This window comes from Acomys russatus, chromosome 31 (assembly GCF_903995435.1).
Source record: "Acomys russatus chromosome 31, mAcoRus1.1, whole genome shotgun sequence".
Lineage (NCBI taxonomy): Eukaryota > Metazoa > Chordata > Mammalia > Rodentia > Muridae > Acomys > Acomys russatus.
The window spans coordinates 9,044,077-9,330,541 of record NC_067167.1 but is presented as its reverse complement, the minus strand read 5'-3'; the positions used below and the strand labels follow the sequence as shown (position 1 = coordinate 9,330,541).

Genomic DNA, 286,465 nt, shown 5'->3' with positions numbered 1-286,465 from the left:
AAAATAAATAAGTAAATAAAAAGAAAAAAAATGTGCTGTTGGAGCTAGGCTCAGTGGCATATGTCTAGAATATGCCAGAGGTAGGAGGATCTCTGAGTTCGAGGCCAGACTGGTCTGCGTAGTTCAGGACAGTTACCACTTGTCTTGAAAACGAAAACAACAACAAAAAAGAAAATGTGCTGTTAAACACACACTGGTTGCAAAAGCCTGTGTGTAATCTCAATCTCAACACTTTGGGATTAAGTGTTCACTGAGGACAGTGTGGAGTTCAACTATATAGCCTAGGCTGTATTCAGTGCCGCCCGAGTCCCCCCCATGTGGTATGTAATTCAATGGCATGTTATGCAACATTAAAATAGAAATCCTTTCCAGTAAACTGTGAAGGCATTATTTGCCAGTGACATATGGTAGTCACAAAAAGAAGTGGTTTATGATTCTAATTATATGGAAAGAGAAAGTAAGAGCATTGGGTCCCAGGGGCAGGAAGAAAGAAGGAATGAGGGTTTGTTCAACGGGTCTAGTTTCAGCTTTTTAAAGAAGTATGGATTTGTTTTGCCCTTGGAGATCAAACTCAGGGATTCCCTTACACGATTTAGCATTTAGCCACTGCCTGGAGCAATCTTTTAGGATTCTGAGACAAGGCTCGGAAGGCTTGTTGTATATAACAAAGTAAACAGCACTCATGATGCTGCTGTGTTTGTGTTTACAATTAAATAATAAATTCAGCTGGGTCTGATAGGTCAGGTCTGACACCCAAGCTTCTTTTTTTGTTTTTTGTTTTGAGACAGGGTTTCTCTGTGTGTAGCTTCTTAAGAAAGCTGAATGAAAGCCAGGTGTGGTGGTGCACACCTTTAATCCCAGCACTCAAGAGGCAGAGGCAGGCAGATTGCTGTGAGCCTTACATTTAAAAGTTCAAGGCCAGCCTGGTCTACAAAGCAAGTCCAGAATAGCCAAGACTAACACAGAGAGACCCTGTGTATCGAAAAACCAAAAAAAAAATTTAAAAAAAAATCTATTTATATACACAGTATTTTGCCTGTATGTACACCAGAAGAGGGCACCAGATCTCATTATAGATGGTTGTGAGCCATCATGTGGTTGCTGGGAATTGAACTTAGGACCTTTGGAAGAGCAGGCTGTGCTCTTAGCCATCTCTCTAGCGCCCCCAAAATTTTTTTTTTAAAGTTAAAAAAAAAAAAAATTTAAAAATAGCCAGGCGTGGTGGCGCACGCTTTTGATCCCAGCATTCAGGAGGCAGAGGCAGGCGGATTGCTGTGAGTTTGAGGCCAGCCTGGTCTACATAGCAAGTTCAGGACAGCCAAGGCTAAACAGAGAAATCCTGTCTCCAAAAACCAAAAAAAAAAAAAAAAGAAAGAAAGAAAGAAAGAAAAGAAAAGAAAGTTGAGGACTTTGAGCGCCAAGCCAATCAGAGTAACTTGGTGAGATAACGTAGGCCAAGCATGGATTTAAGTTAAGTACACAGAAACTAAAGCAGGAAAATGGTGAGTTTGAGGCCAGTGTGGGACAGTATGACAACAACATCGAAAAAAACTTTTAAACAGGAAAAAGAAGCTGAGTGTGGTGTCCCCCCCCCCCCCAGCTATAATCCTGGCATTTGAGAGACTTAAAGCAGGACTGCCACACACTCAAGGCCACAGACACCGCCCCAAACAACAAAACTAGGCCTCACACTTTGTTTTCCCGCTTGAGTTTGTTTAGTTTAACCAAGCCGCGACAACTCTTCCAACAATAACAAGGGAGGGGGAGACCTATGCGGGACAACCTCCTCCGCCTCCCCGTGGAGGGTGGACCAGACACGTGCTTTCTCTGCTCTCCGCCCACGCTGTGTTCCGCCCACGAGGTGTTCCGCCCGCGCTGTGTTCCGCCCCCGCTTCCGGGCCCCGTGGGCTCCAGGCTTCAGCTCCACCTCCTGCACGAGCTCCCGCTGGATCCCCGTGCGGTCACCGCCCACCTCTAAGTTTTCCGCCAATCGCCGCCTTGGATCCGCCCCTGCTCCGCCCCGTTCCGCCCTCGCGCCTTCTCACATCCGGGCTCTTCGGCCGCGCAGAGTCTTGCAAGCATGGAGCTCCACGGCAAGCCGGCGTCTGGTCTCAGTGGGTCCTCGTCTTCTCGGGACTGCTCGCAGGTCACCGTGTCCAAGGAGCTGCTGACGGCTGGGAACCAGGGTTCCGGAGGTGAGTGGAGGCGGAGTGCGGGCTGTGCTGGGCGGGCCCGGGCATGGCCCTGTAGCCGTGGACGCTGCGGAGCTCGGGATGCTTAGGGGACGGGGACGCTGCGGGGACTGGAGATGCTGCAGGTTGAGGGTTCTAAGGGGACGGGGACACTACGGGGGCCGGGGATGCCGCAGGTTCAGGGTGCTGAGGGGACGGGGACACTACGGGGGCCGGGGATGCCGCAGGTTCAGGGTGCTGAGGGGACGGGGACACTACGGGGGTCGGGGATGCCGTAGGTTCAGGGTGCTGAGGGGACGGGCATGCTATGGACCCCGGGACTCTGTGGATGTCGGGGATACGACTAAGCCAGCCGGGCCTATGCAGTTTTTTGGGAACGCTACAGGGCGGACCTGGTCTGGACCGACTGGTGGTAGAGAACAGAAAAACACCATTTAAAAAGAAGCCTGGCGTGGTGGTGTGGGCCTTTATTTTCAGCACTCTGGGAGGCAGAGGCAGGCGGATCTCTGAGTTGGAGGCCAGCCCCAGGTGCCTTCAAAAGCTTCAAAAGCAAAAAAACAAACAAAAACCCTGTTTTGAATCGGTACCCTTTGTGAAAGTTACTTTTTCTAGCGCCCCCTCCTTTTTTTCACATTTGATTCAAACCAGGTGGGACCAGCTGTAACAATTGTGTGGCTAGAACCACGTGAAAGTTAAGGTGCCAGCCTGGCGTGGTGGCGCAGGCTTTTAATCCCCAGCACTCAGGCAGAGGCTGGCGGGGGTCTGTGTGTTCGAGGCCAGCCTGGTCTACAAAGTGAGTCCAGGACAGCCAAGGCTACACAGAAATCCTGTCTGGAAAAAAGTATATTAAAAAAAAAAAAACACCACACTCCCAACCAAATAACAAAAAAATCTCGTGTGTTACCAATCTACTGAGAACCGAGTGTATCTGAAGGAATTACAGTAGTAGTTGCCAACGTCTGTGTAGTGCACATTGTGAGAAATTAACCAAGTCATGCTTCAGGAATCCCGATTGTAACAAATGAAAGCCAGCTGTACGGAGGAATGGATTCACGCGGCACAACAGATCCACTTAAGAGGTTTATTGGGAGCCGGGCGTGGTGGCGCACGCCTTTAATCCCAGCACTCGGGAGGCAGAGGCAGGCGGATCGTTGTGAGTTCGAGGCCAGCCTGGTCTACAAAGTGAGTCCAGGATGGCCAAGGCTACACAGAGAAACCCTGTCTCGAAAAACCAAAAAAAAAAAAAAAAAAAAAAAAAGAGGTTTATTGGGGAATACCGAGAGTGTCTCTAGACACACAGAAGGGAAGAGAGGCATGCCCTTTATAAACTATAGCGCTTGCGCAGAGGGTACGCACATGGCTTAGGGGGCCTGCGAGGTATTCAGACCACGACCCTTTTATGGATGAAGACACTGGCTGGGAAGTAGCAAAGCTGATTATTGATTGACTCCAGACCTGGCTTTCTTTACACTGATCTTAACAGAGTATTAACACTCCTAGGCTCGAGCCAGGTGGTGGCAGCGGCGGCGCACGCCTTTAAATTCCAGCACTCGGGAGGCAGAGGCAGGCAGATTGATGTGAGTTCGAGGCCAGCCTGGTCTACAAAGAGTCTAGGACAGCCAAGGCTACACAGAGAAACCCTGTCTCAAAAAACAAAAGCCTTAGGCTCTAAGGAACATTCGAAGGCTCCTTTGATAGCTCTTACTTTCAGAGTGACAGGATTTTTGATTTAGAAAGTGAAGAGAGTTTCCATGTGTGAAAAGAAGAAAATGGTCAAAGGCTTCAGTTTTCAGTGTCCCGGGATGAACGGTTGGTTTGGAGTGGGGAGACTGGAAGGATGATTTTTAGGTTGAGCACCTCCTGGGGGTAGGAGAGTTAGGCAAGTGCTTTCTACTCCGTCGTCAATCTTTTGCCCGGTTCTGCATAGCTTGTAACCATTTCTGGTTCTCTGTGTGTTCTTGCTCTATAGATCAGGCTGGCCTCGAACTCAGATCTGTCCTGAGTGCTGGGTGTTTGCCACACTACAGCTTGGCCTTTACGACTAACCTCTGGAGACTGTCGTTGCAGGTCTACATTTTTTGCTGACTTTATTAAATTTATTTATATGTATTGTGCGTACCGGGTGCCTGAAGAGGTCAGAAAGTGATCTTCCGGAGTTGGAGTTACAGACATTGTGAGCCACCGTGTGTGTGTTGGCAGCCAAACCCTGGTCCTCTGCAAGAGCAGCTAGCCCTTGAGACAGTTACACTGAAAAGCCCTGGCTGGCTTGGAACTCAGAGTGCTGCCTGCCTGTCTTCTGAGTGCTGGAATTAAAGGTGTGCTCCACCATACCCAGCCCCCCCCCTTTTTTTATAACTGGGTTTCTCTGTGTAGCCTCAGTTTTTAGGATAGCTTTGTAGACCAGGGTGGCCTCACAGATACCTGCCTGCCTCTGCCTCCCAGAGTGCTGGATTATAAGCATGCGCCACAGTGCCTGGCTTAATGTACATTTATTACAGATAACAGATGAGTGAGATGGACTGAAGAGTGGTGGCGCACGCCTTTAATCCCAGCACTCGGGAGGCAGAGGCAGGTGGATCGCTGTGAGTTCGAGGCCAGCCTGGTCCACAAAGTGAGTCCAGGACAGCCAAGGCTACACAGAGAAACCTTGTCTCGAAAAATGAAAAAAAGGGGGGGGGGATGGATGTACACAAAGAAATTGGCGCAGGAAGGCTGGGTGTACCCCTTCTCTCATCTGATTGCAGTGGTCCCCTCCTAGCTGTTGCACAGGGCATCTGTGAGTTGCACTCGTGGCTCAGGCTGTTGTACGCTGTAAATTGTATGCGTGTGTTTTCAGGGATCTGGGACCAGTTGCTCATCAGCTCTAAGCCACATTCCAGAAAGACCTCCAAGCTTCAAACAGTTCGGATGCAAAGGAGCCCTTGTAAGTACTTCTTTCCACGGTAGAGGGCACTCCCCCAACTTAGGCTAATGAATCCATCTGAAAGTCTGCCTTCACGGCTCATATCAAACTAGTGTGTATAACACAGCAGATCTTATCTTATATTCTGTGTGCAGTTTATATATATATTTTTTTCTGAGATGGTTTTTCTGTGTAGCCCTGGATGTCCTGGAACTAACCAGGCTGCCTGCCTCTGCCTCCTGATTGCTGGAATTAAAGGCGTGTGCCATCAGTTTAGATTTAAAAAAAAAAAAATTTTTTTTTGAGACAGAGTTTCTGTGTAGCCTTGCTGTCCTGGACTTGTAGACCAGGCTGGCCTCAAACTCATAGCAATCCACCTGCCTCTGCCTCCAAAGTGCTGGGATTATAGGTGTGTGCCACTGCTCCTGGCTTAGTTTTTTTTTTTTTTTTTAAATGTTGGAGATCAACTTGGGCAGTTATCAACACTTCACTTAAAATTTACATTGGCATGCTGGTTAACTGTTTCGGTATGGCCTGATTATGTAGGCCAGGTGTTATATATTGGGTGTTATATATAGAATCATTCCCTCGGGTTTCTTAGTAAGGAAGCTCTTACGATACAGACAGTAAGTATTGAGTCTTCCAAAATAAGTTTTCAGGGTTCCCAAGAGCCCTTCCCCAAGGATTACACCTGCAGTAACAGTTGGGTGGAGATGGCAGCTGCTTGTAGCTCCTGCAGGGAGCTGTCACTCTTTTTCCTCTGAGAGTGCACAGTAAACTCACTGGTTCACCAGAGCGCTCTGGTGGAGTCTTCGCTCTGCTCTGTAATCAGAGCCCTGTCGATAGAGCCTGGCTATACAGCTCAGGCTGGCCCTGAACTCGCTGTGACCCGCTGTTGAGTGGTGGGATTACAAGCCTCAGTTGTACTGCTCACGCCTTTGTAGGGTAAGTCCTGAAAATAACGCACCTAAACAGAGCCAGCTGACCTTGCTCATCACACTGCAAGGCTGCTGAACTGCCTGCCCTGCAGTGTGCCCCTCAGTGAGAGGGTTGAAGTAGCGTTCTTAAAGCTAATATCTGTGTAATGGACCCCCCAGTGCTCACCCCCTGTCATGTGCATTGCTGTTTGGTGGTGTTGCTGGAACTTAAACCAAGGACTTCTTGCAGGGGCTGCAGACACTCTTTCCTTGTGCCGAGCGATATTCCCAGCCCTGAAATCCCTCTGTGGCTGAGGCAGGCCATGAATTTGTGACCTCTCTCCTACCAAGTAGTAGCTATGACTGTGGGCCTTCACCAAAAGTTATTTTTATTCATTCATTCATTTTTGTTTTTGAGACTTTGATTTACTCCACGTCAGCCTATAACTTCATTATGTAACTGAAAATGACCCTGATTTCCATGATCTTTTACCTCACCCAATTTTAGGGTTACAGCTACTCGCTGCCTTGCCTAGCTTTAGTTATTCTCTCCTTCCCCTGGCCCCCCCCCCCCCCCAAGGTTTCTCTGTGTAGCCTTGGCTATCCTGGAACTTGCTCTGTAGACCAGGCTGTCCTTGAACTCGAGATCCACCTGCCCCTGCCTCCCTAAGTGCTGGGATTAAAGGTGCACACCACCACACCTGGCTAGTTAATCTTTTTTCCCTTCCTTCCTTAGAGTCCCTGGCTGGCATAGAACTCTCCATGTTGCAGACCATGGTAGCCTCAAATTTAAGAGATAACCCTAACTCTGTCTCACCTCCCAAGTACTAGAGTTAACTTGTGTGCCTGGAAGTTATTTACTCTAGGAGGTGGCTTGTTGAAGCTGGGTGTGGTGGTGCACACCTTTAATCCCAGCACTTGAGAGGCAGAGGCAGCCGGATCACTCTGAGTTTGAGGCCAGCCTGGTCTAAAAAGTGAGTCCATGACAGCCAAGGCTATACAGAGAGAAACCCTGTCTTGAAAAACCAAAACAAAAAGGAAAAAAAAAAAAATGCTTGTTGAGCAAACATGAGGACCAGAGTTCACATCCTTTGACTCTGTAACCTCTGTTACATACATGGCTTTGTAACCCCTGTGCTGTTGGAGGCAGACACAGTCATTAAGGGACTCTCAGAGTAATGTCTGAAACTTGACAAGCCAGGCCTCCATCATCTGCACTGCTCTCAACATTCTTACCTTCCAAGCTCCCACAGAATAGCTAAGCTTTAAACACTCAGTGATTTTCTTTTGTTTTTCGAGACAGGGCTTTCTCTGTGTAGCCTTGACTGTCCTAGACTCGCTTTGTAGACCAGGCCTGGAGCTCACAGCAGTTCACCTGCCTCTGCCTCCCAAGTGCTGGGACTAAAGGGGTGCACCACCACCGCCTGGTCTAACATTTAGTGACTTTAACAGCCCAAAGTTCTTCCATAATCCTCCTAAAAATGCAGGGTCAGCTGTCTGTTACAGTGACACCCCACCATTGTGGTACCCATTTTTGTCCCAGTCAAGGTTTTTTTTTTTTGCAGTGATGGACACCAAGACCAAGGCAACTTTGGAAGGGAAGGGTTTATCTGGCTTAATGCTTCCAAACCATTGTTTATTACTGAAGGAAGTCAGAGCAGCTACTGAAACCGGGCAGGAACCTGGAGGCAGGAGCTGATGGAGCAGCCACGGAGGGGTGCTGCTAACTGGCTTGCTCCCTCATGGTTTGTTCAACCTGCTTTCTTACAGAACTCAGGACCACCAGCCCAGGGTTAGTACCACACACGATAGGCTTGGACCTCCCCATCGATGGTTAATTAAGAAAATATGCTGCAGCTGGATCTTGCAGAGACATTTTCTCAGTTGGGGTTCTCTCCTTTCAGATGATGACTCTTGCTGGTGTCAAGCTGATAAAACTAGTCAGCACTGGTGAGATTGCATGAGCTAGAACTCTGAATTGTGAAAGAGAAAGCTCAGCTGCGTGTGGTGGTGCAGGCCTTTATTCCCACCACTTGGGGATTGTTGTGAATTCAAGGCCAGCCTTGGTCTCTAAAGGGAGTCTAGGACAGCCAGGGCTATTACACAGAAAACCCTGTCTTGGGGGAAAAAAGGAAAGCTCAGATTGCCTTAAGGGAAAGGAAAACTTGGCTAATTTTCTTGGGGAGAAAGAACCCAGGGCTAGAAACGGCTGCAGGTTTATCTGGATCCAGGTGCCCGCCCCCTGTCCTCACCTGCTGCCAGTCTCCCGTCTCCACTTCTTGGTGTTGGGTCAATCTAAAGATGGCTGGCTACTCCACTGCTCTGCCAGCTGGGTGCTTCGAGACCTGTCCCAGGCCAACTTGATTGACTTTTTTGTTTTCTGTTTTTCCGAGACAGGGTCTCTCTGTATAGCCCTGGCTGTCCTAGACTCTTTGTAGACCAGGCTGACCTTGAACTCAGAGATTGCTGCCTCCCCCTTCCAGAATGCTGGGATTAAAGGCATACGCCGCCACCATGCCCGGTGTGTGTGTGTGTGTGTGTGTGTGTGTGTGTGTGTGTGTGTGTGTGTGTGTGTGTGTGTGTGTGTGTGTGTTTTGTTTTCCCTTCAGCTCCCAGATTGGCCGCTTACTGGCTGGGCTAGAACACCATGTCAGTTTACACCACAGGGCAGATTCTGGTGGGCGAGACTGCAGCTTGTTGAGGGTGAGGAGCAGTGTAGTGACCCGACCTTAAAGGAAGGGCAGGCATGGTTCTGTGCAGGACGATGGCAAGGTGGAAGCCAGTCCAAGTTAGGAACAAAGAGAATTTCAGCCTGGGCAACATAGCAAGCCGGTTTCTGTTTTTTAAAAGTTTGTTTTTAGGTATTTGCATGCCAGAAGAGAGAACATCATATCATGTTACAGATGATTCTAAGCCACCATGTGGTTGCTGGGAATTGAACTCAGGACCTCTGAAAGAATACTGCTGAGCCATCTTTCCAGCTCTCTCCTTTTTTTTTAAGGCTGGTGTTGACATTTTGAGATAAGGAATGGGCAGTTGGGCAAGTGACACACATTCTAGGCAACTGAAATAGTAAAAAGTGGAAATGGGAGGGTCCCTTTTCCGTCACAGCCTCACTTGGAAAGACCAGCTACACGCAACCGTTAGGGCATTCTGCATGGTTTATTTTTTATTTCTCTTCCCAGTCGCCTTGTTGAATGCCAGCTTTATACTACGGGGATGGACTATAAACACACAATATTTGAGCAATAACTGCTAAATGGTGTGGTCTTGTTGCTCTGGGAGGGGCTGGGACTGGTAGACCCTTGGCCCTGAGTCAATTCCCAGCGATCCCACCCACCCTCCAGGCCAAGAAGGCCCAGACAAGGATGGACACTGAGAGTTGGTGGATTAACTTTGTTTGGAATGTTTTAATAGGAGTTCCGTATTCCAGAATTTATTAATGTGTTTCCATGCTGTGTTTGCCCTCCACAGTGTTAGACCAAGTTCAGGCCTTTCTCCCACGAATGGCCCAGGCAAATGAAAAGCTACGAAAGGAAATGGCAGTTGCTCCAGCTGGTCGTTTCAATATTGAAAATATTGATGAGACATCCGCGAACATCATACAGATGGTAATTGTCTGGTTCATGTGACAGAATTGGTGTACTTGTCAACAAAAAGGGAAAAGAATGAATTTTGTTCAAAAATAAAATGTTATTTTAAAATTCACAAGTAAACCCTGTCTCAAAAAGAAAACACCCCCCCCCCCCCACATAAAATTAGGTGTTTTCATACAGGCAAGGTGGTAGAACATACTTGAAGTTCTACAAGCCATGCCAACTCGGTTGCTGTGTTTCACCTGCTGTTCGGTGCTGGATGCAGGCAGCAGGCAGCTATTGACATAAAGCTTGAGTTGTGTACAATTTTACATGTATGTATTTTTAAGGGAAGAGCTGTTTTGGCTCACAGTTTCAGCAGAACGTTTTTTCATGATATAAAGTTGTGTGTGGGGCTCCAGCAATGGTCGCAAAAGCTTGTAGTGTGCTGCAAAGTCTTCCTTCAGCCACTTTCTGAACGTATAGAAACCATTCTTCGTTCAAGAGCTGAAGAAGAGCGGGCAGCAGGGAGGATTTTGCCTGCTGCCCATTGCTCAGAAATGTAAATTTCATTAAGGCAAGTTGAGCTTGCTTTTTTGGGAGGGTGGGGCAGGACTTAATGTAGCCCAGGTTAGCCTCAGGTTGTCAGTCCTGCCCGTCTTCCCTACTGCTGTGATGATTACAGGTTGGGATTGTGAAGGTATCATTCTCGTCAGCTGTTTGCAGTCTTGTCAAGTCTGAAATGCCCGGTGTGGTGCCTGACTCTAGTCCAGTGGTTCTCAACCTGTGGGGCATGACCTGCTGTAGACCACAGGCACTTACATTATGATTCATAACAGAAAAATTAACAGGAAGTAGCAACAAAAATAATTTTATGGCTGGGGCTCGTCACTACATGAGGAACTATATTAAAGGGTCACAGTGTCATGGTTGAGAACCTCTGGTCCTGTCCGTTTTTGTTGACCGAATGCTGGTGGATGTGTACTAAGCAAGAAGAGCCTTTTTAAAGATAGAAGTAAAACAAAGACTTCCTGACTTGGTTCTGGCACCTGAAAACCATGGAAGTGCCATTTGTATCAAGCACACAGCCTACTCTGTGCTCCAGAGTTTATAGTGAATATTGGTAGCTTTCTCTGTTGTTTTTTGTTTTATTTTTCGGTTTTTGGAGACAGGGTTTCTCTGTTCAGCCTTGGCTGTCCTGCCTCTGTCTTCCCAGTGCTGGGATTAAAGGCCCTTGTCACCATGCCTGGCTGCTCTTTGTGTGTGTTTGTATGTTTGTGTGTGCCTGCCATCTGCCTTCTATGTGGGTAGCCTTAGAGACTAGGAGAACCGGGGCAGGGGGGTGTTAGAGCCTTCTATGTGGGTACCCATAGAGGTTAGGAGAACCCGGGGAGTGTTAGATTTCCTGAGGAATCGTGAACCACTTGGTGGTGGGTGCTGAGAACCGACGTTGCGTCGGGGGGCGGGGGAGATAAAGCACCTGGTATCTGGTTGCTGAGCCCCGATGCTTTCTTAGGACTTGTTACAGAACTGCCCTGATGTAGGTGCCTCAACCTGACGCTTTCTCTAGGACGTGGCCTTATTTGAGATGAATGGGTCAGATTCCAAAGAAGAGGACAGTCCAGACGAGAGCTCGCAGGACAGTTCTGGAGACAGTACGGAGTCTGAAGACGAGGATGAAGGCGTCCCCTCTGAAGTCACCATAGAGAACATGAAGCTACCGAACGCAGAAGGCGGCAGAGGCAAGATTGAAGTCCTGGACAGTCCGGCAAGTAAAAAAAAGAAGCAGTGAAGTAAAGCGCATGGAAAGGAGCAGGTGTTCTTCTCTCCGCCTGCGAATTGTCGGGGAAGGTGGTTTCCAGGGAGATGGGCTTCAGGGTCCCTGTGGTGTCCTTCAGTATCAAAAAGAATTGATGAACGTGGGTGTGTGCTACATGGAGAGTGCTCAGAGCTTGACTGCAGAGGAGGGGAGTGCCCTTGGGGACTGAGAAAGGAAGGAAGGAGAAAACAACTTGATTGGTCATACGCAGGTACTCACTTGCCCACGCAGACCCGGTCTGAACAGTGTGGCCTGTGACTGAGTGAAGCTCCTCTGTGCCAAAGTCAACCTATTGCCTACAAAATTTTCCACTTCCAAATTACGGCTTTGGTTTTGGTTTGTTTCTGTATCATGACAGGTTGCAGTTTGTTAAGTAGGAACTGGGTATTAGCTTCTAAGCCCAGGATAGTGGCCCCCTGCCATTTAAGGTGTGACAATGGCTATATTTAGTTAAAAAATACCAAAGCTGCCTTTTAAAGATTTGTAATGGATAGCATTTGACATCCTGTGAGGGCCTGATCTCTGCTCTTACTGTAGAGAGACTTAGAGTTTACAAATCACTGTGCTCTATCACTGTGTGTTGCTCTACCAGTGTGAATTTATGTAAAAATTATCTTGCTTCAAATTGCAATGATACCGACAGCCTGAAGTTCTCCCGGTTGGAGAGCTGAGAGAGTGACGGGTGACTTTGGGTAGCTGTTTCACTGATGTACCAGTCTTGGTGACAGGTGGGGGTGACATCCCTCCAGGTGTAGAAACCATGCCCCTGTCCCCTGGAGGGAATGGGAACGGCTCCTAACTTACCCTCAGGTTTGTCATGCCATGTGTTGTATCGATGCTCTGAGCCAGGGTCAGCTCAGGCCTGCATCACCAGTTCTGCCACCTTCCAGCTCTTAGCACCACCCTGCACCACCTTCCTCCATAGCCGCTGAGCCCCTCAGGTATTTTACTCATCTTCCGCCCTGAGAACTGAGCCACTGAGCTGCTGTGGCAAAACAGGAGCGATGGCAGCCATGGCTGCTTACTCGTGAAGTGGCAGACTGATGAGAGGGCGCCCCCATGGTGGTGACCTGAACCTCCTGTGGTCAGAAGCATCCTGCACCTCTGTGTAACTGTCACCTCTTAACTGGGTACCTTTTGTGGTACCCAGTGACTGCACACAGATCCTGCTTGCAGCTGTTTGTATACCCAGAGGGAGCCTATAGCCTGCTTTTTCAATTACCAGGTCTCTGTGGGTGTGGCCCAGAATTTTGCTTATATTGTTTGTTTAGTGCTCCTGCTTAGGGACTAAACACAGTAATTGGGAATTTCTGTGACAGAAGACAGTGGCTTCATATCTTGGTGAGTGTCAAACGACAAACCCACAGCTAAGAATAAGAGAGTTGAGGATTTGTGTTACTGAACATGCTGACCATGCTCCTTCACAAGGAAAACGCATGGTGGAGGCCAATACACTCCCTCCTGAGCATGCTCAGTTACAATTGTAGCTCACAAAGGAAGGGTGGCAGATAGGAACATGCTTGTGGGCAAGCCTACATTGTAAAGATGATTGGGGAAGACTCTGGATGTGGTAAGGCCTGCATCACAGACACTTGGTGGGTGGTCACTGGATAGGGTGCTAGGTTACAGGAGAGGGCTGAAGAGCTCAGGGGAGGGACTTGGAGAAGTGGGTAATATATATGTGTCTTCTCTATTTCCTTGTATGGGAAGTACAATTCCTTGTTTGCCATTTGTTTATGTACTGGTACGTCCATTTTGCTGTTCTGTCCCATTGTGTCTTTCTAGGCACAGTAGGGGTCATAATCATAAATGCCCGTTTTGGGGCCTGGTCCAAGTTAATGCATTCCCAGAAGGGTTAGGCCAGATCCAGGGTTCCTGTTCTATTATTAGAAGCTCATGTTTAGACAGAATAGTCATATTAGGGTTTTCGTTATGTTTTGTTTAAGACAGGGTTTCTCTGTGTAGCCCTGGCTGTCCTGGACTCACTTTGTAGACCAGGCTGGCCTCAAACTCAAAGAGATCCTCCTGCCTCTGTCTCAGTGCTGGGTTTAAAGCTGTTCTGCTGTTCAGGGCAGCATCCAGGTAGTGCACTGCTGGGCATCTGCAGCCAAGTGGGCCTGCAGGACTTGGCTCTCCCTTGTGGTCTGAATAACATCCCCTCGCCCCCTACCCTGCCATGGGATGCCAACTGCTGGGGATGGGGAGGGAATTTTTGCTTAAAAGCCCAGCATTCAGTGTCCTGAATTCAGCATGTGGTGTCTTCAGCAGTGGGGATCCATTTACCTCTGGCACACACCCATGTACAGTGACAAAGGTTGCTACAGTGTGGGGACCTTTGGGATCCATCTCCCTGGCTAGCAGTTCACAGGAAGATAGACCACACCCCTGGCATCAGTTTTTATTAACTTCAGAGTTGCCGGAAGCGCTCTTAATGTATATGTGCAGTGTCTTTATTTAAGCCTCACCTCCCATTCAAATATATATGCCATTTTTGTAGTCTCGTATGTGGCACCATAGAGACATGGCCAAGCTTCTCCTTACACATTCCTTTTTGGATACGCTGGTTTTACTGACAGTAAAGCAGATCCTGCTAGATTTCACCTTCTTCTGACAGTTGCTCTGATACTGTGTATATTGAGCTTACACCCCTCTTCATGACAGCTGTATTTACATGTATGAAATTGTCAAAAATGAATAAATTCTATTTTTTAAAATGTGTATAAAGCATTTGATGGCACATTCTTGTCTTAACACTCAGGAGGCTGAGGCAGGAGGATTCAGAATTTGAGGCCAGCCTGGTTGCACTGCACAGCCTTGTCTCAAAACAGAAACAGCCTCCTGAGCCCTCTTGTGTCTTAGACTCATGCTGCCAGGTTATGCAGACGAGTGACTGGACCAGGGTGAGGTGTGAAGTGCACCAGTACCACCTCAGAACTACACTGTCACAAGATTTCCTTAGTCACCTTGACCGTTACTATATCAGTCCACACAATCACAGGGCTGTTCTTCCTTTTGTGTAAGTTAACACTGTACGCCGTATTTGGATAAGTATGTTTTCCATTTCCCCTACTCTTCCCTAGCCCCGACCCCTTCCTCAGGTAGCCTGCCCCTCAAACTCCTTTGCTCTTTCATGTCCTGTTTGTCTGTCCCCTATTCTGTTTGACTTCATTACTTCTTTTTCTTGATCTCCTTGCTAGATTTTAAGACTTGAACCCGTCAGCATATGTTACACATTATAGGCTAGAATCTTTGAGAGAGAATATAGTGTTTGTCAGAAATTTGAGTTTGAGTCAACTTGCTTACTACTTTTCTACATCTGCCCATTTTTTTCCTGAAGATTTCATTTTTCTTCACAATTAGAGGAGTGTGCGTATCACTCCTCCGTCTGTCCATCCTGGCTACATGTCTTTGCTACTGTGAGCATAGTAGCGATAAACCTGCATCTTGAAAAACCTTTCTGATGTATATGGAGCCCTTTGGGTATAGGCCCAGGCGTCATATGGTAGATCTGTGTAATTTTTGGAAGCGCTTGCATAATGATTTCCATGATGGCTAAACTCAGTTGGGTTTGCTAACTGGTGGGGCACGTTCCATGAGTTCTAGAACTGTTTTGCTGTTCGTCTTGCAGGGACCCCAACATAGGCCCTCTCATACCTGTATACCACCTCTTCCAGATACTCCACACTCAGGCTGTCAGGCAAAATTTTCTTACCTTGATGCCAGGACCACAGAATTACTCCTCCCCAACTCATCTTTGCTCTGTTCACCTCCATCAGAGAAGGGCACCAGTTAAGTTATATGCGTGAAAAAATGCCTGGGAAGATGTGAACAAACATCTCATCCCAGATAGGGAACTGAGATGAAAATAAAGACACTATCCACGTCTACTTCATTGGGTTATTTAGAAGAGTGGATGAAGAGAAGGCCCTGGGCCACTATTCCACATCAAGCAGCAGGGCTGTTAATTTTAGGGACTGCTTTTCAAGGTCCACTGTTGACCATTCTGAGTGAGTGCAAATCAGTCTTGAGGATAGGAGCCAAGGGAGTACTAAAAAACACATTTGCAGGTTTTATACATGGACAGACTCAGTTACTCCTATCAGTTGTGAGTCAGAGAGCAGTGTTGGGTGTGACCTGGCTTCCTAGGCCATACTGAACTGTTGCAATGGCTCTGGTCTATACTGAACTGTTGCAATGGCTCTGGTCTGGGTGAGCACTCTGTCCTGTGTCTAGCTCCTTGATGGGTTTCTGTAATTTCACAGTATTACCCAGGTAGTCTGTGTTTTATTTTTCACTCTAGTAGGAGTAAGTTTATAGGTGCCCATTTTTGCCCAAATACATGTGACTGCCTTCACAGTCCGCGCTTTTAAGGATTGTGTGCTGAGCCCAAAAATGCACCCATCTTAAACATGCCTGGTATTGGATGAGGGTGGCGGGGGCGGTGTTGGTAAATGCCTGTCCCTTTTGTAAGGAAAGGAAGGCAGGGAAAAGTCCATCTCAACATGCTGAGACTTGTTTATGGAAAGCAAGGGGCCTCACCTCGCAGTAGAGGTTGTGCCCTCAGTAGGGGAGTTAGAGTGCTGACTCTGGGCTGTTTGTGGTTTTTACCAAAGCGTGGGGCAGTAGGGCAGGGGGAGTGGGTTGGTGTGGTTCCAGTAGGTTCCCAGTTAGCAGAATGTCCCTTGACCAGGATTGGGGTTAGAGCAGCATGTCCAAGCCAAACTAGGTTTAGCCCAGCGTAACCCAACTCTGAAGGGATATAAAAGTGGGCCAGAGAAGGTTCAGGGCCAGGAATTCTGTAGAGGGGCTTGGGGGTAGGGTGGTGATTTCTGGAGGGACTGTTTCCTGCCAGCCCTCTACAATTTGGGAGTTAGGGGTGGAGGTGACCCATAGCAGTATCTATGTCAGTGGTTGCCCCTCTGCTGTAGGAGGAAGACTGTTACCAGCTGGCAAAGCTACACCCCCCAGGAGACGTTTAGCAGGTATGGACAAGCTAAAGCTCAAACGCAAACCCCACACCTAGGTTTAGAACAAAAGCATGCTTACATAACACGACTGAGTTTACAAAGAACCCGAAACTTCTATTACATGTGGGAGTCCACTACACATTGGTAGTGGTTACTTCTGTTGAGCGTTCTTCCAGCAATGTGGGGAGTAATGCTCGCTTCCTTTTACCTATTATGATAGGATAGATATCGGTAGACCTGCCCTAGAAGGATGCAGGTCTGCGTTAAGGAAGAGTGGCATACAAAGTAAATGCCACTTGGTGCCTTGGCTCCTCTAGTCAACCAACAGGGTATAGTTAGTTTGTTTCTGCAACATCTGGCTGGAGGACCAGCTAGACTGGGCTCATGGATGAGTGGTAGGTCTGGGTCATATTGGAGATTCCTGTTCTGGTACATGTTACTTGCCTAGCCCTCCCACAGTCTTTTCCTAGATCTGGGTCTGCAGTCGACAGGAAGGCATGGGTGGAGTGTGCAAGCTGGAGCATGTTGATTGTGAAGGGTCATTGGGATCAAGTTGGAGGCTGTGTCTTGGGATGGAGTCGGGTAGGTCATGGGTCAAGTGAGGTGTTGGCTGTGCTCACAGGTGGAGGCCCAGCCTGTGTTACCTCTCTTCCTGTGATGCTTTTGACAGCATCCCATCCCAGGACTGAGAGGCTCCGATTGCTGTGGCTTAGTTAATTTTGAGTTTCCAGAGGGTGCCCTCTCTGCTCTTCCCGTCAGACTCAGTCCCAGAAACCCCTTTTCGTGTGGGGTCCCCACTTCATGCCTCAGGTAAGGTAAAGTTGACACATGTCCAGTTTCTGAGGGCCTCAGTATTCTCCACAGTTATTTTTGATTGGGGAGATTGGCCTGTTACTTGTAAGCGGCCACAGCAAACCCACCAAACAGGACTGCTGCATGGGTAGGGGGAAAAAACCCAAAACCAGTTTATTGTGGAATGGTTGCTGGACTGTCTTAACAGGAGCAGAAGAGCAGCTCAGTGAAAAAGTAAGTGGATTTCATAGGCAGGCTTATTGGGGGCTGTCACAAGCAGGCCAGTTTTATGGGTACCAGGTGTTCTTTTATCCAGTAGCTGTTGCCTATGAGGGAAGAGGAACGGAGACGCTGGTTTCTTCATAAAACATGGTCCCTCAGTCCTAAGGTTTCTGAGAAATGGGAGTTAGGGTTGTGTCTCCTGGTAAAAGCTTGCCTGCTGAGCCCATGAAACCACTTTCAGCATTTGTGCAGTTGAGCACCTGCGTTTTAGGAGCCTTTTTTTGTGACCTGACGTCCTTTTGCTGATTAGAGGCAATGATAGTTCTTTTGTGGTACTTCCGCTTAATGGGCAGGAAGATCAAAGGCTGGGGATGCCTGACCCAAGTCACATAGTGGTCTCTGCTCAGGAGAGCCTAAGGGCTGGTATGGGGAGGAAGACAGACAGGTTAGGAGGAGCTGCTTAGAAGTATAGTGGGTGGTTTTTTGATCAGCTGGTTTTAAACAACACTTGAGGGAGGTATGGGGCTAGGAGGAAGATGAGGATCCCAGAAGTGGCAGGAGCCGTAACTAGATGCAACTGAAGATAACGCCATGCTACAGAAGGCAATGTGCCTGCATTGAGCTGTGGATGGCTACCTATGTTTGTTGTTTAATTTCTACTTCTACCTGACCTGATTGGTTGATGTAATAACAACATTCTTTGTTGAGGAAGAGAGGTTCCTCCTTTTACTGGTGCTTGGAGGTTTAAGGCTCTTCAGCTTTGAAGGGTAACTGAGGCCAGAGAGGAGAGCTGTTCCTGTATCATTCCGAGACCCCTAGGTGAGCTCTTGGTTGCTTTCGCTAGTTCGTGGAGAGCTGGCTATAGGAAGTAGAGTGTAAGCTGGTTCTCCGCCACTGTCCCTGCAGCCACCAAAGAACACAAGGCTGAACTTCACCATCATGTTTAAGAGCGTGAGTACAGGACTGAGGAGTTCCCCCCTCAGTATAATAGATTTGCTGGGGCATAGACATTACGAATTGAAAAATTATGTTGGTTGATTTCTGCCCCCCATGCCCCCTACCTCTACCTTGAGTATGACGTGTCCTTTTCCATCTCTTGATTTAACTTGGGTTTGAAAAAAATTTTTTTTAAGTAAGATTGATTCATTGGTCAATTTGGAATGCCGAAACACCAAGCTTGAGGATGGCCTTGAGTCTAGGCTCATTTTCCCCCAATCCCTGATCTCAGATTTGTGATGCATTTGTGCTCTTCTGAGGAGAGGCTTGGCCAAAGATGATCCAGGCCAAATGCATGGTGCTCTGAACACTGTCATTGTTTGCCCTACCCACTTATTCCAATAGAGTGCCACTGAGGCGAGATGTGGGAATGACCTTGGGGGCCAGTTTGATTACCTCAGAGTGGCGGATAGCACCCATGGATTCAAACCGTGGACCCAAGGTTCTCTTGAGCTTTCTTCCTGTTGAGATGAGCGCAGGGATCCTGTCAGCAACTTGGGGAAGTGCAATGGTCCTATCCATACACTGATCTAAGTCCCGTTTGGTCATTGTGTATGTAGTCATTTGCAATGTACAACGCCAGCATTCTGATTGGGTCTATTAATCCCTTGCCCGGTGACTCTTGTTGTAGCAAGAAGTCCAGCGATGATGTGACCTGCCCATGGTTGATCCGGTCTATGGCAGCGCTGGGTTGGTACATACTCAGAGCGGTAGCTGCATCACCAAGGCCTGTCTTGCCGAGTGTAATCATCAGTGTCTTGTATCGTAGCGTTATCTGCTCTGAACCACTTCAGACCTCTTCTGATGATCCAATCACAACTCTAATCAACAAGTTGCAATAGTGGTTAAGCATAGTGGACATCTCCAGTGATGTTGGTGGTCTGTCCTTAAATACCCTCCATCTTAAGGGTATGCAGTTGATATATAATTGCTCCGTTGTCAGCTGTGGTTGGATTTGAGAGAAATGACTTATCCCGCACCCCAGCCATGGAGGAACATCCCACAGTCCAGGTATGAGGTAACAGAGAAGTGATAAACTTCCTGTTGCTGCATGGAATTTTGCCCTGTGGTCAGCATTGAGCATCGATAGAGCATTTAAGTCCAGATCTAGCTTCTTTACCAATTCCTGAACGAGGGTCAGATGTGTCAATCGGGTATTGGTGGAATTTGCTGCTGAATTTGTACTTGATTTCTCTGTGTAGCCTTGGCTGTCCTAGACTCACGTTGTAGACCAGGTTGGTCTTGAACCCACAGCCTGCCTCTGCCTCCCGAGACCCGGGATTAAAGGCGTGCCCCACCACACCCAGCTTGTATTGTATTTGATTTCAATGGTCAGGGGTTCGGGTTCTGGATCTGTTTCCTCCTCATCGGGGCGGGAGCTTCCTGAGGACGGGTTTCCATCATTCTGCACATTGTAGCCATTACGCGGTTCCGCTTTGAAATCTTTTTGTTGTGTTTTTTGAGAAAAGGTTTCTTGGATTCTTTGTAGGCTAGGCCAGACTTGAACTCACTGTGATTCACCTGCCTGTGTCCCCCACAGTGCCGGGATTAAAGGTGGCACTCTACCACGCCCAGCTTATTTTGTTAGATACTAGAATGCTTACATCAGCTTGTTTCTTGAGTGCATTTGCTTAGAGAAATCTTTTTTTTTTTTTTTTTACCACCCGTTTATTCTGAGGTAGCGTCAGTCTTTGATGTTGAGGTATGTTTCTTGTATGCAGCAGAGTGATGGGTCCTGGTTTTGGATCCATTCTGTTTAGCGTGTGTCTTTTTTGGGGGGAGAGTTGAGTCTATTGATGTGGAGAGATATCACTGACAGACACTGTTGTTGTTGGTGTGGGTTCCCTGATCCTGATTAGCCATTGCAGAGGACCTGGGAAGCAGAGTCTTAGGCAGTAGGTATGAACAACTTGGGAGATCGTTTTTAGAGTAAAGCTAGTTTATTGAGATGATGGGGCTAGCTCATATAGCTCAAGTCAGGAACGGGAGAAAAAGGTCAAGGGAAGAAGTGTTGCAGCCAGGCAGGGCAGTCCAAGTCCATCAGTAAGATTAGCAGACTGCTGGACACATGATCTCTGAGAAGCCAGCTCTCTGGCAGGGAAGCAGAAGTGTAGGCTCAGTTTTCTTAAATACATTTTATGATGAACTTATTGAGCGTACATCCCTTATAACCTGACTAACAGAAACAATAGAGAGGATTAAAGAATAACAAAACCGTAAGGATATCAGTTCCGAGGAATGATTCTCCTGGTGTAATCAGCAGGATTTCTTCTGGAACCTCAGCAGGAGCTGCAGCCCAGAAGCCATCCCTCAAGCGGTTTTCTCTAGGAGCATCTAAAAGTGCAGCGTGAACAGCCAAAACTATCCCAAGTCTCCCAAGGCCCCCGCCTCCAGTTTGGGGCTCATTTATATATCTCCTCCCAGAGTCTGTTCACGGGATCTTTTCAGCTGGTAACAATCAAGCTCCCGCACAAGGTGGTTTGTCTTCTAGTGGATTAACCTCACCTGTTCTCACAAGACCGTTCCTTGTCCCACTCTTGGGATCATAACAAAAAGCGGTTTCTCTCTCCTTCACAGAAACTTGCCTATTATGATGTGGTCTTTGTGTCTGTCTGGAGTAGAGTAGGCCTGAGCCTGGTAAGCGTAGGGAGCAGCCCTGACCCAGCTGTGCTGTCTGAGAGATGTCTGGGGTATGGGTGACCCTCTACCATCCCACTTCAGCATGGCAACCCATATTCCGCCTTTGGTTTTTTATAATGAGGCTGAATCATCGTATTAATACACTGGTTTTGAGTACCCCAGAAATCTCCAGGAGGCAAAACCGATGTAATAGCACAAAAGATCTTTATTATGACTCAACCCGGGCCGCTAACTATCATTAGCGCATTGGTACCTGGCGGTGACCCATGCTCTAGTTTCTGGGGTTTTCTGTAGGTCCTTTTCCCTCCCAGAGTTGCCAACGTAGTGGGGTCCCAGCTTGGCAAGTACTTGTCTGTAAAGATGCATAAGGGGGGGTCTAGGCTACAGAACAGGTGCCAAGGGTGCCAGCGACTCCAACTTCCTTTGATCTCCTTAGTTCACTTCCTAATGTGAGTCAGCATAGTCTTTGGGAGTAGCTTGATACTGTACCAGAACTTGGTGGTTGATGCTGTGCTCTTCCCCCTGAATAGCCCTGGGGATGAATTGGCACAGAGTCAGCGCCACAGACCCCAGGAGTTCTGGTGCAAAGCAGAAGCTCATTTATTGAGGAAAAATAGGGCAACCCTTTGTAGCCCCCTCCTGAACTCCCATAGGCTGTTGAAGCTCTCGCCTCCATGTCATCATAGGATTGGTGTCTATGGCTCCTGTGACCCTGTGCACACTGTTGCTGGGTGCCACAGCAGATTTTTAGTTGGAAATTGGAAAAGGACCAGTGTGCATGTGCAGTCACTTGTTACTTCCTGCTACATCTACGTATGCACAGTGGGAACCAAGGTTCTTTGCCTTGGTATTGTTGACCCCCATGTCGGGAGGCTTCCAGTTATTATTGATCGTGCCCATCTTAGGTGTCCTGCCGTACAGGATGTGACCTGTCATCGACGAGCCAGACCTGAAGGGATAGCCCTCTCAGAGAGCATGGGGCAGCCATGATCATTTATGTGGCATCATTACTCACAGACAGCGAGACATGCATAACTGCTGCTAGGGGCTCGGCGTGTGGCTTTGTTGATGTGTTGTCCATCATAAGATAACATCTAAAAATTAATAAAGCTAAAATTATGGCACCCATCAATGCACAGGTAAGGATCCAGGAGGGGTCGAGTAATCTCTGTATTTTCCCATACTCTCACAAAAGCGGTGGAATAAAAAGCCGGGAACTCTACCCTGGTTTTATTAAGTTTGGAAATAGATTCCCTTAAAAGAATGGAGTAGTTGAGAAATTGATTTGACCAAGTCCCTTTAATATATTGAGCAAGTTCTTTCCAGCTGGAAGCATTATTTACTTGGTAGGGGGTAAAACAAACAGCGTTGAATCAGTTCACAGGCCATAACCCTGCCCCAGAGACAATCCCTCTGCCAAAAGAAGGATTTGCTGTAGGATATGGGTAGGCTGATACATAAGTTGGCTTAAGAATTCTTGAGTCTGTTAGGCCTCAGCGGACTTAGTTACTATCTGGTTGACCAAGTGTGCAGTTTGAACTGTCTGGGTCGTGCAGTTGCTGTTCAGCTAGGGCCGGGAGGTGATGGCTGCAGTGGTAAGAAAATGCGTCTCTGCCCAGGGCAATGCTGGAGGTGAGTCTGTGACGTTAGAGTAACTGCATGAAGGTGAGTAGCATTGACTACAGGGCCCCAGATTGTTGGCGGTTCCTTCACCAAGACGGCCAGAGTGGTATTACATACCCAAAAGTAGCATCCAGTTGGGAGACAGTTCAGTTGACTCATCTGAGGCTGATAACAGTGATGTTCATCACACAGTGGCCCCCACAAGGCGTTGAGGTAAGTGCAACGCCCACGTTGCAAGTACCCCAAATTATCGAGCAGGGACTGCACGTTGAAGAACACTCAAGACAGCGGGTCATTCGTGCTAAGAAAATGCCATTTGTTGGGAACTGCTTATATAGGGGAGGAACCAGCAATTGAACAGCACTGTGGAAAGTCCCCAACAGGGAACAAACCAAGGGCCAATTAATGACACTCAAAACTAGGAAAAGGAAGGCAACCAGTGGAGCACAATGTTTCAACTGCAGAGAAAAACAAGTAATGGTCAGTACAGCACAGCTGCAATTCCCCACAGTAAGGGGCCCTCAAAGGGGGGGAATTCCTGTAAAGGGTTGATTAAAGGAGAGTCCTCGGTCTGAGGAGGGAATATATGCAAGGCAGCATGAGCAGGCACTGCTGAGAGGGGAAGCAGAAAAGAAACAGAGGTATTGGGGGGAGTGGTTTAGAGTGGACTGGGAGGCCCGCGCCAACTGTCTTGAGATAGAAACATCAGCAGCATAACCAGTGGGATATAGCTTTCTCACAATTTTGTTCTCTTGTCTTTATTCCCGGGGGTCATCTGTAACAACGGGGAGCCAGTTACTTAGTTTCTGAAATAGTCTGTTCTGTGAGAGTTAAATTTTACAGGAGGGAAGTCCCCTGTTGGCGTGCCAGCTGTGGGTCCCATGACCCTGATGGGCTGTTGATTACTGGTAATCTCAGGCTGTGGAGTTTGGGGAGCAGCAGGGTCTTGTGACAGTGGTGAGTATAGCAGGTATGAACTACTTCGACTGCGTAGAGGACAGCGCCTTTCCTGAAATGGGAGTTAGCTTATACAGCTTGAGTTGAGGGAGAGGAGGATAAAGGTCAAGGGAGGAAGTGGGCACAGCGACATTTGCAGTGTATCAGATGATCAGACTTCTGGTCACATGATTTCTGAGAAACCAGTTCTCTTGGAAACAGAAGGTTGACTGACTTTATCATGATGTGGACTTAGTCTCTATGGAGTTGAGTTAGGCTGAGGTGTGAATTGGGCAGGGGGCAGCCCCACCCCAGCCATGCTCTGTGAGAGATGTCTGGCTAATGGGAATGTTCCACCATCTCACCTGCCTTGAGAACCTACCATGGTGGTAGGGGTGTGTGTGTGTGTGTATGCTTCCCTTTTGGTTTTGCTGGTGTCATATTTTCTGTACTTTGTTGTTGGTACTAACCTTGGTTGGAGTTTTCCATGTGGTGTTTTCTGTTGGATTTGTGGGTACTGTTTAAATTCTGTCATGTTATATCTTGTTTCTTCTATCTGTGGTGTTTGAAAGCTCTGCAGGGCACTGCCTGGCCTCTTAACGCCGCCAGGCAGGTAGGGCTGGAATGGGAGAGGGCTTGGACCACTATTGCCTCTCCCTGGGGGCTGTGCAGGACGGTGAGTGGCGATGACCCAGCCTCCTCCTACGATGCCCGGAGGAAAAATACACTGATTCAGGAGTCTCGTCCCTGCAAGGTCTCAATTTTGTTATGGTGGGTTTTTCTTACAGAGCATAGGGAGTGGATGGGGAATAAGGTATCAGGAGATATGACATCTCCCAGGATGTAAAGTGGCCTGATAACTGTGGGACCAATTGGTTTGTGTTACGGGTCTGTTGGCAGGCAGGGCTGGCACCAGGATGTGCCCGGATGGACCATGCTGAGTCATTATTTTGTGGAAGTATCCACCAGAGACTGTTGCTGAAACTCGAGCCAGGCTCGGTTCTATCTTCAAGGCCTCAGAGGGCTGACAGATTCGGCCATGGAGTCCAACGGAGGATACTAATCCGGGCTGGCATCTGTGGTCTCAGAGTCTGCTGGACATCTTTTCAGATCTTTCTTTTAGAATCTCCATTGAGAAGCTGGATATAATTCTAATCTGTCTTTACATGTTACTTGACCGTTTTCCTTTGCAGTCTTTAATATTTTTTTTTGTTCTATGTGTTTATTTTATGTGGCGAGTGGACTTTCTTTTCTGGTCCAATCTATTTGGTGTTCTGTAAGCTGCTTGTACCTTTGTAGGCATGTCCTCCTTTGGTTTCGCTAAAAATATTTCCTAGGCCTTTGAGCTGGTCTTCTCATTCTATTACTTTTTTTCCCCCAAGACAGGGTTTCTCTGTGTAGTCTGGCTGTCCTGGACTGACTTTGTAGACCAGGCTGGCCTCGAACTCACAGTGATCTGCCTGCCTCTGCCTCTGCCTCCCCAGTGCTGGGATTACAGGCTTGCACCACCACGCCTGGCTCTACAGCTGTTTTGTGTCTGAGGCTTCGTTTATTTTTAGATGCCTATACCAAATGGAGCTGTAAACCTGGCCTTCTCTGTAAGCACATAGCAGATAGGGATCCTGGCGATGGGGGAGGGGAAAGGAGACAGTCAAAACCAGGCAGCTCCAGGTCCTAGGAGACAGCAGCCTTACAGTTGTACATGTCACCCCCAGCCATTCTTGAATGTATTCCTTAAGATTCTTGAGTCTCAAAGACTACAAAATACCCAGGGAGGGAAGGAGCTGTCACTTGAGTGGTTGTATAAAGTGCTGGCACCTGAGACAGAGAGGCACAGAAAGGGCGTCCACTATGAAGCGGTGGGGCTAGAAACCCCAGAACAAAAGGGAGGGCTTGCTGCCAGCTGTGCCTCTCTGGGGCTGAGCTCACAGCCACTGCTGGGGGCACATTTTCTGTATGTCGTTTTTTTACCCATTTAAGTCCAAGGAAGCTACTCTGTTGAGAGGGTGGCTCCTACTCTACAAGGCTCCCTTCCTTCTGAAAGGCAGTCTGGGGTGTCAGAACTACCCCCCTTGTACCCCTAGAATCCAGTTACTCCTTTCTTCAGCGGAAAGTGATGTGCATTCCAAGGCAGAGAGAAGAGCGACCCAGAAGGTGCTGGGACTTGCCCCAGTGGACCACCCAGCTGTAGGGTGTGAAGTCAGGAAGCGGATCACGAGGGGAAGGTGGAGGCAGGTCTCCAGCGGCTGTACTCCATCACCTCCCTTTGCTGCTCCTCTCCCCCCCTCTGGCCCTCTGGGGAACTGTTCTTCCCTGACCTTCCAGGCCCATTCTTTTGCATGCTCCACTCCCAACATCCGGTTGCCACTGACCTCGTCCGTTCTCCGAGTGCCCTGTGCGCCTCTCCAACACCCAGGGGCTCAGACTGCGAGTGCAGATGCCCCTCTCCTTAGCACTGGCCCCTGGGTTCTGTCTCTGTGGCCTCTCAAGTTTCCGGAGAACCCCACTTGCCACCACAGCCTAGTCTCCATCAGTGTCCCTGCAATCCCCAGGCTGCATCCCATTTTCGAACTCTGGGATCCCCCCCTCGCCCTGCACCAACCCCGTGCGCATCTCTGGTTTAGGTCTCCACCCACGGCTGCAGCAACACAGCTGTTTTACGCTTTAGCTGTGTTGAAATATTCAGGGCCTTGTGTGAGGCTGTGTGCTATTTTCCTCCTGAAAACAGACTTGAGAGAACAGGTGATGTTTATCCACTGGAAGAGGAACCGCTTCTTGAAGAGGCATGTATGTATGTATGCCCTGGAAGTTCCTGGGCCTCTGCATGTTCCTCTGGAATGGGGATGATGCTCCTTCAAGGACAGTGCAGCTCACTTCTGCTGCCTGTGCCCCAGGTGGATCCGGAGGGGAGGGCACTGGGCTATATGTTTCTGGTACTGATGGGTACTGGGTATGTCAAACAGATGTTCCTGGGTATACCTTGGGGACTTGAAGGCCTCTTTGGGAATTGTGAGGGTCCAGGGTGCAGAGGGACAGAGCCTGTGCTCCCAGTAGAGGACAGCAGGGCACTGAACCAAAGGGCAGAGCTTAGGTAGGATTTCTTAAGAGGTGGAGCTTTTCAGAGCAGAGATTTCCAGAGTGAGGACTGGTGGTCTTTCAAGTCCTGAGCTTGAGGAGCTCAGGATTGATGGGTTTTCCAGTTTAAAGATGGTGGAGTGTTGTCGAAGGCTCATGGATAGTTGGGTTTTCCTGCTCAGGTTTTTACATCCCTTTTCTTTGCATGGGCCTAGGGATTAGAATGGAAAGCCCTTCTTGGCTGCAGGCTGTGGAGCTGTTGGGGTTGGTTTTGTAGTACCTGGATCGCGAGAGCCCCAAGAACCACCAGGAATTGAATCTGGTGTAAATTGCACAGGGTAGCTTTACCTAACAATCTCAGAGCTCAGACTGTCCGTTCTCCAGCAGATGGAGAAAACGGCAGCCACGGTTCCGGTCAAGGGCTTTTAAAGGGAAAACCACAAGCAGAATTTCCGGGTTTTGGCCGGCCTTGATTGGTTAAAGGGTACATGGGAATGTTGACCTTTAATCTGATTTGAGGGTGCCTCAAACTAAGCTCCGTAACCTATTGACCTGCATTCTGATTGGTTGGCAGCTGCAACTTGCTTAAGCTTGTTTTTCTCTAGATCTAAGGGAACATAGATCACTAAGGAGGAAAATTTTCAAACACATGGGGGATGACTATAAAGTGTGTGCGTTTGGTCCTCTGAGAAGCCCTGCAGCCACCGGCAGCTCCTGGGGTTGGTACCTCAAGATGGCTGCAGGCTGAGGAAGTGCTTCCGTTTTTTGACCAGTGCGCTATTTTGACAGCTCCTGTGCTGGTACTTAACAACGGCCACAGGCTAGGGCAAGAACGAGGTGCCAACAATACGGACAGCTCCTGTTCCGGTGCCTCATGATGGCAGAAGGCTGAGATGGCAGAAAGCTGTTTTGACAGCTCTTGGAGCATGGCGCTCAACCGGGAGTTAGAAAGTAGGAAGTTGGAAGTGGGTGTTATCGTCAGACTACTTCCTGATGATCTGGAGCATCGAGGTCCTTGGGGAAAGTTGCTTGACAGTTGCTGTCAGGCTATAATTGGATGGTGCAGGTCTCCAACTCTGGCAAGGGGCTATAACAACTGGTTAAAAGTCTTGATTAGAAAAAATATTTTTTTGGACTTCTTGTTGTGAAGCCTAGATAAGACATTGATGAGACAGGGTACAATGCGGATTAAAGTGAGAAGTACAGTTATGAAGGGTAGTATACAATTCCATACTGGAGCACCAGGCATCCTTGGGCAGAGGCATCGAGATCCCTGAGTTGTCAGTTGTTACCCGATAAGTTAATGCAAAGTTGTCATACCCCCCCCCAAAGGAAGAGACAAAAGACTTCTAAGGTGTTAGTAAATCTAGGTGCTTTGCAGAGGTTAAGGTCTAAAACAAGTGGTGATGGTATGACAGGGAAGTGGGACCAGTATCATCCAGAAGGGGTGCCATTAGGGAATGTGTGAGGCTCTTTGAGGAACTTTGGACCACTTCTCTTAGCAAGTCTATATATAAGGATTGAAAGAGTGGATGTGTACCCTCTGTATTTTGATTGTGCCTAATAGATGGCTGTGGTAAATGCTATAGTACTTTACCCATGATCACCATCAGGGGTCATGTCATACACCGGGTACCTACCTGCAACTTGCTTCATATGTCCAGTGAACATAGCGTGGGGTGCTGTGGTGTTTCCCGCTGTGTGCGGGTGAGTATGAAACAGGAGGAGGAGCAAGCTGCACACATGTTGCTGTACATGAGCGTGGTGGGTTGGCTTTCCACCAGAAGCTGCCCATTCGACTCAGAGAGCTGTGTGTCTTCTGGTTAAGTGTGGAGAATGCCTTAAAGGGGCAGTGTAGGCTGGCATTGGCTGAGTATTTAATAAAGCACCTGGCTGTCTGTACCCTGTCTGCAAATAGACACATTCTGGAGTCTGCTTGCAGCGTGTGTGTTGGATGAGTGGGATAGTTTTATATGGTGAATCTATTCCAAACTCTGTATTTTAATTGGAAAAGTTGGGGGTCGTCTTATATTTCCAGTCATCTTAACAAGTTAGAAAATATGGTGTAACCTTCATTTTTTTTTTTTTTCTTTTTTTTCTTTTTTGAGAATGGCTGGCTGTATATTCCTGGCTGTCCTGGAACCCTAGACCAGGCTGGCCTTGAGGTCATAGAGATCCGCCTGCCTCTGCTTCCCAAGTGCTGGGATTAAAGGCGTGCGCCACCACTGCCTGGCTGCAGTTTTGTTTGTTTTGATCCTTTGTGCAATGACAGAAATTGCCACCATTGAGAATGAAGTTTCTTAAGTTTGGCCATCTCAGTTGTGCTGAGGCCAGGCTGTTTGTGGTACCAGAGGGAGGCTTTACTAAAATATTGAATCTGGAGGACGGGACTCTGTCTGAAGAAGGTCCCCCCCCCCCCTTAATGTCACATAAATGATGCAGCTGCCTGGAAAAGAGGTGAAAGTGCCACCCAGAGGTGTGATTGCCGTCCATTGTGGTGCATAGCCTTTGCAGGCTTGGATGTTAAGATGGCACTGGAGGTAACAGTTTAATACTGTGTTGGGTTTTGGCTAAAGCCATGCGTTTATGACACTCACATAAAAAAGGGGGGCATAAATAACAGAGCATTCACTTGGAGTTGGTTTATAGGGGCAAGAATGTCAGGGTTAACAGGCTTTAAGGCATAAATACTACATACAGTACTATAGATTGTCCTAACAGTAATCAAAATAGACTTGTATTGTCACGTTGTCCCAGTTGTGCCCCTGGCTATCCACAGTAACAGTTGTCTTGTTGCCAGCACTACTCCTTTTAGAGTCAGTGGAGGGGGCTACTTCTCCTCATAGATTGGTTGGGTACTGCAACAGTGCAGAGCAGGTGGTGAAGCTATGTAGCCTTACCGTGGTGGTGTAGTAATAGGGTGTTGCCTCTCACCCCTTCATTGTCCAGGATTTTCATATAACTGCATTCTATCTCGTCAACTTGCTCAGAACTAAGGTTTGATGTTTCAGCCCGCTCTTAAGAAGGTGGTTGTTCACGCTGCGTGACCGGGGGCCCTAGGGAGTTAGAGGGGACTCAGTAATTGTTGGTAACTGGTTGACATTTAACGGTAAAGTCCGTTCCCCAGATTGGAAATGGGTGTCACCTGGTGAGTTTGGGCTAGCTTGAAGAGTTGAAGAATAGGGTCAGACTGTAATCACACCTGGAGGAGGCTGGAGATTGCCCAGCTGATTTGTCCAGTTGTGATGGTGGTAGATTGGAGTGGGTTTGATACTCTACCCCCTCATCCTCCTCAGTGGCTGAAAACAGGACAAGCCGTCCGAGGTTTGTGGAGGAGCACTGCTGCAGCCGTTGCGCTCTTCATACCTGGAATTGACCCTTGGGATTTGATCAAGATCTTTTTCAATGATATTTTCATTATGCTGATCTAAGACACACAGAAAATCATGGGAGGCTTTTGGAGAACTCCGAGTTAAGCTGGTAGGCTGCTTTATAAGTTGCCCTGACCCAGTCACAACTGCATCACCAATTGCTGCTGCCAACTGCTGGAGCTTTTTATGCTTGGTTGCTAATACAATTTCAGCCTGTCGTCTTCCGATTTCATGCTTTTTTCTGATGGAAGTCGCTGAGGAATTTTTCCTCTCAGCCTTGCTTGCTGCTGCCCAGAGTTGCTCATGCTATTCTGTTACAATAAATTTTTATCGGCCTAAGAAGGCTAGATAACGACAACTGTCAGCACTATGTGCTGGGTGGAATCTAACTAAAACAAATCTACCCGTAAAATAAACTACTCAAAACCTCATAATGTACATATACCCCAAGCACTTGCCACTGATGGTGCTATGCAATTTCTCTACTCGTCCACGTTCCCTTAACTATCCTCTTCCTTCCTAACCATCCCACTTTTTTTTTCCTCTCCGCCTTCCACTTCCCTGTCCTTTTGCCCAGCTGATTGGCTAAACAACGCTTTATTGACAGTTGTTACATCCACTCAGCATTCCCCCACGCTATTTCCCGACCCCCCCCCCCCTCACTCCCCAGTGACTCCAGCCAGGAGGGTGCCCCTGTGAGCTGTAGTGACTCCCAGTGCGATGGCTGGTAATTTGTGGTAAGAGTCTGCTCTAAACCGTTCACCCCAGATGAGTTGAGGATGCAACAAAAGGAACAAGCTCTATGCCTGGCGAGTCCTTTGATCTCAGCTTTTCTCCCATCCTTCTTACTAAAGGATGGAGCATAACATGGCTACCTTTCATGGCTCAGAATGTGATGCAACACTTTTTGCTATCAGCAGTCTTGAGAATCATGCCTAGGAAGCAGGATTTATGATGATGTCATCAGCATCTTGTCCTGTTCTCCAGGAAAGTGGGAGCTGAGAAACAAAGAAGCCCAGAAGGTCATGGAGAAGCCGTGAGACTTCTAGAACAGTTCTGAGACAATGAGAGACAAGGTTATAGAGGCCCGGAAGGGCATAGTAGGCAGCTCCTGGGTGCAAAGGAATGGAAGCAGGGTGGGTTTCAATACAGGGAGATGAGCACACGTAACATAATCACTAGTGTGACCCACTAGTGAAGCAGGCTCCAGCAGCCAGAGAAACAACCTAATGTGGGAGGAGAAAGGATTGCTTAGAGCAAGTGGAGGGAGGAAGCTGCTGAAAAGGAAGGATCTAGAATATGAAACCCAATTTGATAGATGGCAGAAGCAAATGATCTCTTTATACTTTAAGAGAGTTGCAACAGTTTGAAATGTTGAGACCTGGACATGGCTGAGGGTCACTGAGCATTCCTCCACCACTGCTGCCACTGCTCAGTGATGACGCGCAGGAAGTTCATTTCTCTGGTGTGGGTTAAGGCACTGTTGGCTTCCCTGTGTGGGTGGATGGAACGGCAGCATTTTGGGTTCTGAATTTCTCAAAAACCACTAGCATACTCAGCAAGTCTGTGTGCGGGGGGGCAGTGTATGGAAAAGGTTTTTACAGGGTGTTAGCCAGTGATGCTGCCGTAGTGTTACAGCCACTTGGTTAAGCAGCTGTGCTAACGACAGACGATGTGCGAGGGACTCTGCTGTTTAAGGTTGAAGCCTCACTTCTCTGGGTAGCCATTTTGAGCTCAGTCTATGAAGACGGACTCTTTGTTTCTTAGGGGCTACACATCCACTTAATCTGGTAACCCCAGTGTCACGTCCTTACCCATAGGATAATTAAGTACTGTGTCGCGCGCACCTTTCGCCGATAAAGGAGACGCGGCAACTCAGGATTCTTCTGACAGCGATTTTATTGTACAGCTCTCTGCAGACTGATGGAGAAGGACCCTTTCCCCGAAAAACCCGAGGCTTATATAGGAAATACAGGGGCGTAAAGGGACGTGTCGTCTTATCATTGGCGCTCTAGAGAATACCCAATTAGCATACCGCCTGCGTAAGCGGGTTATGTAAGGGTGACGTAATTGTGCACACGCGCTGGCCACAAGGGCTTCCATGAAGAAACAGAAGACAGGAAACCGGCGCCATCTTGGAATGGCGGAGCGGCTCCCGACAGTACTGTTTTCTTCTTGTGATATGGCCCTGTGTTACTGCATATAAATGAGCTGCAGAACTATCCAGGCACCCTTAGCCCTAATGAACCAGACACATTCACCCTTAAGACCCCTCCTCACTGCCCAAGGTTTATAGTTAAAGGCTGCCTGGCTTCCAGGGCCGCTCGCTCGTTCTCATGGCTCTGTGCATGCTTGGCCTCCTGCTTAGCCTCTCCTGATTCAGGCTCCTGCTCTTGCTTAGGCTCGGACTTGGGCTCCAGCTCTTGCTCCTGCTCCTGCTCTGCTTCAGACTCAGCCTCCAGCTCCAGCTCCTGCTCTGATTCAGGCTCATACTGGGGCTCCAGCTCCTGCTCTGATTCAGGCTCATACTGGGGCTCCAGCTCCTGCTCTAATTCAGGTTCAGACTCAGGTTTCAGCTCCTGCTCCTGCTCCTGCTCTGCTTCAGACTCAGCCTCCAGCTCTAACTCCTGCTCTGATTTAGGCTCTAGCTCCTGCTCTGAATCAGGCTCCAGCTCAGGTTCAGACTTGGGTTCCAGCTCCTGCTAGGGCTCAGACTTCAGACTCCTGCTTTGATTCAGGCCCTGGCTCTACTCCGGCTCTGATTCAGGCTCAGACTTGTGCTCCAGTTCCTGCCCTATAAATGAGCTGCTCTACTACTGTCTGTAGATTAAGTATCCGGGCACCCTTAGCCCTAACGAACCAGACACATTCACCCTTAAGACCCCTCCTCACTGCCCAAGGTTTATAGTTAAAGGCTGCCTGGCCTCCAGGGGCGCTCGCTCGTTCTCATGGCTCTGTGCATGTTTGGCCTCCTGCTCGGCCTCTCCTGATTCCGCTTCCTGCTCTTGCTCAGACTTGGGCTCCGGCTCCTGCTCTGATTCAGGCTCAGCCTCCTCCTCTAGTTCCTGCTCTGATTTAGGCTCATACTCGGGCTTCAGCTCTGCTCTGATTCAGGCTCACTCGGGCTCCAGCTCCTGCCCTATAAATGGGCTGCTCTACTACTGTCTGTAGATTTAGTATCCGGGCACCCTTAGCCCTAGCGAATCAGACACATTCACCCTTAAGACCCCTCCTCACTGCCCAAGGTTTATAGTTAAAGGCTGGCTGATTTCCAGGGGCACTTGCTTGTTCTCATGGTTCTGTGCATGCTCAGCCTCCTGCTCGGCCTCTCCTGATTCAGGTTCTTGCTCAGGCTGGGAATTGGGCTCCAGCTCCTGCTCTGCTTCAGACTCAGCCTCCAGCTCTATTCCTCCTCTGATTTAGGTTCATACTTGGGCTCCAGCTCATGCTCAGGCTCAGACTTGGGTTCCAGCTCCTGCTGGGGCTCAGACTTGGGACTCTTGCTTTGATTCAGGCTCAGACTCCGGCTCTACTCCTGCTCTGATTCAGGCTCAGACTCGGGCTCCAGCTCCTGCCCTATAAATGAGCTGCTCTACTACTGTCTGTAGATTTAGTATCCGGGCACCCTTAGCCCTAACGAATCAGACACATTCACCCTTAAGACCCCTCCTCACTGCCCAAGGTTTATAGTTTAAGGCTGGTTGGCTTCCAGGGGCACTCGCTTCGGTCTCATGGTTCTGTGCATGCTTGACCTCCTGCTCGGCCTCTCCTGATTCAGGCTCCTGCTCTTGCTCAGGCTCGGACTTGGGCAACAGCTCCTGCTCCGCTTCAGACTCAGCCTCCAGCTCTAGCTCCTGCTCTGATTTAGGCTCAGGCTCCAGCTCCGGCTCAGGCTCCAGCTCCTGCTCAGGCTCAGACTTGGGTTCCAGCTCCTGCTCAGGCTCAGACTTGGGGCTCGGGCTCCTGCTCCTGCTTTGATTCAGGCTCGGGACTCCAGCTCTACTCCTGCTCTGATTCAGGCTCAGACTCGGGCTCCAGCTCCTGCTCTGATTCAGGCTCAGCCTCCGGCTCTAGCTCCTGCTCTGATTCAGGCTCAGACTCGGGCTTCAGCTCCTGTTCTGATTCAGACTCAGGCTCCAGCTCCTGCCCTATAAATGAGCTGCTCTACTACTGTTACTAGATTAAGTATCTGGGCATGCCTAACCCTAACGAATCAGACACATTCACCCTTAAGACTTCTCCTCACTGCCCAAGGTTTATAGTTAAAGGCTGGCTGGCCTCCAGGGGCGCTCGCTCGTTCTCATGGCTCTGTGCATGCTCAGCCTTTCCTGATTCAGGTTCTTGCTCAGGCTCGGACTTGGGCTCCGGCTCAGGTTCTCTTGCTCACCATTCCTCCATCATGACTGCCTGAGATGCCATTTATTCCAGGGAGAACCTGGACTGGACACTTGGTGGTCAGGCAGCTGGGGCAGAACCCTGCCGGCCAGCGGGATTTACACATTTACCTGCTTCCCCTGTTGTGCTTGGCACAGTGGCTCAAACAAGGAGCTGTGACATCTGTGGAGCTCCCAAGTTGCCGCTACCATTTGAGACTTGCAGTATCATTCTAAGAAGAGCTAACTAACAGGTGGTGTGCAAACTCACTTTCTACCTCTCTCGGAGAGGCTGGGAATCCTGGCTTAGTGCTGAGACCAAGAGCCTCACCTGAGAGTTCTAATCTTCCCGCGAGCAAGAAATGGGACCTCAGGACCTTTGATCTTGAAGTCTGTCCGTTCTTGTCTGGAGACAAGCAGCACCTGGACTGACCCAATAGACGTGGAGCCCAGGCCTGCTGCCGCCGAACCCAGAAGGTCAGATATGGGTGGACACCTGTGTGTTTTCGGTTCCTGGCTGGAACACAGGTCCAGGTGTTGCTTCACTGGTGATCAGCTGTGCCAGCCTTGCCCCAGGCATCCAGTGGTGAATTCTTCAGGGAGGAGGGAGGCCTTCTTTCCCCAGAGTGAGTCTCAGGTGGTCGTAGTGAAGTAGATGGTAACATTAGTGTGTGTGTGTGTGTGTGTGTGTGTGTGTGAGAGAGAGAGAGAGAGAGAGAGAGAGAGACAGACAGACAGACAGACAGACAGACAGACAGACAGACACATATAAACTTTGGGCCAAGGGAGGAGTTTAAAGGGTGAATGTGTTTGATTCACTGGGGCTAAGAGTAATGGGGATACTTAATTTACGTTCAGCACTATAGTCCTATCCTAAGAAGGGGAAGCAGGACTTAATGATCCTATGTGTGGGGGAAGAACTCCAGGTATTTTAAAGGTCACTTACTGAGAGCTAATGTCCTATTAGCATAGGGTGAGGTATTTTTTAGGAATCCCTAGGTGTTTGCTGATCAAGTTCTTTTGAGGAGAAAGGGAGTTGAACTTGTCTTTTTCTCTAAGGACTGTGTGACATTCCTTAGGTAGAGGGTGTGGAGGTTCGGGGTCTTGAGATCAGGTAGAGAAGAGGGAGCCCTGCTGACAAAGGGAGTCTGTCATGTTTGCAGTGAGCTCAGAGGCTATGTGGTCCTGTGGCATTTAGACCTTTAACAGCAGGGTCCCCCACAGCTAAGAGGTAAAGTAGCGCTCTCTAATAGAGGAGTGGGCCGCCTCTGTGCCAGGGTTAGGGCAGATACAGCTTTTATATGGGATTTCTTAGGGGGCGGAGCTTTCTACAGCAGGGAATTTTAGAGTACTGATTGGGATTTCAAGTCCTCAGTTTGGGGAGCTGGGGTAGTGGGTTTCTCTTGCTCAGGGATTGGTGGATTTTTGTCCAGTCTTTTTACCTCAAATTAGCATAATCTGGGATGAGTCCTACTAAGGAGCTAGAGGAGATAGTTTCAAAGATGTGGGGGAGGCATTAGGCTGCTGTGCATCGTCAGGCAGGATCTGGACATTTGAGTTACAAAGTTCATAGACTATTAGAAAATATACAAATAGTTTACAGTAGGGAACAAGAAGTGCTGCCATGGCAGCAGTAGGCATTCTGAGGCAGGAACGGTGTCTGCTAGGCAGAGGCACAAATCTTCACCATGGACAGTTCCCACTGAGGTTCTGACAGGAGTTGCTGTTTTCATCTGGCCTAAGCTGCAGTGCCTTGTTTTGGCTGAGACCAGGGCTGCTGGGGCGGTGGTGGTTGGCGGCTGTGACTGATGGCAGCCTCCACTGGTAGGCAGTGGTGTCCTTTTATCTGGCCTCACCCAGTGCTGCCTTTCATCATCCCTGTTGGATTTTACTGGACAGAGGTCTCGTGCTCTCCTTTCCAGAAAGCCAGGTCTCCTGAGCACGGAGAACAGGAGTGCCTCCCTCCTGCTTCCAGCTGCCAAAAGGACCATTTGGCAATAGGGTGGATGGATAAAACACTTAAAAGCTGCCTGTGAAGTATCAAGAGGCCCCATTCTGGAGACAGGTGTCTGAGATATACCCTGGGTCCAGTGCTTCCATTTTACAAGGCAGGGCTTTAAAAAACCAGGGGTCCCCAAGTGGGGAGTGCTCTTGTCTCTTTCTTCTGTCTGTCCTCTTAGCTCCCCCAAGCCTTTTGTCTCCTGTCCTCTCGCTTGTGTCCCCCGTCCCTTCTTTTTGGGCTTAGCTCTAACTCTTTTACACTAAGTGTATGAAGCTTAAGACACGTTAGGACCTGTTTTCTTTGTTTCTCAGCTGTCTGTCTTTCTGGCTATCTTGCACTCTCAAGCCCCTTGGTTCCCTTCTGCTCGAGAGCCGCAGAAACTGAGGCTCATCACTGCAGAGCAGGTTGAGAACCTGGGCTCTCTACACTTGAGAACACATAGATGTGCCCACTCCTTCACCAGGGGAGCAGCCCGCTCACCGCCTTGTAACAGCTTTATGGTGTAAAGATGTGCCCATGCCCACCTCTGTCCGATCTTCCTGCTGCTCTGTGCAGAGTGACACTTCTTGGGACCTCAGAGGACCAGAGAGGAAGAGCAGCAAATGTAACAGATCCCTACTGATGCCATGAGGGACAGGGGGACGGCCAATACCACCACAATGTGATTGGTGGGTCTTCCTGTCCATGGATGGTGGCTTTTTGTGGTGACTCATGGATTGGTGGGTTTTCCTGCTCAGGGACTAGTTGCCTTTTTTTTTTTTTTTTTATAAAAACCTTTTTCCTGCAACTGTCCCTTGGTTTAGGATGGGAAGATCTCAGCCACAGATGGATTTGGCTGGGGCAGGATCCCTGTGAAGCTGCCTGGGGAGGGTTTAGAGGAGGCACCACATGCATGAACAGCTTCTGTAGTGACACCTCATGCCAACTGCAGGCTGTAGGCTCACTTTTCTTAACAAATATATTTTATCATGAACTTACTGAGAGTACCTTGCTTACAACCTGACTAACCTAAACAATAGGAAAAGGAGATTAAAGAATACAATAACGAAACTATAAGGATATCAGTTCTGAGGAACGATTCTCCTGGCGTAATCAGCAGAATTTCTTCTGCTGGAACCTGGAGCAGCCAGAACCTGGAACCTCAACCAGAGGCCAAAGCCCCAAAGCCTTCCCTCGAGCCGTTCTTTCTAGGAGCTTCTCGAAGTGGAGCGATGAATAGCCAAAATTATCCCAAGTCTCAAGGCCTCGCCTCCTGTTTTTGGTTACACATTTATACCTCCTCTCAGAATTTGTTCAAGGATGTTTTTCAGCTGGTTAATAACCAGTCTCCCTCACATGGAGGTTCAACTTCTAAGGGGATAACCTTACCTGCTCTCTCACAGCAGGCTTAGGTAGGAAAGGAGGGAACTGGAGGGTGGAGCTTCCCAAGGTTGTCTGAGACTGGTGGGCGTTTGTGGCCTGATTTTGGACTTTGTATGACGGAGACTGGCCGTTCTTTGTGGAGGGCCTTATCATAAGAGTACTTTTGTAAGGTGGTTTAGGAATTGAGACAGTGTCTCCTATTTGTCCTAATTCACTGCTTTAAGGGTAGCTTTACAGAGACTGGCTAAAGAGACAGGTTGATCTTTAGTTAGTATGTCCTACGTGGCTCCTCCACCTTTCCCCACCTGTTAGATTAAATTTGTGTTTGGTCTACACAGTAACTGACACAGGGAGAGACTGAAGCGTACTTTTACTCTGTCAGCTCTAAGCTGGGCAAAATCTAAATGGAGACAAATCTACTCATAAACTAAACAAACTACTATAGACCTCATAACTTGCTTATACCCCAAGCGCTTGCCACTATAGTGATCCTAGGGCCATTTCTCTCCCTGTCCTAGTCAATGCTCCCCAGTCCTCTCCCTCTCTCCCCTCTTCTTGGCTCTGCCCCCACCAGGAAGTCCTGCCTTCCACTCCTGTCCTGCCCAGCTGATTGGCTAAACTGGGCTTTATTGACAGTTGTTACATCCACTCAAGACATTCTTCCACATGTGCAGATGGCGCTACATGAGGAAGATGTCCTGCCACCTGAATGCGTGGCGGAAACTTGGGAATCCCAAAGCAGTGACACCACAGTGTTAGAGCTATAAGTTTAAGTCCCCATGCTAACAGCAGAGGGTGCAGGCAAATGCTATGTATGGCCAGAACACAAGTCTGGTGGCTTGTTTGTAGCAGTTAGAGGTTTATGGAGGTCCAGCTGGCCTCAGCAGCGACCAAGGCAAGCTTGGGGATCCTTCCAAGAATTCTTAAGGGGGGGAATGGAAGCCCTCCTCCAGAATAAATGAGACTCAGATGAGGTTTGGTGAAGTAGATACTGGTGGGCCCTTTCATGTAAACCAGGGGCTTACAAACCTTGGGTAGTGAGAAAGATTTTGGGGGTGAATGTGTTTGATTTGCTGGGGTTTCATGTGCCACGAATACTTCATTTACTTGGAGACAGTCCTATCATAAGGAGAACACACCCCTTAGAGGATCTGGAGCTTCACCAGATCAGGCGAGAGGAAGGGTGTGCGTCATCTTGGCACCATGCTCAGGGTCTGTCCACCATTGCAACAGTAGGGTGGAACGGGAGTGGCACGGTTTCGGTTGGAAGGGGGGAGTGCTTTAACGTGGGCATTAACGTGAGCTTGGTGAGGGTGATAGGAGTCGCTGAGTCTGGGTGCTGTCGGCCCTCTACCACGCCGAGGAATTTGAAGGCTGGAAGGGTCTGAGTGCCTTTGCTGTGGGGCTAGGCCTCTGTGGCTGGTCACACGGTGAGCTCACATTGGGGCCTGTGTGTGTGTGTGCCTGTGGGCTTGAGGGCCTGTGGGTGGCTGTGGCCCCAGTCTGGGTGGTGGTGACCTTTGATCTGGCCTGGGCCGCCTCTTCAGCAACAGAATCCTTAGAGGAACCTCACAGCTCTTAGAGGAGGCTCCCTCAACAAAGGTGATGCAGCTCCCAGTGGAGGGTCGCCCCAAACTGAGCAGGCAGTAAACGTCTTGAAAAACACAGAGTCGGGAGTCTCATCAAAGCAAGGTCTCAACTTTATTTGTGGCGGGGTTTCTCTTATATAGAGTATAGGGAGTGGGCGGGGTATAAGGTGTGGCCCCAATCAGTTCCTGTTATGTGGCTGTTGGTAGGCAGTGCTGGCACCAGGATGTGCTTGGATGGATCATGCTGAGTCATTCCTATGCAGAAGTACCTACCAGAGACTGGGCCAGGCTGGGTTTTATCCTCAAGGCCTCAGGGGGTTGACAGATTGAGCCATGGGGTCCAACAGCGGGGTGGGTGGGTGCAGCAGGTCCTGGCATCAGGACAGCTTGGCATGTGGCTGCTGCTGAGGTATTGGTTTCTCAGCTGATGTGGCGGGGCCTCCACCACGTTTTCAGTGGCTAAACTGTTTCCATGGCAAAGGGCCACCTCCGCTCTTGCCTGGGGTGTGCTGTTGGTGCTGCAGCACAGTGCAGATCTCTCTCAGCCAGTGATCTCCAGCTCCTGCGGTGGTCTGTGGCCCCTAGTAGCTTCTGCTGTCTCTCCCCTGCAGATCAGACACTGCGCGTCCTCATCACCACCATCTTGGAATCCCAAGTCTTTCTCAGAGGGGTGTGTGTCGATGTCTGAGTCACTGTGGGGTTCAGGGTCGGCGACACTGGGAGCAGGGCACAGGCGGTGGTTTCTGCTCCGTGGAGCTGTTGCCTGGCACACGACAGTCTCTGCTCGGGTTGGCCTCGGCCTCTCCTCCACTGCGTGGATGCACACGGCGGGCTCTGCTCGCATTGGCTTTGGCCTCTCCCGAACGTTTTCTTGGTAATGTTGCTGCTGTTGGGTTTGTGTGTTGTGAGGGTGGTAAGGCCTGCCTTCTGGTACTTGGGTGGAAGAGTGTCCACCACTCTGAGAGCTGGGACGGTATCCCGGCCCTGATGAGGTCATACAGTGTCCCCAAGGGTGTCCTGAAGCACTGGCGCCCAGGAACCTCACAGCTCTGAGAGGAGGCCTACTCAACAGAGACAGTGGAGCTCCCATGGAAGGGCTGCGCCTAAGCCCTGAGGAACTTAGGAGCCTTGGAGCCTGAGCCTGAGCCTGAGCCTGGTCAGGGTGTTGCAAGCCTCTAGCTCTGTATTTAGGGCTTGGTAATTCTGTTATAACAACTGATTAAAAGTCTGATTAGACATCCATTGACTTTGTGCCTGGGGATTCTAGAAGAAGCGGTCCTTTCTATCCAGACCTGCTGTGTTAGGAAGGTGGAATGGCACTGGGGCCAGGCCAGCAGGAGAAAGGACTGTCCAAAAGACCTGGGCCTGAGGGTGTCCCCTCTTAGGGACAGGGCTGAGGGTGTCCCCTCTTACGGACGGGGCTGAGGGTGTTCCCTCTTATGGACAGGGCTGAGGGGGTCCCCTCTTATGGACGGGGCTGAGGGTGTCCCCTCTTACGGACGGGGCTGAGGTTGTTCCCTCTTACGGACAGGGCTGAGGGGGTCCCCTCTTACGGACAGGGCTGAGGGGGTACCCCGTTTGGAGTGTAAATTGTTCACTGTTGGTCAAGAACCTCAATCCAGATGCGCATCTTGCAGGCTTTGTTCTACCAGCGTTGCAACGGTCTCTACGTACCTTACGTGTTCAATTTTTTGTTGTTGTTGACTTATTTTATAACCCCATATGCTTAATTTTTTAGTAACCTACTTTATTTAGGGTTCTTAAAGGCTTCTACCTGCCTTCCAACCCACTGACCAGAGGTAGGAGAGAAAGAAGATTAATAGGGAAAGGGCCTAGGGGACCTTTTTAGAAGTAGCCTTGGAGTGATTCCAGTCAAACAGCAAACAGCAGCATGAATTGGTTGTAGCAGCAGCACAGTCCAGCAGAAACAGCAACACTTTGCCAAACAGGCATGAGTCAGGGGACTCGGCTGGGGTGCTGTGAGAAGTTTCCAAATCCAAATCTCTGATGGCAACAGCCATTTGTGTAAGTCATTGCAAACGCCAATTGAGAAAGATGGGTGGGGTCCAAAACTGCTTTAAGAAAATTGTACTCATCATAAGAAGTTTGAAGGTACATTGCCCATTGATGTTATACTTGCTCTAAATAGGGTGAATCTGGCCCTGATTCATTAGCACCCTGTTGATCAAAGCTAGGTCTGCCAAGGTAGTGGGAACCTGGGGACGAGTTGCTGCATCTGGACCAAGATTGTCGGTGGTATGGGACACCTAGTGTGTAGGCCTGGCAGCAGCTGCCACATAAGAAGCTGGGCCTGACCACAAGAGGCTTCTTGTGTTATCAGGAGTAAATTCAGCAATTTTATTCTATATACAAAACAACTCTTTCAGCATATTGAGAGTCAGTAATTAAGAGATTCAGGAAAATCTAACAATACCATAAGGATTGTATGTAATTCTGACTTTTGAACTGATGTAAATGGGCTTTTAATCACCTTATTTTATCAGACTTATAACCAGCCATACCTGATTTATTTGCCTCGGTGAAAAAGGTGGGTGCCCCTGAGATTGGTGACCTCTTTACAGTACTTGGAAGGATCCAATTAGTTCTTTTTATAAACTGTATGCGTTGCTTTTTGGGTATCTATTGTTAATGTCTCCCAAATAGTTACTACAAGCTTTTTGCCAGTCTTCATTAATTACCCATAATGACATAATCTCAGAAATCAATAAGAGGCACTACAATTTACACTGAGTCTATCCCTGACAGTTGGCACAACCTTACTCTTCCCTTTGTAATCAATTCAGAAATTTTCTCTATGTATGTTTTCAATTTTTTGCTTTGTTTATTTGCCAGGAATATCCATTCTATGATCCTGTCTTCCTTTGCATAAGAAGCCCAGTAGGAGAATGTTTTGAAGGCAAAATAACCAGAATACAACCAAGTTCAGGATCAGTTCTATCCACATATGCCTTTTGAAGTTTTTGCTCCACCAGAATTAACTCCTTTTCTGCCTCAGCAGTTAGACACCTAGGACTGTTTAAATCCGAATCCCCTTGTAATGTTTGAAACAAATTACTTAACTCATAGTTAGCTAACCCGATTGTAGGCCTTAACCAGTTAATATCTCCCAATAGTTTTTGAAAGTCATTAAGAGTTTGCAGTTGATCTCTATGGATCTGTACCTTTTGTGGTCGAATTTTTTGTTCAGTTATTTTATAGCCTAAATAGGTAATTGAATCTCCTCTTTTTTTTTTTTTCCACAGCAATCGGTAATCCCCAGCATGGCAGAATTCTTTGTGCCTCCTGAAACATTTTTTCTAAAACACTAGGATCAGAATCAGCTAGCAGAATATCATCCATGTAATGGTATATGATAGATTGAGGAAACTGCTTACAAATTATTTCTAAAGGTTGTTGCACAAAATACTGGAATAAAGTTGGGCTATTCAACATTCCCTGTGGAAGTATCTTCCAATGATATCTCTTCATTGGACCACTACTGTTCAGAGTAGGTACTGAGAAAGCAAACCTTTCCCTGTCCTTCTCATGTAGAGGTATGGTGAAAAAACAATCTTTTAAATCAATTGTAATTATATGCCAAGACCTAGGTAACAAGGAAGGCAAAGGAATTCCAGGTTGAAGCGAACCCATGGGTTGAATCACCTTGTTTATGGCCCTCAAATCCGTTATCATTCTCCATCCACCTGATTTCTTTCGTACCATAAACACAGGGAAATTGCAGGGACTGGAAGATTCTTTGATGTGTTGAGCTTTCAGCTGCTCTTTCACTAAACTATGAAGCACCTGTAACTTTTTTTTTGTTAAGGGCCACTGCTCTTGCCATACAGGTGTGTTTGAAATCCATTTTAGGGGCAGAGCTATTGGTATCTCAGCAGTGGCCCCTCTTAAAAAATTTGACACTCTAAACCTGAAGAGTTCTGAGGTTGGACAGTGAGCATAGCTTGTGGTTGCCCCTGATCACTTACATTAATCTCTTCCCCAGAAGCGCGTACAAATTCACCCCTAGTTTCAACATTGTTTATCTCTGTATTTGCAGGAATAGTAATCTGAGAACCCCATTGTTGTGAGAGATCTCTTCCTCATAGATTTATGGGAATGTCAGCCACATAGGGTTTCAGCCTCCCTCTCTGCCCTTCTGGTCCCATACACTCAAGCCATTGCACATTTTGTTTTATTTGAGATAACTTACCAATTCCTACAATCTCTGTATAAACCCTCTTAAGTGGCCAATTTTGGTTCCAAGACTTCTGGCAAATGATGGAGACATCGGCTCTGCTGTCTACCAAGCCTTCTATTTTAACTCCATTCAATTGTATAGTTAACTTAGGTCTCTGATCATTAATTACTGTTGGCCAGAACACACGTGTCCCTGTGCTTTCTAACGCGCACCAGTCCTTTCCACTGGAGCAGCTTTGCCCTTAATGTAAGGAAACAGTAGGAATTGAGCAATTCTGTCCCCAGCATTGATTTTTATCTCCTTTAGACATGCCATGATTTTTATTTCCTCCTTAGTATCTCCATCTATAATGCCGGGATGCACAATAAAACCATGAAAAGTCAGCCCACTTCTCCCCAGAACCATTCCTACTGTGCCTGAAGGCAAAGGACCGAAAATACCAGTATTTAATTTGTAGCATTCAACCTGGGGAGATAGGGGAAGAGACATATTTGAAGCCAGATCCAAGGCTGCACTGCCTTCAGTAGCATGCATTAGATCACTAATACTCAGTCCTTGTTTTCCTGTGAGTTTGTCACTTCTGGACTGGCCAAAAGAATTGAGCTGGCATTGTTTACGGGGGCTGATGGCCCCCTCCTGCCATTTCCCGTCGGCAAGATATTGCCTTGCATATCTTATACTTACAATCCCAAGACCAATGTTCCCTTTCCCACAGCGACTACAGTACCCTGGAAGTCTTAACATCTCATTACCATCATGACCAGAACCTCCTTGTTCTCTCCTACGAGTTATGTTTTCTTCCGGGTTATTGCACTTTCTATCACTACAGTTTCTTTGCACATGACCAATTTTACCACAATTAAAGCGCTGAGTATTAGGATATCTGGGCTCTGTGGCTAAAGCTTGTCCTACAATACTATTTTGATATTCTTGAGAGTTAGTATTAACTGTCTCCTTTACCCAGTCATCTAATGGAGTGCCTCTTTCCTTTAATGGTCTAAGCACCCTCTTACATTCAGTATTTGCATTCTCATAAGCCATGATAAGTTTTAATGCCTGTTTGCTGTCAGGATCTGGCAACACCCTATCCATAGCAGATCCTAATCTCTGCAAAAATTCTGTAAAGGGTTCCAGCGGTCCTTGGAATACTTTAGTAAATGGAATAGTTGTTTTCCCAGGTTCCTGTACCAGCTCCCAAGCTCTCAAGGCTGCCTTACGACATTGTTCAATCACTCTATCTTCAGCTTGAATTTGTTCTCTTAAGTTAGTATATTGTCCTTCACCAAGCAATTGATCTCTTTTAATATTTATTCCCTATGTCACATTTTCTTGCTCTATTTTTATAGCCTCTGTTCACCATCATGATAACCACTGTAACTGCTGTGCTGCTTCCAATACTGTTGAAACTTAATTTTTCCAATCTTGGGGAACAAGCCTATTCTGCATGGCCCAGCTGTTTAACATTTGTTAACGAAGGTAGAGTGCATACCATATTTGACGACGGATTCCTTAAAATGTTTTAAATGCATCATGTGTACAGGACGCCAGGCCATTTTGTCATAACCCTCAGCACCATTTTGCGCGGACACATGTCTTACAGTGACTGGAAAAGCTGAAGGTGTCTGGGCGACTGTGGAGGTGTCCTCCACCGGGACATTTTCCTCCAAAGACCTTTTGGTCTGTCTGCCTTCCGATTCCTCTGGTTTCTGACCTTCTCTACCCTTTTTAGCCAAAGGTGCCTTCTGCTTTTCCAGCCCTTCCAGTTTTTTTCTGCAGTTTGCCCATTTGTTCAGTCAAGTCAGTAATTCTTTCCAAAAGGATAGAGCTTATTGACTCTTCCGGTTTTTTCTGGCTTTCCGGTCTCTCTCTTTTCTGTCCTTCATCACTCCCAATTACCAAAAATTCTATTTGCTTTCCCATCCCTTCATTTTCTTTCCTTATTCCATCTGTCCAGTCAAATCTGCAATCTTTTCCAAATGAATAGAATTTACTGACCCTTCTGGCTTTTCTATGTCATTAGCCTTTCTTCTAATCCTTCTAAGAATGAAATACAATAAAAGAACAATGAAAAAAAAAAAAAAAAAAAACAGAATTCCCTCTAAGTGTAAGGCAGGAAAGAGTTTTGCAACGGCAGTTGTGACTTTGCTGATACCCTGAAACAGCATTTCTGTACCTTCGAATTCTGAATCTTCCTCATACGATTAGAAACTGTGGAACCCATCAGGCCCCAAGTTGTGTGCCACTTGTAGGCTCTGTTTCTTAACAATTACTATACAACCCAACTAGCTTACACAAGAGGGAAAAAAGGTTAAAGGGAAACGAGTGAACCTTCTGATATTAGTTCCATGGGACGGGTTCCTAGGTGTCCATAGCCTGCACGCTGGTCCAACCTGTTTGCTGATCCTTTTCCAGATCGATCTGTGCGTGAGCTCTGTCTTAACCTGCTACCCCTCTCGTCCTCTCTGCCTGACTCTCAGGTGCAAGGGCGGGTCTCCTCCTCCCATCGAGGGTCGATTAGAAACACAATAGTCCAGGTGGAGTCCCCAGGTCTGCTTCTGAATTCCAGGTCCAGGGTGGCTCCACCCAGTCTATCTCAAGGTTAATCTCAAGGAGTCTCCATGGTGTGTCCAAGGGCAAAGCCCACCAAGACTGCTTTCACCTGTGACAAAGCTTACAGTCCTTCCCACAGTTCAGAGTACGTACTGAAGAAAGCAAACCTTCCCTATCTTGCTCGTGCAAGCATATTGTGAAACAGCAGCACTCTTTTAAGTCATTATTATAGGCCATCGCCTAGTTAACATTAAGTTAACAGATTTTCAGGCTGTAAAGGACCTATTGGTTGAATAACTCTGTTCAATGCTCTTAAATCTGTTTTCACCCTCCATTTTCCTGATTTCTCTTTTTCTACAAAAACAAGGGTAGTAGACTCTTCTATATGTTGAGCCTGCAGTTCTTAGACCCGCTGTTCAAGTGTTTGTAATTTTTCCTTTGTTACAGGCCTGTGTGTGATACCTATTTTAGGGGTAGGGCAGTTGGCATTTCAGCAATGGCCCCTCTTACAAACTTGCAAACTCTAGACCAATGTTTCCCTTCCCACAGTGGCTACAAAACACTTAGAAGTCTTGGTCCATCACTACCGCCATAATCTGCTGCTTATCTTCTATGAGTACCGTACTCTCCAGAAATAATGCACCTGCTATATTGATGATCTGAAGCTTTAACCGTATAATTTCTTTTACATGCCAAATTCACCTCAGTTAAAGCACCAGGTGTGTCTATACCTGTGACCTCTAGCTATGGCTTGTCCTACGATATGAAGCTCCTGACAGCCAATAACAGTTGTGTCTCTTACCCATTCCTCTGTTGGGCCTGCTCATGCTTTTAATGGTCTAATTGCTCTGACATTTCAGTATATGTATTTTCGAAATCCAAGGTCTGTATCAGTCCCTGCCTGATGTCAGGATGTGATATGGCTTTATTTCCAGCTGAAGTCAATCTCTGTAAGAATTACAGTCTGTGAAAGTTTCTCGGGCACTGGGCTGGAAATGCTCACTACTTCACTTAAAGGTGCAAGCACCGTTGGTCTCCAGATGGAAAGGATGAAGCATGGCGTCTGCAGTAAAGTGCTAGTTAAGCTCTTTTAGTTAAACAGCCCTTTTAAGCAGCAGATAATGCTGCTGGTGAACACAGTTTACACGTTTCTGGTCAGATTACAGCTGGAATGTTGGTCCTGGTGCTGAGCTAACCGGCAGGGTCTGAGACCTAGTCAGGCAGTGGTCTGTGATGGCCCCATGGCAACCGCCCAGCTGCCAGTCAAATCCAGTGGTTCAGTGATAGAACACCCCCCCCCCTCCCTGGGGAAGAGGGGATCCGTTCCTCAGTGCTACAGCTCAGAACAAACAGCCAGTGTCAGGCGATCTTAGGTGAAGTAGACGGTGTGCTCTCTGGTGTGTGTTTTGTTTCAGGGTTAATGCATGTCATTGCCTGGGACCAGGATGCTGGCCGCGCTCAAGCCAAAGCTCCTGTGACTGACCACCTGTAACCACCTTGGGGTTGTGTCATGTGCTCCTGATGCAGGCAAGGAAACAAGGAGAGGGCTGGGGCCCACACCTTCCATTCTCAGAATGAGATTTTAAAGACCAAGTTTGAGATTTCCTGGGTTTGAACATGCGCCATCCAAGCAATTCTGTGCCAGTTTCCCTGGAGAAATGTCCCATGAGCCCCCAAACTAGATGCTTACTACCAAAAGATAATTGTCACTCTCATTTAGTAGTTTCAAGACCTCAAACATAATATTAGCCTTCACAAAATATAATCGTACAGTGGGCAGGACAAAGTACCAAAGCCCTCTAGGTTACGGTCACTGTGTGATCAGTTGTTTGTCACTTTGGAGTTCTCAGAAGGACCAGGCACGTGTGAGAGAAGTAAAGTCATCGTCGTCCTAACCCTGTGAGTTTATTAACAGTCCCTGGCTGTTGCGCTTCACTTGGCCAGCAAGAAAGACGCAACCACCAGTTCTTCTACAAGCAGTTTATTCAAGCTCTTCATGCAAGCAACTCCCCCGAACCACACCGGTCATACGCTAATAAAGCATACTATCATCCAATCAATTCACACCACGTCTCATATCCTCATAGGTCCACGAAGGCGGAACTTCCGCAGGCAGTGGGCTATATCCAAATAAGGACCTGTTTTTTCTACAGAGGCAGCTCTGGCGACGTGCCAGGCGCCATCTTGGGGTGCGGTCCTTGGGGGCTCTCCATACCTGGCTGCTGCCTTCTTTAACCAGGGAAGATGGGTGGGTAGTGTTCCATAGCTAGTGTTCTATAGCTGGGAAGTGTAGCTTTTAAATGTGGCCTCATCATTTAAGGAGATAGGTATGTCCATCTGGGGTTGGAAAAACCTTAGAAGACTTTATCGCTGTTTTCCTCTTATTTGTTGTGTTAAAATTGTTGATCTCTTCTTGGTCTGAGATTGGGGATTTGCATAAATAAACTCAGCCGTGTCTTCTAGCTTTTCTACCCAGATAGAGTGTAGATCTATAAAACACTTCTTTACAGTGTTCTGAAAATTATGTGTCATATTTACCTTGTTAATTTGGGTCATTGTTCAGCGTCTGGCTGTGGCCTGGCTTCCTCGTTCAATAGGCTGGCCCAGGCACTGCTTGCTTCCAAAGAAGAATGGACAGACCTTGAGGTCAGAGGACCTGTTTCTCTCAGGAATGGCTAGAGCACTTGAGGGTGAGGCCCGTGCACTAGGCGAGGGTTGTGGTCTCACTGGGAGTGTGGTAGAAGTGAGTTTTCAGTGGGTGTTCGATAGCTCTTTCAGAATGAGATTGCAGTGGATTCTCCACCTCCACAGCTCTGTGATGGTAGCACAGTGCTACATCCCTTTATGCCGGCTAAGCACAGCTGCGGAAGGTGCTGGACGCTCTTGGAAGGCAGGTCTGGTGAGACACAGGCCGGGCGGTGCCTCATTAGCTGTCAGCACCAATCTTGCCACAATGGAGCAGGCTTCATCGGCTGCCAAGGCTCCTCTGCCATTGCTGCCTTGACTACCTTGGCTGGCAGTTAAATCCAGGTGTCCAGTGGCAGTTCTTTCCCAGAATAAATTGCGTCTCAGAGGGTCATGGTGGAGGAGTGGCAGGAGCACAAGAGAGTCAGCCAGCCAACCTTTACTTATAAACCTTGCGCAATGATTAGGGGTTTTTGTGCGAAGAATGTGTCTGAATCAATAGGGCTGGGGGTGCCAGGATTCTTAGTCTACATGCAGTGGTCGAGTACCTCATTTATATGCAGTAGCACAGGGTCCTGTCACAAGAAGGAAAACAGTACTTTATTATTCTTTGTGTGGGGTAGAACTTCCAGTTCCGATTAAGGTTTGCTTAGGATGGGGTATTCCAGAAATCTCAGATGCTTGCTGAACAGGTTCTATCAAGAGAGGGTTGAGCCTGTAATATTCCCTGATGGCTTTGTGCTGCTCCGTACAAGATCTGGGGTTCCCCAGGTCAGGAAAAGGCAGAAGCCCGGAAACATCAGACTTAACCCAAACAGCAGCGTTGCACAGGTAGTCTCCCCTACGGCTACCCCACCCTGTTCATTTACTCACTTATTTCTTTGTTAGTTGGATCAAGGGTCTGTCCTCAACCAGCTTGATTCTTTATTTCCTGGCTTTTGTTTTATTAATATATTCTCATTTTTATTGTTTCTTGACATCTTTTGGGCTTTGGTTTGGGTTGTTCTTGGTTTTCTAAATTCTTTCTTTACTTTTCCAGATTCATGAGATTTATCAGCAAATGTTCTTACTGACTTTTTACTGTGGGATATGCTAGTAAGTTTTATGTTAACTTGGCACAAGTTAGAGTCACGTGCCAGGTCACGTTCTGATCACTACCTCGGTACTGGGGGTTGGGGGCCTCCATGGTGGCCTGAGGCAGAAGATGGTTCTTGAACCGTTGGACAGAACTTGTTCCTGTTCCATCGTGCTGTGTGAAGGGGTTTTTGAGTCATTCTTACTCCTTCCCAAATGCTTTGACAGCAACCAGGTTGTCTCTCCTCCTACTTTGACTGACTTTGAGTTGTGCTGGGTACATCTTCGTTATCTTGTCAGTTAACTTCATGGGCTTGAAGTACCTCACTCTATACTTTGCTGACCTGTAGAGTTGCCAAGGTTATCCTGCATGTCCACGATAAACACTAGATGGAAGAATACTATTGATAAAGAGTAGATGCACTTTGGTGCCAGGAATAGAGGGGAATGCCTTAGCGGGTCTCGCGATACTAAAAAGTGCTCTTCTGGTCACTTGGTTAGTAGCTTTTTGGCATCAGGGGTTGGGGTGGTTACTAGACGTTCTGTGTTCACCCTGTGCATACATGGTGGAGGCGAGGGTTGGAGAGGACATCACCACAGGTAGGCCTACATTCTGTACACTAAGAGCACAGACACTGGGTCCCAACCAGAACAGACGGCAGCAGTGTTCATTTCTCTGATGGTCTTGCCTTTGTGAGGTCATGTTTCTTCTCTCACAGCATTTAATATCCTCTCTTCGCTTTGTGTTTCAACATCTTTGGCTACAGTATGTCCAGCAGACACTCTTCTCTGGTTATGTCTGTCTGGGGTGTGTAAGGATTCCATTGTTGTCTCCTGCTGAGGCTGCTACATAGATACAGGTTGACTTCCTGCGTGGGTAAGAGCATCCCCTAAGTGTAGGTCCTGGGCACATTCTTGTTGACTTCCTGCGTGGGTAAGAGCATCCCCTAAGTGTAGGTCCTGGGCACATTCTTGTTGGGGGGGGGTATAAAAGATCTTTTTAGAGTATTTTTCATTCATTGACAATTTCATATATGTAAACAGTTTATCTTGATTATATCCAACCCAAATACTCCACTCTTGTGGGACATGTCATGTATGTGTGTATATAACCTGTTGGAGTAAGTCAGTGCTGCCTGAATGTCTATAGGTCTGGGAAAATGCAGACTTACCACGATGGTGATGTCATTTCAAGTCAGTGCAAAATGAATGAATAATTCTTAATAACATAACTGAGAAATCACTGCACCCCCCCCCCCCCCCCCCCCCCCCCCCCCCCGCATAAAGCCTGAAATCAGAAAGGAAAAAAGCAGAACTTCACAGAAGGACATCTAAAAGTCAGGGGAGACATTTGAAACTTGAAATGGCGTCTGGCATAAGTACACAGTTGTTTGGCAGAAGTCAGTGGAAACAGACTCAGCGGTGAAAGCCAAACCCCGTGAATCAGGGAAATCAGAAGGTGGGGAGGGGCTCGGCACTGGTGGGTTGAGCCCAGTGTTTCCTGTCCTTGTCATGCTCTTTACTCGATGACTCGGCAGAGGAGACCAGCCACTTGGAGTCTTTGCTTTATTGGCCAGTTCTTGCAGATGCTCCTAATGTGCAAGTCCTTCAGTTGTAAAATCCTTATTTGTATATTTTACTGTGTGGCAGTTACATGTTTTTCTTTTTGGGGGTGGTGGTGGTTGGGTTTTTTATAAAAAATGTTTTAAACAATTTGCTTTAAGGTCTGTGGTAAATTTCTTGTATGCAAAACAAGGTGTAATGTCTTGTATGCAAAATTGTCATGCTAAATGTATTTGTGTCAGCTGTGGTTATTACAACCAGTTTGTATATTGAAGTGTATTGCTGTATTGGGAGTGTGTTGCTGTGTATCCATTGCTGTACCTGGCACAGGACTTTACTTGGAAATTCAGTGTCAATAAACTGTTTTTCTCGCATCTTTGTGTCTGTAAAGTACTTGAGATTAAACACCAATTCATTCGTGATTCATAGTTCTAAAGAAAACAGAATGTGTTACTAGCTGAGGAAAGACAGAACAGGGAGAGCAAAGCATTGCTGCCGGAAGTGGCCCTCCACACACCACCGACTCCCGTCCTGGTAGTGGGGTGCAGTTCTTCATTGTTCGGACAGACCATTACTTCTACATTTACGTTAAGTCACCCCAGTCTCTACGCCGTTAGCACAGACTCAAAGCACAGAGGACGCTTCATTGTTCTCAGCTGTAATCTGGGGTTCTCTGTACCTCCCTAGTGGAGTTACTGTAAGAAAGAAATGGGTCAGTGTACATCAGTTCTGGAGGAGGAATCCCCTTTGTCTAGTTGCACGTCAGCGTCAGTAATGTAACCTGTGTCACAGTGGGACTCCTTGTGAGCACTGCACAGGATCGGTGGCCAGTCCGTGAGTGGTGTGACTCGGATACTAGGGAAGGACATTCCCCCACTATACCACTTACGTCATGGGAGTTTACTGTTACAACACCACGGCTAATGAGCAGCAGAGCCAGCGGGTACAGAACCAAGAAGCAACCTGTCCTGTGAACGGGTGAGTAAGCTGCCAGGGAAAAGGTAGCCCTGTGCCTGGTGCCACTGATACACCGTAAATCTTCGTGGTTTTTTTTTTTTTTTTGCTTTTGATACAGGGAGTCTCCGTGTGTCCCAGGCTGGCCTCACAGGGTCTACATAGCCCAGGTTGACCTCCTGACTCTAGTTGCAGGCTTGAGCCACTGTGTCTAGCTCCCTTTTTCATTGCGTGGCAGTTTGCAGCATTTTAGTGTGTTCTGCATTGTATTAGAAGCCTGGGTGGGGAAGAGTATTCCAGGCATTGATGATTCCAAAGTGTGGGTAGTTCGTTCGTTCGTTCGTTCGTTCGTTCGTTCATTCATTCATTTATGAGTCAGCTTCATTGATCAGTGAGCCACAGAGAGAGTTCACTCATCTACTCAATTTACTGCCCAATTTTCTGAGCAGTGATGAGAAGACTTGAGTTTAACTGAATGTTTATGCACATGAAGAAACACAGTGGTGGAACTTTGCTTGCTGCACAGGATCCTTGATTTCCAAGGGTTCTGAGGAAGGCACTGCTACCCTGCTTAACACGTAAGGAAGCCAGAGCTCAGGGAAGTTGGATGATTTTCCTCAAGTCACATCGTGAGACGACCAAGATTGATCATCAGAAGACAACCTGACTTCGTAAAGTTCACCTGAAAACTTCAGGGCCAAAGGTGACGTCAATAAATTTGTCCTCAGAACTTAACAGCATTTGTACCAAGTGGGCAGATGTGGAAGAAATGCTCACGGCTGACATAAAGGATTACAAAGTAATGAAAGGCAGGAAGACCGGTCTTTCTAATATGAAAAAGACAGAGGGCAGCCATTGCATTCTGTGTAGGATGTACTATTCTTTGAAAGCAAAGCTAAAGAAATAGTTGTTAAGCCGGGCAGTGGTGGGGCACGCTGCTAATCCCAGCACTTGGGAGGGAGAGGCAGGTGGATCTCGGAGTTCAAGGCCAGCCTGGTCTACAAAGCGAATCCAGGATAGACAAGGCTACACAGAAACCCTGTCTCGAAAAAAAGAAGAAATAGTTGTTAGCGGCGTGTGTGCCTTGGTGGTTGAGACCTAAAAATCTTGAATGAACATGTGAGTGAGGTCATTGTGTTCACGATGGTTGACCCTGAGAATAGCTCTTCTTGGGCTGGGGAGAGTTTTGGTACTTCAGAAATAGATAACCAATGTTGATAAAACCTAACCGAGGTAAGTCATTTGGTGATTTGTAAAAAGTATACTGGAATTTACTGGGGTCCTCAGGTAAACACACAAGTGGCCCAGCCAGCCCTCTTCTTGGACCTTTTTATATTTTATGGCCTACAGCCCACAGATGGTTGGTTCCTCCTCCAGCGCCACCAGAGCCTTCAGCTTGTGAAGAGTTGAAGGGTGTGCCGTCTGTCAGTGATTTGCTTGGCATTTCTCTAATACTCCAGGGTCACCGTTTTAGTTTTGAGGTACTCACTCAGGGCTTCCTCACCTGGGGGAGAGAGAAGTGAGGCACAAAGATGGAGGAGATCATGGCCTAGGCCACACGGATCATCCTTCCTGACTTGAAGGTAGGAGGCCCTGACGGGAGCCATCCCCAACTGCCCTCACACAATGTGGATGTGTGGACCGTAGGCTGTGACGGTGAAGGGGCTCAGGTGGCCTAGCAGGTCCTCTAAGGATGGGTGTTATGGTCGGCAAGCTTCGATCCCTAACCTTCATCCCATCTCCCTACTTGATGGGTTACGTCTGTTTTCCAATCCTGTGACCAGAGTGCTGTTTACTCCGTTAACATTCAATAAAGCAGAGCTGAACCCAGAAAGGAGAGCTTCCGGGACATTTACTTTCATCTTGCTGTGGAGAAAGAGGAAGCCCAGCTTAACACTGCTGGGTGCAGACCCAAGACCATGTTGCTAATTTGCGTCTGAGGCGGAGAATTTTGAGCTCTTTGTTGCTCAGCCTACTCCAGAGTGATCAGATCAGCTTTCTGGGTTTTGTTTTTTAAGCTCCTAGGTGATTGTGATCTGAAGGAGTAGCCGAGATTGAGACTACGCTGGAGGAAGCAGTCTTCAAACTCAGAACTATCAGGCAAATGCAGCGTCTGACAGACAAGCCTTTGACAGTTGCCCTGTCAGAACTAGCATGGTTGCTTCTATATTAAAAAAAATTGTTGGGCTGGAGAGATGGCTCAGTGGTTAAGAGCACTGACTGCTCTTCCAGAGGTCATGAGTTCAATTCCCAGCAACCACATGGTGGCTCATAACCATCTTTAATGTGATCCGATTCCCTCCTGTGGCCTGCAGATGTACATGTAGGCAGAACACTGTATACATAATAATAAATAAATCTTTTTAAAAATTGTCTAAGAAATCCTCTCAGCTGTGTTTTAGACCTAGGATGGTTTCTCGTGTAGCCCTGGCTGTCCTGGACTCCAGACTCGCTTTGTAGACCAGGCCGCCCTTGGAACACACAGAGATTCACCTCCCCAAGTTCTGGGATCACAGGCACCACCACGCCCAGCTCGGAAAAACCACTTTTTACTCTTGGAAATAGTGTTGAAAATCGTCAGGAAAGAGAATCTAATTCCCCAAATGAACCAAATGTGTAAATAGTTTTCAGCAAACCCTGTATTTCAGAATCTGTTGACACGTAGCCCAGGCTGGCCTCTCGTTTGCTGTTTGGCCATGGGTGCTCTTGGACTGGCCACCGACCTCAACTTCTTAAGTGCTGGGTCACAGGCATGCAGCTCCGCACCACGCTCTCTCATCGTACATGGTTTTTTGTTTTTTGTTTGTTTGTTTGTTTTTTCCCAAGACACGGTTTCTCTGTGTAGCCTTGGCTGTCCTGGACACTCCCTGTAGACCAGGCTGGCCTTGAACTCACAGCGATTCTGCCTCTGCCTCCCGATACATGTCTTTTTATACTATGGAGCACTACAGAGTAGGAGGTGAGCCTGCCATTTAACCTCTGCCAGTGCCTGTGTGTGAAACTGGGCGACTCACCCAGCCATCCTGAGCCCTGTTCTCCTGATCTGAACAACTGAGATCCTAACTCCTGTCTCTGCTGGCTACACTTGCTTATGCTGGGCAAGTACAGAGCGTGGACTAGGGCCCAGCACAGCTTGGGCATCCACAGTGAGCTACGGTTTGGACGGTGTCAGGGTGACTGCTGACAGTGAACTATGTTGGCGTCGCCCATGTCTAATCCTAGAGGCCCAACAGGCCCTGCTTACCTCAGTGTCTCCGCAAGACTCACCTTAGAGATAAGATCAACTACAGTGAACTATGTTGGCGTCGCCCATGTCTAATCCTAGAGGCCCAACAGGCCCTGCTTACCTCAGTGTCTCCGGAAGACTCACCTTAGAGATAAGATCAACTCTTGGAGCTACTTAAGACCCACAGACTGTCTGCCAGATTTCACTGAGCCCACAAAACTAAACCAACTTTATGCTAAAAATCAGATTTTTTGTTTGTTTGTTTGTTTGTTTGTTTTTGTTTGGTTTTGTTTTTTTGGGTTTTGGTTTTGTTTTGTTTGATTTGTTTGGTTGTTTGCTTTTTGTTTGTTTTTCAAGACGGGGTTTCTCTGTGTAGCCCTGGCTGTCCTAGACTTGCTTTGTAGACCAGGCTGTCCTCGAACTTATAGAGATCCGCCTGCCTCTGCCTCCAGAGTGCTGTGATTAAAGGCGTGCACCACCATGCCCAGCTAAAAAAATCAGATTTTTTAAAATAAAAATCACATTTTAGCTAAAACATTTGCACTTGAGGTGGTTGAGTGAATTAAGGCACTTCTCAAGCCCCATGACCTGAGTTTAATCTCCAGGACCCTCTTGGTGACAGGAGAGAACCAACTCACAGTTGTCCCCTGCGCACCACATGTATGCCACTGCACGTGCGAGCACACAGATAAATACTTGCTTTAGAATGCATTCAATGTTTTTTAAGGTTCCAGTGTCCTTCATAAGCTGCTATGTTAGTAGATACCCTTGAAAACAACGAGGGAGTGGTGTTGCATGGAACTGTGTGTGTGTGTATGTGTGTGTGTGTGTGTGTGTGTGTGTAAAAGAAGAGAGAGAGAGAGAGAGAGATGTAACACGGAAGCACTGAAGCAGAGTTCGCTGCGCGTACCTAAGTCTTTCCCAAAGCCAGACTGCTTCACTCCACCGAACGGGGCCGCCACGTCTGTCTTGTTGTAGGTGTTGATGAAAACCGTTCCCGCCTCTAGCTTGTCACTCACATACATGGCTTTGTTGATGTCTCTTGTGAAAACTCCAGAGGCCAAGCCATACTCAGTGTTATTTGCTCGCTGCAGCACTCCATCAATGTCCCTGTGAGATGTTTCCAGAAGCAGAAAACACCATTAAAAGTACAGTGAAGGAAAATCGTTTTGCTGGAAAGTTTTTTTGCATGTTATAACAGGAAATCTCTGGTACCTGCTTAGACAGGGTTTCTCTGTGTAGTCTTGGCTGTCCCAATAGTGCCACTTCCTATGGGCCTAGTTGGCCATTTTTATTCAAACCACAAGTACGCTTTTTTTTTTTTTTAAAGGCTTTTTTGAGAGAAGGTTTCTCTGTATAACAGCCCTGGCTATCCTAGACTAGTTTTGTAGACCAGGCTGGACTCGAACTCCCAACAATCCACCTGCCTCTGCCTCACAAGTGCTGGGATTAAAGGCGTGTGCCACCACCGCCCAGCTGCTTACACATTTTTTTGTGTATGTAGTGATCTGCATGCCAGAAGAGGGCACCAGATCTCATTATAGATGGTGTGAGCCACCTTGTGGTTGCTGGGAATTGAACCTGGGACCTCTGGAAGAGCAATCAGTGCTCTTAACCTTGGAGCCATCTCTCTAGCCCCTATGCTTATACTTTTTATAAATTAAAAACTCCAAGCCTACACTGAAATCTGCAAGCTGTACTGTAACCCCAAATCTTCCACTGGTCACACATATGCTACACAGTGCCTCTTGCTGTTTGACCAGCCTCATCTCTTTCGTCTTGGAGAATTGTTTGCGTCTGTTTCCCTTCCCTGGTTTTCAGAGCATGTTGTACATTCCACTTTTCAGATCTATCCAGGCTGAGAGCACTTCGGTGCCTACCCAAATCCCTCCCCAGGTCCCACCAGTCATTCTGTCACCTCTGTCTTTGAGACGGGGTCTCCCACTGAACCTGGAGTTCGCCATTTAGGCTGGAATGGCAAGCCAGCACCCCAGGTGATCCTCAGGCTCCTAACTCCCCAGCTCTGAGTTTATGGGTGCATCGTGTCACCACATCTATCTTCTGTTTATTTTGTTTGTTCGTTTTTGTTTTTCCAGACAGGGTTTCTCTGTGTAGTCTTGGCTGTCCTGGACTCGAGTTATAGAGCAGGGGCCTCAAACTCACAGAGATACACCTGCCTCTGCCTCCCCAGAGTGCTGGGATCGCAGGTGCACGCCACCACCCTTGGCCTCACATCTACCTTTTAAGCGGGTTCTGGGCATCTGAACTACAGACTTCATGTTTGCACGGCAAGTGCTGGACCCACTGAGCAGTCTCCCCAAACCCCAGATGCTTCCAAGTATTTAATCGATTGACTTAGTCTTAGGGTGGAGAATGTTCATTGATCGCATGCTCTTATGCACAGCGCAAGGCAGAGGCAGGGAAGTTACTAGTTGAAACCCAAGGGACACAGTGAGCCTAAGGAACATACCCGTTTTGGAATTTAGAGATGACCATGATGGGCCCGAAGGATTCCTCTTTGGCAAGGTACATGTGGTCCTCCACGCCTGTGAACACAGTGGGTTCCATGAAAAAGCCTGTGACGAAGACACGAAAGTTATCAATCGTAGGTAAGATCATTTTCACCTTCGTTTTCTCAAGTAGTTCCAGCCCCACCCCAGGGTTAGCAAAACAAGGAGAGATTGGCGTTTCTATGCAGCGATGGACATCTTGCATGTTGAATAAGATGGAGGATGTACTTGGTGAAATAAATATGCTTGTTTTACCATATTGGATTTGATGTCTCCTACCTCCCCCCATAGACATCTTAAAGCAAGACCTGGGCTCTCCGGTTCTTTTCTTCCAAGCATTTTAGTACAAGTCAGGCAAAAGAAAAGGTATTTTAAAAAAACATAGCCACGCTGGGTGTGGCGGCCCATGCCTTTAATCCCAGCACTCGGGTGGCAGAGGCAGGTGGATTCCTGTGAGTTCGAGGCCAGACTGGTCTACGAAGGGAGCCCAGGACAGCCAAGGCTACAAAGAGAGACCCTGTCTTGAAAAACTAAAGAACAAAACAAATCCATAACCACAATAGAGATTATCACACATTCTTGTGTTTTGCATTTTATTACTTTGTTTCATTGTTTGATGGTTATGCTTTTTATTTAACAGGTTAAGACAAATCCGTCTACGGTGAGGTGTTTATAATCTCTCACGTGTCCTTTACTTTAATAGTTCCTCCTCCTGCCTTACCCTTTCTGTTTTGTTCTGTTGAGACAATGTCTCCCTATTGCCCCGGGTTGCCTGGAACTTCCTACATAGCCCAAGCTGGTCTTGAACCTCTTTTCTGCCTCCTTTTCTGCCTTCCCAAGTGAGGGAGTTAGAGGTATAACCCTGCCTGGCTATACCATAGCACTTTTAATTTGCATTGCTTTGTTGGGGTGATACTTCTTTCTCTATATAATAGATTCCTTTAAAAAAAAATAGTAATTGGGGGCCTGGAGAGAAACCTCAGTGGATAAGAGCACTTGGTGACTCTCAACCATCTGTAACCTCAGGTGATTCAGGTCCTCTTCCAACTGTCACAGGCACCAGGCACGCATGTGGTGCACAGACATACATACATGTCAAACAACCATACACTTTTCATGGCAATGAAAAGTGAAAAATCTTTTTTTATTTGTTTGGTTTTTTAGACAGGGTTTCTCTGTGTAGCCTTGGCTGTCCTAGACTCACTTTGTAGACCAGGCTGGCCTTGAACTTACAGCAATCCGCCTGCCTCTGCCTACCAAGTGCTGGGATTAAAGGCGTGTGCCACCACGCCTGGCTGATAAATCTTTTAAAAGATAATATTTCTCTTTTCTTTTTCCAGGATAGGGTTTCTCCGTGTATCCTTGGCTGTCCTGTACTCGCTTTGTAGACCAGGCTGATCTTGAACTCACAGAGATCCACCCACCTCTGCCTCCCGAATGCTGGGGATTAAAGGGCGCCTGGCTTAAAAGAGATATTTCATATATTTGCTTACAGATGTGTATGTACACCATATGCTTGGTTGGTGCCCATGGGGACCAGAATAGGGTGACCTCTGCGATGGAGTTACAGCTGTGAGCCACCATGTGGGAGCTGGGAACCAAACTAGAAGAGCAGCCACTGCTCTAAACCCCTGATCCATCTCTTTGGCTCCCCATACCTTGATCTAACAACACCAACCTGAGTGGACCACCATTTTTCTTTCTGAATCAGTGATTTCATGTGTTAGAAAAATAAAAAATGGTGACTTTTCTGCTCTTTTCCCCACCCCCATCCCCCAAAGGATTCTTCTGTGAAAGTGTCCCCTCTTTCACTGCTCAGTGTTCTGGAAATTCATTTCATCCAGGAAACATGGGATAAATACTTTTATTTTCGTTGGAGTTACCAATATTTAAGATGAAGAGGTGGTCCAAAGAAACAGTCAGAACAGTCATTGCCTCTGCTTTTGGAAATCATAGTGTCAAGCCTGTGTTGACAGCAGGAAACTCCCTGGGCCGGGCTGGCTGAGTGACAAGAGTGATAAGACTCAAGATGACCACCCAGTGCCTGCTAACACCATCACGCCTGTTCCCTGGAAGGCTTGCTTGGCCCATCAGTGTTCTTAGTCCCCTTGCCTTATAAATCAGTGTGTGCACAGCTGACCCTGTTCTACATAGGAAACTTAGGCTCGGAAAAACAGGGTTTGCCACTGTGCACCAGCTTAAAAGTGGCCAAGCAGGATGGAAAGATAAAAGTTTTGGTCATAGCTGGGCTTGGTTGTGCACGCCTTTAATTCCAGCAACTCAGGAGGCAGAGGCAGGCGGATCACTGTGAGTTCGAGGCCAGCCTGGTCTACAAAGTGAATCTAGGACAGCCAGAGCTACATAGAGGAACCCTGTCTTGAAAAACAAAATAAAAACTCCCAAAGTTTGGTTATAATATAAATACCACTCAGTTTGGAGAGATGGCTTAATGGTTAAGACTGTGCACTGGGGCAGGGCTGTGGTGGCACATCCGTTAATCCCAACGCTGGGGAAGCAGAGATGGGTGGATTGCTGTGAGTTCAAGACCAGCCTGGTCTACAAAGCAAGTCCAGGACAGTCAAGGCAAAACAAAAAAACCAAAACAAAGTATGTACTGGTCTAGCAGGGGGTTACAGTACTGGCATCTGGAGGCTCACAGCTACCTGCACCTGCAGCTCCAGAGGTATCAGATGGGTCTACACACAGACCTCTACGCACACACACACACACACACACACACACACCACTCTTGTGCAAGGATGGCTCTGAAACAGCTGTCGCCAACCGTTCAGATTTTGGGGTGTGGGGCATAAGCATCAGGCAGGCAAGTCCCCAGAGGTGCTCTCACCTGCTCTCTGCACCTGTTTTCCTCCATATACCAGCGTGGCCCCCTCCTTCACCCCGGTCTCACAGTACTGCAGCAGCTTCTCGAGATGGGCTTTGTGGTTTTGGGGCCCATGGTCTGTAGATCTGTCCAGTGGGTCACCAATTTTCATCTTCTTGATCTCTTCCACCTGTGTAGTACATAGCCCACACAAACATTCCCTGTTACTCGGAACAGTGGAACTCTCTGCCTGAGTTGTTACACGTGGCTCTTGTAGTGAGCAGTTGCCCGATGTGTGGTTCTTGGCCAAGTCCTTTTTATTGTTTGTTTGGTTTTGGAGGGGGGGTTTTCATAGCTTTTTGTGTGCAACACATGCTTGTACTGAACCAATATAACAAGTCCTAGAAATGTCTGGTCTCTGTTTGGAAATGTCATCAAGTGTCAGATCCTACGATCTCCTATACTTCTGTGTGTTTGTTTATGTGTTTGTGTGTGTGCACACATGCCTTCATGCACAGATTCATGTGTGTGTGTACACACGTGGAGGTGATTGGATACCTTGGCTGTTCTTCCTCAGGTGTTTTCCATCTGTTTTTTTAGAGTTTCTCCTTGACCTGGAGCTTGCTGGGTAGTCTAAGCTATTTTGCCAGTGAGTCCCAGACATCTGCTTGTCTCTGCTGTCTGTCCAGCATCAGGATTACAAGTATGTGCCAGCACACTTCCGTGTGTGTGTGTGTCTGTCTGTCTGTCTGTGTCTATCTTTGTATTCAGTCTGTCCCTGGGTCACTTGCTCCCCGAGCCAGCTCAACTGTTGTCACAATACTGCTATTGCTGTCTCACATCCAGAGAGCCACAAATGATCCCAAGTGTGCTTTTTGAGAATGAGCTGGACCCGTAAACCTCACAGCAGACCGGAAGAAGCCTTACCACTCTGGTTACAAATTCGTCGTGGATGGTCTCCTCCACAAACAGCCGCCCGGCTGCAATGCAGTTCTCTCCTTTATTGAAAAATACTGCGCCCATGCCCTTCAGCAGCAGAAGAGAAAGCAGTGTTAGTTAGCATTGCTCAGCAAGACTGCTGTTATCCGATCGCACAACGAGGGCACTTCATGTGAGCCCGTGTTCAGGTGTGTGTGCACGTGCATGTGGAAACTAGGAGTCAACACTAGATATTTTCCTCACTTGCTCTCCAGTTTTTAAATTTATTTTTATTTTAAAGATTTACTTATTATGTATACAATGGTGTGCCTGCTGGCCAGGGGAGGACACCAGATCTCATTATAGGTGGTTGTGAGCTACCATGTGGTTACTGGGAATTGAACTCAGGACCTCTGGGAGAGCAAGCCAGTGCTCTTAACCTCTGAGCCATCTCTCCAGCCCCTTATTTTTTTATTTTTGAGACAAGGGATCTCACTGTTTACCTAGACCTGCTGGCTACTGAACTTCAAGGATCCTCCAGTGTCCCATTTCTGGGTGGGACTCCAGGCACACACCGGTCTACCTGCCTTCTCAGGTGGGTGCTGAGAATCCAAATGCTGGTCCGTGAGCTTGCGGTACTGACTGGGCCATCTCCCCTGACCCCAATTGTCACTATTCAGAGGCCATAGATAACAGAGAGGTCCGTCCCGTTGATTGTTAGTGAAGGCAACTGCTGAGAGATATTCCTTTCACCTTTTCCCAGTTTGGGTTCATGAACACTTAGCTACAAGTGTGTGACAATTGAGAGTATACCCAAAATAATTTGGTTTGTTTTTTTAGAAGGTGCCTCGCTATGTAGGCCCAACTGGCTGAGAACCTGTTATATAGACCAAGCTGGCCTCAAATTCACATAGCCCTATCCCTGGGAGTGGGAGTAAAGGAAAGACCCACGCTCCTGGCTGGGTGTGGTGGCACATGCCTTTAATCCCAGCACTGGGGAGGCAGAGGCAGGTGGATCGACATGAGTTCGAGGCCAGCCTGATCTACAAAGCGAGTCCAGGACAGCCGAGGCTATACAGAGGAACCTTGTCTCAGAAAAAAACAAAAAGCCAAACCAAACAAACAAATTGGCAGATTGTGTAGACTCGCGGAGTTTTGAGTGCATCCTCCCTAAACTGGAGCTGAAACACTCCAGGCACTTCGCAGTTGCACCTGCATTTCCTGCAGTATAAACAGTTCTCATAGGTGAGAGCTGGGCTCCTGAAGGGTATAGATTTCCATTGTGTGACTGTGACCAATAGGAAGAGAATGGCACTCTGAGCCCAGTGCATACTGGTTGTCTTTGTGCTTATGGTTTTTCTTTTCACCCTTCATAATTGTCATTCCTCTTACACACTCAACGAATGTAAGATGTGGTACTTTTAAAAATGTAATGGGGGCTGGACAGATGGCTCAGAGGTTAAGAGCACTATGTGCTCTTCCAGAGGTCCTGAGTTCAATTCCCAGCACCCACATGGTGTCCCACAGCTATCTATAATGAGATCTGGTGCCCTCTTGTGGTGTGCAGGCAGAACACTGTATACATAATAAATCTTTTTAAAAAAATAATAAATATAATAGGCGTGGGGCACCACTGAAGAGATAGCTCAGCAGTTAAGAGCGTTTGTTGCTTTGGCAGAGGGAATGGGTTCAGTTCTCAGCCCCCACACCCCACGTGTGATACACAGACATACATGCAGGCAAAACATCCATACTTTTTAAAAAAAAAGTCTCTCTTAAAAATACAAGAGTAGGGCTGGGCAGTGGTGGCACATGCCTGTAATCTCAGCCCTTGGGAGGCAGAGGCACGAATATCTCTGTGAGTTCGAGGCCAGCCTGGTCTACAAAGTGAGTCCAGGACAGCCAAGAGAGACCCTGTCTCGAAAAACAACAACAGTGCCGGGCGTGGTGGCGCACGCCTTTAATCTCAGCACTTGGGAGGCAGAGGCAGGCGGATCGCTGTGAGTTCGAGGCCAGCCTGGTCTACAAAGTGAGTCCAGGATGGCCAAGGCTACACAGAGAAACCCTGTCTCGAAAAACCAAACAAAAAAAAAGAAAAGAAAAGAAAAAAAAAACAACAAAAAGAAAAATATTTCTAAATAACAGTAGGCACTAGAATGTGGTTCAGTGGTTAAGCGCACTCGTTGTTGTTGCAAAAGATCCAGGTTGGATTTCCAGCACCCACATGGAGGCTCACCACCTCACGTGGGCACCAGGGACACAGGTGGTACACAGATGTACATGCAGACAAAACACTCATACACCTAAAATAATAAAAATAAACCTCAAAAACCATATGACAGTAAGCCAATGGAACCAATCTCCTTTCCACTTTTGTTTCCCTTGCCTTTTCTCTGGAATGTTCTGGGAAAGTTCCTAGGAATGAACATATCCTGTGGAGTCTTGGCCTTGGTGTCATTCTGTGTTACTCCTTGTGTTGGTCGCTAGAGCCCCTATATGGGACACAAATGGGCCCATACCAGGGGAGTGTGTGTGGGTCGTCTTCAGGGCAAACCTCTCCACTCTCTTTAGGACCTTGGCCCAGTGGGGTTTGGCAGAGAAAGCTCATTTGATTCCAGTCAGGCAGTGGGGGCGGAGACTGTTCCATGCAGAACTAGAAGGCCACACCCACTAGAGCCAATCACTAGAAGGCTCCGCCCCCTCACATTGGTTTACTAGGCAGCTTTGTCTCAGAAAAAAGAGAGGATTCGCCCAGCTAGACAATTGAGCCTCTTGTTTTGTGTTTCCATGCTTTAAAGTAGTTCAAATCCTGTAGGGCACAAAATTAGATCCTGTGCCTCTTCACCTAGCTTCCTCCGTGGTGGCCTGTTAAGCAGGAACCAGAAAACTGATTGCTACAGAAGATTGTGGTTTCTGTTTTTCTTTAAGATTTATTTATTAAGTACACAATATTCTGCCTGCATGTGAACCAGCAGGCCAGAAGAGGGCACCAGATCTCATTATAGACGGTTGTGAGCCACCATGGGGTTGCTGGGAATTGAACTCAGAACCTTTGGAAGAGCAGCCAGTGCTCTTAACCTCTGAGCCATCTCTCCAGCCCAGGACTATGGTTTTAAAGGGATGGAGCCTTGTGATATGGTCCATTCAGGTTCTGAACTTCAGGTTCAGCTGCTCCTCCTGCCTCAGCTCTCCTGACTGACTAGTACTATAGGTGTGCGTTACTCACTAAGCTCAGCTGCCAAGTGCTCTTGGTTGGTTGGTTGACTGATTGCTTTGAGACAAGAGTCTCTGGCCCAGGGCAGTCTTGCCTTCAGTATGCAGCATAGGATGACTTTGAACTTTGAATCCTCCTGCCTCCAACTCCTGTGTGCCAGGAGTATAGGAGAGTTCCACCATGCCTACCTTATGGGGTGCCGGGTATCAAACCCTGAGTCCCATGCATGCATAGGCAAGCCCTGCTAACTGCTTCTGATTCTTAGTTTAAAACTCTTCTGTGTTAGTTTTTGGAGGCAGGTGCATGGATGCTATAATGTGTGTGGGTGAGTGTGTGTGTGTGTGTGTGTGTGTGTGTGTGTGTGTGTGTGTACTTCGGAGGACAATGTACAAACAGCAGTTTTTCCTTCCATCATGTGGGCCTTGAAGGTAGAATTCAGGTTGTCAGGCATGGAGGCAGACCCTTTGCCGTGTTTGTTTAGGCAGTTTAACCAGAGCCCTGTTTCTAGAACAGAAAAGAAGGATGAAGTAGGCAAGATGCCAGCAGATAGGCTGGAGGTATTTCAATGTGCCGTTTTAAAAAAATTAAGCATCCTTCGGATAAACGAAAACATGGCTTTTACTTATCACTAGCTAAACTCGATATGATCTAAGACCACCAGTAAAGGACCTAAAATGTGTTTTAGAAGTAGGTACCTCTTGCCCGGCTCCGGCCCACTTACCATCCGTACTGCCTTGTCAAGTTCACAGTCATTGAATATTATAAGTGGGGATTTGCCACCGAGCTCAAGGGAAACTCTCTTCAGGTTGCTCACAGCACAGCTAGACGAAAATAAACAGGAAAGAGCAGTTAGGCAGTCATCCCCCCCCCCCCACTTCTAACCGTAGATCGGTTCTACACAATTGTGCCTCATAAATATTAGGAACCTCGTTTATGAGGACATGGTGGCAAATGCATGTAATCCCGGCATTCCGGAAGTAGAACTCGGTGGAGAGTGAAGAGTTCAAAGCCAGCCCTGCTGCACAGAGAACTGTGTCCTCAGAGAGGACAGGCGCACGCCTTTAATGCCAACACTCAGGGAGGCAGAGGCAGGCAGATCTCTAAGTTTGAAGGGCCAGCCTGGTCTACAAAGTGAATCCAGGACAGCCAAGGCTACATAGAGAAACAAAACAAAAAGAGAGAGAGAGAGAGAGAGAGAGAGAGAGAGAGAGAGAGAGAGAGAGAGAGAGAGAGAGAAAGAAAGAAAGAAAAAAGGAGAAAAAAACCATGAAAGGATGGTGGTTCACACTGACACATGGGCGGTCACAGGATGCGAATTCTCATAGAAAAAACTCAGCCAGGTGTGGTGTCGCACGCCTTTAATCCCAGCACTCGGGAGGCAGAGGCAGGCAGATCGTTGTGAGTTCGAGGCCAGCCTGGTCTACAAAGCAAGTCCAGGACAGCCAAGGCTACACAGAGAAACCCTGTCTTGAAAAAAAAATTGGCTGGAGAGATGGCTCAGGGGCTAAGAGCACTGACTGCTCTTCCAGAGGTCCTGAGTTCAATTCCCAGCACCCACATGGTGGCTCACAACCATCTATAATGTGATCTAATGCGTACTGTATACATAATAAATAAATCTTAAAAAAAAAAAAAGAATTCAGTCATGGGAGCTGGAGAGATGGCTCAGCGGTTAAGAGCACTGCCTGCTCTTCCAAAGGTTCTGAGTTAAATTCCCAGCAACCACATGGTGACTCACAACCATCTATAATGATATCTGATGCCCTCTTCTGGCCTGCAGGTGTACATACAGGCAGAGATCTGTATACATAATAAATAAATAAATCTTAAAAAAAAAAAAAGAATTCAGTCATATTGGGGCTGGTGTGATGGCTCAGAGGTTAACAGCACTGGACTTCCAGAGGTCCTGAGTTCAATTCCCAGCAACCACATGGTGACTCACAACCATCTATATAAAGGGATCTCATGCCCTCTTCTGGCATGGAGGTGTACATGCAGACAGTGTACTCATACAATAAGGAAAAAAATAAGTATTTTTTTAAAAGAGAGAACACTCCCCTCCCCCAAAAGGAGTTCTGCTATATTAAGGTCTGCAAAGCAAAAGACAGCTGGCTAGACTTCCGTTAGGCAGGTATTAGTTGTTTTACTCCTTTTATTAATGTTGTTTGTTTATTTTTCAGTTTGAGTGGTGATAATGACAAACTATGAGGTCTGTCCCAGCCCTCATAAACACTCTTACTTAGAGTGGATAGAATCGAAGAAAGGAGAAAAAGTAGTCCACAAGATTACCGCATGTCTCTGGCCATAGTTCATAATCATTTTTTAAAATTTTGTTTTGTTTTGTTTTTAATCATTTTAAAAAAAGATTTATTTATTTATTATGTATACAGTATTCTGCCTGCATGTGCGCTTATAGGCCAGAAGGGGGCACCAGATCTCATTATAGATGGTTGTGAGCCACCATGTGGTTGCTGGGAATTGAACTCATGACCTCTGGAAGAGCAGCCAGTGCTCTTAACCTCTGAGCCATCTCTCTAGCCCTTTTAACTCATTTTTAGTTGATCATTGTGCTCTGTGGCCTACCACCTCTTTACCTTCGTGTTGGTTTGTGTTTGTTTGGATTTGCTAGGCAAGCAGTCGGCCACACAGCTCTGACTCCAGCCTGTGGATCTGGTTTCAACTGTGGGCAGGCGCTGGGAAGCTTTGTCTTACACTCACGTGTCTCAGGAGTCGTCAGTGATAAAGTCAATGTCTCCATTTGATGGTGGCTTTTTTTTCTCACTCTAGTCTTGTTGCTGTTTGTTTGTTTTTGGGGACAAGGTCTTGGGTGCAGCTTGTTCTGTAGCCACTAAAACGACCTTTATCTTCTGACCCTCCTGCTGCTACCTCAAGAGTGCTGAGCTTACAGGGTGGACCACCACGTCTGCTCTATGGAACTTTAGGAGTCAAACCCAGGGCTTCGTGCATGCCAGGCAAGCACTTGACCAACTAAGCCGGATCCCCAACCTAGGCTTTCCTTGTTCCAAAACGATCCTTTGAAACCCAAGCAGAAGCCTGGTTGAGTGGGCTTCCCACGGCACGCTGGTACCTTTTCATGATCTGTTTGCCCACGGAGGTGGAGCCAGTAAAACCAAGCTTGCGGATGTCGGGGTGCTCAGAAAGCCTCTGTCCTGCAACGCCCCCTGCGGAATTAATTAGGGGACAAAACATGACTCAGATCTTTCTGGGAGCGTTTGCTGAAGTAGGTTTCTAAACTTGCATTTGAGCCTGCATTTTACATTTTCTGCTTTAATTACAAGCAGATTATTAAAACAATATCCTCCACGCAGTTGTGTCAGCATCTCCCCTTAATTGATGGATATGCCGTGGTTGTCATTTTCTGAAGTGCTTATTGAAAATCAAAATGACCGAAAAAAAAAGAAAGAAAGAAAAAAAGAAAAGAAAAGAAAAAAAAAAAATCAAAATGGCCTACCTTAGGGCAGTTTTACAATGCTATCCAGCCTTCCACATGCATCACCTCACACTAGATTTCCACTCTTAATATTTGTATTTAAGTATACTTATGCTTGGTGAGCTGCCTTTAGTTTTGATGTGGGGCCAAGACAGCAGCAGGCAACAGCACTTAGCTCCCACTCCGCGGTCGGAACACAGCCTGTCCCCTGCAGGCTTACCTGAGCCGGGGATGACGTTGATTACCCCCTTGGGGAAGCCTGCTTTCACAGTCAGCTCTGCAAACTTCAGAGCCGTCAAGGGCGTGACCTAGAAGTGAAGCCGGTAATGACCATCTGCAAACCTGTCCTGTCCTCTTCTGGGCCCCCCCTCCCCCGCTTCCCTTTGTGGGTGTGGTGCACACTTGAGGTACACACACCTAAGTGTGGGGGTGCTCACGTATAGAGGCCAGAGCAGGATGCTATTGCTGCCTGCCTTATTGCCCTGAGACAAGGTCCCTGACTGAATCAGAAGCTTGCTGCTTCCGCTAAGCTGGTTGACGAGTAAACTCTTAGAATCTACCTGTGTCCGTCCACCCACCCCCACCCCCACCCCCAATGCTGCGGTTCCAGGCACATGCATATATATTCAGGTCTTTACATGGGTTCTGGGAATTTGAACTCAGGCTTTCATGCTCTAAAAATGAGCTATTTTCCCCAGCCCCTAAGAGCTCGTTTTATTTGTATTTTTACATTGTTTTATTGTTTATTTTAATTTTCATTGTAAGGTAACTTCAGACTCACAGCAAAGTTACCAAAATAGTCCCAAAGAATTCCTTGTACGTAGTTCACCCAGATCACTCAGATACTAAGTCTTTACTGCGTTTCTGTTATGTTGCCTGTCTCTCTCTCTCTCTCTCTCTCTCTCTCTCTCTCTCTCTCTCTCTCTCTCTCTCTCTCTCTCTCTCGTCTTTCTGCACACTAGCGGGGGATGTAAATGAGTGCTGTTGGTCCCTAACAGTGGACTCTGCAGGAGGATCCGGTGAAGGATGGAAAGCAAGTCTGTGTCAACTGACATACACAGTAAACCACCCGGGACTCACATGTAGGTCTAGACAGTAATGTCCAGTCTGAATGAAGGTCAGGAGGCCAAGGGGAGGTCTGCGTGCATGCGTGTGTGCGTGCGTGCGTGCGTGTGTGTGTGTGTGCGTGCGTGTGTGTGTGTGTGCGCGTGCGTGCATGCATATGGGGGGATCACAGCGGTTCCCTGTGTGTGTTTGCTGGGGTTCCCTCACTTGGCTGTGTGTGTCTGTGTCAGCGTCCCCTCAGTCGCTCCTCGGCTCTGAAAGCTGCCCCGTGTGCAATTGACAGGTCTGGCTGTGTGGAACCACAGACTGTATTCTTATTTTAACTTAAGGAACCTTCATAAAATGGAGAAATCATGGGATCTGCACGTCAAAGACTGCAGCGCACACAGAAAAGAGGTACTGCATGAGCTATTCCGTGAGGCTCAGACCATGGCAGTCTGGAGAGACTGGGTGAGAGGCTGGCCCAACAGACACTGGAAAAGCAGAAGCCTGCTGTAGCCGTGTGTTTAGTCTATCACAGTGCTATAGTTGAAGAGGGGACTGGTCCACAGAGTGTGTTATTATGCCCTGGAATGGAGCCACCATGGATAGAATAGCACTTAAACTGCTCCTGATGCTGGATGTGGCATCTGCCTGTAATCAGAGGACTTGGGCAGTGGCAGCAGGAGGATCTGACGTTCCGGGTCACCTTCAGCTGCGTGGCAAATTAAAACCCAGCCTGGGCCACGAGAGACACTGTCTTAAAACAAACAGAAACATCTGTAGCATTAATAGATGGCTCTGAGAAGTGCCTGGTGTGTGTGTTTTTTAAAGCATCCCCTTGTTACCCACAGGTATCCATGTTTGCAGGCTTGTTCAATCTGCAGCTCTCCAGCAGCTTGCCTCCCAGGATATCTGCACATGTGGCTCAACACGTTTGAGGATGACAGTGTTACAATCACAGTGCCAAAGGTGGTACACCCCTAGGACCTTACACAGTTGCCATAGTTACTAAGTTACTAAGTTATTTTTTTATGTGCTTTCCCCCCTCATCTTTTAAAAAACATTTATTTATTTTTATGTATATGTATGCTCTATCTGCATGTACACCTGCATGCCAGAAGAGGGCATCAGATCCCATTATAGATGGTTGGGAGCCACCCTGTGAGTACTGGGAATTGAACTCAGGTCCTCTGGAAGAGCAGACAGTGCTCCTAACCTCTGAGCCCTTCAGCACCCATTTTCCTTATCTTTTTTTTTTCAAGACAGGGTTTCTCTGTGTAGCCTTGGCTGTCCTGGACTGACTTTGTAGACCAGGCTGGCCTCGAACTCACAGCAATCTGCCTGCCTCTGCCTTCCCAGTGCTGGGATTAAAGGTGTGCGCCACCACGCCCGGCCCATTTTCCATATCTTTACAAAGGTTTTGGTAATGCAGTGTGAATGGAGCCAGCAAGATGGCCCACCATATAAAGCTCTTGGCACCAAGCCCAAAGACCTGAGTTCAATTCCCAGATCCCGCAATATAACAGAGGAAAACCAACTGCTGGGATTCTTCCTCCGATCTCTATGTGAATACACTTCTCCCCAGCACGCAATTTTTAATTTACCAATAACATAATGAAGAGTTGCCCATGAACTGTGGCCAGCACAAAGGTCTGCTGTTTTTAGGCGTTTGTCTGTTTTAAGTTTGCAGGCGAGGGGGACCTGCTGGCCATGCTCACCTGCGCAGGCTTGAGTACCAAGGTGTTGCCTGCCGCCAGGCATGCTGCGCTCTTCCAGGCCAGCATCATGAGGGGGTAGTTCCAAGGAATGATGATGGCACAGGTGCTGTGGGGAGGAGGCCATGCCCTTTAGTGTCCTCACAGCAGCACTGACAGCCATGTCCCTCAAGGCTCCCTCCTGGTCTTACCCAAGTGGCTCCTTCTTGGTGAAAGTCAGGTTGTGATTTGGTCGGGCCTGGTTGATTGGAATTGTAGAGCCCTGGAAGAAAGAGGCTTTCAGAGGGTTCTAGTGGAATCATATCTAGGGTAGACATCAGATTGAAGAAGAGTTGTTTTCTAGAAGTGCTTTGACCCATTGCTGAAAACAGTGATTCCTGGTTTTGTTTCCTGTTCCCTATAAAGTTCTTCTGAAGAAGCTGTATAGCCTCTGCATGACTTTGGTCACAAGGTGGCCCTGGCACATCTGGTATGACTTACGTTGGTGAGCACTGTAAACAGTGTGATGTTTTCCTTCGGGAAACATTGTTTTGTCCGGAAAACAACTTTTGTGTGACAATCAATAAATAGGCTTCTGAGCTAGGCGTGGTGGTGCACGCCTTTAATCCCAGCACTCGGGAGGCAGAGGCAGGCGGATCACTGTGAGTTCAAGGCCAGCCTGGTCTGCAAAGTGAGTCTAGGACAGCCAAGGCTACATAGAGAAACCCTATCTTGAAAAACCAAAATAAATAAATGAATAAACAAATAGGCTTCTGCGTGGCTGTTTGAGGACCAGTTCATCGAGGCTGGACCTCTCCGCTGCCTCCAAGCCTGATTTCTTGCTGGAATGACCCTCTTTTCTCTGTCTGTATAACTTGGAACACGGACAAAAGTTGATCTTTTACTAATCAAAACACTAAGCTTAATTATGGATAATAGCCCCCCTCCTTTTGTGTCAGCTAATATGAAAAGGCAGTATTCAATGTAAACCCCAGCGCTGGAATGAATTATTGAGTCATTCTCAAAAGAATTATGAGAGGGATAGGGATACTTTGTTTATTTGGTCAAAATGGTGTAATGGTACCCTTCCTTGTTTCCTACACCTGGTTACCTGGTTGTTACCTAGTTACCGGTTTTCTTATTTAAAAAAAAAAAAAAAAAAAAAAGCCTGCCTTAGAAGCAGACCAGTACCCAGGGATGGTGGTATGCCTATAATTACTGCACTCGGGAGGCAGATGTTGGTGGATCGCTGTGAGTTCGAGGCGAGCCTGGTCTACAAAGGCAGTCCAGGACAGCCAGGGCTACACAGAGAAACCCTGTCTTGAAAAACCAAAAAAGAAAAGAAAAAGAAGCCGACTGGTGTTTTTTGCGGCTATTTTTTTTTTTTTTTTTAAGATTTATTTATTATGTATACAATGCACATTAGATCACATTCTATAATGGTTGTGAGCCACCATGTGGTTGCTGGGAATTGAACTCAGAACTTCTGGAAGAGCAGTCAGTGCTCTTAACCGCTGAGCCATCTCTCCAGCCCCATTTTGTGGCTATTCTTACACTACAGCGACACCAGCGCACCCAGTTTATGTGGTGCCTGGGCTTCCATGTGTGCTGGGCAAGCACTCTACCAGCCAAGCTGCATCTCAGCCCCACAGATGTTGGATGCTCTCAGAAGACAGTACAAGGTGCCCAGACTCCGCCCAGACCTCAGAGTCAGAACTCTTGAGCTCTAGCCTAGTTCTCTGGTTCTTTTGCTGTGGCACAGGAAAGGCACCCCTCTCCTCATGCTTATGTCCTTAGAATAAGGGGTAACAGCTATCTGCTCGCTCCCCATGGTTGCTCTAACCATGATTACAGTCTTACTGTGCCCCTATAATTCATGCATTAGAGACTTAACCCCCACTGTGGAGGCAGGGCTCACACTGCTATATGAAGGCTTGTGGGGCCTAGGGGGATGGCTCAGTGGGTAAAAGGACATGCCATAGATGCCTTACTGGCAGCCTAAATTTAATCCCTGGAAGTCACATAAAAAGCCAGGTGTGTACATCTGTAATCTCATCGCTCCAATGAGAAATGGTAAGCAGAGATCAAAGAGTCACCGAGAAGCTTTTGGTACAGCTGGCCTGGTGTACACATTGGCAAGAAAAAACGAGAGACCCCGCCTCAAAAATAAGGCGGAGAATCAATTCTAACTGTCTAGGGTTGCTCTCTTACCTCCACAGACATGCTGTAGTGTGCACACACCCACCCACCCACACACACACACACACACACGAATAAAAAATATTTAAAGGAGGCCGTAGCAGGTGGGCCTGCTCTTTTTCAGTGTGGGGATCTAGCATTGCTCTTCTCCAGATGCCAGGGAATATACATAGCGTGCTATCACAGACCTGCAGCCCAACCCCTCTGCAAACTAGCGAGCTTGAGGCCACTTCCCTCTAGGAATGAGGAGCATTAGTGCTCTACCTGAATTTTGTCACACCAGCCTGCAAAGTATCTGAATGTCTGCACAGACATTCCAATGTGAGTCTTCAGAGCTAGGGTGTAGACAGCCCCGGAATCGAGCGCTTCTATGGTCGCCAGCTCCTCTTGGTTTTCTTCTAGTAGGTCAGCCAGTCTGTGGAGTCAGGGAAAGAAATCCACTCAGCACGCACTGATGGAGACCCGGATAGCTGTATACGCCAGCCCTGCACAGGGTACCAACCCAGGACTGAGATCCCAGAGACTAGTCCCTGAGAGGAAGCACACCTGCCCCTCTGGAGATCGTGGTCCTGGAAGGTAGGTACTAAATAAAATCATTGTATCAATGGTTTCTTTCAGGAGATTATTACTACAGTTTCTGCAGGGGTATGGACAGAACCCAGGACCTCACATATGCTAGGTGAGTGTTCTACCATGAACTACCCCTCAGCCTTTTATCTTTTGAGTTCCAGGGAGAAGCCAACCATGTCCCCAGATGTGCCCTTTGCCTCCTATGTGCAGAAGCAGCAGAGTAGCGGCTGAGCCCCAGTGGTCACAGGCCGGAAGGGGGTGGTGGGTCAAAGGTCAAAGGTCAAAGGTCAAAGGTGGAGTAGTTCATTAATACACAGGGAGGTGTCAGAGCAGTGAGCCATGACGCCTGAGGACCGTGGACACTTGTGGCTTTCTGGTTGTACAGAAAAGTTTCCAGAAGTAACTGAAGAGATCAAAGCAGGCATGTGGAATGGATCACAAAGGCCACAGTGGAGTCTCCAAGGTGCCAGTGTCACTAGGAAGGTGAGTGGGGTCTGTGGGATTGTGTGAAATAGTATTAATATGTCTTCTGTGTTTATCTCCCATGCCTAGCTCCCTTCCTCCCTCCCTCCTTCCCTCCCTCCCTTCTGGCCTCCCTCCCTCCATCCCTCCCAAAATGTTCTTTTGGGACACTCAAAGTTGGGCTTGACATGACCCCTCCCTAGTGCTTTTCACTCTAAGAGATCTGTCAGTTCAGCTCAGATGTTTAGCCATAGGTAAGCAGAAACCAGGATGAACCGCTGAAACGAATTACTTCTAGAACATGTACTCATTTGTAATATCCCTCCAGTGTAATATCGCACTTTCCCCTCCTTCCTTCCTTCCTTGTCCTTGAAAACAAGGGTGTGGGGATGTCCCCCACAAGCAGCTCTGTCCATTTTCTACTCTGGCCCGTGGCCCTGGAGGAGGATCTTTATAGCCCGTATTACCTGGTGACTGAGATTTGGGACGTGGGTGAAGGACGAGGTCAAGGGCTTAAAGCTCCCCCCGCTTTTTAAAAAAAAGATTTATTTATTATATATACAGTGCTCTAGCTGCATATACATCTGCAGGCCAGAAGAGGGCACCAGATCTCATTATAGATGGTTGTGGGCTACCATGCGGTTGCTGGGAATCGAACTCAGGACCTCTGAAAGAGTAAACAATGCTCTTAACCTCTGAGCCATCTCTCCAGCACCAAAGCTCTCCCTTCTAAGACCACTGTAGAGTGCTTTTCTGCAGCTCTGGATCCCGCTGGGTTCTAGTCACTTTTTCCTGCATCCCTTCAGACCTGACAGAAGGACCCGTTTCCTCTGCCACAGCCCTGCCTGGGGACTTCCCTTAGTCTTTGTGGGGCTTGCATGATCTTACATAGCTCTTGGTGACCTTGTAGGGTGTTACATGTCTCAAGTACTGAAAGACATGTCATGTCTTCCACGGGGGGGGGGGGGCATTCAAGATAGACTATTTTGTGGGAATTTTTAAAGTCTTGACAGTGTCAGCCAATATCCAGAGATACTGTCGTTCTTGCAGGAGACACACCTGTACATCAGTCTTCCTCTCTCTCTGGCGTTCATCCTTCCCCATTCACCATTTTCAAATGCGTCCTTGGCTGCGGCTACTGCTTTGTCAACATCCGCTAAGGAGGCGTAGGATACTCTGCATATTGTCTGTTTCAAGGCAAGCAATAACAGACCACCTAAGGGATCTCTAGATGTGTCTCTTGGAATTAATATTATATTAATAGCAAAAGTATTACTTATCAAGTGAAAAAAAAAGTTCCATGACAGAAAAAAAAAAAAAAAAAAAAAAAAGAAAGAAAGAAAGAAAGAAAGAAAAAGAAATAGACAGTTTGATTGTGGAAACAGAACAGAACCTGATCTTGGTCCATCTTATGCCTCATCTTATTCTGGAAGAGCACATTTAGGGCAAGTGTACAATTCTTCCTCCGGAAGTGGAATTGCTTGCTGTGAGTTCTCAGAGCCTGGAGTATCCCCCACCTCCACCCCCACGGAGCTCTGTACAGAAAGATCTTCTGCAGTGTATGGGCACAGCAGTCTAAATCCATCATACTCAGTCTGCTTAAAAAATTAAAAAAGGGGGGCTGGAGAGATGGCTCAGCGTTTAAGAGCACTGACTGCTCTTCGAGAGGTCCGGAGTTCAATTCCCAGCAACCACATGGTAGCTCACAACCATCTATAATGTGATCTGATGCCCTCTTCTGGCCTGCAGGTGTACATGCAGGCAGAGCACTATATATGTAATAAATAAATAAATAAATATTTTTTAAAAATTAAAAAAGGGTTGGTATAGCTCATAGTGGCTAGTGTCAGAGCTGAACGGGTTAGAAAGACCCAATGGAACATAGTTGCATGAGGAGTGCGGGGGGCCTCCATCTGCCTGGTGCACAGCCCTGTAAGCTAAAAGCTCATCACTGCCAGTCACCGGGGCTGTCATTACTCACAGATCCGTCCGCGGGGTTGACCGTGTCGTACGTCTCTCCGTCCTCGGCATCCACAAACTGCCCGTTTATGAAACACTGATACGGCATCCTCACTGTCATTTCGTTGACCTCCTTTGTAACCTGGGAATAAAGTCAGTGTATTTCTGTGCCTGTCAACTTGATAGCAGACAGTGGTAAAAAAAAAAATCACAGAGCTCGAGATGGGTAAGAGCACTTGTTGTCCTTGCAAAGGACTGGGGTTTGGTTCCCAGGACCCACATAGCAGCTCAAGTTCCAGGGGATCTGATGCCCTCTACTGACCTCTGAGGGAGCCAAGCACACATATGGTGCACAGCATACACGTGAGGCAAAACACTCAATCAAACTTAAAAAGAACATTTAAAAATCCTAAAATAACCTTAAATTTATTTATTTATTTATTTGTTTGTTTGTTTGTTTTTCGAGACAGGGTTTCCCTGTGTATTCTTGGCTGTCCTAGACTCGCTTATGTAGACCAGGCTGGCCTCGAACTCACAGCAATCCACCTGCCTCTGCCTCCCAAGTCCTGGGATTAAAGGCGTGCTCCACCACCGCCCGGCTTAAAATAACCTTTTAAAAAGAAACATATTCGCTAATGTGCGATCCTAGTGCCATCTACTGTCACAAGAACAGACACGCTCATGATGCTCCGATGCCAATGGAGGCCTGAATCCCTGGTCTGGGCTTTAGTCCGCTCAGCTGTTCGGCATTACACAGAAGAAAAGTGCCTCAAACAACCGTGGACAGCGCCATCTAGTGGCAGACTCAACAGCACCACTTCGATCCTTCGAAATTGTTTACGGTGGCATTTCCCTATATTCGGGGCCATCATAAGAATTCTTCCTTACACTCTGTCTGTTATACACGAGCTGCTTTATTGCACTCTATGGTGCTAGATAACAAGCAGAGATTGTGATTACTGTGTCTGCTTCCATCAAGCTCAGGGTTCCCACCGATAAAATGGAGAAAAATGGTATCTTCCTTCTACCGTGAACACGTTCTTCCAAAAGGAAGGAGAAATGAACGCATCCCCAAATGAGCAGACAAGAGTGCAATGACATCCCAGTGAACCTTTGGGCTGGAATGAAAGGACAGCAAACAGCAACATATGAAGCCGGAGAAATGGCCCGCTCGGTGGTCAAGAGCACTTGCTAAACCCGAGCTCAGATCCTAGCAATCACTTAACAAGCCAGGAAAGCCGGGCACACCTGTAACCCCAGCTCTGGGGCCACACAGAAACAGGAAGATGACTCGGGGTGTGTGGCTTCCAACATAGCCAAGAAAATGTGAGCTCGGATGCAAGCCCCAGGTTCAGGGAGAGGCCCTGCCTCACAGGAACATGTACCAGATGATAGAGGATACAGGAGGACATCTATATCTATGTACACACACACACACACACACACACACACACACACACACACACACAAAACCACAGATACACATGCATACACATAATTAAACAAAACAAGAAAAAAAAGACAGTGAATGAGGCAATAATTAAAAACCTGTTGTAGGTTTCATAATAAATGCAGATGAAATTCATACTAAGAATTATAGGGGCTGGAGAGATGGCTCAGTGGTTAAGAGCGCCGCCTGCTCTTCCAGAGGTCCTGAGTTCAATTCCCAGCAACCACATGGTGGCTCACAACCATCTATAATGTAATCTGGTACCCTCTTCTGCAGATAAAGCACTCATATGCAATAAATAAAATAAATATTAAAAAAAAAAAGAATTATAGTGCAAATTTGGGTCTATAACAGCAGTGTGGCAGTGAGGTTTTCCTGTACTACTGGTATTAAGTTGATACCTGAACTAGATTGGTTTACACAAAGATGCTTATTGTAAGAAAATAACTAAAGATGTAGCACTTACATAATCCACCACCAGCTCTGCCTCTTGGTCCTCTCCTCTCAGTTTGCGCACGACCTTTTGGATGAAATCTTCAAACTTGGTGGCCATGTAGACATCTTCATTCTGCAGTTGTAGCCCCCCGCACTTCTGTCTGATCTCCTCCACCAGCCTTAAAGTGAGAACCTGCCCGTGTTAGGTGGTATTTTTTAAAGAGTTCACAGCCTGCTCGCTGGCTGGCGTTGGTCAAGTGGTTTTGGCGTGGTTCCTGTTTGCATTATACAAGATTGCCTTCGGTGGCAACTACAGAAGAGGTTAAGGCATGGGACAGAGGCTGGAGAGATGGCACTTTAGCTGCTCTCACAGAGGACCTGGGTTCAGTTCCCATCACCCACATAGAGCAACTCTCAACTGCCTGTAACTCCAGCTCCAGGGTGATCTGACACCCCCTTCTGGCCTCTGTGGGTACTGCACACATGTGATGCACATAAGACAAACAGGCACACACAGAAACATAAAATAATAATAAATTTAAAATATGATGTGGCATGAAAAAAAGTTAAAAGCTTGTCTTGAAGACACTTTTGTTGTTTTTAACTTTAACCACAACTATAAATATGATAAGAGAAAGATGTTTTAGCTACGGCACAAAGTCTATACCTTTCAAATGAACTCAGAAAAAATGGGAGGGAGGGAGGGAGGGAGAAGGGGGGGAGGGAGAAGGCAGCTTCCTAACTGGAAAGATGATGAGACCTGAATGTAACAGGGAATACTTTCTGTAGTCTATCTACGCAAGAAGAGCACCCGTCTGTTTGTTACATGTTTAACGCAGGCACTTGGTAGCACCCATAGAAGGTCAATAGCATCACAAGTCCTTTTCAGCTGTTAGCTGACCTCAAGTGGGAAAGATACATCAGGTCCGGTGTGGAAAGCCCACCACATACAGCCCTCTAATCACTTACTCCCTGAGAAAGGTACTGTGCCTGTAAATTGCTAGGCTAATAACCACAGGCCTAGCAAGATGGCTCAGGGGGTAAAGGCACTTGCCAACAAACCTGAGAGCCTGATCCTAACAACCCATAGAGTAGAAGGCACGAGCAGATGCCCACACGTTCTTCTCTTCCACACATGTGCCATGACATGTGATTGCCCAGACGAGCTTCCACCCAAGTAAATATATGTTTTGATAAAGTAAGGAATGAGGAATGTAACTCACTTTAACAGGGAATGAGCGATTCCTGCAGTCATCTTGTCAGCAATAATAGCAATACAGCATTAAAATCCTCAGTATGCTAACCAGAAATTTCTAGGTACTCATGAAAACTACAGTTTAGGGGCCTAAGCCCCTTGACTTTTGATGATGCCATGTGTTCTTGGAGTTACTATCTTTGGTTACCCCATGAATAAAGGGGAGGTGTTAGAAGATTGGAGAAGGTAGGAAGTCTTGGGACAGGGGTGGGTAAGGATTTAGTGTCCTGGGCTGGAGAGTGGTTTGGTGGTTAAGAGCACTGACTGCTCTCCCAGAGGACCTGGGTTCAGTTCCCAGCACCCACATGGCAGCTCACAACTGTCTGTAATTTCTGTCTCAGGAGATCTGACACCCTCACACAGACATACATGCAGTCAAAACATCAATGTACGTAGACTAAAATTAAATAATTTCATTTATGTACACCAGAAGGGAGCATCAGATCTCATTACAGATGGTTGTGAGCCACCATGTGGCTGCTGGGAATTGAACTCGGGACCTTTGGAAGAGCAAGCAGTGTTCTTAACCTCTGAGCCATCTCTCCAGCCAAATAAATTATTTTTTAAAAAGAAACATGAAAGGAAATGTGAAAACAACCTGGTTAGCAACATATAAAAAGATCTGTGAGTGTGACCACAGAAACAATCAAACACATGAAAAGCTGTGACAGACAAGTGGGTGGGGACGAGTGTTCAGAGATGGTGGCTTTACCTCACAACATCCATTGAGCTTGCTCCAGACTTAAAGAAGTCTGTGGAGTCTTCAATCACAGAGACGTTGCTTAAAATTCCAGCCCAGATGACCTGCACAAAAAAGAATCATCTTCATGAAAAAGCGTCCTCCAGCATCCCAGGGCAGAGAGGTCCTTGTCCTTCACCCAAATCCCAGCATGGCGGTACTGCTCAGCATCTCCTTCAGTCACATGTAGCCAATGAATGTGAAGAAGTGACCTGAGCTCCCCTCCCCCTACCAGTTTGGCCCCATGGGAAGTGACATAAAATTACGTGTGAGCTTTTGTTCCTTCTGACTAGAATAAAAATGACTTTGGGGCCAGGCATGGTGGCGCACGCCTTTAATCCCAGCACTTGGGAGGCGGAGGCAGGTGGATTGCTGTGAGTTCGAGGCCAGCCTGGTCTACAGAGGGAGTCCAGGACAGCCAAGGCTACACAGAGAGACCCTGTCTCGAAAAAGAAACAAAAACAAACAACACAAAATGACCTTCAATCTGGCTTTCTGAATGGTTTTACCTTTATCCCCCATGTCCCAACTTCACCCAACCCCTCCAAGGCAACGTGGAACTGAAAAATAAGTCTCTATATACTGTGCCTGAGCGTATACATTTCGGAGTTGGTTTCTTAACCACAATTTATGCAGAAGGAGGAGATAAAGTCACACGCCTACTGCTCAAAGGACAGTTACACCCGCCACAAACATGCACGGGGTCTCCAAGGCATGCGTCACGTTGAGGGCATCGCACGTTCACCTTGATGGTCTCTGCTACTTTCATCTCCTCGGCTGTAAGTTCAACTGCTGATGTCTCACCCGATGAAAAATACTGGGAGGCAGGAATCATCTTCCCATCCTCAAACTGCAGGTTTCTCACCATCAGCTACGGAACAGCAGAAAAACAAACTGTGGATTCGGACCCCCCCCCCCAAGACCTAGGCTGCTGTGGGGAGGAGGAGTTGGACAGGTAATCGGCTTGTTTGGAGACAGCAGACATAATGTGTCAAAAAAGATTGTAATGACATCTTCATAGTGGCAAGTCTAGGGTCAGATGCATCTCTACATGGATGGACAGTGCACTTGGGAAACTTGGGTTCAGGGGCTTGGACTAAAGCCTCCTGAAGGACACTACTGATGTCCCCAAGGACACACCACCACTGCCAGGGAGCAGTCACTCACGCTGGTGCATTTGGATACATGAGCTTTGCTGTTGCAGAATTGAAGGCTCAATGAAATTCTGTGTTTTGTCTAGTGTCACCCAGTTAGTAACCAACAGCTGGTTTAAGACTTAGCAGGGGCTAGAGAGATGCCTCAGCAGCTACGAGCACTTTCTGCTCTTCCAGAAATCTGGAGTTCAATTCCCGGCAACCACATGGTGGCTCACAACTGTCTTCGATGTGATCTGATGCCCTCTTCTGGTATGCAGTCATACATACAGATAGAGCGCTGTATACATAGTAAATAAATAAATCTTAAAAAATAAAAAAAAAAAAAGATGGCTGGGTGTGGTGGTGCACGCCTTTAATCCCAGCACTCGGAAGGCAGAGGCAGGTGGATCACTGTGAGTTTGAGGCCAGGCTGATCTACAGAGGGAGTCCAGGACAGCCAAGGCTATCCAGAGGGGGAAAAAAAGGACTTAACAGCAGGTGGTCACTAAAACACTGTAACATTACATTTTTGTTTACCCTTAACAACAGGGACAGATACGTAAACTACAAATGCCCCTTAATATCCTTTGTGGGAACACTGTCCAGGAGGCCCAGAGCTAGCCATATGGGTAGGGCTGGCCTAGGGAAGTGATAGCTGTGGACAAGGGAAAAGGCCACGTGGGTCTCAGTGGATCTTCCCAGTCACTTACAGTGGGAGCCAGATATGGGTCTCTCTCCTTGATTTATAGACAGGGAAACTGAGGCCCAGCAGGGCAAACCATCAGGTGGATGAGCAGAGGCCCATAGTTCTGATTCAGTCCCCAGGTCCTCTTGTGCTCTTGCTGTGGAGCTCCACGGAGCCATCCTGAGGAGCCTTGTCTTGGGGCATACAAATGTCTCTCATCCCCAGAGACATGGAGCAGAGACACCATGAGCCTCCCCCCATCCCTAGTGAGTGCAGGAGGAAGCCATTTCCTAATAGCTGTGGGGTTAGAAGGAAGACAAGAAAGAGGCTTTGCATACTCACTGCTTTTCCATCATTACCAAAAAGAACAAGTCCGTTTTTGGTAACAAGACCAGGCTTCTTGGCACCTCTAATGTCCAATGGCTCTCCAGTAGGCACAGAACTGGTCAATAGTGAGGAGCCGTAGAAAGTCACCATCTAATGAAGAGATCAAACCCTGTAAACTCAGGCGGTAGAGCCACTGCCACGGGTGTGCACAAGTTGCACAAACACCAAAGTTCTAACTTCTATGGTAAAATTGAGACACGAATTTGTCGCTCTGTATTTCTCTGGTGAGACTGAGCCAAGCATCGGTAGAAATGTAACACACACGAGGATCTCTGCGAATGTGCAATCAGCATCTCAGAGATGGCGGGAGGGAGGCTCAGTGCTGAAGGGTGCCTGCTGCTCTTGCCGAGGACACGGGTTCAGTCCCCAGCACCCACATGGCCGTTCACAACCACCTGTAAATCTGATGTCTTCTGGATTCTGAGGTTCTTACACACACATAGAACACCCCCCAGGCACACTTATGCATGCATAGACATAAAAAGAAAATATAGGTTTTTTTTTTTTAAGCCTCAAAAGTGGGGCCTGGGGAGAGTCTCAGTTGGTAACGTGTTTGCTGCAGGTGCATGCCGACCCTAGTTATAGCTTTAACACCCAGGTAAAAAGCTGGGTGTGATGGTGCTGGCTTGTAATGCCAGTGCCGGAGAAGCAGAGATAAAAGGATGTCAGGGGTTCGCCAGCCCGCCAAGCTAGCCAATCGATGAGTCCCAGGGTCAGTAAAAAACATAACTCAAAAGCCAAAGTGGAAGAAGAGGTCAACGTCAGTCTCTGTCCTCCATACACATTTGTGCACATGCACTCACACATACATGGCCTCACACGCTACACATACTCCCTCATACATACACACACATAAACACATGAACAAACACATATATACACTTACACGAAAGTTCCACACCTAGGTGATATGAATATACATTTATCACGCATTCAAATGTGAAAAAAATTACTTTGAATTAATTAAAAAAAAACAAGATTAAAAGAAAAAAGTGGAGCCTTTCACCATAGAGGTTGTGTGTGTGTATGTGTCTCTGTGTGTGTGTGTGTGTGTGTGTGTGTGTGTGTGTGTGTATGAGTGATGCCGGGGATGGGTTACAGTGCTGGGGACTTGGTTTTTGGTTTGTTAACTTGACACAACCTACAGTTATCTGCAAGAGGACCCTCAATTGAGAAAATGCCTCCACCAGATTGGCCTGTAGGTGTGTCTTTGGGGCATTTTCTTAAGTAATGACTGATGTAGGAGGGCCCAGCTCATCGGGGACCATGCCACACTTGGGCATATGGACCTGGGTTGTGTAAAAAAGCCAGCTGAGCAAGCCATGAGGATCAAGCCAGTAAGCGGTGCACCTCCCACTCCTCCGTGGCCTCTGCTTCAGTTCCTGCCTCCAGCTTCCTGCCCTGACTTCCGGCTGTGATAGACAGTTACCTGAAAGTGTGAGATGAAGTAAACTCCTTCCCAGTTTCCTTTTTGTCAGTGTTTTGTCATAGCAATAGGAACCTAAGACAGGACTGACTGACCTCAGGGCTTCATCTATGCTATGCAGTGACTCTAAGGCTGTGCCCCCAGGAGCATGTGCATTCTTCCCTTACAGGATGATGAGGGGTGAGCTATGCCAGCTGTTCTGGGGATCGAGTCAAGGAAGCAAGACTAGAAAGTACAGTGACCAAGAGCTAAGGATACTGGTTTTTTAAAAATTATCATCTATAAATACTGCCTGTCATTTATTGAGCTCTAATAGGCACTATGTATGGAATATTTCTTGAATACCAGGGACCATGTATTTACATGAATGAGCATGTATTAATTCATTTTTTTCTTTCTTCTTTCTTTCCTTCCTTCCTTTCTTCCTTCCATTCTAGACAGGGTCTTACTGTGTAGCCTTGGCTGTCCTGGACTCACTTTGTAGACCAGGCTGGTCTCCAACTCACAGAGGTCTGCCTGCCTCTGCATCTTCAGAACTGCAGTTACAGGAGGACCACAAATTTGCAGCCAACCTGAGTAAGATGGGGGCAAAAATGTGGCACGATGATACAGTGCTTTCATGGCTGTGCAAGGTCGTGGGTTCAAATACTAGTGCTACACACACACACACACACACACACACACACACACACACACAGAGAGAGAGAGAGAGAGAGAGAGAGAGACAGACAGACAGACAGACAGACAGGCAGGCAGGCAGGCAGACACACAGACACAGAGAGGGGGAGGAAGGGAGGAGGGAGATATTGTATGGGGGAGATGTAGCCCTCGAAAACATACCTGTCCATTTATGTCTGCCCAGGCTCCAGGGACCTTATCATGACCTCGAATCCAGTTATGCAAAACTTCAGCAGGCTGGTCCCAAGAAATCTAGGTGAGCACAAATACAGGTCATGAGGCCTAAAGGTGACACTAACTTCTCTCCATCCTGGATAAGAGTGGGGACACATAGGACCAGCTGGCTTGGAGCGGCTACCTCTGGGTCAGGAAATGGTACCCTGGGAACTACTGAGAGGTAGAGGGCTGTGACTTGGCTGTGCAGTATCGATGCACGTACCTCAGCGTTTTCCTTCTTCTGTATTCCTTCATACGTTGCCCCCTCCTCTGGCTGGGGAATGCGAGGAGCTTTTCCATCAGCTATAAGTTGGACAGCTTCTACCTAAAGCCAAAACCACCACTGTTGTGTTACAGCACAGAGAGCCACAAAGGCACGGCCTATATAATGGAAGTTTGCACTCAACAGACTGGCTGCATACAAAGCTGCTCAGAAAGTAAGGCTGCGGTGCCAACTGCCGTTCGTTTCTTCAAGCCCAGGTATCGTGTCAAGCACATCGGGAATGGCAGCTATGTTACGTAAGTTATACCTTACAGGCATTGCGTGTATCCTGAAAGGTGTATTCCACATTCCTGATTTGTACATGAGGAAGCTGTCATTTCAGTCAAAGTCAAGCCACGAACCCTAGGTCCAGCCACATTTGGCCTAGGACAACTATGAATGCAACCAGACACAACATTGTACACAAACTAACTTGAGACACTAGCCGAACGTGGTGGCGCACGCCTTTAATCCCAGCACTTGGGATGCAGAGGCAGGCAGATCACTGTGAGTTTAAGGCCAGCCTGGTCTACAAAGTGAGTCCAGGATGGCCAAGGCTACACAGAGAAACTCTGTCTCGAAAAAACAAAAAAGCAAAACAAAACAAAAACAAAACAAAAAAGATAACCAAAAGATTTTTTAAAAACCTTTTTTTGGTAATGCAATTGCACACCTTCTGAATATACGGTGTCATTTCACAACAGCAAAAGATTTGCCATGCCTGGCATAATGTACACCTAGGCGTGCCCACTCCAATATCAAGTCTGCAGTCAAGCCGGGGTCATTGTTGGGGAGAAGCTTGGGAGCAGAGTTCATGCTTAGCATATGCAAGGCCCTCGGTTCAAGCCAGAGAGTGGTGGGGAGGGCGGGGCGGGGCAGGGGACGATGGGCTACTCTGCTAGTTGCAGTGAGGCTAAGCTATCTAGGACCCCACTTCTTCGGGATGCATCTGCATCCTCTTTCTTCCACATTCACTAGGAGGTCCATGTTTGCTCGTGTGCTATTCTGATTGTAATGGCCAGTTGTGAACACCTGCTGTGCGCTGGGTCCTTTACTCGAATGATGTCATTTAATATTCAGAATATTCCTACAAGCCAGACACTATGGACACAGGAAGGAACCGAGGCCAAAGAGGTTAGGCTTGCTGTGGTCAGTCCATAAAGCGTCAGCCTGTAAATGGTGGAACTTGAAGCTAGGTCTCTCTGACGCCAAGAGCCCTCTGTCTAAATCTTTAAGTGACATAAGCAAGTCTCACTCTTCCCTCACATCAAAGAGGAGCTACCTAGTGCAACCTTGCTACTTTTTCTACCAAATTCTGGTTGGTTGCCGGGGTTGGGTCTGTGTGTAGAGGGGGAGACAACCAGATGGCATAGAAATTACTTGCTGAATCTTTGAATAGTTTTGTGGATAAAATATTTTGCTTCACCGAGTGTGGTGGCGCACGCCTTTAATCCCAGCACTTGGGAGGCAGAGGCAGGTGGTGTGCTGTGAGTTCGAGGCCAGCCTGGTCTGCAAAGTGAGTCCAGGACAGCCAAGGCTACACAGAGAAACCCTGTCTCAAAACAAAAAACAAAACAAAACAAACAAACAACATATATCTGCATGGTATGTATGCACCTTCAGAATTTTTCACTCTGAGCACATCTGAATAACTAAATCAATAATCAATAATCAATAATCAATAATCACACTTCACCTTGTTACATAGACTAAGTAAAAATACCTTTAAAGGAAACCTAAGTTACATAGAAAACAAACTAAAGGTTCTTTATTCTTCCTTATAGCTAGTCATTATCAACAGGGCTGGAGAGCCAAGTATGGGGCAAAAGGATGGAGAAGTTTAATTGTTGTCTCGTTCATCCCATCTTTCTGAAGAGGAGCATATCAGTAGCTTGACTATTCAAGCTCAAATGTACATTACAGGCCTGAGCCGCTAGGGGTTGAAGTCATGTGCCACCATGCCTGGCTTGGCAACTTCTTCACAAAAGAATAACAGTCCTCAAATGTTAAAGGTTTCCTAAATTATCATTGATGGCATAAATATACTGACCATGGCCTTGATTCCTTCGGGAAAAAGGAACCGGTTATAAAGCGTGTCCACTGTGTCATTGGGTTTGACGTCACATGATCTCTGAAGAAGAATGGGTCCCGTATCTAAACCATCATCTGCCCAGAAAACAGAAAACCCAGCTTTCTTATCTCCCATGATTAGAGTCCTGTGAAAAAGAACAGTTTCAACTTAAAATGTTGGTTGACTGTAGCAGGTAGAGAATTAGTCGTGTTAAAGGACAAGGTAGTTACAATGGAAAAGCAGAGAGTGAACAAAGTGGCCTAGGGAAGTTTATAGTAGAACTCAGAGCTGTCAGTGTTCATAGAAGGCAACGCCCAACACCTGCTATTTACTGCACCCTCAGCTATGTATAGTCTTGCAGTAATGGCCTGTGATACATCTTAAAAGGTGTCAGAGCTGGGCTGTAGTGGCGCATGCCCTTTTTCCCATCCCTCGGGAGGCAGAGGAAGTCGGATCTCTGAGTTTGAGGTCAGCCTGGTCTACAAAGCGGATCCAGGACAGCCGGGGCTGTTACACAGAGAAACCCTGTCTCAAAAAACAAAACAAAACAAAACAAAACAAAAAAAGGTCTCAGAATCCATCCTCATTGCTACCCACTGATTGCATGGGTGCGCTTTCTTCTTCAGGAGTGAGTACTTTTCATGCCTGCCCGTACTTCCTACACTGCACTTGATCACATATTAAGTGGAATAAGAATGGAAAATAAAACAGAGGGAAAGTACTTGGGGCAGAGTGAAAAGGAAAACTAATTGTTAATTTATGTTGTATGATTGAGTATAAATGTCATTCAAGATCAGAATTAGCCCTAGATTGGCTATGTAAACTGGTAAAAAAAAGTCACTTGATTAAATCAACTGTTCATACTGTATGCTGTATACGGCCTAGACTAAGAGAAAATGCTTAGCTTGACTCTATAGGGCTTATAATACAAACAATAAGCTGAATATGTGGATAGATACCTATAAACACTGCTGACTGAGCTATCTCCCTAACCCCAAGCACACCTAGTAGAAGAAAAGCAGAAAAAACCAAGGACTGTGGCAATAGAGCCACCATCCCTGCTATTCTAAGTCTCACCAGTTGATGGCAGAAGCTCCCCTGTGTCTGGGTAAGAGCGATGGGTGGTAGATGATGGAGCCATGCTTTGGGCCATCGATGACGTCCATGGGGATGAACTGTGTGCAGAAGGGAAGCACGTTGAGCTCGGCGCCCACGGATCGGTAGGCTTCTGCCACCTCCTTGATGGTTTTACCCTTGACTCTCCATCTGGGGAACTTGAACACAGGGGTCCCGTCTTTCTCTGCAGCCAAAGCTAAGCGTAAAAAAGAGATTGTCAGGCCAGGCGTTGGTGGTGCACGCCTTTAATCCCAGCACTAGGGAGGCAGAGGCAAGTGGATCGCTGCTGTGAGTTCGAGGCCAGCCTGGTCTACAAAGGGAGCCCAGGACAGCCAAGGCTACACAGAGAGACCTTGTATCAAAAAAACAGAAACAAAACAAAACAAAACAAAACAAAACAAAACAAAAAAAAAAAAGAGAAAGAGATTGTCTTTTTGGGGGGGCATGGTATTATATTAACACACTGTAACATCACAGTTTCACACAACTTTTATAGGCTAATCACAGTGGGGGACAACTGAGATTGTGACTAGAATTTTGATGTCGTTACTATTGTATCGGGTGGGGACGTTCATCTATATATTGAAAGCACAATGTACTTGAGTTCAAAAGCTGGTGAACAGATAAATAGCTTCAGATTTACATGGAAGCTTCTTCTTCTTCTTCTTCTTCTTTTTAAAGAACTTTCCTTATATTTTTATTCATTTAGTGTGTGTAGGTGCCCAAAGATGGACTGTGTGTGTGTGTATGAGAGAGAGAGAGAGAGAGAGAGAGAGAGAGAGAGAGAGAGAGGGAGAGAGAGAGGGAGGGGGGGAGGGAGGGAGGGAGGGAGGGAGGGGAGGGGGGAGGGAGGGAGGGAGGGAGGAGGGAGGGAGTGGGAGGGGAGGGAGGGAGGGGGAGGGAGAGAGAGAGAGAGAGAGAGAGGAGAGAGAGAGAGAGAGAGAGAGAGAGAGAGAGCGCACCATTCTAACTGTAAAGAATGAGCTCAGGAGAGGTAGGAACTTGGGATGGCACCTTATTGGTCCCCTTTTGTGGTGGGGTTTGGCTGCCCAGAGCTAGTTTTGGCTTGCTCAGTGGAGTCTCCTGATACAAAGTATCAGATGCTCTCACTGTTGATTCTTTTCCAGCCTGATGCATGGCATAGCATCTTACATACATTTTCACACACACACACACACACACACACACACACACACACACACACACCCGTGAGTTCTCAGCATAGCCACATGAGGCAGGGGCCATTGAACCAGAAGCTAGTAAGTCAGAGGTGGCAAGGGGCAGAATCCACACCCATCTCCTGATTTTAGAGCATAGGCTGCTAAGCATGCTGCACCGTCTTGAGGCCATATTATGTATCAGTCAGGTCGGGCTTGTCTTCCTTTTTGAGTTACATCATGAGCTGAAGGGCCATGACCAGTGAAACAAGGTCCTGACCCTGGGGCCAGGTACCAAGGAAACATTCCTTTCCCAGATCTATATTAAAATGAGAGCACTGGGCTGGAGAGATGGCTCAGAGGTTAAGAGGATTGGTTGCTCTTCTAGAGGTCCTGAGTTCAACTTCCAGCAACCACATGGTGGCTCACAACCATCTATAATGTGATCTAATGTGCTCTTCTGGTGTGCAGAAGACAGTGTACTCATAGACATAAAATAAATCCTAAATAAAACGAGAGCACTGACTGCTCGTCCAAAGGTCCCTAGTTCAATTCCCAACAACCACATGCTGGCTCACAACCTTCTATAATGAGATCCAGTGCCTTCTTGAGGTGGGCAGGTGCACACACGGACAGAATACTAGATGAATAATAAGTAAGTATAAGAAACAAACAACTAGTCTGATAATAATATATATTGGTTTTCTGAGACAGGGGTTTCTCTGTGTAGTGTTGGCTGTCCTGGACTCACTTTGTAGACCAGGCTGGCCTCGAAATCACAGAAATAGATCTGCCTGCTTCTGCCTCCTGAGTGCTGGCATTAAAGGTGTGCGCTGCCATGCCCAGCTTGATGATAATATTTGTAATCCCCAAAATCCATGTACATCACTGGGACTGCTAGCAGTCTGCACTGGTCTCCCAGTAGTCGGACCTCCTCATGTGGTGGTTGGCTGTAATTGTCAACTCGACGCAGTCTAGAATTGCCTGGGGAAGAGTCTCCATGAGAAACTGTCTGTGGAGGGTTATCTTGATCATCTGAGTTGTAGTGGGAAGACCCCATCCAACATAGGCAGCACCATTCCCTAGGCGGAGGACCTTGAACTGTATGAGAGTAAAGAAAGGTGGCTGAGCACTGGCATGCATGCACACTACTTTTTCTCATAGCAACGGACTGTAGCCTGAAATTGCAAACCCCTTAAGTTGCTTTTGTCGGGGCTGCTTTTTAAAAAAAATTATTTATTTATTTATTTTACGTATGAGTGCTCTATTTGTGTGTATACCTTCATGCCAGAAGCAGGCATCAGCTCACGTTATAGTAGATGGTTGTGAGCCACCACGTCATTGCTGGGGAATTGAACTCGGGACCTCTGAGTGAGCAGACAGTGCTCTTAATCGCTGAGCCATCTCTCCAGCTTTTGTTTGTTTGTCTTCAAGACAGTCTTGGCTGTCTTGGAACTTGCTCTGTAGACCAGGCTGGCCTCAAATTCAGAGATCCACCTGCCCCTGCCTCCTGAGTGAAAGGCGTGCGCCACCACTGCCCAGCATGTCAGGGCATTTTTCAACATCTTGTTTGGCTAAATATGTAGCTACTTCAAAGGAAGAAAAAAAATCTCAATTTCTCAGGCCCCGTTGTGAATGAATTTGGTCTGTGCCTAAGATCTGGCTGATGGGATAAGAATGGGAGTGATATGTGCCCATTCTGGACTATGTCGTTAAAGATGGGCTCCTCCTCTGCTTCCTTGACTTCTCTGTTTAGTGTGTGTATTTGTGGTGTATGTACTTGTTCATATGAGTGTATGCACATGTCCACATGTTCACCAGTGTGTGTGAAGGCCATAGATCAATATCAGGAGTCTCCCTTAATCCTTCTTCATATTTTTTTAAAGATTTATTTTATGTATATGAGTGTTCTAGCTGCATGTACACCTGCATGCCAGAAGAGGGCATCAGATCCCAGTACAGATGGGTGTGAACACAATGTGGCACTGGGAATTGAATTCATGACCTCTGGAAGAGCAGACAGTGCTCTTAACCGATGAACCATCTCTCTAGCCCCTTCATATTGTTTTTTTAGACAGGGTCTTTTACTGAACCAGGAGCCTCGCAATTGGGTAGGGTATCTGTCCAGTGAGTCCCAAGGATCCCCTTGTATCCACCTCCCCCCTACAATGTTGACATAACAGACAAGGCCAGGGTACCAACTTTTATGTGAGTGCTGGGAATCTGAGCTGGGTCTTCAAGCTTGTATGGAAAGCCACTTATTAACTGACCCACCTTCCCAGCGCCCTCTTTTCTCTGTTTGTTTGTGGAACACAGACTTGGCTGTGGTGGAGGAAGCCACCTTGGGCCATGGATATGAAAGTCTTGTGTTGATATGGTCCGATAACAGTAGAGGTCATATGCAATGCAACGAAACCAGCTCTGGTCACCAGCCAGCCTTGAGAACATTTGACCCAGTGTCCCAAGGCACACTCACCTAGTGGATCAGCCTTTCCATCCTTGTCTGGAACTGTGAACACCCCCACTACTCGGTGGCCTTCTTTCTGGAGGTGGCTATAGACTTCCTGTCCAAAGAGGCTCTGGCCGATAAGTGCCAACTTCAGCTTGTTTTTGAAATAAACCTGTGAAAGAATGTAGTGATAATGACAGCTGACACTGTGGACAGAAAACATTGGGTGACAAATATTGAAGAATGAGTCATATAAAAATGACTGGAGAGGCTACCAGAAGTTCTAAGCTCTCCAAAACAAAATGATTAGTCTGATGTGATGGCAGCAGGGTTGCTAGGTCAAGATCTGCCTGGGCTACATAGTGTGTGACTTTCAGTCCAGCTGTGGCACTTGAGGTAATAATCCTCCCCTAAAATAGACTATCTAACAAAACCCATAGTTTCAGACACAAGAAAGAAATGACTTCTTTCAAATTGTTTTTCAGGGGCGTCCAAGAAACTCCCCAAACAATACTACTACTGTTGCCTTTGGTTGCCTCTCAGAAGTTGAAGGCAAGACCTCATTGCTGAAAATGCCGTGCACTTCAGACATAGGACATAGAAAAATCGATCTGGATTTCATGGGAAGGCCTCTTCCCTGAGGACTTACTTTTATAATACTAGAAGGTGCTATGCAAGCTACCAGGAGAGAAAGCAAGCAGTAATCCTACCCAGCTGTGACATTCGCGAACCACAATGCCCATCATGACAAGATATTCCTAAATGCGCAATAATGGCACCTACGTCCTGGTGGTAACCAACGGCTTTATAGTTGGGGATAAAGACTTAAGACCCTCTCAGTAGAAGGGGGTTTATGCCTGGTAATATAGCCCTACCCAACTCCCCATGGCTAGTGAGGTCATGGATCTTAGAGGAGAGCATTACCACAGCCTCTTTACTAAGCTAGTAAGATTGCCAGCTGCATCCTAAATACTTATCCTTAGACTCGCAGATCAGTGGTATTAGATGGAGATAATGACAGAAAGCCACCCAATTGAATAAAATACAGAGAACAATTGGCCATGGGGTACCCAGCCCCAACTGATACACCTACAATACAAACTCCTACGCCTATCAAATCACAAGTGACCAGCCCTAAATGCACACAGGCAATGCTAAATTGACTCAGCAGGTTTTATACACATGCACACAAACACACACACACACACACACACACACACACACACACACACACACACACTAAAACCAAAGTAGATTGTGCCCAAGAAGCAAAAACCTGGAATTGTACTCATACACCCCAAGGAAAAAAATACAAATGCTCTATAAATATTTTATCTCTGAATCCTGTAATTAGGGCTGAAATAGAATCTTCCTGTTGGCCACCTTACAAGAATTTCAACTTCTCATACAATCACTAATGCCAGATATTTTAAGACACCAGAAACACTGCTTTCAAGCTACACAGAGAGGCCAGGCTGTAGCTCTTTGGGGGAGTCATTGTGCAAGACCCTTGATTCAACAACCAACATTACCAAAAACATTACCATGCGCTCAACAACCAGCACCACCAAAAGGGAGGTGGGGGAAAACCCCAAAGCACCCAAAAGCCAGGAGGCCTCATCCTTCAATGCAGTGTGCGTGCTACATTTTACATGATGACATGACAACATGACGACACTCATCTAGCTAGTTGGCATGCAAGTCTAGAACAGCCGAGAAAGGGTGTTTGAAGCAACCATGCTGTCACTGAGACTATTACATCCATTAAACACTTTCTGAGCCATCAGGGATGCAGAGCTAGGCTAGGTGGGGAATACGTCACCTGAAGGGAGCTCTTCATAGTGGGCAGGAGATAGTATATGTGTGCATATGTGTTTGTGAGTGTGTGCCCATATGAGTGTGTGTGCTCACGGGTGTATAAACATCTATGCCTGCATGAGTGTGTGCGCATGTGCAAGTGTGTGTGGAGGCCAGATGTCAATGCTGGATGCCTTCCTCAGTCACCCTCCATGTTACTATTTAGGACAGGACCTTTCACCATACCTGGAGCTGACTGATTCAGCTAAGTTGGTATCCAGTTGGCTCCAGGGATGTCCCCTGCCTCTGCCTTCCCAGCTCCTAGGTTACAGGTGTGCACCGCCATGCCCAGCTTTTTACACAAGTGCGGGGATCTGAACTCGGTGCCAGATGCTTCACTTTTGTTTGTCTGTTTGTTTTTTGAGACAGGGTCTCTCTGTGTAGCCTTGGCTGTCCTGGACTCACTTTGTAGATCAGGCTGGCCTCGAACTCACAGCGATCCGCCTGCCTCTGCCTCCCGAGTGCTGGGATTAAAGGCACGTGCCACCACTGTCCAGCCAGATGCTTTACTTTTACCTGTCGAGCCACCTCCTTCTCCTCAAGGGAATTCTTTGGCCGACTCTCGGGAGTGTCATTTTGGGAGCTGGGCAAAAGAATGTTGGGGAGGATTATGGGAGAGCCCTGGGAAGTTCCAGGCAGAAGAAAATGAATACAGTGTCCCAAACGGAGTCAGGGAATGCCAACAAACATCAGTGGAGACAGGAACTGCAGGGAGCTTTGTCTATTGCCAGTAATTTGTACCGTATTCTGAAGTCAATGGGAATCCCTGGGTGACTTTGGGCAGGAGAGTTGACGTGGACTCAGTTCTGGGTTAGCCGATCTCTGAGGCAACTCTACCGAGGCGTGAGCTGGCTCCAAGGAGGCGTGCCTCTTGCACTTGAAGATGGAGCAGAGAGTGAAAAATAACAGCTGACCTCATGGCTGACTTTCAGTATTACCCCCAGGATATATTTGGAGCGTGCGCGAAGGCCCACGGCTGCTGTTACAAAGCTCTCACCTGAATAGGAGCAATGTGTCGTACTTTGCACGGAGATGAAGCTCGGCAAGATGCACAGATGCCGCCATCAGTGGCAAGCCCCTGCGACTTGGCTTCCTTTTTGCGTAATTTTATGCTGAAGGTGTTCATCTGGTGTCATACTGATTTTTGCCCCCCTCAGTGGTAGGGGAGTCAAAGTTCAGTCATTGTGTATGCCAGGCCAGAGTTCTGCTACGAGTCCATCCCTCACCGCTTTTTAAAACTGCTTTTTTAAAAAAAGATTCCTTCCTTTTACATTACTAATGTGTATGTGTCTGTGTGGGTTTATGCCATGAGTGCCTGATGGCCTCAGAGGCCAGGAAGTGGTGTTGGAATTACAGGTGATGGTGAGCTGCCCACCACAGAAGATTGTAGAGGACAGAAAAAAAAAAGGTCCTTGTGCACCCAGATGGGCCCTGGAGTCGCCAAGAACGTTAAACACAGAACTTCTCTTCAATGGAATGAGGTGTTTTCCTCAGACTGGGTGTGGGGGAGGGTGTTGTAGCTTACGATTTGGTAATCCCTTGCTACCTTTTGGGCCAGGTTCCACCTGTGTCCCCCAGAATATTGTTAGTTTATCCCAGAGTTCCCCCACCCCAAAGCCTTGAGCATACTTCTGTCATAAAGCTCATACTTTTTTGTTTGTTTGTTTTTTGGTTTTGTTGTTGTTGTTGTTGATTTCGAGACAGGGTTTCTCTATGTTATCTTGGCTGTCCTGGACTCGCTTTGTAGACCAGGTTGGCCTCGAGCTCAACAGTGATCCTCCTGCCTCTGCCTCCCGAGGGCTGGGATTAAAGACGTGTGCCACAACTGCCAGGCAAAGCTCATCCTTTTGAGAGATGTCTCTTGTACTTTACAACAGTCTAAGTGAGTTCTATGCTATGTTATGGACCAGGCCAATCCTGACACCCGCAGGCATTATGCGTACCTCAGTCAGTCTCCCCAGGTCCTTATCTTGAGCACTGTTTCTAGGTCAACGGTTGTGCTCATGGGCAGAATTACTTGTTGTCTGAAAACTTTCTTCCAAACTTGTGCTGTGCTTAGTATGGCTAAAGTAAAATGATCGGGGTGGGTCAGACTCTAGAGGTCTTGGCCCAGCACCAACTATCAAAATCAGGCCAATCTGAGCTTTATTCTTACCTCACCCTGATCGCTTTTCCCTGCCTGCAGGGCCCTCCCACAGAGGCAGGGAACTGAACTCGCATCTTCTGCAAGAGCAGCAAGTGCTCTTAACCTCTGAGCTGGCTCTTCAAGCATCTCTCAGACATCTTTTTAAGGGGGAAAAAATAGAAGAAAGAAAGAAAGAATAAAAAAACATTTTAAAAGAGGATGTCAACACCAAGGCCTGTCGAGAGGTGAGGCCTGAAGAAGGAGGCTTAGCGTCGATGACTAGAGAGAGCTCCTGGCCTGAAACTGGTGACCACAGAACATTTAAGGAAAAGTAGTGGGGGGAGACATCTTTAGGCTCCAATGCATCCACCGTTGTGATGTCATCTCTCTGAGACCTTCCCAGAGCCAAGGAGATGCTGGTACCATGTTCTCAAGCCTCCAGAACTGAGGAGAGCTAAATTAGTATATTTTTTTTATGAAGATTCCAGCCTCCTGTATTTTGTAATAGCTACAGTAATCAGACTAATGCAAAGTACAGTTTAGAGACCATCAAACGTGCCTTTTCTTACGTACATGCCTATGAATTTGGATCACATAAATACCTACTACAGCAGCCAGAGTACCAGTACCCACTACTATGTCATTGTGCCCATCAACTCCAGAGAACTAGTGATTTTTCTTCTGTCCCTATATCCTCTTCAAAAAGGTCAGTGAATATCTAGACCTTTGAGTGACTTCATATGTTTAACACACATGTTTGAGTTTCATTCCCAGTGTGGACACCAGCGGTTCTTTTCTCCCATGCCAGGTATAAAATCCACTACCATATGCATGGTCTTATGATCTGTTTATCCCATCACCAGCTGAGGACAATTAAGATCTTTGCAATTGGGGGTGATTATAGGAAAGCCCCTATAAACATTTGCAGTTAGGTTTTTGGGTGAGCATTAAGGCTTTATTGCTCGTGGGTCAATGAGTACTTAGGAGTGTGGGTCTTGGGATGTAACTCAGGGGATACAGCACGTGCTTTGTATGTGGGAGGCTCAGGCCTCCATCCCAGACCCCGTGGAAATGAACAAATAAAAACCTAAGAGAGTAAAGCAGCATCACATGGTAGAGATGCTGTTTGGTGCTATACCAGACAGCTTTACCACAAGGCTCACCTGGTAAGGGCACTTGGTGCCAAGCATGGGGACCTGGGTTTGATTTCCAGGACCAACAAGATGGAAGGAAGAATCAACTACTAAAAATTGCCCTGTAAATTGCCATAGCATGCCTCTCCCCCGATAAAATGTGATTTAAAATTTTACAAAGAACCTATCAAACTGCTTTCCAAAGTGGTTGTACTATTTTATATTCTTGTTTTGGTTTGGTTTAATTTGTTGTTGTTGTTGTTGGGTTGTTTTTTTGTTTGTTTGTTTGGTGTTTTGGTTTTTCGAGACAGGGTTTCTCTTGTAGTCCCGGCTGTCCTGGACTCGCTTTGTAGACCAGGCTTGCCTCAAACTCCCAGAGATCCTCCTGCCTCTGCCTACTTGAATGCTGGGGTTAAAGGCGCGTGCCACCGTGCCCGGCTATTTATATTCTTATTAGTCACGTGTGTGTTCATTTAAAAAAATAATTCTCACAGTCCAAAAAACCTGGTCTACATTATCTACAGAGTGAAATATCCCTGCTTCTTCCCTCGTCCTTCTCCGTCTTCCTTTTGGCCCTGCAGAGCTGTGCCCCACTTCCCAGCTCTGTTTGGGGATACCTTCCCACATGGATTCCTGGGAACAGTAGGCCCCTGGGACCTCCTGCTGCTTCACTCAGCTGTGTTTCTATTCTTGGTGTCTGTCACTTGGCTTGTTCAGCGTCTTTTCAAACTCACATTAATTCACCTGCCTCTGCCTCCCAGAGTGCTGGGATTACAGGCATGCGCCACCATGCTTGGCTTTAGCTTTTTTTTTTTTTTTTTTTTTTTTCTTTTAAACTAAAAATGTCTGTAACCCCAGCGCGGATATTATCTCATCTTTCAGAAATTCGTTACTTTCAGCTTTCCAACAGTTCACTGAGAAGGCGGTGACAAAGGCCAGCGTAATAGACACGTCCTCTTGTAGTCAAAAACCCAGGGCAGACAGGTGTTGCTTGCCCTTCAGATTTTATAAGCTATGACTGTTCCCGAAAGTCACTAGTGTTGATTGTAAGTAGCAAACTTTGAAATAAATGCAAGTCTGAATCAATTCTTAGGGCTGCTTAGGATTCCGCCTTCAACTTTTTTACATACGGCATTGTCAGAGTAAAACCAGCTGGGCCAGGGGGGACTCTTCTAACTGCTTACAAATGTGATTACGTGCACACACGTGCACACGGTAGTCGCTTTCTTTTGCCGGAACAGCCTGAATTGTCTAGTCTCAGAAAGGCACTTCTCCCAAGGCCCACCAAAGTGCTAAGGCACAGCCACTTGCAACGTGTCGGCTCCCGTTCCATTTCTAGAAGCGCTGATGCAATCCCAAGCCTGTGTGTGGGCTGGGCCAGGGCCCGGGTCTTAACTCTACAGTTTTACACCGTTCCAGCGTGGCTACTCCCGAAGCGCTGGGTGATCCTGGAAGTCTACTCGGTGGGAAGCGCCGGGCTGTCCCTGTTTGCAGTGGGCCGAGTTGCCCGGGTCCCGGTCACATCTGGTAAACCTTGCAAGGCCAGGGCTCAGTGCCCACACTAAACCATCGTCGCGATGCTATACAGCGCGCACGTCGTCGGGAGTCAGGGAACCTCTGGGTTGAAATGCAAAAGGGAAGAAACCAGGCGCTGGCTCCTGTCCCTTTACCCATTGTCAGCCCCCAGCTTGTCATCCTAGCCAGACCTGACACCACGTTCAGTAACCGCGTTGACAGCTCATACCTCGTTTGAGACAAAGGCTCACTTGACAGTTCCCATCCCGGATACAGACGCAGCCCTCTCTAGAGTCTCTCAGGCTGAAAAGAAACGCTACGGTGGTCCCTTCTAACAATGTCTGAGCATCACTGCCCCACCCCAGCCTGGCCGCCCTGGCCCTGCAACTCCCTGAGGTCTAGAAAGCAAGACCAGAACGTGGAGGCTTGCCTTGACTGGACTCACCTGGCCAGTGGAGAAGTGCCGTAGCACCTGGCTGCCCCGCCACAGCATGATGCGGAGGAGCGCGCGCGCGGGAGGCAGGCGAGGGGAGTGGGCACCAGGGCTTCAGAGGGCTGAGTGCTCCGCTTCGGCTCAGTGCAAGCTCTGCTCGCGGCCCCGCCCCCTCGGCTGGCAGGGCCCGCCCTTAGGTTGGCAGAGCTCCTGCTCCTAAGCACACGTGACCTGCAGCGGGTCTTGGGAAGGAGCTGGTGCCCAACCCCAGGGGCAGCTCTTGGAAGCTGGACTCTGCCTCTGCTCCTCGGTGTTCGCTAGAGGTGAGACCTTGCACTAGTTAGTTACTCAGACCTCGGAGTCAGGCGTGTGCTTTATAATTCAATCGGACACCCTGAGAGGCAGGACTTGGCAAGAGGTAGAACCGGCCTGGGAAAGGGATTTCCTGAATCAGGCATGCTGAATGGAATAGTTCTTGGATTAACTGAGGTGACAAGATGCATCCTGATTATGGGTGGCACCGTTTCATGGGCTTAGACCCTGAACTGCAAGTGCGGAAGAGTGAAAAAAACAAAAAACAAAAAAACCAACCAACCAAACAACCAACCAACCAAAAAACGCTGAGCCAGTAAGCATGTATGCATTTATTTTCATTCTCTCTCTCTCTCTCTCTCTCTCTCTCTCTCTCTCTCTCTCTCTCTCTCTCTCTCTCTCTCTCTCTCTCTCTCTCCTCTCTCCTATTCTGGACAATGATGGCTAATAACCTGGACTCCTAAATTGAATAAAGTCTTTGTTTGTTTTTCGAGATAGGGCTTCTCTGTGTAGCCTTGGCTGAACTCGCTGAATGCTGGGATGACAGGCATGAGCCACGCTCCTAAACTGCTTTTTGTCGGGGCATTTGCAACAGAAATGAAATCCGAACACTTGCCAAGCCAGTCTCCGGAAAGCGACAGACAGGCTTGTATGGCTTGATCCGGGAAGGTAAGGCGCTGGTCACCCTCACTTCAGCTATAACCTGATACCTGGATCATCCAAGGATGCGATATCAGGCTTGTCGCACAGATCTGATCCCCAGGAGATAACTCCTACCTGCATTTGTCCCTTGCCTCTCTGAGGAAACTCTCACACATGCTGTAGTGGAAGCCTTGGAGTTGCGGGCTGCTTGGAGCGTGGTGTTCACTCGTTTCTTGGTGTTCTTCTTCACATGTGACTATTTTTTCCCCAACTGTTTACTGTGAGCTCATTGATTGAACAGATTGACAACTGTCTCTGCCGTTTCCATACGTATGAGTTACTCTTTGTCGGGCTCATTGTCCCTAATGAAACAAGTCTATAGGCACTGAATGCCTATAGAAAAGACTTCACGCCGGGCGTGGTGGTGCACGCCTTTAATCCCAGCACTCGGGAGGCAGAGGCAGGCGGATCGCTGTGAGTTTGAGGCCAGCCTGGTGTACAAAGTGAGTCCACGATGGCCAAGGCTACACAGAGAGACCCTGTCTCGAAAAAAAAAAAAAAAGAAAAAGAAAAAGAAAAGGCTTCACTTTCTTATCCCCTACCTCTCATTGCACGAACAATACAATCTTTTTAACCCAAAGACGTAACAAACACATGGTGAAATGTGTTGGTTCGAGGGTTGCTAGCAACTCTGTTATTTTCTTTGTAATGATGTGAATATTGCGTGCAAATGTTACTGAATCCCCTGCTTAAATCTATCTCACATTTGAGCACTCCGTTCCTGCATGTTGTTTAGTGAGCTTCTTTCTTTCCTTATAAAGGTTTACTCCATTTTAAATTATGGGCAGTGTGTTGTCTGTAGGTGGGTTTCTGCATATGGGTGCTGGCACAAGCAGTCAGAAAGGAGTCGCCGGAAGTGGGTGGTGGGAACTGGACTCTGGTCTCCTGTAAGCACAGTGTGAGCTCTTGATCATGGAGCCTTCTCCCCAGTCCCCAGCCAGGACACTGCCCATAATCCTACCAATATCGCAAGACTAGATTTTTGTTTCAGTTTTGCTTATCTGTGTGTCAGCTTGTGGGAATGGTGTAGCCTAAACTGAACCTTCTCGGAAGCGAATGAATGTCCAGCCCAGATCATTTTACTTAAGAATCTGCCTTCAGGTTGGGCGTGGTGGTGGCGCACGCCTTTAATCCCAGCACTCGGGAGGCAGAGGCAGGTGGATCCCTGTGAGTTCGAGGCCAGCTTGGTCTACAATGCAAGTCCAGGACAGCCAAGGCTACACAGAGAAACCCCATCTTGAAACCCACCCTGCCCCAAAAAAGATCTGCCTTCACGGGGCCTGGAGGGGTGGCTCAGTGGTTAACAGCACTCACTGCTCTTCTGAAGGTCCTGAGTTCAATTCCCAGCATCCACATGGCAGCTCAGAATCCACAAAGCAGCTCTGATGCTGTCTTCTGGTGGACAGATGTACGTGCAGGCAAAGTACTTATATACATAAATACATAAAACATGTAAATAAATAAATCTGTGTGTGTGTGTGTGTGTGTGTGTGTGTGTGTGTGTGTGTGTGTTTAAATCTGCCTTTGGTATCTGAGGAATAAAACAGACTAAACATTTTCTAAGCTGAAATATCTTTTATTCTGAAATTCTCATACTTCCTAAATAAAAAGTGAATTTCAGTTCAAGTAGTAGACTATTACTAAGAAAAAAGTGTAAAGATTGATATAATGAAACTATACGTAAGATGCATTGAAACTTTGTAAACATTTATACATTTATCAAGATAACAGTGTACAGATCACTGTAATGGAGAAGAGCTGTAAAGATGAATAAAACACCATCTGTCTCCACAATTGTCTTATAAGCTAAAGAAATGGACTTTGCAGGCGAGAGAAATCATTTGACAAATGATGACTTGAGAGGAAGGAAATTCAGGTGGTGAAATGAGTTTAGGACCGAAAGGCCTCTGAGTTGCGATTTGAAACCGGAGGATGAAAAGTGATAGCTGTGCCTGAGAGTAACAAAAAAGCCAGGAGATCTGAGGCACCTGCAGTGTGCACGGCCTTGAGCGGGTCCTCAAAGTTACGATTCTGGCAGAGCACAGGGGCGCCATTCCGTTCCTAGTGAAATACGGAAAGCGCTAACCAACGAACACCAGCTATCTGTTGACGGGGAGTTCAGGGTGGATGTAGGTCCCCACACCACGGAGGAAAGGGTAGAAAGGCTGTCAGCTCCAGAAGCGGCGGATGCCTGCCTTGAAACAGTATCTGCTGGGCATGACAGCACAGGAGAGCTCACACCTGTGCCAACATTCACAAGGTCCGCCCAAGATCGAGCCAGCCGAAATCCCAGCACGGGCATGGGAGGGGCTCTTGAAATGGCAGCACTAGGTGTGAAGCTACTGGCAGTTAGCAGCTGCTGAGGAGGAAGAGTGTCTTCTTCAGGCCTGTGGCTCCTGAAGGGCTGCCCATCCCCCAGCAGATAATCCTACACCCACGTACATACAGGCCCACTAAGCGGACTCGGGGAGTTTTTGAGTAGTGACTATGCAGCTAACATGTGAAGTTGGTAACGGAAGATGGCGCCTGGGATAGAGGATGATTTGAAAGGGGGGAAGTAGGGATGGATTTGATCAAAACACGTGATATTCATGTATGAAGTCCTCAACAATGAAAAAATAAAACGGACCATGACATAGTTTTTCCTAATTCACAGAAAAAGAATATTAAAGTGACTATATTCTCACATTTTTCTTGCTGTTCTTTATTCTATTATTCACAGTGTCATTTTATAATGTCACTTTTATCACGTAAATCCTTTATCTCAGTGTTTTGTTCTAGAAAAAAAATTTATGTTAGGGGACTTTTAAAGTTTTCATGGAATCCTTTTAAATTCCAATTTGTCTTCAAAACAGAGGAAGCAATGTGAATTGAGTGCACCAGCTGAGGAGGACCAAAAATAAAAGGCCTAAACGAAAGACATTTTTAGATTACAGAACTTAAGTGTTGTGGCTACCTTTTCCCTCTATCTCAGATACAAACTTCCAGCACACCGGAGAGTCCCAAGTTGCCTGACCATCAGGCTGGTCCACGTCGCTAACAGCAGGAATTTCCCAACCAAAAGACAAAAGTCAGTGAGCAGAATTTCTCAATTCTATCCCATTCATCTCTCTTAAGGTGTCACCCTCCGGTGTCTCCTCTCCTCTGCAGGAGAGATACACATATTTTTTGTTTAGATCACAAGTAGGGGATGAGAAAAAGACTTGTGAGAAAGCAGGTGATGTTTATCCCCTTGGAAGTCAAACCATCATGAGGGGGAGATTGGTTGTTAACCAGCTGAAAAATATCCTTGAACAAATTTTGAGAGGATGTATAAATGTGATCCAAAAACAGGAGGCAGGGCCTTTGGAGACTTGGGATAGTTTTGGCTGTTCATCGTTCCACTTCGAGATGCTCCTAGAGAGAACCGTTCGAGGGAAGGCTTCAGGCCTCTGGGCTCCTGCTGAGGTTCTGGGTTCTGGTTGCTCCAGGTTCCATCAGAAGAAATCCTGCTGATTACACCAGGAGAAGTGTTCCTCGGAACTGATTTCTTCACGGTTTCATTACTGTATTCTTTAATCTTCTTTTCCTATTGTTCAGGTTAGTCAGATTGTAAGTGAGGTACTCTCTGTTAATAAGTTGGTAATAAAATATATTTTCTAAGAAAACTGAGCTTACACTCCTCTTTTCCCCTCCCCACGCATTCCACTTCTACATTTGTTCTGTTTTACTCACTTGACACAGATAATTTTTTTAAAGATCTATTTATTTATTATGTATGTAGTGTTCTGCCTGCATGTAACACCTGCAGGCCAGAAGAGGGCACCAGATTTCATTGTAGATGGCTTGTGAGCCAACATGTAGTTGCTGGGAATTGAACTCAGGACCTTTAGAAGTACAGGCAGTGCTCTTAAACTGTGAGCCATTGCTCCAGCCCAGATAATTTTTTTTTTTTACTTTATTTGTATTTTATTTTATTTGGGGTGTGTGTGTGTGTGTGTGTGTGTGTGTGTGTGTGTGTGTGTGTGTGTACGTGTGTACACATATGTGCGGAGCTGTGCCTGTCCATGTGTACACCAGGAGTCCAGAAAAGGACATAGGTGTCCTGTATACCAGGAGGCTAGAGAAGGATGCCAGCTGTCCTGCTTTATTGCGCTCCGTCCTATTCTCCTGAAACAGTTATTTATTTGTTTATTTATTTTTACTGAACCTGGAGCTAGCTTTGTGGCTGCCTTTACCTGTTGGGCCATCTTACCCCTTTTGTTGTTGTTTTTTGTTTTTCAAGATGGGTTTTCTCTGTGTAGCCTTGGCTGTCCTGGACTCGCTCTGTAGACCAGGCTGGCCTCGAACTCACAGTGATCCACCTGCCTCTGCCTCCCAAGTGCTGGGATTAAAGATGTGTGCCACCACACCTGGCTCCCATCTTACCCTTTTGAGACTGCCTTTAGCTCTGTGGTTACAGGTACACAGCTTGTTAGCTGGGTGCCGGGGATTTGAACTCAGGTTCTCAGGCCCACACACCACACCCAGATCCAATTACAAACTTTAAATGTAGAAAGTATTTATTCCCACAATAACTTTGAAGATTTTCATTGTTTTTAAAGAAAATGCCAATTGTTCTATTTTACCAATAAAGACTCAGGAGCCAGATGCTGGGGTGAAAAACCTGCTGGCTCAGAGGCAGAGAAAGCACCAGCTGACCTTCCTACTCAGCTCATGTCCAGATGGAAAAGGCCCAAAAGGCTCACTAACTCAGCTGATAGCCCAGGTGGAAAAGGACAAAAACCCCAAGGCCAAAGGCTTGCTAGCCCTGAAATGCCAAAAGCTAGGGGGCTGAAGATCTCAAAAGCTAAAGAGCTAAGAGCCAAAGAGCTAAAAACTCCTTCCACTTCTACACTGTCTTAAATACCATTCAAAGTCCCTTCTACTCTATTTTTTTTATTAACTTATTCTTGTTACATCTCAATGGTTATCCCATCCCTTGTATCCTCCCATTCTTCCCTCCCTCCCATTTCCCCCTTATTCCCCTCCCCTATGACTGTTCCTGAGGGGGATTACCTCCCCCTGTATATGCTCATAGGGTATCAAGTCTCTTCTTGGTAACCTGCTGTCTTTCCTCTGAGTGCCACCAGGTCTCCCTCTCCAGGGGACATGGTCAAATGTGAGGCACCAGAGTACGTGAGAAAGTCATATCCCACCTTCTACTCTATTTTTAAAACTTCTTTTTTTTTTTTTAAGATTTTATTTATTTATTATGTGTATAGTGTTCTGCCTGCGTGTACACTTGCTCGCCAGAAGAGGGCACCAGATCTCATAATAGGTGGTCGTGAACCACCATGTGGTTGCTGGGAATTGAACTCAGGACCTCTGAAAGACCAGCCAGAGCTCTTAACCTCTGAGCCATCTCTCCAGGCCCATCCTTTCTACTCTTTAATCCCTGTCAGCTGGTTTCTTGCCCTGTCTCTTGACCTAGGGTTAACTTTATTAAATCCTGTGTACAGAAAGCTCTTGGATTAAAAGTGTGTGTTAGGGCTCAACTGCATCAAACAAAAGACAAGTTTTTGTAGTTCACAATCTCAGGGATCACAGTGAGATCTGATATCCTGCAACGGATTTTAGAATAAAGTTCCATGTGTCACTTTGTCCTCGTTTGGTGGGTTTTTTCTGACTGATTGACTTTTGGCCACTTTGCCTGTGTGGGAAAACTGCTGTTTGTCTCTGTTTTTATACATTATTATCCTGAATATTCTATTTTATTGTACACAAGAATGATGTAACCCTTATGAATCTCTTTTTTTTTTTTTCCCTGAGACAAGGTTTCTCTGTGTAGCCTTGGCTGTCCTGGACTTGCTTTGTAGACCAGGCTGGCCTCGAACTCACAGCGATCAATCTGCCTCTGCCTCTCAAGTGCTGGAATTAAAGGTGTACACCACCGCGCCCGGCTATGAATCTCATTTCCATTAACTGTTTTTTTTAACTTGTACTCTAATTACTGCTTAAAATTAATCAGTAGAAATGATGTTATTATGGGGGGAGGGGAGGGTAGGGAGAGTTAAGAGCAGTTAAACGCACTTGCTGCTCTTCCAGAGTTCCTGAGTTTTAGTCTCAGAACTCACGTGGTGGCTCACAAAATGCCTGGAACCTCCAGTTTCGGGGGATCCAATGGCCTCTTTTGCCTTCTGTGGGCACCAGGCATACAAGTGGTACATATAAACATAAAATAGAAACTAAAACCATTAAAAAGAAATGTTGTGATTTAAAAACTCGGCACCAGAGAACATCAGTCTAGGTATCTGTAAGAGGGAGCAGTGAGTGATGTCTAGTAAGAGAGAGAGAGAGGGAGGGAGAGAGAGAAAAAGAATAAGAATGAAGCTTAATCAACTCACCCAATACTAATATAACATGGGATTTTCTTCCTGGAAATAAGGCCATGTACTTGCTTTTTTATTTATTTAATTTATTTACTTATTTATTTTTGGTTTTTCGAGACAGGTTCTCTGTGTAGCCTTGGCTGTCCTGGACTTGCTTTATAGACCAGGCTGGCCTCAGACTCACAGCGATCCACCTGCCTCTGCCTCCCAAGTGCTGGGACTACTGGTGTGCGCCACCACCACCTGGCTTAACACTCATATTTGAATCATCCCTGCAAAAAGGAATATTATCTGGCTCCTGAGTCTTTATTGGTAAAATAGAACAATTGGGATTTTTCTTTTAAAGCAATGAAAATCTTCAAAGTTATTGTGGGAGTAAATACTTTCTACATTTAAATTTGTAATTGGAATCGGGTGTGGTGGTCGGGTGTGGTGGCACACGCCTTTAATCCCAGCACTTGGGAGGCAAAGGCAGGCAGATTGCTTTGAGTTCAAGGCCAGCCTGGTCTACAAAGCAAGTCCAGGACAGTCAAGGCTACACAGAGAAACTCTGTCTGGAAAAACCAAAAATAAATAATGCACTTGCTTTTGAAAAATGTTTTATTTTTTAAATGTCTGGGTATGCAGGTGCCTGTGTAGGCCAGAAGAGGGCATTTCAGCTTCTGAGCTGGAGTCAGGCTTTTGTGAGCTGCTACAGGTGCTGGGAATTGAACTCTGGTCCTCTGGAAGAGCAGCAAACATTCCCTGGGTCAATGTCTCTTTGCTATGATGTCTTGTTACCAAACTCACCAAGAGGCTTGGCTTAGCAAAGGAGCTGAGGTGGTAGACACTTTAAAAGAGGTGGGGTCGAGTGGGGAGTGTCAAGGTCTTACAGTGAGGTTGGCTTCCTGCCATCGGATTAGTTTTGGAGGCAGCAGGATATTAGAAAGCAGGGTCACTTTGTGTGCTTGGCCATGCTTGGGGAATAAGGGTTCCCTGTCTGCTTGCCTGCCATGTTGGGTCCTCATGTTGGTGCCATGTGGTTTGGATTTCCTGGACACTAGAATTGTGAACCCGGATAAGCCTCTTTATAGATTTCTCAGAGTCAAGTAGCCTGTTTGCTGTAGAACAGAATAAAGTTAGGCAGACTGGAAAAAAAAAGTTAGGCAGACTATAAGATTCAGAGTCATTCCATTTCACTGGTTATTGAGCTCATTGCATATATACATTTTACTAAAGGTCTCTTGGGGCCAAACAGTGATCATCAGGGACCTAAAATACCCCCCAGCCCAGTATTCCTCTTCATTTTTATTAGCAGAGAACGTGTTGAGCAGACATTTCTGTTGGATCTTGTTTCATTGGATGCAATGGCTCTCCCGTGGCCCACAGTGATTGGAGATGACACCCTAGAGTGGGCAGATGGCCAGCATTAGGGAGAGTGACTGTGGCTTCAGCTGCCGTGTGAAGGTCTCTGGAGGCACAGTAGTCATGAACTCTCCAGGCAGGGACTGAGAGTGGGAGACACACAAAGGCAGGCCACTCCTGGGACAAGCCCATGGTGCTGAATGCATTTCTTAAAAGATATATTACAAAGCTGGGTGGTGGTGGCGCACACCTTTAAGCCCAGCACTTGGGAGGCAGAGGCAGGCGGATCGCTGTTGAGTTTGAGGCCAGCCTGGTCTACAAAGTGAGTCCAGGACAGCCAAGGCCACACAGAGAAACCCTGTCTCGAAAAACAAACAAACAAACAAAAGATATATTACAAAGGAAACCTGACACCTTATTATTATTTTAAAATAAAAAGCAAGACTGTGTGCACTCTTTGAATAAGGGTGTGTTTTTTTTTTTTTTTTGTTGTTGTTGCTGTTTTGTTTTTTTAATCATTCCCTGCAGCCTCCAGGGCAATTGCAGGGAGAGATAGATGTCTCTGAGCACATTTTAAGGCAATCACTACAACAGGGCTTTCAAGGAAGCTTCGTGGGGTGGGTAAGTAGGCAGAGGGGAGAGAGAGGGCAAGACTGCAGCCAACCAGCCATAGGACACTGCTAAGCAGGTGATGGAAAATCCTGACTCGTTTTCTTTCATTTTACTGTTGAATTTATAAAATAATGAAATGGATAAAGGCAGGGGAAAAAAAAAAAAAAAACAAGCCATCAACAATACTATACAACCCAAGGGTAACAGTTCAACATTGTTTATCCAAATTAAAACCAAAATGAGAGCTTTTGTAAAGAATACTGTTTTGGGGACTAGCCAAGCAGGAAACAGTAAACCCCAGGCATGTTCAAAGAGGTCAAGGCAAAAAGGAAGGCTTTAAAAGTAAAAACAGGGAGGGCTACATCAGTTTTATGAAACCGTTTTTTTTTTTTGGCCACAGTGATTGTAACAAGGGCTGTATCAGCTCATGGCATCAAGTTCTTTAGAAATTCTTTTCCCAGAAGGTTGCATAGCTCTCTGTGCAAACCTTGGAATCCGGAGACTATTTGGTGATGGCCAGTATTAGGCCATCAAGGGTATCGAACCCTTCTTTCATGACATCCTGGTTTTACTCATTTTGGTTTTTTTGTAGAGTTGATTTGAGACCTCATTTTATTTATCTATGTACAACTCAGGGCATGTGTGTGGAGGTCAGAGGGCAGCCTTCAGGATTCAGTTCTCTCCTTTCACTATGTGGGTCCTAGGACTTGAACTCAGGTCATCAGGCTTGGTGGCAAGCACCTTTTCCTGTTTTACAAGCATGTCACCCTCATGAGACTCCATTTTTGATCCTGACAACTTTTGCATTTTATTTACAACTTGAAAGACATTTACAAATAAGATTGATTTAACCTTTGACTGATTTAGAGCAAGAAGACGAGAAACTGAAGACATCGCCGAAGGGCAGATTTTGGAGTAAAATACCCAGAATTCAGTTGCAGATTCAGGGATGTTTATTAGATCCCCATGTAAAGTTCCTATAGAAATGTCTAGTTGACATAGCATGAAATTATAGTTATATTTATTTATTTTATTTTTGATAGTTATATTTAAAGGTTATATCAAATGTTGGCCATAACTGTTTTCTCAGACTCTTGGCATTCTTCCCCAAAACATATTTCTGCCTTTTTCTTTTTACAAATCTTCATGCTCTGAGTTGTCTGCTTTTCAGCTTCTCTCCAGATTTTTCTTTCTGTTTGGATTTTGTTAGGAAAAAAAAAAATCAAATTTCTAATTTCTTTAAAATGCCAGGCATGGTGGCACATGCCTGTAACCCCAGCACTTAGCAAGCAGAGGCAGGAAGATCAGGAGTTCAAGGCTAACCTCAGCTAGATAGTAAGTTCAAGGTTAGTCTGGGCTACATGGGCTTAAAAACAATAACAGGCTGGAGAGATGGTCATCGGTTAAGAGTACTGGCTGCTCTTCCAGAGATCCTGAGTTCAATTCCCAGCAACCACATGGTAGCTCACAACCATTTATAAAAGGATCTGGTGCCCTCTTCTGGCCAGCACATGTACATGCAGGCAGAGCACTACTATATTTAATAAATAAATAAATAAACAAATAAACAAATGTAAAAACAACAAAACTCTCTCTTGCTATAGATTATGCAATGAGCACAAATACATGTTAGCTATTAGTAAAGTCTTAGAAGTTCCTTTATCTAGAAATCTAAATGTAAGCATGTAAATAAAAAGACTACAAAGGGAATTTTGAAATAATCCTTTGGGGGAAAAAAAAAAACCATCCTGCTGTAATAATTGCTAACTCAAATGCCTGCTACATAGTTCCTGTGAGATGCTTGGCTGCTAATGACCAAGTGGCTCAGGGGTGTACTCACTGTCATTGATTGCCATATAAGTCTTCTTGTGATAACAGCCATTGGTTTCCATAGAGTATTGTCTCCTCCAGTCCCAGGCTAAGTGATGCCTACTGCATTGCTTCTTCCTTTGCTCTCTGCATCCATGGAGCACATGACCCCCCACACTAAGCCAGTCAGGCCACTGCTCCCAATATTTCAGTTTCTGAGATTGGCTGGAAAGTGTGCTCAAGTACCAAGAAAGGCTAATCACCACAGGCAAGACTTGATTCTGGGGCTTTTGTTCAGAGTTATTATTTCAGGGTGCTCTTTGTCTTTCGTAGGCTGGGTTTAGTCTTGTGGTAATGTGAGCCTGAAGCTGCCAACAGCTCCCATATGGAACCTAAAGAACGCTGCCAGAACCATGCAAGCTGCAGAAACGGAAATTCCAACCAGGCATCCTGAAGCCAGAGGCATGTGAAGTCCTCTTGTGTTTGTCAGCAGTCACTGCATCTAACAATGTGAAGATGCTCGTTTGTGGCTCAGGTCTTTGGAGGTTTCTCCACATAGCCTCAGGAGCTACAAGGCTGCTCAGCTATCATGAGATCTTGTCTCAAAATAGAACCAAGTCCAAACCTCAACATCTCAGAACATGCTCTTCAAGAGCAAACTCTATATTGACTTTGGGTACTTTATAAAATGCAAGTAACCTAAAAACTCTACTTGCAAAAGATTGAACAGCTTATTAGCTGTTGACACTTTGCACTTATCAGTACCTGCTCTTCTCCACATAAACCACTGTCTTGATTAATGAGATTTGAATTCTTTCTATGCGTTTGCAAACACATGAGCATATATGTATGTTTACATGGTTTGTAGATGTAACAGAAAATATGCATTGTTCTAAAATCTCCTGTCCGGTTTTTAATGCCATTTGAAGCCTACTTCATTTTATAGCTCTCTAGGAATTAAGAGTATAGATGTCTTAAGTGTTTGTTTGTTTGTTTGAGACAGGGTTTCTCTGTGTAGCCTTCATTGTCCTAGACTCACTTCGTAGACCAGGCTGGCCTCGAATTCACAGAGATCCGCTTGCCTCTGCCTCCTGAGTACTGGGATTAAAGACGTGCGCCCCCATGTCCAGCCAGATGTCTTAGGTTTTATGTTATTACTTTTTGTATCTAGACTGCTTTGTATCAGTACTTACTAAAAACCGTGGTGGCAGAGAGCTTTTTGTGGAAACGTTAGGATGAACGTGGAACTCAGGCTAACACAGTTCCCACCAAACCTCCTTAAAAGCAAGGGAAGAACACTGATTATTTGTAAAGCAAACCCATTAGATTGGCGGCGTTCTTAAAAGTCATTACTCTTTTACAAACGGGTATTTTCTCAAGAAACAATCGGTATAGGACGTGCAGGGGGGCGAGGGCGGGAGGGCGAAAAGATCGCCAGGGTGAAAACAGAAAAGGAGCTGGTCAGACAGGCATCCTGGTCCAAGGGCCAGGGCAGTGTCCTGGTGAAGGATCCTGTCTTTGCGTTGGACCCCACCCTGTTATTTTCGCTCTTTCTACGTTTGACTGAGGGAGTCACTCCCTTAGGTATGAAAAACAGCCTGGACGCGGCAAGGAGAAACTAAATGTGGCCTGAGAACACTCGCGAAAGGCAGCGAGGCCGGGCAGAGGATGCAAGATGCCCACAGCAGCCGTCACTATGGCGGGCGCGCGGGGAGCAGGCGGACGACTCGCTTTCCCAGCGGCGCCCGCGGTCCGCAGGGCCGAGAGTCCACTGGCTGCGGCGCGCGGGGGCGGGGCCGAGGCCGGAAGTCACGTGGCGTGACAGCGGCTGGGGTGAGGCCCGCGTCGCGGCGGTGGCTGCTCGAGGGGGACCGTGTCTGTGGGAAGCGCCGCGGCGATGGCCGTGGACACTCTGTCGCCGGACTGGGAGTTCGACCGCGTGGACGACGGCTCTCAGAGTAAGCCCCCGGCGTCGGCGAGGCGGGCCGGGTGGCGCTGCGGACGGAGGACAGTGCGGTGCGGCGCTGCGCAGCCACCCGCTCCCGCTCGGGGCTCTACTGTGGGGTGGGACCGGGACGCGCGCGGTGAGCGCTGCGTGACTGCTGGGGTGGCTCGCGTCTGGCCCCGCGCTCGTACCGGGCATCCCTCCCGGTGGCGGGTGACGGGCCAGCGGCGCCGCTTCCCTGGGGCGCGCCGCGAGAGGCCAGCCTTCCCGGTTGCCCATCCCACCCCAGGGCTTGCGCCAGATGCTCTGAGCCTTCAGTTCTAGAAGTGTCTGGGTTCCCGTTTCGGTTTCCTGTTTTTCTTAGCTTCTCAAACCAACTTTTGAAGTTTGGGCTCACGTTTCTAGGACCATGCAAGAAAAAAAAAAAAAAGCTCTTCCTGGCATTAAAAAGAAAAATCAATCAACACGGGAATATCATCTTATCCCTACTTGGCCTCTTATTGATTTTTTTAATATAGATTTTTAAAAAACCTGTAATTGTCATTGCAGCTGAAAAGGTTTTTAAACATTTATTTAATGTAATTGTTTTAAATCAGATTTGCTTCGCAGTTGTTTCATGAAATCAGGCCGTCCCATTTTTATTTTTTAAAATCAGAGGTCCAACCTATAAAGCCGCACAGCCTGTTTTGGCAAGATGTTCAAGCCAAACTAATTATATTAGAGAAACACTTGAGGTTGATTTGTGTGATAGAAGAGAAATTGGGTCAAGGTGTTTGAGAGGTTTTTTTTTTTTTTTTTTTTTTTTTTTAATGCCTACTTTTCTCCAAAGTAGGAGTGCTGAATTACAGCTGAATTGTGAATTATTTCACAGAGACACTGTAACAGGTACAGATTTCTATGTAATTATTTGCCTCTATATCCAAGATGCTGTGCAGTTTTTTTTTTTTTTAATCAAACATTTCTTAAGGTATTAATTAGGTCTTACTCAGTAAAGAAAAGTCTGGATGGAAAGTTCCTTTTTTTTTTTTTTTTTAATTGTATTTTTAGTTTTAAAGTGAACTACATCTTATCTGGTGGTCCGTCCACACCCAGCCCCATTTGTTCGCTCCGGTCTCTGCTTTAGTACTGACTGAACTTGGAGTGAAGGAATACTGGGCTTGAAAGTGTTTCGGCTTTAAGTAGCATGACCAGTTAGGCATAATAATCAGTGGGCATTTTTTTTAGACCCTCAGGCCTGGGGAAAGGAGGGTGAAAGAACACATACGTATGAAAACGCCACGGCGAAACAGGTAGCTTTGTATCCTAACTTAAGAAGTAATAGGAAAAATACACCAAGAAGTGCAGTTTGTTGGGAGGAGAAGCCGTTACTTTTTCTGTCGCATTCTTGCTCGTTAACTTTTGTGAGTTCACAGCTGTTATCTACCAGCAAGGAACTCAGTGTTTCTGCAGGTTTTCTATTGTCTTTTACGATGGTCTAAGCAGGCGATTGATGAGCATGCTTTTCTGGTACAGTTGTTAAGCTTCAGCCATTTCCCATGTAATAAGTAAGACATTAATTAACATGGGCTGTTGGCTGTAGGTAAGGGGTTTCTCTGTGCCTGGTTTTCATTAATTTTTTCACTGTGAATCTTTTTGTTTTTGTTTTTTGAGACAGGGTTTCTCTGTGTAGCCTTGGCTGTCCTGGAGTCACTTTATAGACCAGGCAGACCTCAAACTGACATCAGTCCACCTGCCTCTGCCTCCTGAGTGCTGGGATCAAAGGCGTTCGCCACCACGCTGGGCTTGCACTGTGAATCTTATCTAGACTAATTGTTTTCCAAAATAACCCAAGTGAGTGCTTTAATGAGACAGGAGTTCTTAGTGAACTGAACTGATGCTCCTGTTTCAGAGCCCCTGTGACAAAATAGAGGCCAGGTGTTATATTTTCTACAGTGTAAGTCAGAACATTATTTTGTAACAGCTCCCCACTTCAAATCTTAAGGAAAAAGCTTTTGTTTGTTTGTTTGCTTGCGGTTTTTAGAAGACAAAAACTGAATACTGAATAAATTCATTCATATCAGTAAAAGAAATGGAATTGGAGTTGAATTTTTGGAATAAGTAACAGATTCTTAGGTATAAGATGAAATATATATTAATTTCAGTGAATAGGCATCTGAAAACTCCAGCTTTTCCTAAGCTTAAAAGTTATTTGTTATTATATAAATTCTGTGACTCCCAACAATTACTTTAATTTTGTTGTTGTTGTTGTTTTGTTTTTCGAGACAGGGTTTCTCTGTGCAGCCTTGGCTGACCTGGACTTGCTTTGTAGACCAGGCTGGCCTCGAACTCACTGGGATCCACCTGCCTCTGCCTCCCGAGTGCTGGGATTAAAGGTGTGTGCTACTGCCACCTGGCTCCCAACTACTGCTTTAAAAAAAAAAAAATGTTATGTTATTTTACATGTGTGTGCAGTGCCTGCAGAGGCCAGAAGGTGGTGTTGGGTCCCCTGGATCTAGAGTTAGAGAGCTGCCATATGGGTGCAGGGAACTGAACCACAGTCCTCTGGAAGAGCAGTGCTCTTAATGGATAAGCCATCTCTCCAGTTCCCTTCAGCCAGTGTGCTTTATCTGGCTTTTGCATCTTGAGCATAATAGCTAAGTAATTGAACAAGTAAAGCATTTTAGAAGCTGGGCATTACTGAAATAATAATATAGTGTAGCAGGTCTAAAACTCCCATTTAAAACAAGATTTGGATATATTCTTTTTTTCATGTTTTTTAATTTTTACATATATATTTATATTATTACACATATATACAATAAACTACCTATAGCAAGAAGAACCATGACACCATCAAGAATTATATAAATGTTACACTCTTAGTGTTTTGGCTATTTGTGTTTGACAGTCTTGAAGAAAACATCTTTGCTATCTTGGTGTGTCTAAATTTCTGAGTGTAAATTGATCTCCATCACATATTGTCATTATCAACTTAAAATATCTATCTAGACCTAAAAACATCTTAGCCCCTAAACAACTAAGCTTCATTGTATAACTAAGCTACCTGGTCTTCAGCTACATCAGAGACTTGAGAAGGAATAAACTTGATTACCTGAGTATGCCAGAAGTGCAGACTCATAGCTTTCTAAATGAGAAGATGACAGAGACAGCTTTCTACCTGAATAGTCACCCAAAACTCTCTATTATGTTGGAGCATCTTCTTCAGCCTTCTGGCCCAATTTAGATATATTCTTAACATTGTACTCTGTATAAAATTTACCAACCTTTTAAAAATTTGCTCTGTAATGATACAGTTTTGCACCTGCTCCTCATCAGGTACTTGCTACCCTTTGTAGCAGAGGTGTGTGTGATTGAAGATGAGTATCTGACCCTGAGTTGTCCGAGGCATGACTGAGATGAAGCCCCAGATCCTAGGGTGAGGGCCTGCAGCCTTTCAAGTACTTTGACATGGGTGGAGAAAATTCAAAGCTGAATGACTCTTTAACCTTGGAACTTTATTTCCAAGAAGTGAGACGTTTCAAAGTAATAATTAACAGCGTTTTGCTGCAGCTGTTAACATTACTTGAAGCTTGTATTCTGCCATTCATTACTTGTGATTGTAACCTTCTGTTTTAAAATTTAGAAATTCATGCTGAAGTCCAGCTTAAGAATTACGGGAAATTTCTTGAGGAGTATACATCTCAGTTGAGAAGAATTGAAGATGCCCTGGATGATTTGATTGGAGATGTTTGGGATTTCAATCTTGATCCTATAGCATTAAAGGTCTGAATTCATTTCATTTAAAACATCATATATATTTACTTTAGGGTACATTACCTCTTGTGTTGAAAGTAAACACTATGTTCTTATTTAAAACGTCAGAGTGAAATGAAAGTGGAACCCTCCACCATTAAGTTACATAGTTTTTAAAATTTGTTTTTTGAAAGAATGACAAAAACTCAAAATATAATAACACAAACTCCAGTTGTTTGACCTAACTATTGTTTTTTATCTTCAAGAAAATGCAGAGGGCTAGATGGAACACACTGGCTTTATTTCTTGTTATTTTGGTTATTTTAGAAATAGCCAAATAAACAGATTTTGAAGATTTTTTTCATTGAGTTTTGCTGAACACAGAGATCATGTATGTCATAGTCTAATGAAGATAGAAAGCATTTCTGTTACTTGCCAAAAGTATGAACTCGGGGGGGGGGGGGGGGTTTAAAGACAGGTTTCTCTGTAGCCTTGGCTGTCCTGCACTTGCTTTTGTAGATCAAGCTGTCCTTGAACTCACAGCGATCCTCCTGCCTCTGCCTCCTGAGTGCTGGGATTAAAGGCATGTGCCACCACCGCCCGGCTGGGTCTGCTTTTTTATTTATTTATTAGCTTTTTTTTTTTTTTTTTTTTTTGAGACAGGGCTTCTCTGTGTAGCCTTGGCTGTACTAGACTCACTTTGTAGACCAGGCTAGCCTGGAACTCACAGCGATCCATCTGCCTCAGCCTCCCAAGTGGTGGGATTAAAGGCGTGCGCCACCTCTGCCCGGTTGGGTCTGCTTTTTTAATGTGTGTAAATGAGACAGTTTGATACAATGGTCTGTCACCACTTCAGTGATAGGTAATACACACTGAGCGCTCCTGTGCTACCCACCGTAGCTTTTTCTGTTTTGAGATATAACTGACAGACAGTACAGTTGACCTTTTTTGTGTTTTGGGGACATGGTTTGCCTAGCTAACCTGGCTGGCACGGACTCGCTGTAGCCCGTCCGTGCAGCCCAGCTGGCCTCAACTCACAGCACTCCTTCAGCTTCTCGACTGCTAGGGTTACGGTGTGAGACCTAATGTTTGGCTTCAGTTTACCCACTTAAAGTGTACAGTTTGGTAGTTTAAAAAATATGTATTCACAGAATCCGTTGTCCGTTGCCATCATCAATTATAGAGCGTTTTCACTGTCTAAAAAGGAAATCCTGTACCTGAGTTAAAACACGCCCTTGTCCCCGCCTCAAGCGTCCACTAGTCATAGGCCACTAGTCAACTTACTGTTTGCCTCTGGATTTGTGTCCATTAGAGGTTTCCTATAAATGAGATCATGGGGTACGTGAGCATTTGTGCCTGGTGTTTCACTTAACCGTGTTTTCAAAGCCCATCTGTGGTGTAGCCAGTATTAACACATAGATATACTTTAAATTGATGGATGGTATTTCATCATATGGGACCCTTAGGCCACATAGTTATCCATTCATTAGTGGGTAGACATTTATTTAGGTTTTCCATTTTGGCTGTTGGAACTAATGCTCCCTGTGTGTCATAAGTTTTTATGTAGACATGTTTTCATGTTGCTTAGGTAATATACTTAGAATTACTGAGTTGTATGGTCACTATGCTTAATTTTCTGAGGATTTTATTTTATATATAACTTTGTGTGGAAAGACAGTATAGTTTATAGGAGTCAGTTCTTCCATACGCGTTCCAGGCATTGAACTCAGATCATCTGGCTTGGTGGCAAGTGCCTTATTTGTTCGAGCCACTTTGATGGTCTTGTTCTCATCTTCCAGACCTTTTCTGATGTGGCCGAACTGTTTTACATCCCTAACAGTAATGTGTGGAGTCTACGTTATTGCCAACCATAACCATCCTAGTGGATGTGAGACAATACCTCCTGGTTTTATGAAAGGATGAAGTTGTCTCAGCTTTTATCTTCCACTGGTAGAAGCTTTTAAATCTCTATATTTTTTATCTTCATACATAGCCTTTTCTTCCCCCATTTACTCTGAGACCTTTCTTTAATTTCTTTATTGGGAAATTATTTTGTGTGCCTGTTCTGCAAGTGTCACAGACTCAGAACGCTGTAGAAATTACAAACTAAATGAGAGAAGTTATTTTTAATTTATGTATATACTTTATAGTTAGTATGTAATTAAAGGAAACACTCATTTTTCACACGATAGAACATTCCTTTTATTCTGGTTATCAGCTACCAGAAAAGCTTTATGAACAAGGTGGAAATGAAATTGCTTTAGATGGTGAAAGCGCCCACATGATTCTGTATCTGAGCATTGCATTTATTTTCTTTAGTGTTCTGTTTGGCTTGTTTAGTTACAATAGCTTATTAAATGTGTGTTTGCATGACAATTCCCAAAGTGGTAGAACTCACTGTTAAATGTCTAGAATCATTAGAGTGTCTTGTGTTGTGTTGTAGGTGTTTCTTAAGTGTATTGTACTTTCCTTAATTTTTGGAGATTATCTTAAACATAATAGTTGAGTTGATGCTAACACTAAATTACATTTAAATTTGTACATTTAAATTTAATACATAAAATCTCATGTATTAAAATTTCAGTGTCTTTTTTTTTTTTTTTCCAAATTAAGAAACATTCTTTTCCTTTGTTTCTGTAGCTTCTGCCATATGAACAGTCTTCCCTTTTGGAACTCATAAAGACTGAAAACAAGGTATGTGACCCTCAACTTAAAATGTATTTTTAAAAATGCTCTCATTGGTTACAATTTACTTTTTTTCTGTTTTCTGTTTCATTTGTGAAACCAGGTCTTAAATAAAGTCATCACTGTTTATGCTGCGCTTTGTTGTGAGATCAAGAAGTTAAAATATGAGGTAATTGTTTACATTCTTTAAGATCATTTAAAAGCAAGTTTAGGCTTACAGTTGTGCAGTGTGCAATAAACAGTGAACACTGAATGACCCACTTAACGTCATAGTACTGCTAGCAGCCCCAGCAGTAAGGGTTACTTACTGTAGTCCTGGCAGTCACTGAGTACTTACTTCATTGTTGACACTTGGGACGGAGGGGGCAGGTGAGGAAATTGAGGCTCACAGCAGGTGTCACTAATAGTCACAGTTAGAATCTAGGTCTGCATACTTCCAGAATGGGTAACACTTGGTAACCCCTGCTATGGACACTGGCTATCCTGAGGTAGCTGCCATTTTTGTTTTGTTTTGTTTGGAATTTTTTGTGTGGATTTGGAGCCACTGAACTTTGGTAGACATTAGTGAGTTTGATTTTTCCTCTCCCTTCTTTCTGTTTATATGTTGTGACTGCTGACTGAGCCAGTGGGAAGATGTGTACTAATGGCCACACAGAGTATGGTCAGATGATGAAGTAGGCCGAAGGGATCAGGCTTAGCTGTCAGGGTCAGTAGCTGTCTTCCTTCTTTGAAGAGAAGCTGAGTTTATTTGAAAGCAACTTTTGAAACTTGAAGAAATTTACATGTAAATGATGTAGTGTCATGTTATTAGAGAATTAAGAGAGCATAGGAATTTGAAAGCAACTTGTTAAATTATTTTAATTTTCTTTAAAACAGGCTGACACTAAGTTTTACAATGGTCTTTTGTTTTATGGTGAAGGAGGTAAGTTAAAATTTTAGAATTGCATTTGTTGTTACCTTTTATGAAACTGAAGTGAACAAAAAGCTAACAGACTATTCTTGAACTAACATGATTATAGAATGTATAGAAAAACAAACATTTAACAAATTTAAAATACTTATGTGTATGTGTGTGTGCGTGCGTGTGCTCATAACCAAACTCTGGTCCTCTGGAAGAGCAGCCAAGTGCTCTCGCCTACTGAGCCATCTCTCCAGCCCCTAACATTTAGGTTTTTTTGTTTTTGTTTTTAATTGGTTTACTGGTTTGGTTAAACAAGTGACGAATGGAGTGGTGAAGGAGCAGCAAGGTCTCTAGGACCGACTGGTAGAGGACATTTCATCAGTGTGACTGGGCCAGAGCGTTGGGGTGTACTCGGTAGTGAGGCGTGGCTGCTGGAAGGTGTATACAGTCTATGACCATGTCATTTTTCTCTTCAGTGTAAACGTCCAGTGTTTTCAGTCCTGTGCTCTGGTTAATGAATATTATAGTTTGTCTTTATTGTTGAACTTAAATAAAAAGCCTGACATAAAATTCATGCTGCTTTTTAAAGCTACAGATTCCAGCATGGTGGAAGGTGACTGCCAAATTCAAATGGGGAGATTCGTTTCATTCTTACAGGTAACTCCCCTCCTTTTCCCTTTTCTTTAAGATTTTAACTTTCAAGCTATTTATTTATTTATTTGAGACAGGGTCTTACTAGGTAGCTTTGGCTGTCTTGAAACTCACTTAATAGGCTAGGCTGGCCTAAAACTCCTAAGAGAGTCACCTGCCTCAGCCTCTTCACATTCTGGGATTAAATGTGTGCATCACCATTCCTGGCTGGGTATTTTCTTTTAAAATTTTGCATAAAAATTACACATAATCTAAAAGTTCAGCACCTTTAAGTGCTGAGGTCTTGTGCACTCTGAGAGTGAAGCCGTTCTTAGCATGTTGTTGTGCAGGAGATCATGACTCTTGTAAGGGACGTACAGGAATAAGGCATCAAGAGATGTGAACAGTTTTTTAAAAATTGTTTTAATATATTATCTTTGTATAATTTCATTAATGGACAATTTATCATCATTTTTTTTTTTTTTTAATTTATAAATGTTTTAGAGGTGACTAGAGAGATGGCTCAGCTGTTAAGAACACTGGCTGCTCTTCCAGAGGACTGCGGTTTAATTCCCAGCACCCACCCATGTGGTGGCTCACAGCTGTCTATAACTCCAGTTTGAAGGGATTCAATACCCCCTTTTCGTTTGGGCACCAGGCACTCTTTTTTTTTTTTTTAAAGATTTATTTATTTATTATGTATACAATGGTCTGCCTGCACGTACAGTGCAGGCCAGAGGAGGGCATCAGATCACATCATAGATGGCTGTGAGCCACCATGTGGTTGCTGGGAATTGAACTCATGACCTCTGGAAGAGCAGTCAGTGCTCTTAACCGCTGAGCCATCTCTCCAGCCCGCACCAGGCACTCTTGATGCACAGGCATACATGCAAACAAGTCCCATATACATAAAAAGTAAAATAATTTTAAAGCAAATTTGGTTTTGTGCTGGGGAGGTGGCTCATTGGTTAAGAACATGAGCTGTTCTTGCAGAGGACCGTGTTCAGTTCCCTGTACCCATGCCTGCTCCTCACAAGTATGTATAGCTTCAGCTCTAGGCCTTTGTTGCCTCTGGCCTTCATGGCCCCTATACACACGTCTGCATCCTTATGTGCAGGTGCACGCATATGCACATACTTGAAAAACTAAAATTGTTTTGAATTATTTTTATTACTTAGCATTATGAACTCTACACACACACACACACACACACACACACACACACACACACACACACACACACACACACACACACAAATTAACCCAGGATCTGGAGGGCTGGAAGAGCGAAATAGTGAGGACAAAGGAGAACTGAAAGGTTACGTTTGCTAGAGAGAGCCTGGCAGCTTAGAGAAATAACCTCCCCGCCAGGGCTGCGCCCCTGCTGGCTGCTGCTCTCTCTGAAAGCAGCCTGAGGTTAGGTGGAGAGTGCTCAAAGAAGTGCTCCAGCCTTCTGCTGTGAGCTGCCACTGTGAGGTGAACTAGATGCTCTGCGTGGAAACACAAAGGGCCTCCTTCGCTGCTCTCCTGTCGCGACGGTGGAACCTGACAGGAAGTCTGCTGGACAGGGAGGCTGTTGGAGAAATGTGGTTTACAGTGTCAGTGAATGTGTCAGGCTTTCCTTTTAGTTTTGTAAAGTTTTGTATTCATACTGTGAGGGTATCGAATCTGGTATGTATAATAAATTGAGCGCTTTACCACTGTGGTAATCCTCTAGGGACTACTGATTCAAGCGCCCAGATTCTAGCAAACATGACCTTTTCGGGTCTGTTCCTTGGTGTAGAGGTGGAATCAGTGTCCTGTGGCTTGCCTCTCTGTTTTGTTTGTTTAGCCTTCCAGCTTCTGTGTACCAATGGAATATCCCCTTTTAAAGGAAAATAAATGCTATTGATACATATTTACATAAATAACTCAGGATGGAATACTCTTAGTAAACATGGATAATACAGTGCTGGGCAGTTGTGACACATCCCTTTAATCCCAGCGTTCAGGAGACAGGCAAGTGGATCTCTGAGTTTGAGACCTGCCTGGCCTACAGAGTGAGTTCTAGGACAGTCAGGGCTCCACAGAAAAACCCTGTCTTGAACCTCACTCCCCACCCCCAAAGGTTACTACAGTAAAACAAGTTGACATATCTCATAGATTTTTAGTTTTATTGGCAAAAGCTTTGATGATATAAAGCCCTGATATTACATATATAATTGTGTAATGCCTATTATATATATTATCACTAGTGTGAAATGCTGCAAGACCTAAACTCTTTTAAATACTAATAAAATATCGCCAGTGAGAATTTTTAAACCATAGGTAATAATCTGTGAGGCTATATATATAAATGAATTTTATATTTAGATTTCTTTCTATTTTCTAGCTAAGATGTCTAATTACCTATATGTGATATATTTTTTGTTGTTGTTGGTTTTTTGAGTCAGAATTTCTCTGTGTATCCTTGGCTGTCCTGGACTCACTTTGTAGACCAGGCTGGCCTTGAACTCATAGTGATCTGCCTGCCTCTGCCTCCCGAGTGCTGAGATTAAAGGCTGTGCTGCCGGGCTTGGCTGCAGATATTCTTGAATGGAGAAAACTCTGCAATCTGAAGTACTTCTGCTCTGATACATTTTGAAAAGGGATAATTAGTTTATATAGGATACAATGCTGTGACATCTGCTTTGTCTAATAGTCACATGGTTACCAATCTGTGTCTTAATTCACTTTAAAAATGTATCCTTTCCATTCTTTCATGCTTTTAGTGTTGTCACAGTTTGGTTGCATTTCTTTAAAACCTCACATGCAGCCATTTACTGTATAACAGTGTTTGGTGCCACAGTGCTTGCATTTGTTGAGTTGCATTCTAGCCACATTGGCTGTCCAAGAACACTAGAGTCTGTAACACAGCTAAGTGAGCTAATGATGCTTGCCAGGTATCTGAGGGAAAGCAGCAAATGGATGTGTCTTGACTTTGCTTTTTTATACCATCTGACAGTCTTTTAATTGATTTATTCTATTCCTGTTTTATGGATTCTTTGAATATCTGCACTTATTTCTGCTTTTTTGCCATGCTTTCTGTTTTTTATTTTCTGGTTACCATTTTTTTGCGGGGCAGGGGGGAGTTTTGAGACAGGGTTTCTCTGTGTATCCTTGACTGTCCTGGACTTGCTTTGTAGACCAGGCTGGCCTCAAACTCAAGCGATCCACCCACCTACCTCTGCCTCCCAAGTGTTGGGATTAAAGGTGTGCGCCACCACCACCTGGCTGTGGTTACCATTTGACCTTCAGAAGTTTAATAACAAATACAAGGAGAGCTGTTTGAAATTAAAATCCATTATTTAGCACATCAATGATGCCTGTATTCAAGCCCTCCAAGCCCCGAGAGGGCTGAGTTAGGGTTGTGAGTTTAAGGCTAGTCTGGCGTATGCAGCAAAAACCTGTATATATATATATATATTTTTTTTTTAAAGTACATTATTTTTACTTTTAAAGACTTTAAAGTGTATTTAAGTCTCACTAATAGCTGTGTAAAAAGTTCACTGTCTAGAGTTCATACAGTGTGTTTAATGAGGGAGGGGTGTGTGTGTGTGTGTGTGTGTGTTAGAAACTGCTCTTGGTGCTGAGGGAAACCAGCACAAGAAAGCAATAGAAATTCTCACTGAGAGCTTATAGTTTAGAGTACGCATAGGTTTTTACTAAGGTTTTAAGGATTTTACATGGAAATTGGTTCAGTAAGTTAAAAGGTAAGAGCTGCAGAAGGTCTGGGTGTGGTAGATCTGATTCCGTGATGATTGGTCAATATCCTTGAAGTAAATGATACTGCACTGAGTGTGTGCCAAGCTACATATATATAATTAAAAATAGCAAATGAGCCAGGCGGTGGTGGCACAGCACATGGGAGGCAGAGGCAGGTGGATTTCTATGAGTTCGAGACTAGCCTGATGTACAGAGCGAGTTCCAGGATAGCCAACGCGACGTAGAAAAATGTGTTTTGAGAAAAACAAAACCGAAACAAGATAACCAATGAAGTGATTGAGAGTGACTTGTGGTAATTGCTGTCTGTCTTTGTTGTACTTGTAAACTGGGGGCCGTTCTCGTTCATTTACAGGGAAGGGCTGCGTGCGTAATGAGACAGTAGAGCTAGAAGGATTAGGAGTGAAATGCAGGGTTAGTAGAGGGAGGAAGGACCTGCAGGAGGTGAGAGAGGTGCTGGGTGTTGGAGACAGTCTGGAATCTGGCTGCCGAGTACTAGAGGTTTTCCTGGAAAGCTGTTTTGGTTGCGTTACAACATTTCAGAGGCAACTGTGTAATATGCACTCACCTTGTCATTTCAGGAACTGTCCTGCTTTGTCACAAGATGCTATGAAGTGGTGATGAATGTCATTCATCAGTTGGCTGCCCTGTATATCAGCAACAAGTAATGCACTGTAGAATTATTCTGGCTTTTTAAAAATAGCAGGAAGTACTTTTTGGAAAGTAATTATTTCAAATAGCTTTTAATTCATTCATTTACTCAGTGCTTAGGATGTTTAGCTACAACTGAAGGTATGTATTCCTTTTTAATGTGTGTGCATTTACAGGCTTATGAGATGCAGTTTTCATCAAGTTCATGAGTCTGATTGCTGTCTACGTAAGAATACTGGCAAAAAAATTTTAAAGAAGCTTCATTATAGGGGAAAAAAGCTGGTACAGAATTAGTCACACACAGTCTCTGTTGGTTTTTTCCCCCCTGTGTACATTAGTGCTTCTCTGTTTCATAAAGTCATGTGACTTTTCTTAAGTTACACAGTCTTGGGGCAGGAGCTAGTGTAGACCATCTACACTAAAAAAAACCCCATAATTGTAATGATCTTCCAGGTGTCAGGATTCCTACCCTAAATTAAGAAAGCTGATCAGATAGATTTTCACAGTGCCCTTGCTATTCTTATCACCATAAATAATACCTAACATTTGATCGGGTTTTTTGTATTTATTTTTGTACATCTCCTGTACCACTGTTGAGGGATATGATTCACACTCTGTAGACCAGGCTGGCTGGAGCTCATGTCGCTCTGCCTGCCTCTGCCTCCCTGGGTGCACTCTTAGACTCTCAGTGAGTGCTGAGGCCCACGGGTGCCATTACTAAGATCTCACAGCAGCTTCAGTACTGTTTTTTTTTGTGACCACCATCCATTTGTTGGTCCTGCTGTGCTGTGCTGTGTCATAGTCTCTATAAGTGGGTAGAGCACATTTACCACTTCATTCTCATCCATTTCTGATCAGTTTGGTGTTTTTATCTGTTGTGGTTCTTCACCAAAGTGATCCTTAGAGGAGGAGCAAACGAGAGGTTCCTCCACCTGCACCCCGACTCCCACAGTACCTGAGGTGGAATCCTGAGGAGTCCTAGCCCTGCCATAGAAAGATAACATTACATATTTGTTTTAGTTCAATTTTAAATGTGCTTTCTATACTCTGGAATACTTACTCTGTAGTTTGGTGTACAAGCACTATATTTACTAAGATGGATAGGAAGGAAAGCTAACTTTCTGTGGCTTCATAGTGGGCTGTAACTCTTAGAAGTTTGATGTATCACTTCTCGGTAGGAGTGGGAACTTAAGAATGAGTTTGACAAGTTAAGGGCTTTCCCTCAAGTTCCAGTTTTGATAGAGTAAAAAGATTATAGTTAGCAATTGAGAAGTTCTAATAGTTCATGAATTTCCCCCCCCCCCCCCCATTTGTATGCCAAGGCACACATCCTTTAGGTTTAGAAACTAAGGTCACCCGTTGGCCAGTTGTCAGGAGCACAGCAAGTGTAGCTCAGACTCAGTACTGGCTTGTGCCCGCAGCCTTAAGATAAACACATACTACAGTTTGAAGAGCTGCTGCTTCTGTATTGATTTCTTGAAATTAGAATGAACTGTGACCAAAAAGTTTTTTTTTTTTTAACTTGTGTGTTATTATAGGACAGGACCCAAAATTATAGAGACAACTGGAGTTCATTTTCAGGTAAAAGTTAATTTTTCTATTTTACATTGCAATTTGCATGGTTAGGCAGTATAACAATGCTAGCATCCCTACCCCTGTTTCTGGGTTTCCTTTGGCTGTGTAGTTGATGAGGCATCACTTGCTATGACCTAGCTCTCATAGTTTTTCCCAGTAGTGTTCCACTTCAGTCTTGCTGTTGTCAGTGAACAGATCTGCAGCATCACAATTAAGGAAGAAAATATTAGGTAAAATATACCGGACTTAGGCTGGTAGCACCATTTGAGGACCAGACTTGTACCTTAATAAACAATTGATACCTCCTTTCACTAATTTAATAATTAAACCAAATGTGTTTTGCTTTAAAAATTCACATGAAACTTCTAACTAGTGACTAAATGATAATCATTAAAGGTTTTTTGACAGACTATGTATGAGCACTTGGGAGAACTGTTAACAGTTTTACTTACCCTGGATGAAATTATTGATAATCATATCACATTGAAAGACCATTGGACTATGTACAAAAGGTATGCTAACTAATAGTTTTACTTTGTACAGCTGATGTGCTAGTTTTGGTAAAAACTCAAAGCACAAATGATTCAGGTTCTTTAAAAGACATAGAGATCTATATTGAAAAGGAATTCCTGTCCAGTGTTTACTTTTATTTGTGTGTATGTGTTTGTGTCTTGTCTGTCTACATGCATGTCTATTCATGGGTGTGGGTACCTAGAGAGGCCAGAAGAGGGAGCTGGATTCTCTAGAGCCAGAGTCACACACACTGTTGTGAGCCACCTGATGTGGGCACTGGGAACCGGACTCAGGTTTCCTCTGCTAGAACAGCCCAACTGTTAATCACTGAAGTATTTCTCAGGCCCTGTCATGTCCAGTATTTTCATGAAGACACTCAGCCCCACTTTGGGATAGGCTTTGTGAGATGACATATGTGATTATTCTCAGAGTGTTGTAGAACGGTAAGATTTGTTTTTATTCGTTTCTTGTGTTCAAGTGAAAGTTTTTTGCCTTATATTTTATTTTATTTTATTATATACCCTGAAACATTCTTTTAAATTTATATTCAGTTTACAAATAGTCACTAAATGTTTAATATATATAGAGCAACAGGCAACTGAATTTGAAGAAGCATAAACATTTTATTGGGATTGCTCCTCAGAATAGTAAATACACAATTTTATTTCTTGGAATATTTTTAACTTATAAAATTTTATTAGATAGATTTAAGATCTTCCTGTCCATCTCCTACAAGGTTACTGAAATCAGTCCATCATAATCCTTCGAAATTTGGGATTCAGGAAGAAAAATTAAAGCCATTTGAAAGGTTTTTGCTGAAGCTGGAAGGGCAGCTACTTGATGGAATGATATTTCAGGTAAGTGAGCTGTAGCAGGCTGCAACATAAGGGTTCTTTTTTTAAAAAAAAATTTATTATTTATACAGTGTTCTGCCTGCATGTACACCTGCATGCCAGAAGAGGGCACCAGATCTCATTATAGATGGTTGTGAGCCACCATGTGGTTGCTGGGAATTGAACTCAGGACCTTTGGAAGAGCAGCCAGTGCTCTTAACCTCTGAGCCATCTTTCCAGCCCTACAGAGGGTTCTTATAGGTTGGTGCAGCTCAGAATTACAGTGGAATACTTTTGTAGAACACTTTTGAATTTCTGTCTCTAGAAAGTGCTTTATCTTAAAAAAAAAAAAAAAAAAAAGGTCACTATTAGTATATTCAAGTATAGCTCAGTATCTTAACAATAAAATGAAAAGTTACCAAGCCGGGCATGGTGGCACATGCCTCTGAATCTAGCACTCGGGAGGCAGAGGCAGGCGGATCTCTGTGTGTTCGAGTCTAGCCTGGTCTAAAAAGCTGGTCTATGACAGCCAAGGCTACATAGAGAAACCCTGTCTGGAAAGACCAAAAAAAAAAAAAAAGAGAGAGAAAGAAAAAGAAAAGTTGCTTAAAATGAGGGCTATGCAAAAATATAAAATGGAGTGAGGCATGGTGATGCGCCCTTGTAATCCTAGCACACAGGAGGCTGTCCAAGACTTCAGGGCTAGCCTGGGGTCACAAAGTGACTTCTAGGTCACTTTGAGATATATACTGAGACCCCCATCTCAGAGGAAAATAAAGACAAATATCTAAGGATTTTAAAATCCAAGACATAGTCATTTGTATTAAATATTATGTGTCTTACTAGCTTCTAGACTTAGGTTTTTAAGATTGCCTATAAAAAGTCTGAATGGCTGGTAGAGTGCACACTTCTTTGGCATGCTCTGGGGTCCTATATTTAATCCCCAGAGCAGAACAACACGAGAGCTTAGTGAATTCTTCTCCCCCACCGATTGTGATTTGCATGTGCACAAATAGGGTACTTTCTTCTAAATTGAAACAAACCAAAATCAGTTAAAAACATCACTCCTTAGTGCCGTGCTGTATTGACAGCACAGGAGCAGCACATTGTCTCCATCATAGAAAGACCCTAGCAGTACTGATTGGGTGCTGTCCTGCCAGAAATTATTCCACTCCACTCCACTCCACTCCACTCCACTCCAGACTCCGCTCCAGACTCCACTCCACTCCACTCCACTCTACTCCACTCCACTCCACTCCACTCCACTCCAGACTCCACTCCACTCCACTCCACTCCACTCCACTCCAGACTCCACTCCACTCCAGACTCCACTCCACTCCACTCCACTCCACTCCACTCCACTCCAGACTCCACTCCACTCCACTCCACTCTACTCCACTCCACTCCACTCCAGACTCCACTCCACTCTACTCCACTCCACTCCACTCCACTCCACTCCACTCCACTCCAGACTCCACTCCACTCCACTCCACTCCACTCCAGACTCCACTCCACTCCACTCCACTCCACTCCACTCCAGACTCCACTCCACTCCAGACTCCACTCCACTCCACTCCACTCCAGACTCCACTCCACTCCACTCCACTCCACTCTACTCCACTCCACTCCACTCCACTCCACTCCACTCCACTCTACTCCACTCCACTCCAGACTCCACTCCACTCCACTCCACTCCAGACTCCACTCCACTCCACTCCACTCCACTCCACTCCAGACTCCACTCCACTCCACTCCACTTCAGACTCCACTCCACTCCACTCCACTCCACTCCAGACTCCACTCCACTCCACTCCACTCCACTCCACTCCAGACTCCACTCCACTCCACTCCACTCCACTCCACACTCCACTCCACTCCACTCCACTCCACTCCACTCCACTCCAGACTCCACTCCACTCCAGACTCCACTCCACTCCACTCCACTCCAGACTCCACTCCACTCCACTCCACTCCACTCCACTCCACTCCACTCCACTCCACTCCACTCCAGACTCCACTCCACTCCACTCCACTCCAGACTCCACTCCACTCCACTCCACTCCACACTCCACTCCACTCCACTTCAGACTCCACTCCACTCCACTCCACTCCAGACTCCACTCCACTCCACTCCACTCCACTCCACTCCAGACTCCACTCCACTCCACTCCACTCCACTCCAGACTCCACTCTACTCCACTCTACTCCACTCCACTCCACTCCACTCCACTCCACTCCAGACTCCACTCCACTCCCCTCCAGACTCCACTCCACTCCACTCCAGACTCCACTCCCTACTCCACACTCTACTCCACTCTACTCACTCCACTCCCTCCACTCCACTCACTCCAGGACTCCACTCCACTCCACTCCACTCCAGACTCCACTCCACTCACACTCCCACTCCAGACTCCACTCCACTCCACTCCACTCCAGACTCCACTCCACTCCACTCCACTCCAGACTCCACTCCACTCCACTCTACTCCACTCTACTCCAGACTCCACTCCACTCCACTCCATTCCACTCCGCTTTACTCCGCTCCGCTCCAGACTCCAGACTCCAGACTCCAGACTCCACTCCACTCCACTTTACTCCGCTCCGTCTGCTTCAGTTTTACATTATCACAGTTTTAACAGAGTGGCCCTCTTGGCTTTAAGATCAGTTTATCTTAGATATAAATGTAGTTATTTTTGCTTCTTTTTTCCTGGTGACATTTGTGTACACACACTGTTAGGAGCTGTGCATGTGGCTCATGCCCATTACCTCCTAGCACTTGGGAAGGTCAAGCAGAGTTGCTTATAAATTTGAGGACTGCTCAGAAGAACCAAAATAAATAAGTTAAGGAAAAAGGAAAAAAAAAAAAAAGATGTTGCAGCTGGAGCGATGACTTGGCAGTGACGAGTGTGGCTTGAGGAGAACCTGGGTCTGATTCCTAGAACCTGCATGTGGCTCACAGCCACCAGCAGCTCCACTTCCAGGGCTCCTGACACTCCCTTCTGGCCTCCATGGGTAGTGCATGCATGTGGTTCAGAGACACACATGCAGGCAGAACACTCCAACTATAAATGCTTTCAGCTGGGAGTGGTGGAATCACTGTTACTTGTGGCACTCGGGAGGCAGAGGCAGGCAGATGTCTGAGTTTGAGGCCAGCCTGGCCTACGTAATGGGCTCTTTGAGTGAGTGAATGAAAAAAAGCCCTTTCCAGTGCTTCAGCAGTGACTGTTCCCGGTCATCTGTGAGCCTCTCTGCGTGTCTCTTGACTTGGGGTTGAGTGCCCTGTAACTGCACACTCCCACCAAAGGGTGAGACGCAGTGCTATAGTTACAGTGATACAGAAGCCTGTACCTCGCCTGGCTGTACACAGCTTATTACTGAGAGGCTGAGCTTCTCTTCTCATGTGTCTTGTGTAGGCCTGTATTGAGCAGCAGTTTGATTCTCTCAATGGAGGAATATCTGTGTCAAAAAACAGCACCTTTGCAGAAGAATTTGCACATAGCATTCGCTCAATTTTTGCAAATGTGGAAGCCAAACTAGGTAATGTAAACTTTATGTTTGAGGTTTTTTTAAAAATCAAGTTCACATTTCCATAAAAGTAAGATTCAACTATTATTTGTTCTATTTTTATGTTGTTTCTTTATAAGGTGAACCTTCTGAAATTGACCAGAGAGACAAGTATGTTGGAATTTGTGGGCTCTTTGTACTGCATTTTCAGATTTTTCGAACTGTTGATAAGAAGCTTTATAAGTCGTTATTAGACATTTGTAAGAAGGTAAGATCTTGAAACTTATTTTCAAATTGTGACATAAATTTTGACAAAGCTAGAGATTTAAAAGTGCTAACAGAAAGTTAATTTAAAAAAGGACAAGTTAATTTTTATGAAATGTAGTTGTGTAAAAAAGAAAATAGGGCTGTGGAGGTGGCATCATGGATTTGGCTTGCCATACATTGTGAGGACTGGCACTGAGGTTCCCAGCAGTTGTGTGAGTGTGATGTGAGCATATGCCCGCCTTTAATTCCAGCAGTGTGAAGGTGGAAAGCTATCTTCTGAGCTTACGATACTAGCCAGCACGTGTCAGAGAACTCCGGGTGAGGAGGTGTGAACCATGGGCTTCAGTACACACGTGTGTACGCATGGGCTCTCCTACACACATGCAAAGGCATGCATGCATATCACATGCATACACATGCTTATAAAAAGCAGCGGTAGTGTTTTGAAGTGCAAACATTCTTGAAATGAGCACAGTGGTAAATGAAAATAACTTCCTTTCATATGAATGTGTTTATGGTGGGTGTTCTTAGTCGTTGTGCGTGTGCTTGTTAGCTTTGCTTTGTTTCTGAGACAAGGTCTGGCTATGGAGTACAGGCTGGCCTCAGTCTCAGCCATCTTTCTGCCGTAGGCTCCCGAGTGCTGGCACCGCAGGCATACACCCCATGCCCTGGTTACATTAGCATCCATTAGTACTCTTACCACAACACTTCCTTTTGCTTTCCTCTTGCCCTTCATTCTTCCTAGAAAAGTAGAAAAAAACGTAAGTTGTTACTTTCATCTTTGCTATTTTCATGATAATGATACCCAGTTTCAGGATTGGAACTTAGTTTGTGTGTAGTACTATCAAATAACAACAGACCATGAGGCCTTAGCTATCTTTAAGATTGTTCCTTCTAGTGTTTTAGTAATTGGCCAGCATACAGTCTTGAAGGGTTGAATTAGTTTTTCTTTTTATATATTATTAGTTATTGTGAAATTGGTGTTTGTAGATTGTGCGTGTGCTAATGTTTAGGCAGAATAAAGCACTGCTCACCAGCTACTGAAATAATGCTTCCATTCTTCTATAGTAAGATAGTTCCCTTGGAACACCGTGAGATTCAGTAGTTATTTTCTTGAGCTCCCTTCCCTGTTTGTTGCAGCACTATATTCAGCATGTTGTTGTTGGGCTTGCGTTCTATGGTTTTTCCTTTTCCCTTCTCTTCAGGTGCCAGCCATCACTTTAACTGCCAATATTATTTGGTTTCCTGATAATTTTCTGATTCATAAAATGCCAGCAGCTGCCAAACTTCTAGACAGAAAAAGTCTTCAAGCCATTAAAATACACAGGGACACCTTCCTACAACAGAAAGCCCAGTCACTTACCAAGTAAGTTCTGTAAAACAACTGCAAAGAAAATGTTTAGATGTTTTATATTGCAAGTACTCGAGTCACAGGAATAGGTGTGTGTACAATAGATTATCAGACAGTGTACTGTCTCCAGATGGATTGTTTTTACATTTGTTTAGTGTATCTGTGTGTGTGTGTGTGTGTAAGGCAGAGGGCAGCTCTCTCCTTATACCATGTGCGCGCTGGATCCGGAGTCTTATCCTCAGGCTTGTGTGGCAAGTTCTATTACTGAGCGCCTCTCCAGTCCCCAGATTGATTTTCCAAGAACTTTTTTTTTTCTTCAAAAAACCAAAACGTGTGTGTGTGTGTGTGTGTGTGTGTGTGTGTGTGTGTGTGTGTGCGTGCGTGTATGCACGCGCGCACCCTCTCTTCAACTATTTGGGCCCCTGGTCAACTTAAGATTGTCAGGTTTGGTGGAAGGTGCCTTTACCTATTGAGCTATCTCCCAGGCTAGATATATACCCCCGACTTCCAGGAGAGGGCTTCTCTGTGTACCTTGGCTGTCCTCTGTAGACCAGGATGGCCTAGAACTCACAGAGAGCTGTCTGCCTCTGCCTCCCAAGTGCTGGAATTAAAGACATGCATGACTACTGCCTGGCATAGAACTATTTTTAATTTATGCTTTAGGCCTAAACCTTCTTCTCTCTTAATATTTATGAAATTAATATGTGCAGATAGCAGAAGTCCTAAAAGCTAAAACTTAAAAGTAATTTTCTTTAGCCCAATTTTTAACCCCTGCAACTTAGTCTTGTTTCTAAAAGGACAATTTTTCTTTACTCTGAGATTTATCTTTTTACTTATTTAGAGGTACTGGATATTGAATGCAGGCTCTTGTGCAGTCCTAGGCAAGCTCTGTTCTGACCAGACTGATTCCTGTTCTTTTATTTGTTTATTTTTAATCTTTTACTATGTACCCTTTCAGTAATTCATAAAATGGAAAATTATAAAAAGCCCCAGTGTTAACCATTACTCAGTTTTAATAATTAACTCACTGTCCGTTCTAATTTGGGTGCATTGCTAACATGTTAACCTTGATGTACCTCTGTGGTTCTGTCATTGGCTTGTACTGGTCATGCAGCTTACTGCGTTCCATCAGTGGGTGAGTGGATAGGATGGGCCTCTGCTGCAGTAGGGAGAAGACCTATGTCTGGCCTGTTAGTCTTTCCGCTATTTTAGCACTCTTGTGTCCTCTGGCTAACCGTGTGTCAGGAGGGGCCGCCTTGTAAGAGGACCACAAACCATAGTGTGTTGAGACGAGCAGGATTATGATGTTAGAGCACTGGGACGTGCGCCTTCTCTTCTGAGCCACAGGGGCCGTTAGCCTTCAGAGAGATCTGAGGAAATGTGCAGTGTCTCTGGATGTTTAAGAGGCAATCTGATTCAGGAGGGAGCAGAGTTGACTTCTCTGGCTCTAGAAGGCTAACTAGATTTTTGAAGCGGAAGATGACAGGTAATAACAACCTTAGTTGCCAGCAGTGTAGATCTTGGCACTTTGCAGCAGGCATTATGCAGAAGAGTGTAAGAACATTGTGTCATGTGGCCTGCCCCATCTTCATTGGTAAGAAGTAATAAGCAGAAGTAAGTTCCGTGGAGTGTTTACTGTAAGCCAAGAGTTTTCAGAACCTGGCCTGCCTCATCCATAGGAAACAATAAGTAAGAAAACCCTGCAGCAGACGTTCCTGGTACTGCGATTTTCTGATTGGAGTGCCGAGATTAACCTTGCTGATGTGTTAATAGGGGGTGGCAGAGCCCGGCAGTCCAGCTGTCTAAAGTGTCATGTACCCCAGTCTGCTGTTTACTATGACTTCAGATGAGTTAGCCTTAGAGATGTGGCCATGGCTGTGAGCTCAGGAGTCTGTTGGAAGGATGTTTTAGTAGGTGGAGATTGAATGTTTTATTTTCCAAGACCAGTTACCTGACAGAATTTTAACCTTAAGCCTTTTATTTTGTTTATTTATTTATTTGAAACATAGCCCTGGCTGTCCTGAAATTCACTATGTATACCAGGCTAGCTTTGAATTCCTGTCTGTCTCCTAGTGCTGGGATTCAAGGAGTGTGCCATCACCGCAGCCTACCTCTAAGTTTTTGGTTTTAGACACTTCCCTATAAATTCAATATAGAGCTCCAAGATTTAGAAGATGGCAGCTGTTGCTTCTGTTTGCCCCCAGTTTCCTTGCAGTTGTGCCAAAGAAACCTAAAACTCACTCTACTGTTGTGAAATGTGGGGGCGAGTGATCGTATGGATAGAAAGCTTCGAGGTGAGCAGTTCTGTTGCCAGAAAAGGAAAGGGAGCTGGGGGACAGCTCTCCGCTTCTGCTGTCACTGCCCCTGGCACTTCAGTCCAGAGTTGGTGCATAGCTGTATTTTACTGTTTGTGGGTCCTTTTGATGCTGGGAAAGAGCTGCCTTTAGTGGTTAGAGGTCTGAGCCTTTGGGAAACATATAGGCTGATATGTAGATACTGACATTGTGTTTTGCTGGGACATGGAATAAATTTTTTCCTTAGTATTTCTCCCATTTATACTTAAAAATGGAGCCGCAAAATTGATACTCGAATTACCTCCGCCCCTCCCCCATCCAACAACCAAACAGCTTACAACCTGAAGCAGTTTCAGTTTTCCATCCTTGTGAGACAAGGACGATCTGCCATTGGCTGTAAGGCTCGCAGCGGCCCTGACAGAAACCTCTGCTTCATCCACAGTGTCTGACCCAAGGCTGTTTGAGCGCTTTTTATTATGTATTATTATGGTCAGAATTGTGTTTTTTCTGCCTCAGTTTCCTGAGTGCTGGGGATTACATGTGACATGCCTGCCACACACTCGACAGTGAGTCCTTTCCTTTCCTGTTTCTTTCTTTTATTTTTTCCCCTTTCCTGTTTCTTTACCTGCCTCCTCTTAGCTTTCCTCCCTTTCTCCTGTCCTGTCTTGCTGTCTTTTGTTTGCTGCTGGTTTATCCTGAGTAGTAGAAGGGCCAGCATGTGTTGTTGATTGTGTCTTAGTGGTGGGAAGGCGTTCCACACGTGGGCAGGGCATGCTCTTCATGTGGCAGTTGCATCTTCTGTAAAATGGAGCACATAGTCCCTACAGTAGGCTGTAGGGAGGGAAAGAAGGGGAGAGAGACACAGGGTGGGATGTGGGGAATAGAGAGAGGCAAGGACCCACTGAATCGAAAAGTTCTGCAGGCAAGAGAGTTACTAACACACAGCTGGCACTGCAGGGGCCGGAAGTGTAAGAAGCTTCAGTCCTATCACACTAAACAGGATGTCTGCTTTTAAAAGTTCCCAAGGGGCCCGGTGCTGTGGCACACATCTGTAATTCCAGAACCGAGGAGGCAGAGGCAGGCAGATTCTGAATTTGAGGTCAGCTTGGTTTACAAAGTGAGTTCAGGACAGCCAAGGCTACTCAGAGAAACCCAGTATAGAAAAACAAAACAAAACAGCAACAACAAACCCTCAAAAACAAAACAAAGTTTCCACAGAAAGAGGAGGTATTGAGTTGTAAGGAAGCAGATTTAGTTAATATGTGACCTATACTGTGTTACTGAGACATGACGGGTCACAGTTGTCCGGGTAGGGGATTGGGTCTTGGTGTAACCATGTGATTGATAGTACTAAGGATGCTTTCAGCCCCCAGTGACTGGCGTGGGCGTCTGTATGTGTCAGCCTTGCTTGAAGTCCTCTGCTGAGGGCCTGCGTTTTCTAACTAGTGCATCAAGTTAATGTGGGGTTTGAATGAGCTAATTTCTGTCAAGCCTAGAACAGCAGTTGGCATATCATGAACATTCAAATTAGCTTTTAAATCCAAATTCTGTCTACTTCTGCTGTTTTAAAAAATGATTTAAATTAAAATTTTAAATATTTATGTATCTGGCTGTGTGTCCCATATATGTGTACGTGGCCACAGAGGCCAGAAGAGGTCATCTGATAGCCTGGAGACAGAGTGTAACCTCAGCTGTGAGCTGCCGTGCGGGTGCTGAGAACTGAACTCAGGTCCTTTGCAAGAGCAGGAAGTGCATCTTATCAGCTTCTGCTTCCACTGCTCTTACTGTCACTGAAGATGTCTTCTTTCCCCTGCATTATTATATTTGCTCCATAGCTGTCATCCCTACGATGGCTTATTTTTAACACATCAGCCAAAGTGATAGTGAGCCTTTTTTTTTTTTTTTTTTTTAAATGAGTGCTCTATCTGGATGTACACCTGCAGGCCAGAAGAGGGCATCAAATCACATCATAGATGGTTGTGAGCCACCATGTGGTTGCTGGGAATTGAACTCAGGACCTTTGGAAGAACAGCCAGTGCTCTTAACCTATGAGCCATCTCTCCAGCCCCGATAGTGAGCCTCTTAAGACCAGTTAGAGCGAGTGACCCTCATCTTCAGTGCCTTCTCTTAGGCACTTGGCATGAAGGCAAGCTTTCCATAAGGCCTTCCCCAGTCTCTCCCACCCTCCCTCTCCCTCTGACCTGCTTTTCTGCTCTTACCCTCCTCTTTGTGCTCTCGCCATACTGGCTTCTTGTTCACTCCTGAATAAGCTGGACACATTTTCCATAAGGAGTGCTGCTCATACTCCTTAAATCCTCTCCTCTTCATGTTTGCACATCTTACTTGTCAGTCTGGTTCAAATCATGGCTCAAAATCACCCATACTACAGCCTACTCTGGTCATTCTATTTAAAATTGTAAAACTATCCCAGGGCCTCTTTCTACCCACTTCCCCCAAAGAGCATATATCACCAGACATTTAAAAATTGTATAACTCTCCTTTCTAGAATGTAAGCTTCATGGAGCCTGCCAGGGGCTTTCACCTGGTGTGTTCTCAGCTAGAATCAGTGCCCAGCTTGAGTAGGCACTCAGTTAAAATTTTAGGTTAAGTAACTTATATTCATGTAGGATTTCTTTTGATGTCCAGAAACTTACAATTCCTGCTGGAAAGAACGTTTTACTCTTGTCAATATGAAGACATGGCGATCTGTTTGGTTGTGTTCTAAGTAATCCCACTGTTTTCCTTTGTTAGGGATGTGCAGTCTTACTATGTCTTTGTGAGCTCATGGATGATGAAGATGGAGGCTCTGTTATCTAAAGAACAGAGGATGGATAAGTTTGCTGAAGACCTCACCAACAGATGTAATGTTTTCATACAGGTAGTTGTGTTTTCTTTCTTAGAGTATTTTGATTGCAATTTCTTTGTGAATTCAGTTTATAGAAGTTACACTTGGATACAGCTGTGCAAGGGATGGTCATGCTTTACCTTTAAAACAAATTGAGGAGTTGGTGAGACAGCACAGGGGGTAACACAGACACCCCAAGTAACTGGTGGCTTATAGCTTACCTGTAACCCCAGCTCCAGAGGACCCAATGCCTCCAGCTCCTTGGGCACCTGCATTTATGTTTACCTGTCCATGCACAGACAGACAGACACAGACAGGTAAAATATGAAAAAAAGAAAACATTTTAAGAACCACAAAAATTGACTGGCTTATCTTTGATCTAGATGACTTACATGGATTTTTCTAATATAGCCATTTAAAGCTTTGTATGTCTTTTTAAACAGGTCTTTTTTAGCTGTATCCTATAAGTTTTGTGCTTTATCATTTCTGCTCAAAATATCTAAACTTGCTTCTTTGTTTTGAGACACAGTTTCTCTATTCTTGGCTGCCCTGGACCTCACTTAGTAGACCAGGCTGGCCTGGAACTTGCAGAGATCCACCTGCCTCTACCTCCCTAAGTGCTAGGATAACAGTTGTGTGCCACCATGCCTGGATATATCTAAACATTTTAATTGTAACTTTATCTTTGAAGCTTTTTAATTAGTTAATTTAATGAGTGTTTGGTTGTGTGTGTGCATGAGGAAGTAGAGTACTACCCATGAGAGTTGTTCTCTCCTTCATCTTGTGGGTCCTGAAGATTAGTCAGACCATCAGGCTTGGTGGCAAGTGCCCGTACCTGCTAAACCATCTTGGCCATGCGCCTTTGCGGGTGTTTGAAAGATACTTTTTTCTTTCCAGATATGTGAGGATTTCCTTTATCTTTATTACTATTTTTTAAGTTACATGTATTTAGTGTGTGTGTGTGTGTGTGCGCGCGCGCGCGTGCGCGCACGCACGTAAGGGTCCATAGTACCAGTGTGGAAATCAGAGGATAAAACACAACTACCTGTATCCTCCATCATGTGGGGCCCAGGAGTGGACTCAGGTTGTCAGGCTTGGCAGCAGGAGCCCTCACCTGCTGAACCATCTTGCCAGTCCCTGCTTCATCTTTTCATTATTAAGTTCTAATAGGGAAGGTAATTTCAGTTTTTTGAAACTGTCAGCTGCAATAAATAACCCATGTGCAGCTTAGAGTGGACTGTGTGCACCTGTCAGTTGTAGTTTGGGGCATGGCAAGATTTATTAATCTGTATTTGATTTAGATACTGATATATATTCCCTAAAGACTGAGAAATCAATGAGACTATGCCACTGTTCTGTGGGGTTGTCTACAAACAATACCTTTCTAGTTCTATCAGGTTTTGTTTTCTGTGTTGTGATGTTAAGTGCGTAGTGTTAGAATTGTTTTCCTAGTGATGGATCTTACTTCATTAAGAAGGTCTACTTGGGAAGTGGGGATGTATTTTAGAGCTGGAGCGTGTTTGCACATATGGAAGGCTTGGGGCTTACTTCTAGAGCCCTTTCCTACCAAGAAGCAGCTGTACATGGTGATCCCTAGTGCTGCTTTTTGTTGGAGATCACTTGGTGCTTCTTTTAGTTAATGTCTACATAGCGTGTCTTTACTGAGCCTTATCTGCAGCCTTTGTAGCTTCTTACATGGAATGTGTGTCTCCTATAAACAGTTTATATTTTCCCCCAATCTGGTTCTGTTTTATGAGGGAGAGAGAGAGAGAGAGAGAAACAGACAGTGAGAGAGAGACACACAGACAGAGAGAGAGAGAGACAGAGAGGTGTGAGAGAGAGATGAGAGAGAATGAATATGTGTGTGTGTGTGCGTGTGTGTGTGTGTGTGTGCGTGTGCACGTGAGTTCACATGTGGCTGTGCTTGATTCTGTAGATATGTGTTGAGGACAGAGCTTGATAATATATGTCTTTTTCAATCACCCTTCTTATTTTTTGAGACAGTCTTTCACTGAACCTGGAGCTGACTGTCACAGCTGGACCAGCTGAATAGCAAGCTCTTTTGGGAGATGCCTGTCCCTCTGGGCTAGATTTATAGACAAGCACCACCATGCTTGGCTTTTTTCATGGGTGCTAGGGATCCGAACTTGGGTCGTTGTGCTTGCACAGTGAGCATTTTGCCTATTGAGCCATTTCTTTAGCCCCCATCTTTGTCTTTTCATTGGGCCCTGAACTGGTTTCTGCCCTTGTGTTTCCTGTTTCTAGCAGAAGCCTCTGAGGCAGGTGGTCTGGAGAAGCAGCTCCAGATGTTAGGCTCACTGCTCTAGGCTTCTCTCTTCACAGTTTTTGACCACTTGCTTCCTTGTTTCCCTGTTAGCTCTCTGATGCCTCTCACCAGAGGTTTTTGTTTTGTTTTTTGCTTTTTTGAGACAGGGTTTCTGTAGCCCTGGCTGTCCTGGATTCACTTTGTACACCAGGCTGGCCTTGAACTCACATATATCCACCTGCCTCTGCCACCGAGGCACCGGAGAGCTGCCACCGAGTCCTGCATAATGTCAGTATCTGACCACAGGTTGAGAACTGCTGGTCTGGGCAGAGAGGAATGGTGGTGTTAGCTTGGTGTGCAGCAGTTCCTTTGTGAGTCTGCAGCATACGGAAGCAACTTCTCAATTTTCAGTCTCTAGCTTCTTAGTTCTTGGCTTCTTACTCTGAGTGTCAGCACATGTGATCTGTTCTCTCCCAAGCACTTAAGACGAAGATAGATTAGTAGGTATTTTCCTGGCATATACACACCATTTTACTGAAGGGGTTTTCATTTTCTTTAAGTGAAAAGAATTTTAAAAGCCAGTATTCGCTGTATCAGTGGTGTAAATGCCTGGTATTTGATAGCCCAGGAAATTATTAAGGACTGCTTTGAAACTCAGTGTGCTGTTTTGTTAGGAACAGTATTTCTGACTCTTTAAGAATTGTCTTTAAAAGGGACCTTGAGTGTTTGGAGAGATGACTCAGGATAAGAGCACTAGCTGTTCTTCCAGAGGACCCATGTTTAATTGCAGCAGCTCATAACTGCCTATAACACCAGTTCCAGGAGATCCGACACCGACCTGTGGCCTGTGCAGGCACTGCATGTGTGTGTCACACTGACATACATGTAGGCACAGTGCCCATACCCATAAACATAATAAGTAAGAGACTTTAGAAACGCTGGCTGTTGGCATGCTGAGGAATAACATAAATAGAAAATGGTGAAATCTGTGAAATCTGCGTGCTTCCACTCAGTATTTATTTTCTTTCGTAGGGCTTCTTATATGCGTATAGTATCAGTACTATTATTAAAACTACAATGAATCTCTACATGTCCATGCAGAAGCCTATGACCAAAACCTCAGTGAAGGCGTTGTGCAGGCTCATCGAACTTCTTAAGGTAAGGCAGTGCTGTTTTACTTTGCCACCGTGACTGTGGGACATGACCTCAGCCACAGTGAATGGATGCTCTTGGGAGGGTTTTACCGCTTGGTTATATCAGAACACAAACTTAAGAGGAAGTGAACTGAAAATGGAAAGAATCTCTGAAAAGCTATCGTGATTGGCTAATACAGGTGCTACTTTATACAAGGGTGTGTATAACTCAGCCTAGCTCCCCTCAAATGTGCTCAGATTGGTACTCCTGATGTGATCGGTGCATTAGCGGGCAGTCAGAGGAAGCCATCTAACACAAAGCCTAGTTTGTCACGAAGCCCTGGGTGCCTCCGTGTAACTTACTGAGTAGGCTCCTGAAAGTGGAACTGTGTGTGGACCTGCATTGACATCCCTGTAAAGGTGAAAGAGTGAGTTGAGGACTGTCTGTGTGTTTAACCTCCACTGGCAGCGAATCTCATGAGCAGGAAGGGAGAGTTAGCTCTAGCTTTATTAATAATTGTTTTTCTCATAGAAGTGTTAAAAAGTAAGTTTCATGAGTAGAAAAATGCTTGTGTTAAAATACCCATTATTAAAAGTACTCACATGCAAGTGAGGTCACTTTGCATGGCACTGTTAATTGTAGTTTAGATAAAGCACTGTGGTCTTCTGAGTAAACAGTGGACCAGTAGAAGTGATCACATGACTTAAGAGTCAGTACACCTAATGGAATGTAAATTTTTTTTTTTAAGCGTAAGTCTTTGTAGGCAGAAAAGACCAGTCATGAAATTAAGATTGAGATTTGCTGATAAGTTTCTAATAACCATGGACTTTAGAGTTGGATTTTCTTAGAGTTTTCTTCTTCTTCTTCTTCTTCTTCTTCTTCTTCTTCTTCTTCTTCTTCTTCTTCTCTTCTTTCTCTTCTCTTCTTCTTCTTCTTCTTCTTCTTCCTTCTTCCTTCTTCCTTCTTCCTTCTTCTTTCCTTCTTCCTTCTTCCTTCTTCCTTCTTCCTTCTTCCTTCTTCTTTCTTCTTCTTCTAGCCTTGGCTGTCTTAGACTTGCTTTGTAGACCAGGCTGGCCTTGAACTCACAGTGATCTGCCTGCTTCTGCCTCCCGAGTGCTGGGATAAAAGTCGTGCACCACCACACCCGGCCCTACAGTTGGATCTTAAGGAGACATTTTTTTTTTCAGTTGAAGTTCCTCCTTTCCGATGACATAAAACAAGCCAGCACACTAGGGTTACCTTTCAACTCAGGGTGCTTCTCCTGCCTCACCCTTCTGAATGTAGACATGATAGACCTGCTCCACTGTACCTGGTGCAGAGTCACTCAGTGAGCACAAGTTGTTTTGACAGTTTTTTAATCAGCACTTAATTATTAATGATAGTGAATTGTTTTCTTCATTAACTTAGTGTATTTCTATTAAAAAATACTATTTATGCTTTTTGGGGGGAGGGTGTTATTGGTTGTATAAAAAAAAAAACCTTGATTCATTTGGAATCTAGATCTGTTTTATTACATGCCTTCCCCAAGCAGTGCCATATCTTTTTATTTTCCTTATGGTTCCTGACAAATGCAGGTGCTTAATTTTACTGCAGCTGAATTTTCCAGCAGTTTGTTTGTGTGTGTTTTGTGTATAGGGTGTATGTGTGTGCACCTATGTGTAAAGTCAGAGGTGAACCTCAGATGTTGATTCCTTGAAGCTGTGTACTTTGTTGTTTGAGACAGGGTCCTGGGGCTTACCCAAGAGGCTAGCCAGCTCCAGGATCCTCCCATCTGCCTTCTAGGCACTGGGGCTATAAGCTTACTACCATGCTTGGCCTTTTTGTTACATAGGTGTGGGAAATCAGACTTGGTTCTTCCTGCCTATGACGCAAACAAGCACCTAAATACTGAGCCATCTCTGCCACCCCAAGTGGTGGGCTTTTTGGTGTGGTGTGTGTGTGTGTGTGTGTGTGTGTTCGTGTGTGTTCGTTCGCATGTGTTTTTGATTTTTGCCCCCACCCCCCTCAAGTCTCATTCACAAATCCCTTCCTTTGCCTGGGGTCATGAAGGTTTTCTCTGAAGATTTTGCTTGTAAGCGTTAAGTTAGATTCTACAGTCACTTTTGTCTCTTTCAGGCAATAGAGCATATGTTCCACAGGAGAAGCATGGTTGTGGCGGACTCAGTGTCACACATAACTCAGCACCTTCAGCATCAGGCTCTCAACTCCATCTCTGTAGCTAAGGTACACAGACCACTATGCACTCAGCACAACTAAAGCGTCAGGTTCTGCTGTTGATCTGCATTCCTGCTTTAGTCTCTTCATTCTCTTCCTGCCAGATGTGTGGTTTCTATAGTGTTTATCCATTGCATTTTGTAATCTTTAGAGTTACCAGGATTAGAATTACAGCCTCTGAAAAGCTAATACGTTGACTAATATAGCTGCTACTTTATACAAAAGTGTGTGTTGATAGCCTCAGAACTCAGCCTAGCTCCCCTTAAATGTGCTCAGATTGGTACTTCTGATGTGATCGGTGCATTAGCGGACAGTCAGAGGAAGCCATCTAACACAAAGCCTAGTTTATCACAAAGCCCTGGGTGCCTCCGTGTAACTTAGTGAATAGGCTCCTGAAAGTGGAGCTGTGTGTGGACCTGCATTGACATCCCTGTAAAGGTGAAAGAGTGAGTTGAGGACTGTCTGTGTATTTAAACTCCACTGGCAGCTAATCTGACGAGAAGGAAGACAAAGCTTTGGTCCCTTATTTTTGGAAATGCTTATTTCTTATATTAATGAGAATATGTTTAAAATAAGCCCCATGTGTTTACTGTCCCTGACAGTGCTAAGAGAGACAGTTGGAGAAGCTAAGTTCAGAACAGTGGGTGGGGGTTAGGAGAGTGCATTTTCCTGCGTTCTCCTGAGCTGTGCCATAAAGAACAGAATAGAGAATTTTTTTCTTTGGAAACTTAACGATGTTAGAATCAAAACTAATAGCTTTCTGTTTCATCTTTAAGAAAAGAGTAATTTCAGACAAAAAATATAGTGAACAGCGTCTTGATGTGCTGTCTGCTCTTGTTTTGGCTGAAAACACCCTGAATGGACCAAGCACAAAGCAACGGCGACTTATTGTTTCTTTGGCATTGAGTGTTGGCACACAAATGGTGAGTTTATTGCTCTTATTCATGGGATAAATGTGAGGTCTGGGTCACAGCTTATTTGTTCGCCTAAGACGTTTGAACTCATTGTGATTACAACCTGTGTTTTCCCTTCTTCCTAATAGAAAACATTTAAAGACGAAGAGCTCCTTCCCCTTCAAGTAGTCATGAAAAAGCTGGATCTTATCAGTGAGCTTAGAGAACGGTAACTGAGCTGCCTGTGTGGGGGTTGTTGGAGGCCTGGGCAGTAGAACGTTGATTTCCGTCCTCCCATGTCAACACATCCCAATGTCCATTTTACTGTGTGGCCCAGGCTGGCCACAATGCTGAGATCACAGGTGTGCTGCCACATTCAGTCTCTTTCTCTGACACGGCCAGTCTAGGGATGAGATCCACTGGGACGTCAGTTCTCTCTGTAACTCTGGCAATGTGACTTCACACGAGACAAAGCAGTTTACCCTCAGGGTATCTGGCAGATCCTGGTGTCCATTGTCATTATTTTATTGGTGTCACTACTGGACTTTCCAATTTGCTGCTGTATAATAAAGCTTTATTGTTTGTGAGACACTTGATGGCCCGTGGTATGGTGGCATGTTGTGTAATTTTATCTGGAGATAAAATTTGAACTGAGTTGGGGAGGCTTGTTTTTGTAGGTTCTGTGATTGTTTACTTTGCATTGAGTGAGTGTAGGTCTCCTGAAGGAACAGTGAACACTGAGCCTCAACAAAGTTGAACTATTGCGTTACAGCGCAGTTTTCATTTAATGTTCCTATTTTCTTTGCTATTCTGAGAAGCTGGTATTTTTGTAGTTAGTGGTGTTTAATTTTCCAGTCCTTGAAAGAAGTGTTGGGCCTTTTCTACAAGATACTTTGGGGTAATTCTCTGCTGTAAAGTGTTTCATAGTCATTTGGTAGCAAAGACATTGTAATGTGTAGGCTTTATGCAACAGGTTTTTTGGATGGCTTTTTTTTTTTTTTTTTTTAATACAGGGTCTCACTATATAGTCCTAGGTAGCCTGGAACTGGCTGTGTAGACCAAGTTGGCCTCCATCTCACAGAGATTCTCCTTTTTTTTTTTTTTTTTTTTTTTTGAGATTCTCCTCTTAAGTGCTGGGATTTAAATATAGAGAGCTGGGACTGGAGAGACGGCTCAGAGGTTACGAGCACTGACTGCTCTTCCAGAGGTCATGAGTTCAATTCCCAGCAACCACATGGTGGCTCACAACCATCAACAATGAGATCTGGTGCCCTCTTCTGGCCTGCAGTACATGCAGGCATAATACTATATACATAATAAATAAATAAATATTTTTAAAAAAGAATACTTTAAAAATAGAGAGTTTAGTGCACAAGGTTTGGAGGGCTTAAAAAAACAAAACAAATGAGTGAGGGGATTCCAGGTCTTACTTTTTAAAACTCATTTTTCATTTTGGAGACAGGCAAATTATGCATGCATTGCAAGTATTATTTCAGGTAATATGGAAAAATTTTAAGCATCTATTTAATAGTCTGTTGTTTTCAGCTGTCTTAAAACTAAAATATATGCAGAATTTTGATAATATAGAGTATTAAATATTTCATTACATTTGCTGAGTTTGAAAAAGACTTTGATTTTATGACTTCGTGCAGTAATGTTGGGTGACGTGATTGAGAGAATGTCAAAGGAGGAGCTCAGACCTCTTTCCCCTTAGAGTACATGAAGTCATTCTTCTGGGTTGTTTAGGAATACTTATGTTGGTACCACTAATTACTTATTACCTTATATTGTAGAGTCCAAACACAGTGTGACTGTTGTTTTTTATACTGGCATCGAGCTGTCTTCCCAATTTATTTAGATGATGTCTATGAAAATGCTGTTGATGCAGCTAGATTACATGTAAGTAAAGAGTAATCCAAAAGAATAAACATTTCAAGCCACTTTTTAAGTTTTAAGTAGGTCATTAGATTTAATAAGCCATCATTAAATTGACCTGTAATGATATTTGGAAGTGTTATTATGCATATCCAACGAGGGTTTATAAAGTCCGTGGTTGAATTGTGTCTCAATACGAGTGAAGTTAGTTTTACTGTGCGAAGTTGCTCTGCCCATGCAGTTACTATTCGCAGCTCACTTGCTTTGAGCTTGCCTTAGCAGTTTGATATTTACTTGTTGGCAGGCTGTATGCCACTCAGTTTCTTTATGGAAGTAAATGTGTTTGAAGGCACATGTAGTAAAAGACTAGCAGACGTCTGCTGTGTGCCTGTGTCGGGTGTCTCGGGTGTTTAAGAAAAGAAAGCAGGCATAGAAAATTATTGTTTTGTTCAGGTCAGTTTCTGTCTTTGTATATATTAGCCTTTGTAGTATTGTGTAGAGCTCTGGTTTTCTAAACTCAGCTGTGCTTCGGTTTCCTTGCTAGTACATGTTCAGTGCTTTACGAGACTGTGTGCCTGCCATGATGCACTCACGGCATTTAGAGTCCCATGAGCTGCTTCTGGACTGCTATGACAAGGAGATCATGGACATTCTAAACGAGGTAAGATTAGACTAAACACTGAAGGTTAAGGACAGTGCTGCAGAGGGCAGCATCTGAGGAGAATTCTGCATGAAGCTGACTTCACTGAATCAGAAATCCTTTAAACAAGTCTGGGTGTAATGATGCGCACTTGTAATCCAGCACTTGAAAAGTTGAGGCAGGAGGATTGTGTGTTTCAGGCCATGGCCCCTGACTCAGAAAAAGCTCAAATTAATTATTTACAAATTACTGTGTAAACCAGAACAATTTTTGTTTGGAAGAGGGGATTAAAAATGAGTAAACTGTGCTGGGTGATGGTGGCTCACATCTGTAATCCCAGCACTCAGGAGGCAGATAAAGGTGGATCGCTGTGAGTTCGAGGCCAGCCTGGTCTACAAAATGAGTCCAAGGCAGCCAAGGCTACACAGAGAGACCCTGTCCAAGCAAAATGAGTAAACTTCACAAGATAATCCTTTTTCAGTGTAATGGAATTATGAATTTTTTTTTTTATAATTTTACTCTCTTTTTAATTGCCCTTCCGGGTTTTCAAACCTTGCAAATGATGGTGAATATTTTTATTTAAAAATAAAATAGGTAACTGGCTAGTATTTGAAACTCTGATAGGTAAGAAACTACGGGCGATTTAATTATTTTTAACATAGTGAATTGTGTGTATGTGTTTCAGTGAGTGTGTAGTTTGTGTGTGTTGTCTCTCTGCACCTATGCTGGCGGAGCAAGTGTGGGAGCAGATAGCAACCAGGGGTATTTGTCGTTGCTTTGAGTCAGGCTCTCTGTGTTGCTTGCTGTTGTACAAATCAGGCCAACTGCTCTCAAGAGTTTTGGGCAATTCTCTCATCTCTCATCTCATGCTAGGACTACCGTACCTGTTTCAGGAGTGTTGTGGGGATTTGACTCAGATCTTACACTTGTCTGCAAGTGCTTTTCATCTACTGATCCATCTCTAAAGTCCTCATGATTTAAGAATTTTTAAGGATTTATTTTATGTATATTTTTGTTGCCTGCATATATGTATGTGAACCATATATGTGCAGTCCCTGTGACTTTCAGTGATAACCATAAGGAAATCTTTTTCTTTATCACACCTTGCAAGACACTTCTTTGCTGCTACTTTCCATACATTTTATGCTTTATATTACATAATCCATGTTCCTTATAGTGAAGCTATAATTAAATAATTAAATTTAAAATATTCATGAAGATGAATTCTCAGTATTTTGCTCTCCCCTGACTTAAAAAAAATTATTAGTTTAAAATAGCGGAGTAATTTTCACTTTTCAAACAAAAATAAGGTTTTACCATTGAGGATTTAGCATCCTAAGTCAAGAACCTGGTTGGTCAGTTTTTCATCAGTGCACTATGAAGGTCAAGACACGAACATGTAGGAAAAATGCAGATGCAGTGGGAGTGTCACCTTGAACAACTCTCAATTCCTTTGCATAGCATTTGCTGGATAAGCTGTGCAAAGAAATTGAGAAGGACCTGCGGCTTTCTGTGCACACTCACCTGAAGCTGGACGACAGGAACCCCTTCAAAGTCGGCAGGAAAGACTTGGCGCTCTTCTTCTCTCTGAACCCGATTCGGTTTTTCAATCGATTCATTGACATCCGAGGTGAGTGTTGCTCTTCTTCTTAAGCTTGCCCTGTCTCTGCTGACCTGTTGAACAGCAGGCGGTCCTCAAATGTCTCCTCGGCATTCTTTCTGTTGCTTCATTTTTACTACCTAGCAACTTTGTAACCCAGGGTGGCCCAGGGACCCCTCACACTCAGGCCTGCTGCTGCAGCCTCTGTGCACTAGAATTACCAGTGTCGTCCACCACATACAATCCTTGTTTTTGTTGTCACTGTTTTGTTTTGTTTTTTGCTGTTAAAGTTGTTGAAGATAAGGGTTCACTCTAGCTGAGGCTGGTTCTGAACTTAGGATCCTCCTGCCTCAGCCCGTTGAGAATTTAGACTAGCACCTTACCTTAAAGGAACAAATTTGCTTTTAAAATCATGTGGCTTTTTTTTTCCTTTTTAATTGCATTGCTCTTTTACTGTTCATGAATCAAACATGGCATTTTGAAGGTTTGTTTTCTTTTGTGTTTGTAGCTTATGTAACTCACTATCTGGATAAGACTTTCTACAATCTCACAACAGTAGCTCTTCATGATTGGGCCACTTACAGCGAAATGAGAAACTTGGCTACGCAGCGTTACGGGTTGGTTATGACAGAGGCACATCTTCCTAGTCAGACTTTGGAGCAGGTGTGTGCATTGTTTTTTTGGTATAGTGTGATAGTTTGACAGTATTAATTTAAGAAGTCTTTTCTTTGACCCTAATGTGTATACACATACATGCATACATATACATATAATATATATATTTATATAAAGTATTTTTTAGACTTATTTATTTTATGTGTATGAATGTTTTGCCTGCACGTGTGTATCTGTACCACGTGAGTGCCTGGCGCATGCAAAGGTTGGAAGAGTGTCAGATGCCCTGGGACTGGAGTTAGTGTGAATGGTATTGAGCTACATTTTCCAAAAACCAGATTCTCTGAAAGAACAAGTACTCCTAACCTGTGCGCTAGCTCAACGTCCTCTTAAGGTATTTTTTTTCTCTTAATGTATTTTTAAAGATTTTTTTTTTTTTGTTATAAAAACCTCGTATTTGACAAGAATAAAATATTAGATGACACTAATGAGTTTTACAGAAGAATATTGTGCGTGTGTGTGTGTGCGCGCACGCGCGCGTGCGCGCGCGCGCACACACACACACACACAGAGGTCTGGGGGCTGAAGAGATGGCTCAGCAGTTGCAAGAAGCATATACCACTCTTGCAGAGGACCTGAATTCAGTCTCCAGCCCCGACATCTCAGAGCTGCCTGTTAATCCAGCTCCAGGTGCTCTGATCCCCTTGCATGCACACCCCCACACTTTCATATAATTACAAAATAAAACCAAAAGGGTTTGGTGCAGTCAAAAGAAGCATAAGCTTTTGGAATTAGACTTCGTAGAATTTCAGTGTTCTGTCTCTTCCTAGTTGTTTGACCTTAGAAAACTCCATTAACCTTGTTTTCTTCTGGTGCTTAGAAGAATAGTACCTAATGTGTTTGAGAATTACATGTGAAGAATAGTTCTTGTTTAGTTTCTGTAAAGTAGTATGCATTCTTACAAATGTTCTTATAATGTCTTCTAAGTACCTTTGGACTCTAGTAATTAGTTTGCTTTGTTAAAAAAATGAAGAGAAGTTTAAGGCTAGTCAGGAAATAGTTGTGACTCGGGGTCTTATGATCTATTTGTTTATGTACATAGAGGAGGGATAAGACACAAAGCAGCCAGGCCTTCTCAGGGAGGTGGTCCTGGGTGTACAAGTGAGGGTCTTGGGCCTTTGGTGGTACCTTTTATGTAGTTTTAGAAAATAATGTAAGCTGTGGGCATCAGTGTAGTGAGTAAGGTGCCACACTATACACATGTGACTAACGGTAATGGGGTGTCTATGGATTGTGTTGTAGGGACTTGATGTTCTGGAAATTATGAGAAACATTCACATATTTGTCTCGCGATACCTCTATAATCTCAATAATCAGGTGAGTGGAACTTAGAAGGAGATTTCATATATTATTTTGTGTTTTTAAGCCAAGTTTCACTCTGGTCCTGACTGCCCCAAAATTTACCTGTAGCCTAGGCTGGCCTTGGGATTCCAGTGATAGACTACCATGCCCAACAAAGCTTTAAATGGGGATGGCTGTATAGTGGACAGCAAAAGATTGGGAATTGAGTTTTCAAAGGTTAATAAAATGTGTAAAACAGAGAATAATTGTTTAGAGTTTTGGTGTTTTGTTTTTTCCCCTTTCAGGGTCTCACAGTGTAGCTCTGGCTAGCCTGGAACTTGTTATGTAGACCAGGCTGGCATTGAACTCAAAAGAGATTTGGGTGCTGGGTTCTGGGATGAAAGGAGTGCACCGCCACAACTGCAGCTGCCTAGATACCTGGTCATTCTTTGCTGCAGTGGAGGGTGTCATCTCCTTAAATGGCTTCAAGAAAGGGTTTCTGTGTGTAGGCTTGGCTGTCTTGGAATTGCTTTGTAGACTAGGCTGGTCTTGAACCCACAGAGATCCGTCTACCTCTGCTTCCTGAGTACTGGGATTACAGCCCAGCCTTGAATGGCTTTTCAATTAAATTCTCCTTAATGAAACAGGTTCTAAACTTTTCCTTGGCTTACTGGCCAGTGTTTGGAATGGGGTGTATTCTTATTGTTCATAAATTTGTTTGCACTGCAGATTTTTATTGAACGGACAAGCAACAACAAACATTTGAATACTATTAATATTCGACATATTGCTAATTCAATCCGAACACATGGGACAGGAATCATGAATACAACAGTAAGCATCTTTTTGTGGGGCTGGTGGGTAAGAGACTCTTGTCAAATTTACTAGTTTGGAAGATAATTTTTTATAGAATATTTTGGTAAGCATACATTGTTCCCTGTTTATATCATACCTGAATTTCTATTTTTCTGATAGCATAAATAAAAATACCTGTTGTTAACATTGTGTTGAATGAGGTGGACGCTAAGTTGGAAAAAGCAGTGTAAGGTCTCTTAGCTGTCTGGACCATAATTATAATTAGCAATGGAAGTCAGTTCACTCTGTGTGTGTGTGTGTGTTCGTGTATTCTCATATGTTCTCGGAAAATTACTTTGAAAATGAGTCATTGGGTCTGGTTTATAAACTTTATGTATAACTGTGTAATTCTTGAATCTCAGTTCACATCTCAGTTTCTGAGTCATCTCTCCAAACACTCAAGGTCCCTTTTAAAGCCAATTCTTAAAGAGTCAGAAATACTATTCCTAACAAAACAGCACACTGAGTTTCAAAGTAGTCCTTAATAATTTCCTGGGCTATCAAATACCAGGCATTTACACCACTGATACAGCGAATACTGGCTTTTAAAATTCTTTTCACTTAAAGAAAATGAAAACCCCTTCAGTAAACTGGGTTGGGCCTTTAGATAGTCGTTTTCAAAGCACCTGCACTTTTCATTTTTAGAAATTATTGCAGTTGTGGTTCAATGGTTTGATAGTACATGTTTATGTTGCCTGCCACTCTGCTGGGACATAAACTTAATGAGGAAAGGCCCCTAGCCCTGGAACAGGCCCATTGCCCTGCATATGAAAGGCTTCAGAGCCATGCAGATATGTGGTGGTTTGACACCTTCTCCAGCATCCTGTTTCTTACATAATGTCCTTCCAGCCTCCTACTGATGGAGGACAGGGCACATGGTGCAGTTATTTAATGCCTTCAATACTAGGGCTGCATTATAGGTCTGATGTTTTGTTTCCCAGAGTAGGTCTTAATCCTGTCATTGAAAATATTATCCTTTTTTCCTTTCTTTCCTCTTTTGTTAAAGTATATATGAAAAGTCTGTAGAAATGTCTGTGATTTTGAGCAGTAAAAAAAAAAAACAATTTAAATATTTCAGCTTCAATATTAATTGAACTTTATAAATAGTACTTTTACATCACTCTTTAGCATTTATTCAAAAATTTATTTTAACTTTTCTTTTTTAATTTTATAGGTTAATTTTACCTACCAGTTTTTGAAAAAGAAGTTCTATATATTTAGCCAGTTTATGTATGATGAACATATTAAATCCAGACTGATTAAAGATATTCGGTTTTTCAGGGAGATCAAGGACCAAAATGACCACAAGGTATGCTATGTATTCTTTAGAATCTGGATTTGACTGCCTTGTAATGACAGGCACTCATGCTGGGCTTTAGCAGTCTCTGTGCATGTCTCCTGTGTTCCTTATGATGACCTTGTTCTCTGAAGGCTTAAGCATACTGAAATGTTAAATGATCGTTGTGGCTGAGATTATTTTGTTTTACAGTAATACACATACTAAACCATGTTCATTTCAAAGCATATATACAAAGCATATATACAAGATCTGCTATCTTCCTCACATTTCTTCTTAGCTCCATTTCTGAAGGTAGCTGCTGTTAGCAGTGTAGTGCAGGGCCCTTCTAGCTCTTTACAGTAAACATTTATCTTCACACATGTACACAATACTGCTTATTGCAAAGCAGAGCAGTCAAACACTTGAGAAATACTGCACAATTATTTCCCACCAGTACTTCTTAGGAATGCTGTTTTTTGGGCAGGGGATGTAGCTTCTTGGAAGTGGGCTTGTCTACCATGCCAAACGTCCGGGGTTCAATCCCCAGTACCATAAGGAAAGCAACAGTAAACTTGAAATAAAAACAACAGAAGTTGCCCTCCGAAAAAGACTCTTGTTTTCTCTTTGCTCTCCCTGTGCAGGTTTCCCATGGTGAGGTTGAAAGCTTGTGGAGCCGTAGGAAGTTAGGGGCAGAGGTGATGACTGTGAAAGTAGAGAGCCCACACCTGTCACATGGTTCTGGATCTGCTTTGCTGGTTATAGTAGTGTCTGAATTACAGTTAAGAGTCCTCTGACCTTAGCCTGATTGTGTGGTTCCTCGGTGTATTACATTGTAGTAAAGTAGTTAGCATGACAGAGTACAGTCATCAGTAGAGAGGTGTATGACATGTCTCTTTCCTGGGATGGAAATGACAAGCATGCTGCCATTGAGAACTGGTGTCATTGCAACAAATGACAGCCCCCTAAGGCTGTTAGCCACAAGTTGAAAAGGCTTATTTTCTTTTCTCTAAATTGATGACTGTAACTAGAAAATTTTGTTCAGTTTGTTTTGAGATTGTCTCGTGAGGCTGGCCTCACACTTGATGTGTAGCCAAGCAGAATCTTGAACTTCTTTTTCCCCTTTCTTCTTCTTGTTCTTTTTTTTTTTTGTTTTTTTGAGACAGGTTTTTCTGTGTAGGCTGGCCTCGAACTCACAGTGATCCACCTACCTCTGCCTCCTGAGTGCTGTTTTTGTTTTTTGTTTTTTGTTTCCTTCGAGACAGGGTCTCTCTGTATAGCCTTGCTTGTCCTGGACTCAATTTGTAGACCAGGCTGGCCTCGAACTCACCCACCTACCTCTGCCTCCCGAGTGCTGGGATTAAAGGCGTGCACCACCCGCCCAGCCTGAGTCTTGAACTTTTGTTCTTTCTGCTCTCATCTCCCAGATGCTGAGATCATAGGTTTGTGCCACTAAGGTTAGCATTTTGAGCAGTTTATGTATTCGTATAGAAGGAATGTGTTTATAAATTCTTTGGCAACAGGCCTATAGAAACTTGGTTACACATCAGGGAACATATGCATCAGGGGCCTTAGTTTCTTTTCTCAATCTGATGGAGTAGTTAGGCGTTAAAGGCTAAGATGGTGGTGGGGAATAAGTTGAGTGTTATCAGCTTTCCCTTTCACTAATACCAAGGCGACAGCAACAAAAGCATTGACCTTGAACACCAGTGGGGTTTTTTTGTTTTTGCACAGGTTTGTCATTAAAGACCTTAACACCAATAAAGTTTTTGTTGTTATTGTATAGATTTGGCATTAGACTTTTTTTTTTTTTTTAAATAATGAGAAATAAAATTAGAAAGGACAGTCATACTGGCATCAAATTAGTAAAGATTTTACGGTTTAAGGGCCTAAAAATAATTTAAAATTTATCTTTTTAGTATCCTTTTGATAGAGCAGAAAAATTCAATCGAGGCATAAGAAAACTTGGAATCACACCAGAGGGACAGAGCTACCTTGACCAGTTCAGGCAGCTTATCAGCCAGATTGGTAAGTCACTTTAAAGTATTGGGAAATACAAGAATCACATACACCATGCATATGATATAGCTCATGTGATGTCTGTGAACTTATCCCACTTACTAAGCTGTTGGGTAGAAACTAGATAAATGGTTAAATAAAATTAGACAGTCACTTAAGTACACCTCCTCAGAATTACATTCATAATTAAGAATCAACTGGTAAGTAAAGGTTAGTAGTTTAATAGGTTTCATGTAAATGTAATTATACATTAGAACCTGAGTGATGTCATTTTGTACTCTTGTATAGGATGTGTTGTGCTTTAGAAGCAGGCTTGACTTCTGAAGCACAGTATATAATTTTTAAAGGGAAGAACTGCATGTAAAGCTCTCCATCTTCTCTGAGCTGTTCACATGTGCTATCCCTGTTAATGTCCTTACCGTGAGCCTGTGGAATAGACACAGAGCCACTGAGAAACTGAGAAATAAGTGGTGCTGTCGCCCACCAGGCCCAGCATGTGACAAGTCTTTTTGATTGAAACGTGTCTGCTGACATTTATTGAGCATGCTCTCAGGGTTGTGACAGAAACAACCCACAGTATGGAAAGTATTGTTTCTGTTCACTCATCCTGGAGGGTTTATTTATGACAAATATGGTTTAATTGCTGGTGATAGGACAATAAATGAAGTCTGCCTTTTAAAGTTTAACAGATGAGGTTTACATATAAGTAATTTAAATAATTAGCTCTAAATTAACAAATGGTGGAATCTGGATTTGAACTGAAGTAGTGTGACTATGATTTTTACTTTTAACCATTATTCTGAGGTAGCCTCTTTTTTAAAAATTTTTTTAATTTTTTAATTTTTTATTTTCTGAGCTAGCCTCTTACATTTTAATCAGTCAACATAATTGAAATAGTCAAACTAGGTATTTACAATTTAAATTTACTTTTTTTTTTTTTTTTTAAAGCCTGACCAACTGGAATAGGCTTTAATGTAGATCTTGGTCCTTCCTGTGTAGCATTAATATAAGAACTGTAATGCTTATGAAGTATTAACTGTTACCTTGGTCCTTACTGTGTAGTATTAATATAAGACTGTAATGCTTATGAAGTAGTAACTGTTACCTTTTTGTTTGGCCTATTTTGTTCTTCCCAACAATTTCAGTCCCATTATATATCACATTCCTACTGTGGCCCAGGACATGGTTGCTCTAGGGATGAGATAGCAAAGATGTCAGATGCCATACTCAGTGTATCCTTATCCTAGTTGGGGAGAGAGGCAGACAAAGAGATAGCTAGACAATAATAATTCTAGGTAAAGTATAGTGAGGCTGAGCGGTCAGGGACCTAAGTAATGGGATGGAATGAGCCTGTGTGTGACTGGGGAAAGAATACCAGACAGGAATGGGAGGTGTAAAAACCCTGCGCAGTTCTGAGGGACAGTCTGGAATAGTCCTGGAATGAAGCTAATGAAGACCTGAGTAGCAGGACACAAAATGGACCAGCAGCTCTAGGCAGGATCATGCAGGGCTGGGTTGACACATGGAAATCTGATGCCATTATGAGATGGAACTATTGCAGTTTTCAAGAAGGACATGGCAGCCCCCCTGAGTTTGTGGAGTCCAGCTGTTGATGAGCTGGAGGGTATTATTGGTGCCGAAGGTTAGGTAATGGGGGAAGTCACTGCTCTACACTGTAGGTGGTTTTGATCCTCTTCTCTCATGCCCACTGTTCCTGTGCATTGAACCTAGGCCCTCAGACTTTAGACGGCGTGCTACCACTGAGCTAGATCTTCAGCTAGATTCTGGCTCTATTTTCAAGGTAGAGCCAGTGTAACTTGTCCACTGATTAAGACAGAAATGTGAAAGAAAGCAAGGAGTCAGGGATGATGTCAGGACATTTGCTCCAAGCAATAGGAGGGATAGAATGGCCAGTGTCTGAAGTAGCAAATATAGTTTGGCGATAAAGAGCTTTAGTTTGGGGGCGGAGGGCTGGAGAAATGGCTCAGAGGTTAAGAGCACTGCCTGCTCCTCCAAAGGTCCTGAGTTATTCCCAGCACCCACACGGTGGCTCACAACCATCTGTAATGAGATCTGGTGCCGCCTTTTGGCATGTGGGCATACATGCAGGCAAAGTATGTATAAATAATAAATTAATCTTTTTTTAAAAAAAGCTTTAGTTTGACTTGGGTGTAATTAAAATTTTAAATTTGTCTTTAATATATAGGCATGAGTACTGGATTAAAGTCTAGAGATCAGAGGAGTCCAGGCTAGCGAGACAAATTTGGGAGGTACCAAGTCAAGATTACCTGATACTTCAGAGTGAGTGTGTGTGTGTGTGTGTGTGTGTGTGTGTGTGTGTGAGAGAGAGAGAGAGAGAGAGAGAGAGAGAGAGAGAGAGAGAGAGAGAGAAATTTTACTGTAACTTTAAAATGTCTGATCATTTTAATGAAGCTAGCAATTAATGATTTTAACTTATCAATTGAATTACATTATTTAAAAGTACTAAAGTTTATGTCTACTTTTAAATGTATAAATCTGCAACAGTTGCTTTTTGCAGAATAGAAATAAAAGTACAGCAGAATACAGTGGTGTTTAGGGTTGGAGACTTCTCAGTTGAATACTAATGTAACTTGTCCTGATGTTAGAATTGCTCATATAAAGATGTGCTTTCTTGTATGTGATTTTTGAAGGTAATGCTATGGGCTATATACGCATGATAAGATCTGGTGGTCTTCATTGTAGCAGCAATGCCATTAGGTATGGATTCAAACATAATTTCTACCTTGTGTGTGCAACTTAATCTTCCGTGGTAACTATCGAGAAGGCATGTATCCTTGTCATTTATATTGCAGACTGCAGACCTCCTGTTACTGCCCAGCCTTCTGCCCCTTGATATGTTCTCAGTAACCTGCTTTCTTCCTAATGCAGAAAGCATTAATCCTAACACCTGAGGAATTTTTTCTCTGCTATTTTAAGATTGTATTATGGGGCTAGGGAAATGGTTTAGCAGCTACTCCTTCAGAGTACTTGGGTCCATTCCCAGCACCCATATGGCTGCAAGCAACTGGCTGCCATTCCAGTTCTGGGGGTCAGACCCTCTTGTTCAGCCTTCATAAGCAGGCAAACACCCATACACATAAAATGGAAATAAATCCATCTGTAAAAAATATTTTTTAAAGAAAAGAAATATGTAATTTTTGAAATATTTTTGAAAATATTTCTTTTAAGAGTATGGTGGTTTCACTTTTATCAGCATAACTAATGAATGTAAAGATTGCATGATTTTGAATATCAGAATGTGATCACAAATAAAATTTAACTTGGAACTAAAGTGATATTAACAAAATTACTTGAAATGCAGTTTTTCCTGAGTTCTTATTTATCTTTTGATGCTCCATAGTACTTGTCGTCTATGTGTTGGGGTCGCGTATATTTTACTTGTCCCCATGTATTCCTTCTCAAATCCTCACATAGGTTTGTGCCGGACCTTGAAGACATTGTGAGTTTTGAAGAGCTGGTGAAGGAAGAAGGGCTTGCAGAAGAAACACTTAGGGCAGCCAGGTAACCTGATGAGGGCGCAAGGTTGGAAAGTTAAGGTGTGAAAATACATGGGACAGTGCTTTGTAGTCTCAGCTTAGGAAATACATTGTTTTCAGGAGAGTACAGTGTTCTAAGATCTGAGACATGCTGTCTAGAAGCAGCTACTTGTCATACACTCCTGTTACAGTGACTGACCTTAGGTGATAACTAATACCTCATTTGTAAAATTAATTCGTCCAGTGCCAAAGACTGGCTCACTGTAAGAGCCCTTGGTGCTGGTATGGAGGACTTCAGTTCCCAGCAGCCTTGTGGACACTGAGGTGGTGGCTAAAAAGTTAATGGATGCCTACTTTTTTTTCCCCCCAAGACAGGGTTTCTCTGTGTAGCCTTGGCTGTCCTAGACTCACTTTGTAGACCAGGCTGGCCTCGAACTCACAGCGATCCTCCTGCCTCTGCCTCCCGAGTGCTGGGATTAAAGGCATGTGCCACCTCACCCGGCTCATGGATGCCTACTTTTAAGAAAGAGTTGAGTATATAGGTGGCCCTTGATCCAAATAAAGTAATTTTAGCTTTAATCTTTATAATGTAAAAATGATAAGCATTCACTTGAAACCATATTTCTTTTAATTTGGCTCTCTTTCCAGGCAAGCAGTAAGCACTGTGATTGTAGTGATGCTGGGCAGGGGCAACAGGGGGGCACTGAAAGGCAGCCTGGAGATCCGCAAGGAGAGTGCAGGGCACGCTGCGGCAGTGTGCTCTATGGCTCAGCTGCCCTGCTCAGTAGCCTAGGGTCTTCAGTTACCACAGTGCCAGGCTATGAGGATATGGCTGTGTCACAGGGCAAAGAGCAGCTGTGGTTGTGTCACGTGACTGTTACAGAACCTTCCACTGGTGGAGATTGAGAATGGTAGTGGTTGTACTTAATCCCCCAGCCAAAGCAGATTCTGGTTCTGAAGACTGTAACCGAGGTTCAGCCTCTAAAAGAAGACCAGAGTGAGGGTGAGCAGATGCAGAGAAACATTGTGAGGAGGGTTAACAGCAGAATGTATTTACAGTGAACATGGCTTCTCCTCTCACACCTTTAATCCCAACACTTGGGAGGCAGAGGCAGGTGGATCGCTGTGAGTTCGAGGCCAGCCTGGTCTACAAAGTGAGTCCAGGACAGCCAAGACTACACAGAGAAACCCTGTCTCAACCCCCCCACCCCCCCAAAAAGAAGAAATATAAACCTAGCTAGCAACTTAATGGGTCAGATGCTTGCTGCCAGGCTTGTTGACCTCAATTACAGCCTCAGCTCACAGTCAAAAGAGGAAGCCAACTCCTGCAAGTTGTACTCTGATCTTTCCATTTGCATGCATAGGCATGTGGATGCAGACACACACACACACACACACACACACACACACACACACACACACACACACACACACACACACACACACACACACACACGAATGTTCAGAAAAATGACTGGGGAGATGACTCAGCAAGTAAAAGCACTTGCTATGTAGCCTAACCTAAGTTTCACTCTCAGAACCCACATGGCGAAAAGAGGACACTGACTCCTGCAGGATGTCTTCTCACTTGCACATGTATGTGGCACATGCACAGTCATATACATGTGTGTGCATGAACACAATAAATGCAAAAAAAAAAACCCCAAGCTACTTTTTTTGTTTTGTTTTTCAAGACAGGGTTTCTCTGTGTAGCCTTTCTGTCCTGGACTCGCCCTTGTAGACCAGGCTAGCCTCAAACTCACAGTGATCCACCTGCCTCTGCTTCTATTGTATTTTAGGGACTGAGTCATTAAATAACACTGATTAGTCCCTGCTTGTCCTGATGTCCAAGGGGATTTTATGCTGTTTCCTGATTTGGAGTGGTATTTCCTAACCTGATGGGAGACATGTTTTTTTTTAAAGCTATGCCTTTGAAAAGGAACCAAGGAATGTTCTGGTTTGTTTGTTTGTGTTGTAGGCATTTAGACTCAGTTCTTAGTGATCATACACGAAATTCTGCTGAAGGCACGGAATATTTCAAAATGCTCGTGGATGTTTTTGCTCCTGAGTTTCGAAGGCCAAAGAATATACATCTCCGCAACTTCTACGTCATCGTCCCTCCTCTCGTGAGTGTTCTCAGAGCTGGGAATGAGTTGTTACAGGTGGGAATACAGATCCAGCTCCCAGAGAGCACGGCGTATGTCCACGCCTTATGAAGTCAGCTTGTGACCTAGAGCTTGGCCTTGCCAGCTCTGCAGCAGCAGGTTTATAGTGGACAGGTTCTTACTGGTAACGGCAAAAGAAATCCTAGTGCCTGTCAGCTATTTGAGTGGATTTCTTACCTGCATGCCATAGGATCCTCACACGATTAGAATCTAACTGCATAGCATAGATGAACTTATTGTAATGTCACTTGTTCCAACATAGCTTTTTTTTTTCCTTACCCCAAATAAAACTTTATTGATAGTATAAATGAAGTAAGTTTATGTTCTTCAAAGTAAAGCAAAATAATAGATGATTGTTTGAAATTGATTTAAATCCAGACATAAACATATGGCTTCATTGTTAACATTCTATCTATTACATACCAAATGATCTTCAAAATCAGTTAGCGCCCATTTATAAAGATGCTTCTTCGCATTGGTCTGGGTCGGTTGGAAAACAGCAGGAAAAGCAACAGTTCAGAAATAACCATAATTTTTGCAACACCAACATATCTTTTAAAAGCTTATTTCAGGGATTAATTTCTCCTTTCAGTTGTAAATATTAGCACCTAAAATAAATTTTGTAGTGTTTTCTCCTAAAATATGTTTTCTTTTAAAATAGCTCGTTATCAAAAATTGCATTATAATAGCAAGTATTGCAAGGAGAGGCTGGAAGGTTTATATTAACAATAAATTTGTTCTTAGAACATTTTTGTATCATATCTTTCGTTGAAAGTTTTTAGTGGCTATCTTTAAAGTCTGAACATCTACAGGCGTTGATAGCTTTTTATTGCATCTGAATTGCATCAAGAGTAGGTTTTCGGGCTGGAGAGATGGCTCAGCGGTTAAGAGCACTGACTGCTCTTCCAGAGGTCATGAGTTCAATTCCCAGCAACCACATGGTGGCTCACAACCATCTATAATGTGATCTGATGGCCTTTTCAGCACTGTATGCATAATAATAAACAAATATTTAAAAAAAAAAAAAAAAAAAAAAGAGTAGGTTTTCATAGTTTGGGATGTGGCTTTACTCCACGTAAAGTGCTTCTCTGGCATGCATGAGTTGAGGGCTCTGTCCCCAGCACTGCATACCCTGCCTGTAGTTTGGGGAGGTAGGTGGAAGTAGGATGATTTAGAGTTCAAAGTTACCCTGGTGAGCCTGGACTATATCCGGTGGTGTTTTAAAATAACAATAACAACAAAGATTGCTGGAGAACTCAGTCAGTGGTTCTGAGCACTGGCTCTTACAGAGGAAAAGGGTTTGATGCTCAGCACCTACATGGCAGCTCGGGCAGTCTGTGTCTGCAGTCCCAGGGGATCTGACACCTTCTTCTGGCCTCCGTGGGCACTGTACTGCATGTATATGGTGCAGTGTGCGTGTGTGTGTTTATATATTTATATATAAACATACACATAAAAACAAACCAAAAACAAAAACACTTACCCTGATTGCTAACTACATAATATACAAGTATCAACACCTGGAAGTTGTCACCCACTGCCGGCCACCTTTCTCTTCACATATTTGCTATTTTATACATTCATTGTTTACTATTAGTTTTATCACTGATGTGGCAGAGGTGCTCAACTATATCTGCTCAGTGTTCAGGAGAAACTTGCGTTATTTGATAATCCTGTACAAACTTGGATTCTCCCATATTTCTTTAATCTGGAGAGCATTATATTCAGGCCATGGTAGGCAGCTGTGAAAACATTGGTGAACTTTGGGAAGAGCCTGAATTTAAAAAAAAAATTCAATTATATACTAGACTGCGTGCAGTACAAAGGCCTATTAGTGAGCTGCCAAGAAAGGTTTAATTGGGTATTTCTGACAGATTGTGAATGTCAGCTATTTAATAGGTAGTGAGAGCCATGGCTACATAAGCAGTATTTTAGGACACACTGTGAAGGCAGACAGAGGATTGCTTTTTTCAAATGCTTCTGTTTTGAGGTGAAGTGAAACAGTTGGTGCTGTCCATGTTTCCTTGTGTTTGACTTTGGGTCTGCATCTTCCAAGACTCAATATTTTCTCTCTGAACTGTGCACAGTAACTTCCCAAAGAGCACTGTGCCAGCGGTGAGTATCAGTGGAGGGAATGCTCAGACTTAGAGGCCTCGGGAGACACGCCCTCAGGAGACACTTCTGTGGATTTGTGTCCTCACCAAGAGACAGTTTGCCTGAGGCAAGTGCTCAGTAGTTGAGAGGAAATTCTCTTTGTAATTCTTGAAATGTCTGTTATAGTGCCTTAATTTAGCAAATTTTGTTAGCTCAATTGTTTTCCTGTATCTTATCTTTTTTTAGACTCTCAACTTTGTAGAACATTCTATAAGTTGCAAAGAGAAATTGAATAAAAAAAACAAGATAGGAGCTGCATTTACTGATGATGGTTTTGCCATGGGTAAGCTTAACTGAACTATTTCCCATCAATTTTGTGTTTACCTTAAAGTGGACTCTCAGAAAAACTGCTTGGAAATAAGTTTCTGTGTGCCTTATAGTGGACTGCTTCCCTCAGCAGCGCCTGCTGTTAGTGCTTGCTTGTAAACAAGGCCCTTTCTGTCATCTGTGCTGTCATGTAATGCTAAAGTGTAGCTTACTTCTGTCTGCTTTGCCCTTCTATTTGAGCTTGCATCGTTGTGGTTTGCTTACATTTCGTTTCATCGGTGCCTCTGTAACCTCCTCATTTCTATCTGTTCAGCTTCAGAGGTTTGTATCATGAAACTTTTCCTTTTTTCTTTTTTCTCTGGTTTCCTGATAATGTCCATGGTTGTATTACTATAAGATTCTTGTGTTTTCTTTAGTTTTTAAAATACTTCCCACTTTTTTTTTTTTTTTTTTAAGCAGAACCTAGAAGAGAAGCTGGTTGACTTTATTATTTTTGCTGTAAAATGTGATTTGAAAGTGCTGGTTGAAGTGACTAGCTAAGTGACTGGAGCTCTGGTGAAGGAGGAAGACAGAAGAACTTCTGTACTCACTGTAATTTAGATTTTGTTTTTGCTAATGACTGTAGGTGTGGCTTATACCCTAAAGCTTTTGGATCAGTACCAGGAGTTTGATTCACTTCATTGGTTCCAGTCTGTTAGAGAAAAGTACATAAAGGAGATAAGAGCAGTGGCTAAGCAGCAGAGTGTGCAGTCAACTAGTCAAGATGAAAAACTGCTACAAACCATGAACCTCACTCAGAAGCGCCTGGAGGTCTATCTACAGGTAGTAGATCCAAATAGCCTCTGACTAACTTTCTGATGTGCGTTCACTTGATAGCTGAAGCCATATGGTGTTCTCGCTTTAGCATGTGAGATGATAGCAGTAAAAAGAATTTGTTAGAATTATATTTGGAAGCCATTTGGTCATTAAAAAAAAAAAGTAGGTGGCGTTAGGCAAGATGGCTCAGTGGATAAAGTGCTTGCTTGCCCTGCAAGCTTGAGGACTTGCGTTCAGATCCTCAGGCCCATGTAACAGCTGGGGAGGCATAGTTGCCTGTAAGCCTAGCACTTAGAAGGCAGATGCAGGAAGTACCCTCCAGCGAGCTGGCTAGCTAGTCTACCCAGCATCAGTGAGCCCCTGGTGCAGTGACAGGCCAAGTGGAGAGTGGTCAAGGAGGACACCCGACTTCAACTTTGGGCCACCACACACAAACCCACATACACACATACCCAGTGATGCGTGTGAGCAGGCACATATGTGCACAAGAATGGCCAGGGAGCTTAGAAGTCATTTTAGAGACATTACTACTTTGTGTTTTGCTATAAGTATTTCCCTTTTTCTTTTTTCTTTAACTTTTCTCCTGTAGGAATTTGAATTGCTATATTTTTCACTGAGTAGTGCAAGAATTTTCTTCAGAGCAGACAAGACTGCGGCTGAAGAGAACCAAGAAAAGAAAGAGAAGGAAGGTCAGTGGGTGTGTAAATGCGCGAAGACCGCTGAGTCTTGACAGTAGACACTAGTGCTTCACTTTCTTGTCAGATTTCTAGTTCACTTAATCTTTTGGAAAACAATGTAGCCCTAGAAATGAATCTTCCCGACACCTGTATGGGTCACATGTGATGTGGAAGAAAGGTTTACTGTGTTCCCTAAGCTATGTCCTAGTTCCCTTATCAGAGGCAGCTCTGTCAAGCCTGAGTGAGGTGACAGGCAGTGAGGAGGGAAGGAGGCTGATTGAGAGCAGCTGCAGACAGCTGTGCTGAGTAAAAGATGGCGAGGACAGTGACTCAGGAGGCTGCTGAGGGGATGATAAACAGTGTTCACTCTGCGTGGTGAGCTCCCTGAGCACTGCAGAGTGAGTGCTGTGCCTGACAGACAGTTGTTTCCGTCTGGGCCACCAAGGAAAGCCTTGTGCCCACTCTGCTCTGTGGACTGATGAGGCCAGCACACTTGCCTCAGTGGGGACGAGCCTTGCTCTGCGTGTCACAATTAGTGGCTCCATTTCTCTCAGAATATTGTCTTCTCTGAGGAATAGATAGCTCCTTTTTTCCTATTGTGGAGGTTATAAAACTGAGGTAACAGAGTTTTTCTTTGTGTTTTTCTTGTCTATGTGTTATATTAATTTTTATAAATTGATAGGTAAAATATTTTCATAAAATAAGATTACTCTTAAATTTCTTTTACTTTATATTTTAAGGTACCTTCTCCATTTTTGTAATGAGTGAAGCAGTTCATTTGGGTAGACACTTTTGTGAACTAGTTTATTCTTGTCAGTGTTGCATCTGTTAGACGTTACTTACCAGTGTTAGGTATAAGACGCATATCCTAAAATCTGGATTAACAAGCATGTGCTTGAAAATAACTCGAGATGCTTAGCCTGTACAGCACAACCTATCCATTCTACTGTTTGGGTTCCTGTTCAAGACAGCGTGAGCAGGCAAATGGCATCTGAAATGTGAGCCGGGGCCATCTAAATTGTGAGAAAACCAGTTGCTGCTTTGCTTTTGCTAATACATTTCATGGCAGAGCTGACTGAGCACACTGCAAGTGGGTTATGTGTTTGCTCTAAGGCCAGAAGCTCAAAGACAGCAGCAGCCACCCTGGCCACCTGGCATTGTCTTGTTCTTCAGGGAACTGCTTGATGTTACTCACAGGCCTGCTCAGTCTCCTTCTTAAGACTGTTGAGCTGCAGTTTGCTCAAGTGATGAGAGTTGCTTAGTGCATTGGTCAAATAGTTGTCATCTGCTAACGCATAATATGTGCATGCAATATTTTACACAAAGTGCCAAGAATTCATTGGCACAAATAATAAGAGGCCAGCGTGGGCTACACAGAGAAACCCTGTCTTGAAACACCAAATTGTCTGTCTATATCTGGGTGCAGTGGCTCATGCCTGTAATTTCTGTATTTGGGAAGCTGAAGCACAAAGGCCCCTGGGTTCAGCGCTGCCTTGGGCTACATATTAAGCTCTAGATCAGTCTGGCTTGTAAAGTCTCAGAAAGTAAGACAAGGGGCTGGAAGATGGGTCAGTAAGGAAAATGCATCTCCAGCATTCATGTAAAGCCAGGCATGGGGCCATGTGTCTGCAGACCCAGCTGGCCCATGGGGGCTCACTGGCCAGCCACACTAGCCAAGCAGAGACGTCCAGGTTCTGTTAGAGACCCTACTTCTAAAAACAAGGAGAGGCTGGGAGAACTCTCCACAGTTAAAAGCACTGGCTGCTCTTCCAGATGACCAGCGTTTGGCCTCACTTCCCAGCACCCACACTGCAGTTCACAACCATCTGTAATTCCAGTTCCAGGAGATCTGATGCCCCGTTCTGGCCTCCTTGGGCACCAGGCTTACATGTAGGCAAAATACCCATACACATAAAATAAAATACGTAAATTTAAAAATGAAGAAAAGGACAGAGGTAAGAGGTTCACAGTGTCAGTCATCTGGCTTCCATGTGTGAGTGTATGCACATAGGCACATACACATGTGTATACATACACCTGTACTGTACACCCAAAATAAACACTCTGTGCTGATGGCAAGTTACTCATCTGACTCTAGCTGTGTGCCGTCAGTAATGTCAGCACATCACAAAGGTGATTTCTCGTCTGGCCTTGCTGACAGAACGAAGAGTTCTTAACGTACTTAAACTAGTACAACTTGCGATGTTAGAAAAATATTTCATGGACGCAACTTTATAAATTGACATTTAGTAGTATAGTTTTTCTCAAATTGTATTTATTGTTTTCTTAAAATTGACATAAATATTGCCACTGATATTTTTACTCCTCTTTCAGAAGAAACTAAAACAAGCAGTGGAGATGTACCCGAGAGCACTGCGTCTACAGATCCTGTTGTGAAATGATGGTATGAAGTCGTCAGAATGGTCACGAGACTTTTCCACTGACACGGATGCTATAAACTGCTTGATAACCTGTCATTTCCTAGGTCGCATCTGTGGGAACTCTGTATGGCAGTTCTCTAGAGTCAAAGCCCACTTTATTTCCGATGCTAGTTTTCCAAGGGCTGAGAAGCAGATAGTAAGATTGGATTTGGAGTGTAGGCTGAAGGTGCTTCTGAGAAGCTCTGACATGAAGCTGCCGAAGGACAGGTCCAGACCCCTAACCCATTCCCTCCCATCTCCTGTACCGCCTGTGTGTGTTTGTGTGTGTCTTTAATCCATGTTGATCTCAAGTCATGGGAAAGTCAGTGCATATACTGTCCACAGCCAGTAACTGTGCGATTTAAAGACTTGGGCCTCAAGTTCATGAAGCGTCTGTATCAGAGACTATGGAAGGATGCATTGATGGCAGAGGGGGCACAGCCTGACCAGCTGGTGCCGCCTCCCCGTGACTCACGTGAGCTGCTGATGTCTTTGCTGAGACATTTTATAATAGTTTACATTGTTTTGGGAACAGTTATCCTCCAACAATTGCTTTAAATTTAAGATTTACTTAATATTCAAAGAAAACTCAGACTAAGCCATAGACTCCCACTTGCAGCTTCACTAGGTTTGAAGGCATTCTGTGATACTGGGAAAAGAATGGATTATTCTACATCCAAACTCAGGTTTCCTCATTACATTAAATTCAAATCTAAGTGGCATTTAGACAGATTTTTACTTTAAATCAAGTCTAATCTAAGACATAAGATTAAATAATAACTGCACTATGACAGGCTTTCAGTAATTTACCACTGTGAGAATGAAACTAGTAAGTCACTTATTGATTTTAAAAGAATAAAGATTTTGAGTAAATTTAGTTCCCAACAAGCTACTAGCTTTATTTTTGTAACAGTATGCTAGTTAATAGTTTCGTGGATTAATCATGACCTTTTTTGAACATATAATAAAATGATGCCTTTGGGATGAAAAAGAAGGTTTAAAACTTTAAATGTAATACAAAAACATTTTTTGGAAACGCTTGTTTTTTTATTGCATTTGCCTGCTTAACCATTTCTTTGGACATATCTTGCAAGTAATCCTAACACTTAGAGTTCTGACACTGTTCCTTGGTTCCAGCTTTTGGGGCAGAGTCACAGCGCCCTACCTGGACTCATCGGTTAAGGTCAGAGCGACTTTCTCAGCCCAAGCTAAATACTTTGACTGTTGAGTCAGAAGAGACAGAATGGATTTGAAATGTTTTTTATTATGTAAACATGGCTTAGAGAATTATGAGCAAAGGATGGACTGAAGGTGTTTAATGTTTGTAATTGATACTAACTGTAGAGATGGCCCTAAAGCATGCTGCATAATTAATAATTTATATTTTCATTATTATAAATGTTTATATTAATGATACTGGATTTGATTATATCAGATTAGTCACCATTTTATAGTACCGGTATTTTCTCTCTCTTTTTAAAAAAATGTTCTTTGTTCATTATTCTTCCACATTAGCATTCACATACTGACTCCCTGGTCACCTAAAATTGGCAAGAAAGTGACAGATAATTGTTTTACCTTTAGTTAAAAATAATGTCGCTACGGTCTGGATAGATTATAGTAAGTTCATTTATTTGAAATAAGCCTCTGAAGAGAGAAATATTTAAATGGTGTTCAACTGCAGATCCACAGGGCTTTGGTGGACTCACGCTTGAGCTGATGTATACGTTGGGTGATGGTTCTCCTTGCTAGCTATTTTTTCAGACATACTGTAATTTAAATATTAACATGAGTGTCTTGTTGTAAATTCACAGAAAACTTAATGATGTTCAAATCCTCAGGAATCAAGAACTAACCATAACATTATCAGTCCTAATTAGATTTTGTAAAAGACAGCAAGTTTGTTATCTCACTTGAGGGGTCTCCTTCCCCAGCTCTAATAGAATACAATATGTGTAATCAGATATTAATAAATATAATTTCAAAATTGTCCTTCCCTTGGGTGTTTATAGCCAAAATCGATTTATCTCCAGCCAGTGAGTTTCTTGAATGTGTTTTGGTGGCAGTGTGGAACTGAGGACTGAACCTAGATAGCAGTGTGCTCCTGAGCAGTGCTCCACCCTGGAACCAGGAGTGTATGCTAACCTTTCTTAGATTCCCTGACATAAAATATGTGCAGTCTCTTTTTAAAGAAGTAAACGTATGCACATAAGCAAAGGCGTTTAAGTAAGAATTGGGATTGCATGTCTGTGTATCCCAGATAAAGAATTTTCCTTTCCTTTATAGGTAAGTGAACATTCACAGGTTGATATTCTTTTTTTGGTTTGTTTTCGTTTTGGAGACAGAGTTTCTCTGTGTAGCCCTAGCTGTCCTGGAACTTTCTCTGTAGACCAAGCTGGCCTTGAACTCACCGGGATCTCCACCTGCCTCCGCCTCTCAAGTGCTGGGATTAAAGGTGTGCGCCACCAATGCCTGGCCAGGTTGATACTGCTGACTAAAAAGACACCCACATGCAGTTACTTTCTTTCCTAATCCTGGAAAGGGAGTTTCTGTGACATGTTAGTGTTAACTCTTGTCCATTCACAAACAGGAATTGTTCTCAAATCATAATAAGCAGGGCTTTTATTTTCCCTTAGAGTCTTGCTCTCTGTAGCTCAGCCTGGCGTTAAACTTACAGTGCTGTTGCCTTGGTGCCCACGTGCTGGGGTTACAGGTATGTACGACCATACCCAGCTGGGGTGGAGACAGTGGAGTCAGGATGTTAAATCCTGTTGAAGCCTATGGTAGAGAAATGCCTACTTGCTGCCTCTTTTTCTTATGCAGTGCTACACTGATAGAATGGAGGTGTGGGAATGCTGCCACACGTGCTCCTGCGCTGGGGTGAAGAATCACAAGAGTTGTTCAGCTGTAGTTTAAAATAATTCTCTTTCCAGAATTATGTGACAGATATTTCAGACTCCAGGTCTTTATTTAGGGACCTTTTTGCACTACATTTTTTTTTTAACCAATGCCTTACAACATTAGAAAGTTTAATAGGATTATTAAAAAATGAAAGGATGCTAGAGTAAGTAGAAATTAAGCAAAGTCATGAGACTTGGTCGTGGTGATAGCAAAGCTCAAGCTGAGCGTCTACACAGTAAGCACATGTGGTTGACTGTATAAACATCAGGCTGGTAGACTGCCCTCCATGTCAGTGCGCGGCCCTTTACCATTTGCCTCCTGGATATCTTCAGTTCCCGTAGTGAAAGTGCAATCAAGAATATAGAGGAAATTACATTTCAGTTCATACAGATATGATACCATAATTTTAGAACATGTTTAAGAACTACAAATACATTTAAAGATCTGTGTGTAGTGAAATATTTTTAGTAAGGCTCCCATTAAGGTGACAGAGATTAAAACAGCCATAAGCACGATCTATATTAAACACATAATTTAATCTTTGGAAAATTTACACAAAAGGTAATGAAGCTCTAAAAAAATACTTATTGCTGGTGTTAGAATTCTCTTCAAAATCAATTGAGGCCATTGGATAGTGCTTTGTGTCTGAGGTTATGCACGTAGCACATAGTGGGTGGCTGAGCATAGACTCTGGAGCCAGATGTTCAGCTCTCGGCTTGTCTAGAAGCCTCCAGCAGGAATGGGAACAGTGCTGCTTCCATTTATCATTAAGGTAGGTGTGAGGGGATTTAAAAACCCATAACACTATATATATATATATATGTATATGATTTATTCAACAGTGTTTAATCTTTTTTTTTTTTTTTGGAGACAGGGTTTCTCTGTGTAGCCTTTGCTGTCCTGGACGCACTGTGTAGACCAGACTGGTCTCGAACTCACAGCGATTTGCCTGCCTCTGCCTCCCGAGTGCTAGGATCAAAGGCGTGCGCCACCATGCCTGATTAGTGTTTAATGAATCTGAATAAAACGTAACCTAAAGAAGGCAGTCTGAAGGTGAAGGCCAGCCCCACACTGGGAATGGACATCGGCAGCTTCTACAAAAGTCCTCCTCTCCTTTCAGTGGGCACACGGTGATCTTCGTGTGCTTTTAGTGCATTAGTGTGAGTGTGGTAAGGTGAGACAGAGGACCTATCTGAGTCCCACTCTCACCACCTACCTTGAGAAGTCCGCACAGTGGCTCTACCTCCTGTGGGGTCTGGTGGTCATCTGTCCTGCTTTTCACACCTATTTTCCCAAGTAATACAGTTGAGTTAATGAAATGGTCCAGTCTGAGTCTGTGCCTTCAGTTCAGTATTCTCAAGTTCTTTCATGTTGATCCATAGCTATAGTTTTCCTTCTCTCAAATCTGGTTACATGCATGCCGATATTTTTGTTGTTTTTTCTTCTGTTGATAATAACTGGGTTTCTGTATCTAGTATGATTATGTTCAGACATGCTCTGTGCTGGGACAGGTGGATTTTGGATTGCACTGTAGAACATGGAACTGACCCCCATGCCTTTTGTGGGTAAGATCCACTGCTTCATTCCTGCCATCTCTTACATTTGTGGCTTCCGCTTCTTGGCTACTTGTTTCCAAGCCCTTGTAAGCTACGAAATCTTTCATTTTATGTGTTTAGGTACTTGGTCTTGTATGTTTGGTTGCCTTTGCTCAGCTAATATTTCATTCTGTCATGGCCTTTGGGTAGTTTCAATATAGTCTTTTGTTTAGCTGAGGGCGTGAATGGCTTATTTAACCAGTCTGTGTAGTGCTTTAGTGGGTCTTGCAGTGTGTAGACTAGGAATTGAACTTGTTCAGGATAGGTAGCTGCTAATGCCTCTGAGCCAAAGCCCCAGTGGGCTGCTTTAGTCTGCAGCTTAGCTGTCACTGAACTTCGTCTCCTTAAGCCCTCACTGAGAAGCTGTGAGCAAGGAAAGCTTAGATGAGAGAACTGTAGACTTAGAGTTTTCACTAACCTACTTTAGGGCTCTTAAATGCCTTTATCTCCTTTTCAAACCCCCAACCCTAGGTAGGAGAGAACGAGGGTTAGAAGGGGGAAAACAGGACGTAGACCTCTTTACTACTTCTGGCTGGGAAGCGCTGTCGGGTTCTTTATGGGGCTGTGCCACTCTGAGTGTCATCAGCAAACGCAGCAGGCACCCCTCCTCCGTCAGTCTCCCTGAGGCTCTCCTTTTTATGCCCTTCAGAGTCCTCAGAATTCAACTAACTCCAGCTAGCAAAGTCCATATCCCTGCAGGAGGCACTTATCAGCTGTGGACAAACTACAGCCCAAACTAAAATCCCACCCTTGGGATTAAAACAAAAATATCTGAGTTTACAAAGAAACCAAAACTTCCATGACACAGAACAGTTGTGCTACAGAAACGTATAAGGTATTTGTGAACTAATTTTAAGCTATATAATTTCAGATTAATTTAGGCCAGCTTGCTGGATTTGATGCACATATCAAAAGGGTAGGTCCTCCTAACCTTTCATGTTTATCCTAGTTTTGGGTGGTAAATAGGTTTTTTCATCATCTCTTTCTTTGTGGTTTATGCACTTGTAAGAGTTGTGTGTGAGCATATCTGCACTTGAGAAGTTTGTTTGGTGTCTTCTTTTGCTCTCCACTTTATTGAGAAAGGTTCTCTAACTAAAATGGACCTTACTGATTATTGGAGTTACAGAGGACTTAAATTGGATGGCCAGCAGCCTCATCTCAGGTCCTTTTACTTGCACAGCAAGCACTTTACCCTCGGAGCCAGCTCTCTAGCCCCTATGTTTTTTGAGACAAAATTTTGTTGTTTAGCCCAGGCTGGCCTTAAACTCATCCTCCTTCAGCCCCAAGTACTGGAAATGTAGGTGTGCCACTGTCACTGATAGCTGGAGATTCAGTCAGAAGCAGGACTGCAAGGCCAGCCTGGGCCACATAGCAAGACTTTCATTTTCTTCTAGGGATGGTCTATAAATTAACCACAGTAAGCAAAGAAAGAGATGGAACAGTAATTTTTAATGCTAAATTATTACAAAGATAGGTTGTTGAAGTTGGTTACAATTAAGTATGCTGCATGATCTCAAGATCTTTATCTCTGTTTCATAATTAGGAATGGTAGGAAATTGGTCTCCAGGAACCAGAAACATCAGGGTAGAAGCTGGAACTTCACATCGAGCCCACAGCCAGCTGAGCTTCAAGTGAGCTTTTGTAAAATTAATTGGTCCCTTTGAGGAAGTTCTGGCTCAGAAGAAACAGGAACTAGTAGAGCTGTCCCTTGCTCACAATGACTAGCCATGAAAAGTAGCCACATCTAAGAAGACCTGAAGCTTTTAAGTGGAAGCTGGTTCAGGAAGGTTCTGTTGTGAAGATTTACTGTCTGCTAGTGTTGTGAGACCAAATTGCATAGCAGTGCCATGAGGTCCAGATGTGAGACCAGTTGGTTATAAATACACAATCTTCAGAATGATAGGCACTTAAAAACTAAGTAAATACAAAAATAGATCATATTAATAGGAGCTATTTAGTACTTAACATTGTAAATCCAGGGCTTTGCCATTTTAAAAAAAGGATTCTAGAAACAAGTGATGCCATCCAAATAAAGTGAACAATGCATTTTTGTAGCTCACATTCTGGGTACCCAACAGTACAGTCTGAAGCAAAGACTTACCACAGAGCACCTAAAATAACATTTTTAGATGGGCAGTCACGCTGTCACTCATTTCTTACTGTTTCCCTCCCAAGTTTCTGTGCCAAGGCATCCAAGGGTACAGTCCACACGAGACTGTCGGTGCTCTAAAATCAGGTCAGTGTGCCTGTACGTCAGAGAAGGTGAAAACCCCTTAAGGAGATGGCTCTCCTTCCCGTGCGCTCTGACCCCAGGTGCCCAAATGAGTTATGCTTCAGATTCTGCGCCTCTGTTTTCACTTGGACTTCCGCCAGTGCCATCTGGTTGATCGGTTAACAGTACATATTTTCCATCATTGGTTAGTGGTATAGACAGCATTAATCGAGCCAATGCTTCTGGATCCTGAAGTTAAGAGAGTTAAGAGACGGGGGAGAAAGAAAAAGCTTAAGATGCACTTCAACCCCCTGTGCTGTAGCCCCTGACTCTAGTCTCTGGGCTGTCATCTGAAGACATGCAAAGGGGTTACTCTACATCTAAGCTGCTTTCCTCTTGGCCAAAGCATGACTAATGCATCCAGTCTGTGATCTCTTCCTGGGTCTATAGGGCAACACAGAGCTTGTCATCTACATCTTTAATCTCCCTTTTTGTTTTTCTTCTTGTATTGTGTATCAGGATTTGGCAAAAGCTCTGCAGGACCCCACTCTGCACAGCTGTCCTCATACTGCTCAGGGCTGCTTTTCTACAGCCATTGAGTTTAGTAGTCAGATTGCAACAAACCTACATGGCAAGGATGTGCACTTCTGACCCAGACCCTCACATTCTAACCTGCGGGCCTTCCTGCTCTCTTGGGCGGACAGAAGCTTAAAAATGAAGCTTCTTTGATGAATAAAAGATTATAAGATGTTGAATAACATGGAGGGGGGGTCTCAGTCTCTGTTGTTGTCTAGTGGACCCCTGCTAGTGGTTGTGAGTACTTGGTGGTGGTGGTGGGGCTGTTGTTCTTCCAGACAGGGTTTCTCTGTGTAGCCTTGGTTGTCCTGGACTCACTTTGTAGACCAGGCTGGCCTCGAACTCACAGCGATATGCCTGACTGCCTTCTGAGTGCTGGGATTAAAGGTGTGCGCCAAAGGCGTGCACCATCATGCACTGCTGATCCTTATTAAGTTTGTACCTTAATTTTAAAGAGAAGAACTCTAGCCAGCTTGAATGCAAGCAAGAAAGTTAGTAGAGTGAGGCTGCAGCAGTGCTGTTCAGTGAGGAAAGGCACGGTACTAGACGAAGAGTCACTTGAGCATACTGATCTCGTTAGAGAGCTTGAGAGAAATCCCAAAGGAGCACAGAGCATCAGTTTTCTTTTTGAGACTCTGACTGTGTCTACAAATGTCTTGGTTATTGAACCAGTGCTAAAATGAAGCTTACCTTTTGAACCTCAATAATTTCTTTTCCCAAATTAATGGCATAACATATCTATAAAAGACAAGAAAAATCATGTTTGGCAAAGGTAAAAAAGCATATATCAACATTATAGAAAACGATGTGATCTGAGGAGCATGGTGACGCAACTGCCTGCTCACACCCAGATGGGGAGATAGGGCCTGGCTGCAGGAGCCTTGTTCAAAGGTAGTGTTACGGCATACAGACGTAGTTCAGGAAGACCCAAGTTCACCACTGCTTACAATTCTCAGAGGACCCCCCCCACACACACCCCGCATGTTCATATACACAGTGCAAAAATAAATACGCAATGAAAGGATGGACTGTCTTTGATAAATTCTATAACAGTTTTGATGTTCTTTCCTTATTTATGTTTAAAATTCACTTTACATCCCAATCATAGCCCCACTCCCACAGTCCTGAGAGAAGGGGAGCCCTTCTCCCCTACCAACTAACCGTAGCCTGTCAGGTCTCATCAGGGACTGCCCGAGTCCTCTTCCTCTGTGGCCTGGTAAGGTACCCTGCCAGAGTTAAGTGACCAATGTGCAGGTAACAGAGGCCATGGCAGGGACAGCCCCTGCTCCTCTTACTAGGGAACCTCAATAGAAACTGAGCTGCCTATTGGCTACATCTGAGCAGGGGGCCTAGGTCTTCTCTATGCTTGGCCTTGTTTGGTGCATCAATCTTTGCTGGGCCCCCTGGACCCAGATTTGTTGATTCTGTGGGTCTTGTGGAGCTCTTGTCACCTCCAGGTCCTTCTGTCCCCCAACTCTTCCATAAGATTCCCTGCACTCTGCGAAGTTTGGCTGTAAGATTCAGCTTCTTTGAGCTGCTGCTGGGTGGAGTCTTTCAGAGGACATCTATGGTAGGCTCCAGTCCTGTACCCTCTTCAACTGCTTCCAGTGTCTATTTGATTTTCCTTCTATTTTTTGTTTTTTCGAGACAGGGTTTCTCTGTGTAGCCTTGGCTGTCCTTGACTCGCTTTGTAGACTGGCCTCGAACTCAAAGCAATCTACCTGCCTCCCAAGTACTGGGATTAAAAGGCGTGCGCCACCATGGCCTGGCGCCCTTCTATTATGTGTGTTCTTAAGATTTCTTTATTATTATGTATACAATGATCTATCTGCATGTATACCTGCAGGCCAGAAAGGACATCATATCACATTATAGATGGTTGGGAGATACCATGTGGTTGCTGGGAATCAAACTCAGGACATCTGGAGGACCAGTCAGTGACCTTAACCTCTGAGCCATCTCTCTAGCCCTCTAATGTGTTAATTTCTTTAAAACTGGTTCTTAACCTCTGGGTCAAGACCCTTTGGGGGTTGAACAACCATTACACAGGGTCACCTAAGACCATCTGATCATAACAGTTAACAAAATTACAGTTATGAAGTAGCGACGTTGTATTAAAGGGTTGCAGCATTAGGAAGGTTGACAACCACTGCTTTAAAGAACAAATTAAAGTGCTTTTTAGCATTTCATGATACCAAACATACTTAGTTATTAGGATTGTTAACCTTTCAGTGGGGCCTTCTTAGAAGGTATTACTGTTTGAGTGTATGGATGGTGGCAGGAGTAATTACCCAGTTAGACATTCAGATGCATAGTGACAATCTCAAGCCTTATCAACTGGGTGTAGTGGCAGTCCTGTCATCCAACACTCAGGGAGGCAGAGGCAGGCGGATCTCTGAGTTCCAGGCCAGCCTGGTCTACAAAGCGAGTCCAGGACAGCCAGGACTACACAGAGAAACCCTGTCTCAAAACAAAACACAAAAGCAAAAATAGCCTTATTAGGGGTGTGGGGTGGGGCAGGGGAGCAGATGGACAGACACAGACAAAGTACCTTTTCTCCTTCTGAGTTGCTTTCAAAAATATATGTGCTCAGAGACTCTTCTCCTGTGGATTCCGGCACTCGGATGACAAAGCCAACTAGTCTTTTGTTTTCTTGATGAGCAGCAAATTGTGTAACACTGGTAAGTTCAAACTTTTGGGGGGGGGGCGAGGTAGTGGGGGAAGAGACAGGACAGGGGGATAGAATGAATAATCACACAACTGGAATTTAAAAAACAAAATTATTTTCTATTGAAAAGTTGAAGGCTGTGCTATAGGGGGATGGAACGCTCATGTAACCTGGCAAACAATCCTGTGCCTAGGCTGGTCCCCGGGGGACAGAGGAGAGCTGAGGTGTGATAAAATGAAGATGTAGCAGGTACTTACACAGGCCCTTGACACTTGAGTCTGAGGATCTATTAACCTGAAATTGTAAGAGACTCATTATCACACACACGGTGGGCAGACTTACATCTCAGAAGAGTTTATAGATGCTCATCATGAAACACACAGATTCCCCCGTGTGGAACATGGCCTGGCCGAGGGGAAGATGAGACAGTCCTGTGTGAGCCTGTGCTGTGGTTTCTGCCTGTGCTGAACCAGTGCTAATGCCCAAGGTACCTGGCGTAGAAGATTCCATAGCAAACGGGAACAGTAAGTCCTCGTGTGGCTTCTCTGGTTCTCACGTACAACATGATGTCGTGCGTGGCCTTCGCTTCCATACAGATACTCATTATAACAACCTTAACTGCCCTGGAGTGCTAAAACAGCTTATCCGGAGTGGTGAGAGAACAGTGAAGGGTTTTGACTAAACTCTGTATGTGTGGCTATGACTCCAAGGCCATTAAGGGAGATGGGATGGCTCAGTGGATAACTCACTTGCTCTGGGTTAAAGCTGGGGCTGGGAGCTTCTGGCTCATTGAGACCTAAGGTAGTGAGCAGTAGCAGCAGATGTCTTTATGTGGCCTCCACACATGCCCAAGGGGCACACTACACACCTAAAATAATACATTTTGAATGCTTGTTTTTTAATGTTTGAAGTATTGTCTGATAATGCGGATGTATCTTGGCCTGCACTAGAGAATCTGCTACTACTGTAAACAGATACACTTCTGTCATGTGTTTCAGGAGTTAAAGTTGACATATGGAATCATACTTATTATTGAAGGACTGACTCATATTCTCTGTTGTTAATTTCTAAAAATAGTGCTCTGCAATGACAGCATAGCATTGGTATCATTACAGACAGTCCAGGTTGGACATTGCTAACCTGAAAACCACCACAGTGAGAAATTCCAGACTATAAAACCTGATATCTGGTGCAAGAATATTAAAAATATTTTGCATAGGAACTATATGTATAAGGTACAAATGAAATAATTTTTATGTGTAAAATTGGGCCCCCACCTCTAGGATATATATAAAAATTTGGGGAAAAAAAAAAAAGTCAGGAAGCCTGCTGGTCCTAAGCAATTCCAGTAAGGAATACCCAATCTATATTCACTAATAACCGGAATCTTACGACAGGGTTCTTGTAGGCTTCTGTCCTCCTGCCTAGTCTCCCATGTGCTGGGATCACATACTGCACCCACCCAGTCCTCTAGCACCAACATTCCAGGTGGGTAAATTCTCCTTCCCCAGGGAATCAGGTCAACGTCTGAAGGGAACTGCATGTACCTCAGCGTTTGACTGGTCACCATCAGGTGGGATTCCGTCGTGCGGAAGATGTTGTGAATAGCTCGAGCGGCCAGCACTTGTCTCATTGCTTCATAGATCACTTCGGTAGTGCTGTCTGTCTTAACTGCCATTGAGCCCAAAAAGCGAACGATGAACATCTGCTGCAACAGAGAGTCTGCAAGAGACATGCGCCACTCAGGGTCACGCACCCGCGGTGATGTCCTGCCAGCAGCAGCAGCCTGCGAGCAGTGAAGACCTGGGGCTCACTTTCTACCCCAAGTTTTCAGCATGGCTTTAACAAGCCCAGCATTATGAAAGCTCTGTCTGACTCTTTAGTGTCTGTCTGTCTGTCTCAGACGGAAAGACTTGTTTTCCCAGCTGTAAGATGAGAATGGAGACAGCAGGTGGCACCTTGTTACTGAGTCTCAATGAGCATTTCCCACTAGCTCCCAGAAACCGACTGGGCCGCACTTACCCATACACAGAGCCAAAGTGACATTCCACAAACTAACAGCAGACTCAAGCAGTTTGCTCATTGTAAAGACTGCCAGTGTGCGTGCGTGCGTGCGTGCGTGCGTGCGTGCGTGCGTGCGTGCGTGCGTGCGTGTGTGTGTATGTGTGTCTTTGACACCTGCTACCCACAAGTGGTCAGAGTGGACCCAGGGCTTTGTGCAAGTGTTCTAGCCCTGGGTTACATCCCTAGCTCTCAGAAGTTGCCCAGGCTGGGCTCGGACTTAAGCTGTAACCCAAGCAAGTCATAAACTTGAGGCTTTTTAACTTTTAAGCTAACTCTTCCATCCATTCATTCATTCAATGTGTATTGGTGTTTTGCCTGCATGTATGTTAGTAGGCCACGTGCATGCAGTGCCCTGGTGAGCCAGAAGAGGGCATCAGTCCTCCTGGAACTGAAATTAGAGCTGCTTGTCAGCCACCATGTGGGCACTGAGCCCAGGTCTTCTGTAAGAGCAGCTAGCCCACTTAACCATTGAGCCATCTCTCCGTACCCACACATGATCCTCGTTTCCCAAAGAGCTGCTATTACAGGTTGGATGATGGCACAATCTGACAACACTGAGCAACAACTGAAAGGTGATTAAAAGACCCCATCGGTTAAGAATGAGCCTCTTTCCCCACCCTTTGTTTAAAGAAATACAGTGTTAAAAACATTGTATGACATGTTACAAATGGTAACTTTTTGTGATATGTAATGGGCCTTTTTCTTTTTCTTTCAAGTCAGGGTTTCTCTGTATAGCCCTGGCTGTCCTGGAACTTGCTGCATAGATCAGGCAGGCTTTGAACTCAGAGATCTCCCTGCCTCTGTGTCCTGATTGCTGGGGATTAAAGGTGTGCGCCACCATGCACAGGTCTAGGGTTACTTTTACATAAAGTATTTTTATTTATTTGAGGAAGGGTCATGCTACATAGACAAGGTTGGTCTTGAACTCAGTGACTCCTATCTCAGTCTTTCTATTCTGGGATTATTAGGCCTATCACACCCAGCTGAACCTTAAATTCTGTGTGGACTGTGCAAAGTCAGCTACGTATATGGAGCTATCTAGAGCCAGTTTTAAAGCAAGTTGTTAATAAAACAACAAAACCTTACTTACCCAAGCCCTTTTTTAAAAGCTTAATTTAATTTTATGTGTATAAGGTCTTTCTTGCATGTATGTGTATGTGCCTGTGGAAGCCAGAGACGGTGTCAGATCCCAGAACTGGAGTTAGAGGCAGTTTATATAGGTGCTGGAGAATACTAAATGTGCTTAACTGCTCAGTTCTCTCTCGCCACATTTATGCAAATTTAAAATAGAATTTTATGTGTACCTGTGAGTACCTTTCTACGCATGTGCACCTGTGCAGCCTGGTGCATGCAGCAGCCAGAATCATCCGGTGCTAGGGTCACAAATGGTTGTGAGCTGCCATGTGGTAATGGGAATTGAACTCCACCTCATGTCCTCAGTGGTAGCTGGGGACTGGTGAGCCACCTCTCCAGCCATCTCCTCCTGTAAATTCTAAAGTAGTACTAAGCCTGAGGGGACTCAGTAGGGAGAGCTCCCTTCTAGTAAGAGCCTGAGATTCCCATCAGGAAGCTGGAGTAGAGTTCCTGGGAGTGCTTCCTTACTGAAACTGCCCTGTTTCCAAAAGCTATATCACTGAATCAGGCCTTGAATTAATTCCCTGATCCTCCTGTCATCTTCCCTAATGATGGGTTATAGATGCTTGCTACACCTTAGCTACCAAAGTTCTGTTGTAATTATGGCCATTTTTTTTTCTTCCTCTTTGAAAATCTGCTTTATTGGGATATAGTAACAGATTTAGATTTGATAGTATTTCTGGGCAGGAACTTCAAAGAGGGCATGTTATGGCGAAAGCTAAGACACCTTAAACACCTTCCTTTTGTCCAGGTTTTCATGGAAAAAGCGGGAGGGTCAAATCTGAATTCTTATGCTGCACCTTAGCTCTAGCACATGGCTTCTCACCTTCAGGGGCCAAAGAGAGCGTGAAACCGGGCACATACCTTCCGCTTCAGGGAACGACTCGTCCTCCGTTTCACCAAAAGGGTTGATGCGCCTAGGGGAACAGCCAGAGGTCACAGTCCTGACAGTGGCAGCTAACAAGATGCTTAGCACTTGAACTCTTAGTCAGGTTATCACAGCAGCGGTCTTTGGTGGTGAGTAAAGACAGACACACTGGCTTTCGTTTTCTCGAGACAGCTACCTCTCAGGTCATACCTGCTGCCTCTGTTCTGGTCAAGGAATTCTGTTGCAGGAAGTACAATATCAAATTGAATGGGTGTCCCAGGTTCTATCAGTTCCTCTGTTTCAGGAATGCTAGCTGTTGCTTTGGGAACAATCTTGTCATTTTCTGTGTCGGAATTTTTCACGTTTTGACTAAAATGTGAAAAAAAAAAATTCAACAAATTTAGCCAGTTGTTTAATGCTGATGTGACTTACATATTGAAATACAAGGGAGCCTTCAACCAGTACATTCTACAAAACAAGCCCTCCTCAGGGTCACATCCTTGTCTAGAACCCTTCACCTCTTCCATACCGAGAGCCCCCTGTTGCTCAACACTGGGCGGTGTTAGGATTTACATATTAACCCCTCTCCCTTAGAGATGTTTTGGGGTTTTCTGAGTGAGGATACAGCCAGCTCACACACACTGACACATAGTAGGTACTGAAAACATGTTAGCCAAAAGAAAAATACGAGACCCAGCATTTCATTCCAACTTGGTTATAATTTCCTGAAAATCTCCTCTCCACTCACTACGTCCACTGCTTGAGAGAGACACCAAACGCCACGTGTTCCTTGTTTCTGTAAAGCTCAATTCTGACGCTTTCCCAACTACCCAATGCACCAGCTCCAATCACACCTCTATCCAGCTGTTCCTGCCCTGCTGAGTGGTGGGATAGTTCTCAGTAGGTCACAGTGTTAGGACCCACTGTGCCCGTTAGTACGGCGCATGAGCCTAGAGACAGCACCCACCAACAAAGGTATAGTCTGTCCTAACTATCCTGTTTCTTTTCTCTCTCAAGGTTAGAATGCTGTCATTTAACTTTACTCTTTGAAAATCTCTTTTATGGTACAGTGCAAACTGCTTTGAAGGGCATGGAATGTCACAGCATTTCCATTCCTTACAGTCAGGACCATAAAAAGCCCTCAATGATCTTTTCACTTGATATTTTTACATCGACATTTTCTGGTTTCTCAAACATGACATAACTGAATACTGTATGGAAACTGCAACTGCTGCTTGACAGATGTCTATCCTGTGAAATGTAGGTAGAAGCACAGTGCCCGCCGACCTATCCAGTTCATTTTATGATGATGCAGGATTATTTTTGTACACCTAGTTCTGTTGCCTCTTAATCCCCCCAGCCTTGTCCTACTTACTGCCTGTTATTCCTGAACAGGAATTACCAAGCTTTTTACAATGACTCAAACCTATCTGGTAACCTTACCTACCATTCTTTCTCATGGACCCAATGCCAAGTGCATGAACCCTAAGAGCCTATACAATTAAGAGTTTTCTTAGGACTTCCTTCTAGGCCATTAAGTATTTTAGAACATCTGATGGAGTTCTTTCTACCATGCCACTAAAAGACAGTAGATCTTGATTTTAATATGCCCCTTGATGCTAGTGACACAACAAAAAGACAGCCCTTTACTACCTAACTGACCACTTGAGATAAAGGTAGGAGTTCTAGAACACATCTTTAAGCAGTATTCAAAGGAAAAGCTATGTCATGAAAATGTTCTGTTTAGGAAAACAGCAGAGCCAGACGTGATAGAGATTGCCTAGAACCCCAGCACTTGGGAATCCGAGGCCCGCCCAGGTGAGCTCATGGGCCTCCCTCCCTCCCCACACACCCCGCTCCAACAAGACAGCAAACAGACAGACAGCCAAATACTCAATGCTAATAAGTGACTGATAGACTTATTAGAGAATTATAGAAATGCTATCATGTAAGTGAAAACTTAGACGCACATATGAAAGTGTGAGTGTGCAGAGAACGCTTAGCATGGACACTCAGAAGGTGACTGTTTACGGTGCTGTGATGCTAACAGAAGGTGCAGAAGGGCCCACGGTGCACGTCTGTGCTGCACTAGGAGCCTGGCCCAGTGAAGCTGCACAGGGCTTTTGCAGTCAGGTCTGAGTACTGGCTCCCCACGCGCTCTGTGCTATGAAGGTGGACATAGTGCCACCTTTGCTGGCCACAGCTGCTGCTTCTGTTGCACAGGGTGCACTGGAAGCCGGGGAGGGTTGTGAGGGTTAGGAACAGCTCATTTCAAGTTTCTAATTCAGTTTTACTCCACAAAAGCTAGTTTTCCCTGTCCTTAGTTACCTAGAGCAGGAGCTTTCTTGTTTCTTCCCAAAGCTTGTAATTGGTGTCACCGCCTGAAGAGCCGTCTGGTTCAGCTTGATGGCTACTGCCTACACGTAAGCCACAGGAGACATGCTCAGTCCAGGAAGGGGCGCCTACCTTGCAGTGGAGTGCAGGCAGCTGCTAATTACCTCTGGGTTGTCCGTCAGGTAGATCTGCCTGGAGATGTTGTTTATTGCACATATCCACTGTGGAGAACATTAGAAAGAACACAGAATCAGTCCCGGTTGCTCACACACGGGGACAGAGGAGACGGACAAAGCTTTACCTCTTCATATTCCTTCCTGCTCTCTGCTTGGAGAATTAGTCCCCTGAAACAAACAAGATGTGTCAATGCTTCCCAGGGCTCAGGGACCAAGGAATGGTCACCACAGCAGCTTGACACCAGGAAAGCAGCATGCTGGGAGGGAAGGGCAGTGGGGCCGTAGGCCTGGCTCCTGCACCAGTGCACTATGTCATCTCTGGGCCTCTGCGCTCTCCTGTGTGAGTGAAGTTGGACTTGGGCCATCTGGCCTGTGACTGGAGTGAGGACTGCCCTGATGCTCTCTTAGATGACCGAAGCACCAGGGCAGTGCTCGCCTCTTCCCCAGCCTTGTATCTAAGAATTTAAAGTGTGTACACCGAAGGCTAAAGGACTCTTCTATCAGTTCCTTGTATCTGTGGCAGAAGGAACACACATGCCACTTCTGTTTTGTATCTGAGGAGACCCAGGCCCAGGGATGTTCAGGAACTATGTGGCACCACTAGAATCTGGGCATCTGAGTTCTGAGTCATTGGCCATTGTTAGAGGAAGGACACTTAGTCCTTCTACTTGCGGAAGGGATGGCCCACCAACTCCCACTATTCCCAGCACCACCCTCCAGGCAGGTCAAGCCTGGGGTATTTCCTTGGACTTGGAACTCTAAACCAGCTGAAAGCACTCCTCTACATGGGAGGGGACCACTGTGATTGGATGTACATGGTAACTATAGGCTACCACATTTTCAGGTGTGACCTCATTGTGCCCAAGGTCCCAAGGTGTGAGGGATAGCATGGCTAAATGACACATGTATAGCAGAATGCACTGCTCACACTTCCTGTTCCTGATATAAACCAGACTTCTTGGACAGTTTCTGCCTGCTGTCATTAGCCTTGTCCCCTAAGAACAAGAGGCACAGCGTTCTCTGATCTCTGCTGGCAAGTATCTGCTTCTACATTTGCCGAATATACCTATGTCATCTCTCTTCCCAAGACATAGCTGGATCCTCACTGGGGCTCCGGGGTAAGGTGAGCTGGATCCCAGTGGTCAGAGGACAAAAAGCCATCCTCTGGAGGCACAAGACCTGGAGTGTGGTCTCTCTCAGGAGGACTGGCACATGGGAACTAGAGCTAGCAGCCCTGTGGGGCACTTCCTACACTGTCCTCCCAAGGAAGAGAAGAGGCATACGGTTTGCCACTGGGCGTGGAGATCTGGAAGCAATATCGACGGTCTTCACAGTCCACCGCCATCACAGAGCAGTTGTCCAAGTCCTGAATCAGGCCCCCAGCCACGGCTCCCCTGGGCTGGCACATGAGGTTCCCGCCTTGGGTGAAGAAGTACAGTCTCTCCCAGGTGGTGGTGACCAGTCCCGTCTTGCTGTGGGAATTGTGTGTGAAGGTCTGTTAGTACTAGGACACAGGAGCCGTGGCTCCACACCGTGCCACCTGTTCTTAGGAACTATCTCTCCATTAAAAGGAAACTTGGAAACTCACTCTGAATAGTGGCAGAAATACATTTTGCTGAGTCATGGGAAGACTAGGCTCTGCTCCCATGAGGATTGACAGCACTGACGCCAGCTATACAGGCACATATGCCTACCCCTCACCCCTCAGGTGTGGCCATAGTTGGCTTCCAACCCACCAGCCTAACTAGATTCCGCCCATGACAGTCAGGAGCTGAACACCTGTACCGTTTCTCTAGGTTGTAGAACTGAACTGCTGACACTGTGTGGGGCTATAGCTGGAGGCCATTCTCATTTGGTGGGCTGCATACAAGAGGAAAATGGAACTCCTTGGCAAAAGCATCAAAACTGATTGGGGGGGGGGCGGTACTACAGAACTAAGGACATTTAGCTCCCAGTCTCACACTGACAAGCCTGGGAGAGGCTCCACCTGCAAAAAAGAGCTGGCCATTCCTCAGACAAGCTTGACAATAGAGACATGCGCTTTACCGCTGACTACACAGCAAGTGCATGCAAAGGCGCTGTGTGTCTTGCTCCAGTAATGTCTGTTTTTAGAAAAAAAAAATGGCCACTGCCAGCACCCAAGGACTCTGCACACACTAGCGGCTCATCTAACAGCAGTGAAGTCGGTGCCACAGTTGGAGACCTTCTACATCCCAGCCAGGCATCAGCCACCAGCACCGACGATGCTCTCCAAGATTGATGGCCACAGCCTCTTGGGGGCCTCAGAAGCAGTTAATCCTGTCCATCCTTGATTTCATATGAGTATATAAAGACAAATTGACAGTGTAATTCCATCTGGAGGGACCTGACTGATCCTGGCTCCTGCCTCAGCATGGCCTCTGTGGCACTGCTCCTACCCATCAGCCAGCAGGGGCCAAACGCTATAAACTCAATAGCCTGGATTGACAGTATTTAAATGACCATGATGCTTAGACAAGGGTAACCTGCAGCAACACCTGGAGGCCAGGGCACTGACTCCAGATTCTTAGGCTCCGTTTTCAGCCACGTCTCAGTGCAGCTTGGAGCTTGGTCCCCAGAAGCTTCCCAAGTCTGGCGGGAGTGGGAGGTCACCCTTTGTTGTCCACCACCACCCACAGCTTCTGTGGCTACTTCCCAGGGAAAGCTAAGCTCAGCAAAAGGCTGCGTGGCATTCTCACTTTCTGAGATTGAGGTAGCCGGCCTTCTGGATGAGGTTCCTGTTGATCTGTGGTGTAGCCACATCGATGTCTGGAGTGTAAACAGATTCATCGACTGAAAGCAACTCTTGCTGGGACACCCGCATCTTGTCTGCCTCAGCTTCCAGTTCCACCTGAATGCTTAAGACAGAAGGCTTCGGGTCAGTCACTCTGCACAGGCCAACTCCCGACTCCTAAGCCATGGGTGGCAAGGCCGCTGCGCCACCAAAGCTTCCTGCACTACAGATGGACCCCCCCAGCCTCCTATGTAGCCACAGCACTTATGCCCAGAAAGCTCTATTTCCAGAAGTGATGTAAGCCTACCATCCAACACTGGTTTGGGGGGTACCACACTCAGCTCTGCTGATGCAGACTGTGAGCCCATCCTCAGGGTCCATGCGCAGGTAGCTTATCAAAGTCCAGCCATCCCCTAAAGGAAGGGATGGAACAGCACTGCCTAGCTTAGGGCTTGAGAAGGCTGCAAGAGATAGGAATGACCAGGAAGTACCAAGGTTCAGCAATAAGCCAAGGCCAAGGCTTGTCCTACGACAGTCATAAACTGCTCACTGGTCAAGGATTGTTCACAGAGAGTAACGAGGCCAATGCCCAGGCTCTGGTGTGATAGCCCGGGCTTTACATGCATGTACGCTGGTGTGCAAACATCTTGGAGCTTTTGCTTGAAATGAGAGTTACTCTTTTTGCCTCACCATTTACTGGTGACAGATGTAGGTTGTAAAGTCTGGGACACAAATCCCAGATGGCCCACACATCTGAGGGTGCACACTAGAGAGAAGGAATCCCACTCCACATGAGGTTACCTAAGACTGAAGCAAGGTGGTCCAGAGGGAGCAGGCAGGTGTGTGTGCAGCTAAGACATGGACCAGTTTCTCAAGGTCAGTGCTTCAGGATGTCTCTTCCCTGAGCGTGGGCCTTCCACCAAGCTCCAGTTCATCTGAGTGGGGGTTTGGGTTTTCTGACACTTGAATGGACTGGGTACTCCTCTACTGAGATGGGGGGACTGGCCCTGCAGGTCAGACCTCACTGGCTTAACTTGCTACTCACTGCCAAGGTGGAGAACGGTTTTTTTGTTTGCTGTGTGTGTGTGCCTGTGTGTGCAGGGAGTTGTTAAGGAAGGTCTCGCCATGTAGACAAGGCAGGCCTCAAACTCACAGAGTTCGCCTACTTCTGCTTCCCAAGTGCTGGGATTAAAAGCATGCGCCACCGCACCCAGGCAAAGTGGAGAATGGAATAGGAGGACGACCACAGTACAGGGTTGGAAAGGAGGCAGTCCGTGCACAGACCCCACTGAGGCTCTCCAGCTTGTGTGGACAGAGTAGACTCTTAAGGACTGTCTCCAGAGACAAACTCATGTATGCCGGTGTGGCATATGGCACACAATTCAGGTTTTAGTAGCTGCTTTGCTCTCCCCAGCCCCATACAGTCTCAAAATCCTAAACCAATCAGGAGCTCCTAAGACCCCAATGAACATAGAAGAAAAGGAACTGCTTTTAACTGTTGCTTTTCACAGCTGGCCATTTTTAAATTTAAAAAGTGTGTTTTTTTCTAATATGCACACAGAAATGCATCACCTTGGGGTTAAGGACTAAAAAACAGCCTAGCTCTTCATGGTAGCTGACACCTGCTGCCTTGTATGGACCTCAGCTGGGTTCTGAGAACACGTGAACACCTACGATACCTGTGTCCCCTGCAGAAATGCAAAACTTTAATGCCAGCACTAGACGCTGCCTGAGGCCTCACATGCGGGCTGCACCTGCATACACCGTGGCAGCAGAAGATCCCCAAGCCTACAGAGTAATGCTGGTGTTTATTCATCGACATGAAATCAAGTGCTAAGAAAATCAGCTTTCTGCCAGGCAGAGTGATGCACACCTTTTACCCCAGCACTCAGGAGGCTGAGGCAGGCAGATCTTTCTGAGTTTGAGGCCACTCTGGTCTACATAGTGAATTCCAGGCCAGCCAGGGTTAAAAAATGAGACCCTGCCTACAAAACGACAAAAGAAATCACTTCAGACTTACGAGACAAGGGGTCCTCTAAAGAATGACGTTGTGTACCTTCCTCTAACAGTCCCAGGGATCGAACAAACAGCAAGGGGAGAAAGTGAAAAGGGATTTCACAAACTGCTTCCCAGCATCACTGTGAGTGTGACCGGTACCCTTCCCGCTGCTGGCTACTTGGCAAGGCCAGGGCCCACTCTTGATGTTCAGAGCCTTTGGTGGCCTTGGGTTTGAGCAAACTCCTGCTGGGCCCTCTTAAGTATCTGAGATGTTAACACCTTCAAGAAAACGTTCTCATTTTCCACGTGAAGTAAGACCCCACATTCTTTTTTCCCCTTTGTGTATTTCCCTCGGTGGAGGCAGAGTCTCCTGTGCTCTGGGCTGGCCTTGAACTCGGGCCTTCCTCCTCCCCCCATTGTTTTGTACCACTTGAACTGTAACACCTCAACTCCACCCCTGCCAAACTCCAAGACACCCCGCAGTCTCGATAGGTATTCAGAGAGCGAGACGTCCGTGCTCAGGGTGAAACTAGTATGCACAGGTGGCTCACGAGCCACCTCACAGCCCTCATCAGGCGCTGAAGAAGGGGAAGAGGCAGGGCGAGGGCAGCAGTACCTCTGAACCATGTCTGCAATGGAGGATAAGAAACCGTCCATGCTTTTGGAGAACATCTCTGCTCCTCTCTTGAAAAAGTTAATCTGAAAGATACAATGGCAGCATTCTGAACATCAACCAGGAAGGGAGTGGACCAGTTCCCTAGTCATGAGACGGTGTGGGGACAACAGACGTGGCTGCCAGCTCCTTCTTGCTGGCAGTGTGCCAGCATCTCTCCATCACTTCCATCACACTGGTTGAGAATGCTCAAGTTTGTTAGTGGGGGAAAGGGGAGCCTGGCAGCCTTGGTGAAAGGCGGGAGACACCAGGAATAAAGAAAGGTATGAACCCTTGGTACTTACTGACAGTTTCAATCATTACAGCTGATAACCTTGGGACCTGCCACGAGGCGCTTTCTCTTCTCTAAGTTCTAAACTGGGTTTTCCCTCTTGCACTAAGTAGAGAAGAGCCATGCGGACAGATACTCAGGACCAGGAGGGCATGGACAAGCATTTGATGGAGGATAGCACGAGGTGTCCACCCACTGCTGAGGGATGCCACCTGCCTGAGCACACTCACTGGGCCACACACAGCACAGCCGTGGACCTTGGCTACATGGACAGATGATGGCTTGAGCTATGACAAATGGGAAACTGCACTAAAGACAAAAGCCATTTCCAACCACAGCACTAGAGGGAACCTGGCATCAAGCAGCTGCCAAAACAGGTGCAGCACACCTGCTCCTCAGGGTTTGGGGATGGACGCTTTCTCTGCCCACGGGAAAGTGGCTCCTAAGAGACCTGGGAAGTTGGACGGAAATTGTTGCTGCTGGGCTTTGGAGTGGAAGGAAGGACTTCCTGCTTCCTGGGACTCCAAGGCGATCCTCACTTCCCAGGTCTAGGTAGCGAACACTTGTGAAGGGCCAGGCATGGGAAAGAGAAGACGTACTCCCGCTGCCCAGCGTGAAAGGCTCAGCCTGCTTCTCTGGTGACAGCGTTCCTAAATCTGGACCTGAGGGATGCACTTCACGTGCCTCGTGACAGGCACTAGGAGCTGTGAACCAAGATCCTGGAGACGGACAGACCTTCCTTAGCATTTCCTCATCGGGAAGCTGTGGCCTGGGCTATGGGCACATAACTGAGGTTTCTCCCTGAAGAGGCCAGTGGGTGTTAGCAGCAGGGTTCCCATGCCCTTCCCTCTAGTCAACACCCGGGAAAACACGTGCACCAGTGTCCTTAGGTCACGGAAGGGTACGTGCAGCCAATGAGGAGGAGTTTCCCCTTGTGGTAGTACACACATGGGAGGCTCTGGCTTGCTGACCTCTGATTCAGATCAACCTATAATTCCCATTTCAATCCCTGCAATGTCAAATACCAAACGATACTCAGCAGTTACTTTGCAGCTTTTCAGCCAGCGTCTGCATTGCTGGCAGCTCAGCATCTGGGGTTTCTCATCCCTCCCGGCTGACCTCCTTTGGGCCTTGGGCTTGCTCTCCAGTTACTGTGAGGCTTCGGGGCTACCCAATCCCAAGCGCAGGACGAACAGGGTATCTACAGCTCTGCTACCTACACTTACCTGCCAATACCATATGTGGGTCATTTTATGCGCCCTAGGAGCTGCATAGGGCTGCTAAGATGGCTCGGTGCACCTGACACCAAACCTGATGACCTGCGTTTGTTCCGCAGAACCCATGTGAGGGAAGAAGAGGATTCCTGCACTTGTCCTCTTACTTCTACATGCATGGCATGGCATGTGCACATGCGCGCATGTGTGTGCGCACGCGCGTGCGCGCACACGCACACCCACACATGACTTTGGAAAGACTATACAAATGATAAAACCTCAGTACTGAGGCTTGATCTCCAGCCTCTTTTCTGGGGACCAGAGAAGCCACAGCAGAGGCCACACAGCTCCCTAAGGTGGGTGGTGAGGCCTGAGCTGTCTCGGTCTCCACCAAATGGGCCTGCGAACAGCTGGGTGCAGTGTTCACACCATTAGCTAACATAGGCGGTGCCCATAAACACTGATACCCAAGGGCCAAGATAAAGCACATGCCTCTGAGTCACCCAACAACTCATGGGTCTGGCAACACGAGCTCCGTGAGGAGTTAAAAGCTCTGCAGAGAAGGGACTACCAGTCCTTGTCTCGAGTGAGGAGAAGTTTCAGATGAAACATGAAATGTCCCTCTCCAGCCCTCTAACCTGATGCTCCTCCTACCAGCAGCTGATGGGATGGCTCTGCCCTCCTAGGCCCAGGGGCTACATGTGAGACAGAACCTACTCTCTACTCTCCTGTGGCCGATTGACAACCATTTAAGTAGCCTGGCTAGGAGAGGTAGTGCCGTCCTTGGTTGTGTAAAAAAAAAAAAAAAAAAAAGCATGGAACCTGCTGGCTACAGCCTTCAGGTCCTGTGAGACTGTCCCCGGCCAAGCGAGCTCCAGGGGCTGCAGCTTTTCCCCGAGACATCACACAGACCCTCCCTCTCCATGTTCCGGGGCTGTAAGTGGGCAGGGATTACTGCCCCAAGGCAAGGGCTGCTAGGCCAGTAAGGGCTCGCAGGGCCTAACTACAGAGAGTAAAGAGCAGGGTTGTCTGACAACACCAGGCCAGCTGTCGGGTCCAAGCTGTAATGCCCAGCACAAGGACAGAGGGACAGAGTCATTTGGAGGAAGCTAGGTGCTTTGTTGAGGGCTGAAGCCCCCAGCAGGACAGTGCTTATTTTTGGATTGCCCATCTTTATTCAGATGACAGAGAGGATAGGTTGCCCCATTCAGATAATACCTTGCAGGTGTAAGCTGACTTCAGAGACCCCGCCCCCCAGGGCAACAGGTAGCAACTGTATTAGGATGACAGACAGCTGTGGTTTGCTGCTTAAGGATGCCCAGACTCCCTCTTTCCCTGAGTGAAGCTAATAAGATATTTCTTTTGAAACATATGTAATTTTAAAATGCATACAAAAGTCAGAGATGAGGCCAGGTGGTGGTGGCACATGCCTTTAATCCAAGCACTTGGGAGGCAGAGGCTGGTGGATCTCCGTGAGTTGGAGGCCAGCCTGGATTACAGAGGGAGTTCCAGAACAGCCAGAGCTATTACACAGAGAAACCCTGTCTCGAAAAACCAAACCAAACTAAAACAAAACAAAAAGTCAGAGATGCTCATGTGTGTTTTAAATTGGTAACTGTCTTAGAAACACTGTCTCCTCGTGTCATTTTCAGTTCACAGATTATCAAATGGCCTAAGATTGCTGGGCGTGGTAGCACATGCCTTTAATCCCAGCACTCAGGAGGCAGAGGCAGATGGATCTCTGTGAGTTCCAAGCCAGCCTGGTCTATAAAGCGAGTCCAGGACAGCCAAGGCCACACAGAAAACCCCTGTCCCGAAAAACACAAAACAAACAAACAAACTAACTAACAAAATGGCCTAACTTTCTGGCCACATGCCTCTTGGACAACACAGGGGCTGAGAGACACAGAGCACACAGCTCATGCTGGCCCCTGCCACTGTCTGTGCTCCATCACGCACATGTGGCCGGTGGGTCAACATCCTTAAACTGGAGAATCTCTTAAGACAAACTTTCGGTAGATCACTAACTAGGGGGAAGAAGGTGATTGAATCCTGCACAGACTGCAGAAAGCACAGGCACACTTTGCCGTGCCCCCGGGGGAGCACGCTGGCATTAACTGCAGGATTCACAGCCAGGGTGAGCCTGGCAGCGCAGAGCAGGAAAGGAGCACGCACACCTGCCGCCTAGCTAGTTATCCAGCTTGGGTCAGGATGAGCCTGCAGCACAGGCTGTGAAAGCAATGTGTGTGCACGCCGGGCTCTACACCAGCCATGTAGCCTGGGCAGAGAGCTGCAGAACCGGAGCTGGTGTTCTTAGGTGAGGGACAGGCAGGCAGGCTCTTCCCTGAGAGAGGCTTAGGATAGGGCCATAGCTTCCTGAGCATGTGGCCTCACAGGTCCAGCCTGGCTGGAAGCACTCATCAGAGCTGAGCCCCAGGACCGTTCCCAGGATAGTGTGCCTCTGTTTCCATGACGACGCTTTGGGGAGGGACAGCCTACCTGTCCACGGGCAAAGCCTATCAAGGGTTCCATCATGGCCATCCGCTTGCGGTACTGCAGTGCGTTCAGCGCACAGTAGTACTGAAGGGACGACAGGTGCTGTTTCCGGCGGGCAGCTGCTACCTCTTTCCCAACTTCAGTCTTCACCTGGGGAAGGGGAAAGGGAAAACTTCAAGTTGCACACTGGGTCTGAGAACCCTGCAGGAGCACAAGCCTTCGCACACATCTGGTTGTTCCTCGTCAACGTTTTTATGATGAGCGCAGAGATAAGGTTCCATCGTGGCTTAAAAAGGAATCCCAGCAAAATCACCAAAGAGACAGCACCTCAGTCCCCAAGACTGTATAAGGCAAAGCCAATATCCTCCTAGCGGCAGTGCTCAGTGCTGCTCTTCGGGAAAATGATCCAGCAGGAAGTACCAAAGACACACACATTTGGTTCATGCAAAAGTCTATAGTCAGTCCCAGAAAATCATTTTTGTTTGTGTGTTTTCGAGACAGGGCTTCCCTGTGTAGGCTTGGCTGTCCTGGACTCACTTTGTAGACCAGGCTGGCCTCAAACTCCACCTGCCTCTGCCTCCCAAGTGCTGGGATTACAGGCGTGCGCCACCACACCCGACTCCCAGGAAATAATTTAGCTCAGGGAAGTTGTGTAGCAGAGGTGAGAAGTGTTTGCTTGAAGATTCAGCTGCCTGAGGTAGCAAAATGCCTAGAAAGTGGGGCTGACACACCAGCCAGCAGCCAAGGCAAGGAGCTCCTGACTGCAGGAGTCGGACAGCTGACAGCGCAGCACAGAAGCCAGTCAGCACAGGAGTAGAGTTGGCAGTGGCTCCAAACCGGTGCTTAGAATTGTGAGGAGGTCCACACAGGAGGGGCAGAAAAATCTGAAGGTCCAGATACAAGAAAGAGGAAGCGCTCCATGCCACAGCATTGACGCCACATGTTTACAAGAGTGACAAAAGGAACTGAAGTTGATGAAGACTCCAAAGGAACACTCACCCTCTCGTTCTCCTTCTTCTTGGGGAGCCTGCTGTATTTTGCCATTGACAGGTCATGCTCTAAAAATAAAAGACATGGGAGCATCCAGGAGGGTCAGAGGGCAAGGACACTGATTGTCTACCCTGCCCCCGCTAAGCTCATGCACAGCCAAAGCCCATGGACCTGGGCTGGAAAGATGCCTACCATTGCTGGCAAGTCCAAAGAGGTCCTTCAGCGTGCTGACTTCTGAACGGGGGAAGGAAAACACGTTAGAGTTAGAGCAACGAAGATGCAAGAACCATGCGAAGCCAGAGCTCTGGCTTCCTGAGAGGAGCAGGGTGCATGCTCTGCCCACAGGCCCTCAGTCCTCAGCTCCCACAGGCCTTGGCCTGCTGGCTGCAGTGGCACGCCACACTCAATGGTCTGTAATGGATATGGACTCCTGGGATGGGTAGACAGGACATGGTCAGGTACGTGTCCTGGAAACCTGGCCTACAAGCTGGAGCCCTCAAGTGTCTTAGGCCATCTAGCACAGAGTCTCTTGTTGCTACCACTGTAGAAATCTCAATTATTAGTCACCAGTGGACACGCTGCTTGTGCTAGTTAAAAATGACACGAACTGCTACACTGCACAGCCCCAAGCCAACTCCAGTAGCCATGACCCCACAGCGAGGCACTGTACCCATCATCGCGCACCAAGATGGCTTAACAATCCCAAAACCAAAATGACAAAAAGGTCACTGGAGAATGATGATGGCCCAAGATAAAACACTGAAGAACACAGAGGCAGACCCTGGAGGAGTGACGGCTCCCACCTTTCTAACACAACAGAACACTTTATGACCTCTATGCGCCTTCTTCCTTGGCTTGTATGTGAACCACCTACTCTTCCCCGGGGCGGGGCTGCTCCACCTTCCGCTCCTGGCATTCTTTCCTCTCTACCTCTACTTCCAGCTACAGCACGTGGTCTTCTGACAGCTTGTTAGCACCTCATGCTCTCCTTGGGTACACTTCCGCTGGGGAACAAAGGAATGAAAGGCAGTAAAGCCAGTTGTGGACACTGGTATGATATCATGAAGAGGCGGAGGTGGGAAGATCACAAGTTCGAGGCCAGCTTAGGCTAAACATTTAAGGGACTGGAGAGACCACTCAGTGGCCAAGAGCACTTGCTGCCCTTTTAGAGGACCCCGGTTTGGTTCCTAGCACCTACATGGTGGTTCACAGCACCTGTAACTCCAGTTCCAGGGCATCAGGATGCCGTTTTCTGGCCTCTGGAGACACCAGGCACACAAATATACAATCAGGCATAGTACCCATGTATATGAAACAGATGATAATTCACATGTTAAAAGGCAGTAAAATGTATGTCTAGGCACTGTCTCAGCAGACTCCCAGATTCACGTTTGGCTAAGGCCAAATACTTCAAGTTTATGTTTTTCTGTCATGAGAAAAGGGTGATATGATTAGATGGTCACAGACAAGAAACTTCTGTGTTTACTAGTAATTTGCTAAAGAATGGCCATTCTAAGCAACTGCAAACTCAGATGCTAGACTGCAGACGTTGGTAAGGAGGGCCACCAGCGCAAGGGGTTCTGGGCACGTTCAGTCTAGGCAGCCCCTTCTCACCCCAGCAGGCAGGAGACAGACCTGCATGCAGCCTAGCAGGTAAGTTATTTCCTCTTTTTTCCCTTTAGATTTTGTTTGTTTGCTTGTTTTTGGAGACGGTTTCTCTGTGTAGCCCTGGATGTCCTGGAACTCTCTTTGTAGACCAGGCTGGCCTCAAACTCATGAAGATCAGCCTGCCTCTGCCTTCCCAGTGGTGGGATTAAAGGTATGGGCCACCACTGGCAGGCTTTCTTTTAGATATTTTGAGGCAAGGTCTCATGTAGCCTAGGTTGGCCTCGCATGTAGTCTGTAGCCAAAGATGATCTTGAACTCCTGGTCCTCCTGCCTTCATCTCTCGAGCAGTGGGGTTACAGGTGTGCACCGTCAACCAGTTTATCTCTCTGTATTTCTTTTTCTTTTTCTTTTTCTTTTCTTTTTTTTTTTTTTTTTTTTGGTTTTTGAGACAGGGTTTCTCTATGTAGCCTTGGCTGTCCTGGACTCACTTTGTAGACCAGGCTGGCCTCGAACTCACAGCAATCTGCCTGCCTCTGCCTCCTGAGTGCTGGGATTAAAGGCGTGCGCCACCACACCTGGCTCTCTTTGTATTTCTTAATTATGAAGTGTTAGGGCTGTCAAGGTAGCACTGGACAGAGCTTATAGCAGTTCACCATTGTCCCAACCTCAGTGACACAAAGCGAGGGAGAGCAATTCCATTTTTAACATTTGTCCTTACATCTACTACCAAAGCTTCTTCACCTAGAAGAGACTGTAAGCTTACATGTATTTTAAATTAAGGTTATTATTTTTTATGAATACAGGTGTTTTGCCCACATGTATGTCTGTGTAGCGTGTGCATGCCTGGTGCCCATGAAGGCCAGAAGACAGTGTTAGAGCTCCTGAACTGGAGTTATAGACAGTAATGTAAGCCACCATTGGGTGCTGGGAACCAACCCAGGTCCTCTGCAAAAACATCCAGTGTTCTTAACCTACTGAGCCATCTCTCCAGCCCCAAGGGAGTGGAGATATATAAATGTATGTATATATGTATGAATATATATGTATATAATATATATTATATATTTTTTAAAAATTAAAGCTGCATTTTGGGGGGTCAGTCTTCTTATATACAGTTCTGTTTGTTTGTTTATACTGTATTTTCTGGCATATAAGACAACCCCTATTTTAACTTTTCCCGTTAAAATACAGTTTGCAGCCCAAGTCTGCTACACTCGGCATGCATTGGAAGAGGGGTAGTCTTACACAGCGAGTATATCCCGAATACCATATTTTAACTGGAAAAATTAAAGTTGGGGGTAGTCTTATATGCCAGAAAATACAGTATGTTTCTTTTTCATTTTTGTTTTTTGCTTTCTTTGAAACAAGAACTCTCTGTGTAGCCTTGGCTGTCCTAGACTCACTTTGTAGGCCAGGTCTGCCTTGAACTCACATAGGTCTACTTGTGTCTGCTTCCCTGAGTACTAGGATTAAAGGAGTGCGTCACCATGCCTGGCTTCTTTTTCTCTTTTCTAATGTGAAATGTCTCACAGATTTCCATGTCTTTGTGCAGGGGCCATGCTAATCATCGTTATTGTTCCAATAGTCACGTACAATTCTTTACTCTCTAAGTAATAAATGCAATGAAGGACACGAGCATTAGGACATTCTGATTCAGTGTCAGTGTTCTACTGCCAATCTTTCTCCAGAATAATGCCTCTAATCAATATTCATTTGGATGACTTTTGATTTCAAATACATCTAAAATTATTGTAAGGTTCTTCTTCAGGTTAAGAACTAAAATTCACATAAAAAGCTACCGAAGAGTGGATACAGTCAGATTCCCTCACTCACCCCTCAGCATGAGCTTCACAGGCGTGTGCTCACAGCCAGACCCTAAGAGTCCTGGGTGCTCACATCAGCACCTCCACAGAAAGGCCTAGCACCCACCATCCTTCCCTTTCCAAGTGTGCACTTCATAGTCCAAAGGATTCATGTTTTCCAAGAACGCTGCCTCTGCCTTGGCATCAACTGTCTAGTTAGCCAGTGTTATAGTTCACTCGAACTCCAGCGCAGACCACCCGCACCCGGGAACCTGCCCTGAGCACCTAGGCCCAACAAGCCGACAGGTCTCTGGAGTGCTTCTCCGGTCCTTGGCTATCCCTTCTGCAGCCTCGCTGCATGACATTACAGTGATCTGCCTCCATGCGTGTCCCTTTGCCTGTGCCCTCCCTTAGGGGAGCCGGGAATGTGCAGAACCAAGCAAGGTTTGTAGAACGAGACTTTAAAAAAGCATTCTCAATAGCCATGTGCTGAAAGGAATGGGCAGTGAGAATCACTGGTAAGCCAGGGAACATTCCGGAGGGAACTGCTCTGCTACGTTACCTGTGAGATCCTTTTCCCGAAACTGTATAACCGGGAGAACCATAGTGTCTGCCAGCTGCTTGGCCAGCTCTGTGTGGAGACCATTGAGCTGAAACAAAAGGACTTAGCTGAGAAAATTATACACGCTAGTACCGATATGCTTTCACTACAGCAGGGCATCACCAGACACTCCTGTATGCCTAGGTGGCTCAGCCGCTGTCCTCAAATACACCCCCTCATAAGACATGGACGGAGACAGGCCTAGAGGTCTAATGACCAAAGGCAGGGCCTGACCGTGGGAACAGTGAAGCGTGCTCAGGGCATCTCCGGTTCATAGTCCTCTCTGCTGTTGGTGTTCTTGAGCCAGGCCACACCCCTCTAGAGGCCACACAGTGGCCTGGCTGGCACTAAACGCAGGTTGCTGGCAGGACTATGGCTGGCCACCTCACCAGGCCTCCCAGCAACCTCACTCACAAGGGCTGTAGCCACGGCAGCACAACTAGCCTGCTAGGAACTGAATGGGGTTGGCCAGTAGATCCATGGAGGGCAGTGCCAACAGGGCTATGATGTAAGTGTCGGCTTTCCATGCTGTAAACCTGAGTTTTCACTCACCCTGTGGTGTAGGGGTTATTTATGACCCCCGTTTTACCCACAGCAAACATCTAAATCCAAATGGCAAATGAATGGCACAGCTGGGGTGTAATCATGGCTAGGAGAAAAATCAAATTTTCACCACAACACAGCAGTGTGCTTGGTATGTCACAGTGCCGCCCAAACCACATGCTCTATGGACTAGGCACCAGTGCTGACCAGTGGAAGGGACTGTCGCTAGTGTGGGTGACTAGGGGCAAGCAACTCAGGATCGTTTTTTGAAGTCAGCACTCAGCAAGGCTGCCTTCAACAGCGACAGCCGTGTATGTGCCATTATCCCAGGCCTGCACATCTCCTGCGGGGTTTGCTGGGGTCAACCCTCTGCCAGGTACAGAAACACCATTAATGTCTCCTTAGCACGGATGAAGTGTGGCAACTTTCTTCTGGTAGACAGCCATACCAGTCAACGCCACTGAGGTGGGAGGGGCTGTGCTTTCCCTGGACTGACTACAGTAAGAATCTAATGTTTTTCAGCAGCAGCTGACTGAACATGAACAAGCGCTCCTACTATGCCTGTGGCTCTGGGCTCTGCGACAGTGGGCAAGCAGGAAAGTGATCACGCACGTCAGGGGGACAGGCTGCCTGCCTGATCACTTTCTTGCTAAGGAGGGGGTTTATGTCATCCTCCTCTCGGGCAGCATGAGATGCAGAGGCTGATGACTACTGACCCCAGTAACTTCGCTGAGGAGAGTGCGAATGGCAGGGCCCATCTCCCATGTGCTTCAAGATGCTCTGACAGGAAATGGTGACTGACCCTCTGTGAGGATAGGGGAGGAACTCAAGAGGAAACTTCTGAATGGCTCACAAGGACGGTCTCATCCCAAGACATTCTACTAACCGGGCCACCTCCATCCCTCCTGTGTGCTCAGCTGCTCTCCTTCCGGGGTCAGCTGGCTCACCTCTAGCAGTTCACCCAGATCTGGTGCAGACAGGGAACTACCTCAACAGCTAATTCTCGTCTCACACCTCGACCCATCTGGCAGCTCACTGTGTCTGTCCTTTGTGCTGTCACTGGGAACCACAGCGAATCCCCGAGTTGTGAGCCATTCCTGCAAATGACTAAGTCCCGATTTTAGCCAGTCGGTCCAGTACCGGAAGCCTGGGACTTACACCTGGCACCTGAGGAAAGGACATTTTTGTAGAACTGGGCCCATAGCTGGGGCACCCTAGGCTTATTGCAGGTGTTGCAAACCCAGCCAGAGGAAACAGTTTGGTTGTCTTTCCCCCACTGGTGACTGGGACACAGTGAAGAGCTCAGAACTGGACGACCTACTTACTATTCGGTCTCTGCTGCCTTCCACAAAGCCCACCACAGAGTAGGTGGTCTGGCACTGCTGACTGAATGGCGCTGCGGTCAGTGAGCGCAACTGGTGCAGCTCTGTCTGCATGTCACTACCGTGGCTCAGTGCCTGGCCACTGCGTGTTCTTTCCTGCTCTTGCCATCTTGTTTCTGATGACAACCGCACTGCTAACTCCTTGAAAGCCCGAGCTTCCTATACTCCCCAGTGTTGCAAAGGGTCTTGGCACCAACACTACGAGAGCTCTGAGGCTTTGATGTTAAACAGTGCTGAAGCCAAACCTAGGGCCTTGCACAGGCTAGGCAGATACTGGACCACTGAGCCATATCCCCAGCCCACTTAAGATTTTTACAACTAAGATTTATGCAATTTCCTATAACCATGGTTTCCCACAAATACAATAAAAGGCATAGGAAATCTTTTGTAATGGATTGAACTGGGCCCCCATCAAAGGACACATTCACCTAGAACACAGAAAATGAGAGCTGCAAATGTTAACAGACATCTTAAAGGGAAAGCACCCTGAATTTCCAGGTGGGCCCTGAGTTCAGTGACAGTATCTTTATAAGAAAAGATACGTGCAAGGAAGGCCCATTAAGTCATAGGGAGAGCTGATGGATGGATACTGCCACAAGGGAAGGCCCACCGGGAGCTGTCACAGGGAAGAAAGGGTCTGCCTAGGCCCCACAGGATGTGACCTTACAGATAACTTGAGCTAGTCTTCCAAAACCTCAGGAGAATGAACTCCTGTAGTCTGAAGCAATCTAGCTGTGGAAACATACCAAGGTAGCCCCGAGAAACCAGGAAACCAAATGCTTAGAAGTCCTTGCGGTCTATTTTCCCTCCAAATCCCAAACACAGCGCTGATACCACCTCCGTTAGGGATTGAACCTCCGAGGACGTAGTCTAAACTGCAGAGAGGGCCAAACCAGGGATGAAATAAAGTTCATAAAGGAAAACTTCCATGTCTTACCTCATCCACCACTTTGGAAAAATAATGTAGTGTAGAAATTACTTCTTCGTCACCTTTGCCCAGAGCAAAGTTCTAGGACAGAGAGAATTAAAAAGCCAGGTGTTAAATGAACCCAAGAATTCACTCTGGAAACTCAGCCACCACAAACCTGATGCTGGGCCCCACTTCCTTTCCTCTCCCAGGGGCACATCAGAGGCTGTCTGCCTGGGAGTGGTACCAACACCCCGCCCTGGCCACATCATTCTGTCTGAACCAGATGATATGTCCGGGTTCTGTCCCAATGGCTGGTACTGAGTGGCTTGGCCTTCCTGGAGACCAGGAGCTCTCGTGGGTAGTTGATTAGCTTGAAGGACCCTCACGGAGGCGTTGGGATGGTCCCTGTTACAGTTTATCAGGAGGAAAAGATAAAAGGGAAACCCATTGGGGAAGAAGGAAAGAAGAGAGGGAAGGGAAGGCTGCGGGGCGCCTTTGGAGATGCCTCTAAAGGGCCTCGTTGGGTCCCAAGCACTGCACAGCACTGTCAAGTTACCTGTTCTTCATACGCCAGGAGCTGCCTCGAGAGCTGCCGAGTGGCCAGGCACATCTCATTCTGTGGGGAGAAGATCAGAGCACAGCGGGTCAGGGTCACCGGTGTGCACCAGCACTGAAACAGCTACCCCAGTGCAGCCTCGGCAAGGAACGTCTCAGGAGCTGCCTGCGGATGGCAACCGCAACTAGGCTGCGGAGCACAGGGGTGACAGCCATGTGCAGACTCAGGGCCCAGCTTCGGCTCTTACTGGAGGGCTCATGGGAAGGGTGTGGCCCTGGGACCTGGCACCAGTGATGGCTGTGACAGAATCATAGCCAGCCCCACGTTCCAGAAGAGCAGAGGAGAGCCTTGCCTGAGGAGCCAGAGTGCCTTCGAGGCTCTCCTGCCAGCTCAGTGTCTGTCCTGTCCCCGCTCCTGTCATCCTGGCCTCTGGCTATACCAGCTGACCCTCCATCCTCCCAGGACCAATACAGCAGCAGACTGAGAAGCTAACGTGTCTTGTTCTGAGGCTGTGTTCAAGCTGCTCCTCAGTTCAGGGTTATCCCAAGATGGTGCCAGAGCGCAGAGACCCTGCAGCAACAGGGCACCAGGCAACTTCTGTGGCCTTGGCTTCCACTCATTCTTTCTCTGGGGCTGCTATTCCTTCAAGGACAAGTCCTGCACTCAAGGGGACCTTTTTTACCAGACCTTTTATAACCGGACCATGGTTATAGGACCTTTTTTTACAGGCATGGGTGTCCTCTGCCTGACCTATCAAACAGTCAAAACCCATTTTCTGGGACCTTCTCGACAGACACCGGGCTACACAGTTCCCTGGCTACCTCCACCTGCCCTTAAGGAGCAGGCATGACAAAGAAACATGGCCCTCTCCCTCTTCCCCAGAATAAATACAGGCAAAGGCCCTGACTTCGACTGCCTTACTTTGGAACTGACCACAACTGGCAGTCACAGGGCCAAGGAAGCAGGTGGACAAACAGGACAGTATTGTTTGTTTGGGTGAGGCAGGCAACAGTTCTGAGCACACAGCACCTGCTCAACAGGTTTGATGAACAAGTGTATGAACAGGTCAAAAGATCCATCTGGCCTCCAAGTTTAAAACAATGCCTGCAACCCAAGGTGAGCAAAAGTAACCGCCTAGCTGTACAGGGACACATCACAAAAGGCAATAAAATACAGAGGCTGGAAGAAGTGGCCGACCCACCAGCTACAGCACTGATGCTCTGAAGAGGGGGTCTCATTCATGGGTTATGCAAAAAGTCCCTTGCTTTAAGTAAGATGAGCTTGTCTGAGGCTGGCCCCTGTGGGTTGGGACTGGCTGACTCAAAAATCATTAAATAGTAGCAAATTCTGACAGGTGCTTACTTCATACCAGAAACTATACTATATGTGCCACCTTGTTTAAACTTGATACCCCTACAATGCAGTTTTTAAAAAAGATTTATTTATTTATTATGTATACAGTATTCTGCTTGCATGTACACCTGCATGCCAGAAGGGGGCACCAGATCTCATCATGGATGGTTGTGAGCCACCATGTGGTTGCTGGGAATTGAACTCAGGACCTCTGGAAGAGCAGTTAGTGCTTTTAACTGCTGAGCCATCTCTCCAGCCCCATATAATGCAGTTTTAAGATAATATATATTTCTTTCATTTATTTGAAAGTGTGTGTGCATATATACTGATGTCTGCATATGTGTGTGTGTGTTTACACAGATGTCTGCAGATGCTCATGGTGGCTGCAAGAGGGCTTCAGATCCCTCAGAGCTGGAGTTACAGGTTGTTTGAAGCCACCCAGTGTGGCTGCTGAGAACCAAACGTGGGTCCTCTGGAAGCACAGCTGTGCTCTCTTAGTTGCTCAGTCGGCACCACAGCCCCTCTGTAGGACAGGTCTAAATGAGGCTCAGCTGCCTGCCCAGTGCCACTCAGCTAGTTGGTGGCGTGGCAGGGACACGAGTCTGGCCTAATTCTAAACTCCACACTGTTTTCCACAATCTCTTCTTCAGCATCTCACTAAAACTCAGGCTGGACTCAAACTTGCTACATAGTTAAGGATGACAAACTTCTAGTCTTGCTGGTTCCACCTTCCATGACCCTGGCTCCTTCTTCATCCTATAGTAGTGCTCCTTCTTCATTCTATAGTAGTACTCCTTCATTCTAAAGTGGTGCTCCTTCATTCTAGAGTAGTGCTCCTTCTTCATTCTATAGTAGTACTCCTTCATTCTATAGTGGTGCTCCTTCTTCATTCTATAGTGGTGCGCCTTCATTCTATAGTAGTATTCCTTCATTCTATAGTAGTACTCCTTCATCCTATAGTAGTGCTCCTTCTTCATTCTATAGTAGTACTCCTTCATTCTATAGTGGTGCTCCTTCTTCATTCTATAGTAGTACTCCTTCATCCTATAGTAGTGCTCCTTCTTCATTCTATAGTAGTACTCCTTCATTCTATAGTGGTGCTCCTTCTTCATTCTATAGTAGTACTCCTTCATTCTAGAGTAGTGCTCCTTCTTCATTCTATAGTAGTGCTCCTTCTTCATTCTATAACAGTGCCCCTTCTCCATTCTATAGTAGTGCTCCTCCATACTGAATCCTTCCTGAAGCAGTCAACACACACGACAACCTCCTCTACACTCAAACCAAGCAAGGGCCTCAGTTTACCGATGCTTCTGTGAAGTGCTCAGAAGAGATCTGAAAACTTTCTAGGGAGTTTCTGTGTGACAGTGAGCTCATGCTGAATGAATGACAGTCAGGTGCCAACAACACAACTCCACAAGACCTCACGGAGGTAGGACACAGCGCACAGAGCCCAGCAGTTCCTGCCACAGTGACTGGGGACAAGTGGCCTCGGCCAGGTCTCCCCATCTGTTTGGCATATCAGGCAGCTGAGCTCCTGCCCCCCCCCCCCCACGGGGGCTCTCTGGGAAGCAAGCACTCACAAAGGGCCTGCTCCTGCCCAGAACTGAGCACAAAAGGGGGCTCTCAGCCCAGTCTCACTCATCCTCAATTCTGACTACACGATGGCTTCGTCAAGCCCCCTGCCGGCATCAGCTAGTGAATTTACCCTCCGAGAACAAACAAAACCTGTGAAAATGGGAGCTTGGGCCAATATGCAAGTGGCAGTTCTAAGAGGGCCTCTTGTTAGGAACACAAAGCTCACATGTTCCTAAGAGCAAGACAGCAAGAGAGGTGGCCCCGCATTTAGATCCTAGTGGAGTTCTGAGAGTAACACCATGGGGGTTGGGGGTGCATGCGCTTCTGTGATGGAGTAACACCATGGGGAGTGGGGTGCACGTGCTTCTGTGGTGGAGTATCACCATGGGGGTGGGGTACATGCGCTTCTGTGGTGGAGTAACACCATGGGGAGTGGGGGTGCGTGCGCTTCTGTGGTGGACTTGAACCCAGGGCCTCAAATGTTAGGCAAGGCTCCACCTCTGAGCGGCACACCTGACGTGGTCCTGCAACAGCTCTGGGCCCACTCTCTACACTTCACTACTTCCCAGGAACCCTTAAAAGATGAGCTGGGGCTAGGGGTGCGGCTCAGTGGCAGAGGCAGAGAGCACGTTTAGCTGCAGGGGGATTCCAATTTGATCCCCAGCATTTAAAAAAAAAAAAGAGAGACAAGCTGAGAAAGGGTTTGCAGACAGCTCCTCCTCTGTTAAAGAACCTTTTGTCCTGTTGCTAAGGCAGAGACAAGGGGCTAGCAAGCCTGACAGGCAATCTGAACTTCTGGCAAGGGACCGCCTATCTTACCGTGCCAGAGAGGCTACTGCCTGGGGCGCCACCTGAAACCACCAACGGCCTCTGTGGACAGCACCATCCATGAGAGCTATGAATGGTGAGGTGGAGGAAATCCACCTGGGATCAGTCATGGACAGCCGCGTGCTTGGAGGTCTGTTCCAGGGGGTACAGACATGGGGTGAGGTCAGGAGATTAAGAGGCGCATCACCCTAGTCCTCAAGACCCACAGTGGGGGCCTGAGGTAGAAGTACAAGAGAGGAAGGTGGCTGGCAGGCTGGCAGGCATCCATGGGCAGCAGGCAGTGGGGTGAGTGGATGAGTATGTGGAGGCAGAGTACCCTGTGGTAGAGTGGAAGACAGCATGGGAAGGGACAGGGGACAGGCTGGTCAGGAGACCACATGAGAACCTGACTGAGATACCAAAACATAACTGAGGTGAGCCAAAGAACTGCCCGGACTCTTGAGGCAAATGGCAGCGGGTGGTGAGGAAGGCAGAGAAGACAGAAGTGTCAGGCCTCAGCTCAGGGATGAGGAGAAGCATGGGTCTGTGATGCCAAGGGTCCAGCTGGGATGGTGGCTTCCAGGTGGAGAAGACCTGCACCTAGTCCTGTACTGGGCATCAGGAAATGGCATCCTATGGGGCTAGCAGTCTACTATGGGACAAGAAAGCCCTCATCACTCCTTCCCTGTTCAGACTACTGAGTGCCAGGCCACTGGGCGCACAAGGGCCCTCTGCTAGGAAGGGAGAGAGCGTGGGAAGGAATGGAGTTAGAGACACTCTGTTGACACTCAGGGGCAAAGGGGGACCCCAAGCACAGTACAGTGAGCTGTATAGACAGCCTGGCACACTGGGGAACAGCCAGAGACAGGCTGGCAGGGTAGCTGGCCCTCAGCTTGAGGAGGCTCACCTTTGCAGGTGGTCACCAGGAGCATCCAGAGATGGGGAGGGGGAAGGCTATAGGACAAAGAAAGCACTGAAGCCGGGTGCCTTCCTGCAGAGACCCACTGCTTCCCAGAAAACCCAGGAAAACCTTACACAGTGGCAGTAGAATTAAAAAAGAAAACCATAGTTCCAAAAGAGGCACATACAATCCCTGGCTGGCCATCGCTGGTGATCCTGCCCAGGGGCTAATGGACACCACCCAGGGAAGGCTCAGAGAGAATTCTAGAGAGCAGAAAGACTTAAGACAGAATAGCTCGGCTTGGAGAGACGGCTCAGAGGTTAAGAGCACTGGCTACTCTTCCAAAGCTCCTGAGTTCAATTCCCAGCAACCACATGGTGGCTCAAAACAGTCTATAATGAGATCTGGTTCCCTCTTTTGGCCTGCAGGTGTACATGCAAGCAGAACACTGTACAAACAAAAAATAAATAAATCTTAAAAAAAAAAAAAAGACAGAACAGCTCCATGCAAGAAGAACTATTGCAGGAAGTCAAAGGAGGGTGAGGAAGGGGCTTGTTCGGGGGCCAGAGGAAGAGAGTTGTGGGGGTGCTGGGAGAAGCCCAGGTGCTGCCAGGGGCCAAGGCTGTGTGCCAAGCACTAGATGGGCCCCAAGGCAGGTGAGATGGAGATGAAATCGCTACACCACTCAGAAAATGGCTGCTGGACCTCGGCCCACATCTTACAGCAGCAACTCTCCAGACAACCCAAGGACCAGAAGAAAACCCAAACACAGTGACTTATCTTGCCGACATCACATGGTCACATGGAAAGTAGACAGGACTAGAGTTCTGACCTGTTGGGTCCAGGGTCAGTGCTTAGCCCTGTACCCACAGGGACAAGCCATGTCATCTTGAAGGCCTCAGAGGCTGCGTGATGAAGCACTGTGGACCCCGCCCACATTAGGACCAGGCAGGGGTCAGCTCTGCAAAGCTGCTTCCGGAGACCTTTCAGCTCTGCCCCTCCCACCTGAAGCTGCAAACTGCCTCTCAGTCTCAAGCAGGCAAGGGACCCTGCCCTACTGCTTGCCAGGACTGTGACATGTGCTAATTAAGACAATCTGTATTAAAAATTAACGAAACAGTGCCAGGCATAGTGGCGCATGCCTTTAATTCCAGCACCGGGGAAGCAGAGGCAGGTAGATCGCTGTGAGTTCAAGGCCAGCCTGGTCTACGGAGTGAGTCCAGGACAGCCAAGGCTACACAAAGAAACCCTGTCTCAAAAACAAAAAACAAAAAAACAAAAACAAAAACAAAAACAAAAAAATTGAGGGAGGGAGGAATGTGAGGATACAAGGGATGGGATAACCATTGAGATGTAATAAGAATAAATTAATAAAATAAAATAAAATAAATTAACGAAAGGAGGACAGTCACTCTGGGTTCAAACACTAGGTCCCACCTCCAACAGCTACAAAGTCACCAGGCTCAGGAGCCAGGCTTGTTCTGTCTGGACAGGAAAAGCCTCCAAAAGGCAAAGCCTCCAGCAGGAGCTACCATTGTGGAGACCAGTGTGTCCAGAACAGAGCACAGTGCCCAAGAGTGACCTCAGGCTTTTCCCATTCTGCCACTCACTGGCTGTGTGGCCGGAGGCAGTCTGCACAACTTCTCTGAGTCTTAGATTCTTCACCATGTATTCTAATAACCTTTAATTCAGAAAACTAAATGAGGTAATGCACGGGAGCGCCTGACCCGGCGTGTGACACTTGTGTGTGTCTAAGGAACAGAAGAACCCTGCCTGCCTCCTACAGGCTTCTCCCCCTGCTGTCACGAGCGCACACCATGGCCGACTGTTCCATGGCTCCCCAACAGGGATGGAAACTTATTCAGCTTAATGTCTGTCTGTCTGTCTGTCATCTATCATCATATACCTATCTTCTATTATCTATCTTTCTATCTATCGTCTATCTCAAATCTTCTATCATCACTTATCTATCTCTCTATCTATCTCTCTATCCATCTATCACATTGTCTTTTACATTTATTTGGTTTATGTGTGCGAGCACACCGAAGTTAAAGACAGCTTTTGAGAGGCAGTTCTCTCCTTTTGCCACATGGGCTCAGAGGCCTGAACTCGGGTCTTCAGGCTTGGGGGCGAGCATTATGACCTGCTGAGCCACCATCTCTCCCGCCTGAGAACTTTCCATCACGTTTAAATACTTTTACTCCCCTTAGCTCTCATCTGGGCCTCAGCTTGATGATATGCTGTTTCCACATCCAAAACGGGATTTTAGGGTCCATAGTTTTCAGATATGTTTGGGGTTCAGTATTTCTACGCCCCTCAAGTTTGGTGAAGGACAGCTTCAGAGCTGGGTGTGGTGGCACATAACTTTGTTCCAGGCCAGCCAGGGATGCATAAGTAAGGCCTCATCTCAAACAAACAAACAAACAAACAAAACAAAGCAAAAACCCAAAACAGCAAAGAGCAGCTGCAGATGTGACTGGATCAGCCTGCTTTGCTGAAGGGAAGTGAACAAGTTTTAACTATGGTTGTTGCTTTGAAGAGCAATTCACCAGGACTGGAGAGTCAGGCCAGCAGCTAAGAGCACCTGCTGCTCTTGCCAAGGACTGGAGGTTGATGCCCAGCACTCACGTTAGTGGTTCTCAGCCAGCTCCTGGGGATCCAACACCTTCTTCTGCTCTCCAGGGACACCCACAGATATGTATGTATACACCCACACAACGCACACCACATATACAACAAACACACACCACATACACACATACCACACACACAAACACATACAACAAACATACCACACACACACACACACGCACCATAAATATATACACACATACAAAATTTTAAAAACTTGATCTAATTTATTAAAACACTGGCCCAGACCAAAGGCACCTACCAAAGAGGCTTGTCTTCTATTAGAGGAGCCAATTGGTTAAAAAGAACTGCCAGTTTCACTAACCCTGCCGGCCACAGGGAGCCAGCCTTCCTGACCACAGCCAGAGGCATCACTCACCCAGCCCCTATCTCAGTCTGACAGCTGAGACATGATCTAAGCAGTGCTCTCCTAAGCCTGAGTGAGTCCAGTGTTAAAAAAATATATATACCACAACTCTAAACCTACTAGGAAAGAAACAATTATCAGACACATGGATTCAAAGCAGGTATCTATCAAATTTATTGAGTGCAAATGTGTGCTGACGTAACTGCATACAGACCTTCATGCTCCTGCTCACACGCTCAGGCAGCTGAGCCTACTAGTCCAGTAGTCTGAGAAGCAGCAGAGCCCTACATTAGCCACTGTTGCTCCGTTGGTGATGAAGGATGCTCACCTTCCTCTGTGGTGAACAGCTGTGACAGGTGCTCACTTGACTCCTAGCGCAGAGACAGAATGGGGCCCATGGACCATGGCACTGAGATGCCAACCCTGCGCTAACTTACAGGCTCACTCCAGTCAGCAAGCCAAGTGAAACCTGAAAGCCCCTCAGACAAGCCATAGTAAGGGGTCTGCTCTCAGAACTCTCTCTTTTCTTTCCTTCTTTTTAAAAACGTAGCTGTCACTTTACTGTTGTCTGTGTGAATACAGCAACAGTAGGTTTGGCACTACTACACTGCGTGTACACACATGTGAGTTTATTTACACAAAGTCTGTAACTTAGTTCAATAACTCTTATCCTAGCCTTCAAAGAAGGCATGCTGTTCTATTGGGTACATAAAAAACTACTTAATAAAAAGAAACTACCTAATCATGTAATTATCAAACTAATATATTAGGATCCACATATAAACTTCCAAAAATTCTCATCTACAGGACTACACCTTTCAGTATTTTATCAAACACCTTTGGTTGTGCTTACAGGACAGAAGGTTAAGGTATAAATGTGTACATTTATCAATGTCCAGCACATAACTTATCTCCTACGATGTAATTAGTATTGAAAGATATAGAAGACACTGTTTTATAAAGTCATTATTTCCATATGTTAGCTACCCAGTCTTTATTTTATTCCTGAGGCCATAGTTAATGGCAACATTAACTTCAGGTCCCTTCCTGAATGTCTCCAAAGATCCTGGTCTGTCTCTAAATTCATGTGTTCTCTGCAGAGAGCAATGCTTGTCCCAACTCCTAGTCAAAACCTGTATTACTCAGAGACATCAGCTTTAATTTCACTTACTCTACTTTTTCTTGCTTGTCCTCCTTCTAACCTAAGCCCAGAAGACACTCGCTAGAGCAGAATCAGAAGTGTGCCACGCAGGCTGATTGATGAAGAACACCTGTGAGGCAGGCGTGGTAGCACACGCCTCTAATCCCAGCCCTCGGGAGGCAGAGGCAGGCGGATCGCTGTGAGTTCGAGGCCAGCCTGGTCTACAAAGCGATTCGAGAACAGTCAAGGCTACAGAGAAACCCTGTCTCAAAAAACCAACCAAACAAACAAAAAAAGAACACCTGTGAGCCAGGCACGGTGGCACACGCCTTTAATCCCAGCACTGGGGAGGCAGAGGCAGGCAGGTCGCTGTGAGTTCGAGGCCAGCCTGGTCTACAAAGGACAGCTGAGACTATACAAAGAAGCCCTGTCTTGTAATATAAAAATAAAAATAGAATACCTGTGCCAGCCAGGTGTGGTGGCGCATGTCTTTGATCCCAACACTTGGGAGGCAGAGGCAGGAAGATATTCATGAGAGTTCAAGGCCAGCCTGGACGACAGAGTGAGTTCCAGGACAGCCAGGGCTATTACACAGCTTCAAAAATGAAAAACAAACAAGCAGAAAAAGGAAACCCTATATTGAAAAACAAACAAACAAAAAATACCTATGCCTCACAGGCCACAAGCCATGTAAAACTGCTTTTAAAATACAATAGTGGAAAATAAATAAATAAAACCCTACTGATATAATTCAATATATCTCAGTGTAAAATATTTAAGGAATCGCATGAGATAAAATCATTAAGACTGGGGTGGGGGTAGCCAGAATGAAAACAAAGAAAAGTATTGCTAGCTTAAAATATGCACATATCAAAGCAAGTAAACACATCTCAGCCTTCCCAATAACCCTGCAAGGCCGAGGCCCTGCCTGTGCGGATCTGGATGCTGCTGGTGGCCAGCTGTCTCTAGGGCATTTCCACGGCAGCAGGAGCCAGGAGGGAGGAGGGTGCTGGCCAGTGGGCGGCCCGCGTGATGGTCATGTGCTGTGAGGTTCCAGCCTCTCGGAATGCAAGACCTACTTAATTTTGGCACACTGTAGTTTTCTGGCTCAGGAGAAAAAAATGCGTAAGGAAGTGTTTCCCCTCTTCAGGAAATGGTTGTGACAGCCATGGAGAGGGAGAACAGAGCATCCTGGGAGTGGAAGACATAGAGCCACTTTAAGTCTTGGAACTTGAAAGCATTAAATAGGAGACAGGACCACTTAATGACAGAATTCTCAGTTACTAGATAACAAGCAAGAAGGTCAGGGATAAGTATGGTCAATTGTTTTTCTATTGTATTAAAATTGGAATATTCAGAGAAAAATACAAAAACATGCAATATAAGTAATCAAATAAAAATGTAGGATATCCTTGTGTTCTTAGATTCTGGAAGGCTTATCACGACAGATGAGTGGGACGGTCACAGACAAAGGCTCTTCTGAACATGACACCTAGCTGTGTGGTCTGATAATGCGGCTCGCTATAGAGTACTGGCCTAGCATCCCACAAAGCCCTGCGTTCGGTTCCTAGCACTGCGACAAACTAGTTATTTATTTCTGGGACAGGGGCTCACAGTGTAGCCCCGGCTGGCCTGGAACTCTCTACGTAGACCAGGCTGGCCTCGAACTCACAGAAGCCGACCACACCTAGCCAAACGCACTTTCTAATTACTGAGTGATCTTGGCTGACACAACAGTTTCTGAGTCTCTATCTCTAGGACTGAACTTTGGCTCTGAACTTCAGCGAGACCCTTGTCTTACTTCAGGCCCCATGGACCCTCGGAGCTAGTGCTTCAAGAAGAGAACTGTGAGCCAGGTGTGGCTGCACATGTCTTTATCCTAGCACTTGGGAGGCAGAGGCAGGAAGATCATGGGTTGACAGTTATCAGAAGACCTTGTCGCAAACAACCAAAAAGAGAATGATACAGGCTATCCAGCACACACAGCCTGCATGCACACACCCATGCGCCTATGCAGCACACACAGCCTGCATGCACACACCCATGCGCCTATCCAGCACACACAGCCTGCATGCACACACCCATGCGCCTACTATCCAGCACACACAGCCTGCATGCACACACCCATGCGCCTACTATCCAGCACACACAGCCTGCATGCACACACCCATGCGCCTATGCAGCACACACAGCCTGCATGCACACACCCATGCGCCTATCCAGCACACACAGCCTGCATGCACACACCCATGCGCCTATCCAGCACACACAGCCTGCATGCACACACCTATGCGCCTATCCAGCACACACAGCCTGCATGCACACACCCATGCGCCTATCCAGCACACACAGCCTGCATGCACACACCCATGCACCTACTATCCAGCACTCACAGCCTGCATGCACACACCCATGTGCCTATCCAGCACACACAGCCTGCATGCACACACCCATGCGCCTACTATCCAGCACACACAGCCTGCATGCACACACCCATGGGCCTATCTTGCACACACAGCCTGCATACACACACCCATGCGCCTACTATCCAGCACACACAGCCTGCATGCACACACCCATGCGCCTACTATCTAGCACACACAGCCTGCATGCACACACCCATGCGCCTACTATCCAGCACACACAGCCTGCATGCACACACCCATGCGCCTACTATCCAGCACACACAGCCTGCATGCACACACCCATGCGCCTACTATCTAGCACACACAGCCTGCATGCACACACCCATGCGCCTATCCAGCACACACAGCCTGCATGCACACACCCATGCGCCTACTATCTAGCACACACAGCCTGCATGCACACACCCATGCGCCTATCCAGCACACACAGCCTGCATGCACACACCCATGCGCCTATGCAGCACACACAGCCTGCATGCACACACCCATGGGCCTATCCAGCACACACAGCCTGCATGCACACACCCATGTGCCTACTATCTAGCACACACAGCCTGCATGCACACACCCATGCGCCTATCCAGCACACACAGCCTGCATGCACACACCCATGCGCCTATTCAGCACACACAGCCTGCATGCACACACCCATGGGCCTATCCAGCACACACAGCCTGCATGCACACACCCATGCGCCTACTATCCAGCACTCACAGCCTGCATGCACACACCCATGCGCCTACTATCCAGCACTCACAGCCTGCATGCACACACCCATGCGCCTACTATCCAGCACTCAGCCTGCATGCACACACCCATGCGCCTATTCAGCACACACAGCCTGCATGCACACGTCCATGGGCCTCTGACTCTTCTGTGTTCTCTGACCTGTGGTTGAAGTCAAAAGTCTGCATAGTCTCTCTTTGTCTCTGTCTTTTTAACTGGCACCCAGGAATTGCACAGTCACAAGAAACAGCGTGACACATCACTACAGTGTACTCTGTGTGACCATTACTCACCACAACTACCATAATCACCCTCCTTCTGGAGGCCCGCCTGCCATAGTGTGGTCTCAAATGACCCCAGGGGTTAGTTACCAGTTTGTGGCGTTTCTGGAATGTGGGGGATCTTTAAGAAGTGGGCTCTGAGCCGGGCGTGGTGGCGCATGCCTTTAATCCCAGCACTCGGGAGGCAGAGGCAGGTGGATCGCCGTGAGTTCGAGGACAGCCTGGTCTACAAAGCGAGTCCAGGACAGTTAAGGTTACACAGACAGACCCTATCTCGAAAAACAAACAAAACAAAAACAAAAAAAAGAAGTGGGCTGTGGTGGGAAGAAGTCAGGCCCTTAAAGTGAGCCCTTGCAGGGGACAGGGGAACCGAACCCTTCCTCTTGTCTACTTCTTGGCCGCCATCAGGTACGCTGCTTTCCCCACGATGCTCTCCACATCATCATCATCATGCACTTCCTCACTGCAGGCCCAAAGCCCCAGGACTAAGTGACCACGCACTGACACTGGAACACTGAGCCAGACCACCCAGCTCACCTTGTTAAGCTGATCTGCTCGGGTGTTTTGTCACAGTAACACAAAGCCAACTTACACACCAGCACAGCTCTTCCGGGTGAGGGAGCCTTCTCCCTGGCCTTCAAGCACTCGACAGCCAATTGTCTGTCTCCTAGCCCTGAGTTCTCTAACGGCAAAGACTAGTGCTTTCTCTCATGGTGAATAATGACTAATGACTATATGCAACTATGTTTTAAAATGTTTAAGATATATTTGGTTTTCTTTTGTGTATGTATATTTTTTTTATTTATTTTTGTTTATTCAAGACAGGGTCTCTCTGTGTAGCCCTGGCTGTCCTGGACTCGCTTTGTAGACCAGGCTGGCCTCGAACTCACAGCGATCTGCCTGCCTCTGCCTCCCGAGTGCTGGGATTAAAGACGTGTGCCACCATGTCCGGCTCATGTAGGTACATTTATGTGTGGATGTGCCTGCCACGGCACATGTGTGGAGGTCAGAGAACAACCTGTAGGGGCTGGTTCTGTCTTTCTACCATGTCAGTTCTGGGGATGGAACTCAGGGTATCACGTGTGGTAGTGGGTTTCCTTGATCCTCTGAGCCATCTTGCTGGCCTCATTCTGCGGGACTATTAAGAGTTACACAGTGTGCATTTAAGTGGCATTTAAGTCACGCATACCATCAGCAAGCAAAAGGAATGTGAACACACACGGATGTAAGTTAGGAAGGTCAATGAAAGGTCATTAGCGTTTTGATGTGTAACAATTCTATACTTAAGTGACTCACAGCTTCCTCAGAAAGTGATGTACGTGGCAGATCCTGTTTGTAAAAGCTTTGCTTTTGCTACTCAGCAATTTATTTTCCATGGCTTTGCAAGCCAAGACATTTGTTCCTCAAAACAAAGAGGCCACCCCAACTTCAGAGGAAAGCCTTGAAAAGCCATTTCTGCCCTCCCGCACTGACATCCAAGAGGGCCCAACTATGAGAAAGAGAAAGAGCGCTGAGACCTGAGCCTCCTCATTCGTAAGTGGGAAGAGGAGACTCCAATGTTTCCCTTTGGGGTTGGATTAAAAAAAGAAAATTAAAAGCAGCTATGTGCATTCTCTGCTGGTTCCAGCTACAGGAAGATTCCAACTCTTTCTCGAACAAGGGAAACAAAACTGCACTTGGTTTTGAGGTGAAGAAAAGTAGGAAAAACAATTCTGATATGTGCATATGTCCATATTGGGGGTACATATACATGCGTGTGGACATGTACGTGAAGTCAGAGGTCAGACTCCTGTGTCCGCCCTTAGAATGCACCTACCTTCCTGAGACAGGGTCTCTCACTTGGGGCTCACACATTAGGCCAGGGGGGCTGGCCAATAGACTCTAGGGGTCCGCCTGTCTGTATCCTCCAGCGTTGGGAAGACACTAGCATGATACTGTGCCCAGCTTTGTTATATGGGTCCTGGGGTTCCAACTCAGGCCTTCACTGAGCCACCTTCTCAGACTCTAATTGCTTTTATTTCATAACTTTTTTGTTGTGTTTTGTTTTTTCGAGACAGGGTTTCTCTGTGTAGCTTTGGCTGTCCTGGACTCACTTTACTTCAAAAATGTTTTAAGTAAGATCTTTCTGCCTCTAAGAGAAGGGGTCGTCGGCATACCTGTGCTCCATAGACACGCTGCATGGCCTGTAGCAGCTGGTTGGTATAGTCTGTGAGGGTGCCAGCATCTTCTTCAAACACACTCAGCAAGGAGCGAGTCTGTAGGCAAAGAAGAAAGGGTCAATCTTTACTCTGCGACAGTTACAAAGGACGGACAAACACACACAGCAGAGGCACCACCTGGACCCAGAAGGGGAAGTGTCTGGTGAGCTCTGTTCTCAGCCTTCCCACAACAGTGCAGGAACAGGCTGATAACCCTTGTTCAGGATCACGGAAAAAAGTCATTTCAATGGGGTGGGGCTTGTGGCTCCATGTACCATGCCCATAGCACCTGAGGCCCTGGGGCTCGCTCATTCCCAGCACCACTGGAAAGAACTGTGAAGGCAGAAGGGCAATCACCTAGGCTGACCTCAGTGCCTACCTGTGGTGGGTGTGAGAAAGGACAGCTTCTCCTTTCAAGTCCAGCCAGAGAACACAAGACCCTACTGTGCATTCAGCATGGTCACCTGGCACCGCCTGCTAAATCACTCAGCCTCAACCAGCTGCTTGGGTGTCTAAAGTCCAGGGTATGCTACAGACTGTTATCTCCTCCTAAGATACCACACAGTCAACTTTCGTGTGTGCGTGTGTATGTGTGAGAGAGAGAGAGAGATTGGGGGGGGGGAAGAGGGAAGGGAGAGAGAGGGGTGGGGAGAGAGACAGAGATACAGACAGACAGACAGACAGACACCGGGGGTGGGGTGGGCAGGAGAACTTTTAAACTCATGGCCAGTAATCTCAAATGCCCTGGCCCAGTGGTAGAAGCTCTTGGCATAAAACTCAAATGGCCACCATTATGCCGGCTCCTTCACTCAGGAAGAACTCCATTCTGGAGGCAGCTGTGTGTGCGACCACAGCGACGACAGGTAGTCCCTGCCACTCGCACACAGTGTTGGCACACCCTGAGCACTAGTGAAATCTCTATGTGCTGGGTGCTGTGTGTACAAGGGTCAAGGCATCATGTAATAGAGATCTACTCCTATCTGAACTCACAACAATGAGATCGCAGTAAACAACCAAAGAGACAAAGGGCACTGGACAGCGGTGATGAGGGCAAACACACGGTGCTCGGCAAGTAACTCACTACTGCTCCTTGCAAATGGATTTCAGTTCCACCTAAGCTAAAATAAGGTTAGAAAGTGGTCCATGTGGCCACTGTGTTCAGCTACTGCTGGGCCATCCCTGCTGCGAGGCTCGGACACGACCTGGGACTAGAGGAGGGACCTGGGCATAGGAATCTACGCTTCGCACCACTCTAGGTCTACCCTTGCCTTTGCTCTACAAACCGGGAGCTTCTCTTCCTTGGCCTGGGTCTTCCGGGCCAAAAGTCGGTGCTTACATGCTCTGTGAATGAAAGAGTCACAAGCAATGAACTGTGAAACGTAAGCCAGCTTGTCACACAGTCCCCTGTGACGACCACTGCTCACACGCAGGACCCTCATGCCAGAGGAATGTCCTTCAACTTCCTAAATTTCAAATCCAGAGCACAAAACACACCCACACCAGGGTGCGGGCAAAGACCGCATCAAACGACACATTCTTTTCCATTTTGTTTGTAAATAAACATCACGGCTAGGACCCACTAGACGTCCTAATGCATGAATGGATGACAATCAGTAGGTAGAAATGACAATTCTAAATTCTTTCTGGCATCCCTGAAAAGTAAGACTTTGGAGTGCTAAAGTGGGTGACCTGCGCTTGGCACTCATGAGCATCTGCCCCCCTGCATGTGTTGAGACACCGTGCGGAGGACTCAGCCACTGGTGAGGAAACCGACTCCATGATCAGCAGGTTCTGAGCCCGGCTCGGGTATCCCGAGGGGCTGTGATGTGGGCAATGACATTTATTATGGAGATTATGCTCTCCGCTGCTCATAGCTGGGGCTCTGTGCTTAATCAGGTGGCTCCATCTTAACTCCACAGCTGTGTACTTATCTAAGGAGTGCTATCCAATAGGACAGTCGTCCGGCTGTGTGTTTCTGGTACCCAATGCTGGAGGGCCCCACCAAAGTCGACAAAGATTCCAAGATCTTTCTTACTATAATTAGCATGCTTGGGAACAGAAGGTGTGACACAACTGGGCTGCAGGGATTGTCTTTTCTAAAAAAGATTACTTGTTCATTTAGCTGAATCCTCTCCCCCCCTCCGCCCCCTCTCTCTCTTAATATTTTAAGAAATAAAGATGAGGGACTGGAGAGATGGCTCAGTGGTTAAGAGCACTTGCTGCTCTTCCAGAGGTCCTGAGTTCGATTCCCAGCAACCACATGGCTCGCAACCATCTGTAATATGATCTGGTGCCCTCTTCTGGTGTGCATGAAGACAGTGTACATAAAATACATAAAATAAATAAATCTTCAAAAAAAAAAAAAAAGATGAGACATGGTTAAAAGAGAAGGCTTACATAGCCATATTTCACAAAGACAGCAGGAAGAACTCCAGTGAAGCTCTGTGTATCAGACCTGGATAGGCATGGACACTTGTCACTTTATCTAATGAAACAACTTTATAATCGGATACCACGGTTACATCAATGGATGAAGCTGGGGCTCAGGCAGCTTCCTTTCTGCTGCTTATATGCTACGGTCCACACTGAGGGAAGTCGGGGCAGGAGCTCAAGCAGAAGCCATGGAGAAACACTTCCTGCTCACTCTCAGTCTTAGTGCTTAGCTAGCTTCCTTACACAGTTATAAAGCACCTGCCCAGAGAAGGGCGCTCAAGACCAACCTGATAAAGACAGTCAGCTGAGGCCGGCCGTGGTGGCACATGCCTTTAATCCCAGCACTTGGGAGGCAGAGGCAGGTGGATCACTGTGAGTTTGAGGCCAGCCTGGTCTACAAAGCGAGTCCAGGACAGCCAAGGCTACACAGAGAAAGCCTGTCTCAAAAAACAAACAAACAAACAACAGTCAGTTGATTTTAGGCTGCATCACAGACAATTAAAGCCCCAGGGCTATATGGTCACCAGTGAGTGCCCTGTGGTGCCAACCCAGGACACAGGCAAACCAGAGCAGATTCCCTTTGGTTAGCTCACTTTCTCTCTCTCTCTCACTTACAGCAATTGTCAAGAGAATTGCATCAGGGTATCTTGCCTTGTTTTAATTTCTGGCCACTGGATTTAAGTAGACCCTGATCACCCCTGGTAAAAATGCTCAGCTACCGAGGGACTGCTTTGCTACACGTCGTTGGCATCCATTCTGCTCAAATGTATGTATGGACAGGAATGTTCTGATACATACAAAATGAATGAGGGTCACGGAAGGCATGCCAGCTGCTCAAAGTCTCAGAGAAAGGCCCAGCACAGCTGGGTACCATTTGCAAAGGCAGTGACATCAATCCGTGGCACACAGGCTCACGCACACCTGACATGCACTACACCTTCCCCAGAGCGGCTCAGCTGAGGAGCTGTTTGCCTTCTCATTTTCAGGAGCCATTTGCATTCTCATTTTTAGGCACATGCACACAAAAGCTCAGAGAGGCTGAATAGAGCCCAGTGCGACAGCGGCAGGCTCACGGTCTGACTCCATCCTTTTCTCCTATCCAATGTTCTCAGGAACCTCTGCAGCCAGCCAGACAAGACCAAGCACTCTGCGGGCCTGGCCGCAGCCCCACGGCATTCCTTTACCTTAGAGTAAACACCTGGGTGTTACCTAATCATCAAACAGCCCTCAAGTTCTCAATAGCACACAACTGTGTAAGTGACCAATTTTTTTTTTCCCCCTAGACAGGGTTTCTCTGTGTAGCCTTGGCTGTCCTAGACTCGCTTTGTAGACCAGGCTGGCCTCAAACTCACATCGATCCGCCTGCCTCTCGCCTCCCGAGTGCTGGGATTAAAGGCGAGCGCCACCACGCCCAGCCTGTGACCAATTTCAATAGCTCACATAACCTGTTTCTTTAAAAATCTAAGTTAGACAAAGATTTTTTATCTCCCCCGAAATCTAGTGGGTAGGCAGAGAAACATCTTAACAGACCTAAGTCTACTGGATGGAAAAATGTGTTGTGCACAGAGCTACGGGACGCGCTGTCTCCACAATGAAGCCACACAGAACCGCCCGGCGTGTCTGGAGGCACCTCACTGGGATAAAGAAAGGGTGGATTGCTGGGGAGGACGGTTCCCAGCTAAGGCCACTGTATGACCTCAGAACCAAGCGCTTTCATTTCTGTTTCCGTTATGCCAACTTCCAAAGAAGCCAAGCACAAAGCAGGGCACACCAAAAAAAAAAAAAAAAAAAAAAAAAAAAAAAAAGAAGAAGAAGAAGAAGAAGCAGAAGAACTGTACCCCGCCCCCCACACACACTCCTCCACCCCCCAAATCGGGAAATTGTACTGCACACAGGAGGAGAGCACTCCTCCATAGATGGATGTGGATGCGCGGCCGGGGCTCAGAGCTGTGTTCTCTGTTCCTATCTATTACAGTAAGATGCACACAGTCCTGGAACAGCGGCTTATCTGGCCCAGGAACAGAGCGTGAGCCAGTCAAGGACGAGCAATGCCTATCTAGTCTACAGTCATGTTTCCAGTAGCTAACGGAGCCTGGCCAGCAGGGCCGAGGCTGCTCACGCAGCAGAGCTCAGCAGGAGGACGAGATGCACATGCGCTAGTTTTGCAACGCAACGCGCAGCCCTCCCTGCATTGCTGGAGAAGAGGAAATGAAGAGTTGTGTCTGAGTCCGGGTCGACCTCTGCGCAGCACTTCGTGGGGCACACTCAAGCTCAAACACAAAGGCTTGTGTGTTCATTTAGTTAAGTCCTGGGTAACCAGGTTACCCGTGCAATCCTCATAACTCTCCTGCCTCCAACAAGAAGAAACAAACAGCTCGTGGGTTGTGGGTTCTCAGTATCTTTCTTTCCCCCTCTTTGTGAATCGGTATGTAGGGCCAGGAGAAAGCCAGGTGCTAGGTAACGGGGCTAACTTAAACAGTACCCCAAGGCTGAGGAGGCAACTCAGTGGGAGAGTGCGTGCCTCGCTAGCATCAGAAGGCCTAGCTTCAAAATCCTGTACCATAAAAGCAAAACCCTTTATTCCTTGCTGCCTAGGTTTCTTTACAGTCCACAGTTAATTTCTCTGCCCCTCCTCCATCGTTCTAGAAGGCCTGTAGGAAAAGAGTGAGCTTGTGAATAAAATGCATTTAGAATGGTGCCTGCCACATACTGTGTAGGATGCAGACCAGGCATGTTCAGCCCGTAACTCAAGAGAGGCACAAATGCAACGCCACACAAAATCATAAGCATTCTATTCTGGTTTGTTTTTTCGAGGCAGGGTTTCTCTGTGTAGCCTTGGGTGTCCTAGACTCACTTTGTAGACCAGGTTGGCCTCGAACTCACAGCGATCCACCTGCCTCTGCCTCCCGAGTGCTGGGATTAAAGGCGTGCGCCACCATGGCCGGCCTCATAAACGTTCTTAAAACACTCAGGATTTATTTATTTATTTATTTATTTGGAGATGATAACGTAGCCCAGAGAAGCCAATAGGTTGGAAAAATCCTGAATTCTAGGTATTTGCTTCTGTGTTTTGTTTCATTCTCTCACATAAAATAAAAGGAACAGTTTCAATTCTAGGCAGTTCCACGCCTCTGGATCTTCTGAGAGTAAAGCTGCCAATTGGGCATATGCTACATAGAGACTGGTGACAGTCACGCTCTGAGGCCTGTGAAAGACTCCTAAAGCCAGCTTCTATCCCACTCAGCAGCCCCGCAGGCTCAACAGCAGTGACAAATTCCCTGCAGGTGGCTCAGTGGGTAAAGGCACCTGTCGCCAAGTCTGATGACCTGCAATTAATTAATCCTTGGAGCTGACACGGTGGAAGGAGAGAACTGACTTCTGACAACAGTCCTCTGACCTCTACCTATGCACTCCCACACCCATGCGCATCTATAGCAAGGGTCAGGAAACGTGACAGAAGAGGGCGGATGAAAGATGAGTTGGGGTGTTGCAAAATGCGGTCTTCTTTGAGACACAGCGTGGCCCTTCCGGCCGTGAACTCACAGGAGTGTGTGTGATCACCTATGTAAGACAACGCCAATCGGCATTCCGGCAGGGAACGGAGGCACCCAGAGGCCCTGCCCTTAGCAGAGCAGCCACGGCTGGGAATGGCTTCTGGGAAGGGAGAGCCAGTTTTCTTTGGGGGTGTGGCTGCTGGGAGGTTGTCCTGGCTCCACTGGACGGTCCCACACCCATGCGTATGAGGAAGGCACTAATTAGATTTTGTGTGTTCCTGCAGGGGGAGGTGGGGGAGGAGGATAGGGAAATGGGTGGGGGAACATGTTGGGGGTGTGTCTGGAGCAAGGGGGTGGGGAAGTGACATGATAAAGATACACTGTGTAAGTATATGACATTATTAAAGAATAAAAAAACTAAAAATAAAGGCAGCAAAAAGAAATGACTGAGTTACATAAGGGATTTACAACTCTGCAGGGATGCCAACTATCTAATAATAAACCTTTATTAAACAAAAAAGTTCTTAAAACTTAAAAAAGAATGCCAGATAGGACTAACAATGCCTCTAAACATCTTCCCCCGCCCCCACTTTCACACACAAGCTCAAAGTTGGGATATAATTTTAAGCTGTCCCACCACTTTCAAGGCCATCTGCCATATATTCCTTGTTTTCTGTAGAGTTTCTGTGGATGAGAAAACGGCTCTAACTGTTAGGCCAGGATTGCAGCCCAGGTCTCCAGTGTCTCTCACAGCGTGTGCGGTTCAGGAGCAATGCACACTCATTTGAGACCCTAGAGCTCTAGACCATGTTCTGACTGTGCGGAGAGTCTGGCTCAGCTACCATCATCACTAGCTGGGAAAACAATCTAACTTTGACCTTCAGTGTCCCCCACATGCAAAGCAAATGGAAATCCCTATTCATAGCCATGATGGTTATGACTCCTATTCCCTCATGTTCAGATGCCAACAACAGGTAGAGGATGGTTGAAATGCTTTCCAACACAGGCTGCGGTCCAACCCAAACACCTGACATCAGAGCTGCATAAAGAGGCCTTTGAAAAGTTAGCACAATAGATGCCAATCTTTTCTTTTCTTGAATTGAATCAATACAAAATAGGCTGGGCATGACAACCTATGCCTGTAATCCCGGCACTCAAGACGGAAGTTCAGGGCTAGCCTGGTCTACACAGCAAGTTTTCAGGCCAGTTATGGCTACACTGTAAGACCCTGTATCAAAAAAAAAAAAAAAAAAAAAAAAAAAAAAAAAAGTAATGGGTAATGCTAACCACAGCTTACTTACACACCCTTACTTGTCTACACGAGGACGGTCACAAAGAACTGAGCACAAGACACAGGTGCACACAGCCCTTTTGATTTATTCTGAGAGGTTCAGAAATGTGGGTAAGCGCATCAGAGTTCCATATGGACGTACAATTCACTTAGAAGGAAAAAAAGAAGGAACCAAAAAGGAGAGGAGAAACCGTGGAGAACAGCTTAATCCTTTCTAACTTTTCAGAGACAGAGACACTAGAAAATAAAGGTATTTATTTAAATAAGCCAGAGATGCTTTGCCCAAAAAGCTAGAATGGGAGTAGAAGGCGCGTTAAAGAGAACAGCAGATCCCTGGAGAAAGGCGCGTGCTGAATTCTGAACCAATGTCATTAGGCACTACCTACCGAGCTCACTTGGCATCTTCACTCCCCGAGCTCAAACGACTCGATTCACATCTCCGGGATGCTGCTAATGAACACTTCCCGCCCCCCCCCCCCAAACTCCACCCCGTGGCACAAATGAAACAAATGTTCTAATTATCTCTTCACCAGTGGAAAAAGTACCAAAGGGAGCCCTGGGTCGGCTGGGCAATGGATCCGGCTTTTCTCTGCTTCCCATACTGGCCCGCTGTATTCACTAGGTCTGGTGGAATCGTTAGTTCCAGCAGTGTCCATGTGAATAGCGCTGACGTCTTCTGCACGAGACACTGAAAACTTACTTGTACCCTCCCTGTGAGGGAACTAGTACTATCCGACAGCGATTATCCCGACCTCCCCGGGACCAGCTGGGCACCGCAGCTCCCTCCCGACCTCCCCGGTAGTACCTGAGGGCTGTCCTGCAGCGCGTCCTCCAGCAGGAGCTTGTCCACGGCGGGCATGGCGCGGCGGTGAGGGGGCGCGGGACGCGAGGCAGGGGACACTCGGCGATCCCGGCACAGGCGGCTTTGCTCCGAGACCGCGCCTGCCCAGTGCCCGCGGCCCGCCCCTCAGCCCGGCCCCCCTTAGCCCGGCCCCCCGGCGCACGGATCAACAGGAAGTGTGGCGAATTCACGGCCGACACCGGAAATATAGCGAGTGCCTGCAGGACACCGGAAGTGTGGCGAGCACGCTTCCGCCTGACCCAGGGCAATTTGGACCGTGTGGCTAGCACAGTGTTTGGGAAGTTTCCGGCTCGAGACTGCCCTCCCCTGTACTCCAGGCTGAACTCCGGGTGGGAAGATAGCTTTTATCTTCCTGCGGTTCTGCAGATTGCTTTTTCTGTGTGGGGGGAGATGAGAGTGAAAAGATTTTGCGGCTGTTCTCTGGTCTCTCTCTCTCTCACACACACTCACACACACACGGGTACGCGCACGCACACACATACTCTAAAATAAAATAAAACAATAAAATTATAGTGTGTGTAGTTTAGAAGACAATTTAATTTGTGAGAGAGTTTTCTCCTTCTAACCACGAAGGTTCTGGAAATTAAACTCAGGTCTCAGGCTTGGCAGTAAATGCCATTAACCATTGAGCCACCTGTGCAGCTTCTGTGTGTGTGTGTGTGTGTTTCTGTGTGTGTGTGTGTGTGTGTGTGTCCGTGATATTTAAATCACTGCTGCTTGATTTGGGCCATATAATTAGGCCTCATCCTCCTGGTTCGTTATGGCTTGCCGTCTTGGAGAATCTCATAATGAAATTGTCAGGATTAGAAGGGATAGATAATGTGGTTCTGTAATGTCATTTAAAAGCGTGAAAAAGGACACCAGCAAGTGAAATAATGTAGTTAGGGCCATGCAATATAGGCTGGAAGGAGAAGAAAAAGTAATCTAGAAGATCAAAAGGGGAATTTGACATATATTAAAGGCAAGAAGCCGGGCATCGTGGCGCTCGCCTTTAATCCCAGCACTCGGGAGGCAGAGGCAGGCGGATCGTTGTGAGTTCGAGGCCAACCTGGTCTACAAAGTGAGCCTAGGACAAGAGTTTCAGTTGACTGACAGATAAAATCAGTAACATCACCAAAATCAGCAGCAAGAGTATGACATCACACAAATTCCACGTCTTGGGGTAACCATCTGAACGATGAGTGCAGATTGTGAAATCAATAGGAGCAGGGGTTGCCAGCGAGGGGCTATTTAGAGTGAGTGAGCCCCTGGCATCGGTGTGCAGGACTGTCGTGTTACTTCAGGTGGGACGATATGCCCTGACAGTAGATGCTATCACTCTCTGGGCTCAAGTCCCGGACTGCATAAAAGAGACAGGAGCTGAACAGCAGCGTTTTGTTACTTCCTGCTTCCTGCCTGTAGATGCACTACAAGTGGCTGCTTCAAGCTCCTGTCTCCAGAGACGATGGACTGTACCCCAAAACCCTTAGCCCAAATAAACCTGCCCTCTTTGTACCCCCAAACCTTTAACCCAAATAAACTTGTCCTCCCTGTACCCCAAAACCCTTAGCCCAAATAAACATGCCCTCTCTGTACCCCAAAACCCTTAACCCAAATAAACCTGTCCTCCCTTAAGCTGCTTTTGTCAAGGCATCATATCAGCAGAGTAGTAAAGGTGACAAAGACACATATCCCCCCCCCCCCCCGCAATTCCGTAAGAACATCTGTGTTTTAAACTCCGCTGAAAGCAAATTCCAATGACATCATTCCCTTGGTTCCGGCCTGAGCTATTTATGTCTTCTGTCTAGAATCTTCTCCCGCATCCCCACTCCCATATTTGTTCTTCTTTTCAGGTGAAATCATGCCCACACCATGCTTCTTTCTTTTTCTTTGGGTTTTCTTCCAAATACTGTTCAAGTAACTTTCGTACAATCTTCCAAATTCTCTCCCATTCAAAACCACCTTCTTCAAGGCCACACTGAGGCTCTCCCTTTTTTCTGATTGTAAAGAATAGTACATGATTTGGTCACACCAAGGGAGGAGTGTGTACCCTTTCATTAGAAAAGAGGCATTTGCTAGGCAGTGGTGTCGCACACCTTTAATCCAGCGTGGAAAACAGAGGCAGGGGGATCTTCAGGTTCAAGACTAGCCTGATCTATAGAGTGAGTTCCAGGACTGCAAGAGCTACACAGAGAAACTCTGTCTTGGAAACCAATAAATACAGCTGGGCGGTGGTGGTGCATGCCTTTAATCCCAGCACTCAGGAGACAGAGGCAGGTGGATCACTGTGAGTTTGAGGCCAGCCTGGTCTACAAAGTGAGTCCAGGACAGCCAAGGCTACACAGAGAAACCCTGTCTCGAAAAACAAACAAACAAAACAAAACAAAAAAGAAAGAAAACCAATAAATAAACAAATAAAAATTTATGCCTCTATATATAATAAAAAAGAAAGAAAGAAAGAAAGAATGAATGAATGAATGAATGAATGAAAATTGTCATTAAAAAATACAGTTCCCCACAAAACACTGCAAAGGGCTCAGATAGTTCATGGGGGAAGTATGGGCAAACATATCTTTCATATATCATCTTTTAAATAAATTACCTTTTTTTGAACACCAATATTCAAAATTGTTTAAACCAATTCTTAGACAATTTTATTACTTTTCTGCATTTCTTTGCTACATTATTGGCTAAACAGCCTTAATGGGATTTCTTGGTACCAAAGTGCTGTTTATGACATTGTTCCTGAGGGAGAATGTGCCTCAGATTCAAAACAACTAGTTACAAAGCAAATTCTAGGGAATGTGTTTGCAAATTGCTTAAATTCACTTCATTACCTAATTCGCACAATCATCCTTTGTAATAGTAATGTTCACTGCTGAGCATCAAATACCCTTCCTGCCTTTGCTGTACGGATCATGTCAGGAATTTCATGCAAACATAAAAAATGTCAAATCTGCCAGGCTTGGTGGTGCCTGCCTTTAATCCCAGCACTCAGGAGGCAGAGGCAGGTAGATCTCTGTGAGTTTCAGGCCAGCCTGGTCTACAAAGTGAGTCCAAGACAGCCAAGGCTAGACAGAGAGACCCTGTCTCGAGGGAAAAAAAAAGTCAAGTCCTTCTTTAAAGCATTTGTGTCTGTGTGGGTTTCAGGGTTTTCCAACTGTACCTGGAATCCTGGACATGTACGAGGTTGGTGACAGCAGCTACAGAGATCCAGAGTTGCTGTGGCCCGGTGCAGAGAGGCCCAACTGTCTGGAACTGTCACCTGTCTTTCACTAAAGGTCAGAATGGCATGGGGGACAGGGAGACAGAAAAAGCATCCCAAGAGAACACCTGGGGCTTCCAGGGTGTGAGAGAAAATTAGAAACTGTGAGGCACCTGTTATGTAAAGCCGTCCTTCCGCAGCGGGGCACCCGTTATGAGGAATCCGTCCTTCCACAGCAGGGCACCTGTTATGGAGAGTCCATCCTTCTGTAGCAGGGCCACCCTCATTGACATTCGTTCCTGTGTTTGCTGTGAGCTTCTCAGGCCTCTCTTCTGGCACACTCATGGCTGGCCTGCGAATCCATCCCCCACCCCTATGTGAAGAGCACCCCTTACGGAGCAAAACAGACCTTCTGATCCTTAGTATGCTTCTGCAACACTTGGCTAGATAATTCTAGAACACCAAGAACTTTGCCTTATCTTTTTTCTGAGCGCTTGGCTGGCTGGTTCAACTCAGCTGTTCTGGGGCTCCTCTCCCAGCTGACTGATTCAGTCTGGCTTTTCTCTCGGCCTCTGAATTGCTCTGCTTTGCCTCAAACTAACACCAGGAATCTTTTCTAATCTTCTGGCTCCTTTTCATTCTCTGGCTTGTACTGTCTTCATCTGTGTCTAGCTGGTTCTCTCACTCAGCCTCTCTCTGTAAAACTCTCCTGGTAAAACTGCCTCATGTCTTTCTGCATTGCTCCTTAAGTAGCTTCCCTTTCCTCTCTTCTTGTACGAGTTGGGCATATCGTATTCTGTCAAATCTTTCTCTGATTCGTTACTTTGTCTGCCACTCAACTAGACATCACTTTTAAACATGGGTGCCTCCCTCTACAAACTAACTTTACCTTCATTGTTTGGAATTAAAGGAATGTACCACAATGCCTGGACCTAAGTTTTTCTTTATCTGAAACTTGCTCTATACCAGGCTGGGCTTGAACTCAGATCTTGCTTGCCTCTGTTTCCTGGATTAAAGACGTGTTTGTGTTCCAGCCAGAGCACCCCGACCTAGAAGGTCTTTGGATGAGATCTCTCGCCAGAACAGGCATGTTCTAAGTTAGCATTCCTCTATGACTAAGAGCATGTGCAAAGGCCCTGGGACATGCTCAGTGTCATGAGAAAAGGCCAGTGTGGCTGGAGTAGAGGGGGAGGGGGAGAATGGGAGGAGACGACAGAGAAGCACTAGGTCACAGAGGACCTGAGTCCAGACAGGGAGGACTTTGGATGTTATCCTATGTATGTGATAGAAAAATATGAACAGCTGAGTGGCGAGGGCAGACTTGCATTATTTCTAAAAACTATTAATGTGTGTGTGTGTGTGTGTGTGTGTGTGTGTGTGTGTGTGTGTGTGTGATCTTTATATTTTAACGACTTTGGGGGGTTCTGAAGAGGCTATGGGAATTATCCAAGTAAGAAGTGACATCCGGGGGCTGGAGAGATGGCTCAGTGGTTAAGAGCACAGTCTGCTCTTCCAAAGGACCCGGGTTCAATTCCCAGCACCCATGTGGCAGCTCACAACTGTCTGTAACTGCAAAAAATAAACAAACAAACAAACAAAAAAAGAAAGAAAAAGAAAGAAAGAAAGAAAGAAAGAAAGAAAGAAAGAAAGGAAGAAAAAGAAAAAACTGGAAAGGTGGTTTTGTTTCTGTAAGTCAGAAAATTTTTTTTTGGCAGGGGTGGGGTGTGGTGGGGGTGGGGGTAAGGGGGGGAGGGGCAGGGGAGGTTGGTTGGTTGTTTTTCAAGACAGGGTTTCTCTGTGTAGCCTTGGCTGTCCTGGACTCGCTTTGTAGACCAGGCTAGCCTTGAACTCACAGTGTTCCACCTACCTCTGCCTCCCAAGTGCTGGGATTAAAGGCATGTGCCACCATGCCCAGGGGGATGTTGTAGACCCCGAGCAAGCTATTTAGCCCCTGTGAGCCTCACTTCCCTGCTCTGTGTGACAAAGTGATAATACCAACCCCAGGCTGTTCCATGGAACCTTGTCTAGGTGCCCTGTATTAATTGGGACTTTGTGACTACAAATGACAGAAACCTTACTCCAATTAAAGTTGAGAGGCAGAGAGAGGAGGCTGCATTTCTCAGGCTGTTTGAGTACTGACAGAAAGAGCTGCTGTGTGGGAGGAATTGAAGACACCAGAGGAAAAGCGGCAGTTGGAAAGCCAAAGCTGGTGAATCAACAAAAGGGGCTGAGACCCAATCACAACAAGGAGATGGCCTTGGGCAGAGGCAAGGACAGTGTGTGCCAAAGGGACACATGTGACAGTCATTCGGTAGATTAAGTGAGAATGAGGTTCCTGGCTGGGAGCTTTTGTTTTCTCAGTGAGATGAGATCAAGGCCGTGAGCTCTAAGGAGTGCTGGTGAGATGTGTGGACTGTGTGCGAGAGGGTGAGGACATAGGCAGGCAAGGTCTAAGAATTAGTGTCCCAGGGCCGGAGAGATGGTTCAGCAGTTAAGAAATACAAATATTGCCGGGCGTGGTGGCACACGCATTTAATTCCAGCACTCGGGAGGCAGAGGCAGGCGGATTGCTGTGAGTTTGAGGCCAGCCTGTTCTACAAAGTGAGTCCAGGATGGCCAAGATAACAGGGAAAAACCCTGTCTCGAAAAAAAAAAAAAAAAAAAGGAAGGAAAAGAAATATTGAGCCTGATTGTGTACAGCAGCACTACTGATGACAGCCAATAAAGAAGAGGTGACATCATGGCATGCCTAGACAGCCGAACACTATTTGACAGTACGCTAAGCGAAAGAAGCCAGACACAAAAGCCCATACATTAGATGAAGCCAACTCTATGGAATGCGCAGCCAACATAGGCTCCTACTCAGAAATAGAAAGCAGAAACTGCTCAGGTGGCCAAGGCAGGGGGCGGACAAGTTCAAGGCCGGCTGCCTGAGCTGCAGAATAAGTTCAAGACCAACCCAGCCTACTGAGACCCTGTCAGAAAGATCTAAAAGAGACCAGGGATTCAGCTCAAGATCGGAGGGTTTGCTGACGCACACACGTGAGATCTGATGTCAAATTATAAGACAGAGCCACAGTGGCACTGGCAGACAACAGTCATGTAGACCAGTGGAATAGAATAGATGACCATTAAGCAAACCTAGCCACCACATATTTTAACAGACATACGTTGGGAAAAAGAGAGCCTTTTCAATAATTGGTGCTGGGAAAACGAGATAAATAGATGCAGAAAAGTGGACCTGGGTAAATGTCCTTCATCCTGCATAAAACCTAGCAAAACTGATCCAAGACCTTAACATTAGACGTGAAAAGGTTGTTGTTATTGTTTCATAATCTCTTTACTGATCATTTGGGAATTTCACATCATGCACCTTGTCATGTGCGCTTTCCAGTCCTCCTGGGTCACCCTTTACCTGTGACCTCCTCCCCCAACACACACACACACACACACAAAAGGAGAAGAAAAAGTAAAAAAAAATACGCGTCCAGTTGGTGTTACCTATATACTCACTGGAGCATGGTCAAACTCCCAGTGGCCAGTCCCTTAAAGAAAACTAAGTCTTTGCCCACCACGCCCCGGTCAGAAGCCCTCAACTATGGAGAGCTCCACACTTCAGCATTGTCATCACAAATCTTATGTACTTCTCTTCAATAGCTTCCTGGCTAGGCTGTTACTTTGGGGGGTGGGGTGGAGGTAGGGGTTGTCATTGAAGCCTTCTTTCTCAACTGTGAGTCTGCCTGTGGTCATCCATGTCACTGCAAAAGTAGCTGCTTTTCCCTTTCCAGTCAGTAGGAGAATGGATCCCAGACTTCCACATGGTTTCTGTTGACAGTTCAGAACTAGTATATGCCTCCAGTGGCCGTACAGGACACTAACATAGCCCTCTGCTGCTGTACAAGCCGTGGATCATAGCCCTCAGCAACAGCAGCCCATAGACACAGCATGGCCTCAGGTGGCAGTACAAGCAACCCACATCAACCACAGACACAGCTTTCAGTGGCAGTGTGGACCATGGGCATCAACATGGCCTCAGGTGGCTGCACGGATCCCTCACGGCATCATGGCCCCCAGCGGTATCTTGGCTCACAGACACCAGTGTTAAGAACCTTCTGGAGCTGGGCGTGATGGTACACACCTTTAATCCCAGCACTCGGGAGGTAGAGGCAGGTGGATCACTATGAGTTCGAGGCCAGCCTATTTACAAAGCAAGTCCAGGACAGCCAAGGCTGCACAGAGAAACTCTGTCTTGAAAAACCAAAAAAAAAAAAAAAAAAAAAAAAAAAAAAACAACAACAACAACAAAAAACCTTCTGGAAAAGGTCTCTCATGGCTCGGGAAATAATCTCCAGTATATAAAGGATGTCAAAAGCAAAACACCAAAATGCCCAGATTAATCCAATCAGTCAATAGGCTGAAAAACAGACAGTTCTCAAAAGAAGAAACACAAATGGCAAGAATTTGGGAAAGTGTGTCCGACTCAGTGTTCTATCACTGTGAAGAGACGCCATGACCACAGCAACTCTTATAAAAGAAAGCATTTCAGTGGGGCTGGCTTACAGTTTCAGAGGTTTAATCGATTATCTTCATAGCAGGAAGCACGGCAGCACACAGGCAGACATGGTACTGGAGAAAGAGCTTAGAGTTCTACATCTGGATCTGCAGGCAGCAGAAAAAGACAGACTCTGGGCTTGACTTGGGGCTTTTTAAAGTTTCAAAGCCCACCCTCAGTGACACACTTCCTGCAACAAGGACAGGCCTCCTAATGCTTTCAAATGGCGCAGCTCTCTGGTGAGCAGGTATTTCAACCTATAAGACCTGTGAGGGACATTCTCATTCTAAACCTCCACAGCAGGCAGCATCCTTAGTCATCCAGGAAATGCAAATCAGAAGTGCTCTGAGAGTCTCTTACCTTAGTCAGAATGGCTGCCATTAGAAGAAGAAGAAGGAGGAGAAGGAGGAGGAGGAGAAGAAGGAGAAGAAGAAGAGAAAAAGAAAAGAAATCAAAGAGACAATTATGATAAGGACCTGGGAAAGGAGGGACTGTCATTCACTGCTGGGGGTAGTGTAAACCTGTGCCACCATTGTGGAAATCAATGTTTAGATTCCTTAAAGCACAGACAATAGACTAGCTTGTGACCCAGCCACACCACTCCCGAGGACACACCCAATGACTGTAAGTCAGTATTACCATAGGGACACTTGCACAACAAACGTTTATTGCTGTACTCCTCACAGTAGGCAGGAAATAAAACTAGCCCAGGTGCCCATAAACAGACAAGTGGGTAAAGAAAATATGGCGTGTACGCACAATGGAACTCAACTCGGCCATAGAGAAAAATGAAAGCATGGCATGTATAGGAAAATAGACGGCGATGGTTAGCATTGTGCTGAGCAAAATAAACTAGACTCAGAAGGACAAAGCTTTGTTTTCTCTCATATGCTGAGCCTAGTTTTAAACTTATAACTATGTGTGCATGAGTGTGTGTACGTGTGAGTGCGTGTGTAGTAAAACTAGAAAGAGGACTATGAGAGGAGAAGGATAGATCTTAATGGTAGGGAAAGAATAATGGGACACATGTGAAACGAAAGCTGAGGTTCTTTGTGGGGGCGGAAGGAGACCCAGCAAGCAGTAGGATGGGGCAGGAAGGGTGGGGAGGGGCAGTGAGGGAGACGGGTGAATCGGAACAATGTTTAATGACACAGGAGTGGAAAATGCCATAACGAGGCCCATTGCTTCATAGGCTCACTTAAAATATTAAACAACGAAGTGGCAAATTACAACGCTATAAAACCATGATACGCTAATATAAAAGAATTGGGTGTTCTATTACTGGAAAGATAAAAAGGAGTAGCAACGTGGGAACAATGGTCCCTGCTGTGGTCAGAACATTTTCCCTTTAGAGTGTCTCTGAGCTAGGACAACACCATTGTCCTGTTTGCTATACCCGTGTTGACACCTCGCCTGTATCACACACTTGTTTCTGTTCTGTAGATTTGCAGCATCCTAACAACTACAGCAGACATTCCCCAACATGGAAACCATCGCCCTGCAGAAGATAGAGAATAGGAAGAAAGAAGCATTTACGAGAGCCAGAAACAGAGATGGGTGGACCAGCATCTTGTGATGGGAAAGGAGGCAGGAGTTAAGGCTCTCCATACAGACTAACTTCAGTGCCAGCCTTTTGTGGTGGCAGCAGTGGTGGGAGAGTAAACGGGCATCTAGTGCTGATGCTGTGACAGGTGGAGAAATTCTTCAGGAACCCATCGCTACTGAGGAGGAGGGTCAGTAGGTCAACCATCACCTGCCCGCTGGAATCTGATGCTGTGGGATGCTCAGGCTGCCAACATTACTATGTGGGCTGAGACTGTTGAGTCATCAGTCTGACAGGAGCAATTACCGGCGTCAAAAGATGCTAGAATCAAAGAACTTTGAAAGGACACTCAGAGAACAACAAGCTGCTCCCAGAATGCTGCACTCACTCCACTGATAGTTGTTATTATTGGAGGAATACCCCCATTGGGTTGTAGAGCGCGTACAGATTATCTTCAATCTTATGTCTGAGTATCCCATCAAAGGTTGGACCCAACCTTATAATCCAACCTTTCCGATGAACCCTGCGATTACATGGTAGTTTTGCTTTGTTTTGTTTTTTCAATGATGTTTGATGGCAGATGGGGATGTCTTGTGGGGTTGTCCATGTAGGGAAGAGGTTGGTTTTGATAGGATGCCACCTGCTCAGGTGGGCATCCTATGCCTCCCTCTGGGAGAGGTTCTGATGATAGGAGCCCTCACGGATGAGGTCCTCCTCTTCTTTCTCCTTTTCCTGGCCAAGGCAGTCAGGGTGGTAGAGGAGCTTAGAATCTTGTTCTTCTACTTCTGTTACCACCCACAGGAGGATGCCTAAGAGCCTATGGTAGAATAGGATGGCTTACACACTGTTGTGATGGCACGGTTGATTTCTATATTGATGCAACTTGGGACTGCAATAGCCCCATGGAGCCTGTGGTGGCTTCAGTGAAAATGGCCCCCATAGGCCCGTAGGGAGAGACACTATTAGGAGGTGTGGCCTTGTCAGAATAGGTATGGCCTTGTTGGAGGAAATGTGTCACTGGGGGTGGGTTTTGAGGTTTAAAATGCTCAAGCCAGGCCCAGCATTGCTCTGTCTTCCTGCTGCCTGCTGATGTAGAATGCTCAGCTTCCTCCCCGGCATCATGTCTGTCTGAATGCTGCCACACTTCTCGGTTGTGATGATAATGGACAAACCAGCCCCACAGGATTATTCCTATGGGAGGAGTCATGGCACATACTGTGACCTTGGCAGACTTGCTATGAGTATACAAAATTACTACGACTCCCAAATATTTGGCTAAATTTAAAATCGGCAAGGAAGAGGTGGCCAGCAGATGAAATAAATTCGTTATGAGGCAGGAGCTTCAATCGAAATTGAGGAAGTTGTAGAAGGATTTCCAAAGAGCCGCTCATTATTAGTATTTCAGGAACATAGGACGAGACTGTATTTGTGACACAGCGGTATGCAGGAGTTGAAGATGTTGAAGGATTCTGATACAAGGTATTTCCCTCCTTTATAGTTTGGAGCAGCAGCGTTGCGCACGGCTTTTGTTAGCTCAGTAAAGAACTGCCGCTGAGTTGTGCAGCTCTTCTGTGGGAATGCCCACCTGTACGAAGCTGACATCTCCGTCGTCTGCCAGAGGGGGCGCGCTAGTTCCTCACAAAAGGGTTGAGAGAAGTGGGGGCGGGGAGGGGGGCGGTGCCGGTGGACGCCAACAACAACGAACACTAAAACTTTGTAAAGGAAACACTAAAAAACTACTTCTGGGCCGGCGTGGTGGCGCGCCTTTAATCCCAGCACTCGGGAGGCAGAGGTAGGTGGATGTCTGTGAGTTTGAGGAAACCCTGTCTCGAAAACAAAACAAAACAAACAAACAAAGACATTTGGGTTCATGCAAAGGAAGAAAAACATAAACAGTAATGATTAAATGACAAAACAAGCAGCGAGCCTGAGAACAGGTCAGAGGGGCTGCTCTGGAGGGCTGAGGCCCTGAACTCTTTTTATTTATTTATTTATTTATTTTTTAATCACCTCCTTGGGACTCCTGCTGGGAGTTAAATCTTGATATTTCTTTTGAATTCCTAAAGCAAGAAGAAATTTTAAAAAAATGTCCCACTCATAAGGCTTTGAGCTCCTGCAGAATTAGTAACCAGACTTCCAGCGACTTTCGAAGTGCAACAAGCCGGAGGCTGGGCATCGCTCCTGAAAAGACACGGCTCTGTCTTGATAATATTTGGTCGCCAACCAAGAGCCTCAGAATCATAGCAGGAAGACCCCCAGGCATGAGTGTGCAGGTTACAGAACAGAGAGAACGCTGCTGAGCCCATTAGGAAGAAAGCCGAGCGGGGGACAGACTTCTGCCTTGGACCTGCTTTTGAGCTGCAGGTGGCTGGTCCTGAGGCTGTGAGCATGCTCTGTACCTTTCTGAACCTCAGCGCTGTTCTTCATGACATAAGACACAACTTTGAGTCCGTAGGCGGCTGACCACATGTCTATGTTAGCCAGGCCTCTTCCGGTTGCAAATGACACAAACCCAGCCCCATTGAGAAAATGTCAGGGCGAGGGAGCTTGGCTTTCTTTTGGCACAAAATATAAAACTATGAATGAGAAACTCGGACTCCGTAGGGATCCTCCCACCTCACATTCAAACTCCGCCCCCTCAGCCCTCTAGCTCAGGGTAGGCGCCCCCGAGGCTCACGTCCTAAAACACTCAGAGAAGACTGAGAAATCCAAACTGGGTTGGGTCGGGTACAACTGCAGTCCCAACTACTACAGCCGCTCAGGAGGGATGATCCCTCCAGCCCAGGTATAAAGTTGGGGTAGAAAAAGAAGAAAAATCCCAAGGAAAATTTCCGCCTTAGGACACAGGCTAGCAGAGCGCCAGCTGGAGCCGTGAAATGTGCGCATGTGCATACTGCTGGGTACCACACTGGGCCACCCAGGCCACAGCCACGCGCCTGGGGCTAGAGAAGCAGAGCTGGAATGTGAGGAAGAGATGAGGAGAGGAACTGCCCAGATGGGAAAACGTCAAGTGCAACCCACCCCTCCTCCCACAGGCACTCCAAGCTCTTCCTCCTATTCTATCATCTCCTTGGAAGCAGCTGCAACCAGGTTCTCTGCCCTTCCCTATTGTTCACGTTCCACCTGCTCTAGTACCCTGTGCCCTGACTCCTGCACATCTCTGTGTTTCTCTGTCCCTACCCTGTCCACCATGATAGCCCTCCCCCGCCCCGTTGTATCTCCTTTGTACCACCTCTACTCCCTTCTGCCTTTCATAGAACCGTTATCTAAAAGGATGGTCTTGTCTCTTCTTTGCTCAAGAATTCATTCTCTTTATTTATTTATTTATTTATTTTCCAGACAGGGTTTCTCGGTGTAGCCTTGGCTGTCTTGGACCCACTTTGTAGACCAGGCTGGCTTTGAACTCACAGAGATCCACCTACCTCTGCCTCCCGAGTGCTGGGATTAAAGGCACGTGCCACCACGCCTGGCTGAACTTATTCTTAATTACAAACAGAAGCCTTAGCTTGCACGGAGTTGATACCGGACAAATGGAATTATTCTAAACTGTCTTAACAACAAACAGAACTCTCAAGCTACACGGTGTATTTTTCCTGTTTTGGTCTCTCATTAACTTGCACAGAATATTGTTCCTGCTTTTGATCTCGCAAGGTGTGTATGCATCAACGCTTGCATGTGTGATCACCCAAGTTGGTTCTCTCCTTCCACCATGTGGTCCCAGGCGTCGAACTCAGGCCCTCAGGCTTGGCAGCAGGTGCCTTTACCTTCTGAACTGTCTCACCCGTTCGATTCCATAGATAGTTACTTTGTTGTAAATTGGCTTATTTAAAACCCTATGTTCTGGTTAGTCTTTTTTGTCAACTAGACACAAGCTTGGATTATCTCAAGAGAACCTCAGTTGATAAAATGTCTCCATCAGATTGGCCTGTAGGCAAGTCTATAGGGCATTTTCTTGATTATTGATTGATGTGGGAGGGCCCAGCCTGCTGTGGACCATGCCATCCTGGGTAAGCGGTCCTGGCTTGTAGAAGAAAGGAAACTGTGCAGGCCAAGGAGGAGCAAGGCAGGAAGCAATGTCCCTCCATGGCCTCCCTTCAGCTCCTACCTCCAGGTTCCTGCCTTGAGCTCCTGTCTTGACTTCTCTCGTGATGGACTGTAAGCTACAAGGTGAAAGAAACCCTCCACCCCCCACCCCACCCCACCCCACCCCGCCCCAAGTTGCTTTTGGTAGTGGTGTTTATCACGGCAACAGAAAGCAGATTACAGTATTCTGAATGCGTTATGATTCTATGTTACAAATGTCCGGCTTTTGTGGGAGGTTCCTATTTTTTACTTTTCACAATTTCATACATTTATTATTTATTTATTGGTTTTTTTTGAGACAGGGTCCCTCTGTGTAGCCTTGGCTGTCCTCGAACTCACTTTGTAGACCAGGCTGGCCTCGATCTCACAACGATCTGCCTGCCTCTGCCTCCCGAATGCTGGGATTAAAGGTGTGTGCCACCATTTATAAAACTACTTGGATCACACTCATAGCCTCCATTCTCTTCTCTCTTTTTTCCCTCATTAATTTATTTATTTGCTCATTTTACACCCCAGTTGCAAGCCCACTGCCTCCTCTCCTCCCAGTTTTACCCCTACCCCCACTACCCCCACCCCTCCCCCTGGGGAAGGGATACTAACCCACCCTGGCACATCAAGTCGCATGAGGACTAAGTGTCTCCTCTTTCCCTGAGGCAAGACAAGGCAGCCCTGCTAGGGAACTGGGATCCAGAGGGAGCAACAGAGTTCAAGTCAGACATAGCCCTGACTCCAGTTGTTAGGGGCCCCACTCGAGGAGCATGTAGCCCACCAGCTTCATATGTGTCGGGGCCATTAGCTTCTCTTACCCTCTTTCTTCCTTCTTAAAGATTTATTTATTATTATGTATACAGTGCTCTGCCTGCATATACACCCACGGGCCAGAAGAGGGCACCAGATCCCACTACAGAATGTTGTGAGCCAACCTGTGGTTGCTGGGAATTGAACTCAGGACCTTCAGAAGAGCAGTCAGTGCTCTTAACCTCTGAGCCATCTCTCCAGCCCTTCTCAACTCCTTTCTCAACTCCTGCTGAGTCCCTTCCCTCCCTCCCTCCTTCCTTCCTTCCTTCCATCCTTCCTTCCGTTTCTTACCCTTCTTCCCTCCATTCCTCTCGCTCATTGCCCGTCCTTCCTTGCCCTCTGTACACCCTCTTTCCTCACTCCCTCTCTCTCTCTCTTCCCTCTTTGCCCCTTTCTCTCCCTCCCTCCCTCTCTCCCTCCCCTCCTTTCTTTGGGCTGGGAATTAACCTCATGCACACAAGCCAAGCTGCTCCATCACTGAGCCACGCCCACAGCTCTGCTGCTGGAGGTAATTTTAGTGGCTCTTCTTCAAAGGCAGCTACATCATTTGTGGCCCTTCCCTTAACCTGACTTAACCTGACTGCTCTCAAGAATTTGACCTTTATGTCCTTGCCACATTCCCTACATCTGCTCATCACACCTGGGCCTCAGTAGAGCACAGTTGACAGCAGAGAGAATGGAACTGCTGATGACAGAGGCCTGGGGTTTTTTGGGTTTTTTGATTTTTTTGTTTGTTTGTTTTGTTTTTTTTTAATCACCTCTTTCCTTCTCACTCCCTCACTTTCCATCCTTACAAAGTATGTTTCCGGGAGAGACGTCTGCGACTAAGGCCTCCTTCCCTGAAGCTCCCTTTCACAGCTTACTTTACCCCCACACTCTCCTAGCTGAGGTACCATTTTTCCAGCCTGGTTGTGACTGAAAGTATTTGAGAAGGTTGGAGAACATCATTGCGGACGTTATGTATGATCTAGGTCAGAGCTGTGGAGATGCTTTCAAGACGCAGTATCTTTATACCCTTTTGTTATATTCGTGGTACAGCTGGCTTCGTTGGATCCCAGGAAGATTCTTCTATTGAATTGTTTGAGTCTCAGCAGGGCAGACATGACCATATCAACTGCACCTGGCTAATTCATTTCCTGCATCTTTTTTTCTTTTCCATTTAGACAGGGTCTTGTGTGGCCTTGAACTCACTACGTAGCTGAGGATAACGGTAAGCTCCTGATGGATCCATCTCTTTGATCCTGGATGAAGGGCCTTGAAAGTATGACTTTGTCATACTGTTGAAGAATTGGCTCTTAGTCACACAGCACTTGAGGTCACTCTGCTCCCCCTGGAAGGTCACTGAAGGTTTAAATGAGGCTAATTGGGTTGTCAGTCTATGTCTGAGCATTGCTCCATAGCAATGCCTCCTGTCACACACAGCAATTTGCCATGCCTGCGACAGGGTTAGGACAACAGCCATTGCCAGCTATATGTGCCAGCCACAAGCAAAGTTCTACCACACCTTAGATACTTTGTATGTTCTAGAATATTCTAGGAATGTTGCCCAGCTCTTGCATCACATGCATGAGGTCTGTGCGAGTTATGTTTCTGTTGCTGTGATAAAACACCGTGACCAACATCAGCTTATAGAAGAAAGTACTTATTTATCTTTCAATCTCAGAGAGAGACAAGCCCATCCGTGGCAGGAAGCTAGCTCCCTTCTTAATGTATCCAGCAGGAAGTCAGTCTCATGAGTGATGGGGGAGGCACGGCAGCCCTTGGCCAGAGCAGGCGGCAGAAAGATGACATTCCCAACTGTGACCATGAAACAGAGAGAGGTCTGGAAGTGGGGCACTCTGTGGGGACATTCTTCCTATAGCAAGGCCACACAGCTCCACAGACAGTGACACCAAGTGGGGACCAAGTATTCAAATATGTGACCCTATGGGGGGGGGGCTTCTCATTTAAGCTACCACGAGGTCCAGTGTTTAACTTCACCACACAAAAAGGTAAATATTTCCCAGATATCATCGAATCACTAGTTTGTCACTTGAAGACTTCTTGAAGAAGGTCAGAAAATCATGAGCCCAAAGTACCATTGTCCCTCTCTGCCTCTTAAGTAGAGCTGACAAACAGAACTGTTCTCCTCTTGGTGTGTCAAGGCCATTTTCTCTTTCTTTCTTTCTTTTTTTTTTTTTCTTTTTCTTTTTTTTTTTTTTTTTTTGATTTTGTGAGACAAGGTTTCTCTGTGTAGCCTTGGCTGTCCTGGACTCGCTTTGTAGACCAGTTTAGCCTCGAACTCACAGCAATCCGCCTGCCTCTGCCTCCCGAGTGCTGGGAATAAAGGCGTGTGCCACCACGCCCAGCTGCCAAGGCCATTTTCATGAACATGAACAGAGCTCTCCAGTACAGATGGCACTGTCCCTGGATAGACCCCTGCTAAGGTGGTTTTGTCTCTTTTATTAACAGGTTACTTTTCTTCTTTCTGTTTTAGGTAATATCAACCATCCCTTGTGCCTTTTGGTCCATCACCTTGTGGGTCTTCCATGACTCCCAAATGGGAGGCTCTCACGTTACATCTACTCAGCTAGCTCCCTGAGGACCTTCACACGGCTCATGGCAGCATCCAGGGTAAGAACCTGTCTACTGGTGGACCTCTCCTGACTGTGCTACACACTTACCCTTCTGTTCACTCTTCCTCCTCCTTCTCCTCCTCCTCCTCCTCCTCCTCCTCCTCCTCCTCTTCTTCTTCTTCTTCTTCTTCTTCTTCTTCTTCTTCTTCTTCTTCTTCTTCTTCTTCTTCTTTATGAAGCACTCAATTTATTGATCTTTGGGGAATGTGATATATTGTCACTATATTACAGTTGAGCCATTAGTCCTGTCGCTTTGTCAACATTAGCTGGTTCACTCTCATGGCGCTTCAGTTCTTTCTGCACAGAAGTAAGAGAAAGGCTTTTTGAAAAGTTTGCAAGTTCTTCCTGTATATTTACAAAAGCTCTGTTCATTCTGTTGACTTTTTCATCATTCATAAGGTTTATCTTCTTCAGATTAGCACTAACTGGCTTTGCCTTGTTTTTAACCCTGAAGGCTTTTGGCTGGCTATGTGAAATACATTTCTGGGCTTTTGCCCTTTTAATTCGTTCTTGGCCATTATCAGCACCTCGCCAACTCTGTGAAGTTCACGCGGGGCGGGGGAAGGGGGGAGCTCAGGTTCCCAGTGACGACATGCCCGATCTCAGCGCACCGGATGTTCACACTTCTTGAAGGAATAAGACCTCATACCATGTGATGAAGGGGGAATGTCGTCACTCTTTTAGCACAATTATCATGCTGCCACCGAGTCCCCACTGTACAACGTGTAGATCATATCCCCCCCCCCCCCAAATGTCTGTCTTGTTAAGTATTAACCCTGGGTATTTGACTCTGCACTCTTCACATCTGCCACTGGCCATATGGCTTTTATGTGCCTGTGTCATTAGGTGTGACTCCATTACCAAGGGTGGAGTCATGCTTGGCTCAGCCTATGTTGGGAAACTCCACCCCACCAAATCCTGTCCTCATCCTTCCTGTTCTCCGGCGACAAGCAGCGAGGGCTGAGTTTCTCTCGTCTCTGGCTCTCTGTAGAGAGGTCACAAGTAGCTTCTCACCAGTTCCTTACTCCCCATGTGTGCCCAGTGTGCTCCTGCTTATCGGATCCCGCTCCAGTGTCACTAAGTGGGGTGGTGGGGGGAGGGGAAGGGAAGGAGACTCTTCTTTGCTGTCCCCTGCAGTGGCTGTCCATTGATGAGGGTGACACGGGCTTGTTGGAAAGTCAGCCCCGTTGGCTGTGCCGATCGCGCACAGTCTGTATACACAGCCTCTCTAATGGAAAGAAGACAAAGGCCTAACAACACAACGGGACCAGGTAAAAGGCAAGTGGAACTTGGCATAGTCTCTGGTATACGGTAAGCACTCGGCAGCAAAAGATATGACTTCGTTTCCAAGAAGTGGGGTGCACAGGGGCATAGGCATAAGCGATACATTTAATTTCCTAGCTTAGAGGCTTTTGATAAGATTCATGCAAACCTTTGCGGGAAGGATTTTTAGTTCTGAAGCAGTACAAAGCACTCTCACGGGGAAGCAGAAAGTTCACTGTTTTCTTGAGATTAGGCTCAGTGGTAATGGAGCCCCTAGCCACGCTCCACAGAGCCAGAGTTTAGGCAACACAGTTTTAACTTTTAAGAATTATTTCCTCTCTGGTAGTTTCATACATGTATCTCTTAGTCAGAGGTACTATTGCTGTGATGAAACACCAGGATCAAAAGCAGCTTGGGGAGGAAAGGGTTTATTTGGCCTAGGCTTCCACATCAATGTTCATCATCAAAGGAAGTCAGCACAGGAACTCAAACAGCGAAGGAACCCTTCAGGTTCTGATGCAGATGGTACGGAAGGATTCTGCTCCTTCCTTGCTCCTCTGGCGTGCCCAGCCTGCTTCCCTCCTTTCTTCCTTTCTTCTTCTTTTCCTTCCTTCCTTCCTTTCTTTTTCAAGATAGAGTTTTTCTGTGTAGCCCTGGCTGTCCTGGACTTGCTTTGCAGACCAGGCTGGCCTCAAGCTCACAAATCCACCTGCCTCTGCCTTCTGTGCTGGGATTACAGGCGTGCGGCACCGCACCCAGCTTCAGCCTGCTTTTTTTTTTTTTTTTTTAATAGAACCCAGAACTGCCAGCCTTTGGATGGCACCACCCACAGTGGGCTGGGGTCTCCCTGATTAATCACTAATTAAGAAAATGCCCTATAGCACAGGCTTGCTATATAGCTCAAGGTTATGAAAATATTGTCTTGAGGCTCCCTTCAGATGAATTGAGGCTCCCTTCAGATGCTTAGCTTGTGTAAAATTGACACAAAAACTACCCAGCCCTATTTATTATATATATATATATATATATATATATATATATATATATATATATACACACACACACACACATACACACACACACACACATACAGACATACATACACACACACACACACACACACACACACATACAATGAATATTGGTCCTTCCTTTTTGCCCCCATGTCTTGTCCCGGCTCCTTCTCCCACTGAAACCATATTCCCAAGCAGTCCCCCTGCTATTTATGTGTCATCTCTTGTGACATCATACACATTTGTCTCTCATAGGACTCTAGAATTGGAAAAGCTAATGAAGTGGCTTCTTTCCTTGAGTCTTCAGCAACCTAGACTTATTATAATGTGAAGCCATGTATGTCCTCTGTATGTCGCTCTATGGCCCAAAGGGGCCAATGAGCTCCACCCATTGGCTCTACATTCCAAGTAGTCACCATGGAAAGAGGTGAAGAAGAAAGGGTAAGGGGAGCTGGTGTCTCCTTCAGGAGGGTTTCCGAAGCTGCCATGTGATGGCCACAATATATCTCACTGGCCACGTGGCCGTGCCTAAGTACAGAGGAGCACATGAAAGTGATTGATTGCTGTTGGCACAGGACCCCCAAGAGCAAGTTCTCAGCACAAAGGAGATTTGTATTTGCACCCCTCCCGCTCAGGGACAAAGGGCAGGGAATAAGAGACAAAGACAGGAGAGAGAGGATGAGGGAGAAGGGGAAGGGACCAAGGGAGAGGGGGAGGGGTATTTGCCCCCAAGGACCACTTCTGGATAGAGAGGAGTCAAAAGTGGCCCATAGGGAAATGGCAGCTTATAAAGGTAAAAGGGGAAGCCTCGCGTTCGGACGAGCTGTTTAATTTTGATTGGGCATGTTAATTAGGTGAGCCAAAGGGGCCTTTTGATTGCTGGACTTCGATGCTTTCATAGCTGGACCGTGGTAGTCAGCCTCAGGCAGAGGAAGTGGACAAATAATAGAATGGCTGGGGGCAGGGGGGAGGGCACGGTAGCTTTAGGAGGTGATCTAACCGTTTTTAGCAAGGCGGAGGGGAGGGGGAGAAGGGCAGGGCCTGCCAGAGCGATGTCTGTCATGCTTGAGCTGCCTAGAGCCCCTTCATTGATGTTTCCAGTCCCAAACCAAAAGTACTATCCCAGTAGGGTGACAGGATTTAGCCTGGTGTGGTGGCGCACGCCTTTAATCCCAGCACTCAGGAGGCAGAGGCAGGTAGATCGCTGTGAGTTCAAGGCCAGCCTGGTCTACAAAGTGAGTCCAGGACAGCCAAGGCTACACAGAGAACCCCTGTCTCAAAAAAAACCAACAAAACAAAACAAAAAAAAGCAGTGAATTTGAACATTACAACAATTAGGAAAGAAAAGTGTGCTCCCTGAAACCTCACTGGGCCCTATGTTACTATGCATCAATAATAGCAGGACCCAGTAGTGTGCTTGGTCCAGAAGCCTATGCAACAGATCTCCGCTCTGGGCACATGGAAATGTTATAGTGACTGTCACCTTGACAGAGTCTGGACTCAACCAGGAGACAAACAGGTGGATATGCTCATAAGTAAGTTCCAAGGTTAGGTCAACTATGAATGGCTTCATCCACCTTAATACAAAGTGGAAAGTAAGCAGAACCCTAGCTTCCTGATCGTGGATACAATATTACCAGTTGCCTCCAGGACCGCCATGATGGATGGTACTGAACTGTGAGCCAAAATAACTCTTTTTCCCTTAAGTTGCCTTTGATAGTCATTTTGTGACAGCTGTGAGAGAACCAGCTAGTGCAGATTACAAATATTAAAAACTGTAAGAATAGGGGCTGGGCTGGGCGGTGGTGGCACAAGCCTTTAATCCCAGCACTCGGGAGGCGGATCCCTGTGAGTTCAAGGCCAGCCTGGTCTACGAAGTGAGTCCAGGACAGCCAAGGTTACACAGAGAAACCCTGTCTCAAAACAAAACAAACAAACAAACAAAAAAACCAACCAACCAACCAAACAAAAGAATAGGGGCTGGAGAAATGACTCAGAGGTTAAGAGCACCAGCTGCTCTTCCAGAGGTCTTGAGTTCAATACCCAGCAACCACATGGTGGCTCACAACCATCTACGAGGTCTGATACCCTCTTCTGGTGTACATGCAGGCATAACACTGTATATGTAATAAATAAATAAATAAATAAATCTTTAAAAACCTATGCAAAAAAAAAAAAAAAAAAAAAGCACCTCTTCAAATGAAAATAACAACCGCTGTCTCATGCTGGTACACTTACAAGACTTCAGTGGGTATATAAGAAGAAACTTGGCCTTCGAGGGCTTCAAGGAGATAGTCTGAGGAGGAGGAGGAGGAGGAGGAAGTACAGCATGGAGAACAATTTTTGCTTGTAGGGACCTTGGAAGATAAAGAGGACCTTCCTCAGGAACAAGCAGAAACAAGCCCAGTGTCAATTGCTGGGCACGTCCCCAGCAGTAGGCAAGAGAGTCTAGGCTTACCTAAGTGGTCTCAAGTGAGCAATTAGGGAGACACAGAAAAAGCCATTTACTGCCCTTGAGTTCCGTGCACCCAAAGAATAAGAAGGGAGCTGGGGAGATGGCTCAGTGGCTAAGAGCACTGGCGGCTCTTCCAGTGACTCTCGGTTTGATCCCCACCACCCACATGGCAGCTCTCAGTCATTTGTAACTTTAGTTCCCGTGGGGACGGGGGATCTGACCTCGGAGGGCACCAGCCATTCATGTGGTACACAGACATACATGCAGGCAAAACATCCATACACGTAAAATGAAATGAAATATAAAACCAAATTAAATAGAAGATGAAAAACAATGCACACACACAAAGGGGACAGAATGCAACACCATGGTTAGTCCTTCTATTTTTAAATTTATGGTGTGTGCATGTGTGTGTGTACGCATGCATGTGTGTGTGTGCGTGCGCATGCATGCGTGCGTGCGTGCGTGCGTGCGTGTGTGTGTGTGTGTGTGTACCATGCCCACGCACCACATTGTTGTGGTACCTGAGGAAGCCAGAAGATGGCATTGGAACCCTTAGAGCTGAAGTTACAGGCGGTAACTTAGACCTGGCCAACATGAGTGCTGGGAACCAGGCTCAGGTCCTCGGGAAGAGCAAGAAGTACCCTTGGCCACTGAGCCCATCCTTAATGTAGCAGGACTTGTTTCCGTAGTCCATCACGCTTTCCTCTGAAGCAATGGACACATTTTCATACTGAAGAACAAATCCAGAGCCCGTGCCATAGCTCAGCGGGTAAAGTCACTTGCTGCCAAGCTTGATGACCCGAGTTCAACCCCTAGGTCTCACTTGGGGGAGGGGGGGAGAGAACTTCCTCCTCTGTGTTATCCTCTGACCTTTACATGCATGCCATGTACATGAATGCACACACACACTAAATAAATAAATACATACATACATAAATGCAAAACTATTTAAAAAACAACTCTAGCATAATGGGAGAGATAAATAAAAGACAGGGCTGTGGAATTAGGGAGAACGTTCATGGTTGGCATTTGAGCTCAACTGATGAACAGTGACCTCATTGAGCGGGTAACCGGGCTCCAGGAGAAGACGACAAAGACAGCAAGTTATCATTGCAAATGGGGGTCTGCACAGGGAAGGCAAAGTGCCTCTCTGTAATCACAGCTATTACCGTCGGAGGAACTCAGGCTGTTCCCTTAGTGACGGAGCCTTTTTTGCATATGGACATGTGGTTGTTCCCTCCACTCCCCACTCCTCCACCCTCCACCCTCCACCCCCCAACATCCCCTAACCCCCACCCCGTGCAGCCTGGAAAGTCTCAGGCGACACACCTTGTTTTCAGTTTGCACTGGCATGCATGCATTTTTATTTCCATGCACAGCCTGAAACACGGGGGCTGATGGCAACCTTAGGCTCAGACAGGTACGTTGCAAAAATCGTGCTGATACCTGCCGCCGTGGGAGGCTGCTGTCAACATCACACTCAGAGCAGCACTGGGACGCTGCTTTCCAAATGACTCCAGTTTACCAAAAGCCAGGGAAGAAGAAACTTCGGGTAAATTACTTAGTCACCCTGTGCCACTATTCACCTCAGAAGGCTGTGACAAGACAAAACAACGGTCTGGCGCCTGCGTGGGGGAGATGGTGACGTTCTGTCCCCCAGCTGGACACCATTTGTAGATTTCATTACAAATATTGCCTGAATATGTTCTGTAATGTACCATGTTCTGAATGTAGAGGTTTGGTTATATAGAAGTCTCTTGGTCTGAAACAGAGAAATTAGGACAAAAATTGATAACTCTCTGTGTAGCCCTGTTGTCCTGGACTTGCTTTGTGGACCAGACTGGCCTCGAACTCACAGTGATCTGCCTGCCTCTGCCTCCTGAGTGCAGCTAACTGGCTGGTCTTATGTCAACTTGACACACAAACTAGAATCATCTAAAAGGTGGGAGGGCTGGGCGTGGTGGCACACACCTGCAATCCCAGCACTCAGGAGGCAGAGGCAGGCGGATCACTGTGAGTTCGAGGCCAGCCTGGCCTATGATGCAAGTCCAGGACAGCCAAGGCTACACAGAGAAACCCTGTCTCGAAAAACAAACAAACAAACAAACAAAAAAAGGAGGGAACCAATGTGGCAGGGCCCAGCCTGTTTTGGGTGGTGCCATCCCTGTGCTGGTGGTCCTGAATGATTTAAGAAAGCAAGCTGAGCAAGGCAGGGGAAGCAAGCCAGTAAGCAGCACCCCTCCATGGCCTCTGCATTAGCTCCTGCCCCTAGGTTCCTGCTCTGCTTGAGTTCCTGTCCTGACTTCCTCCAATGATGGACTACAATCTAGAAGTGTAAGCCAAATAAACCCTTTCCTCCCCTACTTGCTTTTTGGTCCGGGTATTTCACTGCAGCGGTGGAAACCCTAACTAAGACGCCCTCCTAGGCCTTATTCCCTAACCATGAGCCTTGTGAGGACTGGGGACCTGGGCAAACCATTTTTCATTCATTTAGCAAATATTTGTTGGGCCCTTAACAGAATCTTTGTGCCGTCTGTAAGCACGTGACACAGCATTTGTCAGCTTCTCCACAGGGGGTTGCTTATTATGCACAGGTGCTGTGGTGTTCCCATGGTTCTGTGGCACTGATGGCTGCTGACTGGCCTCACTACACACTAATGGGCACACAGTCCGGACACAACTGGGACTGGCTGACAATGTGGTGTTCCATTCATAGTCTCTTTGGGTCCTAAGAGCAAGGGCAGACAAAACACCTCCTAGTCGGGCGTGGTGGTGCATGCCTGTAATCCCAGCCCTCGGGAGGCAGAGGAGGCAGACAGGTCACGGTGAGTTTGAGGCCAGCCTGGTCTACAAAGCAAGTCCAGGACAGCCAAGGCTACACAGAGAGACTGAGAGACTCTGTCTTGAAAAACCAAAAAAAAAAAGAAAGAAAGAAAGAAAGAAAGAAAGAAAGAAAAAAGAAACAACAACAACAACAGCAACAAAAAAACCCCAAACACCTCTTTAGCTTGGGATTCCAGGAAACAGCTGGGAATGGTACATGGTGACATATCCCCATCCATAGACTCTGGAGAAGACACTAACTGGGGAAGGCTTCATAAATCAGTTGGTAATATGTGGTAATATGTACCACCAGCAGCAGAGTCGGGGGATGAAAACTTAAAAAACATAAAATGGATCTTATCACTCCCGTTGCCTTGCCCCTCTCCTCCTCACCATAACCCCAGAGTCCTGTCCCAGCTCAGCGGGGCTGCCCCTGATCCATGCCTCCCTCACTTTGCTCCAGCAAAGCCACGTTTCCCATTTTCAGACACTCTCATCTGCCTCCTGTTCCTTCTACATGGGGCCGCTGGCCCAGACCACCTGGCGGAGGAGGTTCTCTTAGCACAGTGTCCCCGGGACACTACCATTTCCTTTTTACGTCCGTGGCACGCATTTGTGGGCTTGGACCTTTTCCAGACCTACTTTATTTGAGGTTCTTTAATGCTTCTACCTCCCTTCTCCCTGCCAACCCACCTACCCTAGATAGGAGAGAAAAGAGGCTAATGGGAACAGGAGAAATAGACCTTTTTGGACTCAGTTCCTGGGAGCGATTCTCCTGGTGTAGTCGGCAGGATTTCAGCAAATCATCAATTCAACCAAAGTTACTGCTGGAACCCGGAGCCCTGAAGTGTTCTCTGGAGCAGTTCTCTCTAAGAGTGTCTCAAAGCAGAGAGATAAACAGCCAAACAATACCAAGACTCCAAAAGCCCCGCCTCCTGTTTTGGGTGCACACACACACACACACACACACACACACACACACACACACACACCTTCTCTCTGAGTCTGTACTAAGATGTGTTTCAGCTGGCAAAGACCAGGCCCCCCACACGAGGTTGTTCATCATGAACGTCACCTGTTCTCTCACAAGTCCGTTCCCCACTCCACACTTGGGATCAAAACAAAAACATGTTTATATCTACTACACACATTACTGTTTTTCTTGTTTGCACGTATATTCATTATTGATTTAAATGCAAAGGCTGTGTTTTCCCCAAGACTGGGAGGGATCTCTTCTGTCTGGCTCTAGTATGTTCTCCAAGTTAAGCATGGCATGAGGGCGCTCAATAAGAAGTCATTCTCATGTCGGGCATGATGGCACATGCCTTTAATCCCAGCCCCTGGGAGGCAGAGGCAGGTGGATCGCTGTGAGTTCGAGGCCAGCCTGGTCCACAAAGTGAGTCCAGGACAGCCAAGGCCACGCAGGGAAACTCTGTCTTGAAAACCAAAAACAGAAAAGAAAAAAACAAAAAAATAAAATTCAGGCCTTATCTGTTGTACTTAAGTAAATAAATACAACTATTGATAAAAATAGCCGTCTGTGAACCTGCCTTCTTCACAGTTCTAATTTTATGCTGAGGATGTAAGAGGTATTTGGGGAGTGAGCGTCACAGTGAGACCCAGAAGGCCATCAGGGTGAGACTAATGAGTCTGGGCTCCTTCCGGGTGCTGCTGCTCTCTGACAGCGATGAAGTTCTTCAGATTCTCGGCCACGTGAGGATGAGGAGGCCAGACGAGGAAAGTACCTGCTGCTGTTCTGAGAATTAAGTGAAATCATTAATGTAAACCCCCCACCCGCCCCGCCCCCCGTTTTATTTTATTTCATTTTACTTATTTATTTTTTATTTATTTTTCGAGACAGAGTTTCTCTGTGTAGCCTTGGCTGTCCTGGACTTGCTTTGTAGACCAGGCTGGCCTCAAACTCACAGCGATCCGCCTGCCTCTGCCTCCCGAGGGCTGGCATTAAAGGCATGTGCCACCACTGTTTGGCACTTGTTCTCTTCTAATGAGAGACAAAAAGGGAGTGGATCCAGAAGGGAGGGGAGGCAGGGCTGACCTGGGAGGGGTAGAGGGAGAGAAAACTAATCAGGATTCATTGTATGAGGGGAAAAAAAAATCTATTTTCAATAAAAGGGAAAATATCACATGTAGATCACAGGATATTATTCAGTGCTCATGAGAAACAAGCTATCAAGCTAGGGAAAGATATGGACGTGGTTGTTCCCAGCTGGGAACAGCGCGTGTCAGGAAAGGCTTCATGTTGTGTGATTGTAGGTGTGTGGGTTTCTAGAAGAGACAAAGACTGCGGCTGGAGATGGGTGAAAAGGCGGATGGCTGCTAGATCTGGGGGCCATGGTGCTGGTGCTGGACAGACAGAACACAGAAGGGAACTCTCAGGGCAGCAAACTGTTCTGTGAGATACAGATAATGGATACATATAATATCTGTTTGGTCAGAGCCCGCATTCTTGAGCATGTTCAGTTAATGGTCATGCGTCTTGGTGCATGTTTATGTTAACAGTGGTGGGTGAAAGTGTTTCTGGGCAGAGAATTTACTACTATGATGAGCAGAGTCTATCAGTGACATCCATCACTGTTTGCAGGATCTATCTAAATCAGTCTGTTAGGCCTTATCTGAGACAAAGCAAGTTTAGTGGCGGGCTTACAGCCATTTGACAAGGGAGCAGCTTTATTCTCCAGGTGATTGTCTCTGAAAATATCTTCCTATTGGCTAACACAAGGACACACACACACACGCACACACAGAGACAGACACACACACACACAGACACACACACACGGACACACGGGGAGAAAGGGGGAGAGAGAGAGAGAGAAGAGAGAGAGACAGAGACTGAGAGAGAGAGAAAGAGAGAGAGAGACAGAGAGAGAGAGGGGCATATGCATACATTTTGGGGAAGCTGCCAAGCACACTGCCCTCTCGTTGAGTGTAGCTTTGGCAAGGCTCACCAAAATTTATGAGTGCTAGCACCTGCCAGTCAGACTGGGAAAGCAGTGAGCTATTTGCATATCTGGCCATTATCCTATAATTGAGCATGGAATAACACATGGTTATTAGCAGAGCAGAGTCTGGTAGCCAGCCCTGGCTCAGGCCTTAGCTTCTGTTTAATCCTATAAGCAAGACCAAGTCAATCCCTTCCCTTCTTTTTTTCTTTCATCCTTCTTTCTTTCTCTCTCCTTCCTTCCTTCCTTCTTTCCTTCTTCTTTCGTGTGTATGCAGGTATGGTGAGTGTTTGGGTCTGTGTGTGAGTACACACCTGTGTGTGAGGGTGTGGAAGCCAGAGATTAACCTCAGGGACTCTGCACTTTGTAAGACAGTCTCTCACTGGCCTGGACCTTTGTCAACTAGGCTATGCTGGCTGGCCTATGAACCCCAAGGACCTGCCTGTCCCTTCTCAGTGTTGGAATTACAGGTACAGGCCATCATACCCGGCATTTTTGGATGAGTTCTGGGGTCCAAACCCAGGTCTTTGTGTTTGGGGGGTGGGTGCGACAAGCACTTTATCAGCTGAGCCATCTCGCTAGCTCCTCTCCTCTTGAGATGGGCTCTTGCTGTGTCCGTCTGCTCTGGAGCTGCAATCCGCCTCTCTCATCTCACTGAGTGGTAGGATTAAGTATTCATTACTACCTGGCAAGCTCTTTCAAGGAGTGGGAGGGCGACCCTACAGAAGAGGGGAACAAAAGTGTGGCAGGCTCCCAAGGGAGCCACTTACCTTGAGGCATGTGGCAGGCTCCTTCTCACCCTCTTCTCAGTTTGTGGCCATGCATCATGTTGGTCCTAAAATAATAAAATCCTCCCAGGGAGGACAGCTCTTTTATGAGACAAAAACTGTCAAAAGAAAAAAAAAATCTTCATTATTTTGCAATAAATAAATAAAGCAACATCATATATAATGTTGGCTTACCTGTGCTCCTGTTTTTCAAAGGAAAAGTAAATATCTTTTAAAAATTTACCTTTTGCACAAAAGGCCGTGAAAATTTGCAGTTTTTTCTTTTCTTTTCTTTTACTATAAGGAGTTTTTTACATGCTGAGAGAGGGCCTGACATGTTTAAAGGTATTTTATTTTATACTAACACTAGATTCAGTGTATGTGGATGATTCTAAAATGTCACGGGTGGATTTTAAAGACCCTCACTCTTTAAGATGACATAACTGAAAACCCATTTGGCGACAGTGCAAACTAAAAGAAGGGAGCCAGTCAACAACAACCACAAAACGGACGATTGCTGAGTTTTCACCAGGAAGTAATTTCCTACAGGCTGTTCTTGAGATAGGACTGCACTACCTCGGTAGGTTGTTTCGTTTTTGTTTTTGTTTTTTTTAAAGATTAGCCGGGCATAGGTGGTGCATGCCTTTAAACCCAGTACTCAGGAGGCAGAGGCAGGTAGATCGCTGTGAGTTCGAGGCCAGCCTGGTCTACAAGTGAGTCTAGCACAGCCACGGCTAACACAGAAAACCTTGTCTCGAAAAACCAAAAAAATATATATAATATTTATTTATTATATATACAGTGTCTGCCTGCATGTTTACCTGCATGCCAGAAGAGGGCACCAGATCTCATTATAGATGGTTGTGAGCCACCATGTGGTTGCTGGGAATTGAACTCAGGACCTCTGGAAGAGCAGACAGTGCTCTTAACCTCTGAGCTATCTCTCCAGCCTTTTTGTTTTTGTTTTTTTCAAGACAGGGTTTCTCTGTGTAGCCTTGACTGTTCTGGACTCACTCTGTAGACCAGGCTGGCCTGCCTCTGCCTGCCTCCCAAGTGCTGGGATTAAAGGCGTGCACCGCCACCACCTGGCCTGGGTAGTTTTTAATAAAGGACCTGCACCCGCACCATGGTTTAGAAAGGTGAGCTAGTAAATGGTGGAGAGATGGGAGAGAAAGAGGAGCAGAAGGATGTGTGCACAATGAAGAGAGGTGGAACTGGAGATTTGAAGATAGTAGGGAGCAGCCCAGTGTGAGTAGCTGGTGATGCCACCTAAGGCCATGGTGAGGTCCTGGCTCATGCCTGGGAGTCTGTTACCATCAAAGGCCAGGAGAATGTCCATGGTCTGGGCCACTGCCTGGGGCCATGTTGATGTCTCAGGGCTGTGCAAATCTGGCCTAACCCTTCACCTGGGCATCGTAGGAGAACTGGCTTCAAAGGCGTGAGAGCAGGAGAGCTGACCCTGCCCCTCACTGGCTGTAGCACTGGGGAGAGCGAGCCCTGTACTTCATCCAGGAAGCACAGTAGAGCAGGAGTTACAGACGAGACATCTCCTTGTAGGGGGGTCGACGAGAGAAACCACTCAAGTCACACTAGCTGAGAGGTATAGGTAAAATGTATTACTGACACACCAGAAGTCCCAATTGTTGATGTGTCAGGGTCTCTCAGCTACTCTGGAGGCTAAGGACCCCCAAGTAGCTGTTACAGACTGCTTATAAAGGCTAAAACCGCAAGCCAGGGGGAGGACCTGACCTTTAAACTGATTGGTTGGGCTGCTGTGTCTGAGGTATGTGAGCAGGATGATTGGCTCGGGCCGGGTTAACTGGGGGCAGAGAGTGGGCCGTGTGGGGGCTTTCCCCACGGGGTGTTTTCCTAAAGCTGCAGGTGGTGTTTTGTTTTGCTGGTTTCTTGGAACTAGGGCAGGGGTCAACCGCCCCGAGCTTGACCTTGTTTTTCAAGCTTTTCACCCTGAGGGTGTGAGCATGGGAGAGCTGACCCTGTCATTAGTCTGCCATGTGGTGGCATGCCTTTCCCCTCCAGCCCCTCGCCACCTGTGACAGGCGGGAGAGCTGACCTCACCCCATGCCAACTGCAGCATTCAGGAGACATGGCCTCGCACCTTGCAAAGCTGACCTCACCCCATGCCAACTACAGCATTCGGGAGACATGGCCTCACACCTTGCATGGGCAGCACAGTAAAGCTGGTCCTGGAGGAGAAGGTGCAGGTAAGCTGGCCCTGAGGGTGTGCATGTGGGAGAGCTGGCCTAACCACTCATCTGCCTTGAGGTGTCATGGACACAGGAGAGATGCCCTCCCTGCCCTTGCTCCTTGCCCCCTGAAGCAGACAGGAGAGGTGGCTATGAGGTCATCAGAGCGGGCTCTGCCCCCTGTGCCAGCTGCAATATTGTGTGATCTAGCCAGGACAGTGCTGGAGAGCTTGACCTGGTGGTGTGGGTCCAGGAAAGCTGGTGAGTGGGCTCACCAGCTCATCTAACACCCAGGCCCAGATCCAGGGCTCTGAGTTGGCCCACCCAACCTCTACCCCATCTACGAACTGTTAGAGCAGGTAAAGGGTTCTACAGATCCAAATCTGCAGGATCTCCATAACAACAGGGCAACAACAGGATATCCCAGAGGAGTCACAGTGAGGATCCAATACTGACAGTGTAGCTAAAACCAGTGGCCTTGAACCAGACCAATGACTCATAGCAATGAGCATTTACAAGTAAAGAAGTGTGGGCAAAGGGTATACTGTGGGACACACCGTGACACACTACAGCTTCCAGAACAAGAGTTTGCTTTCTTTTTCTTTTGGGAGAGAGGATGCAAGAGTACAAAGGGACAGGAAGATGAATGGCATTAGGGTGCATGATGTGAAATTCACAAAGAATCAATAAAAAGTTAAGATAAAAATGATGATTATGAGTGAATGTGTGGGTATGTAATGTGTGAGTGTGGGCATTAGTATGTATGAGAATATATATGTATGTGATTGTGTGAAGGTAAGTGTGCATATGGGTATATGATTGTGTGTGAGTGTGTGTATACGCTGGAGTGTGTATGTGTAAGAATGTGTGTACATGTGCATGTATGTGTGTGAATGTGTCTGTGCACATGTGTGAGTGAGTGTGTGTGTGTGAGAGTGTGTGTGATTGTGTATGAGTGAAGGTGTATGAGAGAGAGTGTGTGTGATTGTGTGTGTGTGTGTGTGTGTGTGTGTGTGTGTGTGTGTGTGTGTGTGTGTGTAGTAGGTCAGGGGACAACTTGGAAGGGTCAATTCTCTTCTTCCACTGTGGGTTCTGAGGATTATACTCCTGTGGTCTGACTTGCTTGGCCAAGTGCCTTCCTCCCCTGAATAAACTTGCCTAAGACCAAGATTTTGCTTCTTGGTTTGATAGAAAGGCAGGCTGAGCCAGGCCAGATGTAAGGGTTCATGTTAACTGGCTTCTTGTCCTACAGGCCTATGGCTGGACCACTCCGCACCGTCCTGGAAGGTGACAGGTGGTTCCTTCAAGCCTGCACTAGTGTTTTTATTGTGTTCACAAAGTAACTTCTTCCTTGATTTTCTTGTTTTCTCTCTCTTCCTCCTACACACTCGTTTGCAGCAATCAATCTTTTGATTGAATCAAAGGCCTCCTGTGCACCGGCAAGCACCTCCTGCCCTGCCCTCTCACAATATATTTTAAACTTCTTTTTTTTTTTTTTTTAAAGTTTAGCACATTAACATAATGACACCCACAGCCACATACCCTGTTTCATTTAGAGAAATGACCCGAAGCCCCAGCATACATCAGCTATCCTCTGACACTGACTAATACCTGCTCGTGTGGGCTCTGTTCATCAGAGCTTTGGCTTTTAATTCCCATGTTGGGTTCTAAATTGTACACATTTAAAAACATATGCCATATACCTGTTGGTGCAAAACTGAAAGAGAGAATAAACAGCTTTGGCCTTTTTGGTGAGAGTGTGTGGTCACCACTGCCACTACATAAAGAGGAGGAGCTTCCTGAGGGCTGTAGCTGTCCCCAGAATTTGGGAATATTTTCAGAACCTCTACAGAAGCCTTCACTCACCTTCCTAGCTGCTCCTACGGAACTTGGAGTTCTTCACCATAGACATTTAAGGTCTTAAAAGTATTTCCTAGGCTAGTGAGATGACTCTAAGGGTCAAGGTGCCTGCTGCCAAGCCTGAGGACCATCCTTGGGGCCCCCACTGTAAAGGGAAGGAAGTAATTTCATTAAGGTGTCCTCTGATCTCTGTCTGTCTGTCTTCCTCTCTTACACACACACACACACACACACACACACACACACACACACACACCACAATGTAATAAAATTGTTCCCCAAGCCAGGCGCTATGGTGCATGCCTGTAATCCCAGCACTTGGGAGGCAGAAGCAGGCAGCTCTCTGGGTTCAAGTCCAGCCTGGTTGACAAAGCAAGCCCAGGACATCCAAGGCTGCACAGAGAAACCCTGTCTTTTGAAAAACCAAAAACCAAACCAAACCAAACCCAAACAAAGCAATGCTCCCATCCCCTCGTTCATACCTTCCTATTTACCTTTTTTCACTCTCATTGAAGCATCTTGTCTCTCTATTTCTTCTGCAAATGGGTAGAATTTCAGCAACACCATGGCATAAATAGGCCTTTGGGGGCTAGATCGGGAAGCCCTCCACCCAGAAATTATCTCTGTGAGGGAACCCCTCCAGTTCTAAACAAACCAAACACAATCTTTTTGCACATGAGACATGGCTGGTTTGTGGCAAGTTGAGAGCATAAATAAGGAGAAAAACAGGCTAAATTTAAATCTCGGCTATTTACAGCCTGCTATGCACCTTCATCTAGGGTCTTACCCACCCTGAATACATTTCTTCTTTTCTAGAATGGCAGACATGGCAGTACCTATTGCTAGGAGCACTTCCTTCTGTGTGATGTGATAACAATGCATGGAAACTGTATAATAAAAGCCCCAGCTGGGCAGTGGTGGCGCACGCATTTAATCCCAGCACTCAGGAGCCAGAGGCGGGCAGATCTCTGTGAGTTCGAGGCCAGCCTGGTCTATAAAGCGAGTCTAGGACAGCCAACGCTACACAGAGAAACGCTGTTTCAAAAAAACAAACAAACAAACAAACAACAATAAGAATAAAGGTCCCTCAGCTATTAGTTACTTCGATCATGTTTTGAAAACTCCTCCTCAACAGGCTGGGGTCGTGGACAGAACAGAAGGGAGAGAGCTGAGTGCCAGCGTCCCTCTCTCTCTCTCCCTGACTATGGATGTAATGTGACCAGCTGCCTCAAGCTCCTGCCTCCATACCCTTCCACCACAATGGACTGTACAGGAAATCTGCACTGGATGTTGGGGACCATCTCATTTCAGCGATTGCTCTCAGCCCTCTGCTGCGTTTAAAAACTCAGAAGACAGATCCTTTTGTGGTTCTGTCCTGGCTTTCCTGCTCACTAGCTGTGTGGCCTGGGCAGGACACTCTCGGTTTCTCCCTCAGAGGGCCATAGTGAGGATGAGACAAAGCAACCCATAGGGCACAAGTGCATAGTGCGCAACATGGGCTTTGTGCATAAGCCAGTTCTGGTGATGGCGTTGATGAGGAAGGTGTTAGTGACGATAGTGTTGGTGACAATGATGTTGGTGACAACGATGCTGATGAGAGTGATGTTGAGGGTGTTGGGGATGGTAGTGTTAGTGACGATGGCATTGGTGGCTGTGGTGTTGGTGACGATGGTGTCGGGGATGATGTGCTGCTTAGAACTTCCTAGTCTTAAGTACCACAGCTGCTCACTTACTGCCCTGAGCTCTTTGAGGATGGCTTGAAACTGTTGCCCTAGCTCAGTTTCTGCACTGGCTTCCATGTGCCTGTGTTTTATAAGCTGTATGATCATTGAGGAAAAAGGATGGCAAACGTTGTTTTTGTTTTCCATTCAAAGTAATGAGCCTAATGATTGCTTTAGAGAATTAGTAACAGTGGCAGGGTGCGAGGACTGCCATTTTGATGGATTCTCATCGTCTAGGACAAGAGTTGATACAGAATTTTCAAAACTCTCTGGACTTGTCAAAACCCTATTCTGTGTTTTGTCAAGCGCACCAGCATACACTATAAACCAGGAGACATGACATATGAAAGAGCCGTGCTCATGGGATCAAGACTTTTCTCAATGGGTCCCTGCACATCTGCCAACCTATGTAGCTATGGTGCCATAGCCTAGAATGCCAGCTAAGATTTCTTTCTTTTTGTAAAAATTTATTTTGATTTTATATGTCTGAATGTTTTGCCTGGATGCATGTTCATCATGTATGTGAAGTGCTCGTAGAGTCCAGAAGAGGGCGCTGGCTCCCCTAGAGCTGGAGTTACAGATGGTTGTGATGTGTAACCCACTTTTTTGCAAGAACAAATGCTCTTAACCACTGAGCCACCTCTCCAGCCCTCTTTAAAATAAGACGGTTTACTTTGATTTGTGTGTGTGTGTGTGTGTGTGTGTGTGTCTGAATAACAGAAGAGAAAACACAGTGGGAAGGGCAGAGCCCATGAGCAGCTGTTTCGAACGCTCCCTCCTGATGCAAGGACATTAACTCCCTCTTTCCTTGTAGGGACCAAGCTGTTCCTCTAGTCCCATGTAGTTTTTCTTGTACTTGGGTGTACCAGGATGTACCAGGGTGATCACAAAGACAAGGCGGCAACATTGTATCATTTTAAATCTGGGACACGCTGAACTAACAAGGACCAAATTATTATGAGCCCAGTAATGGCCTAGCACTTGCTGTACGGGGAATTCTAGATACAGAGGAAAGTAGTCTGTGGTACCTTGAGATTCCCCTTCAGCCAGTACTCAGTGATCCCAGAAGAGATTAAAATATCACCAAGGTCTTTTGTTTTTCATAAAACAGCATTGTCAAGCCAAAAAGATATGACTTTGTTCATTCTGAGATGTATTTTTATTTAACTGCAAAACCCAAGCCTGGTATCTGGGCCTATGAACGGAATATTTGCTCCCAATATTCTGGCAATGAATACATAAAGAACCAGTGAATGACGCTAATGCTGGCACAGTGAGCAAGCTGGCCCATCTGAACAGCACTGAGAGCGTGGAATTTCTGTCGTCTCTGAGACAGGAATTCATTGATTTGGAGTGATTTCCTTGATCTGCAGACAAGACGGGAGTCTTGCTGATCTCATCTCTTTGGGGTTGGTCCATGGTCTCCTCTCTTTCCATGGGCTGAAGCATCATAGCTGAGGATGTTTCCCTAGAACTCAAGCAATCCTGCCAGCTTTAGGTGATTATCATCGCCCAAGGCCTACTGTAGTCACGTCTTACACTGTACATAGGCAACCTGCTCAAGGAGTTGGCCTGCTGCAGGTCACAGACACACTTGTACACTCTTGAGAGTGTGATGGAAGTCTATGAGACCTCTTGCATCATTTAAACAAGTTTTGTTATTTTGTCTTTTTTTTTTTTTTTTTTTTCAGAGCTAAGGACAGAACCCTTGTACTTGCTAGGCAAGCGCTCTACCACTGAGCTAAATCCCCAACCCCCATTTAAGCAAGTTTAAATTTGGCAACACATTTAGGGCTATACAGATTTCCATAATTTTTCTTTTAGATAGAATTACTCTTTTTAATTTTTTTGGTTTGGGTTTGGGTTTGGGTTTGGTTTTTCCGAGACAGGGTTTCTCTGTGTAACAGCTCTAGCTGTCCTGGACTGGTTTTGTAGACCAGGCTGGCCTTGAACTCACAGTGATCTGCCTGCCTCTGCCTCCCGAGTACTGGCATTTAAGGTGTGTGCCACCGTGCCTGGCTGAATCACTCATTTTTGTATTTGGTAAAGAGTCTCACATGCTAAGTGAGTAACTATTTGTTAACTTGAGTTGCGAAGACTAAACCTCAACTTACCACTCTTTAAATATAGAAACACATATTTTATATAGTTTTCATTGTGTGCCTTATTTCAGGAAGAGATTTAAAATGATCGAGCATCTCTCTAAGTGGGAAGTCTCTGGAGACACAAAGTCCTTTCCCATTCAATTAAGTGGCAATTCAGAATCCTTTTAAAGAATACTGTATCCAAGGTTTGAGTGATCCTCTTCAACAAAACTGTTAGTGGCAGTGGATAAAACATGTGGCTCCTATGGGGTTGGCAGGGATCTGGGCATGTTCTGGGGGATCATGGGATATTTTCTCAGGGAGGGCAGACAGAGCTCAGCAAAGTGTCCCAGGGATCTGGCGCCTCTACCTTTCTTCATCCCCTCTCTCATTCCTGCCCTGTGACTACCTAGCTGATTCAAGCATGAACTTGGTTGGGTTTCCTGGCCCCAGCTGTCAGGATCCTCTGCTAAGCTGGGAGATGGGCAGTCAAGGTGGTTACACTGGCTGGATTGGAACCTTGGCTGTGACTCTGTTTTATTGATGTGTTTAAACCCGATTCCCCAAGTGGCCCTATATTGAAGCTATGAGTCATGAAGGGTCAAGATAGTTGGGGATGGAGAGATGGCTCAGAGCTTAAGAGCACTGGCTGTTCTTCCAAAGGTCCTGAGTTCAATTCCCAGCAACCATATGGTGGCTCATAACCATCTATAATGGGATACGGTGCACTCTTCTGGAGTGCAGGCATAATGCAGGCAGAACACTATATACATAACAAACAAACCTTTTTTAGAAAAGATAGTCATAAAAATCTCATTCCTACTGGGCATGGTGGCACATGCTTATAATCACAGCACTTGGGAGGCAGAGGTAGGCGGATCTCTGTGAGTTTGAGGCCAGCCTGATCTACAAAGTAAGTCCAGGACAGCCAGAACTATAAGAGAAACCCTGTCTTGAAAAACAAACAAACAAAAAAACAAACAAACAAACAAAAACAACAAAACAAAACAAAAACCACCAATAAAAACCAAAAACTGGCCGGGTGTGGTGGCGCACGCCTTTAATCCCAGCACTCAGGAGGCAGAGGCAGGCGGATCGCTGTGAGTTCGAGGCCAGCCTGGTCTACAAAGCGAGTCCAGGACAGCTAAGACTACACAGAGAAACCCTGTCTCAAAAAAAACCAAAAAAAAAAACCAAACCAAAACAAAACAAAACAAAAACTGGGCCATGGTGGTGCATGCCTGTAATCCCAGCACTCGGGAGGCAGAGGCAGGTGGATCTCTGTGAGTTCGAGGCCAGCCTGATCTACAAAGCAAGTCCAAGACTGCCAAGGCTACACAGAGAAAACCTGTCTTGAAAAACAACAACAGCAGCAGCAGCAGCAACAACAACACCGAACTTAAATTTATGGAGAACCAAGCAATAGCTTCCATTAGTGCCACTCCATCACCCATCCTAGGCACTATCAATATTGTTATTTGGTCAAGAGTTCCTCCTTCCTGATATTTTATGCAGTCATATGCAAATGATCACAAATGTACCTATTTGCATATGCATGTAGACTCCTTTTTTTTTTTTTTAAACTTTGCGTCTTGAAATAGCTTATGAATTACAGAAAGCTCAAAGTTGGTCAATGCTGTGATGTAGACTGCATCCTCTGCGGCTCACTTTAGCGTAAGAGCAAAAGCAAGGGCGGAGACGTTAGTCTAACCCCGTCAACACAACACAGTCTTTATTCCAGCTGTTCATCTTTACCTCTTCAAGTAATACCACACCTCACAAAATTGTTGATTGTCTTCTGAAAAATGCAATTTAAGACACCGTTCTCAGCTTCTGGGGCTAGTTTCTTGTTTAGCAAAACTTCTATGCTTAGCATATACCAAAAAAAAAAAAAAAAAAGGTCTTTTAAATTCCAATCTAGCCCCAGGAGACAGAGCCCCGACTTTGCTGTCCTCCACCCAAACACGTAGGTCATTACTCTTTTTCCTCCTGATTTGAAGATTTTATTTTTCTATTTTACACATACATGAGTGAGCCTGGGTCTATGTCAGTGTACCATGTGTGAGTAGGTGCCTGTGGAGGCCGGAAGAGGTTGTTGGATCCACGGAACTGGAGTTCTAGGCAGTTACAAGCCACCTGGTATAGGTGTTGGGACCTGAACCCTCATGTTCTGCAAGGACAGCTAGCACTCTCAACTGCTGAGCCATTGCTCCAGCCCTTACAGATTTGAAAAGCCACCTTTGGAGAATACTACATTGTCATATAATTTGGGGTCAATTAGTAGACGTTCTGTTGTGGTCTTTTAGTGTATCTATGGCAGTGTGCCAACGCTTCTAGAAATATAATTTTTATTATTATAATTGTATAACTTATTTTCATACTTCTTAGATGACCACCTACTATAGTTTCCGTATTGCTTGTCCCCAGTGTTAGCATATAAGCAGATTCAAAACCTGCCTCCAGGCTGCTTAGCAACCTATGATGTCATTGCCTGCACCCCGCCCTGCCAGGTGTGTGCCAGACTATAAAAGGGCCAACCTGCCTCCTTGTTGCTCCCTTACTCTTGCACTTTTCCCTTGCACTCTCTCTGAGGGCCTCTCTCTCTCTCTCTCTCTCTGTCTCTCTCTCCCTCCTCTCTTGGCTCATTCAGGCCCTAACTCTCCTCCCCTTCTCCCCACATAAATCTCTCCATGTTCATATCTGTTGCGTGCAGTCTCATTTTTAATGATAACACCCTGGCAGCGTCCCTTCTCCACAGCTTTATCATTCACGGTGTGTCTGTTGAGCATTCCTCATCTTGTTCTTTTATTTGTAATGTTTTTTTTTTTTTTTTTTTCTTTCCTAGTTTTCTTACTCAAATTCCATTGTCAGCTTGGGCTGAAGTCACTACTTCTGTGGTAGGGGCAGGAAAGACAGATACGGGACAAACTGAGCAACTGGTGGTGAGGGACAGAGCTATGGCTTTAGAGGAGTGAACTGATAGCACTAGTATCAGCCCCCACATTTACACACTTGCAGGCTGCCATATTTGAGAGGGGCCACTTATTTCTACCTGGGGATCATTTAGGCCGTGACATCAATGGAAAACTATGGACTTAACTCAGATGCTGAGGTGGAAGGCCCAGTGCTAATTGCTTCCCTATGTGTATATATCCCGTTACATGGACTCAGGATTCATGAGCTTTTTATTTGTTTATTTATTTTGGTTTTTTGAGACAGGGTTTCTCTGTGTAGCCTTGACTGTTGTGCACTCACTTTGTAGACCAGGCTGGCCTCGAACTCGCAGGGATCTGCCTGCCTCTGCCTCCCATTCCAAAGACACTAGGATGTAGGGGTGAAGGTTCTGTGCAGGCACCAGCTCAACCATCTTTAATGAGTTATGGGGGTGTTGTCTGCAGCAATGGGGCCTTGTGGTGAGCATCTGTGGTGAGCAATCTATCATCTTGGCAACAGACTGGGTTGTTTGGGGATTTCCATGGGACCCGTTTGGCCAAAAATAAACCAGTTTGTTCATTGCCAGCTATTTTAAATCTTTTTTATGTTTCCCCTTAAAGTAAAGCATACTATCTTTTTTAAAATTTTATTTTAATTTTTTAAAAATTCTGAGTTAGTATTGAGACTAGAACTGCACAATGTGGTCCACACTCATAGTCTACATTTTGGATACTTCCCCATCCCTATAAGGGCTGTGTGTTGATGAGCTTTCTCTTACTATGACAAAATACCTGAAACAATCAGTTTAAAGAGTAAAGATTCATTTTGGCTCGTGGATTCAGAGGCTTTAATCCATGGTCAGTTGGCTCGGTTGCTGTAGACCACAGCAGTACAGTACAATGTGATGGAAATGCATGACAGGGGAGAATGCCTGCCTGTTTCACTGCAGACAGGACATGAAACAAGAGATAAAGGTGGTAGCCCGGTGTGGTGGCGCACGCCTTTAATCACAGCACTGCTTAGGAAGAGGCAGGTGCATCTCTGTGAGTTCAAGGCCAGCCTGGTCTACAAAATCTAGTCTAGGACAGCTAAGGCTACACAGACAAACCCTTTCTCAAAAAGAGAGAAGGCCGGCGTGGTGGTGTACGTCTTTAATCCCAGCACTCAGGAGGGGGAGGCAGAGGCAGAGGCAGAGGCAGAGGCAGAGGCAGAGGCAGAGGCAGAGGCAGGCGGATTGCTGTGAATTCGAGGCCAGCCTTGTCTACAGGACAGCCAAGGCTACACAGAGAAACCCTGTCTTGAAAACACACAGAGAGAGAGAGAGAGAGAGAGAGAGAGAGAGACAGACAGACAGACAGACAGACAGACAGAGACAGAGAGAGAGAGAGAAACAGAGAGAGAGAGACAGAGACAGAGACAGAGGTCTGATGTTCATACAAGGTCACACTCCCAATAGCCTTGTTTCCGAAGGTTGTATCCCCTTCCCCAAACAATGCAGACTAGAGACCAACCTTTCAGTCCACAGGTCTTTGGAAGACACTTATACAAACCATAGCACGTGCTCACTACTCACAGTGGAGTGATGCATGGGTAGTGGAGGGCTTGAATTGTGGCCTATGAAGACCACAATTGTGGTGCATGGGACCACAGTGAGTGGCCAACAGTGAAATGTCCATGAAGTTTTGAGGAACAGTGATGGTCACCCCTCAATAGGAGATGAGTTCACACCCTCCCCGATTTCCGAATAGATGCATAGAAAAAAACACTCATATGGGGTGTGCTTGAAACTGCTCCTTGTTATGACCTACTTCTGGGTTGTGGGGTTGAGAATGGAAAGGGCTTAGTGCTCCATCCTGTGCATTTACAGGTTGTCTGAACTTTACGCAAAAAGCAACAGGGTACTTGGAGATGAAGGAGATTAGGTGTGGCTTAAAACGTAATGGGAACTCAGAGACAGAAAGTAGGATGTTAGTTGTCAGGGACTGATGAATGGGGGGGAGGGGAGGGACTTTTAAAAAAGATTTATTAGTTTTTATGTGCTTGGATGTTTATGTTCTTGTAAGGGTGTCAGATCCTCTGGAACTGGAGTTAAAGACAATTGTGGGTTGCTGGGAATTGAACTGGGGTCCTCTGGGAGAGCAACCAGTGCCCTTAACTACTGAGCCATCTCTCCAGCCTGGGACTTTTTTTTTTTTTTTTTTTTTTTTTTAAGTGGGTATAGTTTTTCAGGTTCCGGAGGACAAATGTGGACACTTAAAAATGGTTGTGATAAAAATGGAAATGGTTAAGATGATAAATTGTGTGCTACACACATTTTATAATTTTTTTTTTTAAAATGGGATTTTTAACGTTTGTATTGTTATAATGCAAGAATTTCCACACAAAGCATTAGAGCACCAATATCGGCGAAATATTGATGGCTTATTGGAATGTTACATCCCAAGACTGGCCATGGCCAGGGATACAGTGGACTCGGGAACCTAACTGTGACATTGGTCTGTTTCTAAAGCAGGCTTTTTATAAGAAAAACCGTAACCAAGTAACAACCAGGTAACCAGGTGGGAAGCAAGGGGAGGGCAGCAGCACATCATTTTGATGAGTCAAACACAAGAAGAATTGATTTTGTTCTGGGCATGATGTCCAGGTCACTAGACTAAGTATCTTAAGCTGATTGGCTGGGATTTAGGGTGGGTGGGGGGCTCTTGGGGATTTTCCAGCTCTCTGGGAGTAAGGAACACAGCAGGATGTTGCAGCCTCAACTCTAATAGGACGTCATTTATCTTTAACCCAAGCAGAACATGCATTTATCATCTATTGTTCTAGTCTAAGCAGCAATCATTGAGCCTTCCTGAAGGTCTCAGGCATGTAGGGCCTGAGAACTTGAGCTTAATTTCATCTTATAATCAAAGTGGAGACTTGGAGTCAAAATGGCTTCTGATATGGGAAGAGCTGGTGTCAAGAGAGGAGCTACAGTCACGTTAAGAACTAAAGTAAGCTGGGTGTGGTGGCGCACGCCTTTAATCCCAGCACTCGGGAGGCAGGTTGAATCGCTGTGAATTTGAGGCCAGCATGGTCTACAAAGTGAGTCTAGGACAGCCAAGACCACACAGAGAAACCCTGTCTGGAAAAACCAAACCAAACCAACCAACCAAGAACCAACCAACCAAACAAACAACCAAACAAACAAAAAAAGAACTAAAGTAGGTCTTGACCAAGGGGCTATAGAGTTTACACAGGTTATTTATGTGTTTGTGTGAGTATGTGCCCATGTATGCATCCCCCCATGAGTGCTGTTGCTCAGTGATGAAGAACAATGCCTGAACGAACTATTGCCAAAAGATTTGATGATTTTGAGGCTTTTAAACTTATTGTGGGTCCCATCACAGCTTGCTTATATAGTAGATAATATGTATCTCTTATCAAGGGATATATCCTGTTTTGACATTTTTGCCAGATTCCACAAACAACTGAAAACCCTAGGTACAGTTATCAGGAGCCCAGAAGTGGAGTTGGCATTGGATGTTTTCCTGGCGAGATTTTTGAGTTGAGAGTCATCGCATCTTTTTTAATACTGGCTGCAAGAAATTTCTATATGCACCTTCCTCTACTTTCTGGTCGAGTCGCTTTTCTCTCTAAAAGAGTGCCGTGTTGAGAGTCCAGCATTAAGGGAGAATGGAAGAGAGGAGAAAAGAGGTATAAAAAGCTGGTATCTTGTGGCTAAATTACCAATATGGCCTAATAATGTTTATTATTAGACCTATAATTGTTATTATGACAGTATTTTCTAACCCGCTAGCAATCAATCAAGACACAGACGCCTGTTATATTTTTTTAGCCTTAGGGGCAGGGCAGATATTAATCCCCTAAACTACTTCCCATAGTGGGGCAGTTATGGGATACCTGTCCCAATCCCATGCCATCTGCTTCTAATAATTTCTATCTGCCTCCCATCCGTGATCTCAAATACTTGCTAATGTTCTTCATCTGGCCCGAATCCTCCATCCATGCTGGCCATGTGCTTCTCCTCCACCTAACCCATGGTGCAGCCTCTCTCTTTTTCTCTTCTTCCCAAGATCCTCTCTGTCTCCCCAAGCCCTGGAACCTTAGCCACGCCTATCCTATTTGCCCTGCCCAGGTGTGATGGCCTTTTATTGGTCAAACAGGTTAGGCTCTCAGGCACAAGTGGGTCACAGAGACAGCAAGCAGTAATTAGCCTCAAAATACATTAGACCAACCTCCAACAGTATCTTCTCCTCTTCCTCATCATCATCCCTTTTGGATAGTGGCGGAGGAGTTTTATATGAAATATTAAACTCTACCCTCTTATGGGGGCTGTTCAGGGTCTCAAGCTCCCTGGGTAGCTAGCTGACGGTGTCCTTGAACTTCTGACTCTCATGCCTCTACCTCCTAAATGCTGAGATTTTCCAGCTGTGCTCTAGCAGGCCCAGTCTTACGCAGTGCTGAAGAGATTCAACCCAGCCCTCCGTGTGAGCGTTCTACCAACCGACCTGCACCCTCAGCCTATGGGATATTACATTTGGGGCTGACTCAGTTTATTTTGTAAAGATAGATAATTGAGACGATAAACGATGTCATGTCTCAATGAGAAGTTCGATATAGTGGCCCCCTGAGCACCGTGTTATTCAGGAGGAACTGGAGTATACGCTTTAGTTTGCCTTATCAATCTTTTTACTCAAGGAAGTGTGGGTAGAAATATAGTTTTCTAGTCCACCTTACCTGTAAATGATCTTTTTTTTTTTAATTCTTAAAGATTTATTTATTTATTTATTTATTTATTTATTTATTTATTTATTTATTATGTATACGGCATTCTGCCTGCAGGCTAGAAGAGAGCACCAGATTTCATTATAGATGGTTGGGAGCCCCACCATGTGGTTGCTGGGAATTGAACTCATGACCTTTGGAAGAGCAGCCAGTGCTCTTAACCTCTGAGCCATCTCTCCAGCCCCTGTAAATGATCTTATCATCCTTACTCCCTCTCCCTGTTATCCTTCCATTTCCAACCTTCAATTAGTTGGGTTTGTTTTCTTCTACCCCTCATCAACCCCCCCCCCCTTTTTTAAATCACTTACTGCGTAGATGAGGACTCCCAGGGGTTGGGATTGCTTGGGGCTTGATGGATAATTGGTAGAGCTTGTATCTGGACGGGGAGCTTAATTCTTTTTAACTGAGATGTTACCCTAATGGGATTTTTATCTCATTTGCCTGGTACAAATATCCTTGAGGCCAGGCGAGCATCAGCATCAGAATCCCCTTGGAAGCATTCAGCACCGTCCCACTGCTGAGTTAATTTCGGCTAGAAGAGCAGCACATGCTGTTCAGTAAAATAATGCACATTGTGCAGAAAGATGAAAAGCAGACGGCAGAGTCCTTCTCCGTCTCATTCTTTGGGTAACTGCACTATTAGTGCGTTGCGCAGCTTGTTTTCCAAGGCCTCACATCTGGAACGCACCACGTGAGTTCTTGTGCATGCTTCACGAATGTCTTTTGTCTGTTAACTTGCTTTGCGGTGCTACTGTCTGTCTGGCACCGCTGTATGTGGCGCACATACAGTTCCTCCGCATGGCTTCTTAGAGCTGCGTGTTCTGCTCCAGGTATGCGAGCGCACGCCTTTGGTCTCAGCATCCAGGGTGCAGAGGCAGGCGGAGCTCTCTCTGTGACTTTGAGGTCAGCCTGGTCTACAGAGCGAGTAGGGCTCTGCTAGGGCTACATAGTGAGCCCGTCTCGCATGCCAAAAAAGAAAAAAGAAAAAGAGATAAACAAACAAAAGAGATGCAAGTTCTTAATTCAAATACTTGCAGTTTGAGCCCAGGAATTTTTAAAAGCCCTCTCTCCCTGCCATTATTTGTTATCACATCACGATATGTTAGTATATCAATCATATCATATCTCATATCTTGTTAGTCCAATTCTCATCCCTGTGTCAAGACACCTGACATCAGTCAACTGATTGGAGGACAGTTTCAGTGTGGCTCATAGCTTCAGGGGCTTAAGTCCATTTTCCATGACTGTTGGGCCTTCGGCTGGGCAGTACAACCGGGCAGAAATGAATGGCAAAGGCTCACCTCAAGGTTGTGTGTACATAAGAGACCCGTGCTGACTGTTAGAGCAGTTTCTGTGCAAAGTAGCAAGCATGTAGAGAAATCTGAACCCTGGAGGTCTAAATATCCTGCCCCTGAGGTCAATGAGTCCAGACAGAAGATGCCAAGCAAATGCTCCTGAGTAGCTGGGACCAGACTGTGAAGAAACGGAGAAGCGAGAAAGGCTAGAGAAGAGCTGTGTAGACGAGGATGAAGTACATTTTCCTTCCATAATTGGGATGATGTTCACGTTTGCAAATGTGAATGAAAACCGGTGTTCCTCCTTTTAGGGGAGAAATGTGATAAAACAGACAAAATGAAGTGCCTAAGACCCTTTAACACAGTCCCTCACATTGTGGTGGCCCCTCCCCCCACACCTCGCCCCCCCCCCTGCAACCATAAAATTATTTACCACTGCTACTTACTAACTGTAATTTTGCTACCCTTATGAATCATAACGTAAATATCTGCATTTTTCCAATGGTCTTAAGTGAAAGGGTCATTCGACCCCCAAAGGGCTTGCAACCCAGAGGTTTAGAACCACTGGCCTAAAGTATAGGTGGAGGACTAGCAACTTGCAGAAGATTACACATGAGCACACCCATGTGGGGTTCTTAGTGTCCATCTCATTTTATTTATTTGTTTGTTTGTTTATATTTATATTTATTTTTGTAATCATGATGAGAGAGGAAAATTATTTTGGTAATTTTAAGTGCTTTTTTTTTTTTTTTTTGAGTCAGGGTTTCTCTGTGTAGCCTTGGTTGTCCTGGAATGTGGCCTGTAGACCAGCCTGGCCTGGAATTCACCAGAGATCTGCCTGCCTCTGCCTCCCAAGTGCTGAGATTAAAGGCCTGAGACATCACAACCCAGTTGTGCATAATCATTTAATCATCTTAAATTAGTCTGGCAAGGGACAGGAGGGGGGGCTATGGTACTCGCTAGGGTAAAGTTCCTCAGCAGCGTCTCAAGGAGACCATCGCCCAAATCACCTGGTGCGACATAGGGCCAGGGCAGGCTCATGAATCAACTTAGGGTGCATGTTCCCAGGCCCGCCAGCATGACTGACTTTGAAGTTCTGAACTACCAAACGAGTCCGAGCAGAACAGCGTTGCTGTTACACTACTGCGGAGATCACACGCTCATGACATGCCTCAGAGCCATAAATACAGGAAACTTATCCCACTTCTGCTGCCACGGGCTGTCTGCTAGAGGCAGCTGTTTACCACAGTGACACCATTCCCTGTGTATGTGTGTGAGGAGAGGGGCTGAGACAAAATGGCTCCTTGTGGCAGAGAGAGAATTGACCTTGTATACCTACCTGGAACATACAGAGGATAAAAATGTTATTCTGTGCCCCTAGGCAGAATTGCTTCCAATTTATTGTGGGAAGAAATCTAAGTTACTGTCTCTGACTACCCATGAGTGCCTCTGAGATGGCAAGAGATGCCGGAATACCAGAGCTGTGCATTTGACAGGGATGCGGGGACTCTGAAAGTATACTTACTTTGTTCCAATTGCCTTTTCTTCTCGGTCTTTAACGTTTCAAAAAACAAGCGCTTGAGGTGCTAAGGAGAGAGGCAATCAGGAGCTACGGAACAATAGAGAACAAAATTGCCTTTCCCAACTGAACAAGATTACTTCGAACGATCTTTTATCTCGTTTACTGACTCCTTCAAACCCGTTCTCACTGGACTGACTCTGGGACTCGGGGAAATTTGTTGAGCTGAAAAATAATAGCTCAAGTTGATAGAGACTTTCCCACATGTTTGGGGGTTTTCAGAATGCAAAAATCAGGGCTGGAGAGATGGCTCAGAGGTTAAGAGTACTGCCTGCTCTTCCAAAGGTCCTGAGTTCAATTCCCAGCAGCCACATGGTGGCTCATAACCATCTATAATGGGATATGTTGACTTCTTCTGGCGTGAAGGCAAACTACTGTATACTTAATAAATACATCTTTAAAAAAATAAGAATGCAAAATCAGAGGCTGGTGTGGCGCAGCACTAGGGAGGCAGAGGCAGGTGGATCGCTGTGAGTTTGAGGCCAGCCTGGTCTACAAAGCAAGTCCAGGACATCCAAGGCTACACAGAGAAACCCTGCCTTGAAAAACAAAAACAACAACAACAACAACAACAACAAATCAAATAAAACCTTGATCTTGTAGGATTCATATTTTCATTAGGGGTGGAGATTGAAAGGAAATAAATAAAATATGATGCTACAGTGTGGTAAGAAATATGCCTAGGCTATGGAGGGAGGAGGAATTAATTCTTCTTTGCCAGATAGAACACTGGCCAGTGAGGGGATATTTTATGAGTTGGGCTAGCCTTTTGTTGCTGTGATGAAAAAACAAAACAAAAAACTAAAGGAGGACAGTTTGTGTGTGTGTGTGTGTGTGTGTGTGTGTGTGTGTGTGTGTGTGTGTGTTGGCTCAGAGTTCAAAAGGCTCAAGCCATGGTCACTTGGCTCTGGGTTTCTGGGACAGCTGGTAGCAGAACCCTGTGAAAGATCTGCTTCACCTCATTAGAGGGGAGAGGACAGGAGAGGCGAGGAGAGAAGAGGAAGAGGGAGGGGAAGAGGAAGATGAGGTGGGGGAGACTGGAGAGAGAAAAAAACAATATAACTCAGAGCCTTTGACCCGGTGACCTAGTTCCTTCATTTAGGCTCCGCCTCCCAAAATTTCCGTGGCCTCCAAAAATAGTGCAACCAACTGGAGACTGTATTTTAAAAACCCGAGCCCATGGGGGGCATTTCACATTCAACTCACCACATGGCCTGCGGTTACAATCTGGGAATGAAGGTTTTGGGGCGGGGGGGGGGGGTGGAGGAGGGAGTCAGGAAGAGGGCAGCACCCCCAACAAGAGCACCTGCGCCAACACAAATGTGATCATGAGTGACTGTGTGAAGGGCTCACTACAGAGGCTCACCAAAGGCTGGAAGCTGGCAGAAAGAGGCAGGGTCAAACTGTGAAAAGGCAGTGCCTGCCCTGTGACGAGCCTTGTGACAGTGGCGGGGGCAACATCAGGTGTTTAGTAGCAAGACCCCGTCAGACCCAGTATGTCAGAAAGAACATCTGGTGTCAGGCAGTGTGTGGCTGCCTCCTCTCCATGGGTACCACGCCTGTCTCCTCCATCTGCCTAGTATCATGCACTTGATGTGGCCTCCTGCAGGGAGTCTTGCCTGATTTTCCCTATGTCCCTGTCACCATCCTCTCTTGTGGGTCTCTACCCAGTCCTGTGTGCATGTGTGTCAGAGCACACAGCATCCCATCCCGTGTTCATGTGTGTCAGAACACAGGTCATCCCATCCTGTGTGCACGTGTGTCCGAGCACATGTCCCCCCATCTTGGGTACAAGTGTGTCCCAGCACACGTCACCCCATTCTGTGTGCACGTGTGTCAGAGAACACATCATCCCATCCTGTGTGCACGTGTGCACGTGTATCAGAGCACACAGCACCCCATTCCGTGTGCACGTGTATCAGAGCACACAGCACCCCATTCCGTGTGCACGTGTGTCAGAGTACAGGTCATCCCATCCCATGTGCACATGTGTCAGAGCACATGGCACCCCATCCCGTGTGCACGTGTGTCTGAGCACACGTCACCCCATATCTTGTTCCTCAAGAGCCTGAGAGTTGGCCTCTTGACTTCGCCATCTGGTGTGGGAGTTGTGGTGTATGATACGTAAACGTGTTCTTGTTTTAATCCCAGGTGTGGGATACGGGGGCTGCTCTACACACCCACGTGTTTGTCTACAGCCCATAACTGCCTCGTGAGAGGGCGAGTGATCTTTGTCAGCTGCGACCCACCTCCTGCCATGGTGGTGTAGTGTTTGCCAGTGGGGATAAATGGTAGATCTAGGGCAAGTGGGGGGGCAGGAGGGTCCAAGGAAGAAGAAGGCTGCTGGTGCTTGTTCCCTGCTGCTCCTGGTTGCTGTTGATGCAGTGTGACAAGAAGTTGGAGAGATCCTGGAAGAAAGATTGGACTTGTCCCCAAGGAACCCGATGACACTACACAGCAGGAAGCAGCTAAGAAAAACTACGGCCCCTCTCCTCACTTTCTCTTCTACCTGGTTTTGGCATGTTGGAAGGGATTGGGTGGAGAAGGGAAAGACTTAAGGAAATCAAAATAAAAATAGATTTAAAAAGCACACCTACCGCCACCATTTAGCATCCTGCATTCAACTACAGCTCAATAAGAACATTTGTTCTCAAACGAATAAGAATGATCATTCTCTCCTTTAAATTTCCTTCAAGCTGGGGCTGGAGAGATGGCTCAGCGGTTAAAAGCACTGATTGCTCTTCCAAAGGACCCGGTTCAATTCCCAGCGCCCACATGGCAGCTCACAACTGTCTGTAACTCCGAGATCTGACACCCTCACCCAGACATACGTGCAGGCAAAACACCAATGCTACATACAATAAAAATAAATAAGTTATTTTTTAAAAATTTCCTGCTGGCATAAAAAAGAAAAAAAAAAAAAAAAAAAAAAAAAAAAAAAAAAAAAAAAGAAAGAAAGAAAGAAAGAAAGAAAGAAAGAAAAAGAAAAAAAAATTTCCTGCAGGCTTACATGAAGGACAGGTCCCGGCGAGCTGAATGCTTACCATTTGTGGGGTGCTCTGTGGTCCCGCTTAATCCACACACAAAACGGTTAGCTAGTAATGGCTAGAGTATCCCTGGGATAGTGCCATCTTTAAATCAAATCCTCAACATAGTCCCCATGTGTACGGCGTGCTAAAGGTTGACTCTACTAGTCCATTTAGCCCTCAGAACAACTGGATGCAGGTCCTTATTTACCCTCTTGACAAACAGGGAAACTGAGTCACAGAGTGACCAAGTAACTTGCTAGTACATGGCGACGTCAGAATCTGGACACAGGAGATCTTTGTTTCTATGGGTTCTGCCCATGCCACCGGTGTCTGTGGCTCCCCCGTTCTGAGCCTGCAATTTCCTTCCATGTTCTAGTGTAAACATGATGTGAGCGATCCCCAGGGTTGTCGCTGAGACACTCAGAAAACTGGATCTCCAGTGAAACGAAGCACTCCCTGCATGGACGAATCTGAGTCATGGTTGGCTTAGGCACAGCAGGCCCTGCCTACTAGTGGCTTAAAAGCTTGTGTGAGAAGAGCTGAGGAAAATCGAGACGGGAAACTGAGTTTGTAAGGAACGGGGTGGGGGGAGCGGGATGGCGGGGCGGGGGGGGGGCGGGGGAGAGACGGTGGGGACAGTTCTTGCTGAGTCTATGTGAAAACCAGACATAGTGCTGGGGCTGGTGTTAGAGACAGGGAGATGCCAAGGTTGAGGGCCTGGGTCATCTAGCTAAATAGCGAGAGCTCCAGGTTCAGCAGGAGACCCTGTCTCAAAAAATTAGGGGTGACGTGGTAGAGGAGGACATATATTGACATCTTTCACTAGCAAGTGTTCTTGCAAGCATACCTGTGTGTCCATGCTTGTGTGTGCACGCACGCACGCACGCACGCACGCACGCACGCACGCACGCACGCACAAAGGAATGGGAAGGAAGCTTTTACCTAGGGGTTTGCGGCCTGAGACGTGTCTGGAATCCCGTTTTAATCTCTTCAAGCTTGGAAACCCTGCAGCAGTTTAATATTGAAGTCCCCTTATGCTCTCTGACACCCGCTGTAGCATTTCCAATCAGAAAAGGATGTCCCCATTACGCCTCTACACTCCCCCGGGTCTCCTCTGCGCACAGGGCCTGCCTGCCTGAATTAGGAAATTGCTACCTTTGGAACCCCACCCCCACCCCCTGAACCCGGGTTCCAGACGCAGGATCCCAAATGTCCTAATGAGTCAGCCGCTGCTCTTCACCTCTCCTTCCTCGCTTCCAAGCGATTTAATCATAACTGGCCCTGGATGTTGTTTAGTTACTCATGGCAACCGAGCTGTTTCATAGGCCAATTAGCAACACAGACGCGATTGACATTGTGGCTGTGTGAGGCGAATTCCCGAGATCCTAGTACGAAAGTCTGACTGATTTCCATGCATCTCCCCAAACTTGGCTGACGAGGGTGTTATAGCTGGAGGAAGTCTCGCTCACACGGCACGTGCAGGAGGGCTCATTGACTGAATCTGCAAACCCGAGAGGCCGGAATTCAGCTTGTTTGGTCTCATTTAAAGTAGCTATGAGGTAAGGATGCGGGGAGGGGTTCCTTTGAGAGAGGAGGATTTTCCAGGAGAGACGAAAGGGCCGGAATTTCCGTATCAAGCTTTTTTTTTTTCCCTGCTTAGAGAGACAAATCTGCAGCTGTTAAAATTTGGGTTTTGAGCCGGGCTTGGGGATATACACAACCCTTTAATCCCAGCACTCGGGAGGCAGAGGCAGGCAGATCGAGGCCAGCCTGGTCTACAAAGCGAGTCCAGGACAGCTTGAAAAACAACAAAACAAAACAAAAAAATTTGGTCTTTGGAAATTGAATTGTGATAAAGACTTCTATGTACGTGCATTCCAACTACTGCCCTGGCTCCCCTAAGACTTCAGAGTGTTTTGCTATTTAAATATTGTATCTTAAAATAAAATTCAATAAATAGAAACAAAATTCAAATGGAAAGGCTACATTCAGTAAATAGTTGTAACTGGATACTAAATTTGTAAATGGATATATACTTTATAGTGTTTTATAGGTGTTTTTAATCATCAAAAATTATACAACTGTATTTCAAATCAAATAGTTAAGTGGAAATTAGAATAAAAAGTTTTAAATGTGCTCCATACTGTAAGTGAGGAGTCCAGTACATTTACCATGACACAAACATTATATGATGCAGGTATGTCCTTAAATATCACATGGCACCTACATGGATGAACAGTTTTTGTTTTGTTTTTTGTTTTTTTGAGACAGGGTTTCTCTCTGTAGCCCTGGCTGTCCTGGAACTCTCTTTGTAGACCAGGCTGGCCTCAAATTCAGGGACCTGCCTGCCTCTGCCTCCCAAGTGACTGCTGGGACTAAAAGTGTGTGCCATCACCGTCCAACACGTGTGCAATGCTTAAATAGCCAAAAGCTAGAAATGTAAACATGTAACCGAGCCTTTTGTGAGTGGCGGCGACGCAGGACGGACCGCCATGAAGGCGTCAGGCACGCTTCGGGAGTACAAGGTGATGGGGCGCTGCTTGCCCACCCCGAAGTGCCATACACCACCGCCGTACTGAATGCGCATCTTTGCGCCCAACCATGTGGTGGCCAAGTCCCGCTTCTGGTACTTTGTGTCGTAGCTGAAGAAGATGAAGTCTGGGCCGGGCGTGGTGGCGCATGCCACAGAGGCAGGCAGATCACTGTGAGTTCGAGGCCAGCCTGGTCTACAAAGCGAGTCCAGGTCAGCCAAGGCTACACAGAGAAACCCTGTCTCGAAAAACCGAAAAAACCAAAACAACAACAAGAGGAAGATGAAGTCATCGTGGGAGACAGTGTACTGAGGGCAGGTGTTTGAGAAGTCACCGCTTCATGTAAAGCATCTGGCTGAATTACGGCTCCCTCAGTGGCACACAACATGTACCGAGAGTACCGGGACCTAACCATCGCCGGCGCCAGCAACACAGTGTCACTGCAGCATGGGTGCCTGGCACCGTGCCCGTGTGCACTGCATCCAGATCACAAAGGCAGAAGAGATTGCAGCCAGCACGTGCTGCTGGCCAGCTGTCAAGCAGTCTCACGACTCTAAGATCAGGTTCCAGGGGGCTGGAGAGATGGCTCAGAGGTTAAGAGCACTGGCGGCTCTTCTAGAGGTTCTGAGTTCAATTCCCAGCAACCACCTAGTGGCTCACAACTATCTATAATGTGATCTGATGCCCTCTTCTGGCCTGCAGGTGTACATGCAGGCAGAGCACTAAATAAATGAATCTTAAAAAAAAAAAAAGATCAGGTTCTGGTTGCCCCACCGTGTGTGCCTGTTCCTGCCCATGGTTTGAAGTGTAGCTGGATAGTCCCCCAGTCATCAGGCACACTCATCCAGCCCTGTGGGCTAACAGATAGATGCCTATGACATTGTGAGCATCTGATGCCCAAGCAAAAATTTCCCCTCAAATCCTCAGGAAAGAACGAAGATGTTTTCCAAGTTATATGCTTCCAAGAAAAAGGACTTGCCGCCACTTATTTTAGAAGTATGTTAGACCTTTATCACGGCGCTGAGTGGGTGCCAGGGAATGGGTTTGCCTAGCTGCCTACTGGAAATCATCTCCTTCTTTCCCCTCCCTACCCCCTTGTTAGAGAAACCCAGTGACTCTCAACAAATCTTTCACTTCAGATCTTAGTTTGTCCTGAGAGTCAGTAAGTCAGGCACAAGACAATATGAAGCTTTGATAGGGGGGAAAATCTATATTATCCAAGTGTAAAATGTAATAGTGTCTCTACTTGTATGAAACATCCCAAACAGGCAAATCCATCAAGACAGAAAGCAGGTTAGTGGGGGTAGGAGGAGGGTAATGTGAGGGGTTGGGGGTGAGGTGAGGGGTGGGGAGTGGGGGATAATGTGAGGGGTGGGGGAGTGAGGTGAGGGGTGGGGGGTGAAGCGAGGGGTTGGGGGTAAATGTGAGGGGTGGGGGGTGAGGTGAGGGGTGGGGGATGAGGTGAGGGGTGGGGGTGTAATGTGAGGGGTGGGGGGGTGAGGTGAGGGGTTGGAGGTGAGGTGAGGAGTGGGACATGACTGCTTGGTGGGTGCCAGGCTTCCTTTGGTGGGGAGGTGGACATGTTCCAGAATTAATCATGGCTTTGGCAGCACCACACTGAGGATGTGCTAAATACCACGGAGCCATACACTTCACGTTGGTTAGTTCACGCTTTGAGAGCTTGTGGGGGCTGGCAATGTGAGGAAATAGGTGTTTTATAAGGGGGTCCACTGCCTGGGTTGGGTCTTTGCTTTACTCCCTCCCGTATTGAAAAGGTAAACTACGTGGACAAAGTACACAACAGTCTAGACGCTATGGTGTTGAGGCGGAATCCCGCCGGGGACCTTCCGTGGGAACTCTGGATCACTTCTCAGATCCCTCTTCTCCATTCTCAGGGTCTACCTGTGCTGTCGCCCCGAGCCTCGCACCCTGGTGGTGGAGGTGGTGCATGCAATTGATTAAAACAGAGCTTTAAGAAATCTTGATGTATGACGGGCATGGTGGTGCGCACTTTTAATCCCAGCCAGCACTTGGGAAGCAGAGGCAGGTGGATCACTGTGAGTTGGAGGCCAGCCTGGTCTACAAAGTGAGTCTAGGACAGCCAAGGCTACACAGAGAAACCCGGTCTCAAGCAAAACAAAACAAAACAACAACAAAAACAAAACAAAACAACAACAACAAAAACAAAACAAGAAGAAATCTTGATCTAGCTCCCTGAATCCTTAAATGTCACCACCTAGTGTTTTCAATCTCAGCCCTTTGTGTGGTCAAATAACCTTCCAAACAGTCATCCCAACAAGATGGCGAAAGGGCAGGCACTCCTTTGTATTTATTTCTTTTCTTGTCTGTCTCCACTTTAGAAGGTGACCCTGGTAGGAGCACAGGCAGAGGCTCTCCAACACCGTTGAGCTCCTATCTGAGCAAAGTGCTAGGGAAACAGCAGTGATGCAAACCGGCCCAGGGAGAGACAGAGGCTCATACTAACAGGAAAGTGTACTGCCTTCGGGCTCAAGGCTCTGTCACTGCGAAGGTGACAAGAGTTTTCTAGGTAAGGGAGTAAGTAGTGAGTAAGGCGTGAAGGGTAAGTAGAAATTAATTAGGCAAAGAGGGGAGGAAGTGGTATTCCCTGCAGGAGGCACACAACTTTGTGTTGAGGCCCAGAGGTAGGACAGTATGAAGGGTCTAAGGACCTGAAAGATGGTGGAAAGAGAAGTCAAGCGGTGACGGATAGAGGGCCTTACCGCCCAGTTAGGCACTTTCATTTTGTGCGTAAGAAAGATGGGGAACTAGGGAAGGTGTATGGAGAGCAGGAAGTGGGGATTTAATCAGATTTACATCTGAAGATCTACTCTCCAGTGGAAGAAATGCTGAAGAGAGGTCCTGGGCTTGGATGTGTGATACCATTTGCTTCCTCTTTGTGCAGTCTGAGTGGACCAGTGGCTGGAAGCTCTGAGTTCAAGTTCTTGCTCTGAACAAGGGATCTGCAGTGAATGAGACTTCCATGGACCTCAGTTTCCCCATACTCAAATGATTTCGTGCCAGGGGGACAACTGCCTTTTTTTTTTTTTTTTTTTGAGACAGAGGCAGGTGGATTGCTGTGAGTTCGAGGCCAGCCTGCTCTACAAAGCAAGTCTTGGACAGCCAAGGCTACAAAGAGAGACCCAGTCGTACATGCCTGGCACCCATGGAGGTCACAAAAGGGCATCAGATGCCCTGGAACTGGGGTTGGATGGTTGTGAGCCACCACATGCATGCTGGGAAGTGAACTCTCTTTACAATGGCTCCGCATGCTACATCCATACTTTCCGTCATGAGGATGTGGGATGATGTGGCTTGGAAGATGACGAGGTGAATGACAGACAGTGTGGCACAGTGTTAAGCTACTGACCTTCTGAAGATCTATCGGGGGCAGAAGGACGATTCTGGCCCATGAGATGGGAGAAGAAGTGTGCACAAGGCGGGAGCTCTCATTACTGTGTCTTACATGCAATGTGCTTAGGAGCCAAGGCAGCCATGTTGCAACTTGTCAGCAGAGAAAGGAAGAAAAATGTAAGTGAGATCCAAGCCATCCAACATGGCAGAGGGTCGCGTATGGGAGGGAGAGTGGGGAAAACATGGGGACTTCCTCTGCTTCACAGCTCCCAGCTTTCTGTCTCCCTACACAGCAGACTCAAACACTTCTTTCTCTCTCCTTTCCACAAAGTGGTTGCTGTCCAAAGGTGGAAAACAGGGGCCCTGTGGGGTGGTTTTCCCATCACAGAGAACAAAGCCACCATCGCTCAGTCAGGAAATGGGGTATTATGCAGCAATGATTTTCTTTTGACTATGTTTAGAAGCATCTAAATGCAACAAACCTTTGTCTGTAAGATAAGATTAAATAAGATGAACCAAAACAAATACATTCTCCTAAAAAGGAAAAAAGAAGGCAAAATGTTTGCTCTTCCCATTGTATTTCCATCTGTTAGGAACTTAACCCCCTCCCCCCCCCACTTTTCAAGACAAGGTTTCTCTGTGTAGCCCTGGCTGTCTTGGAATTCTTTGTAGACCAGGCTGGCATCGAACCCACAGAGATCCACTTGCCTCTGCCTCCTGAGTGCTGGGATTAAAGGTGTGCGCCACTACGCCTGACCTGTTAGGAACTTTTTGTTGCCCTTTAACTGCCCACAGTCATAGCCACAGTGAAATCACTGCCACCCCACCCCGACCCCTGTCCCCAGGCCCCACCTGGCCTCTAGCCTGGTCTCCTGGAGGGTTTTTTTTATTTTTTTCTCTATTGATGGTGCACACTCAGAACGTTCCTGCCTCAGGGATCTGTACTTATCCTTCTTGCCTAGGACCATCTTGGATGAGTCTGAATTCTCATCCTGTAGGCCTCTCTAAAAACCCATCCTGTTATGACCACCTACTTAAAGTATTGTCATTCTCTCTCCATCCTGAGCCTTTATTCCAGGGGCTTGCTTTACACACACACACACACACACACACACACACACACACGGAGCTGCATGGAAAGCCGTGAGTTCTCCAAAGACGATGTGGGGAGAGACCTTACATGATTTGTGTTTCTAGTAGGTCATGTTGTTTGGGATTTAGGAAGCAAGATGCTTTTTTTTCCCCCCAGGTTGGGTATCGTCAGGTGGCAGGGACAATCCCTTGGATGTTCTGAATACACCTCCTGGGTAGGTCAGGAAGACTAGACCTAGAAACAAGCCATCAGCAGTTGGTAAAGGTGGCATCGGCTGCTCATACTGCCAGGACAGGGAGTGTTCTCTGCTTATGCGGTGACTCATTGGTAGTGCTTGGACAAGATTACTAAAAGGTCTTGCTTTGTGTTTCTGATCTTCAGTCAGAGTGGCCAGGGGTGCTTTGCTGTCCTGGGCCATCATACTGGACAGAAACTGCCCCAGACTAGCTGGGGGTGTTGAGGCACTTTCTGGATCTCATGGTATGTTCTTATAGGTATCTTGAGAAAGAAGCCTAGAGTCAGATACCACAGAAATAAAGAACAGCAATTTTTCTGGCTATCCCATAGTGGTACCCCCTGTACCCCCAATGTAAGATTTGCTTAGGGTAAGCCACTGAACCAAGACAGCAGAAACCAAGGTGGAAACCAGTAGACTGTGGTTTGGTGGCCAGGTGGAAGTATTCATTTGGAAGGCTGTGGAACCTCTAAGGGGTGGAGACTTGCTAGAGGAAGGAGGTCCCTGGGTGTGGGCCTGAGGTTACCATACTGCCCAGCCTCTTTTCCTGTTTGCTCTTTGTTGATCTAGTAAGAATGGCCACCAGATGCAGGAGTTTAGTTTACAGTCAGCCAAAGAGGAAAAGGGCTCATGGTGCAGGCTGTAACACGGCTACTCACATATGTTACAGTTAGAGTTCAGATAGAATGCTAGGTTTAAGACAGTGAAGCCAGGAGCACTGAGGATGAGAAAGAGACACTTGCAGCTGGGTGCAGGACAGTCAAGAGGACGTGGTCACACCACGAGAGAAAGCCAGGAAATTAAGCTCCCATTTTAAACGTACTTGGTATTTAGAGAGAAGCCCAGGTTGTGCCAAGTTCCTTGCTAACTTCTGGGGTTACAAACATGAGGGAGACAGTCTCCTCAGACAGACAGATGATAAACAGATTAGCTGCATTGCAACAGGGACACCAACAGAGTGATAAAGGGAGGACAGGCTTTCAGCCACCAGCAGCATTGGTGAGCTGGCTGGACAGCGTCCACAAGGCCCCAGACCATCTGGTAGACAAGAGACAGCCAAACCAAGACACAGCAGTCGCCTCTTGGTAGCTGTGAGGACGGACAGAACTTAGTATAACTGACGACATTTAGGACATTCATAGGGACAGAGGCAAACATAGAGAGCTTTTTACTAAATCTTTATATCTTGGGAGCCTGCCTCATTTTTCCTTAACTTCTTACTGTTCTGTAAATATCTTTTAAAATTTACCTTCTCCCTCTTACAAGAGTCTGCAATATCCATCTTTTTTTTTTTTTTTTTTTCTTTTCCTGAGACAGGGTTTCACTATGTAGCACTGGCTGTCTTGGACTCGCTTTGTAGACCAGGCTGGCCTTGAACTCACATTGGTTCACCTGCCTCTGCCTCCCGAGTACGGGAGATGAAAGGGGCACTCCACTACTGCCGGGCTTGCAACTTCAATCTTTATTGACATAAGACGGTGACCTTGGAGTCACTGCCTCAGGTCAATCTTTGGTGATAGTTAACTGTCCGGTACCTTAGGACTCTGGGTCAAGCCCAACTGGCTGAGAAAGGCTGTGGCTCTTAAGCCATGTAAAAGCCTTGAGTGCTCCGACCACCATCCCTTCCCCCACAACCATGGCCTGCATTCCCCTCTAACCACCAGCCAGAGGAAAACCTTTCTTTCTTCAGTGGCTTCTTGTCACGTATTTTGTCATAACTAGGAAAAAGAAAGAAAGAAAGAAAGACAGAAAGAAAGAAAAGAATTCACAGCACTTCTAGAAGTAAACCAAAGAGCGCCCTTACTTAGTCCCAGAATAACTGTATCTTACCATAAGGTTGCAGTTCCTTAATTTCCATAGAGGATGCAGTATCTCTTGTATCCTCAACAACAGGACTCCCAAGTCCTAGCCTCCGTCTCTCTCTCTGTTTATTTTTTCGAGACGGGGTTTCTCTGTGTAGCCTTGGCTGTCCTGGACTCAGGCTGGCATCGAACTCACAGAGATCGGCCTGCCTCTGCCTCCCGACTGCTGGGATTAAAAGCCTGCGCCACCGCGCCCCGCCTAGTCCTAGTATCTCAAAGGTCACGTTCAGATTTCTGCCTGAGCTTTGGCTCACCTATGATGTCAAGCCCATCCCTTAAGCATTTCCTCCCTGCATTACTCTGTTGGTGTCTCTGTTTTAATGGAGCTAGTTTGTTTATAATCTGTCTGTCTGAGGAGACTGTCTCCCTCATGTTTGTAAAGCCACAATTTAGCAAAGAACTTGGCACAACTTGGGCTTCTCTCTAAATACCAAGAGAGTTTAAAACGGAGCTTTATTTCCTGGCTTGAGTTCACCTCTCGACGAGTTTTATTGATTCCGCATTTATGAGCCAGGAGGACAGTAAGAAACGGGGGATCCTCACCTCCAAGGAATTTGTATTCTTGCTCAGAAGCCCACGGTCTGTAACAGTAGCCGGGCGTTGACTGAGGCACAGGCGCTAAGCTGAAACTTCATTGACACCCATTTATGGCCACGTCTCTGTATCACTCCTGACGTTCATAGATCTGCCTTGCATCAGAAAGCAGGGCGAGACCTTAGTTACAGACCTGGGAGACATTGATTTTGAGGAGGATCACCAGGTCTGACCAACATGGGGGTGAACTGGGTTTTCTAGGTGATGAGGTTATGGGGAACTGGGCTGTCTCTGCTTTCTTCGAAAGCACAAGTTTTGGTTTCGTCTTCAGACCTGAAAGTCATTTAGTCTGTCAACCTTAGCCTTATCAGATAGACACTCACGGTGCTCAAGGCAGGTGTTTCCGGTCATTTCCTCTCCTCTCCACATCCTAGGGACAAGGAGGGGGCGTGAGTAAAAAAAGAGAAGGAGGGCGAGCATCGCTGACTCCACAGCCTTGCAGCGGACCCTGCCTGTGGCCTTGGCCTGCCCCCTCCCTAACCCTACTTTAAACTCCCGCCCCCTCTGAACCAGCACCAATGCCGGGCCGAGGAGCGCTCTGGAGACTGCGGATTGGTCGGTGCCGTGGTTGCTGCGGTGATGGGTGGGTCTGTAGGGGGTCCCCGCGCAGGGCGGGGCTAGGGCTGTCCCCAGTCCCGCGCACCGCCTCCCTCGGGGTCTCCGCCTCCGGGACCTGCGGCCGGGCGAGCTTCAGAGCGCGGCTTCCCCGCGGGCGGCGTGATGGGTTGCGGGAACTCCACTGCCACCAGCGCGGGCGCGGGCCGAGGTAAGCGGGGAGCGGGGGGCCTGCGGGGCGTGGGTCCCTCGGGAGATGCGGCGGCAGCGGGGGATGGGGTGGGGTGGGGGGCGCAGTTCCCTCGCCCCATCCTCATTCTCGAGATTGGAGCCTTTCGCCTGCTTCTGGAAAGACCGGGAGGGAGCCAGTGCCCCCGTGCGGGGGCGGTCACGCCCGGATTTAGCGGGAAGGACTGTCGCCTGGATCCTGCAACCCGGCTCTGCACCGTTGTGGGGGACCAGAATTTTCGGGACCTCTCTCTGGTCCCTCACATCCTTTTCCATCCTCGCCCCCCGCCCCCGCCCCTTTGACTCCCAGACCCTGCGCCCGAAAAGTGCAGCCGAGCAAGTCAGGACTTTTCTGGAGATGGGGGTGGGGCCGTGTGCCAGTGGGTTGGGAACCGGAGCCTGCAAGGCTCTTGAATCGCATCTGTGTGGCTCTGCTTACTTAAGACCCACCCGCTGCTGCGCGCTTAGGCTCTCACTGACAAGCTGCGGTGCCTAGATGCTCAGATTTGCGCCATAGGGCATGGGTATTGGCCCCTCTATTGATACAGTTTCACTTAAAAATATAGCCAAACTTGCCTGTGCACGACTTCATTTCGTTAGCTGGTAGGGCTGGGCTTCTAGATTTCCCTGGCTAAGCCAGGGTTTGTATCCAGTAACTTAGTGTGAGATTCAGCTCTTCCGATTAAACTAGTTTACATTGGATTTGTTTGGGGGTATTCTCTGCTGACGTATGTTAGCAATCCTTTCGGACAGGCTTCCCTCGCTTTTGTAGCTGAGTTCAGCCAGATGCCACAGCCCACCCTAAGCAGCAAGTGTAAACAGCAGTCTGATCCTGCAGTGTTTACCAGGCTGATGTGGGTGCTCTGCTAGTCATATTGAAACCTCGAGCTGTCATCTCCCATAATGCTTGGCAGTTATTTTTGTGATTGTTTGATGTACTCAGGTATGAACCGGGGCCGGATTACTGTGCATGCTGGGCAGGACTTTGGCCACTGGACAGAATTCCCTGTCTTGCTTTTTATTTTGAGATCGGGTCTCACGGAATTGCCCAGGCTTGGCCTGAACTCATCCCGTTGCTCAGGCAGGCCTTAAACTTGCCTCTCCTGGATCAGCCTCTCCATGGGTTGGGATGAAAGGCCTGGGACACCAAACCTGGCTAAGTGTTTAATCTTTGCACAATGGAAGCCATCGTGGAAATCTGCCTAGATCATGGGTCTGGGCAGATTCGGTCTATCTTTTTTTTTTTTTGGCAGTCGGTGTCATACTTGTGGTAGTCTGTTTCAAGAGCCACAACTGGAACACCTGGGAGTCTGGGCCCAGGGAAAGTTTATCCGTTCTAGGGACCCTCACTGTCTTGAGTTTAGGTCTGTGTTTGGGATGTGCAGGCTGCCCCTGGGAAGCCAAGCTCTTAGAGGCATATAGCAGCGACTCAGCTTAGTTAGCGTCATATGCAGATGAGAGCAAGGGCAGGATTCAAGCTCCAGAGTGGCCACGTTGCATTGCTACATGGAAATCGGCAAAATCTCAAAGCCTCACCGGTTGTTTGTGTGCAGGTCCCGGGTTCTGTGGTTCTGTATAGCATATTGCACATGTGCTTGGCTAAAAAAGAAAGAAAGAAAGAAAAAAGGTTGAGAATGTTAAAATAAAAAATTGAAGAAGGATCCGTAACAGATTGCCTTAAGAGTGGAGGAAGTTTAGTGCTGTGCGCATGGAGGTGCCCAAGAATGCCACAAGAGGGCATCATATCCCCCAAACATGAGTTACTAGCAGCTGTGAGCACCATGTTGGTGCTGGGAACCAAACTTGCATTTTCTGCAAGAACAGCAAATGCTCCTAACTGCTGAGCTGTTAGTTCAGTCCCATGCTTTTACATTAAAAAAAAAAAAAAAAAAAAAAAAGACTTATTTATTTATTATGTATACAATGTTCGGCGGGCACATGTGCCTGCACTCCAGAAGAGGGCACCAGATCTCATTATAGATGGTTGTGAGCCACCATGTGGTTGCTGGGAATTGAACTTAGGATCTCTGGAAGAGCAGTCAGTGCCCTTAACCTCTGAGCCATCTCTCCAGCCCTTACATTTTTATTAACAGATCACTTGTCATGAGTGGGAGTAGAGGGAGATGTACCTTGGTTAAGTGAAATTCAGAGTGGTGATTAGGTAGTTTTGAAATGTAAATGCACAAATTACATTTCCGTGGTAGTGTGGCCAAGCAGTCTAGAAACTGTATTTCAGGCCTGGACACATGGCTTAGTTGGTAGAGTACCTGCCTAGGACACACAAACATATGAATTTTAACTCCAGCGTCCAGTAGACTGGGCACGGTTAATGGGTCTGTAACACCACACAGGAGGGTCAGAAATTCAAGACCATCCTCAGTGGTTCCTCACTTCATAGTGAGCTCAAGCTATCTTAAAAATCAAACAAACAATGCTGGGCGGGCGGTGGTGGCACACACCTTTAATCCCAGCACTCGGGAGGCAGAGGCATGTGGATCTCTTTGTAAATTTGAGGCCAGCCTGGTCTACAAAGTGAGTCCAGGATAGCCAAGGCTACACAGAGAAACCCTGTCTTGAAAAAAAAAACAAAAACCCTAACAATCAAACAAAAAACAACAACAAAAAACAAAACCCAAACAAACAAACAAAAACACTTTCTAAAAGCAAACAAACAATCAGATTTCTTCTGCAAGTCTGAGTCTTGATGATCTGTGTCTGTAATTCTACACTCAGGAGACAGAGGCAGGAAGTTCACTACAAGTTTCACGGCCATCTTGGTCTCTATATGGGGAGTTTCCATATAAGCCAGAGCTGTACCTGAAGAAAGAGGGAGGGGAAAAGATGGAGGAGGGGAGATGGAGGAAGAAGAGGAGGAGGAGGAAAGAATTTTATTTCTTGGGGCAAAAAAAAAAAAAAAAAAAAAAAGATCCTCAGTAAGTAATCGGTTGACTCCCCCCCCCCCCCTTCTTTCCGGAGTTGATCTCTCATGGGGTAAATGGAAACAAGGTTACACTGAAAAAGATCTCTCAAAGTGCACATCCTTAACGCTCGCTTTTGTTTGTGAAGGACGGCGTGCAAGAGCACGCTGTTCTCCAGCTTGCTCTTTGCTAAAAATTACTTGACGTTCAGAGAGAGCAGGGGTAGGGAGTTCGTCCTGTAAACCGGGAAGGAGCAGGCAACCGTGAGCGGAAGTGTCTGCATCATCTCTAACCAGGCTCTCGCCCTTGGCTTTGAGGAGTCGTTCCCAAATTATCCCCCAGCCTGTGTGTCCAGCTGGCGGCTGCTTTCAGGATCTGGCCATTGTTGTTTTCTGTC

General features: G+C 46.2%; 5 protein-coding genes and 1 pseudogene across 6 annotated transcripts in view; 3 read left to right on the top strand and 3 right to left on the bottom strand.

Annotated features, from left to right (window-relative positions):
• Positions 1-2,052: 2,052 nt before the first annotated feature.
• Nopchap1 (NOP protein chaperone 1) lies at positions 2,053-11,378 on the top strand. The gene is made up of 4 exons (XM_051172927.1): positions 2,053-2,195; positions 5,029-5,115; positions 9,486-9,622; positions 11,157-11,378. Exons 1-4 carry the CDS (start codon positions 2,081-2,083, stop codon positions 11,376-11,378), a joined length of 561 nt encoding a protein of 186 aa, XP_051028884.1. The 5' UTR covers positions 2,053-2,080.
• Positions 11,379-53,811: 42,433 nt separating this feature from the next.
• Positions 53,812-99,052, bottom strand: Aldh1l2 (aldehyde dehydrogenase 1 family member L2). Its single transcript, XM_051139861.1, has 23 exons — positions 98,989-99,052; positions 91,941-92,085; positions 88,269-88,503; positions 87,171-87,336; positions 85,082-85,183; positions 84,805-84,894; positions 82,494-82,628; positions 81,076-81,201; positions 80,304-80,395; positions 78,368-78,515; positions 76,474-76,593; positions 75,552-75,679; positions 73,725-73,875; positions 71,474-71,544; positions 71,286-71,391; positions 68,741-68,828; positions 68,158-68,251; positions 65,791-65,890; positions 61,865-61,963; positions 60,962-61,127; positions 58,074-58,179; positions 56,514-56,713; positions 53,812-53,881 (listed from the first exon to the last, which is right to left on the bottom strand). Exons 1-23 carry the CDS (start codon positions 99,034-99,036, stop codon positions 53,826-53,828), a joined length of 2,772 nt encoding a protein of 923 aa, XP_050995818.1. The 5' UTR covers positions 99,037-99,052; the 3' UTR covers positions 53,812-53,825.
• Positions 99,053-111,919: 12,867 nt separating this feature from the next.
• Positions 111,920-166,580, top strand: Washc4 (WASH complex subunit 4). The gene is made up of 33 exons (XM_051139689.1): positions 111,920-112,063; positions 115,673-115,812; positions 118,423-118,476; positions 118,571-118,636; positions 119,344-119,389; positions 119,958-120,025; positions 124,321-124,403; positions 125,929-125,971; positions 126,374-126,477; positions 127,215-127,335; positions 130,725-130,848; positions 130,956-131,083; positions 132,288-132,448; positions 137,479-137,605; positions 140,871-140,996; positions 143,088-143,195; positions 143,963-144,109; positions 144,229-144,308; positions 145,873-145,978; positions 146,499-146,615; positions 148,056-148,224; positions 148,703-148,857; positions 150,112-150,186; positions 150,880-150,984; positions 152,180-152,314; positions 154,201-154,309; positions 156,973-157,039; positions 157,757-157,843; positions 159,797-159,944; positions 162,324-162,420; positions 163,030-163,226; positions 163,810-163,909; positions 166,232-166,580. The coding sequence occupies exons 1-33, from the start codon at positions 112,003-112,005 to the stop codon at positions 166,297-166,299; spliced, it is 3,522 nt and encodes a 1,173-aa protein (XP_050995646.1). The 5' UTR covers positions 111,920-112,002; the 3' UTR covers positions 166,300-166,580.
• A 5,815-nt stretch (positions 166,581-172,395) lies between these two features.
• Appl2 (adaptor protein, phosphotyrosine interacting with PH domain and leucine zipper 2) lies at positions 172,396-223,232 on the bottom strand. Of its 2 annotated transcripts, none has more exons than XM_051139690.1 (21): positions 223,071-223,232; positions 215,006-215,104; positions 200,642-200,701; positions 200,113-200,184; positions 197,212-197,299; positions 193,432-193,473; positions 193,249-193,307; positions 192,253-192,399; positions 188,212-188,294; positions 185,563-185,721; positions 184,129-184,317; positions 182,971-183,013; positions 182,834-182,890; positions 182,664-182,752; positions 180,546-180,704; positions 180,332-180,384; positions 177,817-177,991; positions 176,527-176,563; positions 176,153-176,293; positions 174,292-174,339; positions 172,396-173,274 (listed from the first exon to the last, which is right to left on the bottom strand). In XM_051139690.1, the coding sequence occupies exons 1-21, from the start codon at positions 223,122-223,124 to the stop codon at positions 173,140-173,142; spliced, it is 1,989 nt and encodes a 662-aa protein (XP_050995647.1). In that variant the 5' UTR covers positions 223,125-223,232; the 3' UTR covers positions 172,396-173,139. The 2 variants fall into 2 exon arrangements, with proteins under 2 accessions (XP_050995647.1, XP_050995649.1); XM_051139692.1 differs by having other exon boundaries at positions 172,396-173,059.
• A 16,852-nt stretch (positions 223,233-240,084) lies between these two features.
• Positions 240,085-240,420, bottom strand: LOC127183745 (ribosomal biogenesis factor-like; annotated as a pseudogene).
• Positions 240,421-282,978: 42,558 nt separating this feature from the next.
• Positions 282,979-286,465, top strand: part of C31H12orf75 (chromosome 31 C12orf75 homolog) — a 38,337-nt gene continuing 34,850 nt past the window's right edge. The window contains exon 1 of the mRNA XM_051139772.1: positions 282,979-283,133. Within this exon, the coding sequence (XP_050995729.1) occupies positions 283,088-283,133 (46 nt within the window). The 5' untranslated portion in view covers positions 282,979-283,087. The remainder of the gene's footprint in view (positions 283,134-286,465) is intronic.

What these genes read in the sequence shown, in the direction of transcription:
- Appl2 (XM_051139690.1), bottom strand. Translation starts at nt 223,124, where the DNA reads ATGCCCGCCGTGGACAAGCTCCTGCTGGAGGACGCGCTGCAGGACAGC. An exon ending in TCCACGCCCAGTGGCAAACC is followed by an intron (nt 183,014 to 184,128) that starts GTATGCCTCTTC and finishes TGTTTGTTTCAG; the next exon opens with GGGACTAATTCTCCAAGCAG. An exon ending in AAATTATTGAGGTTCAAAAG is followed by an intron (nt 173,275 to 174,291) that starts GTAAGCTTCATT and finishes TCTTAACTTCAG; the next exon opens with GATCCAGAAGCATTGGCTCG.
- Nopchap1 (XM_051172927.1), top strand. Translation starts at nt 2,081, where the DNA reads ATGGAGCTCCACGGCAAGCCGGCGTCTGGTCTCAGTGGGTCCTCGTCT. An exon ending in TGGGAACCAGGGTTCCGGAG is followed by an intron (nt 2,196 to 5,028) that starts GTGAGTGGAGGC and finishes GTGTGTTTTCAG; the next exon opens with GGATCTGGGACCAGTTGCTC. An exon ending in TCGGATGCAAAGGAGCCCTT is followed by an intron (nt 5,116 to 9,485) that starts GTAAGTACTTCT and finishes TGCCCTCCACAG; the next exon opens with TGTTAGACCAAGTTCAGGCC.
- Aldh1l2 (XM_051139861.1), bottom strand. Translation starts at nt 99,036, where the DNA reads ATGCTGTGGCGGGGCAGCCAGGTGCTACGGCACTTCTCCACTGGCCAG. An exon ending in AGAAGAAGGAAAACGCTGAG is followed by an intron (nt 84,895 to 85,081) that starts GTACGTGCATCG and finishes GTGCTCACCTAG; the next exon opens with ATTTCTTGGGACCAGCCTGC. An exon ending in ACGAATTTGTAACCAGAGTG is followed by an intron (nt 61,128 to 61,864) that starts GTAAGGCTTCTT and finishes TGTACTACACAG; the next exon opens with GTGGAAGAGATCAAGAAGAT.
- Washc4 (XM_051139689.1), top strand. Translation starts at nt 112,003, where the DNA reads ATGGCCGTGGACACTCTGTCGCCGGACTGGGAGTTCGACCGCGTGGAC. An exon ending in TTGATCCTATAGCATTAAAG is followed by an intron (nt 115,813 to 118,422) that starts GTCTGAATTCAT and finishes TTGTTTCTGTAG; the next exon opens with CTTCTGCCATATGAACAGTC. An exon ending in TCTATAATCTCAATAATCAG is followed by an intron (nt 150,187 to 150,879) that starts GTGAGTGGAACT and finishes TTTGCACTGCAG; the next exon opens with ATTTTTATTGAACGGACAAG.